Genomic DNA, 274,700 nt, shown 5'->3' with positions numbered 1-274,700 from the left:
AATATTTGCACATTATTCTTTATAAAATTCTTCAAGCTCTGTCAAGTTGGTTGTTGATCATTGCTAGAAAGCCATTTTCAAGTCTCTTGCCATAGATTTGTAAAAATGATTCCATTTTCAAATTATGGGGTATTGTGTGTAGGCCAGTGACACAAAATCTCAATGTAATCCATTTTAAGTTCAGGCTGTAACACAACAAAGTGTGGAGAAGTCAAGAGATGTGAAAACATTCTGAAGGCACTGTATATGGAGATGTAGGCATTGGAGCTATGCCACAATAACATTTAAATTCTAAACATATTAAGATAGACATATGAAGGCATTATAGCTTATGGTGAAGTGTAGCGTAGGATATGTATACCGTAGACATATATAATGTACACATGAAATGTGGCCTTGTGGGTAGAGTGTCTGACCTGAGATTCTAAGGTTGGGAGTTCGATCTCCAGCCGAGTCATATAAAATAAATTGGACCCGATACATAAAGGTGATGTATTGGGGCTAATGCCCTGCGATAGACTAGCGTCCTGTCAAGCTGCTATAGAAACAGGGGCAGGCTCCTGCTCCAATGAGCCATTCCAGCTTTGCACATGCCAAGGATACTTACTACAGTAACTCAAATTCAACAACCTTCTTGTTGTCGTATCAAATGGACTCATCTGTCATTTGTAAAGTCATACAGTATTACTGGATGCCATTTCCTCCAGCCATTTCCTCCAGGGAGTAAACAACTGAAAGCTCTGAATACAAGGCCACAAGATATAATGGGTCCCAGGAGAAAGGATGGGGATTGAATGTGGGAGTAGGGCAGCACCTTAATAATATAGGATTATGCCTCTGTAAACCCATGTGAATTTTCAGGGCTTAAGATATCGGTCTAAAGAGCACTGAGTAGATTGAAACATGGACTCTCTAGAGGGGAAATGTGATTTGTGATGGACGAAGTGTTTGTGTGTGTGTGTGTGTGTGTTCATGAATGTGTGTGTGTGTTCATGAATGTGTGTGTTTGTGTGTGTATTATGTTCCTGCAATGTCATTGCTATTGTGTGTGTGTTCATGAATGTGTGTGTGTGTGTGTGTTCATGAATGTGTGTGTGTGTGTTCATGAATGTGTGTGTTTGTGTGTGTATTATGTTCCTGCAATGTCATTGCTATTGTGTGTGTGTTCATGAATGTGTGTGTGTGTGTGTGTTCATGAATGTGTGTGTGTGTGTTCATGAATGTGTGTGTTTGTGTGTGTATTATGTTCCTGCAATGTCATTGCTATTGTGTGAGTGTTCATGAATGTGTTTGTGTGTGTGTGTGTGTGTATATGTTCCTGCAGTGTCATTGCTATTGTGTGTGTGTGTGCACGCACCAGCTGTGTGACTGACATCCGTGAAGAACCACCAGGGACAAACAAGATCTCTGTCCTCTCTGTGAAGAACCACCAGGGACAAACAAGATCTCTGTCCTCTCTGTGAAGAACCACCAGGGACAAACAAGATCTCTTTCCTCTCTGTGAAGAACCACCAGGGACAAGCAAGATCTCTGTCCTCTCTGTGAAGAACCACCAGGGACAAACAAGATCTCTGTCCTCTCTGTGAAGAACCACCAGGGACAAACAAGATCTCTGTCCTCTCAGTGAAGAACCACCAGGGACAAACAAGATCTCTGTCCTCTCCGTGAAGAACAACCAAGGACAAACAAGATCTCTGTCCTCTCTGTGAAGAACAACCAAGGACAAACAAGATCTCTGTCCTCTCTGTGAACAACCACCAGGGACAGACAAGCAGTGAGTGGTGCTGACCTCACATAGAGACCTAACAGGGAACAGATCCGGGTGGTGCTAACCTCACATAGAGACCTAACAGGGAACAGATCAGGGTGGTGCTAACCTCACATAGAGACCTAACAGGGAAAAGATCAGGGTGGTGCTGACCTCACATTGAGGATGAGTTGATGAGCGAGGTGAGGTAAGGGAGAAGGTCTCCAGAAATGGTCTGGAGAAGAGAGGAGGGGAGAGGGTCAAGCGGACAGGTTGTTGGGCGGCCGGCCGTCACAAGACGCAAGATTTCATCTGGAGAGAGAGGGGAGAAAGAGGTCAAAGCATAGGGTAGGGCAATGTGAGCAGGACCAGCGGTGTCATTTGACTTAACAAACAGATCAGGGTGGTGCTGACCTCACATTGAGACCTAACAGGGAGCAGATCAGGGTGGTGCTAACCTTACATTTACATTTACGTCATTTAGCAGACGCTCTTATCCAGAGCGACTTACAAATTGGTGCATTCACCTTATGATATCCAGTGGAACAACCACTTTACAATAGTACATCTATATCTTTTTTTGGGGGGGGTTAGAAGGATTACTTTATCCTATCCCAGGTATTCCTTAAAGAGGTGGGGTTTCAGGAAGGTGGTGATTGACTCCGCTGTCCTGGCGTCGTGAGGGAGCTTGTTCCACCATTGGGGTGCCAGAGCAGCGAACAGTTTTGACTGGGCTGAGTGGGAACTGTGCTTCCGCAGAGGTAGGGGGGCCAGCAGGCCAGAGGTGGATGAACGCAGTGCCCTTGTTTGGGTGTAGGGCCTGATCAGAGCCTGAAGGTACGGAGGTGCCGTTCCCTTCACAGCTCCATAGGCAAGCACCATGGTCTTGTAGCAGATGCGAGCTTCAACTGGAAGCCAGTGGAGTGTGCGGAGGAGCAGGGTGACGTGAGAGAACTTGGGAAGGTTGAACACCAGACGGGCTGCGGCGTTCTGGATGAGTTGTAGGGGTTTAATGGCACTGGCAGGGAGCCCCGCCAACAGGGAGTTGCAGTAATCCAGACGGGAGATGACAAGTGCCTGGATTAGGACCTGCGCCGCTTCCTGTGTAAAGCAGGGTCGTACTCTGCGAATGTTGTATAGCATGAACCTACAGGATCGGGTCACCGCCTTGATGTTAGTGGAGAACGACAGGGTGTTGTCCAGGGTCACGCCGAGGCTCTTAGCACTCTGGGAGGAGGACACAATGGAGTTGTCCACCGTGATGGCGAGATCATGGAAAGGGCAGTCCTTCCCCGGGAGGAAGAGTAGCTCCGTCTTGCCGAGGTTCAGCTTGAGGTGGTGATCCGTCATCCACACTGATATGTCTGCCAGACATGCAGAGATGCGATTCGCCACCTGGTTATCAGAAGGGGGAAAGGAGAAGATTAATTGTGTGTCGTCTGCGTAGCAATGATAGGAGAGACCATGTGAGGATATGACAGAGCCAAGTGACTTGGTGTATAGCGAGAATAGGAGAGGGCCTAGAACTGAGCCCTGGGGGACACCAGTGGTGAGAGCACGTGGTGCGGAGATGGATTCTTGCCACGCCACCTGGTAGGAGCGACCTGTCAGGTAGGACGCAATCCAAGAGTGAGCCGCGCAGGAGATACCCAACTCGGAAAGGGTGGAGAGGAGGATCTGATGGTTCACAGTATCAAAGGCAGAAGATAGGTCTAGAAGGATGAGAGCAGAGGAGAGAGTTAGCTTTAGCAGTGCGGAGAGCCTCCGTGACACAGAGAAGAGCAGTCTCAGTTGAATGACCAGCCTTGAAACCTGACTGATTTGGATCAAGAAGATCATTCTGAGAGAGATAGCAGGAGAGCTGGCCAAGGACGGCACGTTCAAGAGTTTTGGAGAGAAAAGAAAGAAGGGATACTGGTCTGTAGTTGTTGACATCGGAGGGATCGAGTGTAGTTTTTTTTGAGAAGGGGTGCAACTCTCGCTCTCTTGAAGATGGAAGGGACGTAGCCAGCGGTCAAGGATGAGTTGATGAGCGAGGTGAGGTAAGGGAGGCTAGTTTTCCTCCATTTCCGCTCGGCTGCCCGGAGCCCTGTTCTGTGAGTTCGCAATGAGTCGTCAAGCCACGGAACAGGAGGGGAGGACCGAGCCGGTCGGGAGGATAGGGGACATAGAGAGTCAAAGGATGCAGAAAGGGAGAAGAGGAGGGTTGAGGAGGCAGAATCAGGAGATTGGTTGGAGAAGGTTTGAGCAGAGGGAAGAGATGATAGGATGGAAGAGGAGAGAGTAGCAGGAGAGAGAGAGTGAAGGTTGCGACGGCGCAATACCATCTGAGTAGGGGCAGAGTGAGTAGTGTTGGAGGAGAGCGAGAGGGAAAAGGATACAAGGTAGTGATCGGAGACTTGGAGGGGAGTTGCAGTGAGATTAGTAGATGAATAGCATCTAGTGAAGATGAGGTGAAGCGTATTGCCTGCCTTGTGAGTAGGGGGGACGGTGAGAGGGTGAGGTCAAAAGAGGAGAGGAGTGGAAAGAAGGAGGCAGAGAGGAATGAGTCAAAGGTAGACGTGGGGAGGTTAAAGTCACCCAGAACTGTGAGGGGTGAGCCATCCTCAGGAAAGGAACTTATCAAGGTGTCAAGCACATTGATGAACTCTCCAAGGGAACCTGGAGGGCGATAAATGGTAAGGATGTTAAGCTTGAATAGGCTAGTGATTGTGACAGCATAGAATTCAAAGGAGGAGATAGACAGATGGGTCAGGGGAGAAAGAGAGAATGTCCACTTGGGAGAGATGAGGATTCCAGTGCCACCACCCCGCTGACCAGATGCTCTCGGGGTGTGCGAGAACACGTGGTCAGACGAGGAGAGAGCAGTAGGAGTAGCAGTGTTTTCTGTGGTAATCCATGTTTCCGTCAGTGCCAAGAAGTCGAGGGACTGGAGGGTAGCATAGGCTGAGATTAACTCTGCCTTGTTGGCCGCAGACCGGCAGTTCCAGAGGCTGCCGGAGACCTGGAACTCCACGTGGGTCGTGCGCGCTGGGACCACCAGGTTAGAGTGGCAGCGGCCACGCGATGTGAAGCGTTTGTATGGCCTGTGCAGAGAGGAGAGAACAGGGATAGACCGACACATAGTTGATAGGCTACAGGAGAGGCTACGCTAATGCAAAGGAGATTGGCATGAAAATTAACTAAACAACTGGGGAAGCGAGAGAGCAGGGCCTCCCTCACTAACAATTCACTGAAACACTAAAATGCTAAAATATAACTTTTCTAGCTACCACTAGAAATTAAAATTGATGTAAACTACAGTGGTTCAATGTTTCCAGGAATAGGCTCAAACTTAGTTTATTCCGCTAGATAACTTGGTACAGTATTCTTCCGTGAAAACCCACCTAGTGCACCGTGTCCTATGACGCCGTAGCTAACTAGCTAACTAGCATGCTAGCATCCTATAACACACAGTTAGCACCAATACTTGGTAACAACAAGCTACCAATGGATCATTCGTGTCCATGTCTAGTTCATAACGCAGAAGTAATTAAACGTTGGCTAGCTAACTCAAAGTCAGTCCTGCTAGCTACACAAGTGGACTACACATCTCGAATGTTCAGAATGTTAAGCTAACGTTGCAAAAATTTTATTGACAAAAAATGACGGGCGCGTTGTTGACTATGTTAGAGAATGTAGCTGGCTAGCTAACCTCGATAGTTACTCTGTACTACGCCTTTATCTTGATACAAAGACAGCAGATACAACTATGTAGCTAGCTAACAATACACTAATCAAATCATTCCAATGTAATGTAATGTAATGTAATGAAATGTAATATAAGTTGGCTAGCTAGCTGTGGTGTTATGGTGTTGACGTCGTTTCGAAAATGGCGCGAACGAACGAATACAGCTGGCTAGCTAACCTTGTTAGTTCCTCAGAGCTACACCTTTATCCTTGATACAAAGACAGCAGATACAACTATGTAGCTAGCTAACAATACACTAATCAAATCGTTCCAATGTAATGTAATGAAATGTAATATTACCCGCGGAGCGAGGTGCAGCACGACCACTCACTCCAGCAACCTCCAGCAACCTCACATAGAGACCTAACAGGGAACAGATCAGGGTGGTGCTGACCTCACAAAGAGACCTAACAGGGAACAGATCAGGGTGGTGCTGACCTCGCATAAAGACCTAACAGGGAACAGATCAGGTTGGTGTTGACCTCACATAGAGACCTAACAGGGAACAGATCAGGGTGGTGCTGACCTCACATACAGAACTAACAGAGAACAGATCAGGGCTGGCAATTAAGCCCTTTTTCTAGCATTCTAGTCTATTTCACTGCTGGTCCTTCAACCCTTAGTTTCAGTAAAGGCCTTGTTTAAAACGCCATAGCACTTTTAACCATGTCCCTTATCACACGAATAGAAAACAAATGAATTATTGACCGACAGTCCAACCATGCATTATTCAAGTACAGTACCATTGCATTTCATATTGGATGTTGTACTGTACCTCACAAGAGGCAGGTTGCCTTGCACTGCACATGACTGGGTGCTGTGTTTAATATTAAAATATCAACATATAAAACAGTCAGTCCCAGAAAACATAGAACTCTATTGTGTCTGTGTGAACTGAGAGGAGCTTCTGAGATATAACTCTAGAAAGTGATTGATGACGGTCCCAGAAAACATTTGACCGTTTCTTTTCTGGAACATATTATTCTCATGAGTCAGCAGAGAACAGGTCTTAGAGAGTACAGGGAGCTAATCGTCAAAGTGAATACGTAATTGCTTTATCAGTTGGTCTGTGAAAGAGAGCTAGATATACAATACCGTTCAAAAGTTCGGGCTCACTTAGAAATGTCCTGGTTTTTTTTTAAAGAAAAGCACATTTTTTGTCCATTAAAATAACATCAAATTTATCAGAAATACAGTGTAGACATTGTTAATGTTGTAAGTGACTAATGTAGCTGGAATCGGGTGATTTTTTTATGGAATATCTACATAGGTGAACAGAGGCACATTATCAGCAACCATCAGTCCTGTGTTCCAATGGCACGCTGTGTTAGCCAATCTAAGTTTATAATTTTAAAAGGCTAATTGATCATTAGAAAATCCTTTTGCAATTATGTTAGCACAGCTGAAAACTGTCGTTCTGATTAAAGAATTCATAAAACTGGCCTTCTTTAGACTAGTTGAGTATCTGGAGCATCAGCATTTGTGGGTTCCATTACAGGCTCAAAATTGCCAGAAACTTTCTTCTGAAACTCGTCATTCTATTCTTCTTCTGAGAAATGAAGGCTATTCCATGCGAGAAATTGCCAAGAAACTGAAGATCTCGTACAACGCTATGTACTACTCCCTTCACAGACCAGCGCAAACTGGCTCTAACCAGAATAGAAAGAGGAGTGGGAGGCCCCGGTACACAACTGAGCAAGAGGACAAGTACATTAGAGTGTCTAGTTTTAGAAACAGACCCCTCACAAGCCCTCAAATGGCACCTTCATTAAATAGTACCTGCAAAACACCAGTCTTAACGTCCAAGGTGAAGAGGTGACTCCGGGATGCTGGCCTTGTAGGCAGAGTTGCAAAGAAAAAGCCATATCTCAGACTGTCCAATAAAAATAAAAGATTAAGATGGGCAAAACAACACAGACCCTGGACAGAGGAACTCTGCCTAGAAGGCCAGCATCCCAGAGTCGCCTCTTCACTGTTGACATTGAGACTGATGTTTCGTGGGTATTGTTTAATTAAGCTGCCAGTTGAGGACTTGTGAGGCGTTGTACGAGATCTTCAGTTTGTTGGCAATTTCTCTCATGGAGGAATAGCCTTCATTTCTCAGAACAAGAATAGACTAAAGAGTTTCAGAAGAAAGTCCTTTGTTTCTGGCCATTTTGAGCCTGTAATCAAACCCACCAATGCTGATGATCCAGATACTCAACTAGTCTAAAGAAGGTCAGTTTTCTTTCAAAAACAAAGACATATCCTAAGTGACCCTAAACTTTTGAATGGTAGTGTATATAAAGTATGACTAAAAAGAGAACAAGTTTTAACATGTGACTTCTAAGTATCTCTTCTTAGTCATACATGTACCCCCCAAATCTCTTAACGGCAGCGTCAACATCTAATCAAATGAACGTTTTTTTGGTTCGGTAAGAATCCAATTAATAACCCAATAGCACTCTAACGGTAATCCAATTAACACTGTAACAGTAATCCAATTAACAACCCAAATAGCACTGTAACAGTAATCCAAGAGCAATCTATACATATATACACCGGATGATACTACACAAGATATACTAAGAATGATATGTACAGCAGTAGAAATATTAGTGAGCTTTGTCAATAATCCAGTATATTAATACATATGCGGTGTAGCAAAATGACCTGAGTTCAGTATACAGTATTTAAATACACAGTACAAAACCCCATAGTAAAATGACCTAAGTTCAGAATACAGTATTTAAATACACAGTACAAAACCCAATAGCAAAATTACCTGAGTTGAGAATACAGTACTTAAATACACAGCACAAAACCCCATAGTAAAATGACCTGAGTCTAGAATACAGTATTTAAACACAGTACAAAACCCCATAGGAAAATGACCTGTGTTCGGGAATACACTTTTTAAACACACAATACAAAACCCCATAGCAAAATGACCTGAGCCTAGAATACAGTATTTAAACACACAGTACAAAACCCCATAGCAAAATGACCTGAGTTCAGAATACAGTATTTAAACACAATACAAAACCCCATAGCAAAATGACCTGAGTTCAGAATACAGTATTTAAACACAACACAAAACCCCATAGCAAAATGACCTGAGTTCAGAATACAGTATTTAAACACAGTACAAAACCCCATAGTAAAATGACCTGAGTCTAGAATACAGTATTTAAACACAGTACAAAACCCCATAGTAAAATGACCTGAGTCTAGAATACAGTATTTAAACACAATACAAAACCCCATAGTAAAATGACCTGAGTCTAGAATACAGTATTTAAACACAGTACAAAACCCCATAGTAAAATGACCTGAGTCTAGATTACAGTATTTAAACACAATACAAAACCCCATAGTAAAATGACCTGAGTCTAGAATACAGTGTTTAAACACAGTACAAAACCCCATAGTAAAATCAGTCCAGAATATAAACAATATACATGTATGTAAATGGTATGTATAGACAGAATGAACAGTATGTGAATATACTTGTAAAAATGTCCATTTGTTAACGTCTACCGTATATCTATGTTCATCCGGTCCATTTGATGTGTTATCATTGAGTGTTGAAATCCATCGTTTTTTTTTCTTCTTAAAAACTGCATTCTACGCTATGTGAGAGCCAAAGCACAGACATGGCCTTCTAATGTCAAAACAGGGATGTATTTACAGTCATAGTTTATGAAGAAAAAAATATCAGGAGAGAAAAAACAGTCTGCAACTCTAACACAATATAGAATGGCATAACACTTGAAAACAGTCTGTAACTGTAACAATGTAGCATGGCATAACACTTGAAAACAGTATGTAACTGTAACCATGTAGAATGGCATAACACTTGAAACCAGTCTGTAACTGTAACACAATATAGAATGGCATAACACTTGAAAACAGTCTGTAACTCTAACAATATAGAATGGCATAACATTTGAAACAGTCTGTAACTGTAACACAATGTAGAATGGCATAACACTTGAAAACAGTCTGTAACTGAAACAATCTAGAATGGCATAACACTTGAAAACAGCCTGTAACTGTAACATAATGTAGAATGGCATAACACTTGAAAACAGTCTGTAACTGTAACAATGTAGAATGGCATAACACTTGAAAACAGCCTGTAACTGTAACAATGTAGAATGTCATAACACTTGAAAACAGTCTGTAACTGTAACAATGTAGAATGGCATAACACTTGAAAACAGCCTGTAACTGTAACACAATGTAGAATGTCATAACACTTGAAAACAGCCTGTAACTGTAACAATGTAGAATGGCATAACACTTGAAAACAGCCTGTAACTGTAACACAATATAGAATGGCATAACACTTGAAAACAGTCTGTAACCGTAACAATGTAGAATGTCATAACACTTGAAAACAGTCTGTAACTGTAACAATGTAGAATGGCATAACACTTGAAAACAGTATGTAACTGTAACAATGTAGAATGTCATAACACTTGAAAACAGTCTGTAACTGTAACAATGTAGAATGGCATAACACTTGAAAACAGTCTGTAACTGTAACACAATGTAGAATGGCATAACACTTGAAAACAGTCTGTAACTGTAAGACAATGTAGAATGGCATAACACTTGAAAACAGCCTGTAACTGTAACAATGTAGAATGGCATAACACTTGAAAACAGTCTGTAACTGTAACACAATGTAGAATGGCATAAGACTTGAAAACAGCCTGTAACTGTAACAATGTAGAATGGCATAACACTTCAAAACAGTCTGTAACTGTAACAATGTAGAATGGCATAACACTTGAAAACAGTCTGTAACTGTAACAATGTAGAATGGCATAACACTTGAAAACAATCCAAGTGATTGTCATGACAGAACTGGAGGGAAGTGTTCAGATGCTTAATGTTTCATCAGGACCATACATTCACTTAGTACGAACCCACAGGGTATAGTGAATATAGATAAGAGCCTAGGGCCTGAAAAAATATACTGTTATGACCTAGAGGCATGAGAATGACAATGAGTGTGGCGGTGTGTGTTGGCCTACAGATGAGATGGGGCTGTGTGTTGGCCTACAGATGAGATGGGGCTGTGTGTGTTGGCCTACAGATGAGATGGGGCTGTGTGTTGGCCTACAGATGAGGAGGTGGGGCTGTGTGTGTTGGCCTACTGATGAGGAGATGGGGCGGTGTGTGTTGGCCTACAGATGAGATGGGGCTGTGTGTTGGCCTACAGATGAGATGGGGCTGTGTGTGTTGGCCTACAGATGAGATGGGGCTGTGTGTTGGCCTACAGATGAGGAGGTGGGGCTGTGTGTGTTGGCCTACAGATGAGATGGGGCTGTGTGTTGGCCTACAGATGAGATGGGGCTGTGTGTGTTGGCCTACAGATGAGGAGATGGGGCTGTGTGTGTTGGCCTACAGATGAGATGGGGCTGTGTGTTGGCCTACAGATGAGGAGATGGGGCTGTGTGTGTTGGCCTACAGATGAGATGGGGCTGTGTGTGTTGGCCTACTGATGAGGAGATGGGGCGGTGTGTGTTGGCCTACAGATGAGGAGGTGGGGCTGTGTGTGTTGGCCTACAGATGAGGTGGGGCTGTGTGTGTTGGCCTACTGATGAGGAGATGGGGCTGTGTGTGTTGGCCTACAGATGAGGAGATGGGGCTGTGTGTGTTGGCCTACAGATGAGGTGGGGCTGTGTGTGTTGGCCTACTGATGAGGAGATGGGGCTGTGTGTGTTGGCCTACAGATGAGATGGGGCTGTGTGTGTTGGCCTACTGATGAGGAGATGGGGCGGTGTGTGTTGGCCTACAGATGAGATGGGGCTGTGTGTGTTGGCCTACTGATGAGGAGATGGGGCGGTGTGTGTTGGCCTACAGATGAGGAGGTGGGGCTGTGTGTGTTGGCCTACTGATGAGGAGATGGGGCGTTGTGTGTTGGCCTACTGATGAGGAGGTGGGGCTGTGTGTGTTGGCCTACTGATGAGGAGGTGGGGCGGTGTGTGTTGGCCTACAGATGAGGAGGTGGGGCTGTGTGTGTTGGCCTACTGATGAGGAGATGGGGCGGTGTGTGTTGGCCTACTGATGAGGTGGAGCTGTATGTGTGTTGGCCTACTGATGAGGAGATGGGGCGGTGTGTGTTGGCCTACAGATGAGATGGGGCTGTGTTTGTTGGCCTACTGATGAGGAGATGGGGCGGTGTGTGTTGGCCTACAGATGAGATGGTGCAGTGTGTGTTGGCCTACAGATGAGGAGATGGGGAGGTGTGTGTTGGCCTACAGATGAGGAGATGGGGTGGTGTGTGTTGGCCTACAGATGAGGAGGTGGGGAGGTGTGTGTTGGCCTACAGATGAGATGGGGCTGTGTTTGTTGGCCTACTGATGAGGAGGTGGAGCTGTGTGTGTTGGCCTACTGATGAGGAGATGGGGAGGTGTGTGTTGGCCTACAGATGAGGAGATGGGGCGGTGTGTGTTGGCCTACAGATGAGGAGATGGGGAGGTGTGTGTTGGCCTACAGATGAGATGGGGCTGTGTTTGTTGGCCTACTGATGAGGAGGTGGAGCTGTGTGTGTTGGCCTACTGATGAGGAGATGGGGCTGTGTGTGTTGGCCTATTGATGAGGAGGTGGAGCTGTGTGTGTTGGCCTACTGATGAGGAGATGGGGCTGTGTGTGTTGGCCTACTGATGAGGAGGTGGGGCTGTGTGTGTTGGCCTATAGATGAGGAGGTGTGTGTTGGCCTAGATGAGGAGGTGTGTGTTCGACTACTGATGAGGAGATGGGGCGGTGTGTGTTGGCCTACAGATGAGGAGATGGGGAGGTGTGTGTTGGCCTACAGATTAGTTGATGGGGCGGTGTGTGTTGGCCTACAGATGAGGAGATGGGGAGGTATATGTTGGCCTACAGATGAGGAGATGGGGAGGTGTGTGTTGGCCTACAGATGAGATGGGGCTGTGTTTGTTGGCCTACTGATGAGGAGGTGGAGCTGTGTGTGTTGGCCTACTGATGAGGAGATGGGGCTGTGTGTGTTGGCCTGCAGATGAGGAGGTGGGGCTGTGTGTGTTGGCCTACTGATGAGGTCTGCGTTGGCCTACAGATGAGGAGGTGGATTAGTGTGTGTTGGCCTACAGATGAGGAGGTGTGCGTTGGCCTACAGATGAGGTGTGCGTTGGCCTACAGATGAGGAGGTGGATCAGTGTGTGTTGGCCTACAGATGAGGAGGTGTGCGTTGGCCTACAGATGAGGTGTGCATTGGCCTACAGATGAGGAGGTGGATCAGTGTGTGTTGGCCTACAGATGAGGAGGTGTGTGTTGGCCTACAGATGAGGAGGTGGATCAGTGTGTGTTGGCCTACAGATGAGGAGGTGGATCAGTGTGTGTTGGCCTACAGATGAGGAGGTGTGTGTTGGCCTACAGATGAGGAGGTGGATCAGTGTGTGTTGGCCTACAGATGAGGAGGTGGATCAGTGTGTGTTGGCCTACAGATGAGGAGGTATGCGTTGGCCTACAGATGAGGTGTGCGTTGGCCTACAGATGAGGAGGTGGATCAGTGTGTGTTGGCCTACAGATGAGGAGGTGTGTGTTGGCCTACAGATGAGGAGGTGGATCAGTGTGTGTTGGCCTACAGATGAGGAGGTGGATCAGTGTGTGTTGGCCTACAGATGAGGAGGTGTGTGTTGGCCTACAGATGAGGAGGTGGATCAGTGTGTGTTGGCCTACAGATGAGGAGGTGTGGCTGTGTGTGCAGTAATAAATTATGACAAGGGGCAGGCAGCACGATCACACTATATTTACACTTCACATTCATTATGCTGTAAACGCTAGCATTTCAGTTCATGATCTATTTATGTTGAGATACTCAAGCTCCTAAGCAGTGGGATCCACTGGAAAAAACGTTGACCACGGTAAAAAAAGAGAAATGGCAAGCTAAACATGAAAATAGCAGATACAGTAACTATGAAAAAAAGCTGTCTCATCACTGGACTCCCAAAAGGACTTCCCAGGCCAAAGTACAATATGTGGCAGGCCTTTGAACTGAACATGACCTTAGTGTTGTTTTCAGCTCAGTGTTTTTAGCACCACCCCCCTGACCCAAATACAAGGAAAATGAATGATGTCTGAGGTTTAGAGATAAATTAAAAAGTAGAGGACACCAACCCTATCTGAACCCATGTTTTTGTTTTCTTAAAAACCGTGATAAAAAGAAAATGCATTTGGTTTCATAGGCTATATATAAAGCATGTACACATCATTTATTTACAAATACTCTTTATTTGCACTTTTGCTAGCAGTATCTTGTCTTGTAAGGGCTACATGGTGCTAAGCGCATGTTTATTTATTTTTGTACATGTTTTTATTTAACCTTTATTTAACTTGGTTGTATCATGATGATACAGAACTTCATTATTTTAAACAGGCCATAAGAAGGGTAATGAATCAGAATGTTTCTTCTTTGGCTTGCCTCCATTTCCCCTCTGATGTGGCTGATGTGACAAGAGCTTCCTGTTACAGTGCTCTATTCTCCTCTGATGTGGCTGATGTGACAAGAGCTTCCTGTTACAGTGATCTATTCTCCTCTGATGTGACAAGAGCTTCCCCTACAAATGTCTATTACAGTGATCTATTCTCCTCTGGTGTGGCAATAGCTTCCTGTTACAGTGATCTATTCTCCTCTGGTGTGGCTGATGTGACAATAGCTTCCTGTTACTGTGATCTATTCTCCTCTGATGTGGCTGATGTGACAAGAGCTTCCTGTTATAATGATCTATTCTCCTCTGATGTGGCTGATGTGACAAGAGCTTCCTGTTACAGTGATCTATTCTCCTCTGATGTGACAAGAGCTTCCTGTTACAGTGATCTATTCTCCTCTGATGTGACAAGGGCTTCCTGTTACAGTGATCTATTCTCCTCTGATGTGACAAGAGCTTCCCCTATAAATGTCTATTACAGTGATCTATTCTCCTCTGATGTGGCAATAGCTTCCTGTTACAGTGATCTATTCTCCTCTGATGTGGCTGATGTGACAAGAGCTTCCTCTTCACTCTGTTACAGTGATCTATTCCCCTCTAGGTGATCCACCACATTTCTCCACAGAACGCAGAGGGACTCAGATCAATTTTTAATCAAATAACTACGCTGATCAAAGCTCCCACTCGCTGTGGAGATCACGCCACCTATGAAGCTGGAGCATTTTCCATCGACTCAATCAACGTCTGTAGTATTCTCTCTGGTGTGCAATCTGGTTTCCGCTCATGTTATGGATTTGTCACTGCAACCTTAAAGTTCCTAAATTCTGTCACCACCGCCTTGACTATTTTTATTGACTTGGCCAAAGCTTTTGATACGGTAGACTATTCCATTCTTGTGGGTTGACTAAGGAGTATTGGTGTCTCGGTGTGATTACTACCTCTGAGGGTTTAGAGCTTGAGGTAGTCACCTCATACAGGTACTTGGGAGAATGGCTAGACAGAACACTGTCCATCTCTCAGCACAGGTCCAAGCTGCAGGCTAAGGTTAAATCTAGACTTGGTTTCCTCTATTGTAATCGCCCCTTTTTCACCCCAGCTGCCAAACTAACCCTGATTCAGATGACCATCCTACCCATGCTAGATTATAGAGACATAATCTATAGATCAGCAGGTAAGGGTGCTCTCAAGCGGCTAGATGTTCTTTACCATTCGGCCACCAGATTTACCGACAATGCTCCTTACAGGACACATCACTGCACTCTATACTCCTCTGTAAACTAGTCATCTCTGTATACCCGACACAAGACCCACTGGTTGATGCTTATTTATAAAAACCTCTTAGGCCTCACTCCCCCCTATCTGAGATATCTACTGCAGCCCTCATCCTCCACATACAACACCCATTCTGCCAGTCACATTCTGTTAAAGGTCCCCAAAGCACACACATCCCTGGGTCGCTCCTCTTTTCAGTTTGCTGCAGCTAGCGACTGGAACAAGCTGCAAAAAACACTAAAACTGGACAGCTTTATCGCCATCTCTACATTCAAAGACTCAATCATGGACACGCTTACTGACACTTGTGGCTGCTTTGCATAATGTATTGTTGTCTCTACCTTTTTGCCATTTGTGCTGTTGCCTGTGCCTAAAAATGTTGATACCATGTTTATGCCGCTACCATGTTGTGTTGTCATGTTGTGTTGTTGTGTTGTTGTCATGTAGTGTTGTTGTCATGTTGTACTAATACCATGTTGTGCTGTCATGTTGTGTTGCTGCCATGTTGTGTTGTTGTCATGTTGTTTTATTGTCATGTGTTGCTGGCACATTGTGTTGTTGCCACATTGTGTTGTTGTCATGTTGTGCTAATACCATGTTGTGTTGTTGTCATGTTGTACTAATACCATGTTGTGCTGTCATGTTGTGTTGCTGCCATGTTGTGTTGTTGTTTTATTGTCATGTGTTGCTGCCACATTGTGTTGTTACCACGTTGTGTTGTTGCCACGTTGTGTTGTTGTCATGTTGAGTTGTTGCCACATTATGTTGTTGTCATGTTGTGTTGCTGCCATGTTGTGTTGTTGTCATGTTGTACTAATACCATGTTGTGCTGTCATGTTGTGTTGCTGCCATGTTGTGTTGTTGTCATGTTGTACTAATACCATGTTGTGCTGTCATGTTGTGTTGCTGCCACATTGTGTTGTTATCACGTTGTGTTGTTGCCACGTTGTGTTGTTGTCATGTTGAGTTGTTGCCACATTATGTTGTTGTCATGTTGTGTTGCTGCCATGTTGTGTTGTTGTCATGTTGTACTAATACCATGTTGTGCTGTCATGTTGTGTTGCTGCCATGTTGTGTTGTTGTTTTATTGTCATGTGTTGCTGCCACATTGTGTTGTTGCCACGTTGTGTTGTTGCCACGTTGTGTTGTTGTCATGTTGTGTTGTTGTCATGTTGTGCTAATACCATGAAGTGTTGTTGTCATGTTGTGTTGTTGTCATGTTGTGCTAATACCATGTTGTGTTATGTTGATTTGCTGCGATGTGTTGTTGTCACGTTGTTTTATTGTCATGTTGTGTTGCTGCCATGCTGTGTTGTCGTCATGTTGTTTTGCTGCCATGTTGTGTTGTTGTCATGTTGTGCTAATACCATGTTGTGTTATATTGTGTTGCTGCGATGTGTTGTTGTCATGTTGTTTTATTGTCATGTTGTGTTGCTGCCATGCTGTGTTGTCGTCATGTTGTTTTGCTGCCATGTTGTGTTGTTGTCATGTTGTGCTAATACCATGTTGTGTTATATTGTGTTGCTGCGATGTGTTGTTGTCATGTTGTTTTATTGTCATGTTGTGTTGCTGCCATGCTGTGTTGTCGTCATGTTGTTTTGCTGCCATGTTGTGTTGTTGTCATGTTGTGTTGCTGCCATGCTGCGTTGTTGTCTTAGGTCTCTCTTTATGTAATGTTGTGGTGTCTCTCTCGTCGTGATGTCTGTTTTGTCCTACATTTTTCTTTTTAATCCCAGCCCCCGTCCCCACAGGAGAAATGTGTTCTTAATAATTGACATGCCTAGTTAAATAAAGGTTAAATAAAAAATAAAAAAATATATAAAAGACTGAAGCAATCAGGAAGGCACTGGGAAGAAGGAAACTGCCATTTTGATGTTATGGTTGCAGGAAAAACAACATCTTTCACTGACTTGAATGAAGGGAACACGGTTGTGTTTCATGTGTGGAGGAGTCGCAGGAAATTACACAGATTTCTTGACTGTAGTGTATTGATTGTAATAGGAGTTAGTGTATTCCCATTGCAACCTTGTTATCGATGTTCTCACATACACAAAGGAAAGCAACTTCATGGAAAAAGGAAGGAATCAAGCTTTTGTCTTTGTAAATGTTGGTTTGTTGTACTGTAGTAGGCATGCACAGCCACTTGTCTTCATAACACTAGCATAAGAACGGCTTGATCTGGCATCATGTTCCTTGTTCATTAGATGATGATTCAATCATTATCAACTGACATAACGCTGTAATATGGCCTTAACAATGTAACTACAAATATTTGAGGTGTTGAATGAATGCCATTCTTTTTTTTTATAATTTTTTTTTCTTTTGTCAAATCGCCAATTGGCAACCCATCCCTTATGGGATTAATTGACACATAAACAAACATTACAATAATTCACTATGGTAATTAAATGATCATTCTTCTTTCGATATTCTCTGCATTGCGCATCACATAAAGAGTGAAACAATGTCAGGTAGAAATCAATACGTAATAGTCAATAAGGTTATCCAAACAATAATTACATCCCTAGAGCAGTACAATAATATACATACATACATACATACATACATACATACATACATACATACATACATACATACATAGGCAAGAAAAAGTATTGGAATTTCTGCATAAAACTTGATCTGACCTTCATCTAAGTCACAACAATAGACACACAGTGTGCTTAAACTAATAACACACAAACAGTTATACGTTTTCATGTCTTTATTGAACACACCGTGTAAACATTCACAGTGCAGGGTGGGAAAAGTATATGAACCCTTGGATTTAATACCTGGTTGAGCCTTCTTTGGAAGCTATAACCTTGTTGGGGTAGGTTCCTTGTTCCTTTTCAATCATTTGCTTGTTGGTGAAATCAGCAATCAGACAATATCTTTAAGTAAATCAATCATTCATTTATTAATGCAATTGCAGACAAAAGTTGACAACGGGAACATAGCACGTATGTTTCCGAGTAAGTACTGCAAAATAGGAAAGGGTCCAAGTTGCTATAATATGCTTGCAGTCAACCCCTAGTGATATAACTGCCTACGTCAACACCTTCTACTCATGAGACCAAGCCCATGCATATACAGTTATACAAACTTGCAGGAGAGAACAATAGTTCCAGTGTTTTCTAAGGGCTCAGCAGTAATTTTCCACTCCCCAAGTTGCTTTATAGTTGTATATCTGACTTGTCTCTTATCTCTTTCACTCCCCTGCAGGGTTCTGTGTCTATGAATCTCTTTTAGCCTTGAGCTTGACCTTCAATTGGCAGACAGATAGCCTTACATTCTCCTGCAAAAAGTCTTGATAAACTTGGGAATTAATTTTTCTGTCGATGATAGCAAGGTATCCTGGCCCTGAGGCAGCAAGGCAGACCCAAACCATGATGCTCCCTCCACCATACTTTACAGTTGGGATGAGGCTTTGATGTTGGTGTGCTGTGCCTTTTTTTCTCCACACATAGTGTTGTGAGTTCCTTCCAAACAACTCAACTTTAGTTTAATCTGTCCACAGAATATTTTGCCAGTAGCACTGTGGAACATCCAGGTGCTCTTTTGCGAACTTCAGATGTGCAGCAATGTTTTTTTGGACAGCAGTGGCTTCTTCCGTGGTGTCCTCCCATGAACACCATTCTTGTTTCGTGTTTTACGTATTGTAGACTCGTCAACAGAGATGTTAGCATGTTCCAGAGATTTCTGTAAGTCTTTAGCTGACACTCCAGGATTCTTCTTAACCTCATGAGCATTCTGCACTGTGCTATTGTAGTCATCTTTAAAAAAAATTATACATACATACACATACATACAGTTGAAGTCGGAGGTTTACATACACTTAGGTTGGAGTCATTAAAACTAGTTTTTCAACCACACTGGCAAGTCGGTTAGGACATCTACTTTGTGCGTGACACAAGTAATTTTTCCAACAATTGTTTACAGACAGATTATTTCACTTATAATTCACTGTATCACAATTCTAGTGGCTCAGAAGTTTACATTCACTAAGTTGCCTGTGCCTTTAAACCTGCTTGGAAAATTCCAGAAAATTATGTCATAGCTTTAGAAGCTTCTGATAGGCTAATTGACATAATTTGAGTCAATTGAAGGTGTTCCTGTGGATGTATTTCAAGGCCTACCTTCAAACTCAGTGCCTCTTTGCTTGACATCATGGGAAAATCAAAAGAAATCAGCCAAGACCTCATAAAAACAATTGTAGACCTCCACAAGTCTGGTTCATCCTTGGGAGCAATTTCCAAACGCCTGAAGGTACCACGTTCATCTGTACAAACAATAGTACGCAAGTATAAACACCATGGGACCACTCAGCCATCATAACGCTCAGGAAGGAGACACGTTCTGTCTCCTAGAGATGAACGTACTTTGGTGCGAAAAGTGCAAATCAATCCCAGAACAATAGCAAAGGACCTTGTGAAGATGCTGGAGGAAACAGGTACAAAACTATCTCTATCCACAGTTAAACGAGTCCTATATCGACATAACCTGAAAGGCCGCTCAGCAAGGAAGAAGACACTGCTCCAAAACCGCCATAAAAAAGCCAGACTACGGTTTGCAACTGCACATGGGGACAAACATCGTACTTTTTGGAGAAATGTCCTCTGGTCTGATGAAACAAAAATAGAATAGTTTGGCCATCATGACCATTGTTATGTTTGGACGAAAAAGGGGGAGGCTTGCAAGCCGAAGAACACTATCCCAATCGTGAAGCACGGGGGTGGCAGCATCATGTTGTGGGGGTGCTTTTCTGCAGGAGGGACTGATCCACTTCACAAAATAGATGGCATCATGAGGCAGGAAAATTATGTGGATATATTGAAGCAACATCTCAAGACATCAGCCAGGAACTTAAAGCTTGGTCGCAAATGGGTCTTCCTAATGGACAATGACCCCAAGCATACTTCCAAAGTTGTGGCAAAATGGCTTAAGTACAACAAGGTCAAGGTATTGGAGTGGCCATCACAAAGCCCAGACCTCAACCCTACAAAAGATTTGTGGGCAGAACTGAAAAAGTGTGTGCGAGCAAGGAGGCCTACAAACCTGACTCAGTTACACCAACTCTGTCAGGAGGAATGGGACAAAATTCACCCAACTTATTGTGGGAAGCTTGTGGAAGGCTACCCAAAACGTTTAACCCAAGTTAAACAATTTAAAGGCTATGCTACCAAATACTATTTAAGTGTATGTAAACTTCTGACCCACTGGGAATGTGATGAAAGAAATAAAATCCTAATTAAATAATTCTCTCTACTATTATTCTGACATTTCACATTCTTAAAATAAAGTGGTGATCCCAACTGACCTAAGACAGGGAATTTTTACTATGATTAAATGTCAGGAATTGTGAAAAACTGAGTTTAAATGTATTTGGCTAAGCTGTATGTAAACCTCCGACTTCAACTTTATATACATACATATACACACTTTTGTTTTTAGAATATATCTTTATTATTCCCCTTCAAACCCTACCACCCCTCTCCCAATTGGAGTAAACTAATAAACAATAACACTAAGGCTTCGACCTTCGATTTATACATATTTTACAGACACAATATAATTTACAATAGTTATATTCTGTTTATTTTTTGTCCTTCCACTACTTCAGATGTCCATCCAGTTTGATTTCTATTTGTAACTGTGCTATTTCACAAAAGTTCTGAACCTATAAACATTTTTACATTGGTTATCTTGTTATTAGTCCCACCCTTCAGCTCCATTCAACCACTCCCATCTATCTCTAAACACCATCCATTTTGGATTTCTATTTGCCATATATTTTTCAACTGTGCTGTGATGCTTCACAAAAGTACTGAACCTTTCTATTCTCATAGCTTCGACAGATTGTAAATTAATGATATTATAGATCGATTGTCTATGACTTTTCAAATCACCCAGTATTGCGATCTGCAGCGTTAGTTTGAGGTAAATCTTGCAATTCTTCAGCCATTCCTGGACCTGTGACCAGTGTCGTGTCTTTGTGTTACCATTAAACGGAAGATATGTTTATCAATTAGCTCCCTGTAATTATTATCACGCGATCAAACTGATTAATCGTTTAATTGTAATTAACTAGGAGATCGGGGCACCAAGGAGAATATTCAGATTACAAAGCTATAATTTTCCTAATATAACTTTCCTGTACTATAATATTATATTCTATTACAGTATAGGCCGATTATCTTCTAGTTTCAATGGTGTATTTTACCTCTAGTCCAGTCTCATTCCAAACGTCGTAAATTGTTGTATCTGCACGAACCCAGTCTTTACTAAAATCATCCATACATCAATTGTCTTAAAATAATTTATTTACTACACTAAGTAATTAACAGAAAAACATACAAACAGCAACTATCGTCACAGAGGATTGGTAGAGGAATGTGCCCTTGTGGGCTAAACAGGCAGGTCGGCCTGTTGAACAATGGATCATAAAAGGTCAGCTGTGGCAGTTACACAGAGTTCATTAATATTAACAATTGACAATTGAAGGCTCACTCATTCGGGAACAATTGCAATCAATATATATTTACGCTCAGTGTGTCGTTCTGATTCTTGTTGGAGAGTAGTTCTGATGGAGAGTCTCTCTCTCGGTTAGAATGGATCTTTCAAAGCGACATTCATTAATGTCATCATCGAATGGTTGTTTCGTTGGTCTTCGCGTTCAATGATATAATTTACTTAGCTGCAGACTAATAATTAATATCAAAGACTTGTTCTTATTCTGTCAGTATCAATAGTCTAAAAGTTAACCACGTGGTATGGTTCACTTTCAGTAGAGGAATTGGAAGGTAAAACCTATTAGCCAACGGAGTGTAGGCCTGGTCTGAGGAAATGTAAATCAGGGGGTGTTTTATAGTGCCCATAGAACAGCTTGTCAAATGACGCCTGGTCCTGTATGGGTCCCTGGGGGCGTGCCTATGACTGAGTTAGATTTGGTTACAGAAATACAATTCTATCACATTACATCAGTACAATAGCATCTCAATGTCTTACAAAAGCTTTATCCTTATTAATACATTCCATACACCCATATGATGCAAGTCTTAAGCTGAGTCTATTATATAAACAGTTTTATGGTAATATGGCTATATTGTCTCTTCTGAGTATCACAAAATTGTACCAAGCGGATCAGTTCGTAGCTGGATTCTTCACCAATCTTCCATACCTTCTCCAGAACACAAAATGTCGCTTGGCTCTCCAATTCTATGAGTTGGAAGAATTTCCTTTGTCTCTCTATGGGCCATGTGGCCAGAGACTCTCCTGGAATTTTAGAGTTTTTACGACCCTTTACACACAGGGTCGATTGGGGGGGGTAGGTTGGGTGGTGGTGCAACAGGGAGGGGGTCAACTGTCCTCCCTGTACCAAAAGAGGCCAACGTCATGACACCAGAAACGAGCTACATACGGATAGTACCAAAATAAATGATCTAATGACTCTGCCTCCTCGCAGCAAAATCTGCAGAGCTGGGAAGATTGTATACCCCATATATATTACATTCTATTGGCTGCAATAATTTTGTATAATAATTTAAATGTAAAAATTAGAAGTTTTGAAATATATATATATATATATATATATATACACTGCTCAAAAAAATAAAGGGAACACCTAAACAACACATCCTAGATCTGAATGAAATAAATAATCTTATTAAATACTTTTTTCTTTACATAGTTGAATGTGCTGACAACAAAATCACACAAAAATAATCAATGGAAATCCAATTTATCAGCCCATGGAGGTCTGGATTTGGAGTCACACTCAAAATTAAAGTGGAAAACCACACTACAGGCTGATCCAACTTTGATGTAATGTCCTTAAAACAAGTCAAAATGAGGCTCAGTAGTGTGTGTGGCCTCCACGTGCCTGTATGACCTCCCTACAATGCCTGGGCATGCTCCTGATGAGGTGGCGGATGGTCTCCTGAGGGATCTCCTCCCAGACCTGGACTAAAGCATCCGCCAACTCCTGGACAGTCTGTGGTGCAACGTGGCGTTGGTGGATGGAGCGAGACATGATGTCCCAGATGTGCTCGATTGGATTCAGGTCTGGGGAACGGGCGGGCCAGTCCATAGCATCAATGCCTTCCTCTTGCAGGAACTGCTGACACACTCCAGCCACATGAGGTGTAGCATTGTCTTGCATTAGGAGGAACCCAGGGCCAACCGCACCAGCATATGGTCTCACAAGGGGTCTGATGATCTCATCTCGGTACCTAATGGCAGTCAGGCTACCTCTGGCGAGCACATGGAGGGCTGTGCGGCCCACCAAAGAAATGCCACCCCACACCATGACTGACCCACCGCCAAACCGGTCATGCTGGAGGATGTTGCAGGCAGCAGAACGTTCTCCACGGCGTCTCCAGACTCTGTCACGTCTGTCACATGTGCTCAGTGTGAACCTGCTTTCATCTGTGAAGAGCACAGGGCGCCAGTGGCGAATTTGCCAATCTTGGTGTTCTCTGGCAAATGCCAAACCTCCTGCACCGTGTTGGGCTGTAAGCACAACCCCCACCTCTGGACGTCGGGCCCTCATACCACCCTCATGGAGTCTGTTTCTGACCAATTGAGCAGACACATGCACATTTGTGGCCTGCTGGAGGTCATTTGCCTTCTCTGTAGCTCAGTTGGTAGAGCATGGTGTTTGCAACACCAGGGTTGTGGGTTCGATTCCCACGGGGGGCCAGCACAGAAAAAAAAAAAATGTATGAAATGTATGCATTCACTACTGTAAGTCGCTCTGGATAAGAGCGTCTGCTAAATGATGTAAATGTAAATGTAAAAATTTTGCAGGGCTCTGGCAGTGCTTCTCCTGCTCCTCCTTGCACAAAGACGGAGGTAGCGGTCCTGCTGCTGGGTTGTTGCCCTCCTACGGCCTCCTCCACGTCTCCTGATGTACTGGCTCCTGGTAGCGCCTCAATGCTCTGGACACTACGCTGACAGACACAGCAAACCTTCTTGCCACAGCTCGCATTGATGTGCCATCCTGGATGAGCTGCACTACCTGAGCCACTTGTGTGGGTTGTAGACTCCGTCTCATGCTACCACTAGAGTGAAAGCACCGACAGCATTCAAAAGTGACCAAAACATCAGCCAGGAAGCATAGGAACTGAGAAGTGGTCTGTGGTCCCCACCTGCAGAACCACTCCTTTATTGGGGGTGTCTTGCTAATTGCCTATAATTTCCACCTGTTGTCTATTCCATTTGCACAACAGCATGTGAAATTTATTGTCAATCAGTGTTGCTTCCTAAGTGGACAGTTTGATTTCACAGAAGTGTGATTGACTTGGAGTTACATTGTGTTGTTTAAGTGTTCCCTTTATTTTTTTGAGCAGTGTATATATATATATATATATATATATATATATATATATATATATATATATATATATATATATATATATATACAGTGAGGGAAAAAAGTATTTGATCCCCTGCAGATTTTTTACGTTTGCCCACTGACAAAGAAATGATCAGTCTATAATTTTAATGGTAGGTTTATTTGAACAGTGAGAGACAGAATAACAACAAAAAAATCCAGAAAAACGCATGTCAAAAATGTTATAAATTGATTTGCATTTTAATGAGGGAAATAACTATTTGACCCCTCTCAATCAGAAAGATTTCTGGCTCCCAGGTGTCTTTTATACAGGTAATGAGCTGAGATTAGGAGCACACTCTTAAAGGGAGTGCTCCTAACCGCAGCTTGTTACCTGTAAAAAAGACACCTGTCCACAGAAGCAATCAATCAATCAGATTCCAAACTCTCCACATTGGCCAAGACCAAAGAGCTCTCCAAGGATGTCAGGGACAAGATTGTAGACCTACACAAGGCAAAGGATTTTTACCTCTCACCAGTCTCGCCATTACCAGAATTACATTATGGCAAGCAATTATTATTTTAGCAAACAATTATTGTGTGTCAAGGCTGTGGGTAACTGGTGAAAGGAGTCAGGCGCAGGAGAGCTGATGTCACGTCCTGGCCAGTATAAGGGTTAATTAGTATTGTAGTTTGGTCAGGACGTGGCAGAGGGTATTCGTTTTATGTGGTTCGGGGTGGTGTGTTTGTTAAAAGGGTGTTTGATTTAGCATTTCCGGGTTTTGGTTTATGTTTAGGTATTTCTATGTTTAGTCTAGTGTGTCTGGTTCTATGTTGAGTTAATTGGGGTTGGACTTCCAATTGAAGGCAGCTGTTTGGTGTTGCCTTTGATTGGAAGTCCTATATTAGTTGGGTGTGTTTGTCTTGTATTTTGTGGGTGATTGTTCTGTGTTGAGCCTATGCTTTGCAGACTGTCAGTTTATCGTTAGTTTCCTTGTTTGTTGTTTTGTATTCGTTTTGATTTAATTAAATGTTCAAAATGAACAACTGCACACCTGCTGCGTATTGGTCTACATTCTCAGATGACGATTTCGCATTATCGTCAGAAGACGAAGATAATTGTGACAACTGAGATGCGTGGATAAGGTATTTAATACAAGATAACACCAGTATAAACACAACACTACTGTGCGGGAAAAATACCGGTACCACGAAATAAACGGGTGTAATAACAAAACCTGGCAACAAAATACCAGCCGTCAGTAACAGCCTGAACAATAGAACAAACACGCACACAAACATGGGGGAAACCAGAGGGTTAAATAATGAACATGTAATGGGGGAATTGAAACCAGGTGTGTAGAAAACAAAGACAAAACAAATGGAAAATGAAAAGTGGATTGGCGATGGCTAGAAGGCCGGTGACGTCGACCGCCGAGCGCCGCTCGAACAATGACAGGGACCGACTCCGGCGGAAGTCGTGACAGTACCCCCCCCCTTGACGCGCAGCTCCAGCAGTGCGCCGACACCGGCCGCAGGGACGACCCGAAAGGCGAGGCGCAGGGCGATCTGGATGGAGACAGTGGAACTCCCGCAGCATCGAAGGGTCCAATACGTCCTCCACCGGCACCCAGCATCTCTCCTCCGGACCGTACCCCTCCCACTCCACGAGGTACTGAAGGCCCCTCGCCCGATGCCTCGAGTCCAGTATGGATCGTGGTGTTACCCTGTGAGGGAGGAAGATCTGTCAGGAAGTCCACCGACAGGTGCGACCACGGCCGTTGTGAAACGGGTAAGGGTTGTAAACTTTCCTCTGGGCAGGTGCCTAGGGGCCTTGCACTGGGCGCACACCGAGCAGGAGGAAACATAAACCCTCATGTCCTTTGCCAAGGTGGACCACCAGTACTTCCCACTAAGACAGCGCACTGTCCGACCGATGCCCGGATGACCAGAGGAGGGTGACGTGTGGGCCCAATAGATCAAACGTTTGTGGACAGCAAATGGAACATACAGACGCCCAGCTGGACACTGGAGGGGAGTGGGCTCTGTACGTAACGCCCGCTCGATGTCCGCGTCCAGCTCCCACACTACCGGTGCCACCAGGCAAGAGGCCGGGAGTATGGGAGTGGGATCCTTGGACCGCTCCTCTGTGTCATACATCTGGGGCAGTGCGTCTGCCTCCGCGTTCTGGGAACCTGGTCTGTAGGACAGGGTGAAGACAAAACGGGTAAAGAACATGGGCCACCTCGCCTGGCGAGGGTTCAGTCTCCTCGCCGCCCGGATGTACTCCAGATTGAGGTGGTCTGTCCAAATGAAAAAAGGCTGTTTAGCCCCTTCAAGCCAATGTCTCCACGCCTTCAAAGCCTTGACGACAGCCAACAGCTCCAGGTCCCCCACGTCATAGTTTCGTTCCGCCGGGCTGAGCTTCTTCGAAAAGAAGGCACAGGGGCGGAGCTTTGCTGGCGTACCTGAGCGCTGAGAGAGCATGGCTCCTATCACAGCCTCGGACGCGTCCACCTCCACTATGAATGCCAAAGAGGATCCGGATGAGCCAGCACCGGAGCCGAGATAAACAGAGCCCTCAGGTGACCAAAAGCCCTGTCCGCCTCAGCCGACCACTGCAAACGCACCGGTCCCCCCTTCAGCAGTGAGGTAATGGGAGCCGCTACCTGACCAAAACCCCAGATAAACCTCCGGTAGTAGTTGGCAAACCCTAAAAACCGCTGCACTTCCTTTACCGTGGTGGGAGTCGGCCAATTACGCACGGCTGAAATGCGGTCACTCGCCATCTCCACCCCTGAAGTGGAAATGCGGTACCCTAGGAAGGAGACGGACTGTTTAAAGAACAGGCATTTCTCAGCCTTGAAATACAGGTCATGCTCCAACAATCGACCAAGCACCCTGCGCACCAGGGACACATGCTCGGCGCGTGTAGCGGAGTATATCAGAATGTTGTCGATATACACCACTACACCCTGCCCGTGCAGGTCCCGGAAAATCTTGTCTACAAAGTCCTAAAAGACTGATGGAACATTCATCAACCCGTACGGCATGACGAGGTACTCATAGTGCCCTGAGGTGTTACTAAATGCCATCTTCCACTCGTCCCCCTCCCGGATACGCACCAGGTTGTAAGCGCTCCTGAGATCCAATTTTGTGAATAAGCGCGCCCCGTGCATTGACTCGATCGCACTGGCTATGAGAGGTAGCGGGTAACTGTACCTCACCGTGATTTGATTGATGCCTCGATAGTCAATACACGGGCGCAGACATCCATCCTTCTTCTTCACAAAAAAGAAACTCGAGGAGGCAGGTGAAGTGCAGGGCCGAATGTACCCCTGCCCCAGAGATTCGGAGACATATGTTTCCATAGCCACCATCTCCTCTTGCGACAGGGGATGCATGTGACTCCTGGGAAGTGCTGCGTCTACCAGGAGATTTATCGCACAATCACCCCGTCTATGGGGTGGTAATTGAGTCACCTTTTTACAGAAGGCGAGAGCCAAATCGGCATATTCAGAGAGGATGCGCACGATGGAGACCCGGTCTGGACTTTCCACCGTAGTAGCACCGACGGAAACCCCTAAACACCTCCCCGAGCACTTTCGTGACCACCCCGTGAGAGCCCTCTGTTGCCACGAAATAGTGGGGTCATGACAGGCCAACCAGGGTAGGCCCAGCACCATGGGAAACGCAGAAGAATCAATAAGGAAGAGACTGATTATCTCCTTGTGACCCTCCTGCGTAACCATGCCCAGTGGAGCGGTGGCCTCCCTAATTAGCCCTGACCCTAATAGTCGACTATCTAGGGCGTGCACAGGGAAGGGCATATCCACAGGAACAATGGGGATCCCTAAACTATGGGCAAATGATAAAAGGACGGTGACGTCGACCACCGAGCACCGCTCGAACATGGAGAGGGACCGACTCTGGCGGAAGTCGTGACATTGCGATTCATCCTATATTGTCCCTAACATCTTTTACTCCCTCACAACAGTTGTGGGATACACACGCACGCACACACACGCACGCATGCACGCACACACACACCCATACACACTCATACCCCTTTCCCCCACAACAACCATAGACTCAGATTCTCAACAGTTGCACCATCCCAGAGCCCAACTCAAGAAAGGTCTTGATTTGCGAATGCATATACAGTTGCAGCTGTATGAGAAGGCCTGCAAAACTGAGCAAAAAAATGGGCAGAAATGGGGAGATTTGATTAACCATTGTCACATCCTAGATGATGGAGGTCAGATATACCCCCTTCCCCTGAGACACCCACAACATGGTCTCCCGTAGTGACCATATTCCCAAGCATCTCCGTGCAGTCAGACCTTTGATTTTGTCCCACCAGGGCCACAATAATATGCCCCCTCTCCTAATGTCCGAGTGTGATCACCTCCCCATGGGTTACTGCAGCCAGTGTTGCCAGCACTGCCAGTGCCTGGGTGGGGGTACCACACCGGAATCCCCAGGTACAAGGTCGTCAAGGTTCTCATTAGCAGCTTTGAGAATTTCCTTGTATATTATGCTCTCCCATCAAGGGGCTTTGGCTTTGCAGGACCAACCCTGCAAAGGTGGGGGTTGGGAGTTCAGCTGTCTTACTCTCTGTCATGTTGAAATAGGTTCCCCTGTCTTACTCTCCGTCACGCTGAAATAGGTTCCCCTGTCTTACTCTCCGTCACATTGAAATAGGTTCCCCTGTCTTACTCTCCGTCACGTTGAAATAGGTTCCCGTCTTACTCTCCGTCATGTTGAAATAGGTTCCCCTGTCTTACTCTCCGTCATGTTGAAATAGGTTCCCCTGTCTTACTCTCCGGCATGTTGAAATAGGTTCCCCCTGTCTTACTCTCCATCACGTTGAAATAGGTTCCCCTGTCTTACTCTCCGTCATGTTGAAATAGGTTCCCCTGTCTTACTCTCCATCACGTTGAAATAGGTTCCCCTGTCTTACTCTCCGTCATGTTGAAATAGGTTCACCTGTCTTACTTTCTGTCATGTTTGGGTGCTGCTTTTTTTCGTAATATTTGTCGATACATTTCTCTAGTCTTATGATTTCTTTTGTGTCGTTATCCAGATTGAAGGTTATTACCCACCAGATTGTGTAGTGCTAATATTGAGTCTAACTTATTGAATATTACGTTTTTATCTTGAGGTGGTCTAGATAGCTGTGTTCAGTCCGCCATCTTGCAGTCATCTTTGCAGAACGGCCCGTCCTAGGGAGAGTAGCAACAGTGCTGAACTTTCTCCATTTATAGACAATTTGTCTTACCGTGGACTGATGAACATCAAGGCTTTTAGAGATACTTTTGTAACCCTTTCCAGCTTTATGCAAGTCATCAATTCTTAGGTCTTCTGAGATCTATTTTGTTCAAGGCATGGTTCACATCAGGCAATGCTTCTTGTGAATAGCAAACTTACATTTTGTGAGTGTTTTGTATAGGGCAGGGCAACTCTAACCAACATCTCCAATCTCATCTCATTGATTGGACTCCAGGTTAGCTGACTCCTGACTCCAATTAGTTTTTGGAGAAGTCATTGGCCTAGGGGTTCACATACTTTTTCCAACCTACACTGTGAATTTTTTATGATGTATTCAATATCTGGGGACCTGGGCAGACCAGGGGTTGCAAATAGCACTAACCCTCATCCGCAATCAGGCACAATTAAACAGAAAATTGAATCTTTTCAACTGTAATGGGCCATTCCATTACAATCATTTGTGTGTTATTAGTATAAGCACACTGTGTGTGTCTATTGTTGTGACTTAGATGGTAAGATCAAATTTTATGACCAATTTATGCAGAAATCCAGGTAATTCCAAAGGGTTCACATACTTTTTTCTTGCCACTGTATACAGATAAATAAATACAGAAAAATGAAACAGAAGGCATTTGAACCCAGTCTGGCACAAAGAGAAGATTCATATGGGAGACAAGCCTATACACAAAATATATACACATGTGCCATTTACCACATAGAAGAAAAATATTTTTACAAATAATTATAGGTATCCCTTTTTAATTTATTCCAGCCTTTATCTAAATATTCCGAAAAACGGGAATACACAATAAACAAAAGACCATTTTAGTTTCTCCTCATCACTCAGCCACATAATGCCAGGGTACTATCATTCGTGTTTAGTGATGGTAGTGAAATTAATTCTTATCATTTATTTAGCAGACACTTTAATCCAAAGAGAATTACAGTCATGCATATATACATTTTACACATTTACATTTTACATTTTCAATGTTTCTATGGCGTTATGCTAATTTTCTTTCAAGTTGAACGTTAACACTTGTTTCCTAATGACATCGATAGTAACTCATATCCATTCTTCATTATCTCTCCTTGCATGACGCAGATGTGGACGTACAGCACATTCTGCTGTTAGGCCTACAAGAGCATACTGAGCACTGTGTAGACTCTAGAGAGAGCTACAACACAGCTTCCCAGAGACCAACCGGCTTCCCACAATGACAGTGATGGAATGAATTAATCATTGCCAGCCTGCAGGCGTCTGGCCCACACCGACGTGCCTCACACTGCATTCTGTTTGAATGAGCAGCTCTGTTTCCAAATGTGAACGTTATGATAAGTGGTATGAAGAAAGAGAACTGCTAAATGGTCAAATTCTCACCTCTGATGTCTGACCCTGTATATAGCTACTGACCCTGTATATAGCTACTGACCCTGGAACTGACCCTGTATATAGCTACTGACCCTGTATATAGCTACTGACCCTGGAACTGACCCTGTATATAGCTACTGACCCTGTATATAGCTACTGACCCTGGAACTGACCCTGTATATAGCTACTGACCGTGTATATAGCTACTGACCCTGGAACTGACCCTGTATATAGCTACTGACCGTGTATATAGCTACTGACCCTGGAACTGACCCTGTATATAGCTACTGACCCTGTATATAGCTACTGACCCTGGAACTGACCCTGTATATAGCTACTGACCCTGTATATAGCTACTGACCCTGGAACTGACCCTGTATATAGCTACTGACCGTGTATATAGCTACTGACCCTGGAACTGACCCTGTATATAGCTACTGACCGTGTATATAGCTACTGACCCTGGAACTGACCCTGTATATAGCTACTGACCCTGTATATAGCTACTGACACTGGAACTGACCCTGTATATAGCTACTGACCCTGGAACTGACCCTGTATATAGCTACTGACCCTGTATATAGCTACTGACCCTGGAACTGACCCTGTATATAGCTACTGACCGTGTATATAGCTACTGACCCTGGAACTGACCCTGTATATAGCTACTGACCCTGTATATAGCTACTGACACTGGAACTGACCCTGTATATAGCTACTGACCCTGGAACTGACCCTGTATATAGCTACTGACCCTGGAACTGACCCTGTATATAGATACTGACCCTGGAACTGACCCTGTATATAGCTACTGACCCTGTATATAGCTACTGACCCTGGAACTGGCCCTGTATATAGCTACTGAGCCTGTATATAGCTACTGACCCTGGAACTGACCCTGTATATAGCTACTGACCCTGGAACTGACCCTGTATATAGCTACTGACCCTGTATATAGCTACTGACCCTGGAACTGACCCTGTATATAGCTACTGACCCTGTATATAGCTACTGACCCTGTATATAGCTACTGACCCTGGAACTGACCCTGTATATAGCTACTGACCCTGGAACTGACCGTGTATATAGCTACTGACCCTGGAACTGGCCCTGTATATAGCTACTGACTCTGTATATAGCTACTGACCCTGGAACTGACCCTGTATATAGCTACTGACCCTGGAACTGTCCCTGTAAATAGCTACTGACCCTGGAACTGTCCCTGAATATATAGCTACTGACCCTGTGTATAGCTACTGACCCTGGAACTGTCCCTGAATATATAGCTACTGACCCTGGAACTGTCCCTGTATATAACTACTGACCCTGGAACTGTCCCTGTATATAGCTACTGACCCTGGAACTGACCCTGTATATAGCTACTGACCCTGGAACTGACCCTGTATATAGCTACTGACCCTGTATATAGCTACTGACCCTGGAACTGACCCTGTATATAGCTACTGACCCTGTATATAGCTACTGACCCTGGAACTGACCCTGTATATAGCTACTGACCCTGGAACTGACCCTGTATATAGCTACTGACCCGGGAACTGACCCTGTATATAGCTACTGACCCTGGAACTGTTCCGGTATATAGCTACTGACCCTGGAACTGTCCCTGTATATAGCTACTGACCCTGGAACTGTCCCTGTGTATAGCTACTGACCCTGGAACTGACCCTGTATATAGCTACTGACCCTGGAACTGTTCCTGTATATAGCTACTGACCCTGGAACTGTCCCTGTATATAACTACTGACCCTGGAACTGTCCCTGTATATAGCTACTGACCCTGGAACTGTTCCTGTATATAGCTTACTTACTCTCTCCTGTTCTTCTTATTTCTATTTCTCATGTATTTTTACTCTACTTGTCTTCTATTTAATGTTTTATAGTACTACTGCATTGTTGAGAAAGAGCAAGAAAGGCATTCCACTGTACTAGTGCACGTAACAATAAACACTTGACACTTTGTGGAAACTACTAATGGGTTCAGGGTAAAACAACATTTTAAGATAATTGTTCAATACATTTCCAGTTACTGAGAAATAATTGTTGTTTACAGAGGAATTACCACTCGTGAAACTGAATAGCATTTGTTTGTATCCAAATTAATTAGCTTCTGAAAGCAACCACATGTGGATAAATAAATTATAACTTATTTATATGGCATCTCAAGCAGACTGAAAACCTCTAATGATCACTTTTCCACTCAAGCCGAGTGAATGTCTGGGGAAATAGTGACTAATGTCACAACAACTTTGATGCACTGCTCCTCCTACGTTTGGGGAAACAAGTGACACATGACCTTATTCCACACTTCAGAGTGACGCTGGCTTTTTAGAAATGGTATGCAATCCTGAAAATGTCCCCTCGTGCAAATAGACTTATACATTTATGCTTCTTTCTCAGATGGCAGAGAACCACCTTTTGGGCGGGAATGGCCCATTACAGTTGAAAAGATTCCATTTTCTGTTTAATTGGGCCTGATTGCGGATGATGGTTAGTGCTATTTGCAACCCCTGGTCTGCCCAGGTCCCCAGATATTTGATTACATTGATTTGGCAGTGGTCGTTGGGCTAATTAACTGAATTCCTTAAATGAATGACTGGTGCCCCGCATTCCAAATAGCAGTTCTGCTTCAGCAACCTCTTACTGCCAGCAGCTAATAGCACTGCCGCTAACGGTATCTATCTAACTGCCCTTGCCGGCACTCTTCTGCTAGCTGACAATTGAAGCCAAGCATGGACTGGGTTTGACACGGAGTGCTTGGATTGAAGATTGTTTGGTAAACAGCTAAGTCACTGTTGGTAGTGGGATTGATGGTCCAGTCAACCCAACAATGGGTGCGTTAGTCTTCCCTCCAATCTACCGTGTTCTGTAAAGGGCCTCATCCTGATCTTGACACTAGTTACAAAACATCCCATGGAACCTTAGGCAAGAGTCTATGTAACCAACCTGTTATAAACCACAGTGTCTGTCTATGTACCCAACCTGTTATAAACCACAGTGTCTATGTAACCAACCTGTCATAAACCACAGTGTCTATCTATGTACCCAACCTGTCATAAACCACAGTGTCTGTCTATGTAACCAACCTGTTATAAACCACAGTGTCTGTCTATGTAACCAACCTGTCATAAACCACAGTGTCTGTCTATGTAACCAACCTGTCATAAACCACAGTGTCTGTCTATGTAACCAACCTGTCATAAACCACAGTCTGTCTATGTACCCAACCTGTTATAAACCACAGTGTCTGTCTATGTAACCAACCTGTCATAAACCACAGTGTCTGTCTATGTAACCAACCTGTCATAAACCACAGTGTCTGTCTATGTAACCAACCTGTCATAAACCACAGTGTCTGTCTATGTAACCAACCTGTCATAAACCACAGTGTCTGTCTATGTAACCAACCTGTCATAAACCACAGTGTCTGTCTATGTAACCAACCTGTCATAAACCACAGTGTCTGTCTATGTAACCAACCTGTCATAAACCACAGTGTCTATGTAACCAACCTGTCATAAACCACAGTGTCTGTCTATGTAACCAACCTGTCATAAACCACAGTGTCTGTCTATGTACCCAACCTGTCATAAACCACAGTGTCTGTCTATGTAACCAACCTGTCATAAACCACAGTGGGCTAAATGACTTAAATGTAAATGTAAATAAACCACAGTGTCTGTCTATGTACCCAACCTGTCATAAACCACAGTGTCTGTCTATGTAACCAACCTGTCATAAACCACAGTGTCTTATGTACCCAACCTGTCATAAACCACAGTGTCTTATGTAACCAACCTGTCATAAACCACAGTGTCTGTCTATGTAACCAACCTGTCATAAACCACAGTGTCTGTCTATGTAACCAACCTGTCATAAACCACAGTGTCTGTCTATGTACCCAACCTGTCATAAACCACAGTGTCTGTCTATGTACCCAACCTGTCATAAACCACAGTGTCTGTCTATGTAACCAACCTGTTATAAACCACAGTGTCTATGTAACCAACCTGTCATAAACCACAGTATCTGTCTATTTAACCAACCTGTCATAAACCAGTGTCTGTCTATGTAACCAACCTGTCATAAACCACAGTGTCTGTCTATGTAACCAACCTGTTATAAACCACAGTGTCTATGTACCCAACCTGTCATAAACCACAGTGTCTGTCTATGTAACCAACCTGTCATAAACCACAGTATCTGTCTATTTAACCAACCTGTCATAAACCACAGTGTCTGTCTATGTAACCAACCTGTCATAAACCACAGTGTCTGTCTATGTACCCAACCTGTCATAAACCACAGTGTCTGTCTATGTACCCAACCTGTCATAAACCACAGTGTCTGTCTGTGTAACCAACCTGTCATAAACCACAGTGTCTGTCTATGTAACCAACCTGTCATAAACCACAGTGTCTGTCTATGTACCCAACCTGTCATAAACCACAGTGTCTGTCTATGTAACCAACCTGTTATAAACCACAGTGTCTTATGTAACCAACCTGTCATAAACCACAGTATCTGTCTATGTAACCAACCTGGGATCTCATATTGAATCATGCCATCAGATAAGCCACTTAAAAGGCAGTATACTATAATAGCTAGCTGATTAGCGATGGGTACCGAAAGCCGGTATTAAACGGGCCCCGGGGCTAAATTATGAAAGACCGTAGTATGGATAAACTCCGGCGTTATGGGTTCTGCTTCGGTACTGGAGAAATTAAGAAAACACGTTTCCTATTTATTATTGCTACATAAACCTTATCCTGTACATTTTATCTCACCAACCGTTTCTAATTTGAAATGAGATTAAGAAATTAGTCTATGATACATTTTCACTATTCCCAATCCAGAAGAGAGATCTCGCGGAGCAAGTGTCTCTCACACACTACAGCACACACACACGCACGCGCGCACACACACACACAAGAAAGACCCTGCTCTTAATTAGTGACGATGGCGGAGAGAACTAAACGTTCAAAAGTGTGGTTACACATCACCAGAGTCGATGCTGACGATGCTCGTTGCCACAAGTGCAACAAGACATTTTGCTTGTAAGGACGGAAAACACGAGCAATCTGTCCAAACATCTATGGAAAGTGCATCATGTACAGGCAGAGAAACAGGTACAGAAAGAGACTGCCTAGCTCGTAGTTCATCTCTCGTTGTCTGATCTCCGTTAGGTATGTATGCTAGCAGTCTAGAGCCCACACACACACACAGAGTTAACTAGATTATGAGAACATGTGTTCATGATCAAAAGGAACCATTAGCCAGCTGATTGTTTAGCCATGGATGCGTTCAGAAATTCAATCACCCATTTAAAGGATTTTGCTACTTTTTTGTTAAAGTTTCATCTACAATGAACCAACCCACTCCTCCCTCTAATACAGCTGGTCCAAGCCAAAGACCAGCCCAAAGCCCCTTCACACTGGCAGCTAGTGGGAGGATGACTGAGGAGAGGGTGAATGAGTGTAAAACAGAAGGGGTCTCACACCAGGGCAGTGTAAAACAGAAGGTCCTCCACACCAGGAGAGTGTAAAACAGAAGGTCCTCCACACCAGGGCAGTGTAAAACATAAGGTCCTCCACACCAGGGCAGTGTAAAACAGAAGGTGCTCCACACCAGGGCAGTGTAAAACAGAAGGTCCTCCACACCAGGACAGTGTAAAACAGAAGGGGTTTCACACCAGGACAGTGTAAAACAGAAGGTCCTCCACACCAGGACAGTGTAAACCAGAAGGTCCTCCACACCAGGACAGTGTAAAACAGAAGGTGCTCCACACCAGGACAGTGTAAACCAGAAGGTCCTCCACACCAGGACAGTGTAAACCAGAAGGTCCTCCACACCAGGGCAGTGTAAAACAGAAGGTCCTCCACACCAGGGCAGTGTAAAACAGAAGGTCCTCCACACCAGGGCAGTGTAAAACAGAAGGTCCTCCACACCAGGGCAGTGCAAAACAGAAGGTCCTCCACACCAGGACAGTGTAAAACAGAAGGTCCTCCACACCAGGGCAGTGTAAAACAGAAGGTCCTCCACACCAGGGCAGTGTAAAACAGAAGGTGCTCCACACCAGGACAGTGTAAAACAGAAGGTCCTCCACACCAGGACAGTGTAAACCAGAAGGTCCTCCACACCAGGACAGTGTAAACCAGAAGGTCCTCCACACCAGGGCAGTGTAAAACAGAAGGTCCTCCACACCAGGGCAGTGTAAAACAGAAGGTCCTCCACACCAGGGCAGTGTAAAACATAAGGTCCTCCACACCAGGGCAGTGTAAAACAGAAGGTCCTCCACACCAGGGCAGTGTAAAACAGAAGGTCCTCCACACCAGGGCAGTGTAAAACATAAGGTCCTCCACACCAGGGCAGTGCAAAACAGAAGGTCCTCCACACCAGGGCAGTGCAAAACAGAAGGTCCTCCACACCAGGACAGTGTAAAACAGAAGGTCCTCCACACCAGGGCAGTGTAAAACATAAGGTCCTCCACACCAGGGCAGTGTAAAACAGAAGGTCCTCCACACCAGGGCAGTGTAAAACAGAAGGTCCTCCACACCAGGACAGTGTAAAACAGAAGGTGCTCCACACCAGGACAGTGTAAACCAGAAGGTCCTCCACACCAGGACAGTGTAAACCAGAAGGTCCTCCACACCAGGACAGTGTAAACCAGAAGGTCCTCCACACCAGGACAGTGTAAAACAGAAGGTCCTCCATACCAGGGCAGTGTAAAACAGAAGTTCCTCCACACCAGGGCAGTGTAAAACAGAAGGTCCTCCACACCAGGGCAGTGTAAAACAGAAGGTCCTCCACACCAGGACAGTGTAAAACAGAAGGTCCTCCACACCAGGGCAGTGTAAAACAGAAGGTCCTCCACACCAGGGCAGTGTAAAACAGAAGGTCCTCCACACCAGGACAGTGTAAAACAGAAGGTCCTCCACACCAGGGCAGTGTAAAACATAAGGTCCTCCACACCAGGGCAGTGTAAAACAGAAGGTCCTCCACACCAGGGCAGTGTAAAACATAAGGTCCTCCACACCAGGACAGTGTAAAACAGAAGGTCCTCCACACCAGGGCAGTGTAAAACATAAGGTCCTCCACACCAGGGCAGTGTAAAACAGAAGGTCCTCCACACCAGGACAGTGTAAAACAGAAGGTCCTCCACACCAGGGCAGTGTAAAACAGAAGGTCCTCCACACCAGGGCAGTGTACAACAGAAGGTCCTCCACACCAGGGCAGTGTAAAACATAAGGTCCTCCACACCAGGACAGTGTAAAACAGAAGGTCCTCCACACCAGGGCAGTGTAAAACAGAAGGTCCTCCACACCAGGGCAGTGTAAAACAGAAGGTCCTCCACACCAGGGCAGTGTAAAACAGAAGGTCCTCCACACCAGGGCAGTGTAAAACAGAAGGTCAATGTACAAATCGCAAACTGGCGAAGTAGTGGCAGAGGAGATCTCAGACATTCTGGAAGAGTTTGAGATAGAGCCGAGCAAGATTGTAGCTGTGACTGTTGATAATGCTGGCAATATGGATGTTGCCATCAAGAGGCTGCACATCCTAAAAATAGGATGCTTTGCGCACACTGAATCTGGCAGTGCAGAAAATCTACTAAATTACTTCCATTGATAAATGGGCAGCCTGAATCAGAGCAGTGGTCGTGTGGTTCAAGAGATCCTCAATGTCCAAAACAGTCTTGAAGGAATGGCAGCAGCTCCTTGGTAAGAAGCCAGTTCAATCTATTGAAGTATTACTTTGAAATTCCCACATTTAACAATTTAATTAAATATTCAAGTGTGTGGTAATTAAATGTATGTTGTTTTTTGTTGTTGTTTCAGTCCTTCCGCAACACTCACTCATCCTTGATGTCAAGACCAGATGGAACTCGCTCCATCTAATGATAGAGAGATTCATGGAGCAGTATCCAGCGATCCAAGCAGCAGCCTTGGACGCACAACTGCGAAAAGCAAAGACCAAGGACAACCTGGACCGTCTGAAGGACGAGGACTTCGATAAGGCTGAGGAGTTTGTCCAGCTCATGAGAATCCTCTATACATCCACACTGTGTGTGTCATGTGAAAAGAATGCCCCCTGTGGACAGATCATATCCATCCTCCAAAAACTGGAACAGCACTTCACTGTGAAGCATGAAGATACAACGTTTGTGGCAACCATCAAAGAGAAGGTGTGGGAGAACCTCTCCGAGCACTATCAGGATGAGGACATTCAAGCCTTCCTGCATGAGGCCACAGCAATGGACCCCAGATTTAAAGGGAGGCCGGTGAGTGACGCCACCTGGGACAGGCTGAGGAAGGCAACTGTTGAGGCCAATGTGACAGGAGCAACACCAGGGCTGTCAGAGGAGCCGGAGCAGACAGACAGAGCGCTAGCAACAGGAGTAGGAGTCTGAAGAAGGAGAGGAAATGGAGAAGACTGTCCCTCCATTGTACAAAACAAGGAGTTCCTTGGAGGAGCTGTTCTCAGAGGAGGACAGGGAGTTGAGGTTGACTATCCAACAGGACACCTCGTCCCTCAACCTCAGCGAGCGTGTTGACCTAGAGGTCGAGCTCTACAAAGGCCTGACTCCCATCCCCATGGCTGAAGATCCTGTGATGTGGTGGTGGGAGAAGAGAGCTACTCTGCCCCTCTTCACAAACATTGCAACAAGCTACCTCTGTGCTCAAGCCTCCTCCACCCCTAGTGAGAGGGTATTTCGACTGCAGGGAACACAATAACCCAGGAGAGGTCCCGACTTCTGCCAGAGAAGATAAATATGTTGATCTTTCTCCAGAATAACTGCTAAGAACTGTTAGTCCTTTTGCAGCCAACCTCCATGGCCCACCCGTGTTGCTCTATACCACTGTATTATCTTTTGCAGGAAAATATTGTTTATTTCATTTGTTTTACATTTCCATCATCACAACATTAGAGTCTATAATCGTGATTTGTTCAAAACATTGCTGTTTCTTTTGCTGTAAATAAATGCTTATTTTACATTTCAGAAAATAAAGCAATGTTAATTCTGTTCTTAATTTGTTTCGTTTTCTTTGGTAAAAAATAACAAAAATAACCGATTAGAACACCGTTAAAGTACAGGATCGATAAGCTGTATCGGTAAGTGTAGTAATACCATTAAAGTCTTAACGATACCCATCCCTATAGCTGATAAAGCAGTATACTATACTGCTCAAAAAAATAAAGGGAACACTTAAACAACACAATGTAACTCCAAGTCAATCACACTTCTGTGAAATCAAACTGTCCACTTAGGAAGCAACACTGATTGACAATAAATTTCACATGCTCTTTGTGCAAATGGAATAGACAACAGGTGGAAATTATAGGCAATAAGCAAGACACCCCCAATAAAGGAGTGGTTCAGCAGGTGGTGACCACAGACCACTTCTCAGTTCCTATGCTTCCCGGCTGATGTTTTGGTCACTTTTGAATGCTGGCGGTGCTTTCACTCTAGTGGTAGCGTGAGACGGAGTCTACAACCCACACAAGTGGCTCAGGTAGTGCAGCTCATCCAGGATGGCACATCAATGCGAGCTGTGGCAAGAAGGTTTGCTGTGTCTGTCAGCGTAGTGTCCAGAGCATGGAGGCGCTACCAGGAGACAGGCCAGTACATCAGGAGACGTGGAGGAGGCCGTAGGAGGGCAACAACCCAGCAGCAGGACCGCTACCTCCGCCTTTGTGCAAGGAGGAGCAGGAGGAGCACTGCCAGAGCCCTGCAAAATGACCTCCAGCAGGCCACAAATGTGCATGTCTGCTCAAACGGTCAGAAACAGACTCCATGAGGGTGGTATGAGGGCCTGACGTCCACAGGTGGGGGTTGTGCTTACAGCCCAACACCGTGCAGGACGTTTGGCATTTGCCAGAGAACACCAAGATTGGCAAATTCGCCACTGGCGCCCTGTGCTCTTCACAGATGAAAGCAGGTTCACACTGAGCACATGTGACAGACGTGACAGAGTCTGGAGATGCCGTGGAGAACGTTCTGCTGCCTGCAACATCCTCCAGCATGACCGGTTTGGCGGTTGGTCAGTCATGGTGTGGGGTGGCATTTCTTTGGGGGGCCGCACAGCCCTCCATGTGCTCGCCAGAGGTAGCCTGACTGCCATTAGGTACCGAGATGAGATCCTCAGAGCCCTTGTGAGACCATATGCTGGTGCGGTTGGCCCTGGGTTCCTCCTAATGCAAGACAATGCTACACCTCATGTGGCTGGAGTGTGTCAGCAGTTCCTGCAAGAGGAAGGCATTGATGCTATGGAATGGCCCGCCCATTCCCCAGACCTGAATCCAATTGAGCACATCTGGGACATCATGTCTCACTCCATCCACCAACGCCATGTTGCACCACAGACTGTCCAGGAGTTGGCGGATGCTTTAGTCCAGGTCTGGGAGGAGATCCCTCAGGAGACCATCCGCCACCTCATCAGGAGCATGTCCAGGCGTTGCAGGGAGGTCATACAGGCACGTGGAGGCCACACACACTACTGAGCCTCATTTTGACTTGTTTTAAGGACATTACATCAAAGTTGGATCAGCCTGTTGTGTGGTTTTCCACTTTAATTTTGAGTGTGACTCCAAATCCAGACCTCCATGGGTTGATAAATTGGATTTCCATTGATTATTTTTGTGTGATTTTGTTGTCAGCACATTCAACTATGTAAAAAAAAGTATTTAATAAGATTATTTCTTTCATTCAGATCTAGGATGTGTTGTTTAAGTGTTCCCTTTATTTTTTTGAGCAGTGTATAATGGCTAACTGATCAAGCAGTATACTATAATGGCTAACTGATAAAGCAGTATACTATATTAGTTAGCTGATAAAGCAGTATACTATAATGGCTAGCTAATAAAGCAGTATACTATATTAGCTAGCTGATAAAGCAGTATACTATAATGGCTAGCTGATAAAGCAGTATACTATATTAGCTAGTTGATAAAGCAGATTACTATAATGGCTAGCTGATAAAGCAGTATACTATATTAGCTAGTTGATAAAGCAGCATACTATATTAGCTAGTTGATAAAGCAGTATACTATAATGGCTAGCTGATAAAGCAGTATACTATATTAGCTAGTTGATAAAGCAGTATACTATAATGGCTAGCTGATAAAGCAGTATACTATATTAGTTAGCTGATAAAGCAGTATACTATAATGGCTAGCTGATAAAGCAGTATACTATATTAGCTAGCTGATAAAGCAGTATTCTATATTAGCTAGCTGATAAAGCAGTATACTATATTAGTTAGCTGATAAAGCAGTATACTATAATGGCTAGCTGATAAAGCAGTATACTATAATGGCTAGCTGATAAAGCAGTATACTATAATGGCTAGCTGATAAAGCAGTATACTATAATGGCTAGCTGATAAAGCAGTATACTATATTAGTTAGCTGATAAAGCAGTATACTATAATGGCTAGCTGATAAAGCAGTATTCTATATTAGTTAGCTGATAAAGCAGTATACTATAATGGCTAGCTGATAAAGCAGTATACTATAATGGCTAGCTGATAAAGCAGTATACTATAATGGCTAGCTGATAAAGCAGTATACTATATTAGTTAGCTGATAAAGCAGTATACTATAATGGCTAACTGATAAAGCAGTATTGTCACATCCTGACCAGCAGAGGGAGTAGTTGTTTAGTATTTGGTCAGGACGTGGCAGAAGTTGTGTGTTGTATGTAGTTTCTAGTTGTTCTGTTTCTGTGTTAGTCTTGTGACTCTCGATCAGGAACAGCTGGATATCGTTGTTCCTGATAGGGAGTCATATATTAGGTGTGTGTTTTTCTCTTGGGGTTGTGGGTTGTTTTATTTTACACTGCTAGATTTATGTATAGCCTGTAAAACTGTCACCGTTTCATTCGCGTTTATTGTTTTGTCCGTGTACATCATAATTTAATTAAAAATGATGTTGAGCACGCAATCCGCTGCGTATTGGTCCACTTTTTCTGACAGTGATTTTGAGATATCCTCAGACGAAGGAGAATATTGTGACAAGTATACTATATTAGTTAGCTTATAAAGCAGTATACTATAATGGCTAGCTGATAAAGCAGTATACTATATTAGCTAGCTGATAAAGCAGTATACTATAATGACTAGCTGATAAAGCGGCTGTCTGTGGATGTAGACCAACGTGCAGCGGAGTTAGTGTTCATCATTAGAATTTTTATGAAAAGAGAACACTTTACAAAAATAAACAAAAACGACAGCCAAACAGTCCTGTCAGGAAAAACTCTAAACAGAAACAATCCCCCACAAAACCCAAAGGAAAAACAGGCTCCTTATGTGTAACTCTCAATCAGCAACAACGAACTACAGCTGTGCCTGATTGGGAGCCACACACGGCCCAAAACAAAGAAATACAAAAACATAGAAAAATGAACATAGAACGCCCACCCAATGTAACACCCTGGCCTAACCAAAATAAAGAACAAAAACCCCTCTCTATGGCTAGGGCGTTACAAATGGCTAGCTGATAAAGCAGTATACTATAATGGCTAGCTGATAAAGCAGTATACTATAATGGCTAGCTGATAAAGCAGTAGACTATATTAGCTAGTTGATAAAGCAGTATACTATATTAGCTAGTTGATAAAGCAGTATACTATATTAGTTAGCTGATAAAGCAGTATACTATATTAGCTAGCTGATAAAGCAGTATTCTATATTAGCTAGCTGATAAAGCAGTATACTATATTAGCTAGCTGATAAAGCAGTATACTATATTAGCTAGCTGATAAAGCAGTATACTATAATGGCTAGCTGATAAAGCAGTATACTATAATGGCTAGCTGATAAAGCAGTATACTATAATGGCTATCTGATAAAGCAGTATACTTTAATAGCTTGCTGATAAAGCAGTATACTATAATGGCTAGCTGATAAAGCAGTATACTATAATAGCTTGCCGATAAAGCAGTATACTATAATGGCTAGCTGAGAAGGCAGGTGTGCGTGACGCAGGGCAACCTGGTGCCCTCAAGCGCCAGGGGGGGAAGAGCGGGAGCAGACGTGACAGTACCCCCCCCCCTCTAGGGGCGCCACCCGGCGTCCCACCTGGGCGAACCGGCTGAGACATGGGCGCTGGGCAAGCCGGTTGGGGCGTGGAAGCCCAACGAACCGGCAGGAGCGTGGGAGCCTGGCGAGCCGGCTGAGGCATGGAAGTCCGATGATCTGGCTGAGGCAAGACGCCTGTCGATCCCACTGCAGTGAGGGAGCCCGATGATCCGGTGGAGTGTGACGTTGGATGGAAACCTGCCAAGCCAACCGAGGCAAGGAAACCTCTCGAGCCAACCAGGGCGTGGAAGCCTGGCGGGCTGGCTTAGGCACCCCAGGCTCCATTGGTGGCAGAATCCACCCCGACGTCACCAACAAAACAAAAAACTCCTGGATCAGCTGGACGAACAAAAACTGACGATCCGGCTGAGGCCCGATGTGGGATGGGCGCCATCCGAGATAACCAGGGCAAGGAAAGTTCTCGGGCCAGCTAGGGTGTGGAAGCCCGACGAGCTGGCTAGGCAACCCCGGGTTCCATCGGCGGTGACCCAGAGCCGATGTCACCACCAACCGGAACGCTAGTACTCCCTGATGCTTCGTATGTTGGCTGCTGCATTCTGTCACATTCTGGATGACGCTGGAGAGACGAAGCAGGTACTGGGAGTCAAACATTTAATATAGAACGGACATGGAACGAGACAGGAACAGTGTCAGCAAACGAGTAACACAAACAAAAAACAATTAATGCAGCAACTGGGAACAGAGCTGGGAACTGACAAATATAGGGGAGGAAATAAACAGGTGATGACTGAGTCCTGGTGAGTCCAATATCGCTGATGCACGTGACGAGGGAAGGCAGGTGTGCATAATAGCGCCGGGGGGGGGGGAGAAGAGCAGGGGAGCAGACGTGACACCCATATCTTCTTCATCTTAGTGTGCTGGTGCAACATGGCTGCAGTAGTTGACTGACATCCCCTCACCCCCCAAAGCAAACACAAACCCAATAATATATGTAATTTAGCAGACACTTTTATCCAAAGCCACCTTCAGTCAGGCTTGCTTAGATTGTACACACTGGTGGTACAGGGAATCAAACCGACTGTCCTGGCGTTGCAAGCACCATGCTCTATTCACTGAGCTACAGAGGACCACAGTGTAACATACATTTCTTGCCTTCCATCCTGAAAACTCTACAAGCCCCACTCTGTGTTGTACGTAAATGTACAGTTTACATTACATTATACATGATGGGGTTTGCGTTTGAGCTGAAGCCTTTCTGCAAACAGCCGTTCACGAGGGGCAAACGTAGACTCTAGGGATAAGGACCAGGATCAAGAGCATGCATTAAAAGTAAAGATCAGCAACATGTCCACGCATCAGGAGAGAAGATCAGGCTCAAGAACGCATAGGAGACACATGAGCTTGGGTCAATGACATGCATTACAAATAAGCACAGAATGAATGGAATGAGAAGAACAGAGCGTTCAGTCCATCCAGGCTTACCACTGATCTACAGTAGGGATATGGGACTTTGTTTGAAGGAAAGGACATATTATTGACAGCCCTGTGAAGAATAGTGTTTTGGAAAAAAAGGAATAATAGATCATTAATCCTCAATCTTTGACAGATTACAACAATGGTCTGAACAAAGTCCTACAAAGCATGAGACTATGACAATAAACTGGTATATCCAATATTGGGACAGAGAAATGTGACGTGGTTATATGATATTGTGGCTAGGCTATGATACATTGGCAATTTATGGGGCAATGTTGCTGCAAAAAATGTTCATCGAAAATCAGCAATTTTTTATAATCTGTGTAATTTTGATGGGCAGGGCTACCTAGTGGGCAATTTTTAGGAATCGTCCAATCGGAGCGCATATATTGGTCATGTGAGACGTCTGCCATTCTAAAATATTTTGGAAAACACGACAACCTTTTTTGAGCTCAAGTGAGAGAAAATCAACTCCTGTTTTGGAGTGAAATGGTGGCCATTCACGTATCAAATGTTTCCGCACTACAATATTTGATCATGATACGTTAATAAATACATACTGTGTTCAGTTAGTCATGTTTAATTATCTAAAATATCTGGGGTGCATGCCAATCGATTAGCATGCTAACCAAAACCTATGCTAAGTCAATGGGACAAACAGGCTAATTCGCTAGCTAGCTAGCCATGTAGATTTTACATTTAGTTTTTTTGGAAGGTACACCAGCTGATGTCACCAGGTAGGCCGAAACACCATCCCACCAAAACAAGTCTACATTTCCGGTGGTCTTTTCAAACTGCTCTTACACTAAAAGGGCATTCTGATAATTTTCACAATTTCACAGTATTATTCTAACCTCATAGTGTGGAAATATATATAAAACACAGGAAAAAAATCATGTTTTTGAATGCACTGGGCCTTTAACAAACCATTGGCTGACACTTTTAACAAGGATATGAAACATAGTGTCACGGCTGTCTAGGACCAGTGGAGATGTGGAATCAGGAGCAGGAGACAGAGGGCCGGAGCAACAGTGTTTTAATAATATTAGTAACACGCAATAGCCGTAGGGCACCAGGCGCGTGGCGAAGTCTGCCAGGGGAAAAACACCTTCCCAAAATAAGCGCACTGGAAACAAAAAGCGCACGGGGCGCAGCCCGGCAATAATAATCGGCAATAACAATTTACAATCACAACTGTCCTGAGTGGACAATAAACAATCCCGCACGAGAACCCCAACTGAAAATACACACTAAATAACCCCCCACTAATGACAAACACAAAACAGGTGCGAGATAGACAGATAGACAGACAAAACCAAAAGACACAGAAACAACGATCGGTGGCAGCTAATAGGCCGGCGACGACGACCGCCGAGCGCCGCCCGACCGAGGAGGGGCGCCACCTTCGTTAGATACTGTGACACATAGCTGCTGTATTGTCTCGTTATGATAAATTATTTCATGTTTAAATGAAATATAGATGGTCCCAATGACTAATTTCTAATTCATCATAGTTTATTAATGCATTTAGTTTACTTTTAATCCTGTCAACATTTAGATCATGGAACAACGTAACATTAGCACACAATTACACTGTTCGGCTTCTACGAATTCTGCAGACTTCCTGGGAGATGTAAGACCAAGGGAAAAGCACTGCTGCTATCTCGCTCCCCGACCACGGTGCCTGAATTGAGGAGAAAACTGAGGAACACAGGAGATTCAACTAGTGTTTGAGGTCAATGGAGGTTAATAAAAAAAACATCCTTAATAGTTAAAAGAGATGTAAGGCCACCATGGATTTTCTTCACAACGTAATGAAGGCTGATCTGTACGAATAGATATGCTGATGTTATCCGTTTATCCTGTGGATATATATGTAGCAGACATGAGTCGGGTACATGGTTGCTCATGGTCTCGTGATGAGGTAGCCCTGCCTGTGACTTCAAAATCAGGGTCAGCCCTTGGCCCAAAAGATAATTTCCTCTTGGTCTAACGGTCAAGATGTTGCTATCTCATGTGGAGAACCAGGCTTCAGATCCCGTCCGTGACATATAGGCCTACTACGGGTAACTGCCATAATATAGGGAACAGGACATACTGTAGAGGGTCATAATAGGGAGTTGGGCCACCACGAGTCAGAAAAGCTTCAATGCACCTTGGCATAGATTCTACAAGTGTCTGGAACTCTATTGGAGGGATGCGACACCATTCTTCCACAAGAAATTCCGTAATTTGGTGTTTTGTTTATTGTGGTGGAAAACGCTGTCTCAGGTGCAGCTACAGAATCTCCAATAAGTGTTCCATTGGATTGAGCTCTGGTGACTGAGACGGCCATGGAATATGGTTTACATCGTTTTCATGCTCATCAAACCATTTAGTGATCACTCATGCCCTGTGCATGGGGGCATTGTCATCCTATGGGGGCATAGCCATGGTAACCAAAATAATGGCCTGCCCAGCATTTTTATACATGATGGGATGTTAATTGCTTGATTAACTCAGGAACCACACATGCGTGGAAGCACCTGCTATCAATATACTTTGTTTCCCTCATTTACTCAAGTCTTTCCATTATTTAGGCAGTTATATAGTTGGCAATTGCTATGCTGCAATAGGCGACATATAATGGGAGTTAGTCACAGTGTATTCTAGGAAGACAGAGGACAGTGTATTCTAGGAAGACAGAGGACAGTGTATTCTAGGAAGACAGAGGACAGTGTATTCTAGGAAGACAGAGGACAGTGTATTCTAGGAAGACAGAGGACAGTGTATTCTAGGAAGACAGAGGACAGTGTATTCTAGGAAGACAGAGGACAGTGTATTCTAGAAAGACAGAGGACAGTGTATTCTAGGAAGACAGAGGACAGTGTATTCTAGGAAGAGAGAGGACAGCATATTCTAGGAAGAGAGAGAATAGATGGGAGTTAGTTACAGTGTATTCTAGGAAGAGAGAGGACAGTATATTCTAGAAAGAGAGAGAATAGATGGGAGTTAGTTACAGTGTATTCTAGGAAGAGAGAGGACAGCATATTCTAGAAAGAGAGAGAATAGATGGGAGTTAGTTACAGTGTATTCTAGGAAGAGAGAGGACAGTGTATTCTAGGAAGACAGAGGCAAGGTATTCTAGGAAGACATAGAATAGTATGGGGAACTGTTACCACATTGGTACAATATTGAGTATGAGCGTTAGTAAATGTGTCTTCTATAATACATTCTGGGTAATTAAGATGTACTGTTGTTATCAATTTGCTGTAATGAGATATATCATACACCCAATAGATTTGCTTTTGGCAGAAAATAATACTGTACCATTTGGACTGTCCTAGTTGTCACTATCCCCCATGCAGAGCACAGCCAGCTGTTGGCTACCAGACAGCAGCAGCCTGTAGGGAGGAGCAACCATTGATATCTTTCATCTACCCTCTCATGGTTAAGAGAGCTCACATGAAAACCATACAGGCTTAGAATATGGTTAGTTTTCATGCCAACATCTCTCCACATTGCTATACTGAATAAAACATGTTCTCGATTGTTCCTCCGATTGGATTAAGGACTAATTTTAGTCTAACAAATGCAAAGTCCACATAAACATGAAATCTAGAATCTATTATTTTTTGTGTATGCGTAGGAGGAGTAGTTTAATCTGGGTCTGAGAAACCAGCCCATGGAGTGGAAGGTTTAATCTGGGTCTGAGAAACCAGCCCATGGAGTGGAAGGTTTAATCTGGGTCTGAGAAACCAGCCCATGGAGTGGAAGGTTTAATCTGGGTCTGAGAAACCAGCCCATCGGGTGTTAGCCTGCCCTACTGTACCCTCCTGTAACCTCCACTGGAACCAATCTGAAATCAACCCGGCCACAGACACACAGACCTGGAACCAATCTGAAATCAACCCGGCCACAGACACACAGACCTGGAACCAATCTGAAATCAACCCGGCCACAGACACACAGACCTGGAACTGATGTACTGAAAATGAATCAATAAGGCTTGTAAAAGGCCAGCATGGGTGAGCCAATGTTGATTTTCTCTCCTTCCCTTCTCACTTTAGTGCTGTCCTGACAGGAGAGGTCTCTGATTGTCATGTGAAGAGACATGTCTGGGTTCTAAGTGAATCTTCCATCTGTCCCCCAGGCTGTCCTTCGTCCTTCTGCATGCATACACATACACACACCACTCCATCATGTCTCACCGGGGAGATGTCCATCGGACATCCATGTTTACGGCCTCCGTTCATTTCTCATTATCCCTATGACAGTTTGTTGTGCACCTTCTAGTTGGAGCCCATGCTGTCCCAGTTTTGTTAGAGCTGTCACAATAGTTTCCCACATCAGTGATGCGTGTCGGTGACAGTTCCCAGATGCAGGAGATTGGAGGTAAAGCAGTGTAAGGACAGCCTGTCAACCTGCTAGCTAGCATCTTGTCTTCTGTAGCGTCGGGTTCAGCACACATTTTCCCTTATCAACAAACTATCTACCTCTACGGATCTTTATTATTTTCATCAGACCATCTCTCTTAGAAAAACACTCCACGAGGCATGGACATTTTTGACTAGACCCCTGTCAATCCATAGACTACCAATTTCTTTGAATACAGAAACCACTTTGGCCCACTATATTTGATCACTACATCAGAGAGCCTCTCAATATCAAAGGGACTGTCTGTGGCTCAGGCAATCATCATGCAGGACCTGTAATAAGATTTTCCTGCTATAGATCGACACAATTTATAGCTCCCAGCTCTTGGACAATTCAGACAGAGTACAGTTGACTCTTGATAAATGCAATGGCTTGGGACTGTTGTGTGACAGGAATGAGTGTGTGCACTCATCTGAAGTGCCCTACTCATGAGTTCACTCCGTAGAATATAAGATTATGCAGTATGAAATTACATTGTGAGGCTATCTGTATCGACAGCAAATTGCCTAGTCATTTTCTCAAAATTCATTATTCATTTATTTCCCCACACACTTCGGTTTGATTAAATCCGCTGCTGCATGGAAAATGCAATCAATTCTGTCTGTGGACCTCAGTTTTCTGCAATTAGGTCTTAGCCATTGATTTGAAGTTTCTTTTCAGCAGACTTTATTCATTAGCTTAGTCTATTATAGAGGTGCTGCTGTTCAGTTGTTGACAACACGATGATACAATGAACCTCTTCTCTGTACCATTTAATAGAATGAGGTGCAGTAGCTCTAGGTAGTCAGCAAAGACATCAGTGAGTAAGTGAGTGGTCCATATAAAGAAGAACTCTTCCCTCATAATTGTGTCTTTACAGCTATTTAAATGATTAAAGAATGCAGACTGTCACAAGCAGTCAGTAGTGTATGTCGTGACGACAGTTGACAAAGTCATACATCTGAAATAAGACCAGTGTTGTGCCTCCCGAGTGGCGCCAGGCAGTCTAAAGCACTGCATCTCAGTGCTAGAGGTGTCACTACAGATCCCGGTTCGATTCCAGGATGTATCACAACCGGCCGTGATTGGGAGTCCCACACGACGTTTCAGCCATATAGGGGTGTATCTAACTACTAGAACGACACACTACTTTTTAGTCATATAGTGGTGTAGCTAACTACTGGAACTACACACTACTTTTTAACCATATAGTGGTGTAGCTAACTACTGGAACTACACACTACTTTTTAACCATATAGTGGTGTATTTAACTACTGGAACTACACACTACTTTTTAGCCATATAGTGGTGTAGCTAACTACTGGAACTACACACTACTTTTTAGCCATATAGTGGTGTAGCTAACTACTGGAACTACACACTACTTTTTAGTCATATAGTGGTGTAGCTAACTACTGGAACTACACACTACTTTTTAGCCATATAGTGGTGTAGCTAACTACTGGAACTACACACTACTTTTTAGCCATATAGTGGTGTAGCTAACTACTGTAACTACACACTACTTTTTAACCATATAGTGGTGTATTTAACTACTGGAACTACACACTACTTTTTAGCAAAAAGAAAAGCATGCGTGGAGTAGGCAATAATGTCCTTTCTTTTTCAGCATTAGACCTGTCTAATCCATCAGATCTGCCTAATCCATCAGACCTGTCTAATCCATCAGATCTGTCTAATCCACCAGACCTGTCTAATTCATCAGACCTGTCTAATTCATCAGAGCTGTCTAATTCATCAGACCTGTCTAATCCATCAGACCTGCCTAATCCATCAGACCTGTCTAATTCATCAGACCTGTCTAATTCATCAGATCTGCCTAATCCATCAGACCTGCCTAATCCATCAGACCTGCCTAATCCATCAGACCTGTCTAATTCATCAGATCTGCCTAATCCATCAGACCTGTCTAATTCATCAGATCTGCCTAATCCATCAGACCTGTCTAATTCATCAGATCTGCCTTATCCATCAGACCTGTCTAATTCATCAGATCTGCCTTATCCATCAGACCTGTCTAATTCATCAGATCTGCCTTATCCATCAGACCTGTCTAATTCAACAGATCTGCCTAATCCATCAGATTTGTCTAATCCATCAGACCTGCCTAATCCATCAGACCTGCCTAATCCATCAGACCTGTCTAATTCATCAGATCTGCCTTATCCATCAGACCTGTCTAATTCATCAGATCTGCCTTATCCATCAGACCTGTCTAATTCAACAGATCTGCCTAATCCATCAGATTTGTCTAATCCATCAGACCTGTCTAATTCATCAGCTCTGCATAATCCATCAGACCTGTCTAATTCATCAGAGCTGCCTAATCCATCAGACCTGTCTAATTCATCATACCTGTCTAATTCATCAGACCTGTCTAATTCATCAGACCTGTCTAATCCACCAGACCTGTCTAATTCATCAGACCTGTCTAATCCATCAGACCTGTCTAATTCATCAGACCTGTCTAATTAATCAGATCTGCATAATCCATCAGACCTGTCTAATTCATCAGACCTGTCTAATCCATCAGACCTGTCTAATTCATCAGACCTGTCTAATCCATCAGAGCTGTCTAATTCATCAGACCTGTCTAATTCATCAGACCTGTCTAATCCATCATTCCTGTCTAATCCATCAGACCTGTCTAATTCATCAGACCTGCCTAATTCATCAGACCTGCCTAATCCATCAGACCTGTCGAATTCATCAGACCTGCCTAATCCATCAGACCTGTCTAATCCATCAGAGCTGTCTAATCCATCAGACCTGTCTAATCCATCAGAGCTGTCTAATTCATCAGACCTGTCTAATTCATCAGACCTGTCTAATTCATCAGATCTGCCTAATCCATCATTCCTGTCTAATCCATCAGACCTGTCTAATTCATCAGAGCTGCCTAATCCATCAGACCTGTCTAATCCATCAGACCTGTCTAATTCATCAGAGCTGTCTAATTCATAAGACCTGTCTAATTCATCAGACCTGTCTAATTCATCATACCTGTCTAATCCATCAGACCTGTCTAATTCATCAGACCTGTCTAATTCATCATACCTGTCTAATCCATCAGACCTGTCTAATCCATCAGACCTGTCTAATTCATCATACCTGTCTAATTCATCATACCTGTCTAATCCATCAGACCTGTCTAATTCATCAGACCTGTCTAATCCATCAGACCTGTCTAATCCATCAGACCTGTCTAATCCATCAGACCTGTCTAATTCATCAGACCTGTCTAATCCATCAGACCTGTCTAATTCATCAGACCTGTCTAATCCATCAGACCTGTCTAATTCATCAGACCTGTCTAATTCATCATACCTGTCTAATTCATCATACCTGTCTAATTCATCAGACCTGTCTAATCCATCAAACCTGTCTAATTCATCAGACCTGTCTAATCCATCAAACCTGTCTAATTCATCAGACCTGTCTAATTTCTCAGACCTGTCTAATTCATCAGACCTGTATAATTCTCACTTGAAACATACTTTGTATGTTTAATAGGCTAAATGACACATTCTGACTCCAGATGGATATATTCCTGCAATTTGCAGTCTCTGACATTTCTCATTTAAATGTGATCATTTATCCCTAACTAGTCTGGATGCAGTGAACTACTTTGTCAAAGTAGCTTTAGTTAACTATGTTTTTCTTAAGGTTAGTTTATGTGTAACTTAACTTCTTCCAGTTTAACGTAATTGGTAGCTTGGTAAACTATACTTTCAGAGTAGCTTCCCCAAAGCTGAATAAGATGAATTGGTTAAGTAACTAATGGTTAGGAGATAACCATGGTTAGTTTGCATTGTGTTCCCTGCAACATAACTGTTCAATCATCCAAAATGAGTCACTGAGGATAACTGTTTAAAAACAACTTCATGGCAAAGAGTTTCAATGAAGTGCTACCAAGTGTTTCTCCAGTATGGCCTTTAAGACATCAGCTCTGCATCAGCTCTGCATCAGCTCTACTTCAGATCTACATCAGATCTGCATCAGCTCTACATCAGCTCTGCATCAGCTCTGCATCAGCTCTACATCAGCTCTGCATCAGATCTACATCAGATCTGCATCAGCTCTACATCAGCTCTGCATCAGCTCTGCATCAGCTCTACATCAGCTCTGCATCAGCTCTGCACCAGCTCTGCATCAGCTCTGCATCAGCTCTGCATCAGATCTGCATCAGCTCTGCATCAGCTCTGCATCAGATCTGCATCAGATCTGCATCAGCTCTGCATCAGCTCTGCATCAGCTCTGCATCAGCTCTGCATCAGATCTGCATCAGCTCTGCATCAGCTCTACATCAGCTCTGCATCAGCTCTGCATCAGCTCTACATCAGCTCTGCACCAGCTCTGCACCAGCTCTGCATCAGCTCTGCATCAGCTCTGCATCAGATCTGCATCAGATCTGCATCAGCTCTGCATCAGCTCTGCATCAGCTCTGCATCAGCTCTGCATCAGCTCTACATCAGCTCTACATCAGCTCTGCTGAATCATGTGGAGTTTTATAGGATGCAATCCAGAACCTAAAGCACAGCTCTTGTCATAAATTATAACACATGCTTTATTTATCAGACATTACAGTTAGAATTTTGAGGATTAATCTTGAAGAAACCATGAGAAAAACAATGCACTGGTAGTTGACAGTCATCTCTGCACCAGAGAGAGAAAGAGACAGATGGGAGGGGGGGGGGGGCTGTTTATTCACCGGCCAGTTTTTTAGGCACCATATGATCATCATCTGCTAAGCAACATAAACTCAAAAATGTTCTGTTGAGTCTCGTCATTATGTCTCTTCTCAGTGTGAAAAAGGACTGGTCAAAGAAACAAATGTATACTTCACGGACAGTTTATAAGAGAAAATGTCCTGTTTCAATGAAAAGATTGAGAGAAGAATTAAAATAGGTATAAATGAAAAGTATTGACAGAACTCACCTCTTCCACATTCAGGCTGGATCTGGTGCTCGTTTCTAAGAACTTGATGTCATAATCAATCGCCAACTGTGCAAATAAAACAGGCAAATTATGAAGAAAAAAATGATGTTAATGATTAATGTTACAGATGTACTTTTAATCAACAGCAGCCCCCCTGCAACACATTCCAAGAGGCATAGCCAGAACGTAAAGTGTGTTACCTTCTGTTACAAAGGAATTGTACTACATCATGAAGGGAGAACTGGGCTGGCTATGACAGACATAGATCATACTGTATATTATGAGTATGTCAAACATACAACTGGGAGTACATTTACACAAAGATACTATGAAGAGCAGTGTGGGGGTTTCATCAAAGATACTATGAAGAGCAGTGTGGGGGTTTCATCAAAGATACTATGAAGAGCAGTGTGGGGGTTTCACCAAAGATACTATGAAGAGCAGTGTGGGGGTTTCTCTTTTCTCTGACGTCATCACATTGTTTCCAACGCACCTGCAACACGGCATCTCAGACGCGCCAGTGCTTATTTCAGACACACAGAGACCTTGAAAGCCTGAACTCTGACCTCCATACCTTTTCGCCTCGCTCTTTAGACACCTGTCTTTTGTCGTTCATGTCACACTTGTTTCCTAGGATCATCCTGTCCACATCAGAGCAGGCATGCTACAGACAGACAGAGGAGGAGAAGACTGATTAATACTACAGAGAATGAGAAGACTGAGTATTGCTACAGACAGAATGAGAAGACAGAGTATTGCTACAGACAGAATGAGAGAAGACTGAGTATTGCTACAGACAGAATGAGAGAAGACTGAGTATTGCTACAGACAGAATGAGAAGACTGAGTATTGCTACAGACAGAATGAGAAGACAGAGTATTGCTACAGACAGAATGAGAAGACAGAGTATTGCTACAGACAGAATGAGAAGACTGAGTATTGCTACAGACAGAATGAGAAGACTGAGTATTGCTACAGACAGAATGAGAAGACTGAGTATTGCTACAGACAGAATGAGAAGACTGAGTATTGCTACAGACATAATGAGAAGACAGAGTATTGCTACAGACAGAATGAGAGAAGACTGAGTATTGCTACAGACAGAATGAGAAGACTGAGTATTGCTACAGACATGAAAATGGTTCCCTCCTACAGACAGTGAGTCAAGTGGGCGTGACTTGCTACATAAAGCAGGCAGACAGGCATCGAGCGTTCGGTTACAGTTCGATTAAACGTTAGAAACGAGTGACCTAAGCGACTTTAAGCGTTGTATAATCGTCGGTGCCAGGCGTGTCGGTTCCACTATCTCAGAAACGCCAGGCCTCCTGGGCTTTACACGCACGTCTAGGGTTTACAGAGAATGGTGCAACAGCAAACATCCAGTCAGCGGCCGTCCTGTGGGTGGAAACAGCTCGTTGATGAGAGAGGTCGAAGGAGAATGGCAAGAATCGTGCAAGCTAACAGGCGGGCCACAAACAGGCAAATAACGGAGCAGTACAACAGTGGTGTGCAGAACGGCATCTCAGAATGCACAATTCGTCAGTCCTTGTCACGGATGGGCTATTACAGCAGACCACCACACACTGGGTTCCACTCCTATCAACAAAAAACAAGAAGAAGCCGCACAAATGGGCACGCAATCTCCAACACTGGACCGTGTCCAGGTCCAACTCAGTACTAGATGGGTGTACCTAATAAACAGGCCATTGAGAGAGAGAGAGAGCGAGAGAGCGAGAGAGCGAGAGAGATTGAGAGCGAGAGAGCGAGAGAGAGAGAGAGAGAGAGAGAGAGAAAAAAAGAGGGAGAGGTAGGTAGAGATAGGGAGAGAGAGAGAGATGTTAAAATTGACGTTTGGGTATAGAAGAACATATAATGTAAGAAGTAATGTCATAAGATGCAGTATATGTGTTTAATATTCATCACGTGGTCTATTCTGTGTTATGGAATGTGAGTTATCATATGTCATGCTGTCCAACAGTTTGAGAGGACTAACGATGAAAGCTGGCAAGATGCTTAAGTTATGGGACTGTGAGTCTAGCTTGGGATATCAAATATTAATTGGCATATCCATAATTAACTCATCAACGATAAATATTTCGATTTATTGTCTGACTTCTTCATATTCACTCGAAAAAACAAGTCTCGTCATCAAGCTTTTCACCCCCAAGTACACTGCTAGCATGCTGTACACCCACTGGGGAAATTGTAGATCAGTAAAGAGATGTAGAGACAGAAGCCAGTCAGACAGTCGTCTCCAGACATTACTCACCAGTCAGACCAAAATCTATCTGTCAGAGGTGAGCCTCAGGGAGCCACACTCACTGTCTGAGCTCTGTGCCAGAGTCAATACGCTTGACGACACATTATTACTGCTTTACATATTCACTCATTTTGGTTTTGTTGGTAGCCTCTGAAAAGTTGGGTCAGTCAGGGCCACCACACAGAGATGTCTTAGGGCCAGAAGTCAACATGGCGTCATGTCCCACACAATCTCACACGGTCCCCACAAGGAGATGTAGCTCTAACAACTGTATTAGGAAGGTTGTTATGAATGATACCGAAACGCACATAAAGGTGTTATGGCTGGTTTGGTAATGGTGTTATGACTGGTTTCATAATGGTGCTATGACTGGTTTCATAAAGGTGTCATTACTAGTTTCATAAAGGTGTTATGAATGGTTTCATAAAGGACCCCGCGGGACGGTTGAGCTAACGTAGGCTAATGTGATTAGCATGAGGTTGTAAGTAACAAGAAAATTTCCCAGGACATAGACATATCTGATATTGGCAGAAAGCTTAAATTCTTGTTAATCTAACTGCACTGTCCAATTTACAGTAGCTATTACAGTGAAATAATACCATGCTATTGTTTGAGGAGAGTGCACAGATACGAATTTGAAAATGTATTAATAAACCAATTAGGCACATTGTGGCAGTCTTGACCCAACATTTTGAACAGAAATGCAAAAGTTCATTGGATCAGTCTAAAACTTTGCACCTGCACTGCTGCCATCTAGTGGCCAAAATTGAGATTGCGTCTGGTCTGGAATAATACATTATGGCCTTTCTCTTGCATTGCAAAGATGATGGTACAAAAAATACACTTTTTTTCTTTGTATTATCTTTTACCAGATGTACTGTGTTATATTCTCCTACATTAATTTAACATTTCCACAAACTTCCTTATTAAGGTGTTATGACTGGTTTCATAAAGGTGTTATGACTGGTTTCGTAAAGGTGCTATGACTGGTTTCGTAAAGGTGTATGACTGGTTTCATAAAGGTGTTATGACTGGTTTCATAAAGGTGCTATGACTGGTTTCGTAAAGGTGTTATGAATGCTTATCTATACTCCCTTTAAGTAAAATGTTAAAGATAGGATGTAGCTGCTCCTAATTCAACACCCAACCCCCCCCATATCCCCATAAACCCAATCTGGCACCACTGGCACCTCTGAGATTGGACGTATTCAGTTGAGGGTGGAACTACTTCCTGTGTTTCTATCCAAGGTTACATAGAGGTGAAATAAATCAGCCGGGAGGAAAACGTTGTCCTAAATTCTTCCATCTCATTTAGAGTGAGAGGGACCTGGCGATTAGGAGAGTTCAAATGACGCCCCCAGGCAATAATGACTGTTTCCAGTGTGGTTGCACTGGGTACTGTAATAGATCCCAATAGGTCCTAATTTGGGATATTTCACCTAATGGCTTTCAAGTATGTCTCTTAGAACTGCTCCGAAAAACACACCATTAAGCCCTTCTCACGTACAGTACCATTCACAGCCTCCCACATCACATTGTTAATGTACACTACCATTCACAGCCTCCCACATCACATTGTTAATGTACACTACCATTCACAGTCTCCCACATCACATTGTTAATGTACACTACCATTCACAGCCTCCCACATCACATTGTTAATGTACACTACCATTCACAGTCTCCCATATCACATTGTTAATGTGCACTACTATTCACAGCCTCCCACATCACATTGTTAATGTACACTACCATTCACAGTCTCCCACATCACATTGTTAATGTACACTACCATTCACAGCCTCCCACATGACATTGTTAATGTACACTACCATTCACAGTCTCCCACATCACATTGTTTATGTACACTACATTCACAGCCTCCCACATCACATTGTTAATGTACACTACCATTCACAGTCTCCCACATCACATTGTTAATGTACACTACCATTCACAGTCTCCCACATCACATTGTTAATGTACACTACCATTCACAGTCTCCCACATCACATTGTTAATGTACACTACCATTCAGTGTCCCACATCACATTGTTAATGTACACTACCATTCACAGTCTCCCACATCACATTGTTAATGTACACTACCATTCACAGTCTCCCACATCACATTGTTAATGTACACTACATTCACAGCCTCCCACATCACATTGTTAATGTACACTACCATTCACAGTCTCCCACATCACATTGTTAATGTACACTACTATTCACAGCCTCCCACATCACATTGTTAATGTGCACTACCATTCACAGTCTCCCACATCACATTGTTAATGTACACTACCATTCACAGTCTCCCACATCACATTGTTAATGTACACAACCATTCAGTCTCCCACATCACATTGTTAATGTACACTACCATTCAGTCTCCCACATCACATTGTTAATGTACACTACCATTCACAGTCTCCCACATCACATTGTTAATGTACACTACCATTCAGTCTCCCACATCACATTGTTAATGTACACTACCATTCACAGTCTCCCACATCACATTGTTAATGTACACTACCATTCACAGTCTCCCACATCACATTGTTAATGTACACAACCATTCACAGTCTCCCACATCACATTGTTAATGTACACTACCATTCACAGTCTCCCACATCACATTGTTAATGTACACTACCATTCACAGCCTCCCACATCACATTGTTAATGTACACTACCATTCACAGTCTCCCACATCACATTGTTAATGTACACTACCATTCACAGTCTCCCACATCACATTGTTAATGTACACAACCATTCAGTCTCCCACATCACATTGTTAATGTACACTACCATTCACAGTCTCCCACATCACATTGTTAATGTACACTACCATTCACAGCCTCCCACATCACATTGTTAATGTACACTACCATTCACAGCCTCCCACATCACATTGTTAATGTACACTACCATTCACAGCCTCCCACATCACATTGTTAATGTACACTACCATTCACAGCCTCCCACATCACATTGTTAATGTACACTACCATTCACAGCCTCCCACATCACATTGTTAATGTACACTACCATTCACAGCCTCCCACATCACATTGTTAATGTACAGTACGGTTTTGTTTACCAATTACCAAGTGTTCCAATCCATACCTACTGTATTAAGGATGGCAATATGTTCATTTTCCTGTTTTTTCTTGGTTTACTTTCTTTGCTAACAGGTAAGAAAATAAACCCCTGCATCCCCATGTTCTATCGAGCCACCGGTGGCTGAATGTCTTGATTTCATGGGTTTCAGGTAAAAAAAGATTGGGTCTTGGCTGTGTAGAGCAGCGCCTCCTGAAAATAGAATTCAAATTTCAAGCCACATTAAGCTATTGATATGGCTGTGAGGCTGGGGAAATGTCTTTGGTTAGTCCCGTCTCCGTGCCGACAGTCTCCGCGCCGACTGTCTCCACGTGTCCCTCCCCAACTCCCTAAGCCTATATCATTTCATGGCCGTCTAAAAGGTGCAGCTAGCTCAGAAGAACAGGAGGCCGATTCCCTGGGTGTGTGGCCCATCTCCTGGCTGTGCACCACGGTGAAGTGACAGCGTCACATCAGCTTTAGCGGTGGATTACTATCCTGCTGCTGACACAACTCAGACTCATGTCTGTGCCGTGCATAAAGAAGCCCTCTGCTGGGTTTGTGAGTCATGTTTTAGAGTCAGAGAGATGAGATGTAGAGTTATTTTCTCTGCTGGGTTTGTGAGTCATCTTTTAGAGTCAGAGAGATGAGATGCAGAGTTATATTCTCTGCTGGGTTTGTAAGTCATCTTTTTGAGTCAGAGAGATGAGATGTAGTTATTTTCTCTGCTGGGTTTGTGAGTCATCTTTTAGAGTCAGAGAGATGAGATGCAGAGTTATTTTCTTTTTTATTCATTACTGAAAAAACCACTTGAAACCTTTATTACATACAAGTCTTCCCTCTGCTGCTAGAAACAGGAACTATGAACAGTCACATCAGGAGAAAACACTTCACAACCCTCAGCAGCAGCACCAAATGTCTGAGCCAACAACGTAACATGTATTTACATATTGAGGCCAGAATTCATTCACTGCGTACAGGCCTATACCTTAGGATGAACCATTCAACTAAAGTCTTATGGAGATGCTTTATATTCAAGGCTTCACTTGTTTACATGCTGAAAGGTGTCAGCCAAACCTAACTGTGCATTCATGTGGAATATCTTCAGCTGACCCATGGTAGCAGGATTGAAACAATGATGTTACTTCACCCTCATAATAAATACAGGATTGTTGTGGTTTTCGTCATAATCTGGAGAAGAGATAGAGAGCCTCAGAGGAGACATTAATAGATTAGCAGAACCTCTTGACGGATGAAGCCTATGAGTCGTCTGACTGTACTGAGTGAAGACTGAAGCCTATGAGTCTTCTGACTATACTGAGTGAAGACTGAAGCCTATGAGTCTTCTGACTATACTGAGTGAAGGCTGAAGCCTATGAGTCGTCTGACTATACTGAGTGAAGACTGAAGCCTATGAGTCTTCTGACTATACTGAGTGAAGACTGAAGCCTATGAGTCGTCTGACTATACTGAGTGAAGGCTGAAGCCTATGAGTCTTCTGACTATACTGAGTGAAGGCTGAAGCCTATGAGTCTTCTGACTATACTGAGTGAAGGCTGAAGCCTATGAGTCTTCTGACTATACTGAGTGAAGGCTGCAGCCTATGAGTCTTCTGACTATACCGAGTGAAGACTGAAGCCTATGAGTCGTCTGACTGTACTGAGTGAAGACTGAAGCCTATGAGTCGTCTCACTATGCCGAGTGAAGACTGAAGCCTATGAGTCGTCTGACTATACTGAGTGAAGACTGAAGCCTATGAGTCTTATGACTATACTGAGTGAAGACTGAAGCCTATGAGTCGTCTGACTATACTGAGTGAAGGCGGCAAAAGTTTGTCAAGCAGATAAACATCAAACAAACAGATTTGACAAGAGACATAGTGTTTTTATGAAGTCCCTGGTTAGATATCTGAGAATCAACCTTCCATAATCCACACAGTAGTAGACTATAATCAAAGCACAGGTCACTGCCTTCAGTCCACATGTTTCTGCAACAAGTCTTTTTCAGAGGGGTTAAATGGAACCTTCAGGGGATGTCTCACTGAGCAGGAGGTAGATGTTTTATTAAGTCAATGACATGAGGTGCATCACCAGCACAAAAGAGAACAGAAATAGTTTGAATTCATATGAGCTTTAAAAGCTTTTTGTCTGTGGGTAGAATGAGCAGTGCCAATCTAAAAGTGTGTTGTCTGTGGGTAGAATGAGCAGTGCCAATCTAAAAGTGTGTTGTCTGTGGGTAGAATGAGCAGTGCCAATCTAAAAGTGTGTTGTCTGTGGGTAGAATGAGCAGTGCCAATCTAAAAGTGTGTTGTCTGTGGGTAGAATGAGCAGTGCCAATCTAAAAGTGTGTTGTCTGTGGGTAGAATGAGCAGTGCCAATCTAAAAGTGTGTTGTCTGTGGGTAGAATGAGCAGTGCCAATCTAAAAGTGTGTTGTCTGTGGGTAGAATGAGCAGTGCCAATCTAAAAGTGTGTTGTCTGTGGGTACAATGAGCAGTGCCAATATAAAAGTGTGTTGTCTGTGGGTAGAATGAGCAGTGCCAATCTAAACGTGTGTTGTCTGTGGGTAGAATGAGCAGTGCCAATCTAAAAGTGTGTTGTCTGTGGGTAGAATGAGCAGTGCCAATCTAAAAGTGTGTTGTCTGTGGGTAGAATGAGCAGTGCCAATCTAAAAGTGTGTTGTCTGTGGGTAGAATGAGCAGTGCCAATCTAAAAGTGTGTTGTCTGTGGGTACAATGAGCAGTGCCAATCTAAAAGCTAATTCTCATCTATGGCTGGTGACCTTTGGGAACCCTTCATTCCGAAGCTGGCTGGTGTGTAGGTTACATTGAATAGATGAATCCCCCCCACCCATAGTCGTTGACTCTGAAGAGAACATGGCCTGCCTATTATCATCACAATGTCCTGCTCTGCACAGCCTTATGGAAATTCTGACTCACAATGACTCCTCATTACTTGTGGACATGCTTTTTAATACAACTGTGAGTGTAAAAATGACAGCCATTTTAATAAGTGACTGCTAAGTGTCAAGGCCTTAGGATCTTCTAAAGAGTTGTTTAACGGTGAATGTGGATTATTACTATCTCCATCTTTTTTTCAGTATGACGTTCATATTGTCATCTGCAACGATTTATAAATATATATATATAGTACCAGTCAAAAGGTTGGACACACCTTCTCACTCTCTGTTGGGTTTGTGAGTCAGCCAAGAGTGTGCAAAGCTGTCATCAAGTCAAAGGGTGGCTACTTTGAAGAATCTAAAATATAACATGCATTTTTATTTGTTTAACACTTTTCTTGGTTACTGCATGATTCCATGTGTTATTTTATAGTTTTGATGTCTTCACTATTATTCTACAATTAAGAAAATAGTAAAAATAAAGAAAAACCCTTGAATGAGTAGGTGTGTCCAAACTTTTGACTGGTACTGTATATTTGATATAATCAGGATGATGACCGTGATTTCAGTAAATTAGAATAAGATGACAGTATAGTAACCATGGCCCCTGGCCTCTATAAACCATGTAGCGGGAGAGTGCCCCAGGCCTCTATAAACCATGTAGCGGGAGAGTGCCCCAGGCCTCTATAAAACATGTAGCGGGAGAGTGCCCCAGGCCTCTATAAACCATGTAGCGGGAGAGTGCCCCCTGGGCTCTATAAACCATGTAGCGGGAGAGTGCACCCTGGCCTCTATAAACCATGTAGCGGGAGAGTGCCCCCGGCCTCTATAAACCATGTAGCGGGAGAGTGCCCCAGGCCTCTATAAACCATGTAGCGGGAGAGTGCCCCAGGCCTCTATAAACCATGTAGCGGGAGAGTGCCCCCTGGGCTCTATAAACCATGTAGCGGGAGAGTGCCCCCGGCCTCTATAAACCATGTAGCGGGAGAGTGCCCCCGGCCTCTATAAAACATGTACTGAGAGAGTGCCCCCGGCCTCTATAAACCATGTACAGGGAGAGTGCCCCAGGCCTCTATAAACCATGTAAAGGGAGAGTGCCCCAGGTCTCTATAAACCACGTACTGGGAGAGTGCCCCAGGTCTCTATAAACCATGTACCGGGAGAGTGCCCCAGGCCTCTATAAACCATGTACCGGGAGAGAGCCCCAGGCCTCTATAAACCATGTACCGGGAGAGTGCCCAAGACCTCTATAAACCATGCACTCGGAGAGTGCCCCAGGCCTCTATAAACCATGTACCGGGAGAAGTGCCCCAGGCCTCTATAAACCATGTACTGGGAGAGTGCCCCAGGCCTCTATAAACCATGTACCTGCAGAGTGCCTGGGAGTAGTTGGGAGTGGGAGTTGCCACATCTGTCTGAGATGGACTAAACTGGCAAGTTACTGGAGTTTATGGGCTTAAGCCATCAGTGTAGCAGTGTGGAATAAAAGCATCTCAGAGGGAAAACAGGTGCCTAACTCTCTCTCTCATTCTCACACTTCTTTCTCTGTCTCGTTCTCAACCCCGCCCCCCCATATCCTCTCTCTCTTCTACTCCCTCAATCTCTCATCTCTCCCCACAGACAGGACAGGGCTGATTCCACGCCAGAGTGGGAGGACCACTTCTACTCCACAGCACAAGACAGACACAAACGTGCATATCTCTCCATGCACAGCATGTCTCGTATGGAACCCCATTAGATCCGGCCCAGTGCTAAAACACGTTTCTACGGCAACAGCGTCAAGCCGAGCACCAATACTTTAGAGCTGCATGTTGTTGTCTACAGCGATAGTGGATTTCACTGAGCCTTCAATTCTGCATGTTGTTGTCTACAGAGATAGTGGATTTCACAGAGCCTTCAATTCTGCATGTTGTTGTCTACAGCGATAGTAGATTTCACAGAGCCTTTAATTCTGCATGTTGTTGTCTACAGCGATAGTGGATTTCACAGAGCCTTTAATTCTGCATGTTGTTGTCTACAGAGCTGGTGGATTTCACAGAGCCTTTAATTCTGCATGTTGTTGTCTCCAGCGATAGTGGATTTCACAGAGCCTTTAATTCTGCATGTTGTTGTCTACAGCGATAGTGGATTTCACAGAGCCTTTAATTCTGCATGTTGTTGTCTACAGCGATAGCGGATTTCACAGAGCCTTTAATTCTGCATGTTGTCTACAGAGATAATGGATTACACTGAGCCTTTAATTCTGCATGTTGTCTACAGAGATAATGGATTACACTGAGCCTTTAATTCTGCATGTTGTTGTCTACAGAGATAGTGGATTACACTGAGCCTTTAATTCTGCATGTTGTTGTCTACAGAGAAGGTGAATTTCACAGAGCCTTTAATTCTGCATGTTGTTGTCTACAGAGATAGTGGATTACACCGAGCCTTTAATTCTGCATGTTGTTGTCTACAGAGATAGTGGATTCCTGTGGTGGAGGATTTTGACTTGGGTCAATGTTGAGATCAATGCATTTAGTACAGCTAAAAGGGTTAAAGATAGTGAATCTGCACTGTAAGTAAAGCAAATGGGTAAAGATACTGAATCTGCACTGTAACTAAAGCAAATGGGTAAAGATACTGAATCTGCACTGTAAGTAAAGCAAATGGGTAAAGATACTGAATCTGCACTGTAAGCAAAGCAAATGGTTAAAAATTCAGAATCTGCACTGTAAGCAAAGCAGAGAAGTTCACTTTTTGTTCTACATTATGTCTTCTGTGGGGTTAGCAACCTCATGTCACTGCTTGGGTATGGCAAAGCTAAATTCAGACACCAAATTCTATTACTATGAAAGTGCTGACATAGCAAATTGCCAGAACTTTAGAGGCAGTAAACTATCATTGACACAGTTCTGTGTTGTTAGAACTGCTGTAGCAATCTGTTAGTGAGTCGTATTGTTAGTAGTGCCAACCCTAAACGATTTACTTCTGTTCAGTCAATCTTTGGGTCGACTTGGTAGGATTGTTTCTTTCTTAAATTCATACCCAAACAGTCTACTGTGTGTCTAATAAACTCAATCTTATTTCTGACAGAGCATAGTTCCTTGGGCAGAACACAAATCAAAGCAGGTGAGGCCCAAATGCCAAACATACCATGCAGATGTTCTATACTATACACATGACGAGAGTACATGGTTCAATATCACACTATCAGCTTCTCCAATATGTACTATGACTAAATGACTAACCTTTTACTACAGGAGTAAAATGAGATATACGTCTTGACATCCACCTGTGCCCAATGTGATATGAAGTTGAAATGGGTTGGTAAGAGAAAGGTATGAGAATATGATGTCTGAATGTGAATCCTTCCCTGGAACGAGCTGAACATATCTCATCAAAGTGTTTCTCTACTTGGTTGTCTACCTTGTGTACTGTAGTACTAGGAGTAGGGACATGTAATGCTGTGTGTGTGTGTGTGTGTGTGTGTGTGTGTGTGTGTGTGTGTGTGTGTGTGTGTGTGTGTGTGTGTGTGTGTGTGTGTGTGTGTGTGTGTGTGTGTCAATGGCTTAATGTACAAGAAGTGCAAAAGATGTCACTTTGCCCCACAGAGCCACAGAAATAGTTCAGTCCCCCACCTGGAAGATCAAAGAGTCACCTGATCTGATAGAAGAGATCCGTCTTTCATCTTTCCACCAGCTAAAGGTAGTTCTGTCAGAGCAATCATTGATATTCTGATTTGGTTGAACAGATAGACCCTGCCAACCACTATATTACCTTCAGGGCTGAGAGTCGTCCTGTGGCCTCATCTATTGTGTACGTTGACTGTAATGGAGGGGGGGAGAAGGAGAAGAATACTTTCTTGTCCATTTTCCTTACAGTTCACAGAAATGTGTATGCTAGTCTGGAATAATGGTAAGATAAATAGACTGCTTCCTTTGCCTTGGAGCGGTCTATAGTAGGTATACATATTTGAGGTGTGGCTAGGGATGTAGGCCAACAGGTAGTGGTTGTATGGTACTTATGTCTGTTGTCTTCCATTGGTTGAGAAAAAGACCAATGGCATCATGCAGTCTTAAGTGATGTCATTATACTATAGTGCAACACAAGGCAGAAGCCCTGGGTGCACAGCGTCTGTGATATTATTTATAATTCATGGATAATACTGTTTTGTTTTAGCACATTAATCTATTTTCACCTGGTACATACTGAGTCATCATTTATGATGGTGGTTAACATGAAGCTAAATATGGAAACAGCTATAGAGAAGCAAAGGTGTTATTACGAATCCCCGAGCTGACAAGGAACAAATCTGTCGTTCTGCCCCTGAACAAGGCAGTTAACCCACTGTCCCTAGGCCGTCATTGAAAATAAGAATTTGTTCTTAACTGACTTGCCTAGTTAAAAAAATTTAAAAATAAATTACGCTATGAAATGTCAGCCACTGCCACTACATGCCCTACTCCATGTTACCACACGGGGGCGCTAAACGTAAATACATTTAGACCAGTGATAGGTAAACAAGAGCAGTAGGCTGTGTGGACTGATTAGTGCTCTCTTTTCACTATTGATTCACGTCACTGATTCAGTCTGAAACCATTTCAAAATAGAGGCTCATCGATTTTAGATTTAATATGATTTAGAATATGTAAAAAGATTTGGTCTTCTGATTGGTTGAACGTCATCCAATCGCTGACTAACTGGAGTTGCATAATGCCCCTTATTATATGTGGGGGGGAGACTGTTTAATGAAGGCAAGTGCAGACTGATTCCAAGTGCAGACTGATTCAAGGCTTCAAGGACAGAAGGAAGGGAGTTTCTGGATAGAAATCCACTAACGATCACTCTATAGTTAAATGTCACGAACTTTCATTGACACAGGCAGGATCACGATGGAAGAGTGCTCACAGCATTGATCTGAAATATACTGAGTGCACCACGAATGGATTGTGTCAGAGAGTTTTTACATGAACAGAAAGAGGTATCGATGTGAGCATGACGCAATGAACAATGTGACGTCATCACAAAGCCTGTTAACGCACTGTTTGATTTTGATTTTAGGTGGGCATTAGAGTGAAACACAGAACTAGAAATAGATAATAAAACTAGTCTACCACAGACTGTCTCCTGCTGTGCCAGATACATACTACAGTATACTGTTGGAATATTCATATCAAAATCATTTCTTACAGATAGGAAGGGTTCAAAGGACGATGTTTATTTGGGCAATAATGAGTGCAAATAAAAACTATTATTTAAAAAAGAAAAAACGGGTCATTACGTGTTACAAATAGAACAAAAATGTCCCAAAAAGTTTTTAATCTCAGGAGACAATCCCATCCCTTTTAGTGAGATATCAAATGTAGCCAATTGTTATTATTAAAGGAGCAATATGCAGAAATCACTCCGCCATTTCCTGGGTACAAAAATGTCAATAAATAGTTCACCTAATTTCAGTTTAAGTGATGAAACAAGCAATGTAAAGTGTAGAGAATCATTGTACCATCTAAACCGCTGTGAAATATATTTTCAATAACCAAAAATATTGTATTTCCAGCTGTTTGAAGCTGGTGTGGAAAACCGAAAGCAAAAGAGGCAAAAACAAAACTTAAGAACGGGAAGTATAGAAATAGCACACATAGAACAAATCTACAGCGTCTTATACTTGCTTTCAATGAATGAATGACAGATCTATAACTCATATTTCCCGTGTGGCTCAGTTGGTAGAGCATGGTGTTTGCAATGCCAGAGTGGTGGGTTCGATTCCCACGTGGGACCAGTACGGAGAAAAAAAATGTATGAAATGTATGCATTCACTACTGTAAATTGCTCTGGATAAGAGCGTCTGCTAAATGACTAAAATGTGAATTTGGTCGGGTTGCCCAAAAAGTTACATATATATAACATCTTCGATAAACCCTTAAAGTTTAACTTTTTCAGCAGCACGTGTGTCATTATATAGCAACACCCAGTGGAATCATTTTTATGATCTTAAGTCCTTATTGATACAAAGAGAGGTCTATGGTTCATGCTGAGTTTTTGATGCATAAGAAGGTAATTCAAAAGGCATAGAAATAATCTAGTGCAAGAAAAGTGTAAACAGAAAGATCACACACTACCTCGTCGGCTTCCCTGTGGCTCAGTTGGTAGAGCATGGTGTTAGCAACGCCAGCTTGGTGTTTGCAACGCCAGGGTTGTGGGTTTGATTCCCACGGGGGGGCCAGTATGAAAAAATAAATTTAAAAATAAAAAAAAACGTATGCATTCACTACTGTAAGTCGCTCTGGATAAGAGCATCTGCTAAATGACTAAAATGTAAATGTCAATTCCCATGGAGAAACATATACTCTACTTGAATGTATTAATATATAGCAATTTTCTATTTTAGTTAACCTCTTTTATCATTGAGATAAAATCCCTTTTGCCTACGTTGAAAAGATGTCGTGTACCTTTAGCATGCATGATGTAAATAGGTCTATGGTCCAAATAAGATGAATTTTTGTGACTGTAGGCTACGTGCGAGTGTGCAACAATGACTGGTCTTTGTGAATAGGCCTATTATCTGAAATTACAGTACCCTTATTGTATATTTTGTATTAATATCCTTTACTGAACCAGAGAAGTCACATTGAGATACGGATCTCTATTTCAAGTGAGCCCTGGCCCAGATAGCAGCACAGTGCCTTCAGAATGTATTCATACCTCTTGGCTCATTCCACATTTTGGTGTGTTACAGCATACATTTAAAATGGAATGAATAGATTTTTTCTCTCTCACACAACTACACACAATACCCTATAATGACAAAGTGAAAACATGTTTTTAGAAATGTTTGCAAATTTATTGAAAATGAAATACATAAATATCTAATTTACATAAGTATTCTCACCCTTAAGTCAATACATGTTAGAATCACCTTTGGCAGCGATTACAGCTGCAAGTCTTTCTGGGTAAGTCTCTAAGAGCTTTGCACACCTGAATTGTACAATATTTGTTGGCTGTTGATCATTGCTAGACAGCCATTCTTAAGTCTTGACATATATTTTCAAGACGATTTAAGTCAAAACTGTAACTAGGCCACAGGAACATTCAATATCGTCTTGGTAAGTAACTCTAGTGTATATTTGGCCGTGTGTTTTAAGTTATTGTCCTGCTGAAAGGTGAATTTGTCTCCCAGTGTCTGTTGGAAATCAGACTGAACCAGGTTTTCCTCTAGGATTTTGCATGTCCTTAGCTCTATTCCATTTATTTTGATCCTAAAAAAAACTCCATAGTCCTTGCCGATGACAAACATACCCATAACATGATGCAGCCACCACCATGCTTGAAAATATGAAAAATAGTACTCAGTGATGTGGTGTGTTGGATTTAACCCAAACATAACACTTTGTGTTCAGGACAAAAGTTACTTTCTTTGCCACATTTTTTGTAGTTTTACTTTAGTGCCGTATTGCAAACAGGATGCATGTTTTTGAACATTTGTATTTTGTACAGTCTTCTTTTCACTCTGTCATTTAGGTTAGTATTGTGGAGTCACTACAATGTTTTTGTAGTCCTGTGTGGCTCAGTTGGTAGAGCATGGTGTTTGCAATGCCAGGGTTGTGGGTTTGATTCCCACGGGGGACCAGTATGGGAAAAAAAAAGTATGAAATGTATGCATTCACTACTGTAAGTCGCTCTGGATAAGAGCGTCTGCTAAATGATTTAAATGTAATGTTGTTGATCCATCCTCAGTTATCTGTAAAACTCTGTAACTGTTTTACAGTTGCCATAATTCCTGAGCGGTTTCCTTCCTCTCGGGCAACTGAGTAGGAAGGTCGTCTGTATCTTTGTAGTGACTGGGCTTATTGATTTAACCTATTGATACACTATCCAAAGTGTAATTAATAACTTCACCATGCTCAAAGGGATATTCAATGTCTGCTTTTTATTTAAATTTTACCCATTTACCATTAGATGTCCTTCTTTGCAAGGCATTGGATAACCTCACTGGTCTTTGTGGTTGAATCTGTGTTTGAAATTCACTGCTTGACTGATGGACCTTACAGACAATTGTATGTGTTGGGTACAGAGATGAGGTAGTCATTCAAAAATCATGTTAAACACTATTAAATGCACACAGACTGAGTCCATGCAACTTATTATGTGACTTGTTCCACATATTTTTACTCCTGAACATATTTAGGCTTGGCATAACAAAGGGGTGGAATACTTATTGACTCAAGACATTTCAGCTTCACATTTTTGTATTAATTTGTTTAAAAAAAATCTAAAAACATAGTTCCACTTTGACATTATGGGGTATTGTGTGTTGACCAGTGATACAACATTTCAAATGAATCCATTTTAAATTCAGGCTGTAAGAACAACAAAATGTGGAAAAAGTCAAGGGGAGTGAATACCTTCTGAAGACACTGTACATGACCCAGAACACATCACAACATATAACATAACAATGAACGGGAGTTAAGACAGTGCAAAGTGCTTAAAAGAGTTTAAAAGAGCAGGTTTTAAAAACATGTGCAATCTGTGGTCAACAAACCTCCAATCTGGTATTAAAAATCAATCAGAATACAATTCTAGTTTTAACTCCTTTTGCAAAGTGTTCCAAGATTATGCAAAGTGTACATTGATCAAAATATGCATTCTACAGGACCTTTCAAATGTCCTAGAACATTGAAAAAGAATAACAGCAAAAGAAACATGAGTTAATTAAAACACACAATACAAAAATAAAAGGAATGGCTTAGCTTGAGAATGTGTTTGGGCTCATGACATCGGACTAGAGATTGTGTTTGGGCTCATGACATTGGACTAGAGATTGTGTTTGGGCTCATGACATCGGACTAGAGATTGTGTTTGGGCTCATGACATTGGACTAGAGAATGTGTTTGGGCTCATGACATCGGACTAGAGATTGTGTTTGGGCTCATGACATCGGACTAGAGATTGTGTTTGGGCTCATGACATCGGACTAGAGATTGTGTTTGGGCTCATGACATTAGACTAGAGATTGTGTTTGGGCTCATGACATCGGACTAGAGAAAGTGTTTGGGCTCATGACATCGGACTAGAGATTGTGGTTGGGCTCATGACATCGGACTAGAGATTGTGTTTGGGCTCATGACATCGGACTAGAGATTGTGTTTGGGCTCATGACATCGGACTAGAGATTGTGTTTGGTCTCATGACATTGGACTTGAGATTGTGTTTGGGCTCATGACATTGGACTAGAGAATGTGTTTGGGCTCATGACATTGGACTAGAGATTGTGTTTGGGCTCATGACATCGGACTAGAGATTGTGTTTGGGCTCATGACATTGGGCTTCAGATTGTGTTTGGGCTCATGACATTGGGCTTCAGAATGTGTTTGGGCTCATGACATTGGGCTTCAGATTGTGTTTGGGCTCATGACATCGGACTAGAGATTGTGTTTGGGCTCATGACATCGGACTAGAGATTGTGTTTGGGCTCATGACATCGGACTAGAGATTGTGTTTGGGCTCATGACATCGGACTAGAGATTGTGTTTGGGCTCATGACATTGGACTAGAGAATGTGTTTGGGCTCATGACATTGGGCTTCAGACTGTGTTTGGGCTCATGACATTGGGCTTCACATTGTGTTTGGGCTCATGACATTGGCCTTTAGAATGTGTTTGGGCTCATGACATTGGGCTTCAGATTGTGTTTGGGCTCATGACATTGGGCTTCAGATTGTGTTTGGGTTCATGACATTGAGCTTCAGATAGTGTTTGGGCTCATGACATTGGGCTTCAGAATGTGTTTGGGCTCATGACATTGGGCTTCAGATTGTGTTTGGGCTCATGACATTGGGCTTCAGAATGTGTTTGGGCTCATGACATTGGGCTTCAGAATGTGTTTGGGCTCATGACATTGGACTAGAGATTGTGTTTGGGCTCATGACATTGGACTAGAGATTGTGTTTGGGCTCATGACATTGGACTAGAGATTGTGTTTGGGCTCATGACATTGGACTAGAGATTGTGTTTGGGCTCATGTTATTAGGTTACATTTCTTGAAATAGGAAAGGGTATTCTCAGTGGTGGAAAAAGTACCCAATTTTCATACTTGAGTAAAAGTATAGATACCTTGACAGAAAGTTACTCAAGTAAAAGTAAAAGTCACCCAGTAAAATATTACTTGAGTAAAAACCTAAAAGTATTTGGTTCAAAATATACTTAAGTATCAAAAGTACATGTAATTGCTAAAACATACTTAAGTATCAAAAATAAAAGTAGAAGAAGTATAAATCATTTCAAATTCCTTATTTTAAGCAAAGCAGACAGCACCATTTTCTTGTTTTTAAAATGTATGTATAGCCAGGGGCAGACTCCAACACTCAGACATCAATAACAAAAGATGCATTTGTGTTTAGTGAGTCTACCAGATAAGAGGCTGTAGAGATGACCAGGCATGTTCTCTTGATAAGTGTGTGAATTGGACACTTTTTCTGTCCTGCTAAGCGTTCAAAATGTAACGAGTACTTTTGGGTGTCAGGTCAAATGTATGGAGTAAAAAGTACATTATTTTCTTTATGAACGTAGTGAAGTAAAAGTAAAAGTTGTCAAAAATATAAATAGTAAAGTAAAGTACACATACCCCCAAAAACTACTTAAGTAGTACTTTAAAGTATTTTTACTTAAGTACTTTACACCACTGAGTATTCTAGGCCATATATTCTATGCAAGGGTCTCACATAAAGCAGTTAACCAAATAGCTACCTGGACTATGTGCATTGAGACTTTTTGCACTAACTCTTGTGACTTGTCACATATGCTGCTGCTACTATTTATTACGTATCATGTTGCCTAGTCACTTTACCCTTACCTATATGTTAGCGGAGGCTGGTGACTTGAAAAATTTAGAAGGATGGAAGACGCACACTATAGGCGCGGAACGCACAAAGACGACAAAGAGTGTTTAAAAAGTCATCAAAGACAAATGATTTTAAACTAAAGCATTTAATAAAGACATTTATAGTACAATATTATGGGAAATAGGAATGAGAGGGCTACTTACAGTGTTGGGAAGGGATCACAGCAGTGACTGAATGAGGGTATGAAGCATGAGTTGAGGTGTTCAGAGGCTTGACTTCAGTGCAGGACAGGATTTGACTGGGAAGACAAAAACTATAAGACAACAGACTACACAGTTAGACAAAAGAGGTAAGAATTAGTTGGTCCAAGCAAGGAGTAAAACCATTGATGTGTAATAATGTGATTGTGTTTGTGATTGACTCTACATACAGTAATGACAGAAAATTGATAGTGGTACTCACAGTGCTTGGAGGGGAAACACTCAATGTGCCAGCGGATGACCGGGCACATGAGACGTGGCTTCAGTTCATGTCAGGAGAGAGTTGACAATGGCAGTAGAGTGGAGTAGTCATCACCTCTTAATCAGTGAACAGGAGGGGATTTAGCTGTAAATACAAAATGGCAGATAGATTCCATTACAGTTGCACCATTGTAGGTTTGAATAACAAGTTTCTCCATGAAGTTAAACTCAGATATCTCAAAATTCACAAAGTCAAATAGACTGTGCATCTCGCCCACTTGACACATCAAAGTACCTGACGATAACAGAAAACAAGCAGACTGGTGGCACCATAGGTCCAAGTGGTGGGGCAATTTTTACCCCTGGGGCCCAGAGTTTTTCCTTATCTGTTAACCTAACCAGGAAAACTCTGGACCCTATAAGGTATGACAGTGATTAATCAGTTGTAAAAAGGTTTTACAAGGGACCGGTTTTTCAGGTCACATGGGTTTAAAAAACTGAGAAAAAAAACTCCTGGCCCAGGGGTAAGCAACTTTATACTTGTTCATATGAATCACATTCAGACTAAATTAGGAGGGGGATTTCCTCTACCCAGACACAGAGACAACAATTGATAGAGAATAGAACTCACAGGGCTGAGCTTTATGCATGTTTGTATCGTGCAGGTCTATGCAACTGTAGACCTTAGAAAATGTCCTCACATCTGTAACCACTATTATGTTGATAGATTCATTCCAGTTAAACATTTGGGATTAAAATGTATCGGCAGCCTAGCCAGACCAATGTTGAATATAAACCACATTTGATCACATTCACATTTTCTCCGGACACACAAATGGACTATAAATACATAACGTTACCAATTAGTTTACCCTGACCAAATGGACAGCGCACATAGGCTGTATGCAACAGCATTTATTAGTAGTATACCGTTGATCAGACTGAAAAATGGTCTTGTTTTCATCCCATACACCATGTCAGATCTATAATTATAAGGTGCAGCCTAGGCTGCTGTAACATTTATGTAACAAGTTTGTGTTTGTCCCGAGTGCTTATGTGATACCATCTGTGCTGAATAAATATCGGAGGAATGTGGAATGCCTACTTGAACGCGCGCGAAACATCCGCTGCTTCAACCTCTAATCAAATTTGTAATGGATGATACGATGGAAGCTATCGATTTCGACATCCCAGAAAGACATTCGAAAGTTCCATATGTTCAGGAAGTAAAGCATCGTAACGTGCAATTACCGCTGTACGCGGAACTTTCCCTCTTGTGGTGTCCTCTAAAAGCCTATTAATTGCATGCCCAAAAACGCTATGGTGTTGATAAACCGCTTGAGAACACCCCAATTTCATCTTACTTTCTCGTTGTGTTGTACAGTTTGAATACGCAGACCTTCTTTATGATCTATGCGGCTTTTTCCACAGAAGCTTAAATCTGATGTGGGCATTTATATGCTCCCTGCTTTTGTTTTGCCGTTTAGCTGAACGATGGATGTTCTTCAGGTCACTGTACCCACTTTTCGACCAAGGCTCAGACTTCCCAAAAAGCAGCCTAGCAATACAGGCGGCTTGATGACAGGCTCCCTGTTAACCAGCTATACTTTTGATACCAATTGGTATTGAACGCCCTCACCTTTGCATCTGTCTTCATGAAACGAATTCTCAGTTTTATTTCGCGCCTTTTCCGTGTACCCCAGAGAATGAACGGGGTTTTTCAACAAAGTCAACAAAATTGTAGGTAATGTTGGCGTCGAAAACTAGAGCTGGTGGCTAGCTAGCTACTGCTACTAACAGGGCAAATTGAAATAAATTGCACTAACTGGGCACAAAAATACATTCTAAAATCAAGAAAACAATTTTTAATCTACTTCCTCCGTCTCCTGTAATTTGAAGAAACTAATTTGAAAAAATGTTCAACTATCACTTTTCAATCTCTATCTAATAATGTCACCAAGTTTCTCAACACATAGAAACCGATCCTAATCCTATGATTGGATGAACAACATGTCAGTTCATTCTGCAAAAGCTTTGATTGGTTGGAGGTCGTCCTCCGGAAGTGGTCATAATTACCATGTATGTCTATGGAAGGGGGTGAGGCCTACAAGCCTCCTAGGTTTTGTATTGAAGTCAATCTACCCAGAGGAGGAAAGAAGCTAGCTGTTCTCTGGCTACACCATGGTGCTACCTCAGAGAGTGCGGTTGAAGTTGCTATAGACCTTCATTGCAAAACAGTGTGTTTTAATTATTTGGTGACATATGAATATATTTAGTATAGTTTCATCTAAAAAGGATAACTTTTTTAGTGTTTCACTATTTTTATTTTTATGAAATTTCACTGAGGAGGATGGTCCTCTCCTTCCTCCTCTGAGGAGCCTCCACTGGTATATGTACATATCTACCTCAATTACCTCGTACCGCTACACAGTTTTTGTAACTGTTAGGGCCCAGGCTATACACCTATTTTTGTGACTGTTAGCGCCCAGGCTATCCACTTGTTTTTGTGACTGTTATAGTAGTTAGCCTGGATTATATCCCAGAACACATATTGCAGGATCTTGGTCAATGGTGAACCCTACAATACTGTGAACCCTACAACAGTAATACTGTTCAGTACATTGGTCAAGAACCTCTGTGTTCAAAGTCGCATACCATATGTAGATTTGTATTTTTTTTATGTACCCTTTATTTAACTAGGTTGCTAACACTAATGTTAGCTACGTGGCTAACGTTAGCTAGGCTAGGGGTTAGAGGTTATAGGGTTAGGAGTTAGGATAAAGGGTTAAGGTTAATGTTCATTTTAGAGGAAGGGTTAGCTAATACGTTAAGTAGTTGCAAAGTATCCTAGCTAAAAAGTAGTAAGTAGTTGTAAAGTTGCTAATTAGCTAAAATGCTAAAGTTGTCCATGATGAGGTTGGAGCTCGCAACCTTTGGGTTGCTAGACACTCGTGTTATACGCCCGACCAAGCACCCTACTTTAGTTTTTGCTTTAAGTGACCTTCTGTCTTACAGTATTTAACCATACCTAACATAACATACTAATTTGAGTGTTCCGGATTTACATGTACTATGTTACGTCTAGTCTATGAGAAATATACAAGCCTCTCCAATGACCTCACTGGCACTGCTGACACCAATGTAGTGAATTCTACCATTTCTCTTATAAAAATCTGATTTTAAAATACCACTATTTTGGTATTTGTTTCATTAGTCCACTGTTGATACAGTCCAAAATGTTTTGCATGTCAGCAATCAAGATATAGCATTTTCGAAAAATAGAGTGATGCGTTTTGCTGGCCTACACAAATCTCTTCATGAATCTCGTGATTTGACATCCTAATAAACAACTTCTAGGATGGTAGGTTCAAACTGATGTATGAAGCGATTGATAGAGCAGCGGAATTTAATTTAGGATGAGTCGTCAGGCAAACTTTAACCCTAACCTTAACCACACTGTTGCCGAGCATAGCATTGAATGCAAGGGAAGCCTGTGAGCATTTGGCCTCAATTGATAAAATATGATAAAATAATAACCAATCAGTGTTGAGTGAGCGCAGCTGTAAATGGTCCTGGCGCACCAAAACAAAGTGTCAAGGGAATCCCGTTTGGATTTGGCTTCAGATCAATCACATCACATCAAGCCAAACGTCATTGACAGAAAACATGACTTGTTGCATCTTGTTGTGTCGTTGTCCTTCGGTGGCTAGCTAGCTAGCTAAAATCGTTCCTTTTCCTAAATTAGCCATGGATGGAGATAGGGATTTGGAATTGTGCTATTACTTACACTACCATTCAAAAGTTTGGGGTCACTTACAAATGTCCTTGTTTTTGAAAGAAAAGCAACAATTTTTGTCCATTAAAATAACATAAAATTGATTAGAAATACAGTGTAGACATTGTTAAATGACTGTTGTAGCTGGAAATGGTTTTTGCAAAGAAAAAGCGATATCTCAGACTGGCCAACAAAAATAAAAGATTAAGTTGGGCAAAAGAACACAGACACTGGACAGAGGAACTCTGCCTAGAAGGCCAGCATCCCGGATTCGCCTCTTCACTGTTGATGTTGAGACTGGTGTTTTACAGGTACTATTTAATGAAGCTGCCAGTTGAGGACTTGTGAGGCGTCTGTTTCTCAAACTAGACACTCTAATGCACTTGTTCTCTTGCTCAGTTGTGCACCGGGGCCTCCCACTCCTCTTTCTATTCTGGTTAGAGCCAGTTTGCGCTGTTCTGTGAAGGGAGTAGTACACAGCGTTGTGCGAGATCTTCCGTTTCTTGGCAATTTCTTGCATGGAATAGCCTTCATTTCTCAGAACAAGAATAGACTGATGAGTTTCAGAAGAAAGGTCTTTGTTTCTGGCCATTTTGAGCCTGTAATCAAACCCACAAATGCTGATGCTCCAGATACTCAACTAGTCTAAAGAAGGCCAGTTTTATTGCTTCTTTAATCAGGACAACAGCTTTCAGCTGTGCTAACATAATTGCAAAAGGGTTTTCTAATGATCAATTAACCTTTTAAAATGATCAACTTTGATTAGCTAACACAACGTGCCATTGGAACACAGGAGTGATGGTTGCTGATAATGGGCCTCTGTAGCTTATGTAGATATTCCATAACAAATCTGCCGTTTCCAGCTACAATAGTCTTTTACAACATCAACAATGTTTACACTGTATTTCTGATCAATTTAATGTTATTTTAATGGACATAAAATATGCTTTTCTTTCAAAAACAAGGACATTTCTAAGTGACCCCAAACTTTTGAACGGTAGTGTAATTCTCCGTACTGGCCAATGATTATAATGGCGATTCTGGTCCAACCATAAATGCATACATTGTGCCCCTGGCCTGAGAGGATGGAAGTTCAACATGTAGATCGATGTGGTAACGTTAGGTTAATGTTAACTAGCTGGCCTGGCGCATCGTTGCCCATGAGAGGAAGTTAGGCTAACGAGCAAGCATTTTAGCCAGGTAGCCTAGGACAACAAAAACTAAACGCGTGATTATGATTTCGAGTTATAGATCGTTTCAGCAACATTAAAGAGGAGGATGGCATTGGCGGTTCACTACAAAATAGGGTGAGTCAACATGTTTTTTCCACTTGCTCGCATGCGCGCACACACACACACACACACATCAGTACCATGGACAGCCACATCATATTTAGCTTACTTTGATTGGACTAAATAGTTTTTGGTATCTTTTAGTTGTCACTGTATTAGACTAAGCATAGGTGATTAGATGATGTCGAAATGTTGATGTTGAAATGGTGCTTTCTTGACCATGCAGTAGGTCATGTAAAGGGGTTTGTAACATGTTTTGTGGACTTCACCTGATAGAGGTTGCTCTCCGGTTTTGTGATAAAACAATGTTGTGGTTGAATCTATTCTGCCACTGTGTCTTGTTATTGTCTCGGCCTTTAGGCTTATATATCACAGTGGCAAGGCATATGTAGCCTAGTGATTAGATTGTTGGGCCAGTAACTGAAAGGTTGCTTGATAGAATCCCCGAGCTGACAAGGTAAAAATCTATCGTTCTGCCTCTGAGCAAGGCAGTTAACCAACCCACTGTTCCCCGGGCGTCGAAGATGTGGATGTCGATTATGGAAGCCCCCCGGACCTCTCTGATTCAGAGGGGTTGGGTTAAATGCGGAAGACACATTTCAGTTGAATGCATTCATTTGTACAACTGACTACGTTGTACAACAGGTTGAACTAACAGGTTATAGAGCAAACAACGCAATTATTGTAACTTGGCTTCCTGGTGATTTTACCCACGCATCGCTTCTGGAACCATGTAGGAGGTAGTGCTGAGCGATTAACCAAAACATTTGTTATTTTTCGGTTTATAAACAACTAATTGACTGACATCAGTTCATTAATTTGAATTCCACTTCATTCTGGGGTTTTTTCTGGGAGCTCAATGTCCAGTTTCTGTAGAGATAAATCAGATGAAGCCTGAACTGTGCGATTTAGTAGGGAGTTGTAGTTTTCAACCGGCCAATATTCTACATAGTTTAGCGCAGAAAACATGGTAATTAACTATAATGACCATAATCCATTGCGTTCATGCTTAAACTTGTCTGTGCGGAGCATGCGATCGAGAGGAATAGAAAGCTTCACGAGCCTGAAAATACATGATCTAAGTGATTGATAGCAGAGTATGTGTGTGGAGCGGAGCGTGCCCAATTTGACTGGAGCACTGAGCGAGATTCCCAAAGGCTGGAGCGTTGGTCTTCTCGCCCGCTTTAATGTCGCTCCTACAGCGCTCACTTCACGAGCTCAGGGCATGCCTGTCCCAGCATGCATTTGTAGTCTACTTGTGTGCTTCTATAGCCCCTTGCTTTAGCAACTGTCATGGAGTTCGCTAAATATTTTCATAAAGAAACTGATAAAACACACAGGTGCAAAATCAAGGTGACTTGAGTGTGGTGATGTAATGTCCACAACTAAAGTATCATTGTGGAATATGAAGAAAAAAAACATCCCTAAAGCATGATTTATTTTTTCAAATCAAGTCAAATTGTATTTGTCACATGCGCCGTGAAATGCTTACTGACAAGCCCTTAACCAAGCCCTTAAAACCTGTTGGGGCTCGGGGGCAGTATTGAGACATTTTGAAAAAAATATGTGCCCATTTTTAACTGCCTCCTACACCAACTCAGAAGCTAGGATATGCATATTATTAACACATTCGGATAGAAAACACTCTGAATTTTCTAAAACAGTTTGAATGGTGTCTGTAAGTATAACAAAACTCATATTGCAGGCAAAAACCTGTGAAAAATAGATCCAAAAAAATGTGAATTTTGTGACTGTACTATTTAGTGTCATTGTTTTATAGATACCATAGTGAGAAAGGATTCATTTCGCAACACCTACGGCTTCCACTAGATGTCAACGATCTTTATAAAGTTGTTTGAAGCGTCTATGATAAACAGAGAGCAAATTAGAATCCAAGGAAGTTGACATGTCATCACTTCATTTTTTTGCGCCTGCGCATAAATCTGAGAAACGTGAGTTTTGTCTTCATTGTTTATCTAGACATAGGATAGGTTGTGTGAAAATATTACTGATGTTTAACGTTAAAAATGGACCAAAAGATTAATGCTAAACAACATTTGACATGTTTGAACGAACATAAATAGATTATTTACTAGGTTTTTTTAGCTTTTCGGTGTGATTTTACAGTCCCCCCACCACGTTTTGTGGGAGCATAATGAACGCTAAGTACTTGGTGTTATTTGGACATAAATTATGAACTTTGTCAAAAGAAACCACATTTGTTCCGGACCTGGGATGCCTTCCGGACCTGGGATGCCTGCCTTCTGATGGAGATAATCAAAGGTAAGGGGATATTTACAATGTTATTATCGATTTTAGATGATGCTAACTGTATAGCATAGCCTGTTGTTCTTAGCATAGCACCCCGTTTATTGCAAAATGTGATTTCCCAGTAAAGTTATTTTGAGATCTGGCCATTCGGTAGCAATTACGAGATGATAATATATTATTCTTTGAATGACAATATTATAATTTACCAATGTTTTCGAATAGTAATTTTGTTATGTTCACCGGAAGCATTTCAGAGAAGAAAAAATCTGAATTTCACGCTACTGTAAAATGCTGTTTTTGGATATAAATATGAACTTGATGGAACAAAAAATGCATGTATTGTATAACATAATGTCCTAGGAGTGTCATCTGATGGAGATTGACAAAAGTTAGTGCATAATTCAAGCTGGTTTCTGCTTTTGGTGACGCCTGACCTTGAATTGAAAATGGATGTTTGTACTTTTGTGGCTATGTACTGTCCTAACATAATCTAACTTTATGCTTTTGCCGTAAAGCCTCTTTGAAAATCGAACAATGTGGTTAGATTAAGGAGATGTTTATCATTTAAATTGTGTAAAATAGTTGATTGTTTGAGAAATTGAAATTATTAGATTTTTGATGTTTTGAATTTCCAGCCTTGTTAGCAATCCCGGCTCGGGGTTCATTGCTAACCTGTGGCCCCAACAGGTTTTAACCAACAATGCAGTTTTAAGAAAATATATGAAAAAAAAACCTAAAGTAAACCAAAAAAAGTTATAAACAAGTAACACAATAAAATAATAATAATGAGGCTATATACAGGGGGTACCGGTACCGAGTCAATGTGCGGAGGTACAGGTTAGAAGAGGTAATTTGTACATGTTCTGTAGTAGGGGTGAAGTGACTATGCATAAATAATAAGCAGCGAGTAGCAGCAGTGTAAAAACAAAGGGGGGGTCAATGTAAATAGTCCGGGTGGCCATTTGATTAATTGTTCAGAAGTCTTATGACTGGGTGCTTTTCGAGGATCTGGGGACCCAGGCCAAATCTGTTCTGTCTCCTGAGGGGGAAAAGGCATTTCTTGGTGTGTTTGGACCATGATAGTTCGTTGGTGATGTGGACACCAAGGAACTTGAAACTCTTGACCCGCTCCACTACAGCCCGTCGATGTGAATGGGGGAGTGTTCGGCACTCCTTTTCCTGTAGTCCACGATCAGCTCCTTTGTTTTGTTCACATTAAGGGAGAGGTTGTTGTCCTGGCACCACACTGACAGTCTCTGACCACCTCCCTATAGCCTGTCTCATCGTTGTCGGTGATCAGGCCTACCACTGTTGTGTTGTCAGCAAACTTAATGATGGTGTTGAAGTTGTGTTTGGCCACACAGTCGTGGGTGAACAGCGACTACAAGAGCTGACTAAGCACGCACCCTTAAAGGGGCCCCCATGTTGAGGGTCAGCGTGGCAGATGTGTTGTTGCCTACCCTTACCACCTGGGGGCGGCCGGTCAGGAAGTCCAGGATCCAGTTGAAGCGGGAGGTGTTTAGTCCCAGGGTCCGTAGCTTAGTGATGAGCTTTGTGACCAATATGGTGTTTAACGCTGCGCTGTAGTCAATGAATAACATCCTCACGTAGGTGTTCCTTTTGTCCAGCTGGGAAAGGGCAGTGTGGAGTGCGATTGAGATTGCGTCATCTGTGGATCTGTTGGGGTGATATGCGAATTGGAGTGGGTCTAGGGTTCCGGGATGATGGTGTTAATGTGATCCGTGACCAGCCTTTCAAAGCACTTCATGGCTACAGACGTGAGTGCTACGGGGCGGTAGTCAATTCGGCAGGTTACCTTCGCTTTGTTGGGCCAAGGGACTGTTTTGGTCGGCTTGAAACATGTAGGTATGACAGACTCGGTCAGGGAGAGGTTGAAAATGTCAGTGAAGACACTTGCCAGTTGGTCCATGCATGGTCTGAGTACACGTCCTGGTAATCCGTCTGGCCCTGCGGCGTTGTGAATGTTGACCTGTTTAAAGGTCTTTCTCACATCGGCTATGGAGAGCATGATAGCACAGTCGTCTGAAACAGCTAGCACTCATGCATGCTTCAGTGATGCTAGCCTCGAAGCGAGCATAAAAGGCATTTAGCCCGTCTGGTAGGCTTGCGTCACTGGGCAGCTTGCGGCTGGGTTTCCCTTTGTAGTACATAATAGTTTTAAAGCACTGCCACATCCAACGAGCGTCAGAGCCGGTGAAGTAGGATTCAATATTAGTCCTTTATTGACGCTTTGCCTGTTTGATGGTTCATCTCAGTGCAGATGTTGCCTGTAATCCATGGCTTCTGGTTTGGATATGTACGTACGGTCACTGTGGGGAAGACGTCGTCGATGCAGTTATTGATGAAGCCGGTGACTGAGGTGGTATACTCCTCAATGCCATTGGCTGAATCCCGGAACATATTCCAGTCTGTGGTGTACTTACTATGTGCACATGCTAAAAGAAATACATGAACTGGGTAGATAACAAGGTGTGTCATTGTTGCAAAGTACAGTATTTATAAATTAAAAAATCAGATCTCTTAAATGTTTCCTTCATTTTTGTTCTATTATCTATACAATAGGCCATAGATTTTGGCCTGGCATATTCCAACTTTCAAGGAGTTTTCTGTTTTGATTGGGTTATTTTGCCTAAAAACCTTTAGGCCTACCTATAGAAAAAAACCTCTGCATTTCTGCCCATACTGGCAAGAGTCAAAGGGTGTTTAGCATCCCCAGTGGCTCTGCAAGCACAGAGAAGATATTCTCCCCTGCTGGCCTGCTCTCCAGGCACCATCGCATGAGCCTGAATCCACAGACTCTGGCAAACTGGTGTTTCTAGAAATTAATTCAAAAGGCACTGTTGACTGAGCCTAATAAGGCATTTTTCGTTTAATTTGTATTTAATTCTAAGTAAGTCGCAGGCTATATTCGCAATTTATAGACTATAATAATTTAATACAACAAAATGTTGTTTAAATGCTGAGCGCTTAATGTCACCGACTTTCTACCTGCCTAGTGTGTCACACTCGCTAATGCTTCACAATGTGTTTCTTTGTAGACTATAACCTTGAAACAATTTAAATAATATAGCCTAAATAATTCATATTGAAATGGTAATGTAGGTCCAGGTAGTCACAACAACAGATGAGTGTTGGTTAAATGGTAGATCCAGGTAGTCACAACAATAGATGAGTGTTGGTTAAATGGTAGGTCCAGGTAGTCACAACAATAGATGAGTGTTGGTTAAATGGTAGGTCCAGGTAGTCACAACAACAGATGAGTGTTGGTTAAATGGTAGGTCCAGGTAGTCACAACAATAGATGAGTGTTGGTTAAATTGTAGGTCCAGGTAGTCACAACAATAGATGGGTGTTGGTTAAATGGTAGGTCCAGGTAGTCACAACAACAGATGAGTGTTGGTTAAATGATAGGTCCAGGTAGTCACAACAACAGATGAGTGTTGGTTAAATGGTAGGTCCAGGTAGTCACAACAACAGATGAGTGTTGGTTAAATGATAGGTCCAGGTAGTCACAACAACAGATGGGTGTTGGTTAAATGGTAGGTCCAGGTAGTCACAACAATAGATGGGTGTTGGTTAAATGATAGGTCCAGGTAGTCACAACAACAGATGGGTGTTGGTTAAATGGTAGGTCCAGGTAGTCACAACAACAGATGAGTGTTGGTTAAATGATAGGTCCAGGTAGTCACAACAACAGATGGGTGTTGGTTAAATGGTAGGTCCAGGTAGTCACAACAACAGATGAGTGTTGGTTAAATGATAGGTCCAGGTAGTCACAACAACAGATGGGTGTTGGTTAAATGGTAGGGCCAGGTAGTCACAACAATAGATGGGTGTTGGTTAAACTGTGATTTTAATGAATGGAGCAAATTTGGAGTGGCAGTTTTTTGGGGGGATTTGAAGCGCCAGAGTGGTGAGCAACCGTTCAACTCCGCTCCCATACATTGATTGATAGTTGATATTCAGCAGTCATGAAAGTATACCTTATTTACACTGAACAAAAATACAAAACACAACATGTAAAGTGTTGGTCCCATGTTTCATGAGCTGAAATAAAAGATCTCAGAAGTTTTCCATATGAACAAAAGCATATCTTTCAAAAAATATATAAAAAATAAATGTATATCCCTGTTAGTCAGCATTTCTCTTTTGCCAAGATAATCCATCCACCTGACAGGTGTGGCATATCAAGAAGCTGATTAAACAGCATGATCGTTACACAGGTGCACCTTGTGCTGCAGACAATAAAATGCCACTCTATTAGTTTGCCACACAACACAATGCCACAGATGTCTCAAGTTTTGAGGGAGCACGCAATTGGCTTACTGACTGCAGGAATGTGCACCAGAGCTTTTGCCAGATAATTTTATTTTAATTTCTCTACCATAAGCCTCCAACATCGTTTTAGAGAATTTGGCAGTACGTCCAACCGGCCTCACAACCGTAGACCACGTGTAACTATGCCAGCCCAGGACCTCCATATCGGCTTCTTCAACTGCGGGATCGTCTGAGACCAGCCACCTGGACAGCTGATGAAACTGTGGGTTTGCACAACTGAAGAATTTCTGCACAAACTGTCAGAAACTGTCTCAGCGAAGCTCATTTGCGTGCTTGTCGTCCTCACAAGGGTCTTGATCTGACTGCAGTTTGGAGTTGTAATCCTACTTCAATGGGCAAATGCTCACGTTCGATGGCCACTGGCACGCTGGAGAATTGTGCTCTTTACGGATGAATCCCGGTATTAACTGTACCGGGCAGATAATGCACGGCCCCATGTCGCAAGGATCTGTCCACAATTCCTGGAAGCTGAAAATGTCCCAGTTCTTCCATGGCCTGCATACTCACCAGACATGTCACCCATTGAGCATGTTTGGGATGCTCTGGATCAACGTGTACGAAAGCGTGTTCCAATTCCCGCCAATATCCAGCAATTTTGCACAGCCATTGAAAGGAGTGGGACAACATTCCACAGGCCACAATCAACAGCCTGATCAACTCTATGTGAAGGAGATGTGTCCGGCTGCATGAGGCAAATGGTGGTCACACCAGATACTGACTGGTTTTCCGATCCACGCCCCTATCTTTTTTTTTTTAAGGTATCTGTGATCAACAGATGCATATCTGTATTCCCAGTCATGTCAAATCCATAGATTAGGGCCTAATGAATTTATTTAAATTTACTGATTTCCTTATATGAACTGTAACTCAGTAAAATCTTTGAAATTGTTGCATGATGCTTTTATATGTTTGTTCAGTGTACTTTGAAGAACTAATAAAATTGTTATTTTGTTGGACAGAATAGGCAGCAGCTCTACAGAGATGAGATGTCTTGGAATGAAATAATAAAGCCATCAAATAAAACAAATATTTCATGAAGGTAAAGTAATGTGAATAAATGATGGTTAGTAAGTGACAAACAGTAATGGACAGTCACTACCATCATGGGACTTGTATTAATAGTTTTATTCTGTGTTACAGCATTCAACCAGCATAATGATCGAATCCGAACCATAATTATCTTTTAAATAATCGAACCGAAACTGAACCGACATCAAAAAGCACTAATCGCTCAGCACTAGCAGTAGGCTAGTGCTCTCTCACATTCATGTCATCAGGTCAGGTAGGTTAATGTGTACCTGACAACAGAACCTGTCATCACTAGAACGCCACATTACTTTTCTCAATTAAAACCCTTGTATAAGGCAAGCAAACCAGTGTCCCTCGTTCACTATCAAGGATGGTCAAGGTCATTTAAATGAATTCCGCATTGTAACTATACACAGAGACAGTCAAGCATGGTATTGTTACTTATGTTAACAGCTGCCATATCATTACAGGACACATAAACTGCCAGTAGCTTATGGTATGCTTTCATGGAGTTAATTGGTAGAGATGGGAAGAACGTGTGGGAGAGAGAGAGAGATAACGAAAGAGAGAGGGGAGAGAGAGCGATAACGAAAGAGAGGGGGGCAAGAGAGGGGGAGAGCGAGCGAGAGAGGGGGAGAGAGAGAGAGAGAGAGTGTGTGTGCTGTTGGTCTATGCTGTTTTGAGGGGTCAACACTCACCAACTCAACACTCACAGCTGCAAATTATTGTTGTTCAATGCTGCCCAGAGGGCACTGCCTCCCCTTTTGTGCGATCAAGCGCGAAACAAGCACGCACAAGTAAGTCAACTGATGATGAGTAGTAGTCTAACCGTCCAGCAACAGGTAGGGGACATTTCTTCCGTAATTTAACATGGGTCGGATACTTGCTCTACCAATGTAAGCTATTATAATAGGATTTCGGGAAAGCGGCGGTCAGCGAGACAAATCCGACAAGACAGCGGCTTTAGTACGTTTTTTTTTTTTTTTTTTCGCTCACCGTATGCAGGCTCTGTTTTGTCCCACTTCATTTATCAACCAAGTCCGCATTAGACGGAGACTAAAGCGTGTGTCCGTCCCATTGATGAGAAAGCAAACCAGGCTACAAACAGCATGTCATCTCCAGACAAGACAACCCAGAGGAATGAAGTCCTGAATAACATACGGAGGTCCTCGATGGTGGTGGGACATGGGAGAAAACAGACGGAGTTTGAGATGTCACAAGCCGCGTCAGCCTCTCAACCTGGGGCGCTTATTTCTAACAACAGGTTTCTGTGTGACCCCGAGGGCATCACCATTCACACAACTGTCACTCGACCGTCTGTGTCTCACCTACCCGGGCTCAATCTGAACCCCCGGATGTCCGTATACAGCACAACTCGTCCAGTTATCGTCAGCCGTGCTTACATTCAAGGACGCGCTTATAACTTTCTGGAAAGACCATCTGGGTGGAAATGCTTCGTGTATCACTTCTCGGTGTGAGTGTTTATGATGAATAACGTTGATATAACAAGAACACATTACTTGCATTTTTCAACCATGCCAAGTGCCAAATGGTTCAAAGCAGTTCAAGGGCATGACACTAGGCTATCCTTTGGATTATTTCTAGTTGTCCTAATACAATACTATACACGTGATTAACGGTACAATTATGTTACTGAATTACACTGTAGGCTATAAAATTGAGACTATATGTAGATTTATACAGCTGAACAAACTCACTTCAGTATTTAATGAACATCACTGACGTCAGACTGCTATTATGTAGTATTGACCGTTTTGTCTGAACATGGAGTTTCTGTCAATCTCCATGGGCTGGTTTCCTGGACACACATTAAGCCTATGACTGGTCTAAAAATACTGTATATTTCAATGGAGATTCTCAGTTGAGCAGACTTTTTAGTCTAGGACTAGGCTGTGTCTGAGAAACCAGACCTATATTATCATGTTGTCCAGGGGAAACCAGCCCTATATCATCATGTTGTCCAGGGAAAACCAGCCCTGTATCATCATGTTGTCCAGGGAAAACCAGCCCTGTATCATCATGTTGTCCAGGGAAAACCAGCCCTATATCATCATGTTGTCCAGGGGAAACCAGCCCTATATCATCATGTTGTCCAGGGGAAACCAGCCCTATATCATCATGTTGTCCAGGAGAAACCAGCCCTATATCATCATGTTGTCCAGGAGAAACCAGCCCTATATCATCATGTTGTCCAGGGGAAACCAGCCCTATATCATCATGTTGTCCAGGGGAAACCAGCCCTATATCATCATGTTGTCCAGGGGAAACCAGCCCTATATCATCATGTTGTCCAGGGGAAACCAGCCCTATATCATCATGTTGTCCAGGGAAAACCAGCCCTGTATCATCATGTTGTCCAGGGAAAACCAGCCCTATATCATCATGTTGTCCAGGGGAAACCAGCCCTATATCATCATGTTGACCAGGGGAAACCAGCTCTGTATCATGGCATGTTGACCAGGGACGTGGGCATACTGTAAGTGTTTCGGGGGCCTGATCTCTGGCTGAGGAATGTTCAGTCTGAAGAACCAACCCCCAGTGCTCAGTATCTCCTCTCACTGGAGTTGATAGCAGGCAGCTAAACTTGGCCGGCTGGCTGCTTTGAGAGCAGTAGCCTGATACTGCCACTCTATGACCTGCTGGTGTGGGATGGGGGATGCCTGATGCAGGCTGGCTGCTTTGGGGGAGCCTGATGCATCAGGGCAGAGATAGTCCTGATAGAACTGGATGCCAATGGACCACCACTACAGATGCCCCCTTGTTTCCACAAATGTTGCCTACTAAACAACTACTTAATAGATGAATTTGTATTTAGGCAGTATTTTCCTCACCTGTTAAAAGGCCTATCACAGCACTGTCTTAATTGTGACATATCAGATGTTAAGAGTCTGGACAGTTGGGTTCTAACTTTCTAAGTAACTTTACAAAGCCAAAACCATCTTAACAAGGTAACGTCTAGCGTTCCAATGGGGGTGCAAGGTATAACCTTTCCTTTTTTTTTTACACTAAACTCACACTTGTCTTTTCTTACTACCACTGACTTTGCTGATAGCTGCTTTAACGAGGGAAGTATTTACTATAGCTAGGTGTCCATCCAATTGGCGACAGTTTTTCATGCGAATTTTCTAAAATCCTAATTTTCCCACCAGATATGTGTTTCCATCAAATTTACTTGTGGCAAATAAAAAGGCTGTGCGTGATGACGTAGTGCACATAAAAATACATTTTCGCGGTTAAATTCCATTTACAGAATAGAAAAATACAAATTACATTGATTTCCATCGCATTTTCAAATGTGATAGTTTTCTCACAAAAAAATGTTGCGTTATGAAGAGAGTGTGCCCACTCTAGTATTGGCACGGTGTGCTCTAGCCAACAGCGCGCAGATACGCATAGCTGACATTACATGATGAGATTATTATGGACAAAAGTGAAAGATCATTTTTATTTGTCAAATGGCAGCTAAGCATCAATGATCATGTCACCAGAATAAGACCTTTGACTTTTTTTTGGGGGGGGGGGAATCAAACTCATCACTTTGCACTTTCACCAACCTGTGAAGTTTATCAGAATTGATTTCATCTGTAGCCTAATACACTGCATGCTTTCAAGACGAGTCGTAGTAGGAGGACCACACAACATGTCATCGTGTGACTCAAAGTTTACTTTGATATGATGGTTATTAAATCAATATTTGCACATAAAAGCATTTCCAATTAAATTTCTCGCATAATAATTCATTTTACCGACACAAAAAGATCCCACCTTGTCTATTTTTTGTTGTTGTCAACTTTTGGAAAGTATACATTGTTTTCTGTTTCCATGTCAAGCCTGTCATGACATTTTAGTTTTTTTTATCCAAAATATACTTTACTTACGCAGTTTCTAACTGTGATATGTGGTTGTCTCACCTAGCTACCTTGAGATGACTTCACCAACTTTAGGTCACTCTGGAACCTAGCATCTGCTAAATAACTCAAATGTAATGTTAATGTTCTTTCATTGTTGTGTAACTGTAAGAGTGGGAGGCAGGAATGAACATTGGCTTATAACTGAGCCAGAGTGAGCGCTCCAGACAGAGTGCTATCAGGACTGCAGGACCTCCCCCACGAGAGAGTGTGTGTGTCTGTGTGTGTGTCTGTGTTATACCATGACCTCTGTAGTGTTGGCATGTTGCCTCAAGCTATGTGCTTGTGCTACTTACTGTATGCTGTTTACAATGCTTCCATGAATAATGCCATGGCAACATTTTGTTGGATACATACATTTACCTTCAGATCCTTAGACTCCACTAAACATTGTTGAGTCATGACGTTCACAATGATTGAGCTATATAACAGGGAGACTGAGACCCGACACAGTGACACTGCCACATGAAACTATCACATTGTCCCTTCGCTCCACAAGCCAGCCGTCTATGACGTCACAAGTCAACCTGCCTTAGATGTGTTCTATCATAGAGAGTGGCTGATAGTAAAACCTTATGATGTGATTACCTGTACACAGTGCTGCTGTCTACCTCTCTCTGCCCTGTCCTGCTACCCCCTGCAGACGCAGTAGACTGGAAGAGATCCTGCCCATCAATAATACATGCAGCTTGGAGATGTGATGCTTACAGTATTGTGTAGAGCTCAATAGGGCCCACACAGCCCACTATATAGAGGCCAGTAAAGCCCATGTTATTTGTATTTAATAAGGATCCCCATTAGTTCCTGCCAAGGCAGCATTTACTCTTCCTGGGGTTTATTATGGATCCCCATTAGTTCCTGCCAAGGCAGCAGCTACTCTTCCTGGGGTTTATTATGGATCCCCATTAGTTCCTGTCAAGGCAGCAGCTACTCTTCCTGGGGTTTATTATGGATCCCCATTAGTTCCTGCCAAAGCAGCAGCTACTCTTCCTGGGGTTTATTATGGATCCCCATTAGTTCCTGCCAAGGCAGCAGCTACTCTTCCTGGGGTCCAGCAACATTAAGGCAGTTATATACAATTACAAATATTACACGACATTACATTTCATAACACTTTTCACAACGCATTCAGTGTGTGCCCTTAGGCCACTACTCTACTACCACATATCTAAAATACAACATCCATGTGTTCGTGTGTGTAGAGTGCTTGTGTTAGCATTGTGTGTGTGTGTGTGTGTGTGTGTGTGTGTGTCTTCACAGTCCCAGCTGTTCCATAAGGTTCTATCTGTTTTTTAAATGATTCTACTTGCATCAATTACTTGATGTGGAATAGAGTTCCATGTAGCCATGGCTCTATGTAGTACTGTGTGCCTCCCATAGTCTGTTCTGGACAGTTGATCCCTCTTCTTCTCTGTTCTACTGGCTGCTTCACAGTGGATCCCTCTTCTTCTCTGTTCTACTGGCTGCTTCACAGTGGATCCCTCTTCTTCTCTGTGCTACTGGCTGCTTCACAGTGGATCCCTCTTCTTCTCTGTTCTACTGGCTGCTTCACAGTGGATCCCTCTTCTTCTCTGTTCTACTGGCTGCTTCACAGTGGATCCCTCTTCTTCTCTTTTCTACTGGCTGCTTCACAGTGGATCCCTCTTCTTATCTGTTCTACTGGCTGCTTCACAATGGATCCCTCTTCTTCTCTGTTCTACTGGCTGCTTCACAGTGGATCCCTCTTCTTATCTGTTCTACTGGCTGCTTCACAGTGGATCCCTCTTCTTCTCTGTTCTACTGGCTGCTTCACAGTGGATCCCTCTTCTTCTCTGTTCTACTGGCTGCTTCACAATGGATCCCTCTTCTTCTCTGTTCTATGTGTGTTGAAGTGTGGTGGTGAGGTGGTTGGATTCCAGACCAGTCATCAGTAAGCACACCGGACACGCCGTAAGGTGATAAGGGCCTCAATGGAACAAACACTAACTGCAAACAAAACAGCAACCCCTCTCCCTACATATGTAGGATCTTAATTTGATCACTCTTTTGTTGTAGATAATTTTCCTGCACAGCAGGAAATGCAAAGTGTATTTGAGTTTTAAAAAGGCTTCTAAAGTTTGTAATTTCCACTTTGAAATGTCAGACTTGATTTGCCCTAACGAAAAATGTATCAAACCCAACAAAAATGTCCATCATTGTAATCCACATAATAATTCACATTTCCTGTTGCTGCAGGATTATTTTCCTGCTGTAGCAAACTGGCTCAAATTAAGATCCTACATCTGTAGTTTCCATCAATGCAAGTAAGTTGTGTATTACTAACAGTTGGAAAGTGTTTTGACAGGAGCAAGGAGGCTAGTTGAGGGGGCCAGGGCTTCTATCTTAGTATTGCTATAGGTTCATACGGTAGGTCTATCATTACTATCTGGCCACTGGTGTAGATCTACACAAACTGCTAGATATCATCTCAATAGGATTCCCAATGACTGAGGCAACATCAGACAACTTGTCAAGGGGTGGAAATGGACATTTACAACGTCATCTGCATTGTGTCTGGCTAAGTTGTGTTGTAGCAGCTTGTAGCCTTATCTTGTACAAAGAAAAGCTTTTTATCTCAGTCCTCTTGAGGACTCACAGTGGTCTGATTGTTGGTTCAGTTGGAAAAAGAACGTATGACCTTGAGATCAAATAGAATGACAGGATGTTGTTGTCCTTTCAGAATGTCAGGGGCTGGCATGGTAGTGGCATTAGAATGTGTGTGTGTGTGTGTGTGTGTGTGTGTGTGTGTGTGTGTGTGTGTGTGTGTGTGTGTGTGTGTGTGTGTGTGTGTGTGTGTGTGTGTGTGTGTGCAGAATGTCTTTATGTTTGGTGTGAAGAAGGTGTGTTTGATCTGGTGACACATATACTAAGTCCACGTCAGTTGAGGCCTGAGTTCAGCTGAGGTAGCTACTCTACTGGCTACAGACCCACTGCTGCACTGCTCTACCCTGTTAGCACACTGCACGGTACGCACAGAGAAACTGACTCTACAGTCAAACACACCTAGTGGCTCATGAAGGATAGATACTGAACATCATGTCGGCTTATGACTGAGAAAAAAAACACTCAAAGTGGGTTAACACCACGAGTGTTTTAAATCATAGTTCTCAGCTTAGTGGGTTAACACCACGAGTGTTTTAAATCATAGTTCTCAGCTTAAAGTGGGTTAACACTACGAGTGTTTTAAATCATAGTTCTCAGCTTAAAGTGGGTTAACACTACGAGTGTTTTAAATCAGAGTTCTCAGCTTAAAGTGGGTTAACACCACAAGTGTTTTAAGTCATAGATCTCAGCTTTAAAGCTCCAACATGTAACTTTTGGGGGCGTCTGTGTATTCTCTTGACTGCTTTCAATCATTTTCCACATACTCTGCGTTGTTTTATATACCTCTCCACGTCATACATAAAGTGATTTGAATGTTGTTCTGTCCTGCAGGTTCCTCATCGTGCTCGCCTGTCTTATCCTCAGTGTGCTCTCTACTATAGGGCAGTATCAGGCTCTGGCACATGGCACTCTCTTCTGGGTGGTGAGTTATTATATAATAATATACTCTACTATAGGGCAGTACCAGGCTCTGACACTCTCTTCTGGGCGGTGAGTTATTATATTATTATATACTCTACTATAGGGCAGTACCAGGCTCTGACACTCTCTTCTGGGTGGTGAGTTATTATATTATTATATACTCTACTATAGGGCAGTACCAGGCTCTGACACTCTCTTCTGGGTGGTGAGTTATTGTATTATTATATACTCTACTATAGGGCAGTACCAGGCTCTGACACTCTCTTCTGGGTGGTGAGTTATTGTATTATTATATACTCTACTATAGGGCAGTACCAGGCTCTGACACTCTCTTCTGGGTGGTGAGTTATTGTATTATTATATACTCTACTATAGGGCAGTACCAGGCTCTGACACTCTCTTCTGGGTGGTGAGTTATTGTATTATTATATACTCTACTATAGGGCAGTACCAGGCTCTGACACTCTCTTCTGGGTGGTGAGTTATTGTATTATTATATACTCTACTATAGGGCAGTACCAGGCTCTGACACTCTCTTCTGGGTGGTGAGTTATTGTATTATTATATACTCTACTATAGGGCAGTACCAGGCTCTGACACTCTCTTCTGGGTGGTGAGTTTATTATATACTCTACTATAGGGCAGTACCAGGCTCTGGCACTCTCTTCTGGGTGGTGAGTTATTATATTATTATATACTCTACTATAGGGCAGTACCAGGCTCTGACACTCTCCTCTGGGTGGTGAGTTATTATATTATTATATACTCTACTATAGGGCAGTACCAGGCTCTGACATTCTTCTGGGTGGTGAGTTATTATATTATTATATACTCTACTATAGGGCAGTAACCAGGCTCTGACACTCTCTTCTGGGTGGTGAGTTATTATATACTCTACTATAGGGCAGTACCAGGCTCTGACACTCTCTTCTGGGTGGTGCGTTATTATATTATTATATACTCTACTATAGGGCAGTACCAGGCTCTGACACTCTCTTCTGGGTGGTGAGTTATTATATTATTATATACTCTACTATAGGGCAGTACCAGGCTCTGACACTCTCTTCTGGGTGGTGAGTTATTATATTATTATATACTCTACTATAGGGCAGTACCAGGCTCTGACACTCTCTTCTGGGTGGTGAGTTATTATATACTCTACTATAGGGCAGTACCAGGCTCTGACACTCTCTTCTGGGTGGTGAGTTATTATATTATTATATACTCTACTATAGGGCAGTACCAGGCTCTGACACTCTCTTCTGGGTGGTGAGTTATTATATTATTATATACTCTACTATAGGGCAGTACCAGGCTCTGACACTCTCTTCTGGGTGGTGAGTTATTATATTATTATATACTCTACTATAGGGCAGTACCAGGCTCTGACATTCGTCTGGGTGGTGAGTTATTATATACTCTACTATAGGGCAGTACCAGGCTCTGACACTCTCCTCTGGGTGGTGAGTTATTATATACTCTACTATAGGGCAGGACCAGGCTCTGACACTCTCGTCTGGGTGGTGAGTTATTATATACTCTACTATAGGGCAGTACCAGGCTCTGACACTCACTTCTGGGTGGTGAGTTATTATATTATTATATACTCTACTATAGGGCAGTACCAGGCTCTGACACTCTCTTCTGGGGGTGAGTTATTATATACTCTACTATAGGGCAGGACCAGGCTCTGACACTCTTTTCTGGGTGGTGAGTTATTATATTATTATATACTCTACTATAGGGCAGTACCAGGCTCTGACACTCTCTTCTGGGTGGTGAGTTATTATATTATTATATACTCTACTATAGGGCAGTACCAGGCTCTGACATTCTTCTGGGTGGTGAGTTATTATATTATTATATACTCTACTATAGGGCAGTACCAGGCTCTGGCACTCTCTTCTGGGTGGTGAGTTATTATATACTCTACTATAGGGCAGTACCAGGCCCTGACACTCTCTTCTGGGGGGTGAGTTATTATATACTCTACTATAGGGCAGTACCAGGCTCTGACATTCTTCTGGGTGGTGAGTTATTATATTATTAAATACTCTACTATAGGGCAGTACCAGGCTCTGACATTCTCTTCTGGGGGTGAGTTATTATATACTCTACTATAGGGCAGTACCAGGCTCTGGCACTCTCTTCTGGGGGGTGAGTTATTATATACTCTACTATAGGGCAGTACCAGGCTCTGGCACTCTCTTCTGGGTGGTGAGTTATTATATACTCTACTATAGGGCAGTACCAGGCTCTGACACTCTCTTCTGGGGGTGAGTTATTATATACTCTACTATAGGGCAGTACCAGGCTCTGACATTCTTCTGGGTGGTGAGTTATTATATTATTATATACTCTACTATAGGGCAGTACCAGGCTCTGACACTCTCTTCTGGGTGGTGAGTTATTATATTATTATATACTCTACTATAGGGCAGTACCAGGCTCTGACACTCTCTTCTGGGTGGTGAGTTATTATATTATTATATACTCTACTATAGGGCAGTACCAGGCTCTGACACTCTCTTCTGGGTGGTGAGGTATTATATTATTATATACTCTACTATAGGGCAGTACCAGGCTCTGACATTCTTCTGGGTGGTGAGTTATTATATACTCTACTATAGGGTAGTACCAGGCTCTGACACTCTCTTCTGGGTGGTGAGTCATTTTATTATTATATACTCTACTATAGGGCAGTACCAGGCTCTGACATTCTTCTGGGTGGTGAGTTATTATATTATTATATACTCTACTATAGGGCAGTACCAGGCTCTGACACTCTCTTCTGGGTGGTGCGTTATTATATTATTATATACTCTACTATAGGGCAGTACCAGGCTCTGACACTCTCTTCTGGGTGGTGAGTTATTATATTATTATATACTCTACTATAGGGCAGTACCAGGCTCTGACACTCTCTTCTGGGTGGTGAGTTATTATATACTCTACTATAGGGTAGTACCAGGCTCTGACACTCTCTTCTGGGTGGTGAGTTATTATATTATTATATACTCTACTATAGGGCAGTACCAGGCTCTGACATTCGTCTGGCTGGTGAGTTATTATATACTCTACTATAGGGCAGTACCAGGCTCTGACACTCTCCTCTGGGTGGTGAGTTATTATATACTCTACTATAGGGCAGTACCAGGCTCTGACACTCTCCTCTGGGTGGTGAGTTATTATATTATTATATACTCTACTATAGGGCAGTACCAGGCTCTGACATTCTTCTGGGTGGTGAGTTATTATATTATTATATACTCTACTATAGGGCAGTACCAGGCTCTGACATTCTTCTGGGTGGTGAGTTATTATATTATTATATACTCTACTATAGGGCAGTACCAGGCTCTGACACTCTCCTCTGGGTGGTGAGTTATTATATTATTATATACTCTACTATAGGGCAGTACCAGGCTCTGACATTCGTCTGGGTGGTGAGTTATTATATACTCTACTATAGGGCAGTACCAGGCTCTGACACTCTCCTCTGGGTGGTGAGTTATTATATACTCTACTATAGGGCAGGACCAGGCTCTGACACTCTCTTCTGGGTGGTGAGTTATTATATTATTATATACTCTACTATAGGGCAGTACCAGGCTCTGACACTCTCGTCTGGGTGGTGAGTTATTATATACTCTACTATAGGGCAGGACCAGGCTCTGACACTCTCTTCTGGGTGGTGAGTTATTATATTATTATATACTCTACTATAGGGCAGTACCAGGCTCTGACACTCTCTTCTGGGTGTTGAGTTATTATATTATTATATACTCTACTATAGGGCAGTACCAGGCTCTGACATTCTCTTCTGGGGGTGAGTTATTATATACTCTACTATAGGGCAGTACCAGGCTCTGACACTCTCTTCTGGGGGTGAGTTATTATATACTCTACTATAGGGCAGGACCAGGCTCTGACACTCTTTTCTGGGTGGTGAGTTATTATATTATTATATACTCTACTATAGGGCAGTACCAGGCTCTGACACTCTCTTCTGGGTGGTGAGTTATTATATACTCTACTATAGGGCAGGACCAGGCTCTGACACTCTCTTCTGGGTGGTGAGTTATTATATACTCTACTATAGGGCAGGACCAGGCTCTGACACTCTCTTCTGGGTGGTGAGTTATTATATTATTATATACTCTACTATAGGGCAGTACCAGGCTCTGACACTCTCTTCTGGGTGGTGAGTTATTATATTATTATATACTCTACTATAGGGCAGTACCAGGCTCTGGCACTCTCTTCTGGGTGGTGAGTTATTATATTATTATATACTCTACTATAGGGCAGGACCAGGCTCTGACACTCTCTTCTGGGTGGTGAGTTATTATATTATTATATACACTACTATAGGGCAGTACCAGGCTCTGGCACTCTCTTCTGGGTGGTGAGTTATTATATTATTATATACTCTACTATAGGGCAGTACCAGGCTCTGACACTCTCTTCTGGGCGGTGAGTTATTATATTATTATATACTCTACTATAGGGCAGTACCAGGCTCTGGCACTCTCTTCTGGGTGGTGAGTTATTATATTATTATATACTCTACTATAGGGCAGTACCAGGCTCTGACACTCTCTTCTGGGTGTTGAGTTATTATATTATTATATACTCTACTATAGGGCAGTACCAGGCTCTGACATTCTTCTGGGTGGTGAGTTATTATATTATTAAATACTCTACTATAGGGCAGTACCAGGCCCTGACACTCTCTTCTGGGGGTGAGTTATTATATACTCTACTATAGGGCAGTAACCAGGCTCTGACACTCTCTTCTGGGTGGTGAGTTATTATATTATTATATACTCTACTATAGGGCAGTACCAGGCTCTGACATTCTTCTGGGTGGTCAGTTATTATATTATGTTGGAACAGCAACATGCTCTCAATTTAATTTGTGAAGCCCATTTTACATCAGCAGTTGTCACAAAGTGCTTTACAGAAACCCAGCCTGAATCTTCAAAGAGCAAGCAATGCCCAGTGGCTAGGAATAACTCCCTAGAAGGTAGAAACCTGGGAAGAAACCTAGAGAGGAACCAGGCTCTGGGAGGTGGCCAGTCCTTCTCATGTTTACAGTCAGGTTTGGATAATTCAGTAGAATATTTATGTTATTTACTGCCAGAGTGTAACACCCACCTGAGGATGCCACGGGAGACAGAATCCTTACACTGGGGAGGGGACGATTGATGAATCAGTCAGCCAATTAGGGATCAGTGGATACATTTATGCTTTTTGGTTACTTGCAAGTAGGCCAAACCCAAACGTTTACTGCATTTCTCCACAATATTCAGATCCTTATTGTGTAACAGAGTTGCTAGGCCAGCAGAGAGCAGATCCTTACTGTGTAACAGAGTTGCTAGGCCAGCAGAGAGCAGATCCTTACTGTGTAACAGAGTTCCTAGGCCAGCAGAGAGCAGATCCTTACTGTGTAACAGAGTTGCTAGGCCAGCAGAGAGCAGATCCTTATTGTGTAACAGAGTTGCTAGGCCAGCAGGGAGCAGATCCTTACTGTGTAACAGCGTTACTAGGCCAGCAGAGAGCAGATCCTTACTGTGTAACAGAGTTGCTAGGCCAGCAGAGGACATATCCTTATTGTGTAACAGAGTTGCTAGGCCAGCAGAGGACATATCCTTATTGTGTAACAGAGTTGCTAGGCTAGCAGAGGACAGATCCTTATTGTGTAACAGAGTTACTAGGCCAGCAGAGAGCAGATCCTTACTGTGTAACAGAGTTGCTAGGCCAGCAGAGGGCAGATCCTTAATGTGTAACAGAGTTGCTAGGCCAGCAGAGAGCAGATCCTTACTGTGTAACAGAGTTGCTAGGCCAGCAAAAAGCAGATCCTTATTGTGTAACAGAGTTGCTAGGCTAGCAGAGGACAGATCCTTATTGTGTAACAGAGTTACTAGGCCAGCAGAGGACATATCCTTACTGTGTAACAGAGTTGCTAGGCTAGCAGAGGACAGATCCTTATTGTGTAACAGAGTTACTAGGCCAGCAGAGGGCAGATCCTTACTGTGTAACAGAGTTGCTAGGCCAGCAAAGGACAGATCCTTATTGTGTAACAGAGTTGCTAGGCTAGCAGAGGACAGATCCTTATTGTGTAACAGAGTTACTAGGCCAGCAGAGAGCAGATCCTTACTGTGTAACAGAGTTGCTAGGCCAGCAGAGGGCAGATCCTTACTGTGTATCAGAGTTGCTAGGCCAGCAGAGGGCAGATCCTTATTGTGTAACAGAGTTGCTAGGCCAGCAAAGGACAGATCCTTACTGTGTAACAGAGTTGCTAGGCCAGCAAAGGACAGATCCTTACTGTGTAACAGAGTTACTAGGCCAGCAGAGGACAGATCCTTATTGTGTAACAGAGTTACTATGCCAGCAGAGAGCAGATCCTTACTGTGTAACAGAGTTGCAAGGCCAGCGGAGAGCAGATCCTTATTGTGTAACAGAGTTGCTAGGCCAGCGGAGGGCAGATCCTTACTGTGTAACAGAGTTGCTAGGCCAGCAGAGAGCAGATCCTTACTGTGTAACAGAGTTGCTAGGCCAGAAAAAAGCAGATCCTTATTGTGTAACAGAGTTGCTAGGCTAGCAGAGGACAGATCCCTATTGTGTAACAGAGTTACTAGGCCAGCAGAGAGCAGATCCTTACTGTGTAACAGAGTTGCTAGGCCAGCAAAGGACAGATCCTTACTGTGTAACAGAGTTGCTAGGCCAGCAAAGGACAGATCCTTACTGTGTAACAGAGTTACTAGGCCAGCAGAGGACAGATCCTTATTGTGTAACAGAGTTACTAGGCCAGCAGAGAGCAGATCCTTACTGTGTAACAGAGTTGCTAGGCCAGCAGATGGCAGATCCTTACTGTGTAACAGAGTTGCTAGGCCAGCAGAGGACAGATCCTTATTGTGTAACAGAGTTGCTAGGCCAGCAGAGAGCAGATCCTTACTGTGTAACAGAGTTGCTAGGCCAGCAGAGGACAGATCCTTATTGTGTAACAGAGTTGCTAGGCCAGCAAAGGACAGATCCTTATTGTGTAACAGAGTTACTAGGCCAACAGAGAGCAGATCCTTACTGTGTAACAGAGTTGCTAGGCCAGCAGAGAGCAGATCCTTATTGTGTAACAGATTTGCTAGGCCAGCGGAGGGCAGATCCTTACTGTGTAACAGAGTTGCTAGGCCAGCAGAGAGCAGATCCTTACTGTGTAAAAGAGTTGGTAGGCCAGCAAAAAGCAGATCCTTATTGTGTAACAGAGTTGCTAGGCTAGCAGAGGACAGATCCTTATTGTGTAACAGAGTTGCTAGGCCAGGAGAGAGCAGATCCTTACTGTGTAACATAGTTGCTAGGCCAGCAGAGGGCAGATCCTTACTGTGTAACAGAGTTGCTAGGCCAGCAGAGGACAGATCCTTATTGTGTAACAGAGTTGCTAGGCTAGCAGAGGACAGATCCTTATTGTGTAACAGAGTTACTAGGCCAGCAGAGAGCAGATCCTTACTGTGTAACAGAGTTGCTAGGCCAGCAGAGGGCAGATCCTTACTGTGTAACAGAGTTGCTAGGCCAGCAGAGAGCAGATCCTTACTGTGTAACAGAGTTGCTAGGCCAGCAAAAAGCAGATCCTTATTGTGTAACAGAGTTGCTAGGCTAGCAGAGGACAGATCCTTATTGTGTAACAGAGTTACTAGGCCAGCAGAGGACATATCCTTACTGTGTAACAGAGTTGCTAGGCTAGCAGAGGACAGATCCTTATTGTGTAACAGAGTTACTAGGCCAGCAGAGGGCAGATCCTTACTGTGTAACAGAGTTGCTAGGCCAGCAAAGGACAGATCCTTATTGTGTAACAGAGTTGCTAGGCTAGCAGAGGACAGATCCTTATTGTGTAACAGAGTTACTAGGCCAGCAGAGAGCAGATCCTTACTGTGTAACAGAGTTGCTAGGCCAGCAGAGGGCAGATCCTTACTGTGTATCAGAGTTGCTAGGCCAGCAGAGGGCAGATCCTTATTGTGTAACAGAGTTGCTAGGCCAGCAAAGGACAGATCCTTACTGTGTAACAGAGTTGCTAGGCCAGCAAAGGACAGATCCTTACTGTGTAACAGAGTTACTAGGCCAGCAGAGGACAGATCCTTATTGTGTAACAGAGTTACTATGCCAGCAGAGAGCAGATCCTTACTGTGTAACAGAGTTGCAAGGCCAGCGGAGAGCAGATCCTTATTGTGTAACAGAGTTGCTAGGCCAGCGGAGGGCAGATCCTTACTGTGTAACAGAGTTGCTAGGCCAGCAGAGAGCAGATCCTTACTGTGTAACAGAGTTGCTAGGCCAGAAAAAAGCAGATCCTTATTGTGTAACAGAGTTGCTAGGCTAGCAGAGGACAGATCCCTATTGTGTAACAGAGTTACTAGGCCAGCAGAGGACATATCCTTACTGTGTAACAGAGTTGCTAGGCTAGCAGAGGACAGATCCTTATTGTGTAACAGAGTTGCTAGGCCAGCAAAGGACAGATCCTTATTGTGTAACAGAGTTACTAGGCCAGCAGAGAGCAGATCCTTACTGTGTAACAGAGTTGCTAGGCCAGCAAAGGACAGATCCTTACTGTGTAACAGAGTTGCTAGGCCAGCAAAGGACAGATCCTTACTGTGTAACAGAGTTACTAGGCCAGCAGAGGACAGATCCTTATTGTGTAACAGAGTTACTAGGCCAGCAGAGAGCAGATCCTTTCTGTGTAACAGAGTTGCTAGGCCAGCAGATGGCAGATCCTTACTGTGTAACAGAGTTGCTAGGCCAGCAGAGGACAGATCCTTATTGTGTAACAGAGTTGCTAGGCCAGCAGAGAGCAGATCCTTACTGTGTAACAGAGTTGCTAGGCCAGCAGAGGACAGATCCTTATTGTGTAACAGAGTTGCTAGGCCAGCAAAGGACAGATCCTTATTGTGTAACAGAGTTACTAGGCCAGCAGAGGACAGATCCTTACTGTGTAACAGAGTTGCTAGGCCAGCAGAGAGCATATCCTTATTGTGTAACGGAGTTGCTAGGCCAGCGGAGGACAGATCCTTACTGTGTAACAGAGTTGCTAGGCCAGCAGAGAGTAGACCCTTACTGTGTAACATAGTTGCTAGGCCAGCAGAGAGCAGATCCTTATTGTTTAACAGAGTTGCTAGGCCAGCAGAGGACAGATCCTTACTGTGTAACAGAGTTGCTAGGCCAGCAGAGAGCAGATCCTTATTGTGTAACAGAGTTGCTAGGCTAGCAGAGGACAGATCCTTACTGTGTAACAGAGTTACTAGGCCAGCAGAGGGCAGATCCTTACTGTGTAACAGAGTTGCTAGGCCAGCAGAGGGCAGATCCTTACTGTGTAACAGAGTTGCTAGGCCAGCAGGGGACAGATCCTTATTGTGTAACAGAGTTGCTAGGCCAGCAGAGGACAGATCCTTATTGTGTAACAGAGTTACTAGGCCAGCAGAGAGCAGATCCTTACTGTGTATCAGAGTTGCTAGGCCAGCAGAGGGCAGATCCTTACTGTGTAACAGAGTGGCTAGGCCAGCAGAGGACAGATCCGTATTGTGTAACAGAGTTGCTAGGCCAGCAGAGAGCAGATCCTTACTGTGTAACAGAGTTGCTAGGCCAGCAGAGGACAGATCCTTATTGTGTAACAGAGTTGCTTGGCCAGCAAAGGACAGATCCTTATTGTGTAACAGAGTTACTAGGCCAGCAGAGGACAGATCCTTACTGTGTAACAGAGTTGCTAGGCCAGCAGAGGACAGATCCTTATTGTGTAACAGAGTTACTAGGCCAGCAGAGAGCAGATCCTTATTGTGTAACAGAGTTACTAGGCCAGCAGAGAGCAGATCCTTACTGTGTATCAGAGTTGCTAGGCCAGCAGAGGGCAGATCCTTACTGTGTAACAGAGTGGCTAGGCCAGCAGAGGACAGATCCGTATTGTGTAACAGAGTTGCTAGGCCAGCAGAGAGCAGATCCTTACTGTGTAACAGAGTTGCTAGGCCAGCAGAGGACAGATCCTTATTGTGTAACAGAGTTGCTTGGCCAGCAAAGGACAGATCCTTATTGTGTAACAGAGTTACTAGGCCAGCAGAGGACAGATCCTTACTGTGTAACAGAGTTGCTAGGCCAGCAGAGAGCAGATCCTTATTGTGTAACGGAGTTGCTAGGCTAGCGGAGGACAGATCCTTATTTTGTAACAGAGTTGCTAGGCCAGCAGAGGACAGATCCTTATTGTGTAACAGAGTTACTAGGCCAGCAGAGAGCAGATCCTTACTGTGTAACAGAGTTGCTAGGCCAGCAGAGGGCAGATCCTTACTGTGTAACAGAGTGGCTAGGCCAGCAGAGGACAGATCCTTATTGTGTAACAGAGTTGCTAGGCCAGCAGAGAGCAGATCCTTACTGTGTAACAGAGTTGCTAGGCCAGCAGAGGACAGATCCTTATTGTGTAACAGAGTTGCTTGGCCAGCAAAGGACAGATCCTTATTGTGTAACAGAGTTACTAGGCCAGCAGAGGACAGATCCTTACTGTGTAACAGAGTTGCTAGGCCAGCAGAGAGCAGATCCTTATTGTGTAACGGAGTTGCTAGGCCAGCGGAGGACAGATCCTTATTGTGTAACGGAGTTGCTAGGCCAGCGGAGGACAGATCCTTACTGTGTAACAGAGTTGCTAGGCCAGCAGAGAGCAGATCCTTACTGTGTAACAGAGTTGCTAGGCCAGCAGAGGACAGATCCTTATTGTGTAACAGAGTTGCTTGGCCAGCAAAGGACAGATCCTTATTGTGTAACAGAGTTACTAGGCCAGCAGAGGACAGATCCTTACTGTGTAACAGAGTTGCTAGGCCAGCAGAGAGCAGATCCTTATTGTGTAACGGAGTTGCTAGGCCAGCGGAGGACAGATCCTTATTTTGTAACAGAGTTGCTAGGCCAGCAGAGGACAGATCCTTATTGTGTAACAGAGTTACTAGGCCAGCAGAGAGCAGATCCTTACTGTGTAACAGAGTTGCTAGGCCAGCAGAGGGCAGATCCTTACTGTGTAACAGAGTGGCTAGGCCAGCAGAGGACAGATCCTTATTGTGTAACAGAGTTGCTAGGCCAGCAGAGAGCAGATCCTTACTGTGTAACAGAGTTGCTAGGCCAGCAGAGGACAGATCCTTATTGTGTAACAGAGTTGCTTGGCCAGCAAAGGACAGATCCTTATTGTGTAACAGAGTTACTAGGCCAGCAGAGGACAGATCCTTACTGTGTAACAGAGTTGCTAGGCCAGCAGAGAGCAGATCCTTATTGTGTAACGGAGTTGCTAGGCCAGCGGAGGACAGATCCTTATTGTGTAACGGAGTTGCTAGGCCAGCGGAGGACAGATCCTTACTGTGTAACAGAGTTGCTAGGCCAGCAGAGAGCAGATCCTTATTGTGTAACGGAGTTGCTAGGCCAGCGGAGGACAGATCCTTACTGTGTAACAGAGTTGCAAGGCCAGCAGAGAGCAGATCCTTATTGTTTAACAGAGTTGCTAGGCAGGCAGAGGACAGATCCTTACTGTGTAACAGAGTTGCTAGGCCAGCAGAGAGCAGATCCTTATTGTGTAACAGAGTTGCTAGGCTAGCAGAGGACAGATCCTTACTGTGTAACAGAGTTACTAGGCCAGCTGAGAGCAGATCCTTATTGTGTAACAGAGTTACTAGGCCAGCAGAGAGCAGATCCTTACTGTGTAACAGAGTTGCTAGGCCAGCAGAGGGCAGATCCTTACTGTGTAACAGAGTTGCTAGGCCAGCAGGGGACAGATCCTTATTGTGTAACAGAGTTGCTAGGCCAGCAGAGGACAGATCCTTATTGTGTAACAGAGTTACTAGGCCAGCAGAGAGTAGATCCTTACTGTTTAACAGAGTTGCTAGGCCAGCAGAGAGCAGATCCTTACTGTGTAACAGAGTTGCTAGGCCAGCAGAGGACAGATCCTTATTGTGTAACAGAGTTACTAGGCCAGCAGAGGACAGATCCTTATCGTGTAACAGAGTTACTAGGCCAGCAGAGGACAGATCCTTACTGTGTAACAGAGTTGCTAGGCCAGCAGAGAGCAGATCCTTATTGTGTAACAGAGTTGCTAGGTCAGCGGAGGGCAGATCCTTACTGTGTAACAGAGTTGCTAGGCCAGCAGAGGGCAGATCCTTACTGTGTAACAGAGTTGCTAGGCCAGCAGAGAGCAGATCCTTATTGTGTAACAGAGTTGCTAGGCCAGCGGAGGGCAGATCCTTACTGTGTAACAGAGTTGCTAGGCCAGCAGAGGGCAGATCCTTACTGTGTAACAGAGTTGCTAGGCCAGCAGAGAGCAGATCCTTATTGTGTAACGGAGTTGCTAGGCCAGCAGAGGGCAGTAGTGGTCTATTTTCTCTCTACACTATAGAAAGATCATTCTTCCTATGACAGTCCTCTCTCTCTCCACCCGCCCAAACCTTCAGCACAACATGCATGGTCAGATAGCTATCCCAAACATCAAACATCCAACCTTACCTTAAACTCCGGCCATACCAGGCCCCTAACACCAAACCTTACCCTAAACCCCAACCATACCAGGCCCCTAACACCAAACCTTACCCTAAACTCCAGTCATACCAGGCCCCTAACACCAAACCTTACCCTAAACCCCAGTCATACCAGGCCCCTAACACCAAACCTTACCCTAAACTCCAGCCATACCAGGCCCCTAACACCAAACCTTACCTTAAACTCCAGCCATACCAGGCCCCTAACACCAAACCTTACCTTAAACTCCAGTCATACCAGGCCCCTAACACCAAACCTTACCCTAAACTCCAGCCATACCAGGCCCCTAACACCAAACCTTACCCTAAACTCCAGCCATACCAGGCCCCTAACACCAAACCTTACCCTAAACTCCAGCCATACCAGGCCCCTAACACCAAACCTGCATTTGACATTGCATTTCATCTTCGCCCTTGTCTGATTCCTCGCCCTATCCTTCTGTCTAAAGACCATTTCATTCTTTATGTCTCATTTTAGGGAATAATATTGTAATGACTAGTTGACTGGATGGAACTGCTCTTCATTGTATGAGGGAAACTCATTCACATTCATCACCAATATGTAGCATCCACCTGGATGGGTCTGCATAGCCATAGTCAAAATGATATTATTTGTGAACCAAAACCACTGTTAACTTCTATGTTGACATATATACGCATCCCTAAATGTGACATCTGTGCGGTCAGACAAAGCAACTCTGAATTGTTAAACCCATCCTGACCCTGACCCTAAATCCTTCCCTCAAACCTAGACACCACTGACCAGCTGCTGAGTTAAACAGCTCTTGTGTTTGTATGCTTAGTCTGGCTGACAGATCCCTTCTGGAGTCAGAGGAATGGAGACAAAGGAGAGGAAAGAGGGGGACTACCCTTGAGAGTCGTCCTAGAGGAGAAAGAAAGAGGGGAAAGAGCGAGAGAACGAGGGATTAGGGTTAGACGGGAGCGGGTTCGGAGTGTGGGGGCCACAAGGGCACGCACACGCAGGTTGAAAGTTCACCTCAGCCAGTGTCTAACAGGATTAAATGATGCTGTCCACTCATCAGGACCACGCCCAGAATCACAGATTAATCTGCGCCTGCAGAGGTGGGATTAGCAGGGGCCCTAACTAGAGAGGCCCTTCTGTTTGCCAGTGGCCCTAACTAGCTCTGCTCGGACAGTTGTCCCTCTTTTGTTTCTCAACTATAGGAAAAATAAAGAAAGAGATGTGTGAGTCGTCAGAACAGGAAAGACTGTTTTGAGCAGATACATGACACTACCCACTTAATGTTAACTGATCAGGGACAGCGCTTTTTTCTGTGGCCGTATGTGTCCATATACAGATCCCTGGATTTGATTCTTCATTTTTTTGTGTCCATATTTTAGTGCCACATAGTGTCTGACCTCAGTATAACTACATTAGTAAGTCTGATCAGAAAGGGGCCAAAAGGTGGAATGACTGGACCTCAATGCTGATGACCCTGCCCTCTGTCCTCCTCCTCCTCCTCCTCTCTCCCCTCCCCTCCCCGCCCCCCCATCCCCACCACAACAACAACAGCTCTTCCTTTGTCTGGTTTGCACCCCACTGCACGTGAGGTCACCACTTTACTCACTGTTAACAAGGTCCAATGTAGATTCTCTCTTCCTGGAAGGAATAACCTAGTGCATCTGTGGCACTTGCGTGATTTTATTTTTATTTAACCTTTATTTAACTAGGCAAGTCAGTTAAGGCCAAATTCTTATTTACAATGATGGCCTACCCTGCGGCCAAACCCTCCCCTAACCCGGACAACGCTGGGCCAATTGTGCGCCGCACTATGGGACTCCCGATCACGGACGGTTGTGATACAGCCCGGGATCGAACCAGGATCTGTAGTGACGCCTCTAGCACTGTGATGCAGTGCTGTAGACCGCTGCACCACTCGGGAGCCCTGATACTTACATGTGTTTACCCAGCGCCAAGATGGAACATAGGTTGGGCATCTGTCACTCTTAAAAGTCCATTAAAAGTTATTGATTTTGTATTGGTCTTCTAAATTGCTAAATGCTAAACTTGAACATTTGAATGGAATTGCATTGGCGATCATTTCAGTTCATTGTTTGATTCATGTCATGCACTGGGAGCCATTTGGCGTTCATTTCAGTTCATTGTTTGATTCATGTCATGCACTGGGAGCCATTTGGCGTTCATTTCAGTTCATTGTTTGATTCATGTCATGCACTGGGAGCCATTTGGCATTAATTTCAATTCATTGTTTGATTCATGTCATGCACTGGGAGCCATTTGGTGTTCATTTCAGTTCATTGTTTGATTCATGTCATGCACTGGGAGCCATTTGGCATTAATTTCAGTTCATTATTTGATTCATGTCATGCACTGGGAGTCATTTGATGTATAGGAACATATTGGTTATTTTATCCATTCAGGGACAAAGGAACTAGAAGCAATAGGTCTGGTTACCAATAGTGTACTAGGGCCCAGGGTTTTGGTTAATCATGTCACATGACCTGAATTTGAACCTTTATTTAATAAAGTGTTTTCATCTAACTGTCCCCTTTTCTTTTTATGTCAGATAGTCCAGCACAAATCCTCCAGCACCATCCTCCAGCACCATCCTTAGAGCGTTTGCTTTAATTTTTGGTCTAATTCTCATTCCTGGAAAAGGAAAGTTCTAGGTGATGTGACATGAATAACCACAACACATGGCCCGATCATATATTAGTCCTGTTGTGGTTCCCTGAAGGCTGGCACACATCACACATCCTGGATGTAGTGCTGGGCTGAAGATAGTTCAGCACGCTGGGTTTTAGGGACCACCAGCTGGAGATGTCTGACTGACGACATATTTCACAACATTCTACATGTAAAATCAGTGCACACTTGGTTCTCAAATGACGTTCAGAGGTGCTAAGTACTCTGGGCCAGCTGTTGGTGTGTCTGAGCCTTTAGTTTTATCACCTGCTCTATTCCCTCTTTCTATCTGATAATCACTTACTATTTTCCTACATTCTCTCTCTCTCTCCTCTCTCTCTCTCTCATTGTCTCTCTCTCTCTCTCCCTCTCTCTCTCTCAATTTAAGGGGCTTTATTGGCATGGGAAACATATGTTTAAATTTCCAAAGCAAGTGAAATAGATAATAAACAATAACAATTAACAGTGAACATTACACTCACAAAAGTTCTCTCTACAACCCCCCCCCCCACCCTCTGTCTTTAACAGGAGATAGCGCTGGTGGTGTTATTCGGTGTGGAGTATGGTGTGCGGCTGTGGTCAGCAGGATGCCGTAGTAAATATGTTGGCGTCTGGGGCCGGCTGCGCTTTGCCAGGAAGCCTATCTCCATCATCGGCAAGCGCCTGGAACAAACTCCACACTCCACACGGCATCCTTAGTCTTCAGATAAAATAAGATAAAAACATGTACAATAATGCCAATTATTTGCATTCAGTATGCAAATAGAAATCCTTATTAAGTAACAGTGACAATTCAACAACCCTGGGATCCCTCCTGTAACATGGCTCCTTCCTGTAACATGTCACCTTCCTGTAACATGTCTCCCTCCTGTAACATGGCTCCTTCCTGTAACATGTCTCCCTCCTGCAACATGTCTCCCTCCTGTAACATGGCTCCTTCCTGTAACATGTCTCCCTCCTGTAACATGTCTCCCTCCTGTAACATGTCTCCCTCCTGTAACATGGCTCCTTCCTGTAACATGTCACCCTCCTGTAACATGTCTCCCTCCTGTAACATGGCTCCTTCCTGTAACATGTCTCCCTCCTGTAACATGGTTCCCCTCTACTGTGTGCTTCTCTGCAGATTTGATTGTAGTGGTGGCCTCCATCATCGTGCTGGTAGTAGGCTCCAATGGACAGGTGTTTGCCACGTCTGCTGTCAGGTAAGACACTGGCCCTCGACTCTCATGTCCAAAGTTTCCTGCGTTTCCAGCACTATCATGCAGGGCTCCAGACTGCGACCATTTAGTTGCATTTGGCTACACCTTTGACTTGGCTATGGCGAGTTACATTTTTTTATTGGTCGCATTGGTGCAAGCTGCACATTCTACATGGTCACCTCACTCTAAACTTGGCTGAAACCATGATTTGGTCAAATAGTCATGTGCATTATTATCCTCATGACTCCTGTAATGAAGTTCTCTGCCCCTGTGCCTGTTTAGCTGGGGCCTGCTGCTGTAATGAAGGTCTCTGCCCCTGTGCCTGTTTAGCTGGGGCCTGCTGCTGTAATGAAGGTCTCTGCCCCTGTGCCTGTTTAGCTGGGTCCTGCTGCTGTAATGAAGGTCTCTGCCCCTGTGCCTGTTTCGCTGGGGCCTGCTGCTGTAATGAGCGAGCCACTTACTCACTCTCTCCCCGCATTCCAGGAGATTTTTATTTTCTTCCGATTGTATAGGCTGTAACATTTCAAAATCTAATTGCGGGTAATAAACAGCTTTGGAAGCAATTTTTATTGACTTTAGTGTTAGAATCCTACATGGCCACCAGCAGTGGGTATTATTTTTAGAGTTAGCGATCAAGCTAATGTGTTTGGGGTTTCCACTTACTCAGGTGGTGAAATAGTCCTAAATAAATCAGCCTATGATATTATTGCACATAAAAGATGTGGGCAAATGTATCTCTATTGAACAAAACAACTATAGACTATTTGTCCCAAAATTCATGACATCACTGGATTCGTTGAATCATGCATTCCTGCATGGACATGTTAGATGAAACAACTTATTTCTTGAATACCATCTCAGTAGTCTGTCTATAACTAAATCATTTTATCAGATGATTACTAATTGTTTTCTATTGTGTGATGGCGCAGAAAAACAAATTGGTGCCAGCAGTTCCATCAGGGGAAAATGTTTGTCTGGAGCCCCGATCACAGAGAGTGTGTTCTTGTTCCAGAGGGATTCGCTTCCTGCAGATCCTGCGTATGCTCCATGTGGACCGGCAGGGAGGGACGTGGCGTCTGCTGGGCTCTGTGGTCTTCATCCACAGGCAGGTTAGTTTGGATCCTTGAAAAGCGCTATATAAATACCATGGATTTTTATTATTATGAGTTGTTCACTGCACAGATTAACAGAGTTGACAAACACTAACACACACTCATAATTTATTCGTTATTAATAACTTTCTTCCTCTCTCGATAACTATGTGAAATAACTTGTCTCGTGTGTGTGTGTGTGTGCGTGTGCCTTTGTGTGTGTGTGCGTGTGCCTTTGTGTGCCTTTGTGTGTGTGTGTGTGTGTGTGTGTGTGTGTGTGTGTGTGTGTGTGTTTCCAGGAGCTCATCACCACGCTGTACATTGGTTTCCTGGGGCTCATCTTCTCCTCCTACTTTGTTTACCTGGCAGAGAAGGATGCTGTGGACAGCAATGGAGCCAATGAGTTTGAGAGCTACGCTGACGCCTTGTGGTGGGGGGTGGTAAGGCTGCTGTGTGTGTGTGTGTGTCTGTGTTTCACAGGAGGTTGGTGGCACCTTAATTGGGGAGGACGGGCTCATGGTAATGACTAGAGCGGAATCAGTGGAACGGTATCAAATACATCAAACACATGGTTTCCATGGTTTCCAGGTGTTTGATGCCGTTCCATTTACTCTGTTACAGCCATTATAATGAGCTGTCCTCCCCTCAGCAGCCTCCACTGGTGTGTGTGTGTGTGTGTGTCTGGCTTCACTTAACAGGGCAGGTGTTTGGGATGACTCTTCTAGCAGTCTTTTGTCTTTTGCAGGTGACCGTCACAACTATAGGCTATGGAGACAAGGTGCCTCAGACGTGGATCGGTAAAACCATTGCATCATGTTTCTCAGTCTTTGCCATCTCCTTCTTCGCCCTACCAGCTGTAAGTGCAGGAGTAACCAGGTGGAAAGATACTGTTTGTTCATCAGTAACACCGTGAAGCACACTCTTACAAAAAAAGGGTTATTCATTTGTCTCCATAGGATAACCTTTTTTCCTTCCAGGTAGAACCCTTTGGTGGTGAAAGGGTTCTACTTGGAACTCAAAATAGTTATTTTCAGAGGGTTCTCCTTAGGGGACAATTGAAGAACCCTTTATGGTACTCGGTAACACCCCACACTTTTCTAGTGTAGTAATCCTCTGCGTTTGTTTGCAGGGGATCCTGGGTTCAGGCTTTGCCCTGAAGGTTCAACAGAAACAGAGGCAGAAGCACTTCAACAGACAGATCCCTGCAGCTGCCATTCTCATCCAGGTGAGTCTGACAGAGACAGTCCCAGTGAAACCAACATCAGTGTGCTAGATAAGCAATATTAGCTTCCTCCTCTCTGATTACAACTCAGAGTAAACTGTCTGTTCCACAGCTCAAACCCGGGGCCCTCTGCCTCGCTAACACGCTTGACCGCCCTCCTTGACAACGTACGAACCAGTTGAGCTATAGAAAAGGATCCAATTCGATGGCACAATTGGCGACATTTCAAGCTAGCCGTGAAGTGAGCTTTTCGGCCCATTCTTATCTCTGTTATACCAGCATGCTCTTTTACTTCACAACAACTGTTGAATTTCAGGAAACCTATTATTCTGGAGATGCTGTGGAGCTTGGTTAGGTAGATGTGTTCCTCACTATTCCTTAAAAGTACCTTCATCTCGAGTCAACTGTGGTGTAGATTCTAGTAGTCACCTGCAATGTTAATGTCTGTTTACTTCCTGATCACATTCTCTGTCCAGACTTCGTGGAGGGTCTTTGCTGTGGAGAACCCTGACTCGGCCACCTTCAAGATGTTTGTGAGGAGGAGACCTGCTCTGCCCAGCTCCTCTGTATCCAGTCCCAAGCCCAAGAAAACGGTCAGCTGTCCATATAGAATCACTGGTTATCAGATCGATGCTATTTCATTCATCAATCCATTCATCTACCCATCCATTTATCCACCCACCCATCTACCCACCCTTCCATTTACCCATCCAGACATCCGCTGTCCATCCGTCCATTGACCCACCCATCCATCCATCCATTCATCATCCACCCACCAACCCACCCACCCACCCATCCATTCATCCATCATCCATCCACCCACCCGCCCATCCATCCATCCGTCCATCCATCCATCCATCCATTCACGTCTGTCCCTCTGTAAACAGGTGAAGCTGAGGAGGAAGTTGAAGAGCAGTGAGAAGGACGACGGGCCTGGTTCTCCCACTGTTCCCAGTATCTCCTACGACTCTGTGTTCAATAGTGGGAGGGAGCTCAGCTCTGACGTCTACAGCACTGTGTGTACAGGTAGGAGAGGGTACTCTGCTATATATATTTACACTGCATCTTAGTGGCTTGGAGTAGCCTAAGGGGCAGTTCACCCACATTTTAATGGCACTCTGCCAGGGTTTATCAGAGCCAATTCCATTTCTGTCAATTGAATTATGATTAATTTAATTCATAAATTAGACATTTCCCATGGTTTTCAACACACTCTCTATTCTCTTTACCTCTGTTTCTCTTTCTCTCCCTCTCTTTTTCCCTATCTGCTGTTTCTGGCATCTGTTTAGCTGAAGCCCTAGGATGTGGTGAGCTCCTGTTAGTGTCCACTCCTCCTGTCCAGTCACTGTTACTGTCCTCTTGACCAATCACTGCATCTGTTACTGCCCTCTTGACCAATCACTGCATCTGTTACTGTCCTCTTGACCAATCACTGCATCTGTTACTGTCCTCTTGACCAATCACTGCATCTGTTACTGTCCTCTTGACCAATCACTGCAGCTGTCCTCTTGGCCAATCACTGTCTCGGTTACTGTTATATCTGTCTCTCACTGCCTGCTCCTTCTGTACAGTTGTGTATAGGTACATAACCCTTTAGTCAGTCAACTGCAGATAAATCAGTCTTCAGTTGAATGTGTGGGTTCCAGCACATTGGCAGCAGCATAGAGGTTGTAGTGGTTCTGGAACCCCCTTCAAAATGTCCCAGTTGTGCCACCATTCTATCTTGTTATCATGATTATCTCAGTAGCTTGTTGGTGTTTCAGGCTGGGTTTCTATAAAGCACTTTGTGACAACTGCTAATGCAAAGAAGGCTTTCTAAAAAATATATTTGAATGCATACAAAGATAACCCACTGCCCCCTTAGTCCCCATCCACCTGCCTGCATCCTCCGTTCCCACCCAGAAACCATGCTTCCCATCCCATCCCGCCTAGCCCCCACCTCCATGACCCGTAGAAAGCCTGCCTCCCAGTCTTTCCCATCCCACCCAGAGGATCATGTATCTACTAGATTGCTAGCTACATGATCCTCTTGTGTGTTTGTCTCCATCCCTCCCTCCCCTCCTCTTCTTGGTCTCACAGATACCCAGCAGTCCTGGACCTCTCTTTCCTCCCTTACATTCAGCTCGCCACTCCCAGGTAACAAGCACTGAGCTGTTTTGTTTTCGCTACAGAAATATATAAATGTGAAAGGGTTGCATGGATTTTTTGAAATTACATTATAAGATCATAGGGAAATCTTCTGTCACTTGGCTATGCATATTCTGAGTGTGTGTGTGCCTGCGATGCTTGGGACTGTGTGTGTGTGTTGGCAGTGAAAAAGACCCCTGGTTTGTTGGAGGTGCAGCCCCCTCGTCCCCTCCAGAGGAACAGCAGCTTTGGGGACGATCTGGACCAGGAGGACCAGTGTGTTCTGACCCCAGTCACCCACGTGTCACAGTCAGTCTGTTTCCCTTTCAGTCTGTCGTCTATCACCCACGTGTCACAGTCAGTCTGTTTCCCTTTCAGTCTGTCGTCTATCACCCACGTGTCACAGTCAGTCTGTTTCCCTTTCAGTCTGTCGTCTATCACCCACGTGTCACAGTCAGTCTGTTTCCCTTTCAGTCTGTCGTCTATCACCCACGTGTCACAGTCAGTCTGTTTCCCTTTCAGTCTGTCGTCTATCACCCACGTGTCACATCAGTTTGTTTCCCTTTCAGTCTGTCGTCTATCACCCACGTGTCACATCAGTTTGTTTCCCCCTTTCAGTATGTCATCTATCACCCACGTGTCACATCAGTTTGTTTCCCTTTCAGTCTGTCGTCTATCACCCACGTGTCACATCAGTTTGTTTCCCCCTTTCAGTATGTCATCTATCACCCACGTGTCACATCAGTTTGTTTCCCCCTTTCAGTATGTCGTCTATCACCCACGTGTCACAGTGGGTCAATGACACAATGACATCATCATAAGCCGGCTCTCTGATTGGTTCCTTCATAGTGACATTGTTATAACCATGCTCTCTAAGTGATCGATTCATAATGACATCATCATAACCCTGCTCTCGGATTGGTCCCTTCATAATGACATTGTCATAACCCTGCTCTGTGATTGCGCCTTTCTTAATGACATCATCATAACCCTGCTTTCTGATTGGTCCCTTCATAATGACATTGTCATAACCCTGCTCTGTGATTGCGCCTTTCATAATGACATCATTATAACCATGCTTTCTGATTGGTCCCATCATAATGACATCATCACAGTGAGTCTGTTTCCCTTTCAGTCTGTGCTCTATTTCCAGCCTGATGGCACACAATTGGCCCAGCGTCGTCCAGGTTTCGCCGGGGTAGGCCGTCATTGTAAATAAGAATTTGTTTTTAACTGACTTGCCTAGTTAAATAAAGGTTAAATGTACAAAATTGTGTAAAAAAGATGAAAAAAAAGAAGAATCACTTTCTAGGCATATTAGACTGATATATCCTTCATTAAAATGGCTGCCATTATCAGCACACTGTGTAACTATGATGATCTATGACATCAGGTCCTCTAGTGATCTCTGTGTGTTATAGGCTAATGGTTTTACCCTGATAGGCTACTGTCAGGTATAGTAAGGTATATCATTGGTTGATTGGGGCCTGTGACTCCAACAATGGGTGTCTACTAGCTACTGGCTATAGATAGATGCAGGCTTATTATGGGCAGATTTTGCTCAGATGACACAGCAGTTATTTGCGATTTGTAAAACGTTCCTGGATTTTCCTACTGGCCTTTAATGTTTCTTGCAATTGTTTTGATGAGTTAACATGTGGTGTATTTTGACCAACAAGATAAGGTTCCAATTTGTTCCTGTTTATCTTATCCTGATTGCAGTGGTGGGCAGTCGAGGAGGTAGCTCTTTTCTTTCCCATCAGGGGAGGGCACTGGAGAGGTCATGAATGGCATGCAGCTACTGTTCAGCTCCCTGGTAGATAACAGACAAAATGACTCCACAATCTTTAGCACAATGATAGCAGGGGAGGGAATGAAATAGACTTTTTGTGATAGTGCTGCGGTTTGTAGTTTGGTTTAAGACTCCCACTCGGTCATTGACAGCTACTAGTATGAAGATAGAGTAGCACCTATAGACATTCATAACGTGTCAAATCAAAGATGTTAACTCATCTTGGATGTTTTTGGCCTAAAGAAAGTAGGAGGAGTCAACGTTGCTTGCCAGAGGTCCTCATCTAGCATTGTGTTGGTCACAGTGTCAGCTGCTCTGAGATCAGAGAGAGAGGGAGTGGCTGTTTAGACCAGGGTGTTGACACCAGTAATGACATGACCTTTTCCTGTCACTTTCAGCTCCTTTGATATGCTTGCCTTGTTGTTGTCCCCAACAAACAAACAAACAGAAAGACAAACAGACAGACACAGTCCAGACCCACACTACCAAGGTCATTTCTCCTCTTGTCACCCAAGTGTCACTTTGGTGAAAGAGGGGGAGAGAGAGTTAGAGAGAGAGGGCGAGCGGGCGTGATTACATCCATGGGTGGTTGTCTAGGCCAGGGGTTAAAGTTAGTGCAGGGTCTTCTAGGTTTAGGCTTGGTGTGTATGGTTGTCTAGGCCAGGGGTTAAAGTTAGTTCAGGGTCTTCTAGGTTTAGGCTTGGTGTGTTTGGCTGTGTAGGGGTGGTAAGATTACTGCAAGAGTGCAGGGATGACAGAATGAAATAGACTTTTAGTTGCCTACCCAGTAACAGAATGAAATAGACTTTTAGTTGCCTACCCAGTAACAGAATGAAATAGACTTTTAGTTGCCTACCAAGTAACAGAATGAAATAGACTTTTAGTTGCCTACCCAGTAACAGAATGAAATAGACTTTTAGTTGCCTACCCAGTAACAGAATGAAATAGACTTTTAGTTGCCTACCCAGTAACAGAATGAAATAGACTTTTAGTTGCCTACCCAGTAACAGAATGAAATAGACTTTTAGTTGCCTACCCAGTAACAGAATGAAATAGACTTTTAGTTGCCTACCCAGTAACAGAATGAAATAGACTTTTAGTTGCCTTGTCACGGCTGTCTAGGACCAGTGGAGATGTGGAATCAGGAGCAGGAGACAGAGGGCCGGAGCAACTGTGTTTTAATAATATTAGTAACACGCAATAGCCGTAGGGCACCAGGCGCGTGGCGAAGTCTGCCAGGGGAAAAACACCTTCCCAAAATAAGCGCACTGGAAACAAAAAGCGCACGGGGCGCAGCCCGGCAATAATAATCGACAATAACAATTTACAATCACAACTGTCCTGAGTGGACAATAAACAATCCCGCACGAGAACCCCAACTGAAAATACACACTAAATAACCCCCCACTAATGACAAACACCAAAACAGGTGCGAGATAGACAGACAGACTAAACCAAAAGACACAGAAACAACGATCGGTGGCAGCTAATAGGCCGGCGACGACGACCGCCGAGCGCCGCCCGACCGAGGAGGGGCGCCACCTTCGTTAGATACTGTGACATGCCTAACCAGTAACAGAATGAAATAGACTTTTAGTTGCCTACCCAGTAACAGAATGAAATAGAGTTTTAGTTGCCTACCCAGTAACAGAATGGAATAGACTTTTAGTTGCCTTCCCAGTCACACCCCCCCTTTCTATCAGGGTGATGATACCTGACAGACTACAGGTTCTATCGGGGTGATGAGGCCAGGCAGACTACAGGTTCTATCAGGGTGATGAGACCAGACAGACTACAGGTTCTATCAGGGTGATGATACCTGACAGACTACAGGTTCTATCAGGGTGATGATACCTGACAGACTACAGGTTCTATCAGGGTGATGATACCTGACAGACTACAGGTTCTATCAGGGTGATGATACCTGACAGACTACAGGTTCTATCGGGGTGATGAGGCCAGACAGACTACAGGTTCTATCAGGGTGATGATACCTGACAGACTACAGGTTCTATCGGGGTGATGAGGCCAGACAGACTACAGGTTCTATCGTGGTGATGAGGCCTGACAGACTACAGGTTCTATCGGGGTGATGAGGCCAGGCAGACTACAGGTTCTATCGGGGTGATGAGGCCAGACAGACTACAGGTTCTATCGGGGTGATGAGGCCAGACAGACTACAGGTTCTATCGGGGTGATGAGGCCAGACAGACTACAGGTTCTATCGGGGTGAAGAGGCCAGACAGACTACAGGTTCTATCGGGGTGATGAGGCCAGACAGACTACAGGTTCTATCGGGGTGATGAGGCCAGACAGACTACAGGTTCTATCGGGGTGATGAGGCCAGACAGACTACAGGTTCTATCGGGGTGAAGCGGCCAGACAGACTACAGGTTCTATCGGGGTGATGAGGCCAGACAGACTACAGGTTCTATCGGGGTGATGAGGCCAGACAGACTACAGGTTCTATCGGGGTGATGAGGCCAGACAGACTACAGGTTCTATCGGGGTGATGAGGCCAGGCAGACTACAGGTTCTATCGTGGTGATGAGGCCAGACAGACTACAGGTTCTATCGGGGTGATGAGGCCAGACAGACTACAGGTTCTATCGGGGTGAAGCGGCCAGACAGACTACAGGTTCTATCGGGGTGATGAGGCCAGACAGACTACAGGTTCTATCGGGGTGATGAGGCCAGACAGACTACAGGTTCTATCGTGGTGATGAGGCCAGACAGACTACAGGTTCTATCGGGGTGAAGCGGCCAGACAGACTACAGGTTCTATCGTGGTGATGAGGCCAGGCAGACTACAGGTTCTATCGGGGTGAAGCGGCCAGACAGACTACAGGTTCTATCGGGGTGATGAGGCCAGACAGACTACAGGTTCTATCGGGGTGATGAGGCCAGACAGACTACAGGTTCTATCGGGGTGATGAGGCCAGACAGACTACAGGTTCTATCGGGGTGAAGCGGCCAGACAGACGACAGGTTCTATCGGGTTGAAGCGGCCAGACAGACGACAGGTTCTATCGTGGTGAAGCGGCCAGACAGACGACAGGTTCTATCGTGGTGAAGCGGCCAGACAGACGACAGGTTCTATCGTGGTGATGCGACTTGACAGACTACAGGTTCCCTCTAATGGATGCTAAGCACCATGACCATCCACCACTTAGTGAAAGCACTACTCTGAGCTTAGTGTTTACAATGACACTCAAAGACAGATCCACTAAAGGTTTGGAACCACCCTTGTTTTTTGAGCCACTTTATCAGAGGCAAATGACAGAGACATTGAGTATAAAACATAAATGTTTCTGAGCCACATACATATTCATCAATATATTTATTTACTGTATGTTGCAAAACCACTTAGTTGACACCCACTGGGCAAAAAGTGGTTGAATCAATGTTGTTTCCATGTAATTTCAACCGAAAAATGTTTATGTGATGACGTTCAATCAATGTGGAAAACTGATTGGTTTTGCAAAAAGTCAACATAAGGGAACTTTGCCTTTTTCACCAAAATGTTTACCTAAATCCAATGACATGGTTAATTTTTTTGTTAATTTTACATTTATTTCACGTTAGTTTACAACTCAACCAAATGTAAATCAAAACTAAACGTTAAACTTGTCTGTGTCCAGTGGGCAGTGATTGCTGTGAATGAAGCCTCATAGGATAATTAGCCCTAAACTCTGCTAGAAGTGTAGTCTGTAGGGAATGGCCCCATCTCAATCTGGCTCAATCTGTTTATTCAGAAGAAATGAGGCCGGGGTGAATTTAGGCAGCATTTATGCTGACACACCCTGACACTCTTCAGCTACAGAATTACCCTCATGCTCTAGGGAGGGATTCTCAACTGGTGGGTCACAACCAAAATTTGGGACGAGGGAGGTTTTGAGTGGGTCATGGGAGTAAAAAATGTAATAATAATGTATTAAGAAATACTCTGGTCTGAACTCAAATAACTTAAAACAAGGAGAAAGTATGTAGACATGATAACACATATTTTTATGAGTAATTTAATTTCTGAAAATGTTTTCTTCAATCACAGTATTTCCAGTATAGAACTATTATCAGTACTATGTTTGTTGATTTTGTGGTCTCAAGCCAGTGAGTTTATTAACATTCTTCATATGGGCAAAATGGTATTATTGACAATGAAAGAGTAGGGAATGTTGTTCCCTTGTCATATAATTGCTACAATTACTATCAATATAGCCTTTGAAAATACAAATATAGTTTTCCAGATTGTATTTTGACGATTATTTTTCGCGATGCGAATATTGGGGTGCGACTGAGACGACCTGGTTCAATTTGGATCCCGAGGCAAAACCAGTTGAGAACCACTGTTGTAGGGTACTGTACAAATGAATTTCCTTGTGACTGTATTGTTTACTTGACTAGTTTTGACTTGAGAATATTCCTGGATAGTTGGTAAGCAACTCCAGTGTATATTTGGCCTTGTGTTTTAGGTTATTGTCCTGCTGAAAGGTTAATTAATTTCCCAGTGTCTGGTGGAAAGCAGACTGAAACTGGTTTTCCTCTAGGATTTTGCCTGTGTTTAGCTCCATTCAGTTTATTTTTTATCCTGAAATACTCCCCCGGTCCTTAACGATTACAAGCATACCCATAACATGATGCAGCCACCACTGTGCTTGAAAATATGGAGAGGGGTACTCAGTAATGTGTTTTATTGTATTTTCCCCAAACATAACACTTTGTATTTAGGACGAAAAGTGAATTGCTTTGCCACATTGTTTTGAAGTATTACTTTAGTGCATTGTTGCATACAGATGAATGTTTTGGAATACTTCTATTCTGTACAGGCTTCCTTTTTTTCACGCTGTTATTTAGATCAGTATTGTGGAGTAACTACAGATGTTGTTGATCCATCCTCAGTTTTCTCCTATCACAACCATTCAACTCTGTAACTGTTTTAAAGTCACCATGGGCCTCATGGTGAAATCCCTGAGCGGTTTCCTTCCTTTCTGTCAACTGAGTTAGGAAGGACACCTGTATCTTTGTAGTGACTGGTTGTATTGATACACCATCCAAAGTGTAATTAATAACTTCACCATGCTCAAAGGGATATTCAATGTCTGCTTTTTATTTTTATCCGTATACCAATAGGTGCCCTTCTTTGTGAGGCATTGGATAATCTCCCTGGTCCTTGTGGTTGAATCTGTGTTTGAAATTCACTGCTCGACTGAGGGACTTTACAGATAATTGTTTGTGTGGTGTACAGAGATGAGGTAGTCATTCACAAATATATTATTATTGCACACAGAGTGAGTCCATGAAACTTATTATGTGACTTGTTAAGAAACTGTTTTACTCCTGAACTTATTTAGCCTTGCCATAACAAAGGGGTTGAATACTTATTGACTCAAGACATTTCAGCTTGTCATTTTTAATTAATTTGTAAACAAAAATAGAAAAACACAATTCCACTTTGACATTATAGGGTATTGTGTGTAGGCCAGTGACACCATTTTTTTAAAAACGTTTAATCTATTTTAAATTCAGGCTGTAACACAACTAAATGTGTAAAAAGTAAAGGGGTGTGAATACTTTCTGAATACTTTGCTATAAAAATCACTCATAGCCATCTATCTCACGCAGGCTGCAGGAGACTCACAGAGCAGCTATCCACGTGATCCTACGGATGCGCTACTTTGTCGCCAAGAAGAGATTCCAGGTGGGTACGTTGTTTGTAGGAGTGTTTTTGACCAGCAGAACGATCCACTGTATTGACAGATACCACTACCTACATTCTGGTATAGGCTACCACACCTGGGTTCAAATACTATTTCAGGTATTTTAATTACTTTTCAGTACATTTCAAAAGAAGTATTCAGATATTTGAAAAAAAACAAGTAGTTAAATATTGAAATGTATTTGTAAATACACTTGGAAAGTATAAAACAAATACTCAAATACACTGACTCGAATGCATTTAACCCATACATTTGAATAATTTGAAAGTACTTTCACATACATTTAGGTCGACAATATGTTTTTACAAATAACCATTCAAATCCTCAAATAAAAGTACTTGTTTTGGGCTGTTTATTTGAAAATACTCAAATACACAGAAAAAAGTATTTAAATAAATACTAAAGTACACATGTATTTGCACCCAGGTATGAAGGCTACTGCTATTTCAGCTCTTTCCTCTTTCCCTCTCTACCCTAACAACATTACAATCCACTCCATACATTCAGACGTCCCCCCCCCATCCTGGTTCTTTCTGGTTGCCCTCAGCAGTCAACACACAGCATATCCTGTTTTATCAGCAGGCTGTTAGCCGCAGACTAGCGCTAGGTAGCGCTTGGGACAATGATGTCACGCTGATGACTGTTTACCCTCCTCTTAATGGGACTGCCTGTCCTCATGTCCTCTTAACGGGTCTGCCTGTCCTCACTTCGGTGTGACTGTTTGCCTTCCGCACAGGCTGCCTTGATCAAGTCACACCGGGACTACAGGACAAACAGGCAGCTTCACACTGCTGTCTGAGCGGGTGTTGTGGAGCTCAACCTAAAACTAACATAGTCAATCAATGAAGAGACTCTTCCCTCAGGCTGAAAAGCAGAACAGCGGACATCACTCAAGTTGTGTGTTTGCCTTTGAGTCTGTGTGTGTCTGGGTTCTCAGTTGTGTGTGTGGGGGGTGGGAGGGTGGTGGTGGGGGGGATTTGGACTTGGTTTTGGATTGTAGTGTTATTATGGTTGTGTGTATGGGCTTAGTGTTTGAGTGATCAGGCTGTCTTTAGGGTTCTAGAATACTCTGTAGTGTGTTCCCAGGGTTTTAGTTGAAGAGACTGGTGATGTTCCCGTGTGTGTGTGTGTGTGTGTGTGTGTGTGTGTGTGTGTGTGTGTGTGTGTGTGTGTGTGTGTGTGTGTGTGTGTGTGTAGAATGTCTTTATGTTTGGTGTGAAGTAGGTGTGTTTGATCTGGTGACACATATATATATTTGGAACACCATCTACTGTGAGGCTGTGTTGAAGTACCGTAACGTCTAAGTCCACGTCAGTTGAGGCCTGAGTTCAGCTGAGGTAGCTACTCTACTGGCTACAGGCCCACTGCTGCACTGCTCTACCCTGTTAGCACACTGCACGGTATGCACAGAGAAACTGACTCTACAGTCAAACACACCTAGTGGCTCATGAAGGATAGATACTGAACATCAGTGGTGGAAAAAGTACCTGTCATACTTGAGTAAAAGTAAAGATACCTTAATAGAAAATGACTCAAGTAAAAGTCAACCAGTAAAATTCTACTTGAGTAAAAGTCTAAAAGTATTTGGTTTAAAATATACTTAAGTATCAAAAGTAAATATAATTTCTAAAATATACTTAAGTATCAAAAGTCAAAGTATAAATCATTCCAAATTCCTTATATTAAGCAAACCAGATGGCACCATTTTCTTGTTATTTTAATTCATGAAACGCCAGGGGCACACTCCAACATTCAGACATAATTTACAAACAAAGCATTTGAGTCCGCCAGATCAGAGGCAGTAGGGATGCCCGGGGATGTTCTCTTGATAAGTGTGTGAATTTGACTTTTCCTAACAAGTACTTTTGGGTGTCAAGGAAAATGTATGGAGTAAAAAGTACAATATTTTCTTTAGGAATGTAGTGCAGTAAAAGTTGTCAAAAATATAAATCGTAAAGTACAGTACCCCAAATAACGACTTAAGTAGTACCTTAAAGTATTTTTACTTAAGTACTTTACACCACTGCTGTACATCATGTCGGTATATGACAGGGGAAAAAACACTCAGTGGGTTAACACCACGAGTGTTTTAAGTCATAGTTCTCCGATTAGTGGGTTAACACCACGAGTGTTTTAAATTATAGTTCTCAGATTAGTGGGTTAACACCACGAGTGTTTTAAATTATAGTTCTCAGATTAGTGGGTTAACACCACGAGTGTTTTAAATTATAGTTCTCAGATTAGTGGGTTAACACCATGAGTGTTTTAAATTATAGTTCTCAGGTTAAAGTCGGTTAACACCATGAGTGTTTTAAGTCATAGCTCTCAGATTAGTGGGTTAACACCATGAGTGTTTTAAATTATAGTTCTCAGATTAGTGGGTTAACACCATGAGTGTTTTAAGTCATAGCTCTCAGATTAAAGTGGGTTAACACCATGAGTGTTTTAAGTCATAGCTCTCAGATTAAAGTGGGCTAACACCATGAGTGTTTTAAGTCATAGCTCTCAGATTAAAGTGGGCTAACACCATGAGTGTTTTAAGTCATAGTTCTCAGCTTTAAAGCTGCAATATGTCATTTTTGGGGGGGTGTCTGTGTATTGTCTTGACTGCTTTCAATAATTGTGTGTGTGTGTGTGTGTGTGTGTGGTATGACTGTCTGATGTGCTTACATCAGAGAGAGATCTTTTCATATATTCTCTAGTCTGCAACTCAAACTTCTTTTCACAAACTGTTAGAAAGACTTATTTTACAAGATGTCAGCTTTTTGATCTGTTGACTTCTTTAGAGTTTTTACTGCTGAGGGTGATTAACACTGTGTGTGTTCTGCAGCAAGCACGTAAGCCCTATGACGTGCGAGACGTGATCGAGCAGTATTCCCAAGGACACCTGAATCTCATGGTGCGCATCAAGGAGCTACAGAGGAGGTGGGCTGCATCTCAAGCTGTCTCCTAAGTCCCGTTCATTTCAAATTGATATCAAGGTCTTTATGCGGGTTAGCTCATCCATTGCAATTAACTCACTGATTAAAGTGCATATGACTTGCACACTACAGACCCACTGGGCACAGACGTCAGTTCAACATCTAGTTTGATTTACATTTAGTTGAGTTGTCAGCTAATGTGAATACAACGTCAAATCAACAACTAAAAATCACCATGTCATTAGATTTAGGTTAAAAGTTGGGTGAAAAAAAGACGAATGCCCTCACGTTGGTGATGTTTTGCAAAACCAATTAGTTTTCTACGTTGATACAACGTCATCACATAGCTTTTTGAGGGTTTAAATTATGTGGAAACAACGTTGTTTCAACCAGTTTTTGCCCAGTGGGGATGCAGTCTTTTTTTTTTCTCACACTCGTCTGGGTCAAAATCCACAGAGATTTTTTTTTACTGCATTAAATTGAAACAATAAATATCCTCATCACCACGGAAATTACATTTTGTGTCTGCCTTTCTCTCAGATTTTGACCCAGTTAAGTGCGGCATGCTGTGCCGTGACTGCACCTGTATATAACCCAATGCACTGCATTCAATGTGTTTAATTCTCCTCTAGACTGGACCAGTCTCTAGGGAAGCTAACCCTCTTCCAGACTAGCTCAGGTAAACAGTTCTCTACTGTAATTTACAGCATCTTAGAGGGGTTGGACACAGTGTACTATATCTCTACTGTAATTTACAGCATCTTAGAGGGGCTGGACACAGTACTATATCTCTACTGTAATTTACAGCATCTTAGAGGGGTTGGACACAGTGTACTATATCTACTGTAATTTACAGTATCTTAGAGGGGCTGGGCACAGTGTACTATATCTACTGTAATTTACAGCATCTTAGAGGGGCTGGACACAGTGTACTATATCTACTGTAATTTACAGCATCTTAGAGGGGTTGGACACAGTACTATATCTCTACTGTAATTTACAGCATCTTAGAGGGGTTGGACACAGTGTACTATATCTACTGTAATTTACAGCATCTTAGAGGGGCTGGACACAGTGTACTATATCTACTGTAATTTACAGCATCTTAGAGGGGCTGGACACAGTGTACTATATCTACTGTAATTTACAGCATCTTAGAGGGGCTGGACACAGTGTACTATATCTCTACTGTAATTTACAGCATCTTAGAGGGGTTGGACACAGTACTATATCTCTACTGTATCTCACAGCATCTTACGTCTCTTCTTGTTTCTTGTTACGTCTTGTTTCGCTGGTTTATGACTTGGACCATGATGCTCCTGGGGCCAAAGACAAAGCCAAAGACAAAGGCACCAACACCATCGGCTCCAGACTCAACAGGATGGAGGACAAGGTAGGACGTTACTCCATGTTACACCCTCTGAACAGAGTACAGCTACTCATCTACAGGTGCCATTTCTATTGTGCCTTTAACCAGATTTCAAAGCCCTCCATTTTGTGCCACCTTACCACAGCCAATGTTAAGCACCCAACTCAGTGACACACAGCAGCCATTTTGTGCCAAATCGGTTTGACCAAAATCTGTTTGTGCCAAGTCAGTTTGACTATAGAAAAGCCATCAGTGTGGATCAACTGTGCTCAGACTGATGCTTTGCACAGGACAGTCAGGTTTTTTTCTCCAGCACAGAGGTCTGATAGGAGTGAATTCACTCTACACCGACATAATCAGTCCCCTAATGATATCCCTAAAAAGGAGTTGACAACCAGGGTGGATTTTCATTTACAAAACCTTTCAAGTTTTCTATTTGTTTTGGCTTTCATTAAAACTATTTTGATCATTTAATGAGGTATGATAATGTCTTGGTTTGTTTTCCCAAGATGAAAAGGATTTGGTGATTTGCCTGAAAAAGGCCGATAACGAGAACATTAGAATACACATTTCCATTTTCTGCAAAAACAGAAATTCTATTATATTATTCTGTACAGCATTGACTTTTCTGTTTGTCCATCTACTTACAGATACAACGCATGGACCAGACACTCAACCAAATCGCAGAGTCCCTTACCCAGCTGTTGTCTGGGACAATCCAGGGGCAGGGGGACATGGGGGGAGCACAGGGGCAAGGTAGGAGGAGGTCACAGGGTAGGGCAGTTGTCCCCAGCCAGGATAGCCTACCCAGCTACGAGCAGCTCTCCACCGCAACCCTCCATCCATCCCTGCACCCCAGCCTCAGCCAGGACAAGAGCTCCTGAATCGACTATCCATCCACCCCTCAACCCCAGCCTCAGCCAGGACAAGAGCTCCTGAATCGACCATCCATCCACCCCTCAACCCCAGCCTCAGCCAGGACAAGAGCTCCTGAATCGACCCTCCATCCACCCCTCAACCCCAGCCTCAGCCAGGACAAGAGCTCCTGAATCGACCCTCCATCCACCCCTCAACCCCAGCCTCAGCCAGGACAAGAGCTCCTGAATCGTCCCTCCATCCACCCCTCAACCCCAGTCTCAGCCAGGACAAGAGCTCCTGAATCGACCATCCATCCACCCCTAAACCCCAGCCTCAGCCAGGACAAGAGCTCCTGAATTGACCATCCATCCACCCCTAAACCCCAGCCTCAGCCAGGACAAGAGCTCCTGAATCGACCATCCATCCACCCCTCAACCCCAGCCTCAGCCAGGACAAGAGCTCCTGAATCGACCCTCCATCCACCCCTCAACCCCAGCCTCAGCCAGGACAAGAGCTCCTGAATCGACCATCCATCCACCCCTCAACCCCAGCCTCAGCCAGGACAAGAGCTCCTGAATCGACCCTCCATCCACCCCTCAACCCCAGTCTCAGCCAGGACAAGAGCTCCTGAATCGACCATCCATCCACCCCTCAACCCCAGCCTCAGCCAGGACAAGAGCTCCTGAATCGACTATCCATCCACCCCTCAACCCCAGCCTCAGCCAGGACAAGAGCTCCTGAATCGACCCTCCATCCACCCCTCAACCCCAGTCTCAGCCAGGACAAGAGCTCCTGAATCGACCATCCATCCACCCCTCAACCCCAGTCTCAGCCAGGACAAGAGCTCCTGAATCGTCCCTCCATCCACCCCTCAACCCCAGTCTCAGCCAGGACAAGAGCTCCTGAATCGTCCCTCCATCCACCCCTCAACCCCAGTCTCAGCCAGGACAAGAGCTCCTGAATCGACCATCCATCCACCCCCAAACCCCAGCCTCAGCCAGGACAAGAGCTCCTGAATCGACCATCCATCCACCCCTAAACCCCAGCCTCAGCCAGGACAAGAGCTCCTGAATCGACCATCCATCCACCCCTCAACCCCAGCCTCAGCCAGGACAAGAGCTCCTGAATCGACCCTCCATCCACCCCTCAACCCCAGTCTCAGCCAGGACAAGAGCTCCTGAATCGACCCTCCATCCACCCCTCAACCCCAGTCTCAGCCAGGACAAGAGCTCCTGAATCGACCCTCCATCCACCCCTCAACCCCAGTCTCAGCCAGGACAAGAGCTCCGGAATCGACCCTCCATCCACCCCTCAACCCCAGTCTCAGCCAGGACAAGAGCTCCTGAATCGACCATCCATCCACCCCTCAACCCCAGTCTCAGCCAGGACAAGAGCTCCTGAATCGACCCTCCATCCACCCCTCAACCCCAGTCTCAGCCAGGACAAGAGCTCCTGAATCGACCCTCCATCCACCCCTCAACCCCAGTCTCAGCCAGGACAAGAGCTCCTGAATCGACCCTCCATCCACCCCTCAACCCCAGTCTCAGCCAGGACAAGAGCTCCTGAATCGACCATCCATCCACCCCGCAACCCCAGTCTCAGCCAGGACAAGAGCTCCTGAAGCCGAGAAACACCAAAACCACTTTGGCGCTTTCTCTCCGTCTTGTTCTGAGATCAGTGTTCTTCATGATAATGAACCAGCTGTATAGTGCTAGGGCAAAAACTAAACGTGTACTCAGTGGGGGCCCCAGGACCGAGTTTGGGAAACCCTGCCCTAGAAAAGAACCGTATAGACAGGAGATTTAGCAACTCTTGGAGGACAATCGAATTAAATCCAAAAATATATATATATTATTAAAAGTGGAACCAACACGTTTCAGCTTTTGGCCTTCTACTTTAAACAAAGATCATTTTATTTAATTTCAATGTCCTCCCAAGAGTTGCTATATCTCCTATCTGCTTCAGTTTGCTCCTCAATTCATGCACCTTGGTTGGAGAGCGAGGTAGCGGCAGTGCTCCCTTCCCTAGAACAGAACAGTGCCTTAGCCTACAGGACAAGCCAGCTAGATACACAGACAGGACATATTTTTCATAGATCCTGGATATGATTATGTTTCTGAATTCTCATTTACTGCAATTGTCAATGTTCCGGGGGAACTTTTCTTGGAAATGTGAGCAAGCGCCATATTCAAACTCTTTCCCCTCAATCAAAAGGAAATAAGATTAAAGTGCATATATAACATTATTCCAGCTGTGTAAGAGTATTGGAATGTTACAATATCAAAAAGTAAAGGTAGTATTCTATTTGATTGAAATATGTTGATATGCAAAGCAAACACTTCAGTATAAAGGTAGCTATGTTTTGATGGTGAATATGGAATGATGTCCATACCAAAAGTAATCAGTTATAATAACACAATATGTTTTCAAAAGTTCTCCATGTATGTACCGTCAAAACATAAACTAAAGTGTTGGGGCCGGGGTGAGGGCTTTTATGTAGATTTTCAATGCAATCAAATTGTGTAGCTATCATGTTTTATAAAGATTTTGCATTGACAATAAATGAATGTGGCAAATATCCATAACTTTTTGGGGGGTGATTGTCAAACAATTCTGTTCAACCATGGATCTTGCATCAATAATTAGTTATAGATTATTACATCCAAGTTAGGTCATATCAATGTCCCATTGGAAGCTGTATGTGTGGAAGGTGCCTTAAAGGGCTATAACATCTAAGATACATTGTCCTGTCCCTTTAAAACCCACAACATTAACCATGCCCCCCCCCCCCCGGAGTAGACTCTATTCCATGAAGACCAAAGGGAGGGAAGAGTTAATTGCACCTAGATCCCCCTTCCCCTCTCATGTCTTGGACCTTGGGGGGTGGTGGATGGAAGGACCAGTGGCGTGGCTAATACCAGAGCTTTGGACAGATGACCTCAGCTGCAGCAGATGGTGACCTCATCCCGCTTGCCTTCCGGGGATCCTTCCATTCCTTCAGTAGTAGTAGGCACACAGATAAAAGACCAGATGACCATCTGGGCCCTGCCTGCCTTCTGCCTGGGTGCTCATGACAATAGCACCCCCTCTCTAAGTGTAGTGTGTAAGTGTGGGGGTCTTTGTGGCAGTCATTGTGGTGCTTTTGGAGGTGGGTGAGGGGAGAGGAGAGAGGTGTTGCTATAGGGACACTGCTGGGTTCTAGTGCTTTGTAGAGGTCCGGTTGACTGGTCTTACTGGTCATTGTGCGAGTGAGTCAGTGTGATAAGACGGGCTTGGTATTCTGGCCAACAAAGAGGGAAATAACTGCTCATGTGCTGCTCCACAAACACGTCCTTTATCACGCTGGTGATTGTTACTATGTTACAGTGTTGGTCTATGTTACATTCAGAATGGTCCTCATTCTGGATAGAGACAAATAAACCCTTATGCTACTGCACTAACTGGCATCGAACCAACTACATGTCAAGAAACATCAAGTATCTTGTCTAGAGTAAGTCAGTCATGTAGAGGGAATGTGATGTTTCTGCTATGAACATGTCCTATAGTGAACCTAGACAGAAAATGGTCCTGAATGAAGTTCTGCTGAGATCGTGATAGAATTCCATCCATGTTTGACTTCTTAGTAGGTCTATTGATTAAATCTCACAACCATTCCGTCCTAGCTTAATAAAACGGGCCGAGACAGTATTAATACATAGATGGTCTTTCATCCTTTTGATTCCATTGTAATGACAACCGTTACAGTGCAGACCAAACTATTGCCAATAAAAGCCTGCTTGTCCATGTGTGGTGTGTTATATACTTAGTCTCCCCTACAGGCAGATCAACTGTCACTGTATGATGCACTGGACAAAGGAGAGGAAAAAAAGTTATATCATGAAGGGAATTCTATCAGTGGGTGGGCAATGGCAAGCCCTTGGGACAGATTTAATGAATAATTTTGATGGTAAAATTGGATGCCTTGGGGCGACACAATATAGATAGACCATCTGTTTCTGGAGGAAAGTGCACTACTCAGGGCAGAATTCATTCAATTCAAACTACTGCAGGTACAGACTATAGTATTCACAACTCCATGAAATATGGAACCAAAATGAACTATGAAATGCTGTGAAAAAGTGACTATAGTCAATAACCATATACCACTGCTGTGTACTAAACTAGTTGATTCGTTTCTTCATTAATGTCTAAAGACTTATCTGAAGTAAAGATAGTGTATAAAGATAAATATTGTATAAAGGTAAATATATCTATAATTTATATAAAGATAGTGCCATTTTTGACTAATAAGTGTTTTTTCTGTGTAGACTATAGGTCTTAATTGGTTAGGTCTACAGATAGAACGAAGGGCTAATAGAGTTTGGAACTACAAATAACCATTTGAATGGGTTTCGGCACGAGAAGGATAATACAACGCATTTAACTGAAAAAGAAGAATGTAACTTTGTCAATAAGAACGTGGGGGGTCTGGGAGCGTTCATTTTGCCACCAATCCGCATTTGCAGGTGAAAGAAATGGCACACTCTTTCTCCACATGTCCCTTCTTCCATGTCGCAAGCCCTGATGCCAGATGGCCACTTAAATTCTTTAGGGTATTGTTCTTTTCCTGCTGTATGGCCAATCCTTGAGACGTGCGAACCTTAAATTGTACTGCAAATCTCTCATCCTCCCACTGCATAATTTATATGCGCGCATCGCTCATGAATCTGTTACTCCCTGTTTTTACACGATTGCTATTGCAGTCACTATTGACTTAAGTATATGCATGCACATTACCATATAGTCACGCTTACTCCTTATTCTCACAATAAAACAGCTATTAGTTTATACTTTATTCTCCCACTAGAACCAGACCAAATCTGATACATGTCATTGTGGTTTATGTATTCATGTCTATTTTATAGGGACCGTTAGGTCAACAATTTCAAAGTTGACATATTAAATCATCTCTACCGTTAGACATAGGTTAAGATTTTTAAATGTATTGCATTTCTAAACTTGTTTATTTTTATACACCAGACGTATTTTCTTTAGAAAAGCTAAGTCAAATAGTGTGCACCTGCCATTAGCGGTTGGCCATCTTCATAGCCTGATATTATTGAAAGCGAAAGCACTTGGTGTTAACACAGAATTTGAAAAGGAACGACAATCATGTGCAAGTCTTGATTACGTGTTACATTGTTTGGTCTAGTACTATACAGATGTATTGGGTGTTAAGGCACAAATCAGAGAGATCTTCCCCAATGACCTGTTAAGGTAGTCAGAAAACCCCCACATTGGTCTCATATCGGAAATATGCTTACATGTTGAATGGATTAGTTGATTTGCATATCGACAGTGAGGGTAATAGCATCTGCGATGGTAATTAGTTAGTGTGTCTGCGTGTTCTATGTGCGCACGCCATGCGTCCATGCGGAATTACGCACAGCAAGTGAAAGCTCGTGATTGGTATATCTACCAAAAAGGCACAATGCAGACTGATTTTTTTCTTGAACAATGCCCATGGACATAACATATTCATTCAGTGTAGGGCTAGTCTATAGGCCTACTGCTGCTACAATTTGTTGAGGCACTCTTCAAGTGCTGTCAAATGGAACGACTGCTGCTCTTATTGTTTCTCTAGTGTGTGAGGGGTGTGCATGGGCAGGTGGTGTCCCTGTTCACCTCGTTAGCACACTGATGGTCGTTGTGAGGTCTTACTAATTCAATAATAAAATGAGCAGAACGTCAGCAAAATGTAAACCAAAAAGTTTTAATAGTATTTTTCACGGATACAATTCAACAGACAAACAATATCTCAGAAACCTTAGTTGAATTAAACACATTAAATACAGTTGAAACTTAAATAAAATAAATTAAACAATATTTTAAATAGACAAAACAAGATATTGCTACTTCGGCATAAACATAGGCCAACATATTTTGGATGGTTACTCCATCTTTTTTTTGTCCCAAGACAGACAATAATAATAATAACAAAAAAGGCAGATAGCCTAATTTTCCACATAGGCAATGGTATGATTTGTCCACGTTGTTTATCGAATTATTTGAGCTTTGCGTGGCGTTTGTTCAAAGGGAATTGAGAGGGAAGAATTGGGCTGGGTGCTCTTCATCTCTGACGTTGATCTCCTCCTCTTTGGGAAAAAATCTGCGGGGAAGAAATGTAGAACGGTTAGTCTTTAATTCATATTAGAGTCAATCATACGAGAACATCAACGTTATGTATTCGGCAAGCCATTAAAACGAGTTGCTTATTAAGGAGTTATATAGCGTTACCAAGAAAAAGTATAACTACCTGTAATTTGAGTAACGTTGACTGCACGTTCATAAGATGTTGTCCTCGACCTCTTATGCCGAATACACGGTGTTGATTTGGAGATACATTTCCTCGTATTGGGGGAATTGGACCAATTCTCTTGGTTAACTTCGTTGGAACAAAGTGCAGCCTGTTCGCAGTCTGATAGAGGGGAACAACCACGCACATTACCAGTGACAACCTCTGCGGTATAGTCTGTGTTTGATGTCACAACCTGAACCCTCATGCCTCCAACTTTCGTCGACTCCTGGTAGAAGGCAGGTGTCGAGTCCGCTGACATCCCTTCCCATTCGTAACTCCCGGGAATTGGTGTGTCTGTCTCGAAGTGGAAATTCCATCGACGCTGGTCTCGTTCAGAGATTTCCTTCAGCTTCGCCTTCAACTCGAGGCTCAGCTCGTCATGGTCGATGGGTCCAAATAAGTTCCGACAAACGCTTGTATGACGACGGGGAAGAGTTGTTCTCTGTGCCACCGAGCTCTCCAAACCAGTTGGTGTCTGAAAGTTTGTCATGACGTCCAGCAATATGTCCAGTCTTGAAGAAATACAAAATGTATTCACACTGGGTTGTTTTTCCTAACTACAATGTAACTTCAACTGGGACTACTGATATTATGTGGATATAGGTAGGCTATTTAAAGACCCGAGGATGCCGCCTATATAATGTCCGGTCTTGCTTATTGGTTGGCCCTTGGTTTATTCACGCCCTGTCTTCCTCCCCAGGTTGCTGGGGGGTGTTTGGAATGGCGCCAACTGAGGTTGACTTTTTGCCTCCTTGCGAGGGGTTTGATGATTTAACCTTTCTGCGCTACAGGAGGGATTGTAGCCTCCACGTCGAAATTGTGGAAGTTCCGCGTTATAGCTGGATTTAAATTTAAAGCCAATCAGCAGAGACTGAAGTCACGGTAAACCCTGCATTTTTTTTATTTAACTTTTATTTAACCAGGCAAGTCAGTTAAGAACAAATTCGTATTTACAATGAAGGCCTACCCCGGCCAAACCCAGACGGCGCTGGGGCAATTGTGCGCAGCCCTATGGGACTTCCAATCACGGCCGGATGTGATACAGCCTGGATTCGAACCAGGGACTGAGACGCAGTGCCTTAGACCGCTGCGCCACTCGGGAACCCCTTATGGCGGGTGGCCTGCTTTGTCTGAGTAGTCTCATAGCTGGATTGAAATGTAAAAGGAATGAGCGGAGACAGCATTAACTGTAAACGCTGTCTATATCGGCTCAATCGGAAATTGCCTTTACATTTCAATGCAGATCTCATGCAATATTTCCGCGATACGGATTGATTCCAGCCTTTAATAAATGCGGCTATTTTAAAAGGTTTTAAACCGTGTTGGCCTTTACCTTTTAACAAAGACAACTTTGCTTCGAAAATGTGTCATATCCTCAGTGGAACAGGTAGACAGCCAATGGGTTTCAGAACATTAGAGGTTATTTGGAGCATGTTCAAATGAAATAGACGAGGATATGCTTATCAATATACTGGTTATTACCAGTATTTATTACGCTCTGTTTATTAATTACTTTAAGCGTTTCAGCCTATCCAAGCTGAAGGACAATTTGGAGAAAGTAATATGAATTGAAAACTTGGATGGGTTCAAGCTGAAAATTGTGTGGTATCGTGGCCAATCAAAAGGGGACCTTCAGGCTCTCCCAGAAGTTTGGTTTGTGCGTAAAATCCGTAAATTCAGATAAGCAAAAATGTGTGATGGGTCTGCATAAATTCATTTGTTATTATTTTCACTTTATCATGGATAGCGTAGACCAGGCCTAGGCAATTCTAGTCCTCAGGGTCTGATTGGTGTCACTTTTTGCCCATCCCTAGAAACACCTGATTTAAACTAATTGTATTTTTTACTGAAGATCAAGATGAGTTGACTATTGGAGTCAGGTGTGTTAGCTGGGACTGGGGGAAAAGTGTGACACCAAATCAGGCCCAGAGGACTGGAGTTGTCCAGGCCTGGTGAAGACACACGTTTCTGCTTTGCAGCCTTCTTCAGTGTGCAGGTAGAAACCTTTTCCATTCAAAACAGCATTTATAGGGAACACAGGTGAGCAACTGATGAGCAGCAGGTGCTTCTAATCAGGGTTGCCACTCATCTGCCAATCAAAAAGGATGTGGCTTCTCTGGTCTACCTGTATACAAGTTAAAATGTTCAATATAAATTAAATGTCCTTCGTTTCATTAAAACCAACCCAAGACCACATTAGACCACCCTTGAGCTGTTTATTTGTAACTTTATGGTGATATACTGACCCCCAGTGGCAAGTATTATAGCATCCACAATCTAACCTATTGTCTGTCCTATTTGGGAGGCACAGGGGCTTATTCAGGTGAAGGCAATTTTACAATAACATAGAAATACATTGTGAAGAACAGATATGATTCCCATGTAGACCAGGGAATCTCCTTAGCTTTAAGTGACATCAGTTGTATTAAATCAGTTATTGTATTATATCAGTTATCCTTGATTGTATTATATCAGTTATTGTATTATATCCGTTATTGTATTATATCCGTTATTGTATTATATCCGTTATTGTATTATTTGTATTATATCCGTTATTGTATTATATCCGTTATTGTATTATATCCGTTATTGTATTATATCAGTTGTATTATATCAGTTATCCTTTATTGTATTATATCAGTTATTGTATCATATCCGTTATTGTATCATATCAGTTATCCTTTATTGTATTATATCAGTTATTGTATCCGTTCGGTTGCATCGTATCCGTTCGGTTGCATCGTATCCGTTCGGTTGCATCGTATCCGTTCGGTTGCATCGTATCCGTTCGGTTGCATCGTATCCGTTCGGTTGCATCGTATCCGTTCGGTTGCATCGTATCCGTTATCCGTTCGGTTGCATCGTATCCGTTATCCGTTCGGTTGCATCGTATCCGTTATCCGTTCGGTTGCATCGTATCCGTTATCCGTTCGGTTGCATCGTATCCGTTATCCGTTCGGTTGCATCGTATCCGTTATCCGCTGGTTGCATCGTATCCGTTATCCGCTGGTTGCATCGTATCATTTCAGTTGTCGCATTCTCTGTTGTCATATCAGTTATTGTATTATCAGTTCAGTTGTATTAAATGAAATCATTTTATTAGTCAAATGCACTGAATATAACAGGTGTAGACCTTAGTGAAATGCTTACTTACGAGCCCCTAAACAATGCAGTTAATAAAATATATATGAATAAGAAATTAAAGTAAAAAAGTTAAAGAGCAGCAGTAAAATAACAATAGCGAGACTATATACAGGGAGTACCGGTACAGAGTCAATGTGCGGCGGCACAGGTTAGTCGAGGTAATATGAACATCTAGGTAGAGTTATTAAAGTGACTATGCATAGATAATAACAGAGTAGCAGCGGTGTAAAAGAGGGGGGCGAGGTGCAATGCAAATAGTCTGAGTAGCCATTTGATTAGATGCTCAGGAGTCTTATGGCTTGGGGGTAGAAGCTGTTTAGTAGCCTCTTGGACCTAGACTTGGTGCTCCGGTACTACTTGCAGTGCAGTAGCAGAGAGAACAGTCTGTCTAGGGTGGCTGGAGTCTGACAATTTTTAGGGCCTTTGACACAGCCTGATATAGAGGTCCTGGATGGCAGGAAGCTTGATGTACTGGGCTGTACGCACTACCCTCTGTAGTGCCTTGCGGTGGAAGGCCTAGCAGTTGCCATACCAGGCAGTGTTGCAACCAGTCAGGATGCTCTCGATGGTGCAGCTGTAGAACCTTTTGAGGATCTGAGGACCCATGTCAAATCTTTTCAGTCTCCTGAGGGGGAATAGGTTTTGTCGTGCCCTCTTCACGACTGTCTTGGTGTGCTTGGACCATGTTAGTTTGTTGGTAATGTGGACACAGCTCTCAACCTGCTCCACTGCAGCCCCGTCATTGAGAATGGGGGCATGCTCGGTCTTCCTTTTCCTGTAGTCCACAATCATTTCCTTTGTCTTGATCATGTTGAGGGAGAGGTTGTTGTCCTGGCAAACACGGCCAGGTCTCTGACCTCCTCCCTATAGGCTGTCCCGTCATTGTCTGTGATCAGGCCTACCACTGTTGTCTCATCGGCAAACTTAATGATGGTGTTGGAGTTGTGCCTGGCCGTGCAGTCATGAGTGAATAGGGAGTACAGGAGGGGACTGAGCATGCACCCCTGAGGGGCCCCTGTGTGGAGGATCAGCGTGGCGGATGTGTTACCTACCCTTACCACCTGGGGGCAGCCCGTCAGGAAGTCCAGGATTCAGTTGCAGAGGGAAGTGTTTAGTCCCAGGGACCTTAGCTTATTGATGAGCTTGGAGGGCACTATGGTGTTGAACGCTGAGCTGTAGTCAATGAATAGCATTCTCACATACAGTTGAAGACGGAAGTTGACATACACTTAGGTTGGAGTTATTAAAACTCGCTTTTCAACCACTCCACAAATTTCTTGTTAAACTATAGTTTTGGCAAGTCGGTTAAGACATCTTTGTGCGTGACAAGTAATTTTTCCAACAATTGTTTACAGACATTATTTCATTCACTGTATCACAATTCCAGTGGGTCAGAAGTTTACATACACTAAGTTGATTGTGCCTTTCAACAGCTTGGAAAATTCCAGAAAATGTCATGGTTTTAGAAGCTTCTGATAGGCTAATTGACATAATTTGAGTCAATTGGAGGTGTACCTGTGGATGTATTTCAAGGCCTACCTTCAAACGCAGTGCCTCTTTGCTTGAAATCATGGGAAAAATCAGCCAAGACCTCAGGAAAAGAATTGTAGACCACAAGTCTGGTTCATCCTTGGGAGCAATTTCCAAATGCCTGAAGGTACCATGTTCATCTGTACAAACAATACGCAAGTATAAACACCATGGGACCACGCAGCCGTCATACCGCTCAGGAAGGAGACGCGTTCTGTCTCGTAGAGATGAAAGTACTGTGGTGCAAAAAGTGCAAATCAATTCAGAACAACAGCAAAGAACCTTGTGAAGATGCTGGAGGAAACAGGTACAAAAGTATCTCTATCCACAGTAAAAACGAGTCCTATATCGACATAACCTGAAAGGCCGCTCAACAAGGAAAAAGCCACTGCTCCAAAACCGCCATAAAAAGCCAGACTAAGGTTTGCAACTGCACATGGGGACAAAGATCAATTTTTGGAGAAATGTCCTCTGGTCTGATGAAACAAAAACAGAACTGTTTGGCCATAATGACCATCGTTATGTTTGGAGGAAAAAGGGGGACGCTTGCAAGCCGAAGAACACCATCCCATCCGTGAAGCACGGGGGTGGCAGCATCATGATGTGGGGGTGCTTTTCTGCAGGAGGGACTGGTGTACTTCACAAAATAGATGGCATCATAAGGGAGGAAAACTGTGTGGATATACTGAAGCAACATCAAGACATCAGTCAGGAAGTTAAAGCTTGGTCGCAAATGGGTCTTCCAAATGGACAATGACCCCAAGCATACTTCCAAAGTTGTGGCGAAATGGCTTAAGGACAACAAAGTCAAGGTATTGGAGTGGCCGTCACAAAGCCCTGACCTCAATCCCATAGAAAATTTGTGGGAAAAACTGAAAAAGTGTGTGCGAGCGAGCAAGGAGTCCTACAAAACAGACTCAGTTACACCAGCTCTGTCAGGAAGAATGGGCCAAAATTCACCCAACTTATTGTGGGAAGCTTGTGGAAGGCTACCCGAAACGTTTGACCCAAGTTAAACAATACTACCAAATACTAATTGAGTGTATGTAAACTTCTGACCCACTGGGAATGTGATGAAAGAAATAAAAGCTGAAATAAATCATTCTCAACTATTATTCTGACATTTTACATTCTTATAATAAAGTGGTGATCCTAACTGACCTAAGACAGGGAATTTTAACTAGGATAAAATGTCTGGAATTGTGAAAAACTGAGTTTAAATGTATTTGACTAAGGTGTATGTAAACTGCCAAATTCAGCTGTAGGTGTTCCTTTTGTCCAGGTGGGAAAGGGTAGTGTGAAGTGCAATAGAGATTGCATCATCTGTGGATCTGTTAGGGTGGGATGCAAATTGGAGTGGGTCTAGGGTTTCTGGGATAATGGTATTGATGTGAGCCATGACCAGCCTTTCAAAGCACTTCATGGCTACAGACGTGAGTGTTAAGGGTCGGTAGTCATTTAGGCAGGTTACCTTAGTGTTCTTGGGCACAGGGACTATGGTGGTGTGATTAAAACATGTTTTTATTACAGACTCGGACAGGGAGAGGTTGAAAATGTCAGTGAAGACACTTGCCAGTTGGTCAGCGCATGCTCGCAGTACATGTCCTGGTAATCTGTCTGGCCCTTCGTCCTTGTAAATGTTGACCTGTATAAAGGTCCTACATTGGCTGCGGAGAGCGTGATCACGGTCTTCTGGAACAGCTGGTGCTCTCATACGTTTCAGTGTTGTCTTGAAGCGAGTATTGAAGTAGTTTAGCTCGTCTGGTAGGCTCGTGTCACTGGGCAGCTGTGCTTTCATTTGTAGTCTGTAATGGTTTGCAAGCCCTGTCACATCCGACGAGCGTCAGAGCCGGTGTAGTGTGATTCAATCCTAGTCCTGTATTGACGCTTTACCTGTTTGATGGTTCGGAGGGCATAGCGGGATTTCTTAGAGGTCCGCTCCTTGAAAGGAGCAGCTCTAGCCTTCAGCTCAGTGCGGATGTTGCATGTAATCCATGGCTTCTGGTTGGGGTATGTACGTACAGTCACTGTGGGGACGACATCATCAATGCACTTATTGATGAAGCTAATGACTGATGCGGTGTACTCAATGCCATCGGAGGAGTCCCGGAACATATTCCAGTCTGTGCTAGCAAAACAGTCCTGTAGCTTAGTATCTGCTTCGTCTGACCACTTTTTTTTATTTATTTATTGAGTCACTGGTGCTTTCTGCTTTAATTTTTGCTTGTAAGCAGGAATCAGAAGGATATAATTATGGTCAGATTTGCCAAATGGAGGGAGTGTTTTGTATGCATCTATGTGTGGAGTAAAGGTGGTCCAGAGTTTTTTTCCCTCTGGTTGCACATTTAACATGCTGATAGAAATTTGGTAAGACCGATTTAAGTTTCCCTGCGTTAAAGTCCCCGGCCACTAGGAGTGAGCGGTTTCCTGTTTGCTTATGGCGGAATACAGCTCATTGAGTGCTGTCTTAGTGCCAGCCTCGGTCTATGGTGGTATGTAGACAGCACTGGTGGTGCAGTTAATGATGAAAAGATAATGGAGCTCATTGGAGACTGATTGGTCAGAGGAAGGCCAGGGTGTGGCTTACCTGCCTGCTGCTTCCTGGAGTCCCCAAGGGCTCACCTGGTGTCACTTGCCCCAGAGCAGAGATCGGTGACTGGAGGGAAGCTGACTGCACATTAGACCACAGCCATGACAGAGCGACAAGACACGCCTCTGGTAAGTAACTATGTTAGCGACTGTAAGTGGATCACATCTTATGAGGCACTGTTGAACAGGTTGGCCAAACTCTCCAACCTGTCTGTTGATTTGTCATCATTTATTTTTTTCCATGAGTGTGCAGGCACTATTCTATATGTATGTCTGTGATAAAGTACTCAGCTTTTAAGAATCACTTATTCTCTGACATTTATTTGGTTCTTGGAAATCTTATTTCACAACCTATTACAGATGGCAAATTGTATATGTTTACAGTTTGGATGCATTACAGCATTCTTCTTTGTGATTTGTAGACATGTTGTAATCATATGATTCATGGTGTAATGTGGCTCTAGTCTAGTGGAATGTCACTACGGATATTATCTGTAGTATATAATCATAGAATATAATCAAGTGCTATATTGTCACGGGCGTCATAAGGATTGGACCAAAGCGCAGCGGGTAAAGTGCTCATCTTAATTTATTAGATGAAAACACTTAAACAAAATAAACAAACGACGAAAACAGTTCCATAAGGCTCACAGGCTATACAGAAAATAACCACCCACAAAACACAAGTGAAACAAACAACTAAATATGGCCTCCAATTAGAGGCAACGACAACCAGCTGCCTCTAATTGGAGGTCATTGCCAAAAACCCATCAGAAATAGAAAACTAGATAACATAGAACCTAAACCCCAAAACACACACCCCCTGCCACGCCCTGACCAAACTACAATGACAAAATAACCCCTTTTACTGGTCAGGACGAGACATATATTTACTTTTTGAAAAGGTCTTGAAATGCAACTGGGAATATTATTCCTGTGTTCACGTCGGTAGACCCACTCTGATGGTAAACACATCTTACAGCGTGTGGCTTTCATTCCTGTTGGAGGGTTTAAACTGATACTCAAATAGCTGTGGGACAAATTCAGGTTTAATTCAACATTTCCTGTGGGCCTTAACATAAATGACTAGTTTTAACAAAAGAAAAGTCAACAATACTCTAACATTCCAAATATGTTTCATTATTAAAGTGGTAGAACACTAGAGTTGGTTGAAGTTACCTTGTCAAACTATTGGCCCATGACCTCATTATTTGAGAGATAACTGCCCACTAATCTAGTGGAGCAGAAATCACAATACAGGAAGCAGGAAGACTGACTCAAGCCTGCATGCCCCTATACTGAGGAGCATACCGTACACATATACAAACAGGCACCCATGTATTCCCTCTCCATTCTCCCCCCCCCCTCCAATGATAGCATTGGTCAATATTCTTTCCAACATATCCACTGACAGACATTCTATGGACGGAGCTTCATAGAGCAGTTAGGATCATACAGACCCAGAGTGAGGACAGTGAGATGAAGGACAGTGACAGAGGAAGACCACCCCAGAATCAGGTTTGAGAAGCAGTGAAATACCAGTTTATGACTAACTTGTATTTTCTTATGAAAAAGAGGGCCTTTGTTCTATTATTTTCCCCTTAATAAATCCACCCTTATGGCACTGCGTTGCCCTGAGGCAACAAAACACATTTGGGGGCATAAAATCTTCACAAAAAAAAGATGAAATATTTTTTGGGAGGTGAAAAACCTAAATGTGTGCAGTAGAGGATTAAATTAGTTGGCTCTTTTCCCATAACCTGCCCAAACGACTGGCCATGATCCAAATCCATTTTACTGAGTGGCCAAATACTGAAGCTGCTTGTTTTTGCTGTGCAGGCATGTGCCTCGAATCTCTACCCATTTCTGATGATCATCTTTTACCAGGCATCCCAGGCAAATGAGCACTGTCAAGTAATGTTGACTCAGATGCAAATTCTTAATCGCTGCCAGTAGGAGACAAATCTTTTATGGTTCTTTTCCAGCAGTTTAATCTCATCTGACAGCCAACCCTCAGCTCAGTCTAGGGAAGAATATAGGTTAAATGCAGCAGTCTAATCTCATTTTACAGCCAACCCTCAGCCCTGAGGTGAGTGGCATCCAGCGATTGAGAAGAAAAATAAAAGTCAACTACTCCTTTCAGTTACATGGACCAACTTTTCTGGTATTCAACATCACAGCCAATGAGGTTAACCTCTCCTCCTCTCCCTGTCCATCTGTCTCATTTCATTCACATCCTTATCAGAGCTGTCTTATTAGGGAACATAATGCAGCAGTTACATTTGCCTTTGAATATAGTTGGTTGTAATCTGTGTGGATAAAGGGGTGCTGACAGTGTGATATAGTTGCTTGTAATGTGTGTGGATAAAGGGGTGCCGACAGTGTGATATAGTTGGTTGTAATGTGTATTGATAAAGGGGTGCCGACAGTGTGATATAGTTGGTTGTAATGTGTATGGATAAAGGGGTGCTGACAGTGTGATATAGTTGGTTGTAATGTGTATGGATAAAGGGGTGCCGACAGTGTGATGTAGTTGGTTGTAATGTGTATGGATAAAGGGGTGCTGACAGTGTGATATAGTTGGTTGTAATGTGTATTGATAAAGGGGTGCTGACAGTGTGATATAGTTGGTTGTAATGTGTATTGATAAAGGGGTGCTGACAGTGTGATGTAGTTGGTTGTAATGTGTATGGATAAAGGGGTGCTGACAGTGTGATATAGTTGGTTGTAATGTGTATGGATAAAGGGGTGCTGACAGTGTGATATAGTTGGTTGTAATGTGTATTGATAAAGGGGTGCCGACAGTGTGATATAGTTGGTTGTAATGTGTATTGATAAAGGGGTGCTGACAGTGTGATATAGTTGGTTGTAATGTGTATTGATAAAGGGGTGCTGACAGTGTGATATAGTTGGTTGTAATGTGTATTGATAAAGGGGTGCTGACAGTGTGATATAGTTGGTTGTAATGTGTATTGATAAAGGGGTGCCGACAGTGATATAGTTGGTTGTAATGTGTATGGATAAAGGGGTGCTGACAGTGTGATATAGTTGGTTGCAATGTGTATTGATAAATGTAAATGTAAAATGTAGTTGGTTGTAATGTGTGTGGATAAAGGGGTGCTGATGTAACAGTGTAGGTTCCGTCCCTCTCTTCGCCCCAACCTGGGCTCGAACCAGGGACCCTTGCACACATCAACAACTGACACCCCACGAAGCATCGTTACCCATCGCGCCACAAAAGCCGTTGCAAGGGGCAACCCTACTTCAAGTCTCAGAGCGGGTGACGTCACCGATTGAAACGCTATTAGCGTTAACCTGTTAAGGTAGTCAGAAAACCCCCACATTTGTCTCATATCGGAAATATGCTTACATGTTGAATGGATTAGTTGATTTGCATATCGACAGTGAGGGTAATAGCATCTGCATCTCCGTGCGGAATTATGAGCAGTAAATTATAGCTCGTGGGATTACCAACGAGCCATAATGGAGGCAGATCTCATAACAGTCATCCATAGTAGGAGGGCTAGTCTATAGGTCAACTGCTACAATTTGAGGCACTCTTCAAGTGCTGTCAAATGGAACGACTGCTGCTCTTATTGTTTCTCTAGTGTGTGCATGGGCAGGTGGTGTCCCTGTTCACCTCGTTGCCATTTGAGGGCTCACGAATGCAATAAAATAAGCGGAAAGTCAAAATGAAAACTACATTGTTTTAATAAGTTTCCCCAGCTACCATTTAAACAATCGCAGAAAACTTAGTTGAATTAAAACATAAGTTAGTTGAAATAAAATAAAATATTTTAAATACAATTAGACATTGTTACTTCGGCAAAAAACCTAGGCCAACATTTGTGGGTTAACATCTTTTGTCCGACCGAAAAATGCAAAAGAGGCAGATGACCTACGTAGCAAATTAGCCTTAAGTATCATTGAGGGCTCACTAATCAATACAGTGAGCAGAATTGCAAATAAATCGTCTTTCACAGATATCATTTAAAACAATCTCAGACACGTAATAAATTAACACAAGTTAGTTGAATTAGTTTTTTAAATAAATGTTGCCTTATTTGGGAGGGTTACTCCATCTTTTGTCCGAGATGAAAATATAAACTGCAGAAGCGGCAGATGGTAGCATTTGTCAACGTGGTTAATCGAACGGTTCCCTCTTTGCGTGGCGTTCAAGGGGAATTGAGTGAAGAATTGTGCTGGGGGCTAGTCATCTCATTTCTTCTCCTCATTGGGAACAAATCTGCAGGGAAGAAGTGTAAAACGGTTAGCCTTCAATTCATAGTCAATACAAGAACATCGTTATGTAGTTATGTTTTATGATTTCACTGCCATACTGTGTTCGATCTTGTCTAGCCATCTTGTCTCAAGAGGACCACAATGGAAATAAGTGCCAGACTTTGTTTTATCCATGTGCATGTACGGCTTAAATTGTGCTGGTTTAAAAAAAATATATTTTTAAGTGGTCGAATTAATAAACTAGTTGGCAAGTCATTAAAACAAGTTGCTCATTAAGAGTTCGTGTTAGTGGCAACTAGTAATTCAGGGCAGGTGGGGCAGTTGAGCCTCACCTGTTCTGTTAAATAACTACAGAGAGAGCTAGAAAGTTCATGCCCCCTTGGGTGTTGCCATAGTTACAGTAGATATTCCAATCCAAGAAGCCTCAAGGTCATCGGCCATAAACAATACAAGTTGGAAATTGCAATTTCAACAATGAGTGGTTTGGAAGGAGTCAGTGGCTGACCTGCAAAGCTGCCAGCTAGTTGGCAGAGGGTGTGGGGTCAAAGTCTGGGTTTAAGGGTCTCTTCTCCAAGCTTTTAAAAAATAAAAAGTTTCAGAAGAGGTTCAATAAAATTGGGAACTGGGGGGGGAAAACAAGTGCCGACTGGGAAAATGAATGAGGGTTCAAAATCAACCTCGGAGTTCCAAGTCTAGAGCGCTGACAAATCAACCTGGTTTCAAACCCCCCAAGTTATCTAGAAAGCACCATAAATCCAGAGAATTCCAGACTGACAAAGTTAAATGACAATTTGCCCACAAAGACCACCTTCCTGTTCAAGTGAGCATTGCAGTGAGTCCAAAAATGTATTGTATGCTGCATAAGTTATGTCATATGCCAGGGAGGTATGTATACTGTAGATTTGGTCCCTCCCCCTCCCATATTAGCCTACTGTTTTAACTTGGTGGTGCACATGTAACCTACAGCCCATTTTAGATAACTGTCATCGAATATTGTAAGAGCTTTCATTGTTCGCTGTATATGCCCCCTTCATCCTATGGGTCTGACTTGGTGTACAGGCTTATATATTTTTATTTTTTTTAAAGCCCACGTTCTGAATTCTGTCATTGTACATTTCAAAACTGCTGAACAAAGTTAATCTTCACATGCTCATTGTCTTAATCAGAATTAGATTACCTGTTAATCGCGCATCCTTGCCTTGCCATAGTTTGTACCATTATTTAACTAGGCAAGTCAGTTAAGAATTCCTATTTTCAATGACGGCCTAACAGAACATGGTTTGCCCCACCGAAATGTAGACGCTAAAAGTCGCCACTGTATAGACCTACCTATAATTTGAGTAACGTTGACTGCACGTTCATAAGATGTCCTTACTCCGAATACATAGTGTTGGGTTAGAGTTACTACTTCGATGGAACAAAGTGCAGTCTGATAGAGGGGTTTGGTTGAGGCAACAACCACGCACATGAGTGAACCTCTGCGCTATAGTCTTTTGGACGTCACAACCTGACCTCTCATACCACCAGATTGTCGACTCCTGGTATAAGGTCGATGGTTCCAGATAAGTTCCGACAAAAGCTGGTATGGCGAAACAGTTGTTCTGTGCAACCGGGCTCTCCAAACCAGTTGGTGGCAGAAAGTTTGTCAAGACATCCAGTTATATGTCCAGTCTTGAAGAAATAGGAAATTGCGTCACACTGGGCTGTTTCTAACGTCAACTGCGACTGACCTTCTGTGGATGTAGGTAGGCTTTTAAAGGACCGAGGATGCCGCCTAATGTGGTTCACTTTTGCAGGTGGTTTAATGATTCACTATGGTAATTAAATGATTTCTTCCGGTGTGCTCTGCATTGCGCATCACAGAGTGAAAAATAAACCATACATAATATAAGGTTAGCCAACCAATAATTACAACCCTGGAGCAGTAAAATATACACCATAGAGAGAAAACATGTCACTAGGATCCAGTCTGGCACAACGACTATTCATATGGCAGACAAGCCTATATACACAGAAGCTAAATCTTTTTACAATTTAATTAAAGGTAGCCTTTTCATTCCAGGCTTTATCTAAATATCCGGAAATAAGGGACAAAATAAATTTCAATTTCTCCTAATCACTCAACATAGATAGTGCCAGCGTAGCTTCCGTCCCTTTCCTCGCCCCAACCTGGGCTTGAACCAGGGACCCTCTGCGCAGATCAACAACTGACACCCAACGAAGCATCGTTACCCATCGCGCCACAAAAGCCGCAGCTCTTGCAACGCAAGGGGAACAACCACTTCAGGTCTCAGAGCGGGTGACGTCACTGATTGAAACGCTATTCGCGCACCACCGCTAACTAACCAGCCATTTCACATCAGTTACACCAGGGTATATCTGATGTGCTGTCTGGAATAAGAGCAAGCATGTATCGTTGTAGAAAAGGACAATAGAGGATCAAATGAGTTTAATTCTCCATTTCAAGGTCACAATAGTGACATCGTCTTTCCGCTTCACCACAATACCGACCTGTACGCAGAGGCATAATACGCAGAGGCATAATCCCCATCTGTGCACAGCTTTTAGGAAGGTCATACATAATATCTTAAAGAATTCACCCGTAAAACAGGTTCATGATTAATCTCCACCCATTGTCTTCATATTGCATCAGTTGTTTACTAATATCTATGTCTCCCTTAAATTTAGATTCGTGCAGATGTTCAGACATGTTGCCCAGGCATAGGGGGCCTATGGTTAGAGCCCACTGAAACCGCTAGCCATTCTGGCAGTTGGCATAACCAACAGTCTAATCCAAAGTCTCACCTGGTTCCCAGCCCATGTCCCCAGTTATTGCAAGTACAGGTGCAAACTTGGAGACCTAAAAAGTAACGTACTGCTCTGAACATGGTCGTTTTTAAAATGCCTCTTAGCACCCCACACTCCTGCAGCATAGTCCAGAACAGGACACGCATGTGATACAGTTTGGAATACGTAGCATAACCAAGATCTTGTGTTTTTCCTATAACTCCCACAGAGCTCTACTTGCCGAGTCGGCCAGGGCAGACGTTGCGTATAGAAAGGTAATATGTTTAGAAATATTTATAAAATGTTAGTAAACTGAAGAACGTTCACACCAAAACACTCCGTAGCTGGTCTTCTAAAATGCATTATCTGTGTTTGTCTGGTTATCATGAGTTGTCATTTTATAAACCAATTTGACTGCAGATTACATCTTCCGCAGTTCTTGTCCTGCCATCAAAATAATACCAGCAAATAAAGATACTTAGCACTCCAATATTTCACTTTACCAAATCATTTATAAACAAAGCAAACAGTCCGTGATAAGGCGTCTCTTTGTTTACACCCGAGGGTGTGGGAAACCAATCTGTACGATACTCATTAAAACGCAACTGGTACTTTGTGAAGAGACTGGATTGCATCAACCCCCGTCTTCAAACTACAGGCTAAAAGATTACCATTTACAAAATGAAAAGCTTTCTGGAAGAAAAAAAAAACGGAAACATGCTGAAGTAGGCTTCTCTTCATGTAATCCATTTGATTATTGTACAGACAGATGATCCAGACAGGCTCTGGATTTACGAAAAACATCTTCCACCATTTAAATACGGGTTAAATGTATAAGAGGGTTCTAACGTATTTTCCAGTTTAGTTCAGGGAACATGTTATAAAATTATTCCTCAAAATGCCACGTTGGTTACTTGAGAACAAACCCCTTCAACTCCTTAAGGGCCTGTGTAAAATCAGAATTCTGAACACAGGTGAGCAGCAGGTGCTTCTAATTAGGGTTGCCACTCATCTGCAAATTAAAAATGGGGCTTCTGGTCTACCTGTATACAAGTTACAGACAACTAGTGTGGCTAATTAATTTCCAATATAAATATATTGTTCATAAAGTGGGTTTACCATGTTCCAGCAGAGCCAACATGAGACCACCCCCGAGCTGTTTGTGACGTTATGGTGATATAGTTGCCACTGGGCGTCAGTAAAGCATCCACAACCTAGGGTCTATTTGGGAGGGAGACCCACATTTTTAACCCCCAAAAAACTGGGGGCTTGCATGTTATTTTTGCATTAATATGCGTCACATCAGTTTGCAAACGTAACAAAAATATATAATTGAGTTAAAGCCCATACAGACAAGGTATGTCTTGAGTAAGGCAGCGCCAAAATGCATGAGTTTCAGCCTAGTTCAGTGCTTTCTGCAGTGGTGCGGCAAGCCAGCAGAAAATAGGAACATTGCGCCATGATTGGCTCAGTGTTCTGTCACGCATGGGGACAGTACATCGCCAAGTTTAAGTGGCTAGTAAGGATAGACATCAAATTTCAGCCCTTTGGGTCCTGACATGTAATATAATTCTAAGTGCCCTTCCAAGGCGGCTCAATGTCAACGGCCACAGATAAAATTAAATGTACAGTAGCTTTGATTGGACTGAACATGACAATATCCTAGTTAGTGGCCATCATTAACCAAGTGGACGATCTACTGGCAAATCCATTTTAATCCTTGTCATATGAAGAGAAATTATAGATAAAATGTATGGCCGATGCGCACCTATAAAGATCACACAAGTTGAAAATAACCCCCCAGAACCGCTAGTGCTTGGCTTACCTGCGTGCGCCAACTTCTGACTCCTGGTAGAAGGCAGGCATCGACTCCGCTGACATTCCTTCCCATTCATAAATCCCGGGAATTGGTGTGTCTGTCTCGAAGTGGAAATTCCATCGACGCTGGTCTTGCTCAGAGATTTCCCTCAGCGTCGCCTTCAACTCGCGGTTCAGCGCGTCATGGTCGATGGGTCCAAATAAGTTCCGACAAACGCTTGAATGGCGACGGGGAAGAGTTGCTCTCTGTGCCACCGGGCTCGCCAAACCAGTTGGCGTCTGAACGTTTGTCATGACGTCCAACAATATGTCCAGTCTTGAAGAAATAGAAAATGGATGTTACCTCTAACTTCTGCTGCGATCACTGACATTTTGTGAGCGGAGGTAGGCTATTTAAAGGCCCGAGGATACCGACTATATATTGCCCGGTCTTGATTATTGGTTGTCCATTAGCGTGAAAACACGCCCCTTTCACCTTTTAAATGGCGTGATTGTAGTCTAATTAGGAGTTTTTGCCGTTTGATCAGTTCATTGGTCAACTTCAGGTTAATATTACTCAGAGAGAATATATGAAGGTTTGCAAAGCAATTCCACTTCCTTTACTTGGACTTATTAAGTGCACTTTGTTATGTGAGGTTGTCCAAGTTTACAAATAATGACTGGAATCTTTTGGATAAAAAAATTCAACAATAAGTGGATATGATCGGCAGTTAATGAAGTCATTTTTGGTGATTATAACTCAATATATTGCTATGGAAGTGACCGACCCCCATGCTATGGTCAAAAGCGACTACCTTTTACCTTAATTGGCCGGTTATCCCCAAAGTTAAAGAAACACATTTTAAAATATGTTCTTCCCTTTATCCCGTTAAGAATTTCTTGCACAAAAGATTCAATTTTGACAAAATGCCTTGTGTTTTATGTTCCTCTGATTCAGAATCTATACAGCATTTATTTGTTTCATGCTGCCATTCTAGTGAACTATGGATTGAAATTCATGAATGGTTGTGTATAAAATCTACAGAATTACCTATGTTTACCTTTGATGATGTTAAACGGCATTATGCTTATCCTTGTAATTCCGATCATAACTATTTTATTAACATTATTATTCTCTTGGCCAAATACTATATTCACAAATGTAAATGGAGTCATGTCTCTGAATGTCTTTTAATGTCTCATTGCCTTGTCGCATATAAATGATGTCCTGAATTATTCTTTTTTGGGGGGGGGGATTCGCCTGGTGTTCTATTATTTTATTGTTTCATTGTATTCACAGGAATGTCCATGTATTGATGTGTAATATTGTTATTGTTGCAATAAAAATAAACATAACATTAAAATAGTACTCTAATTGGGTGGGTATTTGGAATGGCACCAAATGAGGTTCACTTTTGGAAGTTGAATGACTTAGCCTTCTGCACTGCAGGAGTGATTGTAGCCTACGTATTTCTGCTGTTTAGGGCTGGATTCAATCTGTATCGTCGAAATCGCGGAAGATCCGCGTTATAGCTGGACTAAAATGTAAAAGGAATGAGCGGAGATGGCATTAACTGTAAACGCTGTCTATATCGGCTCAATCGGAAATTGCCTTTACATTTCAATGCAGATCTCATGCAATATTTCCGCGATACGGATTGATGCCAGCCTTTAATAAATGCGGCTATTTTAAAAGGTTTTAAACCGTGTTGGCCTTTACCTTTTAACAAAGACAACTTTGCTTCGAAAATGTGTCATATCCTCAGTGGAACAGGTAGACAGCTAATAGGTTTCAGAACATTATAGAGGTTATTTGAAGTATGTTCAAATGAAATAGACGAGGATATGCTTATCAATATACAGGTTATTACACTCTGTTTAATTACTTTAGGCGTTTCAGTCTATCCAAGTTGAAGGAGAATTTGGAGAAAGAAATATATATTGGAAACGTGGATGGATTCAAGCTGAAAATTGTGTGGTGTCGTGGCCAATCAAAAGGGGACCGTCAGGCTCTCACAGTTTTTGGTTGGTCCGTAAATTAAGATAAGCATAAATGTGAGAAACACCGAAATGTACAGTTGATTTGTCAGAGGACAAACCATCCACAGAGACAAACTGATATCTTTCCGACAGATAAGATCTAAACCAGTGGCTAACTACGTTGCATAGCAATCCCTAAAAATGTTCGCTTCCCCTGTCTGCTAGTCGGTGGAGGGTGTGTGTGGTCCAAGTCTGGGTTTAAGGGTCTCTTAAGGCCTATTCAGTCGGAAAGCCCACACATTGGTCTCATATCGGAAATATGCTTATGCTGTTGAATGGATTAGTTCATTTACATATCGACAGTGCGAGTAATGCGCAGGGGGTGTCCCTGCATTAATAAAATGAGCATAAAGTCCAAATGTATGCTACATTGTTGTGTCTTTCCCCCAGCTACCAATTTAAACAATCTCAATTAATCTCAATTAATTACTTTAGTCGTTTCAGCCTATCCAAGTTGACGGACTATTTGGAGAAAGAAATATCTATTGATAACTTGGGTGGATTCATCCTGGAAATTGTGTGGTGTCGTGGCCTATCAAAAGGGGACCGTCAGGCTCTCACAGAAGTTTGGGTCGTGCGTAAAACCCGTAAATTCAGATAAGCAAAAATGTGTAATGGGTCCGCATTCAAAACGATGTCGCTTACTTAATAATAGTTACTATTATTATTATTATTATTGTTAATATTATTATTTTCACTGCATCAGTGATCGCATACACAGACTTTTCTGTACAATGTTTTTCCATTCAAAACAGCATTTATAGGGAACACAGGTGAGCAACTGATGAGCAGCAGGTGCTTCTAATCAGGGTTGCCACTCATCTGCCAATCAAAAAGGATGTGGCTTCTCTGGTCTACCTGTATACAAGTTAAAATGTTCAATATAAATAAAATGTCCTTCGTTTCATTAAAACCAACCCAAGACCACATTAGACCACCCTTGAACTGTTTATTTGTAACTTTATGGTGATATACTGACCCCCAGTGGCAAGTATTATAGCATCCACAATCTAACCCAGTGTTCAAATCAAAATGTATTTGTCACATGCGCCTAATACAACAGGTGTAGACCTTACAGTGAAATGCTTACTTACAAGCCCTTAACCAACAATGTAGTTAAGAAAATACCTAAGAAAAAAGTACGAGATAAGAATAACAAATAATTAAAGAGCAGCAGTAAATAACAATAGCGGGGCTATATATAGGGGTACCGGTACAGAGTCAATGTGCGGTACATGCAGGTAGAGTTATTGAAGTGACTATGCATAGATAATAAACAGAGAGTAGCAGCAGCATGGGGGGGATAGTCTGGGTAGCCATTTGATTAGATGTTCAGGAGTCTTATGGCTTGGGTGTAGAGGCTGTTTAGAAGCCTCTTGGACCTAGACTTGGCGATCCGGTATGCTTGCCATGCGATAGCAGAGAGAACAGTCTATGACTGGGGTGGCTGGAGTCTTTGACCATTTTTAGGGTCTTCCTCTGACACCTCCTGATATAGAGGTCCTGGATGGCAGGAAGCTTGATGTACTGGGCTGTACGCACTACCCTCTGTAGTGCCTTGCGGTCGGAGGCCTAGCAGTTGCCATACCAGGCAGTGATGCAACCAGTCAGGATGCTCCCGATGGTGCAGTTGTAAAACCTTTTTGAGGATCTGAGGACCCATGCCAAATCTTTTCAGTCTCCTAAGGGTGAATAGGTTTTGTCGTGCCCTCTTCAGAACTGTCTTGGGGTGCTTGAACCATGTTAGTTTGTTGGTGATGTGGACGCCAAGGAACTTGAAGCTCTCAACCTGCTCCACTACAGCCCCGTCGATGAGAATGGGGGCATGCTCGGTCCTCCTTTTCCTGTAGTCAACAATCATCTCCTTTGTCTTGATCAGTTATCAGTTATTGTATCATATCAGTTGTATTATATCAATTATTGTATTATATCAGTTATCAGTTATTGTATTATATCAGCTATCAGTTGTTGTATTATATCAGTTATTGTATTATATCAGTAATCAGTTTTTGTATTATATCACTTATCAGTTGTTGTGTTATATCACTTATCAGTTGTTGTGTTATATCAGTTATCAGTTATTGTATTATATCAGTTATCAGTTGTTGTGTTATATCACTTATCAGTTGTTGTGTTATATCAGTTATCAGTTATTGTATTATATCAGCTATCAGTTGTTGTATTATATCAGTTATTGTATTATACCAGTTATCAGTTGTTGTATTATATCAGTTGTCAGTTGTTGTATTATATCAGTTGTCAGTTGTTGTATTATATCAGTTATTGTATTATATCAGTTAACAGTTGTTGTATTATATCAGTAATCACTTGTATTATATCAGTTATCAGCTATTGTATCATTTCAGTTGTTAGTTGTTGCATTATATCAGTTATTGTATTATATCAGTTGTTGTATCTTATCAGTTGTCAGTTGTTGTATTATATCAGTTGTCAGTTGTTGTATTACATCAGTTATTGTATTATATCAGTTAACAATTGTTGTATTATATCAGTTGTCAGTTGTTGTATTATATCAGTTATTGTATTATATCAGTAATCAGTTGTTGTATTATATCAGTAATCACTTGTATTATATCAGTTATCAGTTATTGTATCATTTCAGTTATCAGTTGTTGCATTATATCAGTTGTTGCATTATATCAGTAATCAGTTGTTGTATCATATCAGTTATCAGTTGTTGTATTATATCAGTTATTGTATTATACCAGTTATCAGTTGTTGTATTATATCAGTTATCAGTTGTTGTATCATATCAGTTATCAGTTATTGTATTATACCAGTTATCAGTTGTTGTATTATATCAGTTATCAGTTGTTGTATTATATCAGTTATTAGTTGTTGTATTATATCAGTTATCAGTTGTTGTATTACATCAGTTATCAGTTGTTGTATTATATCAGTTATCAGTTGTTGTATTATATCAGTTGTCAGTTGTTCTATTATATCAGTTATCAGTTGTTGTATCATATCAGTTATCAGTTGTTCTATTATATCAGTTATCAGTTGTTGTATTCTATCAGTTATCAGTTGTTGTATTATATCAGTTATCAGTTGTTGTATTATATCAGTTATCAGTTGTTGTATCATATCAGTTATCAGTTATTGTATTATACCAGTTATCAGTTGTTGTATTATATCAGTTATCAGTTGTTGTATCATATCAGTTGTTGCATTATATCAGTTGTTGTATCATATCAGTTGTTGCATCATATCAGTTATCAGTTGTTGTATCATATCAGTTATCAGTTGTTGTATCATATCAGTTATCAGTTGTTGTATCATATCAGTTATCAGTTGTTGTATTATATCAGTTATCAGTTGTTGTATCATATCAGTTATCAGTTGTTGTATTACATCAGTTATCAGTTGTTGTATTATATCAGTTATCAGTTGTTGTATTATATCAGTTGTCAGTTGTTCTATTATATCAGTTATCAGTTGTTGTATTATATCAGTTATCAGTTGTTGTATTACATCAGTTATCCGTTGTTGTATTATATCAGTTATCAGTTGTTGTATCATATCAGTTGTTGTATTATATCAGTTATCAGTTGTTGTATTATATCAGTTATCAGTTGTTGTATTATATCAGTTGTCAGTTGTTCTATTATATCAGTTATCAGTTGTTGTATCATATCAGTTATCAGTTGTTGTATCATATCAGTTATCAGTTGTTGTATCATATCAGTTATCAGTTGTTGTATTATATCAGTTATCAGTTGTTGTATTATATCAGTTATCAGTTGTTGTATTATATCAGTTATCAGTTGTTGTATTATATCAGTTATCAGTTGTTGTATTATATCAGTTATTGTATTATATCAGTTATCCATTGTTGTATTATATCAGTTATCAGTTGTTGTATCATATCAGTTGTTGTATTATATCAGTTATCAGTTGTTGTATTATATCAGTTATCAGTTGTTGTATTATATCAGTTATCCGTTGTTGTATTATATCAGTTATCAGTTGTTGTATCATATCAGTTATCAGTTGTTGTATTATATCAGTTATCAGTTGTTGTATTATATCAGTTGTTGTATTATATCAGTTGTTGTATTATATCAGTTGTTGTATTATATCAGTTGTTGTATTATATCAGTTATCAGTTGTTGTATCATATCAGTTATCAGTTGTTGTATTATATCAGTTATCAGTTGTATTATATCAGTTGTTGTATTCTGCCCTGTAACGGTTGTCTTCTGTAGAAATGGACCAAGGCGCAGCAGGTACGTGAATACTCATCTTTAATTAAAATAAAGGAGTAAAGCATCCACTTAACAATTCAAACAAAGTAACAACAGCTACAGTTCTGCAGGCTAGAAACGCAGTGCAAAAAACAACCACCCACAACCCCAAAGAAAAACACACACACCTATATAGGACTTCCAATCAAAGGCAACTATACACACCTGCCTTCAATTGGAAGTCCCAATCATCCACCCAACATTTAACCAACACAAACATGCCACGTCCTGACCCAACTACACCCTCTACTGGTCAGGACGTGACATGCCCATTGAATAATCCCCTGTAGTGTAGCCCTGTGTATCACATTGTTCTGACGGGACTCCTGTACAGGTGCACTGGTGGTGCAGATAATGATGCAAATATAATGGAGCTCATTGGAGACTGTGATTGGTCAGAGGTAGGCCAGGGTGTGGCTTACCTGCCTGCTGCTTCCTGGAGTCCCCAAGGGCTCACCTGGTGTCACTTGCCCCAGAGCAGAGATCGGTGACTGGAGGGAAGCTGACTGCACATTAGACCACAGCCATGACAGAGCGACAAGACACGCCTCTGGTAAGTAACTATGTTAGCGACTGTAAGTGGATCACATCTTATGAGGCACTGTTGAACAGGTTGGCCAAACTCTCCAACCTGTCTGTTGATTTGTCATCATTTATTTTTTTCCATGAGTGTGCAGGCACTATTCTATATGTATGTCTGTGATAAAGTACTCAGCTTTTAAGAATCACTTATTCTCTGACATTTATTTGGTTCTTGGAAATCTTATTTCACAACCTATTACAGATGGCAAATTGTATATGTTTACAGTTTGGATGCATTACAGCATTCTTCTTTGTGATTTGTAGACATGTTGTAATCATATGATTCATGGTGTAATGTGGCTCTAGTCTAGTGGAATGTCACTACAGATATGATAATATCTGATCTGATTCATGGTGTAATGTGGCTCTAGTCTAGTGGAATGTCACTACAGATATGATAATATCTGATCTGATTCATGGTGTAATGTGGCTCTAGTCTAGTGGAATGTCACTACAGATATGATAATATCTGATCTGATTCATGGTGTAATGTGGCTCTAGTCTAGTGGAATGTCACTACAGATATGATAATATCTGATCTGATTCATGGTGTAATGTGGCTCTAGTCTAGTGGAATGTCACTACAGATATGATAATATCTGATCTGATTCATGGTGTAATGTGGCTCTAGTCTAGTGGAATGTCACTACGGATATTATCTGTAGTATATAATCATAGGATATAATCAAATGCTATATTTACTTTTTGAAAAGGTGTTGAAATGGCACTGGGAATATTATTCCTGTGTTCACGTCGGTGGATACACTCTGATGGTAAACACATCTTACAGCGTGTGGCTTTCATTCCTGTTGGAGGGTTTAAACTGATACTCAAATAGCTGTGGGACAAATTCAGGTTTAATTCAACATTTCCTGTGGGCCTTAACATAAATGACTAGTTTTAACAAAAGAAAAGTCAACAATACTCTAACTTACATTCCAAATATGTTTCATTATTAAAGTGGTAGAACACTTGTGAGCTCATAGAAAATCAACATTAATTTGTAAACAAGTTATGACGTAGTGTGCATCATACTTCCTGAGACTGTAGAGTTGGTTGAAGTTACCTCGTCAAACTATTGGCCCATGACCTCATTATTTGAGTGATAACTGCCCACTAATCTAGTGGAGCAGAAATCACAATACAGGAAGCAGGAAGACTGACTCAAGCCTGCATGCCCCTATACTGAGGAGCATACCATACACATATACAAACAGGCACCCACGTATTCCCTCTCCATTCTCCCCCACACACACACACCCTCTTCAATTGATGTCACTTGAACTCTTCCTGACCTTGCATGCAAATGTTATGTTTGCATGGACAATGGACCTTTCCCCTCACACAGTCCTTCCTGCCCCACATTCAAATAAGACCCGTCGAGACCAGACTCACTTTTACATAAAAAGCGATCGTGACAAACTGCACGCCATCAGTATGTCTTAACCCTCTACTACACATCGGTGCCCTCAGACAACACAACACCGTTTGGTAGGTTACTTTGTGTTGCCTAGGGCAACGTTGTGCCATACCTCTACTATGTTATGTTGCCTAGGGCAACGTTGTGCCATACCTCTACTATGTTGTGTTGCCTAGTGCAACGTTGTGCCATACCTCTACTATGTTGTGTTGCCTAGGGCAACGTTGTGCCATACCTCTACTATGTTGTGTTGCCTAGGGCAACGTTGTGCCATACCTCTACTATGTTGTGTTGCCTAGGGCAACGCTGTGCCATACCTCTACTATGTTGTGTTGCCTAGGGCAACGTTGTGCCATACCTCTACTATGTTGTGTTGCCTAGGGCAACGTTGTGCCATACCTCTACTATGTTGTGTTGCCTAGGGCAACGTTGTGCCATACCTCTACTATGTTGTGTTGCCTAGGGCAACGCTGTGCCATACCTCTACTATGTTGTGTTGCCTAGGGCAAATTTGTGCCATACCTCTACTATGTTGTGTTGCCTAGGGCAACGCTGTGCCATACCTCTACTATGTTGTGTTGCCTAGGGCAACGTTGTGCCATACCTCTACTATGTTGTGTTGCCTAGGGCAACGTTGTGCCATACCTCTACTATGTTGTGTTGCCTAGGGCAACGTTGTCAGTTTGGCTACTTTTCAGTGAAATATCATGCTCAATGAAAGATGTGATGTAAAATGATGGGCTTGGTCAATATCATACATACCCTCTGGTAGTGAGGACAGTTACCGAGAGGAAGACTGGACCCCAGAATCAGGTTTGAGAAGCAGTGAAATACAAGTTTTAAATATTTTTGGGGTGAAAGACCTAAATGTTTACAGTAGAGGATTAAATGAGTTGGGGGGGGGTTGGATCTTTGCCCATAACCTGTCCAAACTATTGGCCATGATCCAATACATGTTACTGAGTGGCCAGTGAGGACAAATACGGTAATAAGCTGAATCTGCATGTTGTTTTTGCTGTGCAGGCATGTGCCTCGAATCTCTTCCCTATTCATGTTGATCATCTTTTACCAGGCATCCCAGGCAAATGAGCACTGTCAAGTAATGTTGACTCAGATGCAAATTCTTAATCGCTGCCAGTAGGAGACAAATCTTTTATGGTTCTTTTCCAGCAGTTTAATCTCATCTGACAGCCAACCCTCAGCTCAGTCTAGGGAAGAATATAGGTTAAATGCAGCAGTCGAATCTCATTTTACAGCCAACCCTCAGCCCTGAGGTGAGTGGCATCCAGCGATTGAGAAGAAAAATAAAAGTCAACTACTCCTTTCAGTTACATGGACCAACTTTTCTGGTATTCAACATCACAGCCAATGAGGTTAACCTCTCCTCCTCTCCCTGTCCATCTGTCTCATTTCATTCACATCCTTATCAGAGCTGTCTTATTAGGGAACATAATGCAGCAGTTACATTTGCCTTTGAATATAGTTGGTTGTAATGTGTGTGGATAAAGGGGTGCTGACAGTGTGATATAGTTGGTTGTAATGTGTATTGATAAAGGGGTGCTGACAGTGTGATATAGTTGGTTGTAATGTGTATGGATAAAGGGGTGCTGACAGTGTGATATAGTTGGTTGTAATGTGTATTGATAAAGGGGTGCTGACAGTGTGATATAGTTGGTTGTAATGTGTATTGATAAAGGGGTGCTGACAGTGTGATATAGTTGGTTGTAATGTGTATTGATTAAGGGGTGCTGACACTGGGTTTATTCAGGTCTCTTGAATACATAAGCAGCGACGATCATGATATGAAAATATCTCCTCCAAAGAAACATGTGTGACATTGCTTCTTGGGGACGGTATTATCCATATTTCCACTGACTGACAAATGCATGGGCCTACATTGTTCAATATCTTTTTATATGAGTTGTAAATGTCATGTTTAGCTTTCTAGCTAGCACACCCACTAATTCGTTTTTTAAACAAATGAACAAGCTAGCTTGCACATTATCTGACTCTGGTCTTTGTTCATTTGCTGTGATTTGTCAATGTTTGTATATTTATTTTTTAATTGTTAAACAAATGTAGGGTGAGGCAACTTGAGCTTCGAAGCCCTCCCTGCCTCGTGGGGCGTCCTACACCTCTGTGTCTAGCTTTCATTCTACAGAGAGCTTGTGCTTCATTATGATGACAGATCTCAGGAAGGAAGCTTTTTGCATGCAGAGCAAAAATGAAAATGCTAACCGATTTGCATATAACACAGATGGACTCATGTAGTAACCAAAAAAAAGTGTTAAACAAATAAACATATATTTTATATTATCAATTCTTCAAAGTAGCCACCCTTTGCCTTGATGACAGCTTTGCACACTCTTGGCATTCTCTCAACCAGCTTCATGAGGAATGCTTTTCCAACTGTCTTGAAGGAGTTCCCACATATGCTGAGCACTTATTGGCTGCTTTTCCTTCACTCTGTGGTCCAACTCATCCCAAACCATCTCAATTGGGTTGAGGTCGGGGGATTGTGGAGGCCAGGTTATCTGATGCAGCACCTCATCACTCTTCTTGGTCAAATAGCCCTTACACAGCCTGGAGGTGGGTTGGGTCATTGTCCTGTTGAACATCAAATAATAGTCCCACTAAGCGCAACCCGGATGGGATGGCGTATCACTGCAGAATGCTGTGGTAGAAATGCTGGTTAAGTGTGCCTTGAATTCTAAATAAATCACTGACAGTGTCACCAGCAAAGCACCCCCACCATTACACCTCCTCCTCCATGCTTCACATTGGAAACCACACATGCAGAGATCATCCGTTCACCTACTCTGCGTCTTACAAAGACACGGCACTTGGAACCAAACATCTCAAATTTGGACTCATCAGACCAAAGGACAGATTTTCACCAGTCTAATGTCCATTGCTCGTGTAGCTTGGCCCAAGCAAGTCTCTTCTTCTTATTGGTGTCCTTTAGTAGTGTTTCTTTGCAGCAATTCGACCATGAAGGCCTGATTTCATGCAGTCTCCTCTGAACAGTTGATGTTGAGATGTGTCTGTTACTTAAACTCTGTGAAGCATTTATTTGGGCTGCAATCTGAGGTGCTGTTAACTCTAATGAATTTATCCTCTGCAGCAGATGTAACTGTGGTTCTTCCTTTCCTGTGGCTGTCCTCATGAGAGCCAGTTTCATCGTAACACTTGATGGTTTTTGCGACTGCACTTGAAGAAACTTTCAAAGTTCTTGACATTTTCTGGATTGACTGACCTTCATGTCTTAAAGTAATGATGGACTGTCATTTCTTTTTGCTTATTTGAGCTGTTCTTGCCATAATATGGACTTGATCTTTTACCAAATAGGGCTATCTTGTGTATACCACCTTTACCTTGTCACAACACAACTGATTGGCTCAAACGCATTAAGAAATAAAGAAATTCCACAAATTAACTTTTACCAAGGCACACCTGTTAATTTAAATGTATTCCAGGTGACTTCCTCATGAAGCTGGTTGAGAGAATGCCAAGAGTGTTCAAAGCTGTCATCAAGGCAAAGGGTGTCTACTTTGAAGAATCTCAAATATAAAATATATTTTGATTTGTTTAACACTTTTTTGGTTACTACATGATTCCATATGTGTTATTTCATAGTTTTGATGTCTTCACTATTATTCTACAATGTAGAAAATAGTAAGAATAAACAAAAACCTTTGAATGAGTAGGTGTGTCCAAACTTTTGACTGGTACTGTAGGTCTAAGCTCTTGGAGATGCCTCACACCTGTCATCAGCAGCAGAGTGACTGGTGAATGATTCTGGGTTAGATTTACCTGGCTGTGGGGTAAAGGTCATGTTGTGCACTATGGGTGCTGTGTCTATAGGGGGCGCTACCGCTGCAGAGACGATGCCAACGATGCGGGGATGTACTGGAGTGTTCACGGGAGCAAAGGTAGGAGTGGTTTGTGTTTGTTTGTCATAGTGGATTGTGAATGACCGGACTGTAAATACTACTGTATATGATGTACAATGTTTCAATGTGTATAATGTATAATGTGTCTGTGCTGTGGCAGTGCTCTGTTGGCCTGCCGTTGCTACTCTCAGCTGGACGAGGCCGTGGAGAGTGTGGCTGAAGGCCGAGGCCGGGGTGCTAGCAGAGGGGACAAGGAGAGGGGCCACTGGGCAGCAGGACGAGTGGGGGACATTGACTTCACTGGCACCAGTAGGACAAGGGGAAAGGTAACACTTACAACCACAAGGCAACAATGTTACAACCACAAGGTGCTATAACCACAAGGCAACCCTGCTACAACCACAAGGTAACACTGTTACAACCACAAGGTGCTATAACCACAAGGCAACACTGTTACAACCACAAGGTGCTATAACCACAAGGCAACACTGTTACAACCACAAGGTGCTGTAACCACAAGGCAACACTGCTACAACCACAAGGTAACACTGTTACAACCACAAGGTAACACTGTTACAACCATAAGGCAACACTGTTACAACCACAAGGCAACACTGTTACAACCACAAGGTGCTGTAACCACAAGGCAACACTGCTACAACCACAAGGTAACACTGTTACAACCACAAGGTGCTATAACCAGATGGTAACACTGTTACAACCACAAGGTGATATAACCACAAGGTGCTATAACCACAAGGTGCTATAACCAGATGGCAACACTGCTACAACCACAAGGTGCTATAACCAGATGGTAACACTGTTACAACCACAAGGTGCTATAACCAGATGGTAACACTGTTACAACCACAAGGTGCTATAACCAGATGGTAACACTGCTACAACCACAAGGTGATATAACCAGATGGTAACACTGCTACAACCACAAGGTGATATAACCAGATGGTAACACTGTTACAACCACAAGGTGCTATAACCAGATGGTAACACTGTTACAACCACAAGGTGCTATAACCAGATGGTAACACTGTTACAACCACAAGGTGCTATAACCAGATGGTAACACTGTTACAACCACAAGGTGATATAACCAGATGGTAACACTGTTACAACCACAAGGTGCTATAACCAGATGGTAACACTGTTACAACCACAAGGTGCTATAACCAGATGGTAACACTGCTACAACCACAAGGTGCTATAACCAGATGGTAACACTGTTACAACCACAAGGTGCTATAACCAGATGGTAACACTGTTACAACCACAAGGTGATATAACCAGATGGTAACACTGTTACAACCACAAGGTGATATAACCAGATGGTAACACTGCTACAACCACAAGGTGCTATAACCAGATGGTAACACTGTTACAACCACAAGGTGCTATAACCAGATGGTAACACTGCTACAACCACAAGGTGCTATAACCAGATGGTAACACTGTTACAACCACAAGGTGATATAACCAGATGGTAACACTGCTACAACCACAAGGTGATATAACCAGATGGTAACACTGTTACAACCACAAGGTGCTATAACCAGATGGTAACACTGCTACAACCACAAGGTGATATAACCAGATGGTAACACTGTTACAACCACAAGGTGCTATAACCAGATGGTAACACTGCTACAACCACAAGGTGATATAACCAGATGGTAACACTGTTACAACCACAAGGTGCTATAACCAGATGGTAACACTGTTACAACCACAAGGTGCTATAACCAGATGGTAACACTGTTACAACCACAAGGTGCTATAACCAGATGGTAACACTGTTACAACCACAAGGTGATATAACCAGATGGTAACACTGTTACAACCACAAGGTGATATAACCAGATGGTAACACTGTTACAACCACAAGGTGCTATAACCAGATGGTAACACTGCTACAACCACAAGGTGCTATTACCAGATGGTAACACTGTTACAACCACAAGGTGCTATAACCAGATGGTAACACTGCTACAATCACAAGGTGATATAACCAGATGGTAACACTGTTACAACCACAAGGTGATATAACCAGATGGTAACACTGCTACAACCACAAGGTGCTATAACTAGATGGTAACACTGTTACAACCACAAGGTGCTATAACCAGATGGTAACACTGCTACAACCACAAGGTGCTATAACCAGATGGTAACACTGTTACAACCACAAGGTGATATAACCAGATGGTAACACTGCTACAACCACAAGGTGATATAACCAGATGGTAACACTGTTACAACCACAAGGTGCTATAACCAGATGGTAACACTGTTACAACCACAGTTGGAAATTGTTCCGTACCACCATCCATATTGGTACTATCTAAGAAACAGTTCAGTGATCACAAACTGTGGTCCTGGAGAGATACATTTCAGTATGTGGAGGACTGTGTTCCATTTCAGTATGTGCAGGACTGTGTTCCATTTCAGTATGTGGAGGACTGTGTTCCATTTCAGTATGTGGAGGACTGTGTTCCATTTCAGTATGTGCAGGACTGTGTTCCATTTCAGTATGTGCAGGACTGTGTTCCATTTCAGTATGTGCAGGACTGTGTTCCATTTCAGTATGTGCAGGACTGTGTTCCATTTCAGTATGTGCAGGACTGTGTTCCATTTCAGTATGTGCAGGACTGTGTTCCATTTCAGTATGTGGAGGACTGTGTTCCATTTCAGTATGTGCAGGACTGTGTTCCATTTCAGTATGTGGAGGACTGTGTTCCATTTCAGTATGTGCAGGACTGTGTTCCATTTCAGTATGTGCAGGACTGTGTTCCATTTCAGCACTAACATGGCCTGAATTATCAAAACAATGCAGATTGATAATTAATGCATATTCTCACTCAGTCATTTCAGTTTAAGTTATCCATGTTTCTCATCATTTTACAAAACTATTTCAGGTCAAGAAAGAGATTAAAGAAATATGAAAGAGGACCTATTCCTTGACCATGTAGATCTCTCAGTAAATACCACACTGTGCTTCTCTGTCCAGTTTGTGAGGGTTCACAGCTCCACAGATCCAGTGTTAATCTACCAGATGCTGACAGAGCAGTGGGGACTAGCCCCTCCACACCTGGTGGTGGCTCTGGTGGGGGGAGACGAGCTGGCTCAGATGAAACCCTGGCTCAGGGACACCGTGAGGAAAGGACTGGTCAAGGCTGCTCAGAGCACAGGTGAGGCACGCACGCACGCACGCACGCACGCACGCACGCACGCACGCACGCACGCACGCACGCACACACACACACACACACACACACACACACACACACACACACACACTTCTGTTTTTACTAAGATAACCGTGGGCAGCATTAAATCAGCCAATGGGCCACATTGAGTTCCCTGCTCTAAAGTGAGCATGTTGGACAAAGTGAGATGATGTCTCTACCTCACAGGTGCCTGGATCCTGACCAACGGGCTTCGCTTTGGCATCACCAAGCACCTGGGCCAGGCTGTCCGTGACCACTCTCTGGCCAGCACCTCCTCTAAGGTCAAGGTGGTGGCCATCGGCATCGCTCCCTGGAACATGATCCACAACAGAGACGCTCTGCTTGCTGCTAAGGTCTCCATACACATCCATGCAGAAGATCATATACTATGAGTTCAGAGTAGATGTTCAGAGTAGATGTTGATTACATTTAACATGTGGGTAGACTAGACAACGAGGTCATAGGAAAACGTCTATATGTGTGTGTGAGTTGCTGAGTTGTTTTTATGCGCTCCTCTGAAATCTGTTCTCTGACCGACGTGTGTCCTCCTGCAGCCAGACCAGCCTGCCGTGGTGGAGCCCCAGGACCTGCCCCATGGGGCGGTGTACTCCCTGGACTGCAACCACTCCCACTTTGTCCTGGTTGAGGAGGACCCTCAACGCCCTGGGGCCACCAGCGAAATGAGGGTCAAGCTGCTCAAGCATATCTCCCTGCAGCGCACCGGTTATGGAGGTGAACCTACTTAAACTTAAACCTACTTACTTACTCTTTTTGAACCTTTATTTAACTAGGCAAGTCAGTTAAGAACAAATTCTTATTTACAATGACAGCCTACCAGGGAACAGTGGGTTAACTGCCTTGTTCAGGGGCAGAATGGGGCAGACATTTTTACCTTGTCAGCTCGGGGATTAGATCCAGCAACCTTTCAGTTACTGGCCCAACGCTCCAACCACTAGGCTACCTGCCCCCCCCCAACTTATTTGAAGGTTGTTAATGTTTACTGTGCGTCATATTTTAGATGCACTATTGTAAAGTGGTTGTTCCACTGGATATCATAAGGTGAATGCACCAATTTGTAAGTCGCTCTGGATAAGAGCGTCTGCTAAATGACTTAAATATAAATGTAATGTAAAATATTCGACAGAGCACCCTTGTATTTCTTCAGGAAGAATGCTTCCTTTGACTTTAATGAGTGGTTTTAAGGAACAACCAGGGCCCTCGTTGATATTCTGCATCTCTACAGGTGCAGGTAGTTTTGAGATCCCAGTGCTGTGTCTCCTGGTGCATGGAGAACCCAGGATCCTACAGGTTTGTCACATTTTTGGAAAATATTACTTTTACATTAATTCAACTTTTCAGTATAATGTGTTATTATATTACTTGTCATAAGCATGTATGAACGTATATAATTTCATATGACAAGGCCTATTATATATTATGTTGCCATAGCAACTTTTCAGTTGATTCAAAGTGTCTATTTAGTCAGAATCATTTGGAGATAGTAATGAAAACATTACAAATCTTACAGTGAATTACCAGCACATCATAATGCATTATACTGTACCTGTATTACCATACTTTCTATATTGCTGTGTGTGCTGTTTGGGTAAGCAGTCTTCCTCTGTCTCTGTGCACAGAGGATGTATAGGGGCATAGGGAACGCCATGCCCTGGCTGATACTGGCAGGGTCAGGGGGCGTTGCCGACATCCTGGTCACGCTAATGAACCGGGGCTGCTGGGACATGGACAGCGTGCAGGAGCTCCTGCTAGACACCTTTCCAAGCGTGCACCACAGCACTGACATCACCAACTGGACCAAGCTGGTAAGGAGCAGAGAGAGAGAGCAGAGAGCAGAGAGAGAGAGCAGAGAGAGAGAGCAGAGAGAGAGAGCAGAGAGCAGAGAGAGAGAGCAGAGAGCAGAGAGAGAGAGCAGAGAGCAGAGAGGTTGACTGACTGACTTCCTCCTGATCTTTAGATCCAGAAGATACTGGACAACGGCCACCTCCTGACAGTTCATGACCCCGAGCAGGAGAGCTCTGAGCTGGACACGGTCATCCTCAAAGCCTTGGTCAAAGGTACTGGATGGAATGCTTCTACTGCGGTTGACAGCACTTACATCAATCCTAAAAAGGGCTTGTACAGAAGCAGATGAAAGATTTCCGTCAAAAGATCAATACATTTCCAATTATGCTCCATATAAAAAGGTTTGAAGAGTTACTGAAAGCCATCCGTCAACATAGAAAAGAAATATGCTCATTCTGTTTTTGATGGATATGAACTTTCTTTCTGAACGGGGGTTAACCCATAACTTTTTGACGCCTAACATCTAACCTTTGACCCCTAACATCTAACCTTTGCCCTGTGTGTGGCATGCAGCCTGTAAGAGCCAGAGTCAGGAAGCTCAGGACTTCCTGGATGAGCTGAAGTTGGCGGTGGCCTGGAACCGGGTGGACATCGCTAAGAGCCACATCTTCAACGGGGACGTGGAGTGGACGGTGAGAATGAAAGACAGCATGAGATGTCCCTCCTTCATTCATTCTCTCTCTCTCCTATTGGTCCTGAACTTTGTCCTGCTAGTGCTGATTATTGTTTATGTAATATATTTGCTGCCACATTGAGGATCATTAAAAAACGTATCTTACCTTAGTATAATAACAGAATGTAAAAAGTCTATATGCAACATAAATATTGCTTAGTAAAACAGAATATTAGAATTGTATTGGCAGTTTACTACAAAGTTAGTAATATATAGCACTATCTACTGACCCTTGCAGGCAGGTGACCTGGAGGAGGTGATGATGGACGCCCTGGTCAATGACAAGCCCGACTTTGTGCGTCTATTTGTGGACAACGGCGTGTGTCTGGGCGAGTTCCTGACCTACGGCCGCCTGCAGGAGCTCTACTGCTCCGTGTCAGAGAAGAGCCTCCTTCATCTCCTCCTCCTGAAGAAGCACCAGGAGAAACAGCTCCTACTGAAGGCAGCACGGACGCCTGGGCCCCCTCACGACCACCACAAGGCCGAGCCCGGGGACCGGAAGGCCCGCTTCACCTTGCACGAGGTGTCCAAAGTGCTGAAAGACTTCCTGCACGACTCGTGTAAAGGCTTCTATCAGAAGCTGCCCACGGTGGGTACTGGGTAGGCTGTTCCTGAGGTAACACAGAGTGAGTTTATCACACCATGGATCACAGATAGTTTCTCATGGGTCACAGATAGTTTCTCATGGGTCACAGATAGTTCCTCATGGGTCACAGATAGTTCCTCATGGGTCACAGATAGTTCCTCATGGGTCACAGATAGTTTCTCATGGGTCACAGATAGTTCCTCATGGGTCACAGATAGTTCCTCATGGGTCACAGATAGTTCCTCATGGACCACAGATAGTTCCTCATGGATCACAGCTGAAGACTGAGACGTGGCTGGAGAAAAGAAAACCTCACAGATTCCAAGGCTTTTCTGAAGAACAGATTGAAACCATGTCAAGATGTCCAGCAGAGACACGTTTTTCTCTGCATTTCTATGTGTCTGTCAGAGTTCACTCTTCTTCATCCTTACGTGTGTGTCTCACTGTGTGTGTGTGTGTTTGTGTCTCTCTTTCTCTGTGTGTGTCTCACTGTGTCTTGTCTCACTGTGTCTGTGTGTGTGTGTGTGTTGTCTCCAGGAGAAGACAGGCAAGAAGGCAGGCCGTCTCTTTAACAACCAGAAGAGCCTGGCTGAGCTGGAGGAGCGCTGTGAGCACCCCTGGAGGGACCTGTTCCTCTGGGCTGTTCTCCAGAACCGGCAGCAGATGGCTAACTACTTCTGGGCCATGGTCAGTCCCCTCCCTCCCAGAGAGTTAGTTCTGAAACCTCTCTGATCTCCAGGAGGATTATTCAAATGAAGGTCAAGCCCAGTAGTTAGTGTAGGTTTTATTGCTGGCCAGTGTCAATACAGGCAGTTTAAAAGCTAATGTAGATATCATCAGTATGGTGTTGAGCAGGGTGGTGGTGAGAGGGAGTTTAGTACCAAACATACACACTTACTGCACATTAAGACATTTACAGCCAGACAGACAGACACACACGTACACACTCTCTCTCTCAATTCAATCAATTCAAAGGGCTTTATTGGCATGGGAAACATGTTTACTTTTCCAAAGCAAATGGAATAGACAAGTAACAAAAGGGAAATAAACAATGGAAACATTAGTGAACATTACACTCACAAAAGGATGGTCAGTCACTCTCTCTCTGAATCCCCTCTCTCCCATCTCTCTCTCTCTCTGTCTGTATCCCCCTTCTCTCTCTCGCTCTCTCTCATTCTATTATCTCTCTCGCTCTCTATTCTCTATCTCTCTGTATGCCCCTCTCTCTCTCTATTATATCTCCCTTTCTCTCTCTCTCTCATTCCCCTCCCTCTCTCTCTCTGTATCCCCCTTCTATCTCTCTCTCTCTCTCTCTCTCTCTCTCTCTCTCTCTCTCGCTCTCTCATTCTATTATCTCTCTCTCTCTATCTCTCTGTATCCCTCTCTCTCTCTATTATCTCTCTCCCTCTCTCTCCCTTTCTCTCTCTCTCTATTCTCTTTCTCTCTATGCTCCCTCTGTATCCCCCTTCTATCTGTCTCTCTCTCTCTATTCTCTCTCTCTATTCTCTCTCTGTATCCCCCCCTCTCTCTGTCTCTCTCAATTCAATTCAAATGGCTTTATTGGCATGGGAAACATGTTTACATTGCCAAAGCAAATGGAATAGACAATAAACAAAAGGGAAATGAACAATGGAAACATTAGTGAACATTACACTCACAAAAGGATGGTCAGTCACTCTCTCTCTCAATTTCAATTCAAATCAAAGGGCTTTATTGGGATGAGAAACATACAGTTGAAGTCTGAAGTTTACATACACTTAGGTTGGAGTCATTAAAACTCGTTTTACAACCACTCCACAAATTTCTTGTTAACAAACTATTGTTTTGGCAAGTCGGTTAGGACATCTACTGTTTTATGGCTTTAGAAGCTTCTGATAGTGTACCTGTGGATAGCTTGTGATAGTGTACCTGTGGATGTATTTCAAGGCCTACCTTCAAACTCAGTACCTCTTTGCTTGACATCATGCGAACATCAAAAGAAATCAGCCAAGACCTCAGGAAAAAAATTGTAGACCTCCACAAGTCTGATTCTTCCTTGGGAGCAATTTCCAAACGCCTGAAGGTACCATGTTCATCTGTGCAAACAATAGTATGCCAGTATAAACACCATGGGACCATGCAGCCGTCATACCGCTCAGGAAGGAGACGCGTTCTGTCTCCTAGAGATGAAAGTACTTTGGTGCAAAAAGTGCAAATCAATCCCAGATCAACAGCAAAGGACCTTGTGAAGATGCTGGAGGAAACAGGTACAAAAGTATCTATATCAACACTAAAATGAGTCCTATATCGATATAACCTGAAAGGCTGCTCAGCAAGGAAGAAGCCACTGCTCCAAAACATCCATAAAAAGCCAGACTAAGGTTTGCAGCTGCACATGGGGACAAAGATTGTACTTTTTGGAGAAATGTCCTCTGGTCTGATAAAACAAAAATAGAACTGTTTGGCCATAATGGCCATCGTTATGTTTGGAGGAAAAAGGGGGAGGCTTACAAGCCGAAGAACACCATCCCAACCGTGAAGCACAGGGGTGGCAGCATCATGTTGTGGGGGTGCTTTGCTGCAGGAGAGATTGGTGCACTTCACAAAATAGATGGCATCATGAGGCAGGAAAATGATGTGGATATATTGATATATATCTCAAGACATCAGTCAGGAAGTTAAAGCTTGGTCACAAATGGGTCTTCCAAATGGACAATGATCCCTAGCATAATTCCAAAGTTGTGGCAAAATGGCTTAAGGACAACAAAGTCACGGTATTGGAGTGGCCATCACAAACCCCTGACCTCAATCCTACAGAAGATTTGTGGACAGAACTGAGAAAGCGTGTGCGAGCAAGGAGGCCTACAAACCTGATTCAGTTACACCAGCTCTGTCAGGAGGAATGGGCCAAAATTCACCCAACTTATTGTGGGAAGCTTGTTTCGGTTACCCGAAACGTTTGATCCAAGTTAAACAATTTAAAGGCAATACTACCAAATACTAATTGAGTGTATGTAAACTTCTGAGCCACTGTGTGTCACGTCCTGACCAGCAGAGGGAGCAATTGTATTAGTTTTGGTCAGGACGTGGCAGGGGTTTTGTGTGTTAAGTGTTGTGTTGGTGATTGGACTCCCAATTGAAGGCAGGTGTGTTGAGTTGCCTTTGATTGGGAGTCCTATATAGTAGTGTGTGTTTTTCTTTGGGGTTGTGGGTAGTTGTTTTTGCACTGCGTTTTGTGAGCCTGCAAAACTGTTCCTGTTGTCGTGAGTACTGTTTATTGTTTTCCCTGTGGATGCTTTGCGTGTTTTCATTAAAAGAATATGAGTATCCACATACCCGCTGCGATTTGGTCTATTCAACACGGCTACACCTGTGACACTGTGAATGTGATGAAAGAAATAAAAGCTGAAATAAATCATTCTCTCTACTATTATTCTGACATTTCACATTCTTAAAAGAAAGTGGTGATCCTAACTGACCTAAGACAGGGAAATTGTACTAGCATTAAATGTCAGGAATTGTGAAAAAACTGAGTTTAAATGTATTTGGCTAAGGTTTAAGTAAACTTCCGACTTCAACTGTATGTTTACATTGCCAAAGCAAGTGAAATAGATAATAAACAATAAAATGTTTTAATTAACAGTGAACATTATACTCACAAAAGCTCTAAAGGAATAGAAACATTTTAAATGTCATATTATGCCTATATACAGTGTTGTAACGATGTGCAAATAGTTAAAGTACAAAAGGGAAAATAAATAAACATAAATATTTAGGGAAAATAAATAAACATAAATATGGGTTGTATTTACAAAGTTTTTTGTTCTTCACTGGTTGCCCTTGTGGCAACAGGTCACAAATCTTGCTACTGTGATGGCACACTGTGGTATTTCACCCAATAGATATGGGAGTTTATCAAAATTGGATTGTTTTTCGAATTCTTTGTGGGTCTGTGTAACCCGAGGGAAATATGTGTCTCTAATATGGTCATAAATTTGGCAGGAGGTTAGGAAGTGCAGCTCAGTTTGTACCTCCATTTTGTTGGCAGTGTGAAAATCGCCTGTCTTCTCTTCTCTTGGCGGCCTTTCTCAATAGCAAGGCTATGCTCACTGAGTCTGTACATAGTCAAAGCTTTTGTTAATTTTGGGTCAGTCACGGTGATCAGGTATTCTGCCACTGTGTACTCTCTATTTAGGGACAAATAGATTTCTAGTTTGCTCTGTTTATTTATTATTTCCATGGCTTCCTTTTAGGTGGTTGTAGAATTTAATGTCTCTTTTCTGGATTTTGATAATTAGAAGGTATTGGCCTAATTCTGCTCTGCATGCATTCTTTTGTGTTTTACGTTGTACACAGAGGATATTTGTGCAGAATTCTGCACGTGGAGTCTCAATTTGGTGTTTATCTCATTTTGCGAATTCTTGGTTGGTGAGCGGATCTCAGACCTCACAACCATAAAGGGCAATGGGTTCTATAACTGATTCAAGTATTTTTAGCCAGATCCTAATTGAGATGTTGAATTTTATGTTCCATTTGATGGCGTAGAAGGCCCTTCTTGCCTTGTCTCTCAGATCGTTCACAGCTTTGTGGAAGTTACCTGTGGCGCTGATGTTTAGCCCGAGGTATGTATAGTTTTTTTGTGTGCTCTTGGGCAACGGTGTCTAGATGGAATTTGTATTTGTGGTCCTGGCAAGTGGACCTTTTTTGGAACACCCTTATTTTTGTCTTACTGAGATTTACTGTCAGGACCCAATTCTAACAGAATCTGTGCTGAAGATCTAGGTGCTGCTGTAGGCCCTCCTTGGTTGGGGACAGAAGCACCAGATCATCAGCAATCAGTAGACATTTGACTTCAGATTCTAGTAGGGTGAGGCCGGGTGCTGCAGACTTCTAGGGCCCTCGTCAATTAGTTGATATATATGTTGAAGGTGGGGCTCAAGCTGCATCCCTGTCTCACCCCACGGCCCTGTGGAAAGAAATATGTGTTTTTTGCCAATTTTAACTGCACACTTGTTGTTTGTGTCGTATGTTTTTCCCCCAACACAGCTTTCCATCCATTTGTATAGCAGACCCTCATGCCAAATTTTGTCAAAAGCTTTTTTGAAATCAACAAATCATGAGAAGACTTTGCCTTTGTTTTGGTTTGTTTATTTGTCAATTAGGGTGTGACTACGTGACTACGTGGTCTGTCATACGGTAATTTGTTAAAAAGCCAGTTTGATATTTGCTCAGTACATTGTTTTCACTGAGGAAATGTGCAAGTCTGCTGTTAATGATAATGCAGAGGATTTCCCCAAGGTTGCTGTTGACGCAAATCCCACGGTAGTTATTGGGGTCAAATTTGTCTCCACTTTTGTGGATTGGGGTGATCAGTCCTTGATTCCAAATATTGTGGAAGATGTCGGAGCTGAGGATAATGTTAAAGAGTTTAAGTATAGCCAATTAGAATTTGTGGTCTGTATATTTTATCATTTTATTGAGGATACCATCAACACCACAGGTCTTTTTGGGTTGGAGGGTTTGAATTTTGTGCTGTAGTTCATTCATTGTAATTGGAGAATCCAGTGGGTTCTGGTAGTCTTTAATAGTTTATTCTAAGATTTGTATTTGATCATGCATATGTTTTTGTGGTTTGTTCTTTGTTATAGATGCAAAAAGATATGAAGTGGTTTATCCATAAATCTCCATTTTGGATAGATAACTCTTTCCCAGAAGTGGTTAGATTCTATAGATTCTTTGATTACATTGAACTGATTTCTGACGTGCTGTTCCTTCTTTTTCCATAGTGTATTTCTGTACTGTTTTAGTGATTCACCGTAGTGAAGGCGTAGGCTCAGGTTTTCTGGGTCTCTATGTTTTTGGTTGGATAGGTTTCTCAATTTCTTTCTTTGGTTTTTGCATTCTTCATCAAACCATCTGTCATTGTTATGCCTCATGATTGAGTATTGCTCTGTTCAAGTCTCCCTCTCTCTCCCTCTCTGTCTCCCTCTCTGTCTCTGACTCTGTCTCTGTCGCTGTCTCTCTCTCTCTCTCTCTGTGTCTCTCTCTCTCTCTCTGTGTCTCTCTGTGTCTCTCTCTCTCTCTCTCTGTCTCTCTCCCTCTCTCTGTCTCTCTGTCTCTCTCTCTCTCTGTCTCTCTCTCTCTCTCTGTGGTCCAGGGTCCTGAGGCTGTAGCTGCGGCTCTAGCTGGTTATAAGATCCTGAAAGAGATGTCTGGCCTGGAGTCAGAGGCAGAGTCAGCACGCAGTATGAAGGAGGCCAAGTATGAGCAGTTTGCCCTAGGTGAGAGACACGAGGAGCATGTAGGCAACACACACACACACACACACACACACACACACACACACACACACACACACACACACACACACACACACTGGATAAAACATGCAGTATCACACTCTGCGATGACATAATGCTCTGGGATCACAAACCATCACTTAGTTGAAAAATACCACTAAGACAAAGATGTTCCCTGAAAGTATCTATTTCCTAGGAAATTCTCCTGGGGTTAGAATTCACAGTGTGATCATCACAAGATAAGAATCTAGATACAACCAATGCCTATATAACAAGCAGACAAAAGCCTGATTTGAATGGTGTGAAGTCTTGGTAAGTGTGTTGAGTCTGGTGTGTGTGTATGTGTTGCCAGATCTGTTTGGGGAGTGCTACTCTAACAGTGAGGACAGGGCCTATGCTCTTCTGGTGAGAAGGACCCGCTGCTGGAATCAATCCACCGTCCTCAACCTGGCAACCGAGGCTGATGCCAAGTGCTTCTTCGCCCACGATGGAGTTCAGGTAGGCTACGGTAACACGTGCAGGCACACATAGACACACCGAAAGAAACATGTGGCCTCTTTACTTTTAATCTCGATGTTCCATAAACAAATGATACATTAGATAGATTTTACTGTGTACACAGACAATATTCACAGAGTCCTCTTGGTGTGTGACTGTGTGTTGATAGGTGTGTTTTATGGGGTGATGTGCCCTCTGCTGGTTTCAGTGTTGATAGGTGTGTTTTATGGGGCGATGTGCTCTCTGCTGGTTTCAGTGTTGATAGGTGTGTTTTATGGGGCGATGTGCTCTCTGCTGGTTTCAGTGTTGATAGGTGTGTTTTATGGGGTGATGTGTCCTCTGCTGGTTTCAGTGTTGATAGGTGTGTTTTATGGGGTGATGTGCCCTCTGCTGGTTTCAGTGTTGATAGGTGTGTTTTATGGGGCGATGTGCCCTCTGCTGGTTTCAGTGTTGATAGGTGTGTTCTACACTTTCACAGTAGTAAGGCCATACACATTTAATTAAATGGTTGCCCTTTAAACATTTCTTTTGCAGGATTATAGCAAAATAATGTCCTCAATTTTACAGTAAAACCATTCACAACATCCTCTCGGATTATGGCTGAACTACCTCTTTTAACTTCCCCAAGAGACTAAAATGTGCTCGCCTCACTTGAAAAAAATTAAAGTTAAACATGCAATACAATTAGTATGGCCTATGTAATACAATTAGTATGGCCTATGTAATACAATTGGTATGGCCTATGTAATACAATTAGTATGGCCTATGTAATGCAATTGGTATGGCCTATGTAATGCAATTGGTATGGCCTATGTAATACAATTGGTATGGCCTATGTAATACAATTAGTATGGCCTATGTAATACAATTGGTATGGCCTATGTAATACAATTGGTATGGCCTATGTAATACAATTGGTATGGCCTATGTAATACAATTAGTATGGCCTATGTAATACAATTGGTATGGCCTATGTAATACAATTAGTATGGCCTATGTAATACAATTAGTATGGCCTATGTAATACAATTAGTAGGGCCTAAGATAAGGTTGTGTGATAGGTTGGTAACAGCGCTCATGGTTTGTCCCAGGGGTTCCTCACTAAGATCTGGTGGGGGGCGATGACTACAGACACAGCCATCTCCAAACTGGTGCTGTCTTTCTTCTGTCCCCCTCTCATCTGGACCAACCTCATCAAGTTCAGGTCACCACAGAAATCTAGCTTCATATTGTCAATGTTGTCACAGTCATTTCCACAGTACGGTAGGAACCGTAAGAACGTATGTCTGTTGAAGTACAGAGTTGTGGGCACTCGTTTCAGTGTCTGCATCTACGTGTTAGAGTGCTTGGGTCAATATGTTCGTGTGTGTGTGTGTGTGTGTGTGTGTGTGTGTGTGTGTGTGTGTGTGTGTGTGTGTGTGTGTGTGTGTGTGTGTGTGTGTGTGTGTGTGTGTGTGTGTGTGTGTGTGTGTGTGTACGTGTCTGTGTGTGTGTGTATGTGTGTACGCGTCTGTGTGTGTGTGTGTGTGTATGTGTGTACGCGTCTGTGTGTGTGTGTGTGTATGTGTGTACGCGTCCGTGTGTGTGTGTATGCGCCCGTTTGTGTGTGTGTGCATGCATCGGCCGTGTCCTCGTCTGTGTAGTCATGTTATCTCTATGTGTGTAATGATGCAGTGATGAGGAGCTAGACAGTCGTGGTGGAGGAGAGGAGCAGTATGTGGAGCTAGACAGTCTGGACACAGAAAAGGCCCTGCTACTAACAGACAATGACCCTTTGTGAGTTATAAAACCATTTATTCTACTATACCTGCTGTTTATAAAGGGACATAAAGTGTAGTCAACTTTGTTCTAAGGGCAGAAAGAATCTGATTGGTTTAGGGCAGAACAAATACGATTGGTTTCTAGGTCAATGGGCAGAGTTTAACAGATGCACAACTTTTGAAAACATGGCGGAGGTTTGAACTGAGAATATTGTAAATAAAACTTTGAGTTACAAGTTGTAACATTTTGAAATCATTATTGTGTTACAGTAGTCATACAAATGTGACAACACCTCTAAAATACAGCTGGTCTCATGACTTGAAGGAAAGAGCAAACTAGAGCTAGCTAGCTTGGTCTCAAAAATACCAGTAAATCAGCTCCCACTTTCCTTATCAAAATATTTCGTTTTATAAGCTATATGAATTTAACAATTGGAATGGACAGTTATGTTCCCTGAGGGCAGAAACGTAAAATGTTAAGCTATATGTAGCTTAGCTGAGCAGGGCACTACTTCCTACTAAGGTTGAATTATAAAATAGAAATAGCTAGCAAGCTAGGTCAAAAATCTGCCAGGAGGTCAGTTAACATTTATTTTATTAAAAGTTTAGTTGAATAAGCTATATAAACAATTGTTCTGCCCTAAACCAATCAGATTATGTATGTCCTTAGAACAAAGTTGACTACACTTCATGTCAACCTGCCTTTTAGCAGCCTTGTGAGCCAGCCAGTTAATACGAGGCTAGAAGTTTGCGGACTGTTGAAGAATACTGTATATTAAAAAATTATATTCAAGTAAAATTCCCAATTTTCAATTTGTTGTATGGTGTTCCAGAGACTCAGGTGGTCCTCCTGGTGGCGTGGAGGGCCAGAGCAGTGCAGCCGTGTGGTGGCGTTTCCTGCTGCGTCGCTGGCGTCGCTTCTGGAGCGCCCCGGTCACTGTGTTCCTAGGCAATGTCATCATGTACTTTGCCTTCCTCATCCTGTTCACCTACGTGCTCCTGCTGGACTTTCGTCCTCCGCCCCCCGCGGGTCCTGGGGCCCCTGAGATCATGCTCTACTTCTGGGTCTTCACCCTGGTGCTGGAGGAGCTGCGACAGGTATGTTGATGTCACGGGCTGGATCTGAACTCGGGTCTCCCACGAGAAAAACCAACGTCTTAATTGTTAGACCAAGAGGAAATGTCCTTGTAGGGCTGAGGGTGACACTGGCAAAGCTACCTCAGGAGACCATGAGTCCAACTCATGTCATCATCATTGACATCCCTTCCCATGGGTTTTGATTTACATTTGTTAGAGTTGTCAACTAACGTGAATTAAATAAAAAAATTACCATGTCATTGGATTAAGGTTAAAAGTTGGGGTGAATTTTTTTTCACATAATTTTTTGTTGTTGAAATTACGGGGATTCATTACGGGGATACATTGATTCAACCAGTTTTTGCCTTGTGGGCTCCCGAGTGGCGCAGCGGTCTAAGGCACTGCATCTCAGTGTAAGATGCGTCACTACATTACCTGGTTTGAATCCAGGCTGTATCTCATCCGGCCGTGATTGGGAGTCCCATACGGCGACGCACAATTGGCCCAGCGTCGTCTGAGTTAGGGTTTGGCTGGGGTAGGCCGTCATTGTAAATAAGAATTTGTTCTTAACTGACTTGCCTAGTTAAATAAAGGTTACATAGCACAATATGTGTGTCTGAAATGGCACCCTATTCCCTACATACTGAACTACTTTCGACAAGGGCCCTGTTCAGAACACTAAGTAGTGCACTAAGGAATAGAGTTCCATTTCAGTGCTTCTCAACTCTGTTCCTCAGGTACTCTTATCAGCTGTTGATAAGTTGCATCAGGTGTGCGGCTAGACAAAATATGTGCAGCGTTGAGGATACTCGTGGACTGTTGCTGAGGATAAATCTATTTTTAGCCTGGGGAAATTTGACATAAATTACTCAAACTACCTGGAAATATACACAAATAGAATGATACTGCTAATTGTGATGTTCTAAAAGAGTGAACTAACACTTTATTGACCTGGGTGATGCAGAGTTTCTTCACAGACGAAGACATGAGCATCCTGAAGAAATTCAAGCTGTACGTGGAGGACAACTGGAACAAGTGTGACATGGTGGCCATCTCACTCTTCGTAATCGGTGTGTCCTGCAGGTGAGCAGAGTCCTCTTCCTCTCTTGCAACCAACAAAGTTACATCTATATGCAGATGATACAGTTATGTATTCATGTGCTCCTTCTCTGGTTCCACGCTGTTGAAGAGCTCCAGACTGCTTTTCAGTCACTGCAGGCCTCACTTTATGGTCTCAAACTGGTCTTTAATATACAAAAAAAAACTACATTCATGACCTTTACCAGAGCTAGAAGTCTGCCAGAGAAGGTTAGCATTGTCACATCTGGTGGCTTAGCCATTGAAAAAGTGTCATCCTACAAATACCTAGGTATTTGGTTGGATAACAAGTTGTCCTTTAAAGTTCATGTGGATAATCTTGTGACAAAAGCTTAAATTGAAATTGGGTTTTTATTTTCGTAATAAGGCTTGCTTCCCGCTTATGGCTAGAAAGAAGCTTGTTCAGGCCACTTTTCTCTCTGTAATTGATTATGGTGACTTGTTGTATATGCATGCAGCCTCCTCTGTCTTACAGAGACTGGACTCTGTTTATCATGCATCCTTGCGCTTTATTGCAAATGCCAAGTCACTCACCCACCATTGCACATTGTACCAAATGGTAGGTTGGACTTCACTTTATATGCACAGAAAGATACATTTGTATGTGTTCATCTACAAAGCCCTTCTGGGTAAACTCCCTCTTTACGTCTGTAGTCTGGTCTCCTTCACCACCAGCAGTTACCATACCCCGTCTGCTAGGTGGTTTCTACTTAAAGTCCCCAGGACATTCACAGTATTAGGCAAGACTGCCTTCTCTTCTTGTGCACCAGAGGCATGGAATAATCTACAATCCATGCTTCATCTAGATATGTTAGTGCCACTGAATGAATTTAAAATATTGATGAGAGACTCTGTTACGGAGGAGTGTAAATGCTTTTTTTTAGGCTGGATCATGTTGTTGTATTGTATTGTTGTATATTTTAATGATGTAATGTATTGATTGTTACTGCCTTCTCGGCCAGGTCTCCCTTGAAAAAGAGGCTCTGGGTCTCAATGGGCTTTTCCAAAAAATGTAAATATACAGGTGTAGGATCTTAATTTGACCGGTTTCGTCGCAAGAGTAAAATAACCCTGCAGCAGGAGGATTTGATTAAAAAAAAGTGACGATTTCTAACAAGAAATTCGTTTTGATAGGCTACAGTAGGTAGGCTATATGATAGGCTACAGTAGGTAGGATATATGATAGGCTACAGTAGGTAGGCTATATGATAGGCTACAGTAGGTAGGATATATGATAGGCTACAGTAGGCTATAGTTGTGGTGTGATATCTAGTGATAGAAAGAGAACTGCTGATTTTCAGTAAATTTACTGTATGAAGTGACATTGCTAGTGACATTAACTCCGTACAGCTGGGGTATTCAAATCTGACCCTACGAGGACCGGGGACTACTGCTGCTTTGGTCTTCTACCTGATAATTCATTGCATCCACCTGGTGTCCCAGGTCTTAATCAGTTCCTGATTAGGGGGAGGAGAATTTTTTAACATTTACAAAAAATCTGTGGAACTGGCTTCGAGGTCCAGATTTGAATTTGAGAGCCATAGTTTAATATAGGACTAATATAGGGTGTAATTATGACAGGATGGTGAAAGACACGTATGAGGCGGGACGAACGGTTCTGGCGCTGGACTTCATGGTGTTCACACTGCGTCTTATCCACATCTTCGCCATCCACAAGCAACTGGGGCCCAAGATCATCATTGTGGAGAGGATGGTAAAGTAGAGAACTGTTCAAAAGACAAACATGTATGACCCACAAAGCATGACCCATAAATACAATGTAGCCCAACTAAACCACATTTAGAAAACTCTAATGTATTTGTGTATCAGGGTTGAGGTCAATTCCATTTAAATTCCAGTCAATTCAGAAAGTAAATCAAATTTTAAAAAACAAAACATTTGTCATTGATTATTATTATTATTCATTGTAATTGTAATTCCAGTGTACTTCTTGAATTGACAGTAATTGACCCCAACCCTGTTGTGTATAAATGGAATTGTGGTTATAACCATACTTTATAACCTGGTACATTTGTGGTGTATGTCAGATGAGGATTACACGTAATGTTTGTGCTCTGTTCTTCCTTGCAGATGAAGGATGTGTTCTTCTTCCTGTTCTTCCTGAGTGTGTGGCTCATAGCGTACGGCGTGGCTACTCAGGCCCTTCTCCACCCCAACGACCCGCGCCTAGACTGGGTGTTTCGCAGGGTCCTGTATCGACCCTACCTGCACATCTTTGGCCAGATCCCACTGGAGGAGATTGACGGTGAGATATAATGTTTTCTGTTTTTCTAGCAATGCCTCTGCTCTGTTATAGTCATGTACATGTAGTTCTGTTTACATGTAGTTCAGTTTACATGTAGTTCACATGTAGTTCAGTTTACATGTAGTTCACATGTAGTTCAGTTTACATGTAGTTCACATCACAGGAGGTTGGTAGCACCTTAATTGGGGAGGACGAGCTCATGGTCATGTCTGGAACGAAGTAAGTGGAATGGTATCAAATCCATCAAACACATGGTTTATATAGATCCATATTCTCCGTTCCAGCCATTATTATGAGCCATCCTCCCCTCAGCAGCCTCCACTGGTGCACATGTAGTTTACATGTACTTCCATTTACATTTAGTTCACACATAGCCAGTTTACATGTAGCTCACACATAGCCAGTTTACATGTAGTTCACATGTAGTCAGTTTACATGTAGTTCACACATAGCCAGTTTACATGTAGTTTAGATGTAGTTCAGTTTAAATGTAGTTTACATGTACTTATGTTTATATGTAGTTTACATGTAGATCTGTTTTCATGTCATTTACATGTGGTTCCGTTTACATGTAGTTTACATGTGGTTCCTTTGTGATGTAGTTTTCATGTTGTTCAGTTTACATGTAGTTTACATGTAGTTCAGTTTACATGTAGTTTACATGTAGTTTACATGTAATTCAGTTCAGCACTGCTTTGCTTTATCTTGGCCAGGTCGCAGTTGTAAATGAGAACTTGTTCTCAACTGGCCTTCCTGGTTAAATAAAGGTGAAATAAAAATAATAATAATAAAAAAGATGTAGTTTACATGTAGTTCAGTTTACTTGTAGTGTACATGTAGTTCAGTTTACTTGTAGTGTACATGTAGTTCAGTTTACTTGTAGTTTACATGTAGTTCAGTTTACTTGTAGTTTACATGTAGTTCAGTTTACAAGTAGTTTACATGTAGTTCAGTTTACAAGTAGTTTACATGTTGTTGAGTTTACATGTAGTTCAGTTTACATGTAGTTTACATGTAGTTCAGTTTACATGTAGTTCAGTTTACATGTAGTTTACATGTAGTTCAGTTTCGTTCAGTGGTACATTTTGAAGAACTATCGAATGTAATCTTCCCAGTGGCACGGATGCCCGAGACCAACTGCACCACGGTGATAGAGGAGATCATCATGGGAACTCTGCCCCCTTGTCCCAACATCTACGCCAACTGGCTGGTCATCCTACTGCTGGTCATCTTCTTACTGGTTACCAACGTTCTGCTGCTCAACCTCCTCATCGCCATGTTCAGGTCAGACTCAACACACACGCTACTCTGCAGCTCAGTTGGTAGAACATGGGGCTTGACAACGACAAGATAGTGGGTTAAATTCTCGGAACCACCCGTATGTAAAATGAAAACATCTGCTAAATGGCAAATATGTACAAGGTCAGACTTAACACACACGTGTTACTCAGGCCACAGTCATCACCCAGGAAATAACCCAGGAATAAACTTGCATGCACAATCATTGAAACATACTTTTGTTTTGTTTTCTTTGACCCAGAACAGCTGGGTTAAAGTTTTGTTTGAACAAAGCCTATAGACCCACAGAGCTTTTAATGATTGACAGGAAGAGTCCGGCCTGAACTGTGACTGTCTCACACAACCATCTGTTATGATTATTAATAATAATAATGAATAAGGTTGTATATTTCACGGGCATACACAATTCAACTGTCTCTTTACCTTGGATTAACACAGAAAAAATATCAATACTTACTCACATGTATCTCATGCAGTGTATTCTCACTGTGATCTTTCCTCCACCTGCGTGCCTACAGCTACACATTCCAGGTGGTGCAGGGCAACACGGACATCTTCTGGAAGTTCCAGAGGTACAACCTGATCGTGGAGTACCACAGCCGGCCAGCCTTAGCCCCGCCCTTCATCATCATCAGCCACTGCTCCCAGCTCCTCCTCAGCCTGGTCAAGAGGCCTGAGCCCAAACTGGAGCAACTAGGTAGGGCCAGAAACAGACGTATTTACATCGCATACATACAGACATGTATAGTTATGTAGGTACATAGTTACACATTCACACATTCATATACAGTACATGTGTTTTTATACATTGTCGGTTGCAGCAGCCCTACTGCACATTGTAGTGTGAACGTACACAACACAATTCAGTTTAATATGAAACATAACACCGTGTTGTTGGTGCTAGTGCATAGATACAAACAGAGTGGTGTTGGTGCTAGTACATAGATACTAACAGAGTGGTGTTGGTGCTAGTATATAGATACTAACAGAGTGGTGTTGGTGCTAGTATATAGATACTAACAGAGTGGTGTTGGTGCTAGTACATAGATACAAACAGAGTGGTGTTGGTGCTAGTACATAGATACTAACAGAGTGGTGTTGGTGCTAGTATATAGATACTAACAGAGTGGTGTTGGTGCTAGTATATAGATACTAACAGAGTGGTGTTGGTGCTAGTATATAGATACTAACAGAGTGGTGTTGGTGCTAGTACATAGATACTAACAGAGTGGTGTTGGTGCTAGTACATAGATACTAACAGAGTGGTGTTGGTGCTAGTATATAGATACTAACAGAGTGGTGTTGGTGCTAGTACATAGATACTAACAGAGTGGTGTTGGTGCTAGTACATAGATACTTACAGAGTGGTGTTGGTGCTAGTATATAGATACTAACAGAGTGGTGTTGGTGCTAGTATATAGATACTAACAGAGTGGTGTTGGTGCTAGTATATAGATACTAACAGAGTGGTGTTGGTGCTAGTACATAGATACTTACAGAGTGGTGTTGGTGCTAGTATATAGATACTAACAGAGTGGTGTTGGTGCTAGTATATAGATACTAACAGAGTGGTGTTGGTGCTAGTACATAGATACTAACAGAGTGGTGTTGGTGCTAGTACATAGATACTTACAGAGTGATGTTGGTGCTAGTATATAGATACTAACAGAGTGGTGTTGGTGCTAGTATATAGATACTAACAGAGTGGTGTTGGTGCTAGTATATAGATACTAACAGAGTGGTGTTGGTGCTAGTATATAGATACAGAGTGGTGTTGGTGCTAGTATATAGATACTAACAGAGTGGTGTTGGTGCTAGTACATAGATACTAACAGAGTGGTGTTGGTGCTAGTATATAGATACTAACAGAGTGGTGTTGGTGCTAGTACATAGATACTAACAGAGTGGTGTTGGTGCTAGTACATAGATACTAACAGAGTGGTGTTGGTGCTAGTACATAGATACTAACAGAGTGGTGTTGGTGCTAGTACATAGATACTAACAGAGTGGTGTTGGTGCTAGTACATAGATACTAACAGAGTGGTGTTGGTGCTAGTATATAGATACTTACAGAGTGGTGTTGGTGGTGTTGGTGCTAGTATATAGATACTTACAGAGTGGTGTTGGTGCTAGTACATACATACTAACAGAGTGGTGTTGGTGCTAGTATATAGATACTAACAGAGTGGTGTTGGTATAGGGTTAATAGATACTAACAGAGGGGTGTTGGTGCTAGTACATAGATACTAACAGAGTGGTGTTGGTGCTAGTACATAGATACTAACAGAGTGGTGTTGGTGCTAGTACATAGATACTTACAGAGTGGTGTTGGTGCTAGTACATAGATACTAACAGAGTGGTGTTGGTGCTAGTACATAGATACTAACAGAGTGGTGTTGGTATAGGGTATATAGATACTAACAGAGGGGTGTTGGTGCTAGTACATATATACTTACAGAGTGGTGTTTGTGCTAGTATATAGATACTAACAGAGTGGTGTTGGTGCTAGTACATAGATACTAACAGAGTGGTGTTGGTGCTAGTATATAGATACTAACAGAGTGGTGTTGGTGCTAATATATAGATACTAACAGAGTGGTGTTGGTGCTAGTATATAGATACTAACAGAGTGGTGTTGGTGCTAGTACATAGATACTAACAGAGTGGTGTTGGTGCTAGTATATAGATACTTACAGAGTGGTGTTGGTGCTAGGTATATAGATACTAACAGAGTGGTGTTGGTGCTAGGGTACATAGATACTAACAGAGTGGTGTTGGTGCTAGTATATAGATACTAACAGAGTGGTGTTGGTGCTAGTACATAGATACTAACAGAGTGGTGTTGGTGCTAGTACATAGATACTAACAGAGTGGTGTTGGTGCTAGTATATAGATACTAACAGAGTGGTGTTGGTGCTAGTATATAGATACTAACAGAGTGGTGTTGGTGCTAGTACATAGATACTAACAGAGTGGTGTTGGTGCTAGTATATAGATACTTACAGAGTGGTGTTGGTGCTAGTACATAGATACTAACAGAGTGGTGTTGGTGCTAGTACATAGATACTAACAGAGTGGTGTTGGTGCTAGGTATATAGATACTAACAGAGTGGTGTTGGTGCTAGTACATAGATACTAACAGAGTGGTGTTGGTGCTAGTACATAGATACTAACAGAGTGGTGTTGGTGCTAGTACATAGATACTAACAGAGTGGTGTTGGTGCTAGTACATAGATACTAACAGAGTGGTGTTGGTGCTAGTACATAGATACTAACAGAGTGGTGTTGGTGCTAGTACATAGATACTAACAGAGTGGTGTTGGTGCTAGTACATAGATACTAACAGAGTGGTGTTGGTGCTAGTATATAGATACTAACAGAGTGGTGTTGGTGCTAGGGTATATAGATACTAACAGAGTGGTGTTGGTGCTAGTATATAGATACTAACAGAGTGGTGTTGGTGCTAGTATATAGATACTAACAGAGTGGTGTTGGTGCTAGTATATAGATACTAACAGAGTGGTGTTGGTGCTAGTACATAGATACTAACAGAGTGGTGTTGGTGCTAGTACATAGATACTTACAGAGTGGTGTTGGTGCTAGTATATAGATACTAACAGAGTGGTGTTGGTGCTAGGGTATATAGATACTAACAGAGGGGTGTTGGTGCTAGTACATATATACTTACAGAGTGGTGTTGGTGCTAGTATATAGATACTAACAGAGTGGTGTTGGTGCTAGTACATAGATACTAACAGAGTGGTGTTGGTGCTAGTATATAGATACTAACAGAGTGGTGTTGGTGCTAATATATAGATACTAACAGAGTGGTGTTGGTGCTAGTATATAGATACTAACAGAGTGGTGTTGGTGCTAGTACATAGATACTTACACCATGGTGTTGGTGCTAGTATATAGATACTTACAGAGTGGTGTTGGTGCTAGTATATAGATACTAACAGAGTGGTGTTGGTGCAAGTATTAAGATACTAACAGAGTGGTGTTGATGCTAGTACATAGATACTTACAGAGTGGTGTTGGTGCTAGTATATAGATACTAACAGAGTGGTGTTGGTGCTAGTATATAGATACTAACAGTGGTGTTGATGCTAGTACATAGATACTTACAGATTGGTGTTGGTGCTAGTACATAGATACTTACAGAGTGGTGTTGGTGCTAGTACATAGATACTAACAGAGTGGTGTTGGTGCTAGTACATAGATACTAACAGAGTGGTGTTGGTATAGGGTATATAGATACTAACAGAGGGGTGTTGGTGCTAGTACATATATACTTACAGAGTGGTGTTGGTGCTAGTATATAGATACTAACAGAGTGGTGTTGGTGCTAGTACATAGATACTAACAGAGTGGTGTTGGTGCTAGTATATAGATACTAACAGAGTGGTGTTGGTGCTAATATATAGATACTAACAGAGTGGTGTTGGTGCTAGTATATAGATACTAACAGAGTGGTGTTGGTGCTAGTACATAGATACTTACACCATGGTGTTGGTGCTAGTATATAGATACTTACAGAGTGGTGTTGGTGCTAGTATATAGATACTAACAGAGTGGTGTTGGTATAGGGTATATAGATACTAACAGAGGGGTGTTGGTGCTAGTACATATATACTTACAGAGTGGTGTTGGTGCTAGTATATAGATACTAACAGAGTGGTGTTGGTGCTAGTACATAGATACTAACAGAGTGGTGTTGGTGCTAGTATATAGATACTAACAGAGTGGTGTTGGTGCTAATATATAGATACTAACAGAGTGGTGTTGGTGCTAGTATATAGATACTAACAGAGTGGTGTTGGTGCTAGTACATAGATACTTACACCATGGTGTTGGTGCTAGTATATAGATACTTACAGAGTGGTGTTGGTGCTAGTACATACATACTAACAGAGTGGTGTTGGTGCTAGTATATAGATACTAACAGAGTGGTGTTGGTATAGGGTATATAGATACTAACAGACGGGTGTTGGTGCTAGTACATAGATACTAACAGAGTGGTGTTGGTGCTAGTACATAGATACTAACAGAGTGGTGTTGGTGCTAGTACATAGATACTTACAGAGTGGTGTTGGTGCTAGTACATAGATACTAACAGAGTGGTGTTGGTGCTAGTACATAGATACTAACAGAGTGGTGTTGGTGCTAGTACATAGATACTAACAGAGTGGTGTTGGTGCTAGTACATAGATACTAACAGAGTGGTGTTGGTGCTAGTACATAGATACTAACAGAGTGGTGTTGGTGCTAGTACATAGATACTAACAGAGTGGTGTTGGTGCTAGTACATAGATACTAACAGAGTGGTGTTGGTGCTAGTATATAGATACTTACAGAGTGGTGTTGGTGCTAGTATATAGATACTTACAGAGTGGTGTTGGTGCTAGTATATAGATACATACAGAGTGGTGTTGGTGCTAGTACATAGATACTAACAGAGTGGTGTTGGTGCTAGTACATACATACTAACAGAGTGGTGTTGGTGCTAGTATATAGATACTAACAGAGTGGTGTTGGTATAGGGTATATAGATACTAACAGAGGGGTGTTGGTGCTAGTACATATATACTTACAGAGTGGTGTTGGTGCTAGTATATAGATACTAACAGAGTGGTGTTGGTGCTAGTACATAGATACTAACAGAGTGGTGTTGGTGCTAGTATATAGATACTAACAGAGTGGTGTTGGTGCTAGTATATAGATACTAACAGAGTGGTGTTGGTGCTAATATATAGATACTAACAGAGTGGTGTTGGTGCTAGTATATAGATACTAACAGAGTGGTGTTGGTGCTAGTACATAGATACTTACACCATGGTGTTGGTGCTAGTATATAGATACTTACAGAGTGGTGTTGGTGCTAGTATATAGATACTAACAGAGTGGTGTTGGTATAGGGTATATAGATACTAACAGAGGGGTGTTGGTGCTAGTACATATATACTTACAGAGTGGTGTTGGTGCTAGTATATAGATACTAACAGAGTGGTGTTGGTGCTAGTACATAGATACTAACAGAGTGGTGTTGGTGCTAGTATATAGATACTAACAGAGTGGTGTTGGTGCTAATATATAGATACTAACAGAGTGGTGTTGGTGCTAGTATATAGATACTAACAGAGTGGTGTTGGTGCTAGTACATAGATACTTACACCATGGTGTTGGTGCTAGTATATAGATACTTACAGAGTGGTGTTGGTGCTAGTATATAGATACTAACAGAGTTGTGTTGGTGCAAGTATTAAGATACTAACAGAGTGGTGTTGATGCTAGTACATAGATACTTACAGAGTGGTGTTGGTGCTAGTATATAGATACTAACAGAGTGGTGTTGGTGCTAGTATATAGATACTAACAGTGGTGTTGATGCTAGTACATAGATACTTACAGATTGGTGTTGGTGCTAGTACATAGATACTAACAGAGTGGTGTTGGTGCTAGTATATAGATACTAACAGAGTGGTGTTGGTGCTAGTACATAGATACTAACAGAGTGGTGTTGGTGCTAGTACATAGATACTTACAGAGTGGTGTTTGTGTTGTGTGTTCAGAGAGGGAGCTGCCTGCAGGTCTGGACCAGAGGTTGATGACCTGGGAGACAGTACAGAAGGAGAATTATCTGGCCAAACTGGAACGGCAGCATCTGGAGAGCAGTGAGGAGAGACTGAAGAGCACCTCTTCCAAGTAACTCTTTCACAATGTTTTGTTTTGTAATGGTAATTATCCATTCCCACCACCTTGTGTGTGTTGTATATTTGTAATTCTTATGAACTACCTTTAAGTCAGTCTGTATCCTTCATTTATGTCTTTGATATTCAATGTGTTTTTCAAATGTTTTTCTTTGTGACAAAAGGGTTCAGAGCTTATTGAAGATTGTTGGAGGATTCAAGGAGCAAGAGAAGCGAATGTCATCCATGGAAACTCAGGTACAAAAATAGAGAGACATTGATTTATTATGCCTGGCATAATGGAACCAATAGAGTAGTCCCAAAAGTGGAACCTCGGCCAGACAACACTAGTGATGGTACGTGTGTAAAAGGTATGCCTCTGTCTTTCCCACCCCCAGGTGAAGTACTGTGGGGAGGTGCTGTCCTGGATCGCTGAGTGCTTTTCCCAGAGTACACTCAAGTGTGAGAGAGAGGCCCCCAGAGTTCCATGTGAGTGATGATGCTAATGATGATCATGATGATGCTAGTGATAATGATGATAATGATGATACTACTGATGATACTACTGATGATACTAGTGATGATGATCATGATGATGCTAGTGATGATTCTAGTGATGATGATATTGATGCTCATAATGATGATGCTAGTGATGATGATAATGATGATACTACTGATGATACTAGTGATGATGATCATGATGATACTGGTGATGATACTGGTGATGATGATAATGATGATCATGATGATGATCATGATGATACTAGTGATGATACTGGTGATGATGATCATGATGATACTAGTGATGATGATCATGATGATGATGATAATGTTGAAACTACTGATGATACTAGTGATGATACTAGTGATGATGATCGTGATAATGATGATAGTACTGATGATACTAGTGATGATGATCATGATGATACTAGTGATGATACTAGTGATGATGATCATGATGATACTAGTGATGATGATACTAGTGATGATGATACTAGTGGTGATACTAGTGATGATGATCATGATGATACTAGTGATGATGATACTAGTGATGATGATACTAGTGATGATGATACTAGTGATGATGATCATGATGATACTAGTGATGATACTAGTGATGATGATAATGATGATCATGATGATGATAATGATGATACTAGTGATGATGATGATCATGATACTGATGATGATACTAGTGATGATGATACTAGTGATGATGATACTAGTGGTGATACTAGTGATGATGATACTAGTGGTGATACTAGTGATGATGATCATGATGATAGTAGTGATGATGCTAGTGATGATACTAGTGAGAACTAGGGATGATGCTAGTGATTATGCTAGTGATTATGCTAGTGATAATGATCATGATGATACTAGTGATGATGATACTAGTGATGATGATACTAGTGATGATGATACTAGTGATGATGATCATGATGATACTAGTGATGATACTAGTGATGATGATAATGATGATCATGATGATGATAATGATGATACTAGTGATGATGATCATGATACTGATGATGATACTAGTGATGATAATACTAGTGATGATGCTACTGATGATGCTAGTGAAGATGCTAGTGAGGATGCTAGTGAGGATGCTAGTGAGGATGCTAGTATGATGCTAGTAATGATACTAGTGAGGATGCTAGTGAGGATGCTAGTGAGGATGCTAGTGATTATGCTAGTGATAATGATCATGATGATACTAGTGATGATGATACTAGTGATGATACTAGTGATGATGCTAGTGATGATACTAGTGATGATGCTAGTGATGATGCTGGTGAGAATACTAGTGAGGATGCTAGTGAGGATGCTAGTGATTATGCTAGTGATTATGCTAGTGATAATGATCATGATGATACTAGTGATGATGCTAGTGATTATAATCATGACAGTGATGATACTAGTGATGTTGCTAGTGATGATACTAGTGATTATACTAGTGATGATTCTAGTGAGGATACTAGTAATGATACTAGTGAGGATACTAGTGAGGATACTAGTGAGGATGATACTAGTGATGATGATACTAGTGATGATACTAGTGATGATGCCAGTGATGATGCCAGTGATGATGCCAGTGATGATGCTATTGATGATGCTATTGATGATGCTAGTGATGATGCTAGTGATGATGCTAGTGATTATAATCATGACATTGATGATACTAGTGATGTTGCTAGTGATGATACTAGTGATGATGATCATGATGATACTAGTGATGATACTAGTGAGGATACTAGTAATGATACTAGTGATGATACTAGTGATGATACTAGTGATGATACTAGTGATGATACTAGTGATGATGCCAGTGATGATGCTATTGATGATGCTAGTGATGATGCTAGTGATAATGATCATGATGATACTAGTGATGATGATACTAATGATGATGCTAGTGATGATACTAGTGATGATGCTAGTGATGATGCTGGTGAGAATACTAGGGATGATGCTAGTGATGATCATGATAATCCTAGTGATGATGCTAGTAATGATACTAGTGAGGATGCTAGTGAGGATGCTAGTGAGGATGCTAGTGAGGATGCTAGTGATAATGATCATGATGATACTAGTGATGATGCTAGTGATTATAATCATGACAGTGATGATACTAGTGATGTTGCTAGTGATGATACTAGTGATTATACTAGTGATGATGCTAGTGAGGATACTAGTAATGATGCTAGTGATGATGATCATGATGATACTAGTGATGATACTAGTGATGATACTAGTGAGGATACTAGTGATGATGCTCGTGATGATACTAGTGATGATGATACTAGTGATGATGATACTAGTGATGATGATACTAGTGATGATGCCAGTGATGATGCTAGTGATGATGCTATTGATGATGCTAGTGGTGATGCTAGTAGTGATGCGAGTGATTATGCTAGTGATAATGATCATGATGATACTAGTGATGATGATGCTAGTGATGATGCTAGTGATGATACTAGTGATGATGCTAGTGATGATGCTGGTGAGAATACTAGGGATGATACTAGTGATGATGATGCTAGTGATGATGCTAGTGATGATACTAGTGATGATGCTAGTGATGATGCTGGTGAGAATACTAGGGATGATGCTAGTGATGATCATGATAATCCTAGTGATGATGCTAGTAATGATACTAGTGAGGATGCTAGTGAGGATGCTAGTGAGGATGATCATGATGATACTAGTGATGATACTAGTGAGGATAATTGTAATGATGCTAGTGATGATACTAGTGATGATACTAGTGATGATACTAGTGATGATACTAGTGAGGATACTAGTGATGATGATACTAGTGATGATGATGCCAGTGATGATGCCAGTGATGATGCTATTGATGATGCTAGTGGTGATGTAGTGATGATACCAGTAATGATACTAGTGATGATACTTGTGATGATGATAGTGGTGATGTAGGGATGATACTAGTGATGATGCTAGTGAGGATGCTGGTGAGTATACTAGGGATGATGCTAGTTATGATCATCATAATACTAGTGATGATGCTAGTAATGGTACTAGTGAGGATGCTAGTGAGGATGCTAGTGAGGATGCTAGTGAGGATGCTAGTGATTATGCTAGTGATTATGCTAGTGATAATGATAATGATGATACTAGTGATGATGCTAGTGATTATGATCATGATTGTCAAGTTGTGTATGGTTCACACTGCAGCTCTTTGCCCAAACTTGAAAAAGGCCTTTAAGGACTGAAGGACGCAAGGGACAACTCAATTTTCTTCTGACTTCTTTTATTTCTTTAGTCAGTTAGTTAGTTAGTTAATTAGTTCTTAGTTAGTTAGTTAGTTAGTTAGTTCTTTAGTTAGTTAGTTAGGTTGATAACCTTTAAAAGGCAAAACACAAAAAGAAATATACATTACTTCAAGTAAGGTCATTTCAAATTAAATATATAATCTTAATGTAGTCATATTATCTAAATTATACTATATACTAAATTAGACAATTGGTCTCAATTCTCAACACAAATAAACACCTAACTGGCAACAATTTTACACAACAATGTCCATGTGCCTACCGGTTGAGTCTCCAGAATCCTAAATGAGCTGAATGTGTATGGATGAGAGTCTCCTCTTCCGTGAAGGACTTCCAGTGAAATGCTTTTCCACCAAACATTTCACCACCTGCTATCACAAAGGTGCACCAGTATATATGTTCCCCAGGGAAACACAAGCTAATGATGGGTTCCACAATGCATACACTCTTTCGCCCCCTGTTGGTGTTTTATCTTTGAAATCAGTTGAAAATCTGAACGCCTTGAATATGAATACCTGTCTTTTGACGCAACACCTCCCACTTGATCTCCTGGTTCTTGAACCCAAGGAGGTCACATCGGCTCCATCTTCGATCGCTTTACTTCTGCTCTTCTACAGGTAATAACACAACCAAACGCCTGACGTCCCTGTGAAGAATTGTAGCAGGGATTTTGGTTGAACGTTTCTTTGCTTTGTCTCCACAAACATGCTTCAAAGTTGAGATGGGATAACTTGGGAAGGTTCGTATATTTGCATCTCTCACAATGCCATCCTTGTCAGCGTTGACATTGACGACCCTACCAAGCTTATACTGACTCCTCGAAGCGTTCTGGTCTGCAAGCCAGACGACGTCTCCAACGGCCACGTTTCGCTGCTTTGTGTGCCACTTACTCCTCACAAATAGGTTAGGTCCAGCCAACTGACTCCACTTCCTCCAGAACCAGTTAACTTCTGCTTGAATGACTCTTAACCTTTTGTAGGAGTAGTCTTCAAACTCAAAGCTTCCTAAGTCTCCCCTAGGTCCAGTCCTTCCAAGCAGAAGAGAATTAGGGCTGATGTATTCTATGCAGTCCTCCCGGCTCTGAGTCCTGGCATCTATGGGCCTTTCATTGGCAAGGTTAGCAGCCATGAACATAAATGTTTGAAACTCACTCCATGTGAAGAGTCCTTCGCCTCTCATATTGTGCAAGGCCCGCTTCACAGTGCGAACAGCTGCTTCTGCAGCACCATTCCTGTGAGGGGAGTCTGCTGGGTGGATCTTCCAGCTCCACTCTGTTCCATGCTTTGAAGCTTCATTTTCAAGCTCAGATGTAATTTGTTGATCCAGGAAGTGGTAGAGCTCTTTGAGGGCAGGTCTGGCACCCACAAAGTTCTTTCCAGGATCTGACCACAGTTTCTTTGGATGCCCTCTCAGTGCCGTGAATCTTTGGTAGGCTAGTAAGAAGCCTTCAGTTGACTGGTCACTGACAACATCTGTGTGTATAGCTCTGGATGCCATACAGCAGAAGACAATTCCCCACACCTTGAGCTTGACTTTCTTTCTCACCTCGTCCTTGACTTCATTTGGTCCAAATAAGTCCACTGTTGTGTACTCAAATGGTTTGGCTGGTGTTATACGCTCGGGTGGAAGGTCACTCATGATCTGTTGGCACTTTCTGGCCCTAGCCTTTCTGCACACCACACAGTTGTCAACTCTCTTTTTAGCCAGCTTCCGGCCTTTTATCACCCAGGCCTTCTTCCTCATCCGGAGGAGTGTACCTGCTATTTCTTCATGGTTTGCATCATGGGCCTCTTGGGCTAGGAGAGTGGATATCCATGCCTCATATGGTAGAATTGGTACAGCAGTCTCGTCCTCATCAAAGATCTTGAACCTCCCTCCACAAACCAAGAGCCCAGTCTCTTCATCTCTGTAAACAGCGAGTCTGTTGAGAGTGGTGCCTTGAAAGGTTATACCTTCTTGTGCTGCAAGGAACAGGTCTCTTAGTGCATCTTCACACTCCCCAACAGTGAGTACAGCTTGTTTGCCTCTGGACTTCCAGTTTGTTGAAAGAATTTCCTCCCACTTTGGTTTATCTGAGGCTGAATTCCTGGTCAACACTTCTTTCCATTTCGTTGCAGCTCTCCAAACCCAGGCAGTGACTCGGATCAGCCTGGTCAGGCTGCTGAATTTCCTGATGTCAATCAGTTTTGTTACCGCAGAGCCAGCTGGTGGTCTTCGGATCTTAGTCTTAGGTTCATCTGGGTTATTTTGCCTGCTTTGCTGTGCATCACTCTGACTTTCCTTCTGAACTCCCACTTCAGGAAGTACATCATTCTTGTTTCTCTTGGCCTGCGCTCTGGTCAGTGCTGCAGAGAAATAGTTCCTTTGAAGTTTGTTTATGTCTTCCTTGGTATAAGCTGCAATTTCTTTGGCTGACTTCTGTGGCCACTCTTCCATGGGTTGCCGCAGGAACGCTGGTCCATTTTGCCACATGGAATCTTCTTGGAGGTCTTCTGGGGCTGCCCCTCTTGTTATGATGTCAGCACTGTTCAGGCCTCCCGGGATCCACCACCAGTCTTCGACGGATGTGGATTTCTGGATCTCTCCGACTCTGTTCGCGAAGAAAGATTGATACCCATAACTGTCTCTCTGGATAGCTCCCACCACAGTTTGACTGTCCAGCAGATGGAGCCATCGTTCAATTTCTTTATGACTGTGTTTTTCAATGTACTTTCGAAGTCGTGCTGCGCAGACAGCACCGCAGATTTCAGCTTTCACTGCCTCCCCCTTTTGGTCCAAAGGTGTGAGTTTTGCTTTGGACTCAACCCACCTGACTTGGATGCCTTGCTCGGTTTCCCATCTGAAGTACACTACGGCTCCATAGCTCTTCTCACTTCCGTCAGAGAATGTTATTCCCCAAGGTTTACCAAGCCAGTTGACTGGTGTGAGGCTTCTGTGGAAGGTGATTTGGCTAAGACGTGTGTACTCCTCAAACAGTTTGATGGCTTCTTCTCTCAATTGTTCAGACAGAGGTTTGTCCCACGTGTTTCGGGTCAGAGTTTTGCCTCCAGCTTCTTGAAACGCCTTTCTGACAAGAATGGCGCCCTTTTGTTTGGCAGGTGTGACGAGGCCTATTGGGTCATACAGGCTAGCTACTTGGCTTAGCAGTTCTCTTCTCGTCAGTGGGTTTGGAGTTGTCCCTCTCACCTCTTCTTCAAGGAGATTTTGTCCGACTCTCATCTTCTTTTTCCTCTTTGAGAAATTGATTGAAGTCATAAGGTACAGTTTGTCCTCTTCAACAAGGTATCCAACTCCAAGGGCTTTATTGTCTCCTTTCCTTATCTGGTTTGGGAGAATAAGTACTGTGCCTGACACCGCTCCTTGTTCTCCTGGTACGATCTCCTGCCTCCCACTTTGGCCTGACCGGACCCAGGGTTTGAGGAAGAATCCGCCTGTCCTCAGGATCTCTTCAACTCCTTTGGTGTCCTTGTCCAGCTTTTGTAAGTCATTATGGGAAGTCAGGATGTCATCGACATAGGCATCCTCTTCAAGGATCCTACGTTCCTCCTCCAGGTGAGCGAACATGGGCAGTTTTGCTGTCTCTCTCATGGCCAGTTGTGCAATGCACCCTGCTGGTCGATCGCCAATGTTGACTCTGGTGATGGCATACTCTTCAATCTCTTCCTCCTCAGTGTTTCTCCAGAGAAATCTGTGGAGATGCATCTCCAGGTTTTCTAACCACACCGAATTGTACATCTTCCTGATGTCGCCAAGAGCAGCATGGACACCTCTTCTGAACCTGAGTAGTACTGCTCGGATGGGATTGAGAACATCAGGCCCTTTCAGCAGCAGGTCATTCATGCTGACCCCTTTAAACTTCTGGCTGCTGTTCCATACCAGTCGTACAGGTGTTGTGACAGAGTGTGGGTTTGGCGCCACCAAGTGGCTGACATACCATACTGGTCCTTTCCAGCTGGCGATCATCTCTTTGGTGAGTTTCTTTGCTGCTCTTCTCTCCACCATTTCATGCACTTGAGCTGTGTATGCTATTTTCCACTCTGGCTCTTTCTTGAGTTGGTTTTCTGTTCTTAAGAAGGTGGCTTCAACCCCACTCCTGTTGTAGGGAAGGGAACTTGGATCTTGAATCCAGGGGTATTTTGTGTCCCAGTGCGGTTCATCGCTGTGAGCATCTGCTTTGATGTACGTGAGGCCTTTCCTTATGATCTCCAGCTCCCTTTCCTCACTCAGAGTCATTTCCTTGCCTCCTGGTTGACAATTGCCGCACCGGCTATCCTCCACACTTCGGTTCGCAAGCTGCTCCAATGCTATCCCATTTCCACCAATCCAAGAACTCTCTGCGAGCAACTGTGCTTTTGGTTTCAGCTGTGAACTCTTGTGTTTTAATTATCTCTTGATACTTGACAGCGGTTGCTCTCATGGATCGAGCAAAGTGCGTTCCAGACCTGTGCGCGGCGATATCGACTTCTTCAAACAGATCTGGATGTGCTCCACCAACAATCTTTCCTAGCGGGCTCTCCCATAAGACAAGGTCTCCAATCACCTTCACTCTTTGCGGAGCAAGTCTTCCTTCGCGGTGGCTTATCAGTAGCTCAATGCTCTCCGGTCTCCTCAGATCTCCTAGACTGACTTCTGGGAAGAACTTCTTGAGTTGCTCAGGTTTGATGACTCTGTGGATGTTGGCAATTTCATTCAAACCATAGCAGACAAGCTCATGGGCTCTTTCTGTGCCTCTAGGCATTTTGACCCTCACTCTGAGGAGATATCTTCTGGTTTTAACTTTCATGGCCATCCCCCCAACTCCATGGACGACTAAAGTGATGTTTTCACTTCGAAGATTTAATCTCCTGGCAGCTCTGTGGGTGATATAATTTGTGTCTGATGCCAAGTCGATCAGGGTTCCAATTTTTTGTCCTGCATTGGCAGTTACCTCGAGCAGCATTAGAATAACTGGCAATTCTTCTACTGCACCTGACACAATCTCTCCAAGCTGGATCTTTTCACCACAGTTTGTCTTTGCGGTGATGTTGTTGAACGCTCTCTTGAATTTGTCCGCCATCTCTGGGGAGAGTTTAGATACAAATTCTTCCTGCTCCTCAGTCCGCGTATGCCTTCTCACATTGAATTGTCTTCTTTCTGAGTCACTCCTCCTGAAGTCTCCCTTCAGGCATAGAAAGAAATGGTGGTCTTTTTTACAGTTTCTGTTCAAGCACAGGTATGTCTCTTTGCATTCATCATCTTCTCCATGACAGACCAAGCACCTCTTGCAGGCCCACAGCTTTTCTACAGCAGCCAACTTTTCCACCGGCTTCAGTTCCTTGAAACGCTTGCAAAAGAATATATTTTCTCTGTGCTTTTCATCACCACACACAACACAGCCTCCTTTCGTTGTGGACCGCGTGGACGCATATTTCCTCTCCATGCAAGCATTTCTCTTTTCTGGCCTTTCACTCACTCCCAGCTGCTCCATTTTTTCAAGAATTTCCTGATACTAGTAATGATGCTAGTGATGATGATCATGATGATACTAGTGATGATACTAGTGAGGATACTAGTAATGATGTTAGTGAGGATACTAGTGATGATGATACTAGTGATGATACTAGTGATGATGATACTAGTGATGATGCCAGTGATGATGCTAGTGATGATGCTAGTGGTGATGTAGTGATGATACCAGTAATGATACTAGTGATGATGCTGGTGAGAATACTAGGGATGATACTAGTGATGATACTTGTGATGACACTAGTAATGATGATAGTGGTGATGTAGGGATGATACTAGTGATGATACTAGTGATGAAACTAGCGATGATGCTAGTTATGATACTAGTGAGGATGCTAGTGATTATGCTAGTGATAATGATCATGATGATACTAGTGATGATGCTAGTGATTATGATCATGATAGCGATGATACTAGTGAAGATACTAGTGATTATACTAGTGATGATGCTAGTGAGGATGCTAGTGATTATGCTAGTGATTATGCTAGTGATAATGATCATGATGATACTAGTGATGATGCTAGTGATTATGATCATGATAGCGATGATACTAGTGAAGATACTAGTGATTATACTAGTGATGATGCTAGTGAGGATACTAGTAATGATGCTAGTGATGATGATCATGATGATACTAGTGATGATGATACTGGTGATGATACTAGTGATGATGATGCTAGTGATGATGCTAGGGATGATGCTAGGGATGACACTAGTGATGATACTAGTGATGATGATAGTGATGATGATAGTGGTGATGCTAGTGATGATATTAGTGATGACACTAGTGATGATGATAGTGGTGATGTAGCGATGATGCTAGTTATGATACTCGTGATGATGCTAGTTATGATACTAGCGATGATACTTGTGATGATGCTAGTGATGACACTAGTGATGACGATAGTGATGATGTAGGGATGATACTAGTGATGATACTAGTGATGATACTAGTGATGATGCTAGTTATGCTACTAGTGATGATGCTAGTTATGATGCTAGTTATGATGCTAGTTATGATACTAGCGATGATACTAGTGATGATGCTAGTGATGGTACTAGTGATGATACTAGTGTTTACACTAGTGATGATGATAGTGATGATGTAGGGATGGTACTAGTGATGGTACTAGTGATGGATCTAGTGATGGTACTAGTGATGATACTAGTGATGGTACTAGTGATGATACTAGTGATGGTACTAGTGATGATACTAGTGATGATCATGATCATACTAGAGGTTTTTTACAACAATATACTGTGGATGCTAGTGGTTACAATGACTGGTGATGAAGTCAATTCATAGTATAGAAGTGTGAACTTGTGATTTTTTGCTGTTGTTAACCTAGTGGTTATAAGTGATTTGCAGGTATGAAGCATTGTTGACAAAGTGGGTGTGTGTTCTGGGTGGGGTGTACAGAGAGGAACTGTCTGTTAAAGCAGCATAGTCTAAATGTCAATCTTTCTTATAGCTGTCAAGGCTACTGGTGTCACAGCTGTGAAGGCCGGCGCTTCCAGAGATCCCCCTCAGAATGTGTCAGACAAGGAGATCGAGCCAGAGAGGAGAGAGGTTAAACTAGGCCCCTCAGGATACGGAGCCAACAAGAGGTTTCCTTACATCGACCAATAACATCCACATCAAAAGTAGTGTTTTTGTAATATGAATCCCAGCCTGGAAATCGAACCACAAATTTTCTGAACGTTTTAAAGTTGAGACATGACTGAATCTGAATCCAAAGTGCCTTATTAAAATGAACAGCCTTGATCCAAATGTGTCTGACTGTGATTTGTGATGTACCCATGTTTCTACTCAAGAGTGCCACCACCAATACATTAGCAAATATCTCAGTACCAATAATAATTTACAAGTGACAAATATAGTGTAAACATTGTTAATGTTGTAAATGACTATTGTAGCTGGAAACGGCATATTTTTAATGGAATATCTACATAGGCGTACAGCGGCCCATTATCAGCAACCATCACTCCTGTGTTCCAATGGTATGTTGTGTTAGCTAATCCAAGTTTATCATTTTAAAAGGCTAATTGATCATTAGAAAACCCTTTTGCAATTATATTAGCACAGCTGAAAACTGTTGTTCTGATTAAAGAAGCAATAAAACTGGCCTTCTTTAGCCTAGTTGAGTATCTGGAGCATCAGCATTTGTGGGTTCGATTACAGACTCAAAATGGCCAGAAACAAAGAACTTTCTTCTGAAATTCATCAGTCTTGTTCTGAGAAATGAAGACTATTCCATGCGAGAAATTGCCAAGAAACTGAAGATCTCGTACAAAGCTGTGTAGTATTCACTTCCCAGAACAGAGTTCCTCTGTCCAGCACAAAGCAGATAATTCAATCAATGTTCTTACTGGTCCTAGAGTACGATGACATCATCTATATGAATGCAGCTGCCCCTTCATTAAAGCCTTTAGATTAATTTGACCATAGAGCCCTTTGTTTTATTATGGGTACAGGTTCAGTACACATCCCTGCATTCTCTATTATAAAGTAGACTGACCCTATTTGAGGTCACGTAGGTCAATTCATTGCTTTCTTTGCCTTTATAAAGCTCTTTGACATTGTAAACTCCCTCTGTATCTAACATCTACTATAACCATTAGACATACAAGTCAGAGATATCATACACAGTCTCAGGGATTGCTAGCTCTGGAAATTCCTTTGGTCTATACAGAGTTAGGTAAATCAGCTCTTTGCCCCTTACTTGGGAAATAAATTCCAAGCTTCTCTAAACATTGATGTTTTGGTGTCTCTAGGTTAATTCAGACTGCTGAATGAGGCATGTTACAACTTACTTACAAAACCTTTAAAGGAGTTTGTGAAACCATTCAGTCATGGATGTATGTAAGCATATTTAATACATATTGCTTGCTACAGAAGACTACTGTTGTACATTGAATAGCCATTCATCCCTGTTACACCTTGATGTGATGGATCTCTATGTCTGTAAATGTTTATAATCCACAGTGTGAATAGTGGTTTCCATAAAGTTATTAACCCTCTAAACCGGAATCTGAAATGACCTTTATGATCGTTCTAACCCCTGTTACTTTGGGGTTCTATTCTCTCTTTCAAAATCCCCACTGTGTACAAATCTTTAACATTCATGATCCTTCACTATATTTCTCCCTAAACTACCCACAATAACTATTGTCTATTGTTATTCTCAATGACTTCACTGCCAATATGAAAGATTTATACATAGCTAAATACAATGTTGGAGCCAGTTTTCATGTCTTTGGTTATGCAAACATTTGTTTATTAGATTATATTTCTCATTAAGAATAATGTTGTTTTAATTCTATATGGATCATGCTTTGCTTTGGTGATGTGTTCTCTTATGGGTCAATGATTTTAATTACAATATAGAAATTATGTTCTTGCCTCAATTACTTAGAAGGGCATGTGGTCCCACCCCTCCCATGTAGTCCCACCCCTCCCATGTGGTCCCACCCCTCCCATGTAGTCCCACCGCTCCATGTGGTCCCACCCCTCCCATGTGGTCCCACCCCTCCCATGAGGTCCCACCCCTCCCATGTGGTCCCACCCCTCCCATGAGGTCCCACCCCTCCCATGTGGTCCCACCCCTCCCATGTGGTCCCACCCCTCTCATGTGGTCCCACCCCTCCCATGTAGTCCCACCGCTCCCATGTGGTCCCACCCCTCCCATGTGGTCCCACCACTCCCATGAGGTCCCACCCCTCCCATGTGGTCCCACCCCTCCCATGTGGTCCCACCGCTCCTATGTAGTCCCAGCCCTCCCATGTGGTCCCACCCCCATGCTAATACACTACCAAGCAATGCAAGCAGTTGTGGAATTAACCTCAAAACAGTCGTGTCTTTTTGGATCAAGACTTGATCCAGAATACCAATAGACATGATCAGATCCTCTTCCCTATTCAGGCATCATATAATGCACAGCCACATGCAAATCATAAACTCCACCAATAAAACATTGAAAACCTGAACATGACTACCGGCAATGTCATTATTTTCCTCACCATCGATCAATGGCTGAATTGCGTTCTTTTTCTTTATACATGCACCGAGTTTCCAATGTCTGGAGACAATCAACATTGTAAATGAAAAAGACCCAAATAAAACGTATGTAAAAAGACGTGGTCAAAGTATAAAACTTTGCTGTTTTTTTGTTTTTTTTTATACAACAACCAGGTCTTCCATTTGCCAAAACTAGTTAGCCTTACATCCTGAATGTATATGTGCTAGGGGTGGGACTACATAACTAGTTAGCCTTACATCCTGAATGTATATGTGCTAGGGGTGGGACTACATAACTAGTTAGCCTTACATCCTGAATGTATATGTGCTAGGGGTGGGACTACATAACTAGTTAGCCTTACATCCTGAATGTATATGTGCTAGGGGTGGGACTACATAACTAGTTAGCCTTACATCCTGAATGTATATGTTCTAGGGGTGGGACTACATAACTAGTTAGCCTTACATCCTGAATGTATATGTGCTAGGGGTGGGACTACATAACTAGTTAGCCTTACATCCTGAATGTATATGTTCTAGGGGTGGGACTACATAACTAGTTAGCCTTACATCCTGAATGTATATGTGCTAGGGGTGGGACTACATAACTAGTTAGCCTTACATCCTGAATGTATATGTGCTAGGGGTGGGACTACATAACTAGTTAGCCTTACATCCTGAATGTATATGTTCTAGGGGTGGGACTACATAACTAGTTAGCCTTACATCCTGAATGTATATGTGCTAGGGGTGGGACTACATAACTAGTTAGCCTTACATCCTGAATGTATATGTGCTAGGGGTGGGACTACATAACTAGTTAGCCTTACATCCTGAATGTATATGTGCTAGGGGTGGGACTACATAACTAGTTAGCCTTACATCCTGAATGTATATGTGCTAGGGGTGGGACTACATAACTAGTTAGCCTTACATCCTGAATGTATATGTGCTAGGGGTGGGACTACATAACTAGTTAGCCTTACATCCTGAATGTATATGTGCTAGGGGTGGGACTACATAACTAGTTAGCCTTACATCCTGAATGTATATGTGCTAGGGGTGGGACTACATAACTAGTTAGCCTTACATCCTGAATGTATATGTGCTAGGGGTGGGACTACATAACTAGTTAGCCTTACATCCTGAATGTATATGTGCTAGGGGTGGGACTACATAACTAGTTAGCCTTACATCCTGAATGTATATGTTCTAGGGGTGGGACTACATAACTAGTTAGCCTTACATCCTGAATGTATAAACCTATAATTGTCACTTTGGAGTCTGGACTACTGAAGAGATTCTAATGGCTTTCGATCATCTGGCCCGCAGACTTTCTCTTCCAATGTGTACCCAGGCAGGGATGTTCCACTCAGGGCCTGTTCCATCTGACACAGAGCAAGTCTTATCTTAAACCATTCTGCGAAACGCAGGACAAAATGGCTTAAGATGGTTTTGTCATTGTGTCCCAGACATGAAGGACACAATACACGTGGAATTGGTCTAGGAGACATGTTTTCTGTAGTTTATCTGTGTTAGACGTGGTCTAGGAAACATGTTTTCTGTAGTTTATCTGTGTTAGACGTGGTCTAGGAGACATGTTTTCTGTAGTTTATCTGTGTTAGACGTGGTCTAGGAGACATGTTTTCTGTAGTTTATCTGTGTTAGACGTGGCACAGGACAAGTCTAACACTTACTTATACTCAGGCAGACCGACCCCGGAAATTACTTTTTCATATACAAGGGGTCACAAGATACACAGCACAAGATACACAGAAGTTCACTACAACATTTCCCAACTGTTTCACATTTTCTTTCACTTTAACTACACATCAATCACCAGGACAAACATTTGCTTTACCCCAAAGAAATAGCTGCGCTATGAAGTTACATAAGCACTCACTCCATAACGTGAGACCATCCGGACAGGATGTCCATAAAAGGGCATAAACACAGGACACCAAAAATAGATCATCAATCACTTTTTGACACATGCTGTCTACTATATTCTCTCTGCTCTTTACTCCCACCCCTCAGCCACTCTCAGCACATCCCACCTATCACCACAGACCAGCCTCGTTTGGTTTCCATGTGCCATATAGTTTTAAAATTGTGCTGTGATGATTTACATACATTTTGAACGTTTCAAAATCCTATAGTATCCACAGACTGTGAGCTAAAGATGAAAACCTTTCCTACCAGTATTATTATATTATTGATTGACTGACTATGTCTTTCCAGATCGCCCAACACTGCTATTTGTAAGGTTAGTTTTAAATGCATGTTGTGATTTTTTTTTACCATTCATGAACCTGTGACCAGAAACAAGCTACATAGGAGCAATACCAGAATAAATGATCTATTGATTCTGTCTCTTCTCAGCAAAATGTACAGAGCTGAGATTGTTGTATGCCCCATATATATATAAAGCGTTCTGTTGGTGGCAAGAATTTTGTATAATAATTTCAATTGAAAAACTTGTGTCGTGGTTAATTTCTGTATTATCAAATGAGGAGAGACAAACTTATCACACAAGTCAGAGTTATACCTAAACTACATTTTTATTCATTTATTAATAAGGAGAGCAGGTCACAGACACACACACACACACACACAGTGAATGATCTGAGTACTCGATGGCTGGTCGACGAACCACACTTAGATGATTCGTTGAGAGCCCTGAGACAAAGAATACAAACACTTTTTATAGCAAAGATACACACCCTTAGTCTACATGACAAACAACAGATGTGTGGAATGGGTCACAACGTGAGACTTGATAAATGAGAAAGGAGTATCCCCCAGCCAGATAGCATTTGCTATGAAGACTTGTCTTATTGTATAGAGTTTGGCCCCTAAGACAAGGCTCTGATCTCGTCCCTGGTACTTCATAGTACAGAAACTCATTCTATGGCATAAATCAATTGTCAACTCCAGATGCCCCTATCTCAAGTAAAACCCATGTCCTTGACCACATGCCTAGAAAAGCTCACGGATGGGAGTGAGCCTCTGGATCATACACTATCCCAGGATAGGTGCAACATCAGAGATGACATACAATGGTTCCAGACAATACCCCACACATCCTGTCTCAGACCTTATCTCCCCCAAGGCCGAACTCAGAAGACCAAGCACAGATGAGAGTGTTCTAAAACCACTATTCTACTCCATAAAAACAATCATTTGATGCAATAACAGTATTATAACATCATCTTGTAATTTCGCTCTCACACTCGGAAGTGTTGAATCAAGTGTTGTTTTTTTGTACCAGTTCATAAACCGTGTGCCATGGAATCAGTACATCGAAAATCTCTTCCTATTTATTTTGCAACCTGTATGGCGCAGCTGTCAACATTTCTGTCCTCAAATGAAACTGGTATATTTTTCTATTTATTATCTATCCTGTTGCCTAGTCACTTTATCCCTACCTAGTACCTTATTTATTTATTTTTTTTACATTTTATTTAACCTTTATTTAACTAGGCAAGTCAGTTAAGATAAAATTCTTATTTACAATGAAAGCCTACGAAAAGGGAAAAGGCCTGTGGGGACGGGGGCTGGGATTAAAAATGTAAATATAGGACAAAACACACATCACGACAAGAGACACCACAACACTACATAAAGAGAGACCTAAGACACATGACAACACAGCATGGTAGCGACACCACATGAAAATAACACATGGTAGCAACATAACATGGCAGAAGCACAACATGATAGAAGCACAAAACATGGTACAAACAATATTGGGCACAGACAACAGCACAAAGGCAAGAAGGTAGAGACAAGATACAGCAGAATAGAATAGAGTATATACATATGAGATGAGTAATGCAAAATATGTAGACATTATTAAAGTGACTAGTGTTCCATTATTAAAGTGGCCAGTGATTTCCAGTCTATGTATATAGGCAGCAGCCTCTAATGTGCTAGTGATGGCTATTTAACAGTCTGATGGCCTTGAGATAGAAGCTGTTTTTCAGTCTCTCGGTCCCAGCTTTGATGCACCTGTACTGGACTTGCCTTCTGGATGATAGCGGGGTAAACAGGCAGTGGCTCGGGTGGTTGTTGTCCTTGATGATCTTTTTGGCCTTCCTGTGACATCGGGTGCTGTAGGTGTCCTGGAGGGCAGGTAGTTTGCCCCCGGTGATGCGTTGGGCAGACCGCACCACCCACTGCAGAACCCTGTGGTTGTGGGCGGTGCAGATGCAGTACCAGGCGGTGATACAGCCTGACAGCATGCTCTCAATTGCGCATCTGTAAAAGTTTGTGAGGGTTTTAGGTGCCAAGCCAAATTTCTTCAGCCTCCTGAGGTTGAAGTGGTGCTGTTGCGCCTTCTTCACCACACTGTCTGTGTGGGTGGACCATTTCAGTTTGCCAGTGATGTGTATGCAGAGGAACTTGAAGCTTTCCACCTTCTTCACTGCGGTCCCGTCGATGTGGATAGGGGTGTGCTCCCTCTGCTGTTTCCTGAAGTCCACGATCAGCTCCTTTGTTTTGTTGACATTGAGTAAGAGGTTATTTTCCAGGCACCACACCACGGCTCTGGGCCCTCACCTCCTCCCTGTAGGCTGTCTCATCATTTTTGGTAATCAGGCCTACTATATAGCCATGTTAGTTTTTACTTCCTGTATATAGCCATGTTAGTTTCTACTCCCTGTATATAGCCATGTTAGTTTCTACTCCCTGTATATAGCCATGTTAGTTTCTACTCCCTGTATATAGCCATGTTAGTTTCTACTCCCTGAATATAGCCATGTTAGTTTTTACTCCCTGTATATAGCCATGTTAGTTTCTACTCCCTGTATATAGCCATGATAGTTTCTACTTCCTGTATATAGCCATGATAGTTTCTACTTCCTGTATATAGCCATGTTAGTTTTTACTTCCTGTATATAGCCATGTTAGTTTCTACTCCCTGTATATAGCCATGATAGTTTTTACTTCCTGTATATAGCCATGTTAGTTTTTACTTCCTGTATATAGCCATGTTAGTTTCTACTTCCTGTATATAGCCATGTTAGTTTTTACTTCCTGTATATAGCCATGATAGTTTCTACTCCCTGTAGATAGGCATGTTAGTTTCTACTTCCTGTATATAGCCATGCTGTCACGGATCCCTCCGGAACTGCTGATTACGCACACCTGGTGCCCATTTCCCAATGATTAGTAATTGTATAAGTGTGCCCTTTGGTTCGCCATTGGACAATATCCGTTGGTTGTGTGAGTACCTGTGCTGTGTTGTTTTTCGTGCTGCGTGTATTGTGCAGATGTTTACGGGTCTCGTCCAGTGTGGAATCATTGTGGGCCCCGTGTATTTATTCAAGGTACTCCTCGCTCTTTTGTTTGGGTTTCAACACTGTGTTTTGTATACGTGTTTGTTTGGTCTTCGTCCCCTGTGCCTTTACATGGCACGCTGTAATTTGGGTAAATAAAAAAACATATTACGCATTCCTGCGCCTGTCTCCTGATCCCTTTATACCAACGTGACACGTTAGTTTCTATTTCCTGTATATAGCCATGCTATTGTTATTCGTTATTCACTGTGTATTTATTCCTCAAATCACTATTTCTATTTAATCCTTTATCTTTAACTCTGCGGTGTTGGAAAAGGACCAGTGAGGCAGCATTTCTATTTAATCCTTTATCTTTAACTCGGCGGTGTTGGTAATGGACGAGTCAGGAAGCATTTCACTCTTAGTCTACACCTCTTGTTTACAAAGCATGTGACAAATACAATTTTATTTGGTTAGTGCATTGCAGCTCAGTACGAATCTCATTTTCTAGATTTATTTATTTATTTAACCTTTCTTTAACTAGGCAAGTCAGTTAAGAACAAATTCTTATTTACAATGACGGCCTACCAAAAGGCCTCCTGCGGTGACGGGAGCTGGGATTAAAAATAAAAAATATAGGACAAAACAAACATCACGACGAGAGACAACACTACATAAAGAGAGACCTAAGACAACAACATAGCAAGGCAGCAACACATGACAACACAGCATGGTAGCAACACAAATTGACAACAACATGGCAGCAACACAACATGGCAGCAGCACAACATGGTAGCAGCACAAAACATGGTACAAACATTATTGGGCACAGACAACAGCACAAAGGGCAAGAAGGTAGAGACAACAATATATCATGCGAGTTTCCATGTTTTTGGACATTGATGTTGGACATTCATTACTTCTCGGAGAAAGGCACCCATAGATCCTGCTACAGCCTAACATATTTCAAACAGGACAACATACAGCGCCTTCAGAAAGTATTCACACCCCTTGACTTTTTCCACATTTTCTTGTGTTACAGACTGAATTTAAAATGGATTAAAATGGCCTACATACAATAACGTCAAAGTGGGATTATGTTTTTCAATTTTTTGTACAAATTAATGATAAAGATACATGTGTCCTTCCTAACTCAGTTGCCGCAGAGAAAGGAAACCACTCATGAATTTCACCATGAGGCCAATGGTGACTTTAAAACACAGAGTTTAATGGCTGTGCTAGGAGAAAACTGAGGATGGATCAACAACACTGTAGTTATTCCACAATACCAACCTAACTGACAGAGTGAAAAGAAGGAAGCCTGTACAGAGTAAAAATATTCCAAAACATGCTTCCTGTTTGCAACAAGGCACTAATGTCATACTGCAAAAAATGTGGCAAAGCAATTCATTTTTTCCCCTGAATACAAAGTGTTATGTTTTGGGCAAATCCAATACAACACATTACTAAGTACCACTCTCCATATTTTCAACCACAGTGGCTGCTGCATCATGTTATGTGTATGCTTGTAATCGTTAAGAACCGGGGAGTTTTTCAGGATAAAAATTAATGGAAATAAGCACAGGCAAAATCCTAGAGGAAAACCTGGTTCAGTCTGCTTTCCACCAGATAATGGGAGTTTAATTCATCTTTCAGCAGGACAATAACCTAACACATATGACAAAACTACACTGGAGTTGCTTACCAAGAAGACCGGGAATGTTCCCGAGTGGCCGAGTTACAGTTTTGACTTAAATCAAATTGAAAATCTATGGCAAGACCTGAAAATGGTTGTCTAGCAATGATCAACAACCAATTTGACAGAGCTTGGAAGAATTTAGAAAATAATACATGGGCAAATTGCACAATCCAGGTGTGTAAAGCTCTGAGAGACTTACCCAGAAACACTCACAGCTGTAATCACTGCCAAAGGTGCTTCTATAAAGTATTGACTCAGGGGTGTGAATACTTATGTACATTAGATATTTCTGTATTTAGTTTGCAATACATTTAAAAAAAAAAATTCATTATGTGGTATTGTGTGTGAGGAAAAAAATCTACTTGATCTATTTTGAATTCAGGCTGTAACAACAAAATGTGGAATAAGTCAAGGGGTATGAATACTTTCTAAAGGCACTGTACTGTAGAGATGACTGATCTATGTAGACTGCAGAGACAGATTTGCAGCTTTTTTAATTGATTTTAAACAAAAGACAGTAAGGCATATATGTCCACACAAATATATTCTACTTATTCCACAAGAAACAATCAAAAGTCCAGTGGGATTTAACGGATGAGAGTAAGCTATCCATTCTGGTGAATGTCTCCATAGCCTCATCCAATTCTCAATTGTAGCTACTGTATGATGCGGTACGGTCAACAATCTTCATCCATTGATGTGATGTAAGGCCACAAAATAAAGACAGACACAGGGAGAACATTTATCTCCACTGCTCTGCTAACAACGCCACAGACACAGGGAGAACATTTCTTATCTCCACTGCTCTGCTAACAACACCACAGACACAGGGAGAACATTTCTTATCTCCACTGCTCTGCTAACAACACCACAGACACAGGGAGAACATTTCTTATCTCCACTGCTCTGCAAATAACACCACAGACACAGGGAGAACATTTCTTATCTCCACTGCTCTGCTAACAACACCACAGACACAGGGAGAACATTTCTTATCTCCACTGCTCTGCTAACAACACCACAGACACAGGGAGAACATTTCTTATCTCCACTGCTCTGCTAACAACACCACAGACACAGGGAGAACATTTCTTATCTCCACTGCTCTGCTAACAACACCACAGACACAGGGAGAACATTTCTTATCTCCACTGCTCTGCTAACAACACCACAGACACAGGGAGAACATTTCTTATCTCCACTGCTCTGCTAACACCACAGACACAGGGAGAACATTTCTTATCTCCACTGCTCTGCTAACAACACCACAGACACAAGGAGAACATTTCTTATTTCCACTGCTCTGGTAACAATGCCACAGACACAGGGAGAACATTTCTTATCTCCAGTGCTCTGCTAACAACACCACAGACACAGGGAGAACAATTCTTATCTCCACTGCTCTGCTAATAACGCCAGACACAGGGAGAACATTTATTATGACTCTGCTCTGTTAATAACGCCACAGACACAGGGAGAACATTTATCTCCACTGCTCTGCTAACAACACCACAGACACAGGGAGAACATTTCTTATCTCCACTGCGCTGTTAATAACGCCACAGACACAGGGAGAACATTTATTATGACTCTGCTCTGTTAATAACGCCACAGACACAGGGAGAACATTTATCTCCACTGCTCTGCTAACAACACCACAGACACAGGGAGAACATTTCTTATCTCCACTGCGCTGTTAATAACGCCACACACAGGGAGAACATTTATTATGACTCTGCTCTGTTAATAACGCCACAGACACAGGGAGAACATTTCTTATCTCCACTGCGCTGTTAATAACGCCACAGACACAGGGAGAACATTTATTATGACTCTGCTCTGTTAATAACGCCACAGACACAGGGAGAACATTTATCTCCACTGCTCTGCTAACAACACCACAGACACAGGGAGAACATTTCTTATCTCCACTGCGCTGTTAATAACGCCACAGACACAGGGAGAACATTTATTATGACTCTGCTCTGTTAATAACGCCACAGACACAGGGAGAACATTTATTATGACTCTGCTCTGTTAATAACACCACAGACACAGGGAGAACATTTATTATGACTCTGCTCAACAGTCTTGAGTCTTTCTTGGCAACAGAAGGCATTGATCTAATTCCAAACGGATAACTCACTCCGTCCTCTCCCTGGGCCCTGGTTGACTTCTGTTTTTGGGTATGAATGGACTGGATGGATGTTAATTGTTAGGAATGGAATCATGCCACTTGTTGACACAAGCACCTACAGTAACTTTGATGCAAGAGTACGTTTTCTCCCTGTTGAGCAATACACAAAGCAAAGCGTAGTTTTTCTCAGTACCAATGACTGTGTTTACATTGGTTCAGTATCCTATGGAAAGAGTATGCTAACTGGTGGATACACCGTAGACCCCTTATACATGATGCTGAATAAATGTGTTATGATACTGTAACATTCATGAAGGTGTCACGACTGGTTTCATAAATGTGTTATGAATGCCTTATGTATACCCAGTGGTGGAAAAAGTACTCAATTGTCATACTTGAGTATAAGTAAAGATATCTTAATAGAAAATGACTCAAGTAAAAGTGAAAGTCACCCAGTAAAATACTACTTGATTAAAAGTAAAAGTATTTGGTTTAAAATGTACTTAAATACAGTGGTGTAAAAAGTAGTCAATTCTGATATTTTAAAATATTTAACAAAAATTCTAAAGTAAATGCTACACATCAAATTCCTTATATTAAAGCAGACGGCACCATTTTCTTGTTTGTTGTTTTCATTTACGGACAGAAGGCACACTCCAACATAATTTACAAACAAAGTATTTGTGTTTAGTGAGTCCACCAGATCAGAGGCAGTAGGGATGACAATGCGTTATATCCAATTTGTACTCCATCTATTACTAATAGGGATAGACCAAATGGTGCAGTTCTATGCAATCTGATAGCCATACCAACTATATCAGTATCAACCATCAGACAGGGCCTGCAACCATCTATTGAACGTAGCTTGTTTGAGTTAGTTTCCATGTGACTTTAAAAATCACAAAGGATTTGGGTTGATGCATCTGAACAATAGGAGCTTAGTTCCTAATCTGGATTACATCAAGATCTGAGCTATGCAGGTGAATCCCGATAATCTGGTATTGATTGAAACTGCCCATTGCCAGGGCCTCCCGGGTGGCACAGCAGTCTAAGGCACTGCATCGCAGTGAGGTGTCACTACAGACCCGGGTTTGATCCCAGGCTGTATCACAACCGGCCGTGACCGGAGTCCCATAAGGCGGAGCACAATTGGCCCAGTGTCATCCGGGTTAGGGGAGGGTTTGGGCGGGGGGGGGCTTTGTTTGGCTCTAGCGACTCCTTGTGGCGGGCTCCTTGTTAATTACATTGTTTCTTATTCAGGAGTGGCGTTAAAAAAAAGTGGAAAACCCCTAAATTATCACATGATGAAAATCATGAAATCACAACCAATAACACTTTCGTGTGTGTGTGTGTTTCCTCCAAGCTGGCAGGTGTTTAATTAAGGAGCATGGTTTGGCGGGTCATATTTCGGAGAACGCATGACTCGACCTTTGCCGCTCCCGAGCCCGTTGGGGAGTTGCAGCGATGAGACAAGATCGTAGTTGGAAATGAGGAAATTGGGGAGAAAGGGGGGGGAATAATAAAAGAAAATCAACTGACTGTGTTAGAGATGTGAGACTACAACTGACTGTGTTAGAGATGTGAGACTACAACTGACTGTGTTAGAGATGTGAGACTACAACTGACTGTGTTAGAGATGTGAGACTACAACTGACTGTGTTAGAGATGTGAGACTACAACTGACTGTGTTAGAGATGTGAGACTACAACTGACTGTGTTAGAGATGTGAGACTACAACTGACTGTGTTAGAGATGTGAGACTACAACTGACTGTGTTAGAGATGTGAGACTACAACTGACTGTGTTAGAGATGTGAGACTACAACTGACTGTGTTAGAGATGTGAGACTACAACTGACTGTGTTAGAGATGTGAGACTACAACTGACTGTGTTAGAGATGTGAGACTACAACTGACTGTGTTAGAGATGTGAGACTACAACTGACTGTGTTAGAGATGTGAGACTACAACTGACTGTGTTAGAGATGTGAGACTACAACTGACTGTGTTAGAGATGTGAGACTACAACTGACTGTGTTAGAGATGTGAGACTACAACTGACTGTGTTAGAGATGTGAGACTACAACTGACTGTGTTAGAGATGTGAGACTACAACTGACTGTGTTAGAGATGTGAGACTACAACTGACTGTGTTAGAGATGTGAGACTACAACTGACTGTGTTAGAGATGTGAGACTACAACTGACTGTGTTAGAGATGTGAGACTACAACTGACTGTGTTAGAGATGTGAGACTACAACTGACTGTGTTAGAGATGTGAGACTACAACTGACTGTGTTAGAGATGTGAGACTACAACTGACTGTGTTAGAGATGTGAGACTACAACTGACTGTGTTAGAGATGTGAGACTACAACTGACTGTGTTAGAGATGTGAGACTACAACTGACTGTGTTAGAGATGTGAGACTACAACTGACTGTGTTAGAGATGTGAGACTACAACTGACTGTGTTAGAGATGTGAGACTACAACTGACTGTGTTAGAGATGTGAGACTACAACTGACTGTGTTAGAGATGTGAGACTACAACTGACTGTGTTAGAGATGTGAGACTACAACTGACTGTGTTAGAGATGTGAGACTACAACTGACTGTGTTAGAGATGTGAGACTACAACTGACTGTGTTAGAGATGTGAGACTACAACTGACTGTGTTAGAGATGTGAGACTACAACTGACTGTGTTAGAGATGTGAGACTACAACTGACTGTGTTAGAGATGTGAGACTACAACTGACTGTGTTAGAGATGTGAGACTACAACTGACTGTGTTAGAGATGTGAGACTACAACTGACTGTGTTAGAGATGTGAGACTACAACTGACTGTGTTAGAGATGTGAGACTACAACTGACTGTGTTAGAGATGTGAGACTACAACTGACTGTGTTAGAGATGTGAGACTACAACTGACTGTGTTAGAGATGTGAGACTACAACTGACTGTGTTAGAGATGTGAGACTACAACTGACTGTGTTAGAGATGTGAGACTACAACTGACTGTGTTAGAGATGTGAGACTACAACTGACTGTGTTAGAGATGTGAGACTACAACTGACTGTGTTAGAGATGTGAGACTACAACTGACTGTGTTAGAGATGTGAGACTACAACTGACTGTGTTAGAGATGTGAGACTACAACTGACTGTGTTAGAGATGTGAGACTACAACTGACTGTGTTAGAGATGTGAGACTACAACTGACTGTGTTAGAGATGTGAGACTACAACTGACTGTGTTAGAGATGTGAGACTACAACTGACTGTGTTAGAGATGTGAGACTACAACTGACTGTGTTAGAGATGTGAGACTACAACTGACTGTGTTAGAGATGTGAGACTACAACTGACTGTGTTAGAGATGTGAGACTACAACTGACTGTGTTAGAGATGTGAGACTACAACTGACTGTGTTAGAGATGTGAGACTACAACTGACTGTGTTAGAGATGTGAGACTACAACTGACTGTGTTAGAGATGTGAGACTACAACTGACTGTGTTAGAGATGTGAGACTACAACTGACTGTGTTAGAGATGTGAGACTACAACTGACTGTGTTAGAGATGTGAGACTACAACTGACTGTGTTAGAGATGTGAGACTACAACTGACTGTGTTAGAGATGTGAGACTACAACTGACTGTGTTAGAGATGTGAGACTACAACTGACTGTGTTAGAGATGTGAGACTACAACTGACTGTGTTAGAGATGTGAGACTACAACTGACTGTGTTAGAGATGTGAGACTACAACTGACTGTGTTAGAGATGTGAGACTACAACTGACTGTGTTAGAGATGTGAGACTACACAAATCTAAGCCTCATCTGAACACAAAGAGGAACTTTAAAAACTTAAGTGAACAGGCTTTTAATCTTTATTTCAGTGACTTTGATTGTATTTCAGCTATCTATCAACATGATTTAGCTTTCAGCCTTTTCGCAGATGTCTTCAATACTATTGTGGATAATCATGCTCCCTTCAAAGAATGAAGGGTTAAAGGTAGATGGAATGCCTGGTACACTCCAGAATTATCAGAAGTCATTTATAAAAGAGATGACGCTTGGGTCAAGGCCAGGAACACAGGGTTAGGCCCAGACTGGCAAGCTTTAAGCAACTGAGGAATTATTGTGCAAGACAAATCAGCAAGGCTAAATCGGATTATGCAACTGCTCTTTCGGATTGTAATGGGAACCCGAGTAAATTCTGAAAAACTGTAAAATCCCGATTTTGGGACCTGTTCTATTCACTACTTATATTAACACCATTGGTCAATCCGTTAACTTCATCTATATGTGGATGATACTATTATGTATCTATTTTTTTAATTTAACTAGGCAAGTCAGTTAAGAACAAATTCTTATTTACAATGACGGCCTACCAGGGAACAGTGGGTTAACTGCCTTGTTCAGGGGCAGAACGACAGATTTTTACCTTGTCAGCTCAGGGATTCGATCTAGAAACCTTCCAGTTACTAGTCCAACGCTCTACCCACTAGGCTGCCTGCCGCCCCTATTGATCTGGCGGTGTCAAAACTAGTCCAATTTTATAGCTATGTAGGAATCTCTTACTGATTTAAAACTTGTGCTTAATATGGACAAAACTGAATACATGTTGTTTTTAAACTCTCGTAACAATGTTTCAGATGAACTACATGTTCGCTCATTAGATGGTTCTCCAATCGAACGTGTTCCCGCATATAAATAATAAGGCATTTGGATTAATATGGATTTGACGTTTAAAAAAAACCATAGATGAGCTGGTTAAGAAGCCAAGACTTAAAGCGGTCTTTTTTCTACAGAAACCGATGGTGCCTTTCTCTCAGCAGTAGGAAGCAGATTATTCAGTCAACCTTTCTATCTGTTGTTGATTATGGTGATTATTTATCAAACTGCAGTTGCTACTACTCTTAAAGCTATGGATTCCATCTACCATAATGCCCTTCGTTGTTACAGCCCAGAGATGTGATACTCATCACAACACTGCATCCTGTATCAAAAGGTTGGCTGGACTTCGTTAAAGACCCGTAGATCTCTACATTACTCCGTTTTTGTTTACAAGCCCCTACTTCATAAACTTCCGTCTTATCTAACTTAGCTTTTGAAGTATAGACACCTGAGTTGCCTAACCCGTTAACTCGACATTCCTAGGGTCTCCACAGAGCTAGGTAAATCTGGTTTTAGCTTAAATGCACCGTATTGCCCCAAAAAATATAAATACATTTCATTTTGATGTTCTGGTGCTGTTTGAGGCAATTTAAGGTATTGATTGGGGACTTACTCGTGGAGGAATGTAACTTTTTCTGAATGATTTGTGATGTCTTATTAGTGCTTAACATGACTGTGTTTTGTATTGTAATATGTTCTGTATAATGTGTATATTTATATTGTATTATACAGGGCACATTTGGAAAAGAAACCTAGGTCTCAATTTCTCCCTGTTAAAATGAAGGTAAAAAAATATAGATATAAGTGCAGCAATCATGAGCATTTCCAAATGTAACGAGTACGTTTGGGTGTCAGGGAAAATGTATGGAGTAAAAAGTACATTATTTTCTTTAGAAATGTAGTGGAGTAAAAGTTGTCAAAAATATAAATAGTAAAGTACAGATACCGCCAACAACAAAAAAACATAAGTAGTACTTAAGCATTTTTAAATAAGTACTTTACACCACTGTGTATACCAACTCATTCATATGTCACTGCTTATTGTATGTCCTAACTCTCAGCCATTGTTCTGGAAATCTCTTCTCCAGAAGAGGTCTTAGAGATGTCACATCATCCCACATATTCCCAGACAAAAGACCCTGGTTGGAATGTTGCCCCATCTTCCTTGTATGATCCTCCAACCAGAAGACCTGTGAAATGCCAGTGATCCTGACTCTCTTGTCATGCAGGATGTACAATAAGTTGATAGGCAGTTCTGCCTCTGGTCATCTCTCACTTACAGATGGTCCTGCCCCAGTCCTCGCTGTGTTTTGTAAAAAGCACTAAAAGGATTCATTTGATTGAGTATCTCTCTGTCCTACATCACTCTCTGTCCCCTTCCTAATCTCCAACAGAAATACACTTCTGGTAACATCTTATTTGAATTGGCTTCTTTAATGCCAACATAAAGTTGTCATAAACATGACTTTGAGCTTGACATAAATATCATAAACTGTAATGTTATGATATTTAACGAGACTTTGCCGTCTCCGCTACAAAGCTGTTACAAAGAATGATGCACTGAAACCAAAGTCATGTTTATTACAACCTAATGTAGGCATCATAAGACATTTTGAAATCCTATCTATTGGAGCAGTACAGTAGCCTGCGACACATTGCTGGATAAGTGATGGAACACAGAGCTTGGGACTAGAACGTTCTGTCTGCAAATAGATGATTGTGAGATCGGCTTTAAAGTTCTGAACCCTCATTGGTTTGAATGGTGTCAGGTATTTTTTATCTTGTATTCTTTTGAACTTAACATGAATTGGGGTATTTAGAGTAATATATAGGTAGAGAACATTGAATAGAGTAAGGCTAATGTCAACAACTCCATTTTGACAAATGCAGATAACACCATATAGACCCAAGCTCTCGACTTGTTGCAGGAAACCTTGGTGTTAATTGCCACCAACATCCAGTCCATCACTCTAAAGCTACAGCAAAGAAAAGCCTTTTGGAGTTGGAGATAAAACCCACAAGTGAGCAGTACACTTTCCCATGAGGTTGGTCATGTCTGAACCCAATGCAATGATCCTGTGCGATACAAGAACTCAGGAAAATGGCAAACTGATACTTTGTACTGATAACGTTGGTGCCGATTGACCTCGTCGCTTGAACGTTAAAAGGGTCCTCACAGCGAGACCTCGGGCCCTCTGGGCTGCATGGCCGCCCCCTCGCGCCTTAGGGAGGTGTCGAAGCGCGGCGTCACCTCGCAGCGCACCAGCAGCGTGTCGTCGTGCACAAACCCTCGCTGCTGCAGCTCCATCAGGTGCAGAAAGGTGACGTAGCCAAAACCCTTGGGGTTCCTCTGGATGGTGGGCCTCTGGAAGGCCTGCAGGTCAGGCTTGGTCTCCATCACCTCCACATGGTGCTGGCCCTCAGGCCCTTGGTCCAGCACGGCCAGCCGGATGGTGCCTTGGAAGGGCCACGACAGCTGCCCATCAAATTCACCCTGCATGGTGTGAACAAACAGTGAGATGTAGTTGGAGCAGCGCTGGGCCGAGGGCGTTTGGAGGTGGAGGCGCAGACACAGCTTGTAGCCCGGCCGGCCCGTGTAGAAGCCCGGGCTGTGCACCACAACGGGCTGTCCGGCAGCCTGGGTACGCAGGTAGCCCGAGAAGCCCTCCAAGGGCCACACGTACACGCCCTGGCACTGCTTGGCCTCCAGCTCCTTTAGGTTCTCCTCCAGCGAAGTGACCTTACGACGGAGCTCTGCCACCAGGCCCGCCTGGGGGATAATGATAATAGAAAACAAAAATGGTCATTTAGTTGTAGACGTTTTTATTCAAACAAGTGAATTCAACATTACAAATGTGAAAGAATGAATTTGCATCTATTCCACCTGAATGCTCAGCTCACGTAGCTGGTGGTCCTGCCGCACTAGACGGCCCTCCAGCTGCTGGGTGGTCTCCCGCATGGTCTGCAGTTCCCCGCAGCACTGGCAGGGGGCGCCACTGCTGCTAGCTCCTGCATGTGCCCCCTGCTCTGCAGCGGCAGCCCCTCGGTCGTCAGAAGGTGGTGGCTGGGTGTACCCGGTAAGGCTGTGCCTGTGCAGGTACTCAGCCATGCAGCGCATGTGCATCTGAGTGAACTCCTGCATGTGCTGCGCCAGGTCATTGCGCTGCATCTGAAATAGCAGAAAGACTTTAAAAGAGCCACTGTGTTGAACCAAAGTTGGAAGTGGTAGCCTTGTCCGGTTTAAAAACCCTCTTTTGTTAGACCTGAAAGTATTGGCTGGATGGGAGTAGATGTGGAAACTCTACCTAGTCCTGCCAGAGGCCACGAGAAGTGGATCCTGGGTATCTCAGCCTTGGGTTATGGGGTTTGTTTTAGACAAGGCAAAGTAGTCACAGAACATAGGTGGTAAATGACTCAGAATGTGTTGAGGTTGACTCAACCTCAGTGACCTACCATCTCTCGACATCCAAAAGTGCTGAAGGTACAGGCGATCGGAGCCTTCGGACAGTCTGTGTCATAGTGAGATTCCAACTGAAACAAAAACAGGCACACCAAAGTTATTCCACCACTGAGTCAGATCCTACATCGCGTGACCAGTAAAGAAGCTTGTTACAAAGAGATAGTTTTTCCAGAGGAAAGGAAGGCAACTTATCTGTGTCCAAGGGCTAACATTGCAGTCCATTGCCACCAAGCAACGTTTAGCAGTCCACAAACATTCATGAACGATTGAGATAAACATAGGTTTGTGTGGGCTGCAAGCAGATGTGACCTGGACCAAAATTTGCCCGCGAGCCACACGTTGTAGACTCCTGCTCTACATTACCACCATAATCATCTCATAGGTTTAGTAAGCAGGACTACTGCTCTACCACCATCATCTCATAGGTTTAGTAATCAGTACTACTGCTCTACTACCACCACCATCATCTCATAGGTTTAGTAATCAGGACTACTGCTCTACTACCATCATCTCATAGGTTTAGTAATCAGTACTACTGCTCCACCACCATCATCTCATAGGTTTAGTAATCAGGACTACTGCTCTACCACCACCACCACCATCATCTCATAGGTTTAGTAATCAGGACTACTGCTCTACCACCATCATCTCATAGGTTTAGTAATCAGGACTACTGCTCCACCACCACCATCATCTCATAGGTTTAGTAATCAGGACTACTGCTCCACCACCATCATCATCATCTCATAGGTTTAGTAATCAGGACTACTGCTCCACCACCATCATCATCATCTCATAGGTTTAGTAATCAGGACTACTGTTCTACATTACCACCATCACCATCATCTCATAGGTGTAGTAATCAGGACTACTGTTCTACATTACCACCATCACCATCATCTCATAGGTGTAGTAATCAGGACTACTGCTCTACACCACCATCACCATCATCTCATAGTTGTAGTAATCAGGACTACTGCTCTACCACCACCATCATCATCTCATAGGTTTAGTAATCAGGACTACTGTTCTACCACCACCATTATCTCATAGGTTTAGTAATCAGGACCACTGCTCTACCACCACCATCATCTCATAGGTTTAGTAATCAGGACTACTGCTCTACATTACCACCATAATCTCATAGGTTTAGTAATCAGTACTACTGCTCTACCACCACCATTATCTCATAGGTTTAGTAATCAGGACTACTGCTCTACATTACCACCACCATCTCATAGGTTTAGTAATCAGGATTACTGCTCTACCACCACCATAATCATCTCATAGGTTTAGTAATCAGGACTACTGCTCTACCACCACCATCATCTCATAGGTTTAGTAATCAGGATTACTGCTCTACCCACATATCATCTCATAGGTTTAGTAATCAGGACTACTGCTCTACCACCACCATCATCATCTCATAGGTTTAGTAATCAGGACTACTGCTCTACCACCACCATCATCTCATAGGTTTAGTAATCAGGACTACTGCTCTACCATCATCTCATAGGTTTAGTAATCAGGACTACTGCTCTACCATCATCTCATAGGTTTAGTAATCAGGACTACTGCTCTACCACCACCATAATCTCATAGGTTTAGTAATCAGGACTACTGCTCTACCACCATAATCTCATAGGTTTAGTAATCAGGACTACTGCTCTACCACCACCATCATCTCATAGGTTTAGTAATCAGGACTACTGCTCCACCACCATTATCTCATAGGTTTAGTAATCAGGACTACTGCTCTACCACCACCACCATCATCTCAGAGGTTTAGTAATCAGTACTACTGCTCTACTACCACCATCATCTCATAGGTTTAGTAATCAGGACTACTGCTCTACCACCACCATCATCATCTCATAGGTTTAGTAATCAGGACTACTGCTCTACCACCACCATCATCTCATAGGTTTAGTAATCAGTACTACTGCTCTACTACCATCATCTCATAGGTTTAGTAATCAGGACTACTGTTCTACATTACCACCATCACCATCATCTCATAGGTGTAGTAATCAGGACTACTGCTCTACACCACCATCATCTCATAGGTTTAGTAATCAGTACTACTGCTCTACTACCATCATCTCATAGGTTTAGTAATCAGTACTACTGCTCTACATTACCACCATCATCTCATAGGTTTAGTAATCAGGACTACTGTTCTACCACCACCATTATCTCATAGGTTTAGTAATCAGGACTACTGCTCTACCACCACCATCATCATCTCATAGGTTTAGTAATCAGGACTACTGCTCTACCACCATCATCATCTCATAGGTTTAGTAATCAGGACTACTGCTCTACCACCACCATCATCTCATAGGTTTAGTAATCAGTACTACTGCTCTACTACCATCATCTCATAGGTTTAGTAATCAGGACTACTGCTCTACTACCACCATCATCTCATAGGTTTAGTAATCAGTACTACTGCTCTACCACCATAATCTCATAGGTTTAGTAATCAGTACTACTGCTCTACTACCATCATCTCATAGGTTTAGTAATCAGGACTACTGCTCCACCACCATCATCATCATCATCTCATAGGTTTAGTAATCAGTACTACTGCTCTACCACCACCATCATCATCTCATAGGTTTAGTAATCAGGACTACTGCTCTACCATCATCATCTCATAGGTTTAGTAATCAGTACTACTGCTCTACATTACCACCATCATCTCATAGGTTTAGTAATCAGTACTACTGCTCTACCACCACCATCATCTCATAGAGCAGTAGTCCTGATTACTAAACCTACCACCATCATCATCTCATAGGTTTAGTAATCAGTACTACCGCTCTACTACCATCATCTCATAGGTTTAGTAATCAGGACTACTGTTCTACCACCACCACCATCATCTCATAGGTTTAGTAATCAGGACTACTGCTCTACCACCACCATAATCTCATAGGTTTAGTAATCAGGACTACTGCTCTACCACCACCATCATCATCATCTCATAGGTTTAGTAATCAGGACTACTGCTCTACCACCACCATCATCTCATAGGTTTAGTAATCAGTACTACTGCTCTACTACCATCATCTCATAGGTTTAGTAATCAGGACTACTGCTCTACTACCACCATCATCTCATAGGTTTAGTAATCAGTACTACTGCTCTACCACCATAATCTCATAGGTTTAGTAATCAGTACTACTGCTCTACTACCATCATCTCATAGGTTTAGTAATCAGGACTACTGCTCTACCACCACCATCATCTCATAGGTTTAGTAATCAGTACTACTGCTCTACCACCACCATAATCTCATAGGTTTAGTAATCAGGACTACTGCTCTACATTACAACACCATCATCTCATAGGTTTAGTAATCAGTACTACTGCTCTACCACCACCACCATCATCTCATAGGTTTAGTAATCAGTACTACTGCTCTACCACCACCATTATCTCATAGGTTTAGTAATCAGGACTACTGTTCTACATTACCACCATCACCATCATCACATAGGTTTAGTAATCAGGACTACTGTTCTACATTACCACCATCACCATCATCTCATAGGTGTAGTAATCAGGACTACTGCTCTACCACCACCATCATCTCATAGGTTTAGTAATCAGGATTACTGCTCTACCACCACCATAATCATCTCATAGGTTTCGTAATCAGGACTACTGCTCCACCACCATCATCATCATCATCTCATAGGTTTAGTAATCAGTACTACTGCTCTACCACCATAATCTCATAGGTTTAGTAATCAGTACTACTGCTCTACTACCATCATCTCATAGGTTTAGTAATCAGGACTACTGCTCTACCACCATCATCTCATAGGTTTAGTAATCAGTACTACTGCTCTACCACCATAATCTCATAGGTTTAGTAATCAGGACTACTGCTCTACATTACCACCATCATCTCATAGGTTTAGTAATCAGTACTACTGCTCTACCACCACCACCATCATCTCATAGGTTTAGTAATCAGTACTACTGCTCTACCACCACCATTATCTCATAGGTTTAGTAATCAGGACTACTGTTCTACATTACCACCATCACCATCATCACATAGGTTTAGTAATCAGGACTACTGTTCTACAATACCACCATCACCATCATCTCATAGGTGTAGTAATCAGGACTACTGCTCTACCACCACCATCATCTCATAGGTTTAGTAATCAGGATTACTGCTCTACCACCACCATAATCATCTCATAGGTTTCGTAATCAGGACTACTGCTCCACCACCATCATCATCATCATCTCATAGGTTTAGTAATCAGTACTACTGCTCTACCACCACCATCATCATCTCATAGGATTAGTAATCAGGACTACTGCTCTACCACCATCATCTCATAGGTTTAGTAATCAGTACTACTGCTCTACATTACCACCATCATCTCATAGGTTTAGTAATCAGTACTACTGCTCTACCACCACCATCATCTCATAGGTTTAGTAATCAGGACTACTGCTCTACCACCACCATCATCTCATAGGTTTAGTAATCAGGACTACTGCTTTACCACCACCATCATCTCATAGGTTTAGTAATCAGTACTACCGCTCTACTACCATCATCTCATAGGTTTAGTAATCAGGACTACTGTTCTACCACCACCACCATCATCTCATAGGTTTAGTAATCAGGACTACTGCTCTACCACCACCATAATCTCATAGGTTTAGTAATCAGGACTACTGCTCTACCACCACCATCATCTCATAGGTTTAGTAATCAGGACTACTGCTCTACCACCACCATCATCTCATAGGTTTAGTAATCAGGACTACTGCTCCACCACCATTATCTCATAGGTTTAGTAATCAGGACTACTGCTCTACCACCATCATCATCTCATAGGTTTAGTAATCAGGACTACTGCTCTACATTACCACCATCATCTCATAGGTTTAGTAATCAGTACTACTGCTCTACCACCACCATTATCTCATAGGTTTAGTAATCAGGACTACTGCTCTACCACCACCATTATCTCATAGGTTTAGTAATCAGGACTACTGCTCTACCACCACCATTATCTCATAGGTTTAGTAATCAGGACTACTGCTCTACCACCATCATCATCTCATAGGTTTAGTAATCAGGACTACTGCTCTACATTACCACCATCATCTCATAGGTTTAGTAATCAGGACTACTGCTCTACAATACCACCATCATCTCATAGGTTTAGTAATCAGTACTACTGCTCTACCACCACCATTATCTCATAGGTTTAGTAATCAGGACTACTGCTCTACCACCACCATCTCATAGGTTTAGTAATCAGGACTACTGCTCTACCACCACCATTATCTCATAGGTTTAGTAATCAGGACTACTGCTCTACCACCACCATCATCTCATAGGTTTAGTAATCAGGACTACTGCTCTACATTACCACCATAATCTCATAGGTTTAGTAATCAGTACTACTGCTCTACCACCACCATTATCTCATAGGTTTAGTAATCAGGACTACTGCTCTACACCACCATCACCATCATCTCATAGTTGTAGTAATCAGTACTACTGCTCTACCACCACCATCTCATAGGTTTAGTAATCAGGATTACTGCTCTACCACCACCATAATCATCTCATAGGTTTAGTAATCAGGACTACTGCTCCACCACCATCATCATCATCAACTCATAGGTTTAGTAATCAGTACTACTGCTCTACCATCATCTGATAGGTTTAGTAATCAGGACTACTGCTCTACCACCACCATAATCTCATAGGTTTAGTAATCAGGACTACTGCTCCACCACCATTATCTCATAGGTTTAGTAATCAGGACTACTGTTCTACCCCACCACCATCATCTCATAGGTTTAGTAATCAGGACTACTGCTCTACCACCACCATCATCATCTCATAGGTTTAGTAATCAGGACTACTGCTCTACCACCACCATCATCTCATAGGTTTAGTAATCAGTACTACTGCTCTACTACCATCATCTCATAGGTTTAGTAATCAGGACTACTGTTCTACATTAACACCATCACCATCATCTCATAGTTGTAGTAATCAGTAGTACTGCTCTACCACCACCATCATCTCATAGGTTTAGTAATCAGGACTACTGTTCTACATTACCACCATCATCTCATAGGTTTAGTAATCAGTACTACTGCTCTACTACCATCATCTCATAGGTTTAGTAATCAGGACTACTGCTCTACCACCATCATCATCTCATAGGTTTAGTAATCAGTACTACTGCTCTACCACCATAATCTCATAGGTTTAGTAATCAGGACTACTGCTCTACATTACCACCATCATCTCATAGGTTTAGTAATCAGGACTACTGCTCTACCACCATCATCATCTCATAGGTTTAGTAATCAGTACTACTGCTCTACCACCACCATTATCTCATAGGTTTAGTAATCAGGACTACTGCTCTACACCACCATCATCATCATCATCATCTCATAGGTTTAGTAATCAGGACTACTGTTCTACATTACCACCATCACCATCATCTCATAGGTGTAGTAATCAGGACTACTGCTCTACCACCACCATCATCTCATAGGTTTAGTAATCAGGACTACTGCTCTACATTACCACCATAATCTCATAGGTTTAGTAATCAGTACTACTGCTCTACCACCACCATTATCTCATAGGTTTAGTAATCAGGACTACTGCTCTACAACACCATCACCATCATCTCAAGATCAGTAGATGCTCTACCACCACATCATCTCATAGGTTTAGTAATCAGGACTACTGTTCTACATTACCACCATCATCTCATAGGTTTAGTAATCAGGACTACTGCTCTACTACCATCATCTCATAGGTTTAGTAATCAGGACTACTGCTCTACCACCATCATCATCTCATAGGTTTAGTAATCAGTACTACTGCTCTACCACCATAATCTCATAGGTTTAGTAATCAGGACTACTGCTCTACATTACCACCATAATCTCATAGGTTTAGTAATCAGTACTACTGCTCTACTACCATCATCTCATAGGTTTAGTAATCAGGACTACTGCTCTACCACCATCATCATCTCATAGGTTTAGTAATCAGTACTACTGCTCTACCACCATAATCTCATAGGTTTAGTAATCAGGACTACTGCTCTACATTACCACCATCATCTCATAGGTTTAGTAATCAGGACTACTGCTCTACCACCATCATCATCTCATAGGTTTAGTAATCAGTACTACTGCTCTACCACCACCATTATCTCATAGGTTTAGTAATCAGGACTACTGCTCTACACCAACCACATCATCATCATCTCATAGGTTTAGTAATCAGGACTACTGTTCTAATTACCACCATCACCATCATCTCATAGGTGTAGTAATCAGGACTACTGCTCTACCACCACCATCATCTCATAGGTTTAGTAATCAGGACTACTGCTCTACACCACCATCATCATCATCATCATCATCATCATCATCTCATAGGTTTAGTAATCAGGACTACTGTTCTACATTACCACCATCACCATCATCTCATAGGTGTAGTAATCAGGACTACTGCTCTACACCACCATCACCATCATCTCATAGTTGTAGTAATCAGTACTACTGCTCTACCACCACCATCTCATAGGTTTAGTAATCAGGACTACTGCTCTACATTACCACCATCATCTCATAGGTTTAGTAATCAGTACTACTGCTCTACCACCACCACCATCATCTCATAGGTTTAGTAATCAGTACTACTGCTCCACCACCATCATCATCTCATAGGTTTAGTAATCAGTACTACTGCTCTACCACCACCATCATCATCATCTCATAGGTTTAGTAATCAGGACTACTGCTCTACCACCATCATCTCATAGGTTTAGTAATCAGGACTACTGTTCTACATTACCACCATCACCATCATCTCATAGGTTTAGTAATCAGGACTACTGCTCTACCACCACCATCATCATCTCATAGGTTTAGTAATCAGGACTACTGCTCTACCTTACCACCATCATCATCTCATAGGTTTAGTAATCAGGACTACTGCTCTACCATCATCTCATAGGTTTAGTAATCAGGACTACTCCTCTACCATCATCTCATAGGTTTAGTAATCAGGACTACTGCTCTACCATCATCTCATAGGTTTAGTAATCAGGACTACTGCTCTACCACCACCATAATCTCATAGGTTTAGTAATCAGGACTACTGCTCTACTACCATCATCTCATAGGTTTAGTAATCAGGACTACTGCTCTACTACCACCATCATCTCATAGGTTTAGTAATCAGTACTACTGCTCTACCACCATAATCTCAGGTTTAGTAATCAGTACTACTGCTCTACCACCATAATCTCATAGGTTTAGTAATCAGGACTACTGCTCTACCACCATCATCATCTCATAGGTTTAGTAATCAGTACTACTGCTCTACCACCACCACCATCATCTCATAGGTTTAGTAATCAGTACTACTGCTCTACCACCACCATTATCTCACAGGTTTAGTAATCAGGACTACTGCTCTACACCACCATCATCATCATCATCATCATCTCATAGCTTTAGTAATCAGGACTACTGTTCTACATTACCACCATCACCATCATCTCATAGGTGTAGTAATCAGGACTACTGCTCTACACCACCATCACCATCATCTCATAGTTGTAGTAATCAGTACTACTGCTCTACCACCACCATCATCTCATAGGTTTAGTAATCAGGATTACTGCTCTACCACCACCATAATCATCTCATAGGTTTAGTAATCAGGACTACTGCTCCACCACCACCATCATCATCATCTCATAGGTTTAGTAATCAGTACTACTGCTCTACCACCACCATCATCATCATCTCATAGGTTTAGTAATCAGGACTACTGCTCTACCACCATCATCTCATAGGTTTAGTAATCAGGACTACTGTTCTACATTACCACCATCACCATCATCTCATAGGTGTAGTAATCAGGACTACTGCTCTACCAGCACCATTATCTCATAGGTTTAGTAATCAGGACTACTGCTCTACCACCACCACCATCATCTCATAGGTTTAGTAATCAGGACTACTGCTCTACCACCACCATAATCTCATAGGTTTAGTAATCAGGACTACTGCTCTACCACCACCATCATCTCATAGGTTTAGTAATCAGGACTACTGCTCTACCACCATCATCATCATCTCATAGGTTTAGTAATCAGGACTACTGCTCTACCACCACCATCATCTCATAGGTTTAGTAATCAGGACTACTGCTCTACCACCACCATCATCATCTCATAGGTTTAGTAATCAGGACTACTGCTCTACAACCACCATCATCTCATAGGTTTAGTAATCAGGACTACTGCTCTACCACCATAATCTCATAGGTTTAGTAATCAGTACTACTGCTCTACTACCATCATCTCATAGGTTTAGTAATCAGGACTACTGCTCTACCACCATCATCTCATAGGTTTAGTAATCAGTACTACTGCTCTACCACCAAAATCTCATAGGTTTAGTAATCAGGACTACTGCTCTACATTACCACCATCATCTCATAGGTTTAGTAATCAGTACTATTGCTCTACCACCACCACCATCATCTCATAGGTTTAGTCATCAGGACTACTGCTCTACCACCACCATTATTTCATAGGTTTAGTAATCAGGACTACTGCTCTACCACCACCATTATCTCATAGGTTTAGTAATCAGGACTACTGCTCTACCACCACCACCATCATCTCATAGGTTTAGTAATCAGGACTACTGCTCTACCACCACCATAATCTCATAGGTTTAGTAATCAGGACTACTGCTCTACCACCACCATAATCATCTCATAGGTTTAGTAATCAGGACTACTGCTCTACCACCATCATCATCTCATAGGTTTAGTAATCAGTACTACTGCTCTACCACCACCATCATCTCATAGGTTTAGTAATCAGGACTACTGCTCTACCACCACCATCATCATCTCATAGGTTTAGTAATCAGGACTACTGTTCTACCACCACCATCATCTCATAGGTTTAGTAATCAGGACTACTGCTCTACCACCACCATCATCTCATAGGTTTAGTAATCAGTACTACTGCTCTACTACCATCATCTCATAGGTTTAGTAATCAGGACTACTGTTCTACCACCACCACCATCATCTCATAGGTTTAGTAATCAGGACTACTGCTCTACCACCACCATAATCTCATAGGTTTAGTAATCAGGACTACTGCTCTACCACCATCTCATAGGTTTAGTAATCAGGACTACTGCTCTACCACCACCATTATCTCATAGGTTTAGTAATCAGGACTACTGCTCTACACCACCATCACAATCTCATAGGTTTAGTAATCAGTACTACTGCTCTACTACCACCACCATCATCTCATAGGTTTAGTAATCAGGACTACTGCTCTACCACCATCATCTCATAGGTTTAGTAATCAGGACTACTGCTCTACCACCACCATCATCATCTCATAGGTTTAGTAATCAGGACTACTGCTCTAACACCACCACCATCATCTCATAGGTTTAGTAATCAGGACTACTGCTCTACCTTACCACCATCATCTCATAGGTTTAGTAATCAGGACTACTGCTCTACCACCACCATTATCTCATAGGTTTAGTAATCAGGACTACTGCTCTACCACCACCATCATCTCATAGGTTTAGTAATCAGGACTACTGCTCTACCATCATCTCATAGGTTTAGTAATCAGGACTACTGCTCTACCATCATCTCATAGGTTTAGTAATCAGGACTACTGTTCTACCACCACCATCATCATCTCATAGGTTTAGTAATCAGTACTACTGCTCTACCACCACCATCATCTCATAGGTTTAGTAATCAGGACTACTGCTCTACCACCACCATCATCATCTCATAGGTTTAGTAATCAGGACTACTGCTCTACCACCACCATCATCATCTCATAGGTTTAGTAATCAGGACTACTGCTCTACCACCACCATCATCTCATAGGTTTAGTAATCAGTACTACTGCTCTACCACCACCATCATCTCATAGGTTTAGTAATCAGGACTACTGCTCTACCACCACCATCATCATCTCATAGGTTTAGTAATCAGGACTACTGCTCTACTACCACCATCATCTCATAGGTTTAGTAATCAGGACTACTGCTCTACCACCACCACCATCATCTCATAGGTTTAGTAATCAGGACTACTGCTCTACCACCACCATAATCTCATAGGTTTAGTAATCAGGACTACTGCTCTACATTACCACCATCATCTCATAGGTTTAGTAATCAGGACTACTGCTCCACCACCATCATCTCATAGGTTTAGTAATCAGGACTACTGCTCTACCACCACCATCATCTCATAGGTTTAGTAATCAGGACTACTGCTCTACATTACCACCATCATCTCATAGGTTTAGTAATCAGGACTACTGCTCTACATTACCACCATCATCTCATAGGTTTAGTAATCAGTACTACTGCTCTACCACCACCACCACCATCTCATAGGTTTAGTAATCCGTACTACTGCTCTACACCACCATCATCATCATCATCTCATAGGTTTAGTAATCAGGACTACTGCTCTACCACCACCATCACCATCATCTCATAGGTGTAGTAATCAGTACTACTGCTCTACATTACCACCATCACCATCATCTCATAGGTGTAGTAATCAGGACTACTGCTCTACACCACCATCACCATCATCTCATAGGTTTAGTAATCAGTACTACTGCTCTACCACCATCATCTCATAGGTTTAGTAATCAGTACTACTGCTCTACTACCATCATCTCATAGGTTTAGTAATCAGGACTACTGCTCTACCACCATCATCATCTCATAGGTTTAGTAATCAGTACTACTGCTCTACCACCATAATCTCATAGGTTTAGTAATCAGGACTACTGCTCTACATTACCACCATCATCTCATAGGTTTAGTAATCAGTACTACTGCTCTACCACCATCACCATCATCTCATAGGTGTAGTAATCAGGACTACTGCTCTACCACCACAATCATCTCATAGGTTTAGTAATCAGGACTACTGCTCTACCACCACCATCATCATCTCATGGGTTTAGTAATCAGGATTACTGCTCTACCACCACCATAATCATCTCATAGGTTTAGTAATCAGGACTACTGCTCCACCACCATCATCTCATAGGTTTAGTAATTAGTACTACTGCTCTACCACCACCATCATCATCTCATAGGTTTAGTAATCAGGACTACTGCTCTACCACCATCATCTCATAGGTTTAGTAATCAGTACTACTGCTCTACCCCACCACCATCATCTCATAGGTTTAGTAATCAGGACTACTGCTCTACCACCACCATCATCATCTCATAGGTTTAGTAATCAGGACTACTGCTCTACATTACCACCATCATCTCATAGGTTTAGTAATCAGGACTACTGTTCTACCACCACCACCATCATCTCATAGGTTTAGTAATCAGGACTACTGCTCTACCACCACCATAATCTCATAGGTTTAGTAATCAGGACTACTGCTCTACATTACCACCATCATCTCATAGGTTTAGTAATCAGGACTACTGCTCTACCACCACCACCATCATCTCATAGGTTTAGTAATCAGGACTACTGCTCTACCACCACCATAATCTCATAGGTTTAGTAATCAGGACTACTGCTCTACCACCATCATCTCATAGGTTTAGTAATCAGGACTACTGCTCCACCACCATCATCTCATAGGTTTAGTAATCAGGACTACTGCTCTACATTACCACCATCATCTCATAGGTTTAGTAATCAGGACTACTGCTCTACATTACCACCATCATCTCATAGGTTTAGTAATCAGGACTACTGCTCTACATTACCACCATCATCTCATAGGTTTAGTAATCAGGACTACTGCTCTACATTACCACCATCATCTCATAGGTTTAGTAATCAGTACTACTGCTCTACCACCACCACCATCATCTCATAGGTTTAGTAATCCGTACTACTGCTCTACACCACCATCATCATCATCATCTCATAGGTTTAGTAATCAGGACTACTGCTCTACCACCACCATCACCATCATCTCATAGGTGTAGTAATCAGGACTACTGCTCTACACCACCATCACCATCATCTCATAGGTTTAGTAATCAGTACTACTGCTCTACATTACCACCATCATCTCATAGGTTTAGTAATCAGGACTACTGCTCTACCACCACCATTATCTCATAGGTTTAGTAATCAGGACTACTGCTCTACACCACCATCACCATCTCATAGGTTTAGTAATCAGGACTACTGCTCTACCACCATCATCATCTCATAGGTTTAGTAATCAGGACTACTGCTCTACCACCATCATCATCTCATAGGTTTAGTAATCAGGACTACTGCTCTACCACCATCATCATCTCATAGGTTTAGTAATCAGGACTACTGCTCTACCACCATCATCATCTCATAGGTTTAGTAATCAGGACTACTGCTCTACCACCATCATCATCTCATAGGTTTAGTAATCAGGACTACTGCTCTACCACCATCATCATCTCATAGGTTTAGTAATCAGGACTACTGCTCTACCACCATCATCATCTCATAGGTTTAGTAATCAGGACTACTGCTCTACATTACCACCATCATCTCATAGGTTTAGTAATCAGGACTACTGCTCTACATTACCACCATCATCTCATAGGTTTAGTAATCAGGACTACTGCTCTACCACCATCATCATCTCATAGGTTTAGTAATCAGGACTACTGCTCTACCACCATCATCATCTCATAGGTTTCGTAATCAGGACTACTGCTCTACACCACCACCATCATCTCATAGGTTTAGTAATCAGTACTACTGCTCTACCACCATCATCTCATAGGTTTAGTAATCAGGACTACTGCTCTATATTACCACTACCATCATCTCATAGGTTTAGTAATCAGTACTACTGCTCTACCACCATCATCTCATAGGTTTAGTAATCAGGACTACTGCTCTATATTACCACCACCATCATCTCATAGGTTTAGTAATCAGGACTACTGCTCTACATTTACATTTTAGTCATTTAGCAGATGCTCTTATCCAGAGCGACTTACAGTAGTGAATGCATACATTTCATGCATTTAATTTTTTTGTACTGGCCCCCCGTGGGAATCGAACCCACAACCCTGGCGTTGCAAACACCATGCTCTACCAACTGAGCCACAGGGAACCGAATCAGGACTACTGCTCTACCACCACCACCATCATCTCATAGGTTTAGTAAGCAGGACTACTGCTCTACATTACCACCATCATCTCATAGGTTTACTAATCAGGACTACTGCTCTACATTACCACCATCATCTCATAGGTTTAGTAATCAGGACTACTGCTCTACATTACCACCATCATCTCATAGGTTTAGTAATCAGGACTACTGCTCTACATTACCACCATCATCTCATAGGTTTAGTAATCAGGACTACTGCTCTACCCCACCACCATCATCTCATAGGTTTAGTAATCAGTACTACTGCTCTACCACCATCATCTCATAGGTTTAGTAATCAGTACTACTGCTCTACCACCATCATCTCATAGGTTTAGTAATCAGGACTACTGCTCTATATTACCACCACCATCATCTCATAGGTTTAGTAATCAGTACTACTGCTCTATATTACCACCACCATCATCTCATAGGTTTAGTAATCAGGACTACTGCTCTACATTACCACCATCATCTCATAGGTTTAGTAATCAGGACTACTGCTCTACCCCACCACCATCATCTCATAGGTTTAGTAATCAGTACTACTGCTCTACCACCATCATCTCATAGGTTTAGTAATCAGTACTACTGCTCTACCACCATCATCTCATAGGTTTAGTAATCAGGACTACTGCTCTATATTACCACCACCATCATCTCATAGGTTTAGTAATCAGTACTACTGCTCTATATTACCACCACCATCATCTCATAGGTTTAGTAATCAGTACTACTGCTCTACCACCACCATTATCTCATAGGTTTAGTAATCAGTACTACTGCTCTACCACCACCATTATCTCATAGGTTTAGTAATCAGTACTACTGCTCTACCACCATCATCTCATAGGTTTAGTAATCAGGACTACTGCTCTACATTACCACCATCATCTCATAGGTTTAGTAATCAGGACTACTGCTCTACACCACCACCATCATCATCATCTCATAGGTTTAGTAATCAGGACTACTGCTCTACCACCACCATCATCATCTCATAGGTTTAGTAATCAGTACTACTGCTCTACATTACCACCATCATCTCATAGGTTTAGTAATCAGTACTAATGCTCTACCACCACCATCATCTCATAGGTTTAGTAATCAGGACTACTGCTCTACATTTACATTTTAGTCATTTAGCAGATGCTCTTATCCAGAGCGACTTACAGTAGTGAATGCATACATTTCATGCATTTAATTTTTTTGTACTGGCCCCCCGTGGGAATCGAACCCACAACCCTGGCGTTGCAAACACCATGCTCTACCAACTGAGCCACAGGGAACCGAATCAGGACTACTGCTCTACCACCACCACCATCATCATCTCATAGGTTTAGTAAGCAGGACTACTGCTCTACATTACCACCATCATCTCATAGGTTTAGTAATCAGGACTACTGCTCTACCACCACCATCATCTCATAGGTTTAGTAATCAGGACTACTGCTCTACATTACCACCATCATCTCATAGGTTTAGTAATCAGTACTACTGCTCTACCACCATCATCTCATAGGTTTAGTAATCAGTACTACTGCTCTACCACCATCATCTCATAGGTTTAGTAATCAGGACTACTGCTCTATATTACCACCACCATCATCTCATAGGTTTAGTAATCAGGACGACTGCTCTATATTACCACCACCATCATCTCATAGGTTTAGTAATCAGTACTACTGCTCTACCACCATCATCTCATAGGTTTAGTAATCAGTACTACTGCTCTACCACCACCATTATCTCATAGGTTTAGTAATCAGTACTACTGCTCTACCACCACCATTATCTCATAGGTTTAGTAATCAGTACTACTGCTCTACCACCACCATTATCTCATAGGTTTAGTAATCAGTACTACTGCTCTACCACCATCATCTCATAGGTTTAGTAATCAGGACTACTGCTCTACATTACCACCATCATCTCATAGGTTTAGTAATCAGGACTACTGCTCTACCACCATCATCTCATAGGTTTAGTAATCAGTACTACTGCTCTACATTACCACCATCATCTCATAGGTTTAGTAATCAGGACTACTGCTCTACACCACCACCATCATCATCTCATAGGTTTAGTAATCAGGACTACTGCTCTACCACCACCATCATCATCTCATAGGTTTAGTAATCAGTACTACTGCTCTACATTACCACCATCATCTCATAGGTTTAGTAATCAGTACTACTGCTCTACCACCACCATCATCTCATAGGTTTAGTAATCAGGACTACTGCTCTACATTTACATTTTAGTCATTTAGCAGATGCTCTTATCCAGAGCGACTTACAGTAGTGAATGCATACATTTCATGCATTTTATTTTTTTGTACTGGCCCCCCGTGGGAATCAAACCCACAACCCTGGCGTTGCAAACACCATGCTCTACCAACTGAGCCACAGGGAACCGAATCAGGACTACTGCTCTACCACCACCATCATCTCATAGGTTTAGTAATCAGGACTACTGCTCTTCCACCACCACCATCATCTCATAGGTTTAGTAATCAGCTAAATCTAAACGGCAGCCATCAGGTCTCCATCCCCACCTGGTCTCTGATGAGCTCCATACCGCAGTACTGACACACCACGTTGGCAAAGGGACACAGCGACTCATGAACCTGAGGACACAACAAAAACAAACAATGCTCAAAAGGCTGTCACATGACCACCTTCAGAAATAACAGACAGTCTATCCACTTTTTCAGTGAACATTAAAGGGGAGCTCAAATGGAGAATGAATACAGTTTCTTACTGACTGAGAACATGGTCACATTTTCTTTGAAAGCGCTGTGCTGCTAGCGAAGCTAACAGAGGCGGTGCAACCGGTATTCAATCCAATAAATCTTTATTTATTCAGGATAGTGCACTCAGCATGAATAAGTTGGTGATGCTTACCTTGCTGTCCTCGTAAACAAAGCTCTCTACACAGTCGGGACAGGACACAGGTCTCCGCTGGCAGTGTTGGCTTTGGTGCATCTCCAGCTGGCTCTTCCACACCGCATCCTGGCACAGCGGGCACGGCACGGTGGCAAACTCACATTTGGTAACATGGCCCTGGCAGGGTGAGATGGCAGAGTGAGCTAATAATTTGGTTTCAACATGGCAACACGGTTGTAGTGATATGAACTAAGGTGTCAGCCATTGTCTGTGGAGTAGAATGCCTACATCCAGACGGCGAAGCTCCATTTTGTCAGTGCAGCCTACGTTGGTGCAGTGGACCGTTAGGGAGAGGATCTCCCGCTTGGCAAAGTTATCTGGGAACAGCTGGTCTTCCCGTAGTACCTCGTTATCCACTGGACACCTCTGCCCTGTATCACTGGGGGGGAAAAGAAAGAGAGAGAGATCAGTATGATGCTTGGGACCAGGGTTTCATTCATTAATCAATAGGATAAACTATTTTAAAATGGAGGTAGGCCCTACTACCTGTACTTATCCAATGAGAAGGCTCCTTTTTGAGATCACTTACTACCATTATCCTTTGAGGACTATTCATTTGAAGAAAGTGCACATGTATTCATCATCATCTTGTCAAAAGGGACATACAAATACGTGTCATTCAGCAAATTAAGAAAAGAGCACCAATGATAAACACAGAATACAAACATCCCAACAGTGCTGCAATAAAGATGTTAGCTTGGTACTGTAATTGTGGGGAAGTGAAGGTAGTGACAGAGAGAAGTATGGCCTCCAAATCTTCCAGAATATGGCCAATCATTTACCCAGTAAGTCAGTAACCCCAGACGCTGTCATTGGGCACCAAATCAGTGAATGACTGACAGTCATCGATAATCCCAACTGTTATGTCATGTGGCTGTTGTAATGCATATGATGTATAGAGATGTTCTGCATTATAGAATCACCTGCATTGCCCATCTTATCTGGTGGCCAACAAAAATCCTTTGAGAGTTGAATATTGACAGGCACACGACTACGACCTCTTCAGGAGTTAAAGCAAAAACTTGAGTCGATCTCAGACTGGCGTGAAAACATTTTTGGCTCCAGCGCCACATCGGGATTTCAAAACTCTATGGAGGGCCACAGAGATCTTTTTATGACCGATTTGTTTGTCAAAAATCGATATGAGGGCCAGAAAAAGGGCATTTATATGAAAATATAGGTCTATTGTTATTTCTACATAATCTCTTTCTCATTTTAGATGTTCCTGTGACCTGCAGGTTTTTTTTTTTACCCAAAATAAACCTCATGCGTCATCCCTATGACAGAAATGCGGCGCGGCGACAGATAGCCATTGGCTAACCCCAGCACATTGACATGGATGTTGTACTGCTGTAATAGTAAGGTTGATTCATGAAATAAATAAATGACCTTTAACCCCTGCGTCTCTCATTAGAGGAGCTGTGAATATAAAAAGCCCCATAGTTCAGTTCTCTGTCCTCAACAACTTTAATGTTGACAATAAACATGCAGAGATAATTGTGGTTGCAGGGGTAAAGGAATAAGCAAATATTGTTATTTAAATCCTGGAGGGTATTTCCCAAAGCAGGATACAAGAAGTTAGATAACTAACATTTAAATATATTATTATCATGTAAGAATGAGTAGGGAGGCTTACCGGATGGACTTCTCGATGCAGCTGCGGCAGAAGCGATGGCCGCACGGCGTCTGCACGGCTGCCCTCAGGGCCATGAGGCAGATGGGGCACTCGTACTTGCTCTCCAGCGGAGGGTCGAACTCCACGTCGTAGCCTTGCAGTGGGGCGCCGCCCTGTAGGCTGGTGGGGGTACTCTCCGTGGGGCTCAGCACAGAGTCGTTGCCCTCTTTCTCCAGCATGGCCAGCGCACAGTTGGACAGCTGTGACGCAGCCGCCCCACCACAACACCCTTCATCATTCTCCAGGCTGCTCTTATCACTCTCAAAGCAGGACATCTACACAGGGCGGAGAGAAAAGTGGAGAAAAAGACATATGAGCGAGAGCAATGACCATTACCCCTCCACAAGTATTCACAAAGTGTTTTATTACACAGAAAAATATGCCTTCTGTGGAAATCACTGGGCTATGTTTCTCAGACGGTTGGAATGTTTCCTTCTTGAAATGTGTGTCATCAGTTCCACTTGAACTCAACTGTCTCCTGAGCTCTGTTCTCAGATCAGCCCGAGATAAGAAACTTCATAATGACTGTACATGACTCAGGGGACCAAATGTAAGGATATGCCACAAAGGAGACAACACCTTGCGAACATCCTCAATTCAATGCCTTTGCGTTAGCCAATTGACATGGTGGTTACAGTCTGAAACGACAGTAATTTACCTATATAGGGCTATAAATTATCTTGCGAGCTTAGAAACTAGCACTCTGGGTTGCTAGCTTGTCAGGTCAGGGACACAATGGGCGGGGGAATCTCAGTTCCTCATGCATTTCAAGCAAAGTAGCTAGATAGCTAATATTTAAGATAGTATGTCAATATCTGTAAACAACAAAACCTGTCTGATCTCGTGGTAACATAAGTGGTTAGCTGTTTAATATCCGAAGCTCAAATATGAGAAGACAAGTTCAAAAGCAAGTAATAATCACAGTCACTGCACAACAAGTTAACGTTAGCTGGCTAGCGGTGTGGTAGCGATGATGCCGACACGGAACTTCGAAGTTCTTCAGATGATATTTCAACAAACTAAACACTGTAATAACCACATGTTAGCATGATTCATATATTAGTCGATGGTGTTGGAATATTTGACAATATGCGTGTTAATGCTTACCGTAGCCTTGAAAGTACATCAGTTTTCTTGACTGACTCTCCTTAGCTAATTAATTACTTCCTGCATTTTCATCGCTCTTCTCTGCCTCATTGGTGGTTTATGCTGGGTGGCAAAGGATAAGTAGGACATTACCGCCACTGGCTGGACGGGGTGAAAATAAAAACCCGTTTTAATTTTATTCAGAAACACATTTTAGTTTTTATTTAATTAAGAAACACAATCAAAATGTAATTTAAACACTTTATACCGTTGTTTTTAATGACAAAAGGGTCATCAGAGCAACTTATACAAATACATACACAACATGTACTTCTTCCCTTAGGAACCTTTTTTCACCCCACATCAATCTCTTCCTTCACCACCACTTTGTTTCCAACGTCCTTATTATATCCTCCATCTTTTCAGTCCTTGTTTGAAAAGCTTTCTCATTTCCATCCAGTTGTTCATGTCCTTGTCTGCTAACCCCTCATGACCTCCAGGGCCACCCTGCAGCTCACACAGGTGTGGGTGTAGTCCTCATCCCCAAGTTTCATCTCCTCATATCGCTTCAGCTCAGAGTCCTGAGTGACCGAGATCCATTCCAAGCACTGACTGCACTGCACACAGACTTCCTTTGTAGGTGGTTGGGCCTCTAGTATGACAAAGGTTCTTCCTTTAATCCCATTGTACTGCAATGCAAACAGAGTGATCAAAGCCCAAGTCAGTTTAAAAGAAAAAATATGACAATATTATTCAGTCTTTAAAAAGACCCATTCCTATGATATTTGATGTACATTACTTCATTTATTGGTAATTTTAGTTGTGACCTGTGAGTCTAAACACGCTCAGCCTCCAACTTACAGGCAGCTTTCTTGGTGAGGTGGAGACAGACTGAGTCCCTCCACAGCGCAGCAGAGACAGGGGTATTTGTCTAGTGGTGGGGTGCTCCTTGCAGCAGAAGCTGAACACACTGGCAGCCAGGTAAACATCCCAGTGATCAGGATGTTCTTTCACCAAATCTGACACCAACCTGTCCAGGTATATGATAAAACATGTATGAAACAAAACACATGCATATTATAACAAGTCAGCTGGGCTAGCATGTCATGTGTTTGGATTCAGTAAACTGACAAAAGATTTTTGCAATCATTACCCAGTTCTATTTAGTACTGATGCGCTTTTTGAAAAATTATTTAAAAGTTAAGCAATGTCTGGATTGCAATGCACTGGTAACAGCACGTGTTTGTTCCAATCAAGTGTCAAACGTGTTTCCGTTGGCGACTTCATTATTCTACAGTAAATTCTTCCAATCTTGCGACTGACTCACTGAACTGTCTTGCAATGATAGAAGGCAATCAACCTGCCACATAGTGCTCTATCCACATAGCCTATTCCCCGTCAGGAGACTGAAAAGATTTGGCATGGGTCATCAGATCGGCACTGGAGCACCAAGTCAAGGTCCAAAAGGCTTCTTGACAGCTTCTACCCACAAGCCATAAGACTCCTGAACAGCTAATCAAAGGGCTACCCAGACCCCTCTTTTACGCTGCTGCTACTCTGTTTATTATCTATGCATAGTCACTTTAACTCTACCTACATGTACGTATTACCTCAGCTAACCGATGCCCCCGCACATTGACTCTGTACCGGTATCCCCTGTATATAGCCTCGCTTGTTATTTTACTGCTGCTGTTTAATTATTTGTTACTTTTATTTTCTATTTTTTTTACTTATCTTTTACTTAGCACTTATTTTTATTAGGTAAGCATTTCACTGTAAGGTCGTATTTAGGTTGTATTCAGCACGTGACAAATAAAATTCGACTTGATTTGACAAGCAACAAACTATCCATAAGCTTTTAAAATCTAGTGGGTGTGTAGCAAGGTACATTGGAGAACAAACCGGTCTACAAGGGACTTTGTTACTGGATCCAATGACACTCCCAGAGGACGGTAGAATATGAGTTGGCCTGTCAGTTTCTTCAGATCACCCAAAGCCGAGTTGATCTGTAAAATTAAAAAAGAGGGGTACTTAATATTCATGAGATCATTTGGTGCAACATACATTTGGCCATCACAACCAATACAACTGATTTTGTTTTCAGGTGGTGGTACAGTAACGCTAGCATAAATAAATGCTGCACATACTGCATAACAAACTACACAATACCATCTCTATAAACTAACCACAGTATCTCTTACCTCTACAGTCAGCATTACACCCAAACAACACAGGATTCCAACAGGGAAGCCAAAGCGAGAGATGAGGTCAGAAATGATTTGAGCAATCTCTTTACTGGTGCAGGTCTTCATGGGGTAGGCTTCCAACCATTTTGAGTAGTAGTCCATTACAGTTAGTACAAATCTGTGTCCAATTTGGGTCTCTGGAAATGGCCCCTTCACTTCCATTGTCAGCCAATCCCATTTCTCCTTGATCTGGTTCAAATATCATAAAATTATATTTAAAAGGATATAAATGTAAAAAAATGGAAGATAAAAATAATACAAAATGTAATAACCTTGTTCAAATCAAATTGTATTAGTCACATGCGCCAAATACAACAGGTGTAGACCTTACAGTGAAATGCTTACTTACAAGCCCTTAACCAACAATGCAGTTTAAAAAAGGAAAAAAGAAGAAATTAAATTAACCAGTAATTAAAGAGCAGTAGTAAAATAACAATAACAAGACTATATACAGCGGGGTACCAGTACAGAGTCAATGTGGAGACTATATACAGGAGGTACCAGTACAGAGTCAATGTGCAGACTATATACAGTGGGGTACCAGTACAGAGTCAATGTGGAGACTATATACAGGAGGTACCAGTACAGAGTCAATGTGGAGACTATATACAGCGGGGTACCAGTACAGAGTCAATGTGGAGACTATATACAGGAGGTACCAGTACAGAGTCAATGTGGAGACTATATACAGCGGGGTACCAGTACAGAGTCAATATGCGGGGGCACCGGTTAGTCGAGATAATTGAGGTAATATGTACATGTAGGTAAAGTTATTAAAGTGACTATGCATAGATAACAGAGAGTAGCAGCGGTGTCAAAGAGAGGTGGGGGGGTGCAAATAGTCTGGGTAGCCATTTGATTAGATGTTCAGGAGTCTTATGGTTTGGGTGTAGAAGCTGTTTAGAAGCCTCTAGGACCTAGACTTGGCGCTCCGGTACCGTTTTCCGTGCGGTAACAGAGAGAACAGTCTGTCTAGGGTAGCTGGAGTCTTTGACCATTTTTAGGGCCTTCCTCTGACACTGCCTGGTATAGAGGTCCTGGATGGCAGGAAGCTTGGCCCCATGTTTTCTGTTTTCTAGAATAAGCCCGTCTGTCAGAAATCTTACCCTGATTGCGAGCTTGGGGATAAAGATCAGCCCTTGCTTTTGTAAAGCTGAAGGTGGGACCTGAAATTGTCAGGAGAGTTCAGTGATTAAAGCAGGAAATAAAGGTTTGGGGGTATATAAAGCTTTTATACAATGTTGTTGATCATACACACAACTAGCCGTATAAGCCCGTACACACTGTATACACACAACTAGCCGTATATGAGTTTCAATGTAGCCCTCGTTTGAGCCAATCAGGATTGTTTGGTTGCGAGATTGGCACAATCGATCGATTCTGATTGGCCCAATCAGCCTCATAAGAGCTACCACTTACTTCATTTGGTTTATCTTTCACAGCCCAGTCAATACTCTGAAAAAAAATAAAAATAAATAAAGGATACATGAAATATCACCAGAAATGTAAAAACTCCAGATAAGAGCAGACCTGTGTCAAATACTCAAACACAAGGTGCGTTTCACTTAGCTTACCTGGCGTGCAGGCTGGAAAGACAGTGTTCCATTGGTTATTGTACCTAGGCGAGCTAAATCAAGCACACCTCAAGTATTTTGACATGACATGTATTTGACGATTCAAGGTCTGGATAAGTGTGATATGTACTTTGTACCTGTGGTACACAGTAGTCGTCATGGAAACGACTTGGGTGCCATATACTGTGGTTTAAGTAACTGGGAGTCTTCTTCAACCGTGTTGACTCTGCAGAGCTAATGTTTCATTACAAGAACAATCAAGAGAGGGAAATAATGAATTGCTTAATTTCTTCACAACATTGGCTCATAACCTATAGCTCCTACAAACTGTATTGGTTTTGAGTACCACTTTGGCTCAGCTGGTAGTGATGACACATCCTCAGGAACACGATCCTCGGGAAACTGAAATCACAAGTAGAGGTTAATACATAGTTCATTTCATTTGTGAAAGATTGAGAATAAAGTGTGCATCCTAGCCATATCAAAAACAATACAAATGGAAAACTAGTAGGATGACTTGTTTTGTTGTTTTTACTCAGCAAGGTTACTCTTTTCCTCGTTCCCGCTGTTTTCTAAAACAATAAGAACTCAACAATAAAAACACGCCGCTCAAAAGTTCAAACCAACAAAGCCAAAGCATGAGTCAAGTTTTATCATATGTATCAAAATAATAACCATTTTGAAAAAGACCCAGTCAAAAACTTTCAACAGAAAAATACACCTGCATCAATTCACAAATTACCTTTTTTTGGAACTGACTAGGAAAGGAAAATATAGTTGGAATGGCATCATTACGTAAACGAACACCACGTCCAGTTGAGGGTGTTATCAGGTACTTCTCCTCGAAATGCTCGGAACACAGTCTGGAGCTTTTGGTTGGCTTCCAGGCTTTCAGTCTCGTCTGATGGATCCACTTTTTTAGTCTTTTGGCGTCACTCAGCGGAAATCTGATGGCATGAGACAAAGTAAAAAAGAAATAAGTAAAAAGTAACAACATCACAATTTCACAGGGCTCCCGAGTAGCGCAGCGTTTTAAAGCACTGCATTTCAGTACCAGAGGCGTCACTACAAACCCTGGTTCGATTCCAGGCTGTATCAGAAGCGGCCGTGATTGGGAGTCCCATTGGGCGGCGCACAATTGGCCCAGCGTCGTCCAGGTTAGGGTTTGGCTGTCATTGTAAATAAGACTGACTTGCCTAGATAAATAACAGTTAAATAAAATTAAAATAAAATAGCTAATAATGATCAACAGAGATGAGAGGTCCAATGCAGCCATTTTTATCTCAATACCAAAATGATTTCTGGGTAACAATTAAGTATCTTACTTAAAATAAAATGGTCAAAAATAAACTAAAATAGCTCCTTAGCAACGAGCAATTTCTCAAGCAAGAATTTAGCTACGACTGTCTGGAAGGGGACTGAGTGGGGAGGGGACTGAGTGGGGAGGGGAAAACTGAAAAATAGGTTTGGATTCTCTTTCTTATTGGTCTATCAACTAATTTAGCGCCTGGTGACGTCACCAGGCAGGCCAAAACTCCATACCACCAAAACATTTCAGGCAGTCTTTTTCAACAGCTCTTACACTAAAAGGCTAATATCATAATTTTCACAATATTATTCCAACCTTAGAGTGTGGATATCTATATATATATATATATAAAGCATTCTCATATATATATATATATATATATATATATATATATACACACACACACACACACACACACACACACACAGGAAATCACGTTTTTGATAGTGCTGGACCTTTAAAGCTAATTCAGAGAAAACGGGTGTCCCTGACACTTGTTTTGGTATACAGTTTAGGGATGGGGCTATAAGGAAATGTAACCCCATAGTGCTCTAGATGTAAGGGATGACAGTCCAGGACTCCCTAAAAACATGCCACTTTGATACATGGGACTTTTCGTAGCAGGTTAGGAAAGCTTTCTCCTACCTTGCTACATTAATTCTCCTAATCTGCTACGAAAAAAATCATAGCTGTGTCGAAGTGGCATGTTTTTAGCTAATCTCATGACAGTCCATGACATCAGGGGTGTAATCATTAGACATGCTGTTTTACATCTAAAACCACAGTTTATCTAGTTAGTACATCTACTGGTAGGTCCCTCTCCGTTTCGTTCCGTTTAAGAATGTTTTGCAAAGGAAACCGTTTACTCCACACGGGAAACGGTTTGCAAAGGGAAAAAAAATTGTTTCTATTGGTCAAATTCAGGTGGTCCCTCCCCGTTTCGTTTGCTTATGTTTGGTTCCTAGTGAATACACCCCATGACGGGTTGAAACACATTTTGAAGTTGTGTTGTTTGTTTACATCGTTGTTTTGTAAACAATGGAGTAATAAAACCTTATATTTTGAGTATTATATAGAAAGACAGTTATGGCTAGCCTAAATATCGACAACAGCCGAATTGAAAAGATCATTGCATTGGACATATTCACAGATCCCTTTATAACATCAGGACTTGTTTGTTTAGCTTTAAGACAAAAACATTTAGTAATAACGTTAGCTATCTAACTAGTTTGTTATGATAAGGTATAATACTATAACATCGAAATTACTGGAAATCTCTCAGGTAGCCTCACAAGATAACGTTATCTTCGCTAGCTGCTAGCTAACTTGTTAGCCAATATCGTGTTGTTAGTCAAATGCTGCAAGCCTTACCTGTGAAGCCTAACTTTTTTGGCACGCAACTGATTATTTTTATCATATGTATCATGTCCTCTATTCTTACAGTTATAAGCTGAACATGACATTTCTGATTTACAAATTGTTGATATTTTCCTCCTTCGTTTGAATTTCTGGCAGACTTGGACGTTGTGTTATGTATGCTGCCTTTCGAAGGTCGGAGTGCGTATTGCACATTTGGTCACCCAACAATAAAAGGGAAAGGTGGAATGGGAAAATCTTAAAATTGCATCACCACTTAACCCTGCACCTATATACTATCCCCAAAAACCTACCAGCCCATCCCACTACTTTCTCCCTAAACGATCCTACACCAGGCTGTCGACCTGGGAGGATGAAACCCCTTCTGTCAAAACTTCCTGTGGATCTTCTGCACTAAAATCTCTCACACTGCTGCTGCAACTACCACATCAATCTGCTGTGATTTCTGCTCCATCAGTGCAGTGCAGTTCATTGCCATGGTTATAAACGCAAGAAAAACAACCTTACTAAAACTCATCTTATCTGGATCGCCTGGGGGTGGCATTTCGGATCCCCAGCTGCATTGTGCACCCCCACAGTTGATACAGTGATTTCTCTGTCCGAACTGTACACTCCATCTGATGATCCTGCATATTTCTCACATCGTGGGATCTCCCTTCTACACAATGCTGCACCATGTCGGAATCATTGGCACCTAAAGCACTGTAGCGGGTTCAGAACATAGACCCTCACAAAATAGTAATAAATATAACCTAATCTGACCTTATCAGGTAGAAACTCTGCATCAAAACTCAACAAGACAGACAGGGCTTGATCATTTTTTTCTTCATTAGTGGTTTTATGACTTGTGGCAAATGAAAAGGTTGTGCAACACTGCCACCAACTGGACGGGGTGGAAAAAAGGAAAATAACACCTTGGAAAATACCAAGTATGGGTAGCTGCAGCCCAATATGGCGACCAGAGTATGGGCGAGTGGGTGTGTCGAAATGCAGAGCTGCAGTTTTAAAGGCAATTTCCTGCAAATCTACACATTTTATCATAGGCTCCAATCCCCCCCCAAAATGGAGGTCAGGGGGCCCCCAGATAGCATATGATAGCAAAATGTGTAGATTTACAGGAAATCAGCTTTAAAACTGCAACATTTATCTCAGCCTCATGGCAAAATAGGAACAAAATAATGAAATGAGCTAATAAAACAGCACATTGTTTCTCTACCCCATGGCAAAAAGTGTAGAATTGCTGGAAATTAGCTTTAAAACTGCAACATTTTCTCTTGGCCTTATGACAAAATGTGTAATATAAAATTATAAAACTGCAAATGTTTCTCTCTGCACCATGGCAAAATGTGTTAAAATGCAGTAAGTTAGCTGTTTTCCCGGGCCCTAAATGCGGTAGATCGAGTAGGCGTGTTTTTTATCAGGTGAAAGTTGATTGCATTCATTTTGGAACAGGGCTGCCTCCTGTTCAAAGCCCACGGTGAAGTCGGCTCAAAACAAAAGGGACGTAATTAGGCACGTGGAGTAATGAATAGGGTTCTGTGTTTTCACATGCAAAGTGATTGCTTTGGATAAAAACTATCTATAACGTAGGCCATTTAGCTGACACTTTTATCCACTTCATAAAGTCAGCATTTCCTCATCTCCCATCCCTTCTAATGCAACTAGCCCCGATGCTCCTCCCTCTTTTTCCCCTGCCCCACTACAAAGTTTCTCCCTGCAGGCAGGCACGGAGTCTGAGGTGCTAAAGGAGCTCCTTAAACTTGACCGCTTTCTTCTTTAAGGTTGCAGCCCCTATCATCACCAAGTCCATCTCTGACCTTTTTAACCGGTCTCTCCTCTCTGGGGAGGTTCCCATTGCTTGGAAGGCAGCCAGAGTGTGTCCTTTATTTAAAGGGGAAGATCAAGCTGATCCAACTGCTATAGGCCCATTTCTATTTTGCCCTGTTTATCAAAAGTGTAAAATAATCAACTGACTGGCTTTCTTGATGTCTATAGTATTCTCTCTGGTATGCAATCTGGTTTCCGCTCAGGTTATGGATGTGTCACTACAACCTTAAAGGTTCTAAATGATGTCACCATTGCCTTTGATTCTAAGAAATGTTGTGCTGCTGTTTTTATTGACTTGGCCAAAGCTTTTGATACGGTAGACCATTCCATTCTTGTGGTCCCTCCCCGGATTTTGTGTAAAACGCTCTACAAATTAGCTTTCTTAGTGTCCAACAAGCTTTCTCTGCTCTAAACCTTGTTCTGAACACCTCCAAAACAAAGGTCATGTGGTTTGGTAAGAAGACTGCCCCTTTCCCCACCGGTGTGATTACTACCTCTGAGGGTTTAGAGCTTGAGGTAGTCACCTCATACAAGTACTTGGGAGTATGGCTAGATGGTACACTGTCCTTCTCTCAGCACATATCAAAGCTGCAAGCTAAGGTTAAATCTAGACTTCGTTTCCTCTATCATAATCGCTCCTCTTCACCCCAGCTGCCAAACTAACCCTGATTCAGATGATCATTCTACCCATGCTAGATTACGGAGACGTAATTCATAGATCGGCAGGTAAGGGTGCTCTCGAGCAGCTAGATGTGCTTTACCATTTGGCCATCAGATTTGCCACCAATGCTTCTTATAGGATACATCACAACACTCTATACTCCTATGTAAACGGGTCATTTCTGTATACTCGTCGCAAGACACACTGGTTGATGCTTATTTATAAAACCCTCCTAGGCCTCACTCCCCCCTATCTGAGAAACATACTGCAGCCCTCATCCTCCACATACAACACCCGTTCTGCCAGTCACATTCTGTTAAAAGTCCTCAAAGCACACACATCCCTGGGTCGCTCCTATTTTCAGTTCGCTGCAGCTAGCGACTGGAACGAACTGCAACAAACACTCAAACTGGACAGTTTTATCTCCATCTCTTCATTCAAAGACTCAATCCTGGACACTCTTACTGACAGTTGTGGCTGCTTCGCGTGATGTATTTTTGTCTCTACCTTCTTGCCCTTTGTGCTGCTGTCTGTGCCCAATAATGTTTGTACCATGTTTTGTGCTGCTGCCATGTTGCTACCATGTTGTGTTGTCATGTGTTGTTGCCATGCTATGTTGTTATCTTAGGTCTCTCTTTATGTAGTGTAGTGGTGTCTCTCTTGTCGTGATGTGTGTTTTGTCCTATATTTGTATTTTCATCCCAGCCCCCGTCCCCGCAGGCCTTTTGTCTTTTGGTAGACCGTCATTGTAAATAAGAATTTGTTCTTAACTGACTTGCCTAGTTAAATAAAGGTTAAATAAAAATACATAAAACAAAATTATCCAAAAGAAACTTAGTCATGTGTGCATACATTTTATGTATGGGTGGTCCGAGCAGGAATGGAACTCAAGCCTAGCGTTACAAGCACCATGCTCTACCAACTGAGCTACAGAGGACCATATCTGGCATCCCAATGAAAACTAGTTTAATTTAAATGTGTATTTTATGAAAAAGAGATGTATGTTTCTGGACGGTGCACAATGCTGCCTTGTTGACATGATCCAGCGGCACAGATTACTGTTCCATTTGAGAAGGGCGCTCCTCCCTCCCCACTTTGGCCCTTTCAAATCACGGGCCATAGACTGTTGCCCCCCAGCTCAGCATAATCAAATGCATCTCTCTGCTGTCCCCCAACAGAGTGGGAAGTAGCTGCCTAGTAGCCAACATCAAGGTGATAGTCACAGTAAGCAACCGTCTAACTAACCTATAGCAGAGCTCCTTTCGACACGCCCACTCCTTTCCTTTCGACACGCCCACCCCTTTCCTTTCGACACGCCCACTCCTTTCGACACGCCCACTCCTTTCCTTTCGACATACTCTGATTGCCATATTGGACTGCAGCTACCCCATTCTCTAAAATACCGCAAATCAGAGAGGAATAGATGAAGCACTGAAGCAGTATATAGACGTCTGCCCAAATGATTTATTAAAACAACAATCCACTGTTTGAGCACACACAACTTGAAAACAACACTCTGTTTTTATTTAATTCCAAAAACGTTTAATGACGGAGAAACTTATAAGTATATACACATTATAAACTCCTATTGTTCAAACTTCTTCCCCTAGGAACCTTTTTTCACCCCACATCAATCTCTTCCTTCACCACCACTTTGTTTCCAACGTCCTTATTATATCCTCCATCTTTTCAGTCCTTGTTTGAAAAGCTCTCTCATTTCCATCCAGTTGTTCATGTCCTTGTCTGCTAACCCCTCATGACCTCCAGGGCCACCCTGCAGCTCATGGCCACCCTGCAGCTCACACAGGTGTGGGTGTAGTCCTCATCCCCAAGTTTCATCTCCTCATATCTCTTCAGCTCAGAGTCCTGAGTGACCGTGCTCCATTGACTGCACTGATTGCACTCCACACGGACTTCCCTTTGAGGTGGCTGGGCATCTAGTATGACAAAGGTCCTTCCTTTTATCCCATTGTCCTTCAATGCAAACAGGTTGGTCAACGCACAAGTCAGCATAAAGGCTCAAGTAAAATATGGTATAATTCAAACCTATTTCTATGTGCATTTTCTTCATTCATTCAATGGGAATCAATAATATGAGTATGTTTTGTTGTAGGAGTGGGAAAGTCTAAACACGCTCAGCCTCCAACTTACAGGCAGCTTTCTTGGTGAGGTGGAGACAGACTGAGTCCCTCCACAGCGCAGCAGAGACAGAGGTATTTGTCTAGTGGTGGGGTGCTCTTTGCAGCAGAAGCTGAACACACTGGCAGCCAGGTAAACATCCCAACGATCAGGATGCTCTTTCACCAAATCTGACACCAACCTGTCCAGGTATATGATGAAAAATGTATTAAAACAAAACACATGCATATTATAACAAGTCAGCAAGTCAGCTGGGCTAGCATGACATGTGTTTGGATTCAGTAAATTGCCAAAAGATTATTGCAATCATTAACCCAATTCTATTTAGTAGACTATTATCCATAGTATAAGCTTTTAGAATCAGGTGGCTGTGTAGCAAGGTACATTGGAGGACAAACCGGTCTACGAGGGACTTTGTTACTGGATCCAATGACACTCCCAGAGGACGGTAGAATATGAGTTGGCCTGTCAGTTTCTTCAGATCACCCAAAGCCGAGTTGATCTGTAAAATAAAAAAAGGGAAGGGAAACTTAACAGGGGTTGAAACCGGTTCAGGGAACAGTACCAGAAAACAACAACATTTTTGGAGGAACAGAATCAGAACCGGGAACGAAAGTGATCTATATTGTTCCGGAACAGAACCGTTGTTTGAAAACCATGGGAACCGGTTAATAAAGTGATTTTACTTTCCAGGCCCACAAAAAAAATGCTACAAAGCGTCTATGCAAAGCCCTCACTCTGTCGCTCAGAAACGTATTCCAGTGCCTGCCTGCTGAACATCAAATCAAATTTTATTGTCACAACCGCCGAATACAACAGGTGTAGACCTTACAGTGAAACTTTATTTTGCTGGTCGGAACACTGGAATGAACTACAAAAATTATGTTTTGTTCAGAATGAAACAATTGGAAAATAATTTTGGTTCCACCCCTGGTACTTAATATTCATGAGATAACTTAGTGCAACACTTAATTTCCCCCCCAAAACATTTTTATTTAGGGCAGTACAGTAACACTTACATCCACACATGCATGCATGCATCTCTTACCTCTAAAATGTGTGCTCGAGTCAAACAAGACAGGATTCCAACAGGGAAGCCAAAGCGAGAGATGAGGTCAGAGATGATTTTGGCAATCTCTTTACTGTTGTTGGTCTTCATGGGGTAGGCTTCCATCCATTTAGAGTAGTAGTCCATTATAATTAGTACAAACTTGTGTCTACTTTTGGTCTCTGGAAATGGTCCCTTCACATCCATTGTCAGCCATTGCCATTTCTCCTTGATCTGGTTCAGATAAAGTAATTTGCAGTTATAATGTTTAGTTATATGCACATCAATTAACATGAGGTAATGGGCTGGGGAATACACACGACAGCAAACCTTTAAGTTGACAAGGGTCAAAATTATCTTGTTGCCGCTGTCCAGAATACAATGGTCTGTCAGAAACCTTACCTTGATTGCGTGCTTGGGGATAAAGATCAGACCTTGCTTTTCTAAAGTTGCAGATGGGATCTGAAATTGTCAGGAGTTCAGTTATTAAAGCACGTGTATTGAAAGGTTTAGGGTTATAGAAGACCTTTATAGGATGTTGTAATCATACACGCAACTGGCCCTAGAGGTCTGGGCCTCATCAACATCGTTTTGGTTGGGAGTAACAGTGACACTACTTTTCAACACGCTCCTCCCTGGGATTTTTGAGCAGGTACTGTGAATTAAGCTGTTCGGAATATTTGACAAAAGATACATTCACGGTTGTTCTGTAAGGAATTAGGGGAACCCTTCCCAAACCAACAATTTTGATGAGCTCAATCAGCTTCACAATGAGGGCTAACTCACAACTTACTTCTTTAGGCATGTCTTTTACAGCCCAGTCAATACTCTGAAAAACAAATAAATACTAAATAAATAAACATGAATTAAATATTTGTAAAAAAAATCTTTAAAAAAAATCTAGATAAGAGCGATATGTACTTTGTACCTGTGGAACGCAGTAGTCGTCATGGAAACGACTTGGGTGCCATATACTGTGGTTTAAGTAGGTGGGTGGAGACTTCTCCCGTTGTGTCCACTCCTCAGGAACAGGATCCTCTGGAAACTGAAATCACCAGTACAGGCAAAATACACTTTTATTTGTGAAATCAAAAAGGGAAATACATATGTGGCATATCCTTTAGAGTAAACAGCAATACCAATGGAAAACTGGTAGTACAGTATTACTATCCTTCAGATTTTTACATATCTGAAGGATATGGGGTGGCAGGTAGCCTAGTGGTTAGAGCGTTGGGCCAGTAACCGAAAGGTTCCTGGATAGAATCCCCAAGTTGACATGGTAAAAATCTGTCGTTCTGCCCCTGAACAAGGCAGTTAACCCACTGTTCCCTGGTAGGCCGTCATTGTAAATAAGAATTTGTTCTTAACTGACTTGCGTGGTTTAAAAAAACACAATAAAACAGCAATACCAATGGAAAACTGGTAGTACATTTTACACATCCTTCAGAGTAAACAGCAACACCAATGGAAAACTGGTAGTACATTTTACACATCCTTCAGAGTAAACAGCAACACCAATGGAAAACTGGTAGTACATTTTACACATCCTTCAGAGTAAACAGCAACACCAATGGAAAACTGGTAGTACATTTTACACATCCTTCAGAGTAAACAGCAACACCAATGGAAAACTGGTAGTACATTTTACACATCCTTCAGAGTAAACAGCAACACCAATGGAAAACTGGTAGTACAGTATTACTTTTTTTTTTATGTTGCATTTCTCACCGAGGTTACTCTTTTCCTCCTTCCGGCTGTTTTCTGAAACTACAAGAACTCAACAATAAAACACACAGTTCAACTTAACCAACAAATCCAAAGCACGTTTCAAGAATCCTTCAAATGTTAAATTCACAACCACCAGACTCAGTTTGGTCTAATAGTTTAAATATAAACAACACACCTGCCTCAATTTACCAAATACCTTTTTTTGCAGGTGACTAGGAAAAGCAAAGATAGTTGGTATTGCATCATCACGTAAACGCACTGTCTGCCCAGTTCTATCCATGCATCTCTCCTCAAAATGCTCTGAGCACAGTAAGGAATGAGGGGTTGGCTGCCAGTCTTTCCATTTCATCTGACCCACCCACTCTTTTATTCGTTTAGGATCACGCTTTGGAAAGCTGTTGACATAGGAAAAAGGTTAAAACAACAAAATGTAAACAACAGGGCAATCTGTGATTGTAACATACATTTTTGGAATTTTAAATTAATGATATATAACCATTGATTCTTGAAGAATATAACTTGTAAATGCATCATGAGCTTAGTTCAACTGTCATACCCCATCAGAACCAAAAATCTAAGTTTGTAACTGTAAACAAACACTTTATAGCCTCACAACATTGCTAAAACTATAATTTTGACATCATGGATGGTCACTGCCTGTGGCCAGTCCTTGCATTCATAGCCGTGTCTATGAATTTGACAGTAGTTACATTTCTCCAGCCCCATCCCTCATCTATTTATCAAAATCAGTGGCGGGGTGTCTGCTTTGTAATTGTTTGAACTGCAAATTGCAAGAGACAGGGATGAAACAGCGAGCACTTAGGCTGGGGTACTAAGGGGTGTTCACTTGTTTAGATGTTCCACGTTTTCTTTATGATAAGGTAACTAACATTTATGTCACATTCGTCCAAATCAAGGTATAGCCGATTTATTACTGGGAATCTTAGCTAGCTAACAAGCTAACCAAGCACTCTAGCTAACGTAAGCTGACTAGCTAGTTGGCCAAGTGTCGACGTTGGTCAAATGCTGAAAGCCTTACCTGTGAAATGTAACCTTGTTTGTTTTATGTTTAACATTTTTAAAGGTATTCCTGCAGTTGAAAGCTGAACAACGCCCTGGCATTTTTGCTAGGTAGCTAGTATTAGCTAACAACTATTAGACCAAGGAATGTGAAATAAAAAACTAAACAAGGAAGTGACACACAGGAAGTTAACTTATCGGCTTCTTCTTCTTCTGCCACAACACATCTGTAAAGAAGACAGAAAAATGGCGGACCTCAGGAAAATCAGTTCTGGGTCTCTGCCCTATGTAAACGTTTCGCGAAAAGTGTCTTTTCAAGGGAAGGTTTTTATCCTACTATGTATAATATTGGCCGAACCTGGAGGAGCTACCACCCACTGGGTCGTCACTGAAGATGGAAAAATTCAACAGCAAGTACGTTAACGGCCCGTGTTTATAACCGTATGTTGCTAGCTAGCTAACGATTTTATCACATATAGGTAGAACAAGTATCTTGACTTTACTTTGCTGTTGCTAACATTTGCTAACACGGCTACAGGCTCATACTAGCTTGTCAACCATCGATTGCCAATTAAAACTACTAAAGTTCCTCTCTGGGACTTTTGCTAGCACAGTAATGTAGCAATGCTGACCCCCTAGATGGATAACGTTAGCTAGTTAGAGAACGGGGTATCTGGGTAAGCCAGTTCATTAACTAATTAATTAGGGCATCCAATCATCCTAGAAAAACTGAAATGAAGCAAACTAGTGATAGGTGATTGGTAGGTAGTAGGTTGGCAAGTTAGCTAATTAGTTACTGGGCTCAAAGATAATGGGCACAACAGAGCTGACAGACTCAGTCGGCACATCCAGCTAACTAGTAGTTCCGATACAACCAAGAGTTTTGACAACCGGCACAATGTCAAAACTCTCTTGGTCGCATCGAAGCTAGGTGAATTTAATGTAAAATTGTGCTTCGGGCTTGATGTAAGCCCATAAATAAAAGGGGTTTAGATAAAATAATATTTGATGTAACCTTTGTAGCTATATACAACTAAAGTATCCACTTACAAGTGACGTTTAGAAGGGCATTAAATGTTCGGACTATTTAGCCATTGACATTCTATTTAGCTGTGGCCAAACTATCTAAAACGGATGGATTGGGAAAAACCAAAGATTACCTAGCTGCTACTACTAGTAATTACTGTGTCAAATCAGCCAGGTTCCTCTGCCTCAATTCTGTTTTGGTGTTGTCTCACTTTACGTGTACTGTGGTCAGCGGACTCAAAGATGTCTTTGGGGTCGAGTCATAGAGTGAAAACAAGTACTGTCACTGTTTATTTTAAGACTAACATTTTCAGTTTTTTTGCAGGTTGACTCTCCTTTGAATCTTAAACATCCACATGACCTTGTCATCTTCATGCGACAGGAGACCCGTGTCAACTACCTGAAGAAGTTAGAGGTGATGATGATATTTTAATGACTACCTCACTGTGCTCATAGCCTATTGCTCTACTTCCTGGTTTTAGAATGTTAGTCCAAGGCCCACAGTGTTAAACATCTATACTGCTGTGCTATCTTCAATATTCACAGCTGTTCAATAGTCATTTAATACTCATTGATTATTGAAGAATATATTGGACCACATCAGATGGGGAAACCTGTCTTCCTTTCTTTATTTCCCAGTGAGATATAGCATTGCTTCCAAATCAAGCCACACTGAAAGGTCTGAATCTCATGTCTCTGACCCCTGCTTCGTGCAGAAGCAGCTTGTCGCTCAGAAGATTCACATTGAGGAGAATGAGGACAGGGACACTGGCTTGGAGCAGAGGCACTATAAAGAGGATGCCGACTGTGTCACGGCTAAAGTACCCCTGGGAGACTTGGATCTCTACGATGGTACCTACATCTCCCTGGAGAGTAAAGACATCAGGTAAGCCCAGGCTGTGCACTCTTGACCAATCATTTGGTTGTTACTAATGTGCCCTCACATAACTCATTATCAAGGGGAAGCAGTGATAAGGGATGTTGACATATGTCATCCGGGCCGTGTAACCAATCCATTGGTTGCGCTCCAAAACGGCTTCATCTTATCATTGACATTGACCGATGACATGAGTCATTTTTCTGGGTGATTTTCAACAACATACAATATACACGCATTGGATGATCACGTCACATATGTTAGAGGTCATGACACTACAGCACAAAACAAGATCAACTTTTATACAAACAAATATATTTGTTTTAATTTAACATTTATTTAACTAGGCAAGTCAGTTAAGAACAAATTCTTATTTACAATGACAACCCACTGTTCCTAGGCTAACTGCCTTGTTCAGGGGCAGAACAACAGATTTTTACCTTGTCAGCTCGGGGATTCAATCTAGCAACCTTTCGGTTACTGGCCCAACGCTCTAACCACTAGGCTACCTGCTGGTTACTGGCCCAACGCTCTAACCACTAGGCTATCTGCCGCCCATAAATAAACAATCGAAGTATTTACATACTGTCAGTAGTCATCATTATTAGAACACACAAAGTGATATTCGAACAGGGAGAACGTAGGGAGTTTACAAGAGGACAAGTATTCTTGATGACATCCTGGTGTCGAGAAATCAACAAAAATTTCTGATAGAATAAACCATCATGGCTTGTCTTTCAAATCTAGATCAGCATGTCCTACATCACCAGGCATTTTAAACAGCCACATGATACAAGTCAACAACTGGTTACCTTTTCTCCTCTTGTTCCCCCTCTTCTGGTGGACACTACACTAATGCTCCCTGGACCTTGACTATGGATGTTTCTTTCAGCCCTGAGGATTACGTAGATTTTAGGTCCCCTCTACCCCCGGATCTGGAGAAGCCTGACTGTGCCAGAGTATTTGAGCTCCCATATAGTATCCACAGTTTCCAGCATCTCCGGGTGAGTTGAAGGGGAAAGCAAACCTGCTTGTTAATGCGATGCACATACATGTCTGGATCTGTGCCATATATGTCTATGTTTTCCAGGGTGTGCAGGAACAGGTGAACCTCACATCTCCTCTGCTCTCTAAAGAGGACCCCATTTTTGGCTCTCTGTCCCAGAAACTGGGCCGCAGCATTGACGAGGTGGGCCATGGCATCCAGCAGGGCCTGCTGAGGGTACGTTGCACTCTATCGCCACTCTTCACCCTCACCAACACTGTCTGGTCTGTTTCTATTGGTTTACATATAGCCGCATGGGATTACTTTTAACTTTGATGCACTGATTTGTTCATTTTTATAAATGGACAGTCACTGTTTTAATAGTGTTCTGGTTTGACTTTCATACAGTTCCCTTCTGATGACCTGTTTGTTGTGTTGTCCAGAACTCCTCATCCTGGGTGCTGTATAACCTGGCGTCGTTCTACTGGAGGATAAAGAATGAGCCCAGGCGGGCGGTGGACTGTGTGGTCCGGGCCCTGCACTTCTCACCCAGGTACAAACAAAGGAAAACTCAGCCCGTCTTCAGTTTCAGGCATCAGGGTCATGTTCATTAGGACACATGATGTAAAGCACTTTGCAATGGAAAACTAAATGAGCCTTTCTTATTGGACAAGTCCTAGTATTCCATAATGTTTCAGTATGTTGTCTGCCCTTTGGTGCCCAATGAACACATCCCAGCTATGGTTATTCAACATTCAAACAGTGGATCATGTAAGAGTTTTAAGTCCCATTCTCCTTGTCTGTTGTGTATCCAGGCAGCACAAGGACCTGGCCCTGGTGAACATGGCCAACATCCTGCACCGGGCCCACTTCTCTGCTGACGCTGCCATCGTGGCTCACGCTGCCCTGGATTTGACCTCTGACCTTCTCACCAGCCACTACACCCTGGGCAACATCTACGCAGTGAGTTACAGCACCATTAGTAGATGCACTGAATACAACCCAGGAGATAACACGTTAAAGAGATTCCACTTGTTTCCAAGTTGGTTCCTGATGGAATACACACAAGACAGACAACCACAGACATCTAGCTGTACGACATCATCATCTGGTTTCATCAACAATTGCAGCTCTATCATTCCCATTGAGGCACCATTCTACATCATGTGAAGTGAAACGGTACTAGCATCTATCAAGAGAACAGCAGGGGTCCAAGCACTGACCCTTGAGGAACACCGAAGTCAGTTTTTAGGGATGTCTAATGACGACAAAGAAAGCCGGCATTAGGTGATTTTAAACCAAATGGAGCCGTTAAATAGAACACGTGGTTCTGCAACATTTGTTTCCACTACGTTTTAACATTTCTGGAGGGACGTTGACGTAGAGTTGTGTTGGTTTATGTTCACATACTGTCTGCTTTTACTGTTTTCACTACATCGACACTGACAGTAGGATGATACACTGACAGTAGGATGATACACTGACAGTAGGATGATACACTGACGGTAGGATGATACACGAGAATGATACACTGACAGTAGAATGATACACTGACAGTAGGATGATACACTAGAATGATACACTGACAGTGGGATGATACACTGACAGTAGGATGATACACGAGAATGATACACTGACAGTAGGATGATACACTAGAATGATACACTGACAGTGGGATGATACACTGACGGTAGGATGATACACGAGAATGATACACGAGAATGATACACTGACAGTAGGATGATACACTGACACTAGGATGATACACTGACACTAGGCTGATACACTAGGATGATACACTGACAGGAGGCTGATACACTAGGATGATACTCTGACAGTAGGATGATACTCTGACAGTAGAATGATACACTGACAGTAAGATGATACACTAGGATGATACACTGACAGTAGGCTGATACACTGGGATGATACAGACAGTAGGCTGATACACTGACAGGAGGCTGATACACTAGGATGATACACTGACAGTAGGCTGATACACTGGGATGATACAGACAGTAGGCTGATACACTAGGATGATACACTGACAGGAGGCTGATACACTAGGATGATACACTGACAGGAGGCTGATACACTAGGATGATACACTGACAGGAGGCTGATACACTAGGATGATACACTGACAGGAGGCTGATACACTGGGATGATACACTGACACTGGGATGATACACTGACACTAGGACTTTTTACAAAATTGGAGTATAGCAATAATTTATCCAACAGTTATGCAGTGGATTTGGATTTGGATGTTACTGCAATGCTTGTTGGCATGGCTTTCTCCAGGTGCACAGGAAGTGTATTCCTGCTGATTTATTGTCAATGTTACCAGCCCTGATCTTCAGTTCTCTCTCCGTTTATACTAGACGAGTGAATCATCTCTAATATATTATTTATTTATGTCTGTCTGTCTGTCTGTCTGTCTGTCTGTCTGTCTGTCTGTCTGTCTGTCTGTCTGTCTGTCTGTCTGTCTGTCTGTCTGTCTGTCTGTCTGTCTGTCTGTCTGTCTGTCTGTCTGTCTGTCTGTCTGTCTGTCTGTCTGTCTGTACCTCTACACACCTCTACACACCTCTACACACCTCTACACACCTCTACACACCTCTACACACCTCTACACACCTCTACACACCTCTCTACCTTTACCTCTCTCTCCCCCTCTTCCTCCTGTCCTCTATCCTCTTTGTGTGTAGATGCTGGGGGAGTATAACCACTCAGTGCTGTGCTATGAGCAGGCTCTCCAGGCCCAGCCGGGCTTTGAGCAGGCCCTGAGGAGGAAGCACGCCGTCCTCTGTCAGCAGAAACTGGAGCAGCGCCTGGAGGCCCAACACAGGTAAAGGCACAGTGCCTCACTGCTCAGGGCACAGTTAGGTAAATAGAGAATGAGTGACCATTTTGAAGGGGATTTAATGGGAAGGGAAGTATTGTTGTGGACACAGACTTCCTCTTTATATGGCACAGGTTACAATGCTGAGTTGACAAAACATTATGAACACCTGCTCTTTCCATGACAGACTGACCAGGGGAATCCAGGTGAAAGCTATGATCCCTTATTGATGTCACTTGTTAAATCAGTTTCAATCAGTGCAGATGAAGGAGAGGAGACAGGTTAAAAGAAGGATTTTTAAGCCTTGTGACAATTCAGACATGGATTGTGTATGTGTGCCATTGAGGGTAAAGACAAAAGATTGAAGTGCCTTTGTGTTAAGAACTGCAATGCTGCTGGGTTTTTCACATCCCAACAGTTTCCTGTGTGTATACAGAATGGTCCACCACCCAAAGGACATCCAGCCAACTTGACACAACTGTGGGAAGCATTGGATTCAACATGGGCCAGCATCCCTGTGGAACGCTTGACACCTTGTAGAGTCCATGCCCCGACGAATTGAGGCTGTTCTGAGGGCAACAGGGGCCACTCAATATTAGGAAGGTGTTGTTAATGTTTTGTACACTCGGTGTATAACAGCACGTGACCTGTCAGTAGGCCTAGGGATAGCTATATGTGATCTGCCACACCCCCAGGTCTCTGCAGCGCACGCTGAACGAGCTGAAGGAATACCAGAAACAGCATGACCACTACCTGCGTCAGCAGGAGGCCCTGGACAAATACAAGCTGCTGCAGGAAGAGCAGATCCTCCGCAACATCATCCACGAGACCCAGATGGCCAAGGAGGCACAGCTGGGTGAGATGCTATACACACACTCGTACGCAATACACACACACACTCACACGCAATACACACTCGCATGCAATACACACACACACACACTCGCATGCAATACACACACTCGCATGAAATACACACACTCGCATGCAATACACACACTCGCATGCAATACACACACTCACACGCAATACACACACACTCACACGCAATACACACACACTCACACTCGCATGCAATACACACACACACACTCACACGCAATACACACACACACTCACACGCAATACACACACACACACACACACACGCATGCAATACACACACTCACACGCAATACACACTCGCACGCAATACTCACACGCATTACACACTTGCATGCAATACACACACACAGACATGTAATACACACAAGAGCAATACACACACACTCATGCGCAATACACACTCACAGATGCATACATACACACACACACACACACACATACATACACACAGTGTATATGGATGAGCGGTCATCCATCCTTATATGTACATATTCTCATTCACCCCTTTAGATTGTGTGTATAAAGCAGTTGTTGGGGAATTGTTAGATTACTTGTTAGATATTACTGAACTGCCGGAACTAGAACCTCAAACATTTCGCTACACTCGCAATAGCATCTGTTAACCATGTGTATGTGACAATACGATTGGATTTGAGTTTTATATAAATTATTATGTCCATTTAGAGATGGTCAGTTAATTCTGTCCATTCACCTTGGTAAACAGAAAATAGTACACCAATAATTAGGTGTTTTGTTCAGGCAACCACCAGATGTGTCATCTAGGCCAGCAACAGAGCAGCCTCTTCTGCCCCTTGGACCTGCCGGTGCGTTATCACCGTGGCGACCTGTTTGAGCACGTCCACTACATCCAGTTTGGAGAGGAGGTCTCTGTGGCGGGCAGCGTTGCTCTGGTGTCGGAGCCTAGCACCAACCAGACCACCAGCCCACACCTCCACCCCTCTGTGTCCGGAGACCCTGAGCCTGCAGCCCTCTGGGGCCACCAGGCCTCCCCCACCGACGTGAGTTCAGACTGTGTGTGTTTGGCAGGATTTATCAGTGTGTGTGGATAGTGGGCTTTGTGCTGTGTTGGCAGGACAATCTAAAGGTTCTGTGGAGCTGACTGCGTGTGTTTTGTCTGTAGGACATTCAGAGGCTGCTGTGGCCTCGGAGGGCAGACTGTGCTGATGAGTTTCCTGTCATCCCCCCCGCCCACCTACTACCCACCTTCTACCTCCCACCTGAGACACAGGGCCCCAGGTTAGTGTGTTAGACACAGGGCCCCGGGTTAGTGTGTTAGACACAGGGCCCCGGGTTAGCGTGTTAGACACAGGGCCCCGGGTTAGCGCGTTAGACACAGGGCCCCGGGTTAGCGCGTTAGACACAGGGCCCCGGGTTAGCGCGTTAGGACACAGGGCCCCGGGTTAGCGCGTTAGGCACAGGGCCCCGGGTTAGCGCGTTAGGCACAGGGCCCCGGGTTAGCGCGTTAGGCACAGGGCCCCGGGTTAGCGCGTTAGGCCCCGGGTTAGCGCGTTAGGCCCCGGGTTAGCGCGTTAGGCCCCGGGTTAGCGCGTTAGGCACAGGGCCCCGGGTTAGCGCGTTAGGCACAGGGCCCCGGGTTAGCGCGTTAGGCACAGGGCCCCGGGTTAGCGCGTTAGACACAGGGCCCCGGGTTAGCGCGTTAGGCACAGGGCCCCGGGTTAGCGCGTTAGGCCCCGGGTTTGTGTGTGTGCCAGGTTGTTTGTGTATGCTACTTTTTTGTACCTGTCTCTAACATGGTGTGTGTTGTATCTTGAAGCCGTGTGTGTGCTGGTGGATTGTGTTGACTCGTAGAGCCTCTTCCTCAGCATGGTTTGTGTAACATGTGATGTATGATATGACATTCATGTATTTGCTGACCTCATTGATGTGTGTTCAGCCTCCAGACTGTGCTATACGGTACCGGACCCCCTCCCTCCTCCCTGGCTTCCCCAGACTGTGGCCCTGTGCTCCAGCCCCCTCCAGCTGACCTGCCTGCCTCTGTGGGCTGGCCCTTGGAGGACAAGGAGCTGCCAGACCCCCACGCAACCCAGGTTAGTGTGTGTATTGGATAGGTGGTCTGTAACATCAACATATTTTTGAGACTGGGCTTTGGATTCAATACAATACCATCTTTATTAATCCATTATACAGAGACAACAGAAATGTGTTTTCTGTCACAGTACCCATCTTCACCACTGGGAGCACCACTGAGTCAGCCACAGAGCAGCCCCACTGGAGCAGGGTTGAAGTGTGTCACTGTGCTGATCGTGTGTGTGTGTGTGTGTGTGTGTGTGTGTGTGTGTGTGTGTGTGTGGGGGGGGGGTGCAGGTACTGCTGTCTCGCAGCAGAGGCTGGAGTTTGGAGCAGGCTGGTGCCAGCATAGCCCAGGCCATGAAGAAGGTGAGTGCCGTAGAACAGAGAAACATCCTTTCATATCAGAAATATACTCCACTACTGTCCTGAGAAATGCGATGGCTTTGGACTGTTCTGTCAAAATAAACAGCCATCCACAGTTGTAATAGAAAAGGATTTGTCTACAGACAGTGTACATCCTCCTCTCCTCCAGGCTAGCGCCCCTGGCTGGTTGCTCCAGAACGAGGCGGCTTTGTTCTGGCGGGCGAAGGGTAACGGTACCAGCTCGCTGCAGTGTCTGCGCCACTCCCTGGCCTCGGCTCCGCCCACCCAGCGCCACCTGCCCCTCGTCAACGCTGCCAATCTGCTTCTGCGCCACGGCCTCAGCGTCCACGCACACACCCTGCTGGAGGACGCCCTGGCACTCAACGCCTCTGAGGTACACACATTTTAACTACTTTATTTGAATCCACAAATCACATTACATTCAAGAATTATTGAAACATTTCAAAGGTCTTTGTATGCGTGGACACTTAAGTCTACAGAAAGCACCTTGTTCTCCAAACAGCCAGGCGACCCCTAACAGCTGACAGAGCGGTTCCTAGCCCTCTGCTTTGCTCTAGTCTTAGGCAGGCCTGCAGGCCACACACTGTAAAATGTTGTACCTGGCTGAGACTGCCAAATATCAGGGCTACTAACAGCTTGCAGCTGTATCTGAGGCTGTTGGAACAGGATACGATGGACTGGTATTTCAGCAGTGGTCTGCTCCACGTAACAATCAAATGACACACTGCTGGAGGACACCTTGGTTCTCAACACCTCTGAGGTGTACACACACACACACACACACACACTGCTGGAGGACACCTTGGTTCTCAACACCTCCGAGCTGTACACACACACACACACACACACTGCTGGAGGACACCTTGGTTCTCAACACCTCCGAGCTGTACACACACACACACACACACACACTGCTGGAGGACACCTTGGTTCTCAACACCTCTGAGCTGTACACACACACACACACACACTGCTGGAGGACACCTTGGTTCTCAACACCTCCGAGCTGTACACACACACACACACACACTGCTGGAGGACACCTTGGTTCTCAACACCTCCGAGCTGTACACACACACACACACACACTGCTGGAGGACACCTTGGTTCTCAACACCTCCGAGCTGTACACACACACACACACACACACTGCTGGAGGACACCTTGGTTCTCAACACCTCCGAGCTGTACACACACACACACACACACTGCTGGAGGACACCTTGGTTCTCAACACCTCCGAGCTGTCACACACACACACACACACACTGCTGGAGGACACCTTGGTTCTCAACACCTCCGAGCTGTACACACACACACACACACACTGCTGGAGGACACCTTGGTTCTCAACACCTCCGAGCTGTACACACACACACACACACACTGCTGGAGGACACCTTGGTTCTCAACACCTCCGAGCTGTACACACACACACACACACACTGCTGGAGGACACCTTGGTTCTCAACACCTCTGAGGTGTACACACACACACACACACACTGCTGGAGGACACCTTGGTTCTCAACACCTCCGAGCTGTACACACACACACACACACTGCTGGAGGACACCTTGGTTCTCAACACCTCTGAGGTGTACACACACACACACACACTTGTTTTCTTACATTCATATGCCTGTTCTTGCATGACATATATCCCAAGTGGCGCAGTGGTCTAAGGCACTGCGTCTCGGTGCAAGAGGCATCACTACAGTCCCTGGATCGAATCCAGGCTGTATCACATCCGGCCGTAATTGGGAGTCACATAGGGTGGCGCACAATTGGCCCAGCGTCGTCCGGGGTAGGCCGTCATTGTAAATAAGAATTTGTTCTTAATTGACTTGCCTAGTTAAATAAAGGTTCAATTAAACACGTTTTAATGTGTGATACAGCACCTTTAGAAGTTGTCCACAGTATGGTCCTAATGGGATGTTATATAAGGATGTCCACAGTATGGTCCTAATGGGATGTTATATAAGGATGTCCACAGTATGGTCCTAATGGGATGTTATGTAAGGATGTCCACAGTATGGTCCTAATGGGATGTTATGTAAGGATATCCACAGTATGGTCCTAATGAGATGTTACGTAAGGATGTCCACAGTATGGTCCTAATGAGATGTTACGTAAGGATATCCACAGTATGGTCCTAATGAGATGTTACGTAAGGATATCCACAGTATGGTCCTAATGAGATGTTACGTAAGGATGTCCACAGTATGGTCCTAATGAGATGTTACGTAAGGATGTCCACAGTATGGTCCTAATGAGATGTTACGTAAGGATGTCCACAGTATGGTCCTAATGAGATGTTACGTAAGGATATCCACAGTATGGTCCTAATGAGATGTTACGTAAGGATATCCACAGTATGGTCCTAATGAGATGTTACGTAAGGATGTCCACAGTATGGTCCTAATGAGATGTTACGTAAGGATGTCCATTCTTTCCTCTGGTCCCCTGGCAGCCCCACACACTCCTGAGCCTGGTGAGCGTGAATCTGGCCCAGGGCAACGTGACGGGCGCCCTGGACCTGTTCCGCCACACCCTGGCTCTCTCTGCCAGTTGTGCCCAGTGCCGTGCCAGCCTGCCCCTTCTGCGATGCCTGCAGTTCTACCCCTTCCTATACAACCTGCAGCGCTCGCCATGTCCGCGTGAGTGCCCCAGTTCCTCTCATGCCATACTTTATTGTCCATTGTTGTGGAAATTAATTTGGGAGGCCTGGGATAAGTGGTACTTGGCTTATTTTATAGTCAGTACCAGCCTTCCCCTTTTGACCTCTGTCTTGTGTAAGGGGTGACAGTGTTGTAAATACAAACTTTGACCTCTGTCTGACTATCTTGTCTAAAGGCTTTAATATTGATCAGCTGTATTATTGGAGATAGACCTGGAATCTATCTGCAATCCACCCTCTGATGTTCGCTGTCTCTCACACTCTCGCACACTGTCTCTCTCTCTCTCTCTCTCTCTCTCTGTGTGTCTCCCTCTCTTGCTCTGCCTCTCTTGCTCTGCCTCTCTTGCTCTGCCTCTCTTGCTCTGTCTTTCTGTGTCTCGCTCTCTCTCTTTCTGTGTCTCGCTCTCTCTCTTTCTGTGTCTCGCTCTCTCTCTTTCTGTGTCTCGCTCTCTCTCTTTCTGTGTCTCGCTCTCTTTCTGTGTCTCTCTCTCTTTCTGTGTCTCTCTCTCTTTCTGTGTCTCTTTCTGTGTCTCTTTCTGTGTCTCGCTCTCTCTCTTTCTGTGTCTCGCTCTCTCTCTTTCTGTGTCTCGCTCTCTCTCTTTCTGTGTCTCGCTCTCTCTCTTTCTGTGTCTCGCTCTCTCTCTCTCTGTGTCTCTCTCTGTTTCTTTCTCTTTCTCTCTCTCGCTTTCTGTGTCTCTCTTTCTCTCGCTTTCTGTCTTTCTCTCTCTCGCTTTCTCTGTCTTTCTCTCTGTTTCTCTCTAGAATGCGGAGAAAAGAGGAAAGTGTTTTAAGTGGAGAAATGTTCCACTCAATAATTGAAGCTGTTAAAAATAGTCCAGCTGCTGCTGCATTTAGAAAACTCTATATTTGACAATCAGACGCCAACCCTCTCACCATGTTTAGAATCTACACACACTTTCTATATAGAGGTGAAAAGGTGCAGGGTTACAAGAAAGACCCATTTCCACTATGACAAAAGGGACAATGAAGTCCAGTTGCGTTATCTGAATTTGTTGCTTGTATGTCATGCACATTGTTGGCAGGCCAGTTTAGTGGAGACTGAAGTGTGTGTGTCAACAGAGGGTTCTGTGTGTGTCGGGGAGGAGGATGTGACTCTACATCTAGATGAATGGGAGGCTGGCAGTAGACAGAAGCAGCAGGAGGACCCCACCGCCGCGGCTGCCCAGGCTCTGCCTGTCTCCACTGTGGAGGAAGCCCTCCTGTTTGAGAGTAAGACCCTTATGATTTGGACTCTGACTGTATGAAATCAAATGAACAGAACTGTTCATGGACTTCTGCACACTGATGCTCAGACATCTGGGTCCTGTTCATTAGGGCACTGTAGCAAAACCTTTTGAAAAGGAAAACCTACAAATGTCATGTTAAACCCTCCCTGTTTCTGTCCATTTTCTTCCATTTGGTACCTAATGAACAGGACCCTGCCTTTCTGTTTGTAACAGAGGTGGTGCTGGACAGTAACGGCTCTGGAGAGGCAAGCCAACAGCCTGGAGGAGGAGAGAGGGATGAGGAGGAGTGGCAGCTGAAGGAGGAGCTGATGGGGGCCTTCGAGGGGGCTCTGGATGTGGGGGGCAAGCGGGGTGACCTGAGGGGCATCCGCGTGCTGAAGAACGACCGGGTGATGGGAGCAGGCCGGAGCGGAGGAGGGCCCTGCTTCGGGAACTGTGAGGATGACGAGGGGGCTGAGTGGGTAGGTGTCCTGTCCTGAGTAACTACCATGATGTACTATAGAGAGACAGGGGGCTGAGTGGTACATGTCCTGTACTGAGTAACTACCATGATGTACTATAGAGAGACAGGGGGCTGAGTGGTACATGTCCTGTACTGAGTAACTACCATGATGTACTATAGAGAGACAGGGGGCTGAGTGGTACATGTCCTGTACTGAGTAACTACCATGATGTACTATAGAGAGACAGGGGGCTGAGTGATACATGTCCTGTACTGAGTAACTACCATGATGTACTATAGAGAGACAGGGGGCTGAGTGGTACATGTCCGGTACTGAGTAACTACCATGATGTATGAAAATGTATGTCCAAACAGTAGCCAGGCCCCAGCCCAACATCCCCCCCCCTCTGTGTTCCTGGTCCTCCACAGATCACGTTCCAGGTGAAGCGTGTGAGGAAGCCCAAGGCGGATAGCCCCGAGGGCTGGGGCAGTGCTGAGGACACCCTGCAGGGGGAGACACTGCTCCCTGGAGGCCACTCTGTCCTGGAGATCAGCGGCCCCACCATCCCGTCCCCTGGGCCCTCAGGTAATAAACAGCCTGCATGCTCACAGACAAACTCACAGGGAGAATCTCAATTGTATTTACTTGACTCCTCGTGTCCTCTCGCCGCCTCCTCAAAACCTATTGGAGAAGAAGGCCAGTTGGGAGTGACCTCTGACTTTAACATCCAATGGGTTCTGAGAAGGATGCGAGGAATCAAGGAAATACAATTGAGATTCTCCCATAAAGACAGTTCTCTTAGTCATCATCATTAAACCATACTAAGAAAGTGTTTGTGCCTCTAGGGTACTGATTTGTGTGTGTGTGTGTGTGCGCGCAGGGCGATGGAGGGACTACACCAGTCTGGGCTGGCCAGGGGCCAGAGGAGTGCCAGAGAACACGCAGGGTAGACCTCACCACCGTGGCCAGTACCTGGCTGGCCGTGTCTGCCAAGAACATCGAGTCAGTACCAACCTTCCCCTTTGACCTCTGTCTGTCTGTGTACGGGGTTAGGACAGTGTTGTAAATTCACCCTTTGAACTCTGTCTGGCTATCTCATAGATAACTCTATATATATATATATATATATTGTGTGTGTGACAGTGGTTTCCCAACCCTCCCCTGGGGAAAATACCTCCCAGTCCACATTGTTCCAACCCTGCACTATCAGCTGATTCTACTAACTAATAAACTACTCAAATGTTGACTGCCACTGGAGTCAGTTGGGAATCACTTTATTAGGACTTAAATGGATAGTTGGAGATTTAAGCTCTTTATATTTACACTGTTAAGATGGACTCTTGGATACCATTTGTATGTCTCTGTGTGCCGTATGAAGCAAGGTCATATCTGGAGCCATTGCTCACTAGCCCAGTGACTGGAAGTCTACTGTAGCATCTAGCATGAAACTACCTTCAACTTCCTTCACACTGTACACATACATATAACCTTGGTAACCATGACTTCATCTGACTGGGGAAGTAGATATTTATTTAGCCAAAATGTTCAACTATCCTCTTAACATCCAAAGCCACACTTTAATTAGAAAAATGTCTAAAGTTATTTCCCCCCCTCCCTCGCTGTTCTCTCGTTTCCACCCTCCCTCCGCAGCATCACGGAACACATCGACTTTACCACTCCACTCCAGGAGCCTGCGGTGGAGCCGTTGTGCAACGCCAACCTGGCTGCCAGCATGCACACCCTGGACCACTTGGCTGGCGTGGCCAACCGCGCCGCCATCCACTACACCGGAGAGAGTCAGCTCAGAGAGGTAGGGGACGGAGAGAGAGTCAGCTCAGAGAGGTAGGGGACGGAGAGAGAGTCAGCTCAGAGAGGTAGGGGACGGAGAGAGAGTCAGCTCAGGGAGGTAGGGGACGGAGAGAGAGTCAGCTCAGAGAGGTAGGAGACGGTAGGGGACGGAGAGAGAGTCAGCTCGGAGGGGGAGGGGACGGAGAGAGTCAGCTCAGAGGTAGGAGACGGTAGGGGACGGAGAGAGAGTCAGCTCAGAGAAGTAGGGGACGGAGAGAGTCGGCTCGGAGGGGGAGGGGACGGAGAGAGTCGGCTCGGAGGGGGAGGGGACGGAGAGAGTCGGCTCGGAGGGGGAGGGGACGGAGAGAGTCGGCTCGGAGGGGGAGGGGACGGAGCGAGTGAGTGTCGGCTCGGAGGGGGAGGGGACGGAGTCTCTCATCTCACTTGTCTGCATCATTTCACTGTTCTGTCGTGAGCCTCAACCGGATTTCCGTTTGTCATTCAGGTTCTACAGAATCTGGGCAAAGATAAGTTCTCTTCTCAGTCCTTTGAGCAGGTGGGCACGCGCATCGCCAAGGTCTTGGAGAAGGTACGTGTTTGTGGAGGTGGTAGCTGCCTGTCAGGCTATTCTACAACCCTGTATCCCCCAAATCACAGCATCTCCCGGCAGTATAAAGATCAATAAAATCATGCAGACAAATGAAAGTCTCTTCTCTCCTGAGCAGAACCAGACATCGTGGGTCTTGTCCAGCATGTCTGCTCTCTACTGGAGGGTGAAAGGTCAGGGCAAGAGGGCCATCGACTGCCTACGCCAAGCCCTCCACTACGCCCCGCACCACATGAAGGTAACACGGACTGGGACTTGCCCAATAATAACACACGTTTGTTTTCCTTTGCAAAACGTTTTTCTACAGTGTGAACTGCTGAACATGACCCTGTGCTATAGGGCTGTGTGATAACTCAGTATCTCTCCCTCCCTCTCTCCTTCCCTCCCTCCCTCTCAGGATGTACCTCTGATCAGCCTGGCCAACATCTTCCAGAACGCACGGCTGTGGGAGGACGCCCTGACCGTGGCCCGCATGGCTGTGGAGATCGCCCCACACTTCGTTGTCAACCACTTCACCCTCGCCAACGTCTACATCGCCATGGTGAGCCCACCGCCATGGGAATGGACCGGCATTGTTATCATGGCTTGGTCATGAGTCGCCTGGTTCAGGTCTGTCGCCTGGTTCAGGTCGGTCTGGTTCAGGTCGGTCTGGTTCAGGTCGGTCTGGTTCAGGTCTGGTTCAGGTGCTTAATTCCCTTCAAATGTCAGTGGTTGTGAAGCGGGTTATTTATGCTGGTATTGGTAAGTGTGTGTGTTTGTGTGGAATCTTATGCTGGTTGCGTGTCAGGTGGGTGTTGAAGAATGCCAATGCTGCTGCTAATGCTGCTGCTAATGCTGCTGCTAATGCTGCTGCTAATGCTGCTGCTAATGCTGCTGCTGCTAATGCTGCTGCTGCTAATGCTGCTGCTGCTAATGCTGCTGCTGCTAATGCTGCTGCTGCTAATGCTGCTGCTGCTAATGCTGCTGCTGCTAATGCTGCTGCTGCTAATGCTGCTGCTGCTAATGCTGCTGCTGCTAATGCTGCTGCTGTATCAAATGACGACATGAGTATGAATTGTGGTGATTTGTGTAAATACTGATCAGTTGTATTTATTCTTTGTTCACTGGTGTGTGTGTCTCCAGGAGGAGTTTGAGAAGGCCATGCGCTGGTATGAGTCCACTCTGGAGCTGCAGCCAGAGTTTGCCCCTGCCAAGGACCGCCTGAGAACCATCCAGTGTTACCTGCTAACCAAGAAGGACCGCCGTCTACCCTGAGACGACTCCACAGGAGAAGCCCTCGGAACACACACCACACACACATACAAAAACATAACTTACAGTAGTTACTCACAAGAAAGCGGTTGTTGAATTTTTTGGTTTTAAAGTCAATGCCATATAATTTATGTCCAAAGGAATTCAGGGGTTCCAGTCGCTGTGACCTCAGACTTTGGTCGTAGGGGGTAAAACCAACCACTTCCATTCGCTAAACATTCACTAAATTACACGTTACCTTTTGAAGAAGCCCTCCACCTGAAAAGTTCTCAATTCTATTAGGAAGCTTTGGGATGTATCCCATCACTCAGCCTCCCTGTCCCATAGACTACAGTATATAGAGCCCAGCATAGGGTCCCATCACTCAGCCTCCCTGTCCCATAGACTACAGTATATAGAGCCCAGCATAGGGTCCCATCACTCAGCCTCCCTGTCCCATAGACTACAGTATATAGAGCCCAGCATAGGGTCCCATCACTCAGCCTCCCTGTCCCATAGACTACAATATATAGAGCCCAGCATAGGGTCCCATCACTCAGCCTCCCTGTCCCATAGACTACAGTATATAGAGCCCAGCATAGGGTCCCATCACTCAGCCTCCCTGTCCCATAGACTACAGTATATAGAGCCCAGCATAGGGTCCCATCACTCAGCCTCCCTGTCCCATAGACTACAGTATATAGAGCCCAGCATAGGGTCCCATCACTCAGCCTCCCTGTCCCATAGACTACAGTATAAAGAGCCAGTAGGCTGCTGTTCTTTGTTCTGTATCCAGTGGAGTTGGACTAGGAAGTGCAGACAGAACATTGTTTTATTTCATGAATTCATACACATCCTTTCCTCTGTCCTTCATTCCTCAAGGTGTTCACTGAAGAAACTATATTGTATAACTGGAAACCTGCCCAATTCAGTCAGATAGGTGATATCTTGATGAGGGGAGTATTGGAAATATGCTTTTATTTTATGTGTTGCAACTGGGCCCCTACGATTTGTCTTTTCTTTAAGGGCTGAGAGTCGTTTCGTTTTTCTGAGGTGGTGAAACACACCGAAGGGAAGAGATTATTTTGTTAGGAATCAATCAAGAAGGACAATGCAGTAGTTGATTTATAAGACAGATATAATCCCATAGATGGTTCTGTTTTTTTATTTATTTTAATTTGTGGTTTAAATTGGAAGAACAGTTGTCATCACACAGTAATTTCTTATGATTAAGAAATAGTTTGGTAAAGAGACAGAAATTGCTGCTGGTTTGTAACTTGCTAACTAAACGCAGGTGTACTGGGTCGTGGAATGACCCGACTCAAAACCTTTTACAATTATGGCTGCTTAAAAAAATTAATATAGATTGTCTGTTTTGCCCTTTTTTTTTATCATTCCTATTTAAGTGGGGACCTACAATGAATAAATGAAAATGTATTTTTCTGAAAGGAACGTTAATGCATAGCAACAACAAAAGTAACAGTAATGTGTTTACGTTTGCTCATTTATTTATAGTAATTATTTGTCAGGGCCAAAAAAAACGGTTCACTTTTGACCATTTTTCAAACTCTAAATTGAACTGTTGTGTACAGTATTAAGGCAGTGGGACACATAAGTTGATCGGCTCATCTTTTGAATGTATCCATTGTCTTCTTACGAACTTCAGACCTCTCGGGGAAATAAAAAGCAAGATATTTTGATGCCTTGAGACTTAAGTTGACTGGAGGTGGGTTTTGGATTCAGTTTTCTGGGGTCTGCTTCAGAGTGCATTTAACTGAGGTAGTGGTGGGGAGACAAACTCATGCCCAAGGGTGTGGTGGGGAGACTGAAACTCATGCCCGAGTCAGCCGTGCGGTGGGGAGAAATAATTCTGTAAATGGTGGACGGCGATGTCTTTGCAACTCCTCTGACGGACAGCACAGCCCTCCCCCAACA

General features: G+C 42.9%; 7 protein-coding genes and 1 long non-coding RNA gene across 12 annotated transcripts; 3 read left to right on the top strand and 5 right to left on the bottom strand.

The window, feature by feature from the left end:
- The first annotated feature begins 87,894 nt into the window (after positions 1–87,894).
- Positions 87,895–130,878, top strand: kcnq1.1 (potassium voltage-gated channel, KQT-like subfamily, member 1.1). Its single transcript, XM_045689598.1, has 18 exons — positions 87,895–88,795; positions 94,704–94,794; positions 110,529–110,655; positions 111,124–111,202; positions 112,212–112,308; positions 112,590–112,730; positions 113,036–113,146; positions 113,420–113,515; positions 113,989–114,105; positions 114,400–114,538; positions 114,802–114,819; positions 115,592–115,648; positions 115,825–115,948; positions 123,054–123,129; positions 125,979–126,073; positions 126,702–126,748; positions 127,401–127,462; positions 128,089–130,878. The coding sequence occupies exons 1-18, from the start codon at positions 88,431–88,433 to the stop codon at positions 128,320–128,322; spliced, it is 2,076 nt and encodes a 691-aa protein (XP_045545554.1). The 5' UTR covers positions 87,895–88,430; the 3' UTR covers positions 128,323–130,878.
- Positions 130,879–134,029: 3,151 nt separating this feature from the next.
- Positions 134,030–135,477, bottom strand: LOC106562696 (cyclin-dependent kinase inhibitor 1B). The gene is made up of 2 exons (XM_014127679.2): positions 134,592–135,477; positions 134,030–134,444 (listed from the first exon to the last, which is right to left on the bottom strand). Exons 1-2 carry the CDS (start codon positions 135,121–135,123, stop codon positions 134,332–134,334), a joined length of 645 nt encoding a protein of 214 aa, XP_013983154.1. The 5' UTR covers positions 135,124–135,477; the 3' UTR covers positions 134,030–134,331.
- A 10,112-nt stretch (positions 135,478–145,589) lies between these two features.
- Positions 145,590–151,097, bottom strand: LOC106562863 (uncharacterized). The gene is made up of 2 exons (XR_006757581.1): positions 150,751–151,097; positions 145,590–146,142 (listed from the first exon to the last, which is right to left on the bottom strand). It is a non-coding gene; the product is annotated as an uncharacterized lncRNA (long non-coding RNA).
- Positions 151,098–157,259: 6,162 nt separating this feature from the next.
- Positions 157,260–201,334, top strand: LOC106594958 (transient receptor potential cation channel subfamily M member 5). Its single transcript, XM_045689597.1, has 26 exons — positions 157,260–157,583; positions 162,897–162,964; positions 163,086–163,251; positions 165,948–166,128; positions 166,354–166,520; positions 166,722–166,899; positions 167,411–167,475; positions 167,805–167,990; positions 168,143–168,242; positions 168,544–168,662; positions 168,942–169,292; positions 169,827–169,976; positions 175,426–175,549; positions 175,920–176,065; positions 177,157–177,269; positions 177,740–177,841; positions 178,659–178,923; positions 179,867–179,985; positions 181,582–181,714; positions 182,092–182,266; positions 183,382–183,550; positions 184,084–184,262; positions 190,138–190,270; positions 190,440–190,512; positions 190,653–190,743; positions 201,036–201,334. Exons 1-26 carry the CDS (start codon positions 157,557–157,559, stop codon positions 201,191–201,193), a joined length of 3,738 nt encoding a protein of 1,245 aa, XP_045545553.1. The 5' UTR covers positions 157,260–157,556; the 3' UTR covers positions 201,194–201,334.
- A 15,229-nt stretch (positions 201,335–216,563) lies between these two features.
- On the bottom strand, positions 216,564–240,912 carry LOC106592685 (TNF receptor-associated factor 6). The gene is made up of 8 exons (XM_045689592.1): positions 240,813–240,912; positions 239,667–239,980; positions 238,259–238,409; positions 237,989–238,147; positions 237,640–237,711; positions 220,830–220,907; positions 220,261–220,545; positions 216,564–220,146 (listed from the first exon to the last, which is right to left on the bottom strand). Exons 2-8 carry the CDS (start codon positions 239,978–239,980, stop codon positions 219,550–219,552), a joined length of 1,656 nt encoding a protein of 551 aa, XP_045545548.1. The 5' UTR covers positions 240,813–240,912; the 3' UTR covers positions 216,564–219,549.
- Positions 240,913–240,979: 67 nt separating this feature from the next.
- On the bottom strand, positions 240,980–255,922 carry LOC106593863 (uncharacterized). Of its 4 annotated transcripts, XR_006757580.1 has the most exons (11): positions 255,740–255,922; positions 254,876–255,095; positions 254,701–254,739; positions 253,901–254,017; positions 253,766–253,801; positions 253,375–253,434; positions 252,973–253,206; positions 252,323–252,426; positions 251,937–252,105; positions 251,400–251,759; positions 240,980–241,138 (listed from the first exon to the last, which is right to left on the bottom strand). XR_006757580.1 is itself a non-coding variant. In XM_045689593.1 (10 exons), the coding sequence occupies exons 1-10, from the start codon at positions 255,820–255,822 to the stop codon at positions 251,532–251,534; spliced, it is 1,290 nt and encodes a 429-aa protein (XP_045545549.1). In that variant the 5' UTR covers positions 255,823–255,922; the 3' UTR covers positions 251,230–251,531. The 4 variants fall into 4 exon arrangements, 3 of the variants coding, with proteins under 3 accessions (XP_045545549.1, XP_045545550.1, XP_045545551.1); XM_045689593.1 differs by lacking the exon at positions 240,980–241,138 and having other exon boundaries at positions 251,230–251,759; XM_045689594.1 differs by lacking the exon at positions 240,980–241,138 and having other exon boundaries at positions 251,230–251,759; positions 254,897–255,095.
- LOC106592686 (uncharacterized) lies at positions 241,039–247,489 on the bottom strand. 2 transcript variants are annotated; one of them, XM_014184019.2, is made up of 11 exons: positions 247,292–247,489; positions 245,354–245,558; positions 244,958–245,013; positions 244,749–244,845; positions 244,612–244,623; positions 244,457–244,492; positions 244,144–244,203; positions 242,993–243,226; positions 242,694–242,797; positions 241,653–241,821; positions 241,039–241,480 (listed from the first exon to the last, which is right to left on the bottom strand). In XM_014184019.2, exons 1-11 carry the CDS (start codon positions 247,381–247,383, stop codon positions 241,271–241,273), a joined length of 1,275 nt encoding a protein of 424 aa, XP_014039494.2. In that variant the 5' UTR covers positions 247,384–247,489; the 3' UTR covers positions 241,039–241,270. The 2 variants fall into 2 exon arrangements, with proteins under 2 accessions (XP_014039494.2, XP_045545552.1); XM_045689596.1 differs by lacking the exon at positions 244,612–244,623.
- A 20-nt stretch (positions 255,923–255,942) lies between the features above and the next one.
- Positions 255,943–274,465, top strand: LOC106562693 (tetratricopeptide repeat protein 17-like). The gene is given in 25 exon segments (XM_045689591.1): positions 255,943–256,134; positions 257,072–257,161; positions 257,463–257,632; positions 258,516–258,627; positions 258,714–258,845; positions 259,052–259,161; positions 259,424–259,571; positions 261,317–261,456; positions 262,146–262,306; positions 263,095–263,354; positions 263,477–263,592; positions 264,251–264,404; positions 264,682–264,753; positions 264,920–265,144; positions 267,244–267,430; positions 268,531–268,680; positions 268,911–269,158; positions 269,569–269,725; positions 270,021–270,055; positions 270,057–270,142; positions 270,791–270,950; positions 271,434–271,517; positions 271,654–271,773; positions 271,933–272,076; positions 272,658–274,465. Coding segments are annotated over 25 exon segments (3,561 nt in total). The 5' UTR covers positions 255,943–255,966; the 3' UTR covers positions 272,790–274,465.
- Positions 274,466–274,700: the final 235 nt, after the last annotated feature.

Source organism: Salmo salar, chromosome ssa11 (assembly GCF_905237065.1).
Source record: "Salmo salar chromosome ssa11, Ssal_v3.1, whole genome shotgun sequence".
In the NCBI taxonomy this organism is placed as follows: Eukaryota; Metazoa; Chordata; class Actinopteri; order Salmoniformes; family Salmonidae; genus Salmo; species Salmo salar.
The sequence above is the reverse complement of the archived record's forward strand: the minus strand, read 5'-3'. Positions and strand labels throughout refer to the sequence as shown.

Bases quoted from the DNA above. Each gene is read 5' to 3' on its own strand.
- LOC106592686 (XM_014184019.2), bottom strand. From the start codon at position 247,383: ATGTCATGTTCAGCTTATAACTGTAAGAATAGAGGACATGATACATAT. The intron at 245,014-245,353 runs GTAATTTGTGAA...TTGTGATTTCAG, and splicing joins CTAGTCAGTTCCAAAAAAAG to TTTCCCGAGGATCGTGTTCC. The intron at 244,846-244,957 runs GTACTCAAAACC...ATGAAACATTAG, and splicing joins CTACCAGCTGAGCCAAAGTG to CTCTGCAGAGTCAACACGGT.
- LOC106562696 (XM_014127679.2), bottom strand. From the start codon at position 135,123: ATGACAAACTTTCAGACACCAACTGGTTTGGAGAGCTCGGTGGCACAG. The intron at 134,445-134,591 runs GTAGTTATACTT...TCTTCCCCGCAG, and splicing joins CAACGTTACTCAAATTACAG to ATTTTTTCCCAAAGAGGAGG.
- LOC106593863 (XM_045689593.1), bottom strand. From the start codon at position 255,822: ATGCCAGGGCGTTGTTCAGCTTTCAACTGCAGGAATACCTTTAAAAAT. The intron at 255,096-255,739 runs GTAAGGCTTTCA...CTATGTCAACAG, and splicing joins AACAAGGTTACATTTCACAG to CTTTCCAAAGCGTGATCCTA. The intron at 251,760-251,936 runs GTAAGTTGGAGG...TTTGCATTGAAG, and splicing joins CCTCACCAAGAAAGCTGCCT to GACAATGGGATAAAAGGAAG.
- kcnq1.1 (XM_045689598.1), top strand. From the start codon at position 88,431: ATGTCATCTCCAGACAAGACAACCCAGAGGAATGAAGTCCTGAATAAC. The intron at 110,656-111,123 runs GCAAGCGCCTGG...GCTTCTCTGCAG, and splicing joins GAAGCCTATCTCCATCATCG to ATTTGATTGTAGTGGTGGCC. The intron at 114,106-114,399 runs GTCAGCTGTCCA...CTCTGTAAACAG, and splicing joins GTCCCAAGCCCAAGAAAACG to GTGAAGCTGAGGAGGAAGTT.
- LOC106592685 (XM_045689592.1), bottom strand. From the start codon at position 239,980: ATGTCCTGCTTTGAGAGTGATAAGAGCAGCCTGGAGAATGATGAAGGG. The intron at 238,410-239,666 runs GTAAGCCTCCCT...TTTCCCCCCCAG, and splicing joins TGCATCGAGAAGTCCATCCG to TGATACAGGGCAGAGGTGTC. The intron at 238,148-238,258 runs GTAGGCATTCTA...TCACCCTGCCAG, and splicing joins TGGAGCTTCGCCGTCTGGAT to GGCCATGTTACCAAATGTGA.
- LOC106594958 (XM_045689597.1), top strand. From the start codon at position 157,557: ATGACAGAGCGACAAGACACGCCTCTG. The intron at 163,252-165,947 runs GTAACACTTACA...TTCTCTGTCCAG, and splicing joins CCAGTAGGACAAGGGGAAAG to TTTGTGAGGGTTCACAGCTC. The intron at 169,977-175,425 runs GTCAGTCCCCTC...TCTGTGGTCCAG, and splicing joins CTAACTACTTCTGGGCCATG to GGTCCTGAGGCTGTAGCTGC.